The sequence below is a fragment of the Heterocephalus glaber genome, unplaced genomic scaffold, assembly GCF_053883595.1.
Source record: "Heterocephalus glaber isolate CG9 unplaced genomic scaffold, H.glaber_assembly_v1.0 deba00001498, whole genome shotgun sequence".
In the NCBI taxonomy this organism is placed as follows: domain Eukaryota; kingdom Metazoa; phylum Chordata; class Mammalia; order Rodentia; family Bathyergidae; genus Heterocephalus; species Heterocephalus glaber.
The window spans coordinates 7,247,517-7,518,987 of NW_028258321.1; the positions used below are offsets into that span (position 1 = coordinate 7,247,517).

General features: G+C 53.4%; 1 protein-coding gene, 3 long non-coding RNA genes and 1 pseudogene across 11 annotated transcripts; 3 read left to right on the plus strand and 2 right to left on the minus strand.

Moving 5' to 3' along the window:
* Positions 1-53,406: 53,406 nt before the first annotated feature.
* Pax2 (paired box 2) lies at positions 53,407-131,800 on the minus strand. Of its 6 annotated transcripts, none has more exons than XM_087185838.1 (11): positions 131,708-131,800; positions 122,724-122,834; positions 119,438-119,603; positions 118,575-118,772; positions 95,246-95,331; positions 93,856-93,975; positions 71,202-71,377; positions 69,144-69,270; positions 56,170-56,271; positions 54,105-54,191; positions 53,407-53,830 (listed from the first exon to the last, which is right to left on the minus strand). In XM_087185838.1, the coding sequence occupies exons 1-11, from the start codon at positions 131,730-131,732 to the stop codon at positions 53,709-53,711; spliced, it is 1,320 nt and encodes a 439-aa protein (XP_087041964.1). In that variant the 5' UTR covers positions 131,733-131,800; the 3' UTR covers positions 53,407-53,708. The 6 variants fall into 6 exon arrangements, with proteins under 6 accessions (XP_087041964.1, XP_087041963.1, XP_087041967.1 ...); XM_087185837.1 differs by having other exon boundaries at positions 119,438-119,606; XM_087185841.1 differs by lacking the exon at positions 131,708-131,800 and adding an exon at positions 124,472-124,591 and having other exon boundaries at positions 53,409-53,830; positions 119,438-119,606.
* Positions 124,586-125,662, plus strand: LOC110346017 (uncharacterized). The gene is made up of 2 exons (XR_002389779.2): positions 124,586-124,753; positions 125,389-125,662. It is a non-coding gene; the product is annotated as an uncharacterized LOC110346017 (long non-coding RNA).
* Positions 131,801-131,903: 103 nt separating the features above from the next.
* On the plus strand, positions 131,904-196,432 carry LOC110346015 (uncharacterized). 3 transcript variants are annotated; one of them, XR_015440690.1, is made up of 6 exons: positions 131,904-136,780; positions 139,122-139,227; positions 140,094-140,251; positions 161,737-161,894; positions 166,361-166,514; positions 196,161-196,432. It is a non-coding gene; the product is annotated as an uncharacterized LOC110346015 (long non-coding RNA). The 3 variants fall into 3 exon arrangements; XR_015440689.1 differs by lacking the exon at positions 196,161-196,432 and having other exon boundaries at positions 131,905-136,780; positions 166,361-166,907; XR_015440691.1 differs by lacking the exons at positions 161,737-161,894; positions 166,361-166,514; positions 196,161-196,432 and adding an exon at positions 144,036-147,280 and having other exon boundaries at positions 131,910-136,780.
* Positions 194,480-196,562, minus strand: LOC147825504 (uncharacterized). The gene is made up of 2 exons (XR_015440692.1): positions 196,431-196,562; positions 194,480-195,841 (listed from the first exon to the last, which is right to left on the minus strand). It is a non-coding gene; the product is annotated as an uncharacterized LOC147825504 (long non-coding RNA).
* Positions 196,563-248,572: 52,010 nt separating this feature from the next.
* LOC101716477 (spindle and kinetochore-associated protein 3 pseudogene) lies at positions 248,573-254,339 on the plus strand (annotated as a pseudogene).
* The last annotated feature ends 17,132 nt before the right edge of the window (positions 254,340-271,471 follow it).

Here is a 271,471-nt window from a genome sequence, read left to right on the forward strand (position 1 = left end):
CAAGCTGCTGGGCTATGTCATGATTCATCCTGTCCTGGCTGATAGGACACCAGCACATGTACCCATCAAGCTGTGCATGTACAAACCGTCCACTTGACTGCTTCTGAGGCAGACTTCAACCAAAACAGAAAAGAATAAAAAGGAAATTCATCCTCACAAAGCTGCCTGCTTCCCCGTCAGGGTGTCTAGGATGAGTGACCACCTGTGGGCCTTCACCTGCCTTCTGCATCTCTGAAAAATTGAGTTTACCAGTGCCTTCTGCGCTGGGCTACTGCGATCTTGAAGCTGGAGCAGCTGCTGATCATCTCATGATTTTCCAGCTCCCATCCCTTTAAAAAATTCATTTTAAGACATTTCTTGATAGACTGCAGTGTAGTCTTGTGAAGGGCAACAGACCCGGCCCAGCTAGCTCTGGCTCCCTCTTCCCACCTGGTCGATAAGAAGCCTGGGTCTCTGTGCCTTATCCCCAAAAGAGTTGTAAAGTTCAATAACTGTCTGGAAAGCAAGCAAGACTCTGCTGTGCAATCTGGATCACCCATACCAATTTGCTTTGCTCACCCACCGTAGTGGCTGGGCCTTATGCTTCCTAGGGGAAAATGAGCAGTTTGAATGCCTGCCCCCCCTTCTCCCTTTCCCATCTCATCCACTCTTCCTTTGTTCTCCATCAGTGTGTTCCCTGATGTGGGGGCGCCTGGAATGGTGGCTTTGGGGAGAAAACTTAGCGTCAAAAACTTGGGCCCTTCCATGTGACCCCAAGATTGCAAGCATGGGATGTAGCCTGCAGTGGTCACGACAGGCAGACCACCATGTGGTGCTGCTGAGTTGCAATTATTCCGTGGCATTTTGTGTTTCCGCTCTCTAGGGTGGCGACACACTGCTTTCCAGTTCAATGTGAGGACATGTCCCACGGTGCTGACTGCCTGATGCTCCTGGGGGACATTCCTAACCCACCACTCGCGAAGTTATTAGAAATCCAACTCCGAAATCACTAATCCCCAAATAGCCTCTGTTCTTCCCACGGCTGGTTTCCTTGCTTTGATTTTAGGCACAGTAGTTCTCAACTCAAGGCCAAAAGTTCCACCCCATGCCGAGCCACTTTCAAAGGAGAACCAATCTGCTAGGGCTGGAGGGGGACTTGAATAGCGGCTAATTGTCAGTTTGTCTAGTGAAAAAACTTGCTCTTCCCCCTGAGCAGGCTGGTTATTTGTTAAAGTTTGCTGGGGTTTTGGGGCTCCTCTTGGCGAGGAGCAGCTCAGACTCAGCAGTTTTAATTATTAATCAGGTCGAAGGCTGAAGACAGTTTTTCCTCTGTCACAGGAGGGTTTTGAGAGTTCAGGGGAGTCCAGGGATCTGTCCTGTCGGGGCTGGAAGGAGGTAAGGCAGCCAAGGGTTCAGGCCAGACCCGTCCTGGGTTCTTCATGGTCCCTTGCCCTAGACAGACTGCCCGAAAGCCGCTTACTCTGCCTGTGGGTTCATTTCAAGTGAATGTGGGTCTTTACCCTTCCAAGGGGTGGTGTCTTTCTGTGCTGAACAAATTCCAGACTTGACAGTGAAAGTGTGTCCTTCCAAACTGGAGTGCAGAACAGGAAGTAGTCCTTGCCCCTGTGTCTCCTCTCCAGCATCGGCTTACTTGGGGAGGGAACACTTACAAAAGGGCACGAGGCCTTTTCCAGGCGAGGTGGTAATGTCTCCAGATATGCCAACACTGTTTTCCTGCCTCCCCACTTCTTTCTTCGCCCCTGGGGGGTCTCTCTTCTCTTTTGGGCCTGAGACCCCAGTTTGACAAAATGCAGAAAGGTCTTTTTTCCCATCTGCTGATTCTCCAGCCATTCTAAACAATTCCGGCCAGCACTGCCTTCCACCCTTGTTGCTAGGCAGATTCCCTTGTTGCTAGGCCACTACTGCTTCTTCCAGGCTCAAAAAGAGGTACAGATTTCTGGTGACCCACTGAACCATCCACCTACCTATCCACACACCAAAAAGCAAACAAACAAACAAACAACACCCACATAGGTACATAGGTCCTAAACACCTACCCTCGATGCAACCCTGTGTCCTGTGGATAGCGATTCCAAATGGGAAAGAGCAGAAATCTAGAGTGTCAGTGGTCATGGGGTGACAAGCACGCTGTCTCCTGGGAGGTTTCTCTGGGGACAGGCAGGAACTTGGAGCATATTCTCTGGTCCAAGATCTGACCCTCAGCCTTATGGGTTCAGAAAACATATCTTACTCGCAACCAGAAACAGATCCTTTGACCTACTGGCAAAAAAAAAGTATTAATCAAGCTTGAAAGACTGAATTTATTAATTTGTATGAGAAGTCAGTCACATGGATCTAAAATCATCCTGCAGGCCAGCCTTGGTGGCACACGCCTGTAGTCCTAGCACTAAGGAGGCTGAGGCAGGAGGATTCCTGTGAGTTTGAGGCCAGCCTGAACTACACAGAGAAACCCTGTCTCAGAAAAACCCCCAAATCCTTCAGGTATAGCCTTCCCATAGATGAGGGAGTTATCTGGAAATGAAGTCAGTGAAGAATATTAAAGAGTTTGCATGGACACCAGTTTGCATAGGAGAGGGGGTGTATCTATATATTCACGTCTATTTTAATGTCATTACCATGTGACAGATGTAATTTTATTAAATCTTCACATCAACCATAAGAAGGAGCTAAGAAATGCTTAACCTCATTTCACAGGAAAAGCAGTTCAAGTTGGATTCCTTAGTGAAGACCACCCGAGGCAGGATTTGAACCCAAAGTCCATAGCTGGCCTAGTGGATCTCAGCCACCCTGCAATGGTGTGATGACTCATTAGAGCAGAGACAAATTGGATACTGAACACTGAGGTGCAGATCTATCAGCCAGATGGGAATTTCCATGTGGAAGTGGAACTTGGTGGAGAATGGTGATGTGCCGAGCAGGTGCTTCTCCTCCTCTGGAGGTATTCTGGAGAGGGGTTCTGGGACCTAGCTGACAGTGGCAAATGTTTGTGCCAGGAGTGGGGACATAATGCCCCACTGGAGGTCCCTGAGTGCTGAGGAGGTGTCTGAGTGGGGTTGGGCGGGCTGCCTGAGGGGCCTGCTAGCACTGAGACCTCCAGGAGGGGCTCCTGGGATAAGGCTTCCCCGAGCTGCCAGGCAGTCATCAGCCCTAGAGGCACAACATGCAAGCAGAGGAAGAAACCAGGATATCGGTGTAAGAAGAGACAGAAGTAGCCTTGGGCAGGGTGCCTGTTTGTGGATGGCCACAGTCACGGGACCCTCCAGAAAGGCGCCTGGAGCCTGCACAGGAAGCGTAGTGGAGGCGTGCCTTCCTTGTCCAGCCGTGGGCGCCGGTCCCCAACCAGGGGCCGAGCAGACAGCAGCGCAGTTCTGATCTGGGAGCTGGATCCAGACGGAAGCCTGGTAGCAGATTCTGAAAGCCACTAAGAGCTCATTCAGGCATGGCCGTGGGGTTCAGGTTCACTTCCACCGGGGGCTGAAGCGTGCACATGTGCATTCTGACCCAAGCCCGCGGGAGTTGAGGAAGTGAGGAGCAAGGAGGTTTTTGTGTTCAACGAGCTCTACCTTCCTCCCTTCCTTCTCTCCCTTCTTCTTCTCTTTATTCCTGCAACAAAATTTTGGGGGATTGGATGTGTTATTCTAGGGAAGGAATCTGTGCTCTGTAAATTGTCCATTTCTCTGCTTTTGTAATTTATTTTTTGGCTTTACCCCCAGTTTCCTAGTAAAATGCTTTGAACAATCACAGCCTTATTTGGACACCAGAGATTTGCCCACATCTGGGCCGAGATAGCCAAGGGGTTCCAGGGCCCCTGGAAATCCAGCCTTGGAGGAGCAGCGGCTGTCTCAGCCGGATTTGCAGGAAACAGCTGGTGGGGCCAGGACGGGGAGAGGGGAATCCCTGAGAAGAAGGGAGAGACGGGACAGCTGCCATTGCCGACTCTTCCCACCTGGGCTCTTCCATCTCAGAGGCCTGCTGCAGCTCTCAGGCTCTCCTCTCCCAAGTCTGGCTTGAAAGAAACAGACAAAGGAGGGACGCCCTGGGACTCTGAAGGGGCAGGGACAAAGTGAAAGTAGGGATCAGACCTGGGCAGTTAGTTTGGAGGCTGGGTACGGGTCACTGTGATGCTTCCTACACCTGTGTGGGGCTGAGATCTAATCAGGGTACGGGGCAGAATAGTGGAGGAATTCCGGCCTCTCCTGTGAGTTCGACAAAGTGGGAGTCTCAAAGACTCGCGGCCTGTACCTGATTCAAGCCCCCCCGCAACTTACTGGGGTGAGCAAGGATTTGGGGGGATTGCACAAAACTGGAATTGCACAACAGCAAGGGCAAGATGGTCATCACTTGACTTATTGCCAGCTGGCAATGAGCAGCTGAGGTCGAGGGGTGCAGAGTTGCTCAGTTTTGGGGTACCTTAGTTCCTGGCCAGTGACGGTTAAATTGAAGTCTTGATCCTCTTGGTAACTTGATGGCTTAGTTTAGGCCTCAGGTTGCTGTTCCATGAATTGCCTTGAAATTTAATCACCCAAATTTATTTCCTAGGGTGTTTTTCACCATCTCCTCCTCTACCCCATTATTCACCATCCCGTGACTTGACAGAGTGATTATTAAAGACCCCATGGTTCCCTCTCACTAGATTTAGGGTGTTGGGGACTCTGGAGGCCAGTTCTAACTTGGGTCACAGTTGGGTGGATTTTCTCTCAATTGGCTGTGAATCCTCCCGGAGGGAACCCTGGAGGCCTGGGAGAATAACACCATGAGCCTTTTGTTCTTTCTTAAAGGAGAGGTGCTCACCGGGCTCTTCTAGGGCTGCTGCTCTCAGCCTGGGATTAGATGTCCTTTGCCTGGGGCACGTCACCAACAGCTCTCAGCTTCAGGATCCCTTCTGGCAATGCAGGGACACTGCACATTTTAGTGAGGTGTGGAGTCCGGCACCACAGCCCACAACTGACTGTGCTCCCTTCTCCAGCTGGGCAGGGCCCAGGCCTTCTTTCTGGGGTCTTGGAAGAGAAATTTTATTAGTCTGATTTGGAAGCTTTCTAACAAAATTTTATTTCAAGAAGGGTTCCGTAACTCAGACATTTAGCTATCTCCCCCTTCCAACCGAGGCCTCTCGGGGAGGAGCTGCAGACCCATGCACTGGGCAGTGCCAGGCAGGTTCCTGGGATGGTGTTCTTACTTTTTTGTTTGTTTTTGATTTGCTTTTTTGTTTTTTTGAGGCCAGGTCTCACTGTGTAGCCCAGGCTGGCCATGAACTTTCAGCGATCTTTCTGCCTCAGCCTCCTGAGTGATGGGATTACAGGCATGGGCCACCACACCTGGACAGGTATTCTTATTTTTGCAGGCTCCCCTCCCTCCCCCAAGAATGGATATTCCTACTGTGTGTTTGGCTAGTGGAGGTAGCTGCATGTGCCTGCTGCTTCCTGAGGACATGTTGGAGCAGTTAAAAGTTATTCTGTAGAAAACACAACCAACAAGTCAAAAGATGAGTTTCCTGCTCTTAATAGATAATTTTTATTGGTTTTGCAATAAACGTATGAAATAGAAACAATAGCAATAAACCAGCTCAACAAGAAATCGAAAGGCACAGGCCCCCAAAGCCCTTCCTGCCTCATCTTAATGAGTCTCTAATTTATAGGCTGACTATCAGGCCCACTTTTCTTTTTCAGAGCTTTGCAAACTTTTCCACGTTGGAGGCTGGGGGCTCTAGGGCTTCTGGGCCCGTTTCCATGGAGTTGCTGATATGAAAGCAAAGACTCAGTAGTGCCAGGAAGGAGGAGGTGGCCCTGACTTGGGCATTGGAGGTCTGAATCCAGCCCCATTTCCTCTGACTTCCAGGGGGCTTCCTCCTTCAATTTAGTATTTATCAACAGAGAATGGAGAGGGAGAAGAACCCATGCTGAAATGGCCAAAGGCCATAGTTTTGGAAAGCAGAGGCAACACAAAAGGCATCTAGAGGCTTGGGCAAGGGTTTTCCCTTTAAAACCTCTATCTTTTAGATTATGCAGAATAATTTTGGTCCATGATGCCATGTCTCTTCTTAGGATCCAGGATGGCAAGCTGAACAGCACCGAGAGAAGGGAGGTGACTACAGTGTCTTCCACGTGGACAGACCTCCTTGTTGCCCTTTACAAAGACAAGCTGGAGGCCCTGGGTCTCTGCCAGCAGCTTAGTTGCTGGGTTGCTGCAGGGTCAGATGAGTGATGGGTCGCATCTGAAGGGCTCAGGGCTCTTCTGAACCACCTCCCCAGGCCTGCAGCCCAGAGAACAGGTTATCTGTGTTCCTGATCACTCCTCAAAGAAAATGCAGGCCTCCTCAGGGAGGCACAGGGAGGGAGAACACAAGACCAGATGGCGCCTCCATACTTAGCCCTTTGGGGACTGGGTGGCCCAGGGTCTGGATGGGTGGCAGGCATGGCTGGAGGGTGGCGGGCATTCCCTTGGGATGCCAATGCTTGCGTCCCTCGGCCACCTTGGCACTCAAACATGTCCTGCTTCTGGCCCCTTCTTGGCCACGTCCCGGGGAGGTCAGAGGGTGGGGAATGCATGGCTGTGCCTCGGCTCTCTTCTGTTCTCTTCCCTCTCACCCCGCTTCCTCTTCTCGGTGGGCTTGGGGGAAGACTACTGACTGCAACCCTCAGCCCCTGAAGGGCGCCCTGCACCGGCACGCACGGCACGCACGGCACGCACGGCACGCACGGCACGCACGGCACGCACGGCACGCACGGCACGCACGGCACGCACGGCACGCACGGCACGCACGGCACGCACGGCACGCACGGCACGCACGGCACGCACGGCACGCACGGCACGCACGGCACGCACGGCACGCACGGCACGCACGGCACGCACGGCACGCACGGCACGCACGGCACGCACGGCACGCACGGCACGCACGGCACGCACGGCACGCACGGCACGCACGGCACGCACGGCACGCACGGCACGCACGGCACGCACGGCACGCACGGCACGCACGGCACGCACGGCACGCACGGCACGGCCCTCGAGGACACAGGACTGTGAGCTTGAAATTACCTCGGTTCTGTCACCACTTGGCAGGTCTTTAGAGCTTGGAGAAACCGTAGAGCGGTACAAATCGCCGTGGCTGGTAAAAGCCCCCCTTACTCCTGATGGGCTGCCTGACTCATATCCGTTTCCCTGGCAAAAAATAAGTTTTTGTTATTGCTGGCTTGGCAGAAGCACGGAAGAGCGCACAAGGGTCTACTGCCCTATGCATCACTAGCCAAATTGCCTGAGAAATCCCAGCTCTAGAACTTTTCACGTTGGCTGTGATGTACGGAGCAGAACGGCAGCTCCATTTCCCTGGTGTGGGGATCAGCAGAGCAGCTCTCCTTGCAACTCCCAGTAAATGTGGCCTCACCGATCCCTTCCCTCCTCTTGGCCCTTGCTGCCCCTCTTTATCTTTCCCACCCCCTGTCTGCTCATCAACCCCCTCCCTGCCTCTACCCAGCAGAGCCATAGCTGGAGAATCCGGAGGAGGCCCGCAATGCCATTTCCCCATCACTCTGCAGACGACTCCACACTAATGTTCTTTTAATGCTGTGATGCTGCACTAATTAATAAGCATCCTGCACAGAGGCCTCTCCTTGGCTCTTCTCCCGTCTCCTCCTCCTCCCTTGCCACCCTCCCCACCAGCCCTCCCGAGAAGGCCTCGTGACATCCTGGCATCTGGCAGCAGAGAAGGGATTTCACTCCTCTACCTGGGCTGCCTGATATTGCTATGAGAGATAACTGTATACGAACCAATAATCTAGCCTGACAATCCAATTTACTGACCAATAGCGCACAATCCACCATGTCATCGGCTGTGGGGAGGCCCATAAATTAGTTCCTAGTAATTTATTCTGATCAATAGAATGGGCAAAGTCACTTGTCTCTTTAATCAAAGGCCCTCTCACAGATGTCAGCGCAGGCAGCCGAGAGGGGGAGCAGGCTCTGCGCGCGTGGAGGCGGTGAGTGCATAGCACTGCACCCCACAGCCCGGCCTCCCAGACCCACGCTCCGGGCCGCCTGTGCTTTCTCTTGTCACCCAAGCGAAAACCAGTGGCCTTCAGACAGCGCAGGGCAGGAAGGGAGCTCCACACCGGGCCCCACGGCTGGCTCCCCCTTCTGCCTGTTCAGGGTCCTCCTTCCTTGCAGGTCACAGGGGCCCCTTCGCCCCTGGCACCGATGCTTCTGTGGAGGGGAGGCTCCCACTGTGGGAGCCTGAAGGGAGTGCGCTTCTGTGACATAGGCTGTTTGGAGACGGTTCCTGAGAGGGCCGCAGCATGAAAGGAGAGCTCGCAGGGCTTGGCAGCTGTAGAGGAAACCTCTTAGTGGGGTCAGCAGGGCTCCCCTGCCCACCTTGTCTGTCCTAAGAAAGATCCCACAGACACCTGGCCCAGCATTTGGCCCAAGATAGGGCACGTTCTCCTCAGGGCGTCACCTGCGAGACTTCGCCTGACATGGTGACAGCTTTGGTTTCCTCTCCTCAGCCTCCCTAGCTTGTTCCGCCACCTCCCTCTGGGAGCCCCAGCAAGACAAGTTGTTTACCTCTCTGTGACTCAGTTTCCCCCTCTGTAAGGTGGAACTAATGGTAGAACCTACTTCATGGGTTACTAAGGAGATTCCATACATTCACTGTATGATCTGTGATAAAGTGACATGGCATCAAACAAGTGCTGCATAGCACACTTGGAACAGCACCTGTCACAGCATAGGGCTATGGCAGTGTTTAGGGTTAGGGTCACTGAACACTCGGAGCTCAAGAGAAACGCTGATGGGGTCCCTGAGGTGGCCTCCAGATGCTCTGCTTCCTGAGACTTTTGCTGTTTCCCAACCTTCTTCATCTCTCATTCTTCTTGTCCAAAATACACAGATGGAGGAAGAGCCAATTGATGCTGTCTGTTTAGATGACGAACCGCCAAAGGCCTTCTGAGCCAGGCTTTTTCCCTGCTCTGGGCCCTCGGGCAGAGCTAGTGTGTCCAGGTGACCTTGCCTTAGGGAAAGGGAGCCTGTTCTTAGCAGGGAGGAAGAGGGTGGTTAACTGCAAGGACAGGCAGGGGCAGGGCTCTGGGACGTGACCTGGAGCGAGGGAGGAGCGGCGGGCGGACACCTTGCTGCCCTAGCTCCGCCAGTCTGGGACTGTGACCAAGTCACCGGGTCTTGGCCCTGACTCTGCATTCGAGGCAGCAAGAGGTTGAGCAAGGTGAGCTCCAGAGCCCCTCACTCGGACACTCTGGACTTCTGTGTGAGTCAGCAAGGAAATGAACTAGCTTTTCCCTGGGCCCCTCAGCCCTTTGCTCCCTAATAATCATCGGAAAGGCTCCAGCGTCAGCAGGGTAGGGAAATCTGCAGCGTCTCAGGAGTGTCACAGTCCCTACGTGGAGCTGACGCCATCTGTGAAATGACACGGGGGCTGAGAACCAGTTCACTTGGGGTGGGGGTCTCTAGGCCCCTCCCCTAGTTGTGCCCAGATTCCCAGTGTCTAGCAAAGGGCTGGGGGCCTCTGTTCTCTGAAGGTTAAAGCCAGGACTTCGGATTCTGGGAAGCTCTGGGGGCCTTTTTCCTCATTCTGTCAATCTGCAGGGCGGCCCCGGGGCAGGGAAGCCCATGCTGAAGGCATGGAGTCCGTGAGGTGCAGAGGGGAGACCGTGCCCAAATCCCACTTGAGATCTAGGCTCCAGGGACTGTCCTTGGCTCCCACCCTGGCCTCCTGTGCCCCCGTAACCGAGCTCCGGTGTGCTTGTCAGAGTGAGCTGGGTACACTGTGTATCTGTGCAGTGGGGCCGGGTTGGAGGCTGCGGCCAGCCTGAGGGTGGCTGATTGGCAGGTGGACACCGCTCCTGGGGAGCAGCAGTCTGGCACCCTCTGCCGACCCCAGGGCAGGAGACAGGTGGTCAACCAGGCGGGGGCTGCAGCCACGCAGAGGGGAAGGGGTGAGGTCCACGACCACGTGGCAGCTTCCCAGTCAAAAGAACAGTTCCCCTCTCTGAATAGATCATTTTTATTGGTTTTGCAATAAGCTTATGAGACAGGAACAATCGCAATAAACAAACCGAACAAGAAATCGAAAAGATTGGCCCCGAAAGCTGTTACTGAGCCCTTCTCACCTTCTCTTAACGAGTCTCTAATTTATAACAAACTCAGCCCAGAACCTCCAAGATTCCCTGGCTCCAGCCTAGGAACCCATGGCCTCTGCCCCAGTGCCTGAGACCTGGCACCAGAGGGGCTAGGACTTCAGTCAAAGCTACCCCTGCACCTCACCTCCGCCCGTCAGGATGGGTGGGGCAGCTGGTGGGCGCATCTCCCCAGACTTCCTTCCTGCCCTCCTCAGAGAGGTGGGACGGCCGAAGTTTCCAAGCCCCTAAACTGCATGCTCCTCCGGGACAACGGCAGTCCCTGCTAGGCAGAGCCTGTCCCTTCAGACCAGAGGCGCCCGTTCCTCGAAGCCAGGGCTGTGTGGAGCCCAGATGCTCTCTGTCAGGCCAGGCTAGTGTGAGGCCAGCCTAGTCTGTGCCTCTGGGCCCAGCTGTCCCTCCTCCTGCAGCACGCAGCCTCCCAGGCAGGGTGCTCCTCGCGTCAGGTGGGGCCAAAGGGGAGCACAGCTGCGTCTCCGCCTCAGACCGGGGCTCCTGGAGATGTTCTCGCTCGCTCTCTTAGGACCTTTTGTCATCAAGTGACCCTGAAGCTTTTTCCCAAGGCAGCCTCCTGTCCTTCCACCAGTTCCCCTGGGAGGAACATGACAGCTCCTGTGTGTCTCCTGGCAGCTGAGGATGGGGCGGCCAGCCGGGGGTGGGACCCAGGGTCCACGAGGGCCTGGGACCGAGGGCCTCCTAGCGATGCCTGCAATCCTTAGAGGTGGCCACAAGATGTCAGTGTGAGGCTGTGGAATGGCTCTGGTCCTGCAGCCGCGGGCAAAAGGAAGGGGCTCAGTGGAGTTGATGAGGGGGCTGCACTTGGGAGATGCCAGGCCCTTCTCGTCTATCCCCTCACGCTGGAGACGTGCTCCAAGCCTGCCCTGCCTTGATTCTCTGCCCCCTGAAGAGTGGCTTCCTGGGCTTCCTGACACCCTGCTTCTGGGAAGGACAGGGAGCTGCTGCCCAGGCTGGAAGCACCTTGTTGGGAAGATAGCGGTGTGCATGTGTGCGTGTGTATGTGCATACGGGGCGTGTGTGTGCACGTGTGTGTGTGTGGATGCGGGGCGTGTGCGCGTGTGTGCGTGCGCACCTTCAGGCTCCTGCAGGGGCCACTCAGCTGGAGAGTGCTTGCTTGGGACTGTGTGTTTGTATGACCCTTCACAAGGATTTGTGTCTGCAGAGGGAAATTCAGAGCCTCACAGAGAGGAAGTGGCTTGTGAGTCTGGAGCCCAGGCTCAGGTGTGCAGCCCAGCATGTGTGTTCCTGCCGGCGCGTCTCCAGGCCTGAGTGTCTGGCGCTCCTCTGTCTTATGGTTTACTTCCAATGGATCTTAGAAAGTTCTCCAAGCGGCATGAGCCAGCGAGGTTCTGAAGAGAGTCAGAGGAGCAGGAAGAAGGGGAGGGAAGGCAGGAGTGGCATCCGGGTGGGTGCCCACTCCCCACTGTCGATAGCTCAGTGTGCCCATGGCAGGGCCTTGCTTCCGGTGTGTAGGTCGAGTGTGAGTGCACATGTGCATGCGCGTGTGTGTGAGTCTCCCTGGGGAGATGTTGGTGCTCTGGGATGGCCACGTGGCGGCAGGGGCCTGTGCTGCTGAGTGTGTTGGGGCCCTGGAGCGAGCCTCAGTGGGGCTTGGGGCTCGGGGTGAAGGTGTCAGCGACCCTGCTCCCTGCTCTGGCTGTCTTCCCACAGCTCCCACAGTCTCTGTGTCCCTGGCCAAGCAGCAGTGAAATCCTTTGTCGGTGAGGCACCAGCCCCGGGTCGGGATTCAGGGCTCCTGTCGGTTCCATCCATCTTCCAGGGCCTCCTGGCATTAGCATTGATCTACAGGGGAAATGGAGAGCAGGACTGGGTTATTGCCCACCACCCGCCTCCCCAGCGTGATTGAGCGCACACAGAGAATTTCTGAAACATGGCCACCCTAACTTACTCTGTCTTCCTGCCAATACGTGGCATGGGTCCAAATTACGGGTCGATCCCAGCTGATCTTTTTATGTTAAACTGTGATGAAGTTGCTTCTGTGTGGAGATGAGCTTAGGCCCTGGGCCCTCAGTGAATGGGGAACTTTGGGAAGTGAGAGGGGTCTGGGGAGTGGACAGGGGCAGTGGTCGCAGGGTACAGCACTGTGGGGGGAGCCGGGGCACAGTGAGCCGCAGGACCCTTGGGCTCCCTGCTCCTGCAGGCTTGCTCCCCTCAGGACCTCCCCACGCTAGTGACCCTCAGGGCCCGTCAGGCCTGTGCAGCCTCAGCCAGTCCTGCGCCCGCCCCTCCCCACTGCCCTCCAGGGATAGAATTCCACCTCCCTCCTGGCGCTTCCCCCCTTCCCCCCCCCACACACCTGCACCTTCAAACGGGTTTGTCTTTAACCTCCAAACAGGGGACTTTAATTAAAGAGACAGTGACCCCTTTTATGAGTTTGGTCGAGTTGGGTTTCAGGGCCCTTGTCACCAGTGGCTCACATAACACTGACAAAAGCTTGGGGGCCTCAAGAGGAGCCAGTCTCGCTCATGGACACTGGTGGGGGACAGGGTGGGGATGAGGGGAGGGGAGGGGAGGCATCCTTGGGTCAGGAGCCCCATGACCACACTGGGGAGGCTGGAGGTCAGGCAGCCAGGACCTGGGGAGGGTGCCGGCCTGCCGCACCTATGGACAGCATCGGAGCAGGCAGGTGGGCCCTGGTGGAAGTTCCCCGTGCGCAGCCACGCTTCCAAACAAGGCCTCTGCAAGTCTCCAGGGCTTGCAGTCCACTTCGCCTGTTGGCTGCGCTATAAAACTGGAAGCAATTTTCAAGAGGAATAGACTGGCTAGAACTCACTGCAAGAACAGCTGATGGGTTTTACTCACATATTTAAAGGAAAAGCAATTTTATGATAAAACATGATTGCTAATAACTGTAATAACACCACTCAGAATATGGCACAGAACACAAATCCTGTCCCATGCCTGGAGGCACAAACTGTATAGCCCTCACTGTGCTTGGAAGGGAGCTGACCCTCCCCATGGAGGAGCCAAATGCACCCCATCTACCGCACAGGCCCCAAGTGCAGCCAACTCTTGGGCTAGTATTTTAGGTCTGAAGAGCACTTATCTTTGTGTAATCCCCTCTTCACTGTTGATTTTTAACCACAGGCTTCTCTAGGTCCTGTGAGGGATGTTTGCTTGGCCTTTGATCTGGTTCTTTGATATCCTTTGTGAATTCTTTAAGCTGAAAAGGGCTGCCCAACCTGCCATGCTTATTCATTCAACAAACATCACAGACTATTGAAAGGAACCTAGTGTCATTGATTATTCCTGGAAGGGTGGATTTTCTGACAGTGGGGTATATTCCCATTAATTGGAGGTTGATAAGTTGTCAGTTAACTTCACGGAGAATTAATCACCTAAATGGTAATCCAGGGTTGCTCTGACCAGGATTTAGGATTGAGCCAAAACTAGCAAATTCGTGTGAAGGCAGAACTCAAGGCTGGCACTGAATAAAGAAGATTCTCAGGAGCTCCCCACTCCTCAGCCTCTGCTGCACTCACGGCTCCTGGTCCTGCCTGGTGATGCCTGGGCTTGGTGGGATGAGGACATGCTGAGGAGCCGGATCTCCACACAAGGGGAAAGCATGCAGACCAAGATCGCAGCACCCAGGGCCATACACGCCCATGGGTGGATCTTCTCTTTGTCCACAGGGTGTCATGGGCCACAGCCACCCATAGAGCGAGGTCACAGCTCCTTCTCTGCTCTCTGGGGGAGGGACCTGGAGGCCAGAGGGCCTGGGAGTAATTGGTTTTGGCGTTTCCTACCTCGGCTGCCCGGGAGCTTTCTCTGTCTCATCTTCAGCCTGATCAATCCCTCGTCATGTGCCTTTCCACATGGACGCCCCAGGCCGCAGCTCACTGTGCTCACTGGAACTTCGTTAGTGTCATTAATCTGCTGACCCAGGCAAATCACTGCCTCTTCCTGCCACTGGGCTTCTCGATCCTCCCCTAAGACCCCCAGGGGTGGGTGCTCACTCTCCCTTCTTCGTTTATTCTTCTGTTTGGTGCCCCCTTATCTCCTCGGCCCTGCATCCGTGTTGGTGTCTGCACACCGTGCGTCCCAGTCCTTCCCGAAAGTGTGTCCCAGAGCTCTGTGGGACTGGAGGCTAGCCCTTGTCTGCCCCGGAAGCCAGGCCGTCCTGCACACCTGCTCCTTAGCAGTGGAAAATTCGGGGCAGATGTTGGCCGCAGGAGCGCACCAGGAAGAAACACACAAGTCGCATGCTTCCTGAGTAGAACCCAAGAGGCAGGCATTACTTGCCCCATTTCAAAGACAGGAAAACGGAGGCTGCAGAGGTTAGTCACTCGTTAGTGAGCAGCAGCGCTAAGACTGGGACTCAGATCGGCCTGGCTTAGAAGCCGTTCTTCCTTCTGCAAAGGAGGAGCACCCCGATCCTCAAGCCAGGTTCTAGGGAGCCCCCAAGGACCTCCCTGTGTGAAGGGCCCCTGAGGCGGTCGCCTTCTTTTTTCTGCTGCTAGACTAGGTCTTGAGGCAGGCATGTGTCTGTACCCGTGTCCCCTCCCTTTTAGCCCAGACAGGGCCATGATGCCCAGGGCCTCCCGGCGCCCCTAGCTGCACCCAGGTGCCAGGATGCACCCGTCTCAGGGCCTCCCAGGAGAAGGCCCTGCCTCTTCTGTGTCCTCCGTGGCGATGCGTTGGGCCCATTGTCCAGGCTGGAACAAAGGCTTCGGATTTAAGCCTAGTGACCAGGCGGCTCTACCAAGCAGAAAAGACCGCCCCCCTGAAGCTGGGCCCAGCCGGGGGTAAGGCAGACCAGAGAAAGGGGACAGGGCACCTTTGAAAGTAACTAATTAAAGGGCTTTTGCCTGCCCCTCCTCCTGGGCGCCTAATCTCTTGGGGCAGCAGCCAGACAATGTGCCCCTCCACCCTGCCCCCTCCCCGACTTTTAAAACAAGAGACAACTTGAAGTTAATGAGCGCCACCTGACAGGGCCCCTAATGAGCAGGGGCTTTGGGGGGGCTCACACATTCTCTGGCCCCATGAATAGCTCCCCCCACCCCCTGAGCTTTATTCATCTCGGGCTAGGGCAGGGGCAGCAGGGAAGGGGCCCTCTCAGCCCGAAGCGAAGCACGGGACGACCCCCACCCCTCCCCCACGGCCATGCCCAGCTCCGAGCCGGGCTCCCGGGGCTCGGAGCCGGCTTTGGCTGGGGGCGGCCGTTTCTAGTCCTGGTCCCCGCTCTGGCTGCCGGCTGGACCCAACAGGCACTGAGGTGGCGGAAGAGGCTTCCGGGCTGCTGCAGGTGGCAGGGCGGGGCTCGCGGGGCCGCTGGCTTGGAAGGGACTTGGCAGGGCCCGCCCCATCCCTGCCCGGCCTGCCTGCCGCCTGCCTGGCTCCTCTGATGCAGCCAACCCGCCTCTCCGTTCCCCGGGCTCTGGCTTCTCCTTGTCAGCAGCAGCGGGTGCGCAGGCTCGGCGCCTTCCGCTCCCGGCCCGGTGGGCAGCTTGCCAGCCTCGGGCGAAGGCCCAGGCCCTGGGGTGAGGCGTGGGTGCCAGTGCGTGCCCGCACCTGGGCTCGTGACAGCTTGGGGAGCGGGCAGGTTTCGGAGCACCTTCAAGGGCCTGGAGGAAACGGCGAGGGGCCTCAGCTCTGCCCCAAATAGCTGAACCCACCGCCTGCCCCCAACCCCAGCCGGCCTGCCTGCTGGGGCTCGGAAGCGGAGCCCGAGGCGGCGCCCTCAGATGAGGGCGGGACAAGCAAGCGGGGGCCAGCGGGGCTCCTCCGAGACACCCGTCACCCAGAGTGGCCGGGGCGGGCGGTGGCGTCGGAAGGCAGGATGGACCGAGGTGCAGGGATGGAGGCAGGCGCCGGACAGCACGGGGCCCCGCCAGCGAAGAGCCACGGACAGAGGCGACTCATTTCCCGAGCACTCATGGTGAAAGTGCCACATTTCATGCTTTGTTGCCGATTCAGAGAAAAATCCTATTAGAACCTGCTGGATTATGTATACAGTTTAAACAAATGATGATCAAAGATTTTACATGTTTAGAAAAGAACTCAGAGTTCCGTGGCCTGGCGGGAGAGTGGCCCCCCGGAGCGTGCGCGTGCGCAGAGTGCGGAACGGGGCCGCCGTTCCGTCCAGCAGGGGGCGCCCTCCCCGCGTTGAGTCCCCGCCCTCCACCTACGGGCAATGCTTTCCTGACGCTTCCTGTCTAGTCGTCCTTCCTCACCGCTCCCGGACCTCATCCGAACTCTCCTAGAAGTGCCAGTGCGCGGTGCTGGCCTTCGTGGGCCGCGTTCGCGTGGGCGGGGGCTTTGTCACTCCCACGAGCCGCGCGCTCCCGTGGGCCCGTCCACGCGGCGGTCGGCACTGCGGCGCTGTCGCCCTCTGCCTGTCAGTTTCACCTGTCTGTTGCCTGCGTCTTTGTCCGTGCTCAGGGGCCCACAGCTGGCCTGTCTCTCCTCGTGCACTCGCTGTCGAGTGCACACACGTGCACACAGGTCACTCCGGTGCAGAAGGGCGCTTTTTGAGAGGCAGTTACAGCAGCCTACCTGGGGCGTGGTGACTGGACAGGGCTTGGCAGGTAGCAGAGGTCTCTCTGGCAGACTTTGGGGGACCTCAGCCTAGGAGGAATGGCTCCCCCACCCCAACGCTGAAGGACCCACGGGAGCTTCTGAATGTGCTGTGGCCTCCCACCCCGAGGAAAGGGTGCTAAGTGGGTGAGAGCCCAGCTGGAGGAAGTGGAGCCTGCTTAGCTGCAGCCGCAGGGCCAGCAGGACTGCCGGAGGGCTGGAGGGTGCCTGGGGCAGGAACACAGCGGCTCTGCCTCTGTTGGCCTTGTGGCCTGTCCTGGGCCACCAGGCCGTCCTGCCTCAGCAGTTTTATGACCCCTGGGGAGATAACACCCTGCAGGGAGGCAGTCTGTCCTGAGGAGAATGTTCCTCTTCACTCGAACCTCAGGGCTAGGCCAGCGCCAGCCTGGTTTCTGATCAGATGGATCCTGAAGGGGAGAGAGCATGGACATCCTGGAGGCATCTCGCAGCAGGGCTGGAGGGGAAGGGGCAGAGAAAGCAGCAGGGTCAGGGGCTTCTCCTGAAGGCACGAGGAGGAAGGGAGGTTTGGCGGGGTAGATTTGGAAACAGAGGGGTGTGGGCTTCTGGACACCCTAGCTGGGTGGGGGCGGCACAGGAGGAAGCCAAGCCCAAGCCAGTGCACGTGCTCAGTGCTTCTGGGGGCTAGAGAACCAGGGAGCCAGGCTGCACTGCATGGTTTGCTTACGTGTTTCTTTCTTTCCCTAAGTTGGGTCCCACAGCCATGGGGCATTCAGGGTCTGTGCTCCTGGCTGAGGAGCAAGACCTGGGCCATCATGGAGACCCTGGCCTGTTTGTTTTCTTCCCCAACTTGCTGGTCTCCCTCCTTCCCTCCTTCCCCCACTCCCTCTTGTCTTTTTTCTTTTCTTAGAAAGAAAGAGGCCGCCTTTGGAGGTGGAAGGGTGGCCAGCAGAACAACCGCAGTCACTGCAGCTCTCCTCCACGAGGCTCTCCGGCAGCCTGGCCTGGAGGAGTTGCTGCCCGCATTACCGGAGCCTGCACTTTATTAGAATTTATACGTTGCCCCGACTGAGGGGGAAAATAATTAACACCCCTACAAATATATCGTAAACAAAATATTTATTAGAAATAAATAACTCATTTATTTTACATATTTCATTTCAACAATAACATTACCCAATTTATCATTTAACATTTTTGCAAGACAACTTAACGACTACTTATTAGCATTTCCATTTTTCACCCGCGCACCATGACGCACAGGCGCTCCCCAAATGGCCTGGCACAGGCCGAGCCAGGAGCTAGGAAGGCCCTGGGGAGGGCTGCGGACTCCCGGGCCTCCCTTTCTTACACACTCCACACACGCGGGAGAGCAAGCACACCCAGTCACGCTCCTACACGCACCTTCTCCCATGTGAACATGGAGCAGCTCCCCCAGAAGAGACACGAACGTGCAGGTTGGTGCCCTGCCTGGTTGCAAACATTCCTCTCATATGGACTCCATGACCCTGCACCCACACAGTGCGCATGGACACACGTACATACATGCGCAGATTCCCCAAGCCCCACTGCACGCACAGTCCCTGGCCACAGCCTGCGCCTGCCGCAGGTCCCAGTGCTGGGGGCAGAGAGGAACAGTGGCCTCCCCCTCTTCCAGAGTCCGGTGGGGCAGGGGAGAGGCAAGGGCCAGGCCCAGGCTCCTCAGTACTCTCTGCAGCTTTGGGCCTTCCTCTGTGTGCTCCTCTTTTCCTGGCTCAGTAAGGATTTCCTGGGATCCAGGACCCACGTACTCCAAACTTCTGTTCTGCTTCGGATGGTTAACCTGAAGAGCCAGGCCTGGGTCTTTCCCTCCTCCACCCTCGAGCTTTCTCTCAGAAGGAGGTACAGTGGACCCTCAGGTTACGACTGGCCTGACATACAAACAGCTTGGGTTACGGCTGGAATTTTAGTTTTAACTTAGGAACAAAGTCTTGAGTTACAAACTGAATGGAAGCAGCTTGTGCTTCCAGATGGTCTCAGATACAGATTTAACCCTTGAAAAGCTCTGGAAGAAACATGACAACATCCGTTCTGGTGTGGGGCTCACCGAGAAATCCCGGGCCAGTGTCTCTCTAAGGACACACATCTGCCCGTGTACAGGAGAGAGGCTTTGAAGGCTGTGCAGAGGAGCCTGAGCCTCAGTTGACCGACTTGAGCTACAACCAGCCCTTGGGAACAAACTGAGGTCGTAAGTCAAGGGACCCCTCTGTGTGGAGACCAGGATTCAGCTGCTGGTATTCTGTGTCTGGAAGTCTTACCTATCCAACGGCCAGTCTCAGCCTGGCTCTCCCTGCCTCCTTCCTCCCAGGGAAACCCTCTCCCTGCCTGGGGGAGGAGAGGTGGGAGCCTGAACGTATGCCATACCTGGTGACAGTCCCCACGGGCCTGCGCTGCACTTGCCTGGTGCCTAGAAGGAGTGGACAGGGACCCTAAATGTGTATGGAGCCAGATTGTACCCCAACCTCTTCTCAGTCCCTGCACAGACACCTTGTAGTGTGTCTGAGTACAGGCGTGAGCTCAGGGAACAGATGGATGCACACCCTCCAGCCTCCAGCCATTGTGTGTGCTCCCCCTGGGCCCCCCACCCCCCTGCGCCAGTCCCAGCATCTGGAGATCCGGGTTCCAAGCCTGAGATGCTCCCTCTGAGCCAGAGCCTCTGCCCTCTCACCGGGAGGGGAGTGGAAGGCCTGGGTGCAGGGCCGGAGGCAGGGCAGGGGCCCTTTGGAGTCAGCTCCTGGCTGATGGGATGGCCGGGGCCAGGGCCCGGGGGGAGCACACACAATGGCTGGAGGTTGGAGGGTCTGAAACTGGAGACTTTAATAAAAGCCACTGACAGCAAATAAAGCTGCCAGGGGAGTCCCATTACCCACAACAAGGACCCTTTGTGAGCCAGAAGCTGAACTGGCCCTTCCCCACCAGCCTGGCCGCATCCCACCCATGGGGCCCCAGCTCCCCATCAGGCCAGTGGAGGGCAGCTCGGGTGCCAGTGCACAGGGAGCGCAGCGGACGTTCCCACAGCACGGGAGCCCTTCCCACGTCAAGCCCTGATCATCAGCTGCTGCCCTTGTCCTTCCCACAGCGTCCAGTAAGTTCACTCAGGGCTCCACTAACCCAGGCTAGTGGGGAAGGGAGAGGGAGGGGCTGGACCACCAACCCGGCCTGATCCTAATCGGACCCGGGATGGCTCTGCTCCCCTCTGGACCCCCAGCTGGCCCCATAACAGGTTATATTAGGAAGGCCGTGGCACCAGGTTGGGTCCTGGATCTGCTGCTTGTCAGTTGTTTGATAAAGAGTAAGTCGTTTCTCCTCTTGGAGCCTTAGTCCCCTTATATCTAGGGTGGGACTAATTTAGAATTGTCCCCTTGATGGTTAATGACCTGATAAGTCTAACCCTTACCAACCAGACACCGCACAAAGGTCGTTATAACCACTCACTTTCCCCAACCTGGAACCAAACTGTGACGTGAGCCCTGATCCCCTCTGCTCCTGCTTTCCATCCTGATAATGACGCGAAGTGCACAGGAGGCTTCAGGGGAAAACGGAAGAAAACTGCGGCTCGCGTTCTAACCCTTGACCTTGGCTAAGCAGCCCAGTCGTTGGGGGAGCCCTGTGGGGGAGAGGCAGAGTGGGGGTCATAGCACCACTTGGAGTTTGGAGCAGGGCAGGACGCAGGTTGAAGACGTCTGGAGGGTTCACATTTAGAGCTGAAGGTGCAGAGGGAAAGTTTTCTGAACCCAGGCAAGAGGTAGAAAATGCGCAACCCACACATTTTGGGGTTGCTGGTTCAGGGGCAAGGTGGGTCTCGAGGTGGGGCTTCACGCGGGTCAGAAGGTGGGGTCCGCCCTCCCAGCGCCCTCCCAGTCCAGCAGGAGGGGATTCTGGCACAGGGCGGGCGGGCGGGAGATTAGGAGGCCTCTCAATTGCCTTAATGGGCTCTGAGAGGCGGGATCCTATTACAGCTCGGGGTGCCCCGGGGTGCCTTGCTGGGAAGACAAGCTAATCTGCCATGCAAATTAAATCCTGCCTCAAGACGCAAGGCCTGCTTAATGTGATCCATTACACAGTTTACTTGTTTATATCTAATATTGGAACAGGCAGCCCGGGCGGGCGGCAGCGGCAGGCGGAGCGGCCCAAAAGCAGGAGAGTAAATTACCAGCAAAATGAGCTTTTCCAGCCTCAGCCACTGCCACCACCCGCCCGCCCAGCTCTCTGGCTCCCTGGCCCAGGCCCCCGCCGCCGGCAGCGTCCCCTCGAGCCTCTGGCTGCCCCGCTTTTCCCAGTCGGCCTCCCAGCCTCCTCTTAGTCGTTCGTTCTCTCTTCTCTGGGTCTCCTCGCTCCCCTCTCAGCAGTCTCTGGCTCTCTCTTGGGCGCCCTGCTGTCTCTTCTCCACATGGCTCAGTCTCCTCCTGAGCGGGGCATGCGGGTCTCCTGATGCGGGTGTGGCAGAGGGGTGAGGCCTGGCCTGGGTTGGGCTCAGAGAGCTTGGGCCTCGGCTTTGCTCGGACACCGGCCCGATTGTGAGGGTGTGAGGTGGCCGTGGGGCGTGGATCTGGGAAGCGCCAGTGGGACTGGGTGTGGCCGGGTGTGCCTGTGTGAGTGAGCACGGGCGCGCCAGGACCCGCCTCTGAGCCGGGGGCAGGCTTTAACCAGCCCTGGACAGCTCCCCCGGCCGCCCACAGGCCCTCAGGGGAGCCTCCGGGCGCCCGCTGCCGCCTCCTCACCCTTGCTGCTGCTGGAGCCGCTCTGGGCCGTCCGCGCCCGGCTCACCTGTCCGCCTGCCCTGCCCTCCCCTCCCCTCCCCCGGCCAGCCCCTCCCCGGCGTGGCCCTGCGCCCTCTGTGGAGAACCCTCCAAGTGGACAGCTCCGGGCCCAGGCTGAGGCCTCCGGAGAGTCGGAGGACAAAACAGGGCCAGCAGCAGCCAGGGCGGAGGCACAAGTGGAGGTGAGCCGGGCAGCCAGCAGGGCAGGCAGGGAGGGCGAGCGGGTGGAGACAGGCTCAGGCGAGCGAGTGGGAGCAGGGGGAGCAGCACAGCCGAGCGAGCGTTCCTGACTGGAGCTCGTGCTCCTGCTCACCAGGCCTGGGTGACCCCCGGGGGTCACTGCGGGCTCCAGCTTGGGGCTCAGGGACGTGTGGCCCCGCCTCTGGGCCGGAGGGGGAACTGCCCTGTGGCCTCAGCTGCGGGAGGTGAGTGAATCCATCCCAAGGCTCTGGACCTGTGCAGGTGGGCCCAGGGAGGGCGGCGGCACAACCCCAACCGGGCCGCGGTGTGCACAGCTGCTGCTCTTGAGCCTGCCCACAATGTGTGCAAGGTGCACGCCCACGCACGCCCACGCACGCACGCACGCACGCTCGCCCGCCCGGCTGGAGGCTTGGCAGGGAGGCCCGGGCCCTGGCCCACAGCCCCTGCGCGCCCCCCGCAGACCTCACGCTCAGGCCTGCTGGTGCCTTCACCTCCTGGCCCTGCGGTCCCAGTCCTCAGCCCCCGACTCTGGTCCCCCGGTTCCTTTGGTTCCCGTGGACCCCGGAAGCCTTGACCTTTGCCTCTGAGCACAGGTCTTCCCGGCCCGACCCCTGGCCCTGGCTGGGCAGGGGTCCTGTGGGTGGAGGGCAGGAGGGAAGGTGTGAGTCTGTGTGTCTGTGTGGAACGGGGGCTGTTTAGATAAACAGATGGCAACAAATGGTATAAAATTATATACCCATAATGTCAGTTCATAACATTTTGTTCGACATACTTGATTTAATCGCTTAGCTGACGATTTGGCTTTTGGGCCCATATGGTGGGGAATGAAGCTGCGTGGCACCCGCTCCAATCTGGCTCTTTTATCACCGAGGCTGAGGGGGCGGAGACGGGGGTCGGCTGGGGGAGGAGAGCGGTGCAGATGGAAAGAGAAGGAGCGGATGGGAGAAGGGCTGGGAGGGGCGGCTGCCGGGACTGGCCGAGGGGACTGTCCCTGGCAGGACCACTCTGGAGCCTTGGGGGGGCGTTTCCGCTGGGATGCAAGGACTGTCCCCAGAGGACCCGGCCCCAGCTCTGCTCTGCAGCCCAGGAGCCGGATGCTGTCTTTTTCTGTCTTCAAAACCCAGAACCACCCAGACCTCTGGAGCAACCGATCCTGTCGCTGCGGCAGAACCTAATAGTGTGCGTGTGCGTGTGCGTGTGCGTGTGCGAAGAGTCCGCAGGCTGTGAGGAGCTGGTGTGAAGGATTTTGCCTTGTCCTTTGCCCAGCTTCTACTCCAAGCAACGGTGGGAGGGTGCGAACAAGTGTTGGCCGCTTCTGAGTGTGACTGCGTCGCGCCGTGAGACTGTGAGCGATGTGCGCGCGTGAACCCGAGTGTGGGTGGTGGCGGACGATGGCCAGGTGTACTCCAGGGACCAGTGGGGCTGGGGCTTTTCGGGCCGGCAAGCGCGCAAGAGTTTGTCTTGGCTGAGCGGTGGCGCACGGAGGCGCTCCAGGAGTGTTGTGAGTGTGTGTGCACCGACTCACGGAGGCTTCTTCTGGGTGTGAACACCGGGCAGGGAAATGGCATGTGTGTGGCTGCCCACTCTGCAGCTTCGCAGACAGAAGTCAGCCCCTGGCAGGCACCCTCTTGACTCTGAGGCCGCAGCTCTGTGGCTGCCAGGTGCTACCCACAGGGCTACCCTCTCCCCTTCCAGTCCAGTCTGCCTTGCCCGGCGCGCCTCCTCCAGCCTCAGAGCCGTGCCAGCCCCGCAAGCAGCAAATCTGGGCCCGAATCAGTGCCCATCACTGGCTTTGCAGCCTCATCTGCCCCCTGCTGGGCGTTGCCCGCTGGCTCCAGAACGGGTGGCTGCGGGCCTGGGGTGGGAGCCTGCGCCCCTCATCCACCTCCCTGGGACCCATTCCCCAACGCCAGTGTGGGATTTGTGTGTGCTGAGGCTCCGGGCTGTGCTGGGGACTTGCTGCTGGACTGCCTGCTTGCATCTCTGCTCCTGACTCTGCCTCCCCCTTGGCATTCTTTCTGCCTCTGCCTCTCTTCTCCATTTCTGCTCCTCCTTCCGTCTCCTTGTCCTGTTCCTAGGCCACACCTCTGAGACTCTGAAAGGGCAGATAAGGATGGAGCTGTAGCTGGGGCATAGGCCTCTGGACGGCCCTCTCCATTGGCTAGTCTTACTACCACCTTCCCTCAAAACAGCAGGAAGGCCTTGGGGTGGGCAGGAGGTGGGAACACAACAGGGCCGTGCATGGGGAAGGGCATGTGCCCCAAGCCACACCTGGCTGCCACGCCATTCAGTCATTCATTCACTCAGTCATTCAATCAGTAATCATGGGGCCAAGCACTGTGCTAACGCAGGCGAGCCGTACTCAAGGGTCTCAGCTCTGTAAGGGAGACAGGTGTAGGAAGTGGGAAAGAGGTTCCAGTGAGGCCCAAGACAGGCTGATTCTATGGGGCAGAGTATGGGAGCCTGGGGAGAAGCACTAGGGAGAAAGCATTGTCAGGTCCATTAAAAACATTTTGCTTTTTGCAGAGTGCTTAGAAAGCACCACAAAGCTCAAAGGAAGAGTAAAAGATGAAACAGAATTCATAAAGAAAATTTCAGGGAGTCTTGAGCGATCACAGAGTTTGCCGGAATGAACAATGTGGGGATGGGCAAGCCAGGGTGCGGTGGGGTTCAGAGAAGAGCATTCTAGGAGGAGGCAAGGGCCCCGCCTGAGCTCAGGGTGCTCGCAGTTGGAAGAAGTCGCTGTGACTGAAGCCGGCTGGGCTCTGCTGTGAAGCCCTGAGGCGCCACCCCGAAGGGCAGTAAAGCGACGAACGGTGCGATTGCATTTTCTTCTTTAGAGCAACTGTTCTGGAAGGTGCATCGGAGGTGGCTGAGATGTGATGCAGAGAGAGCCGCTAGGAAATCACTACCAAGTGCTGAGCGTGTAGTACAGTGGGTGAGCGAAGAAGGGAACCCGATGTGAAGACGGAAGGAAGAGCGACGCAGCCGAGCCGGAAGTGGGGGCCACACCCAGCCCAGGCTTCTGGCTCGGTCAGAGGTGCGGCTGGCTGCGGTGGCCTTCACTGAAAAGGGGATTGGAAGAGAAGCAGAATTGGGGTGGGGTGCGGGAAGGCTGGACGTGATGCGTGTGCCGTGAGGACGTCCACGTGGGAATGCCGAGCTGGGGACGCAGCTTTGGGAGCCGCTGCTCCTTTCTCGCGTCAGTCGCGTGTCCACTGAGGGTCAGCCCTAGAGGGTGTGGGCGTGGCAGGGGGACCTGGGCCGCCCCCGCCCTCTCCGTTGGTGGGGGTCACAGCCAGTGGGGAGGTGGCCCTGAAGCCAGGAGAGCAGAGGGGTCCCGAGAGGAGAAGGCCTGGGACATCCGTTTGCAGGGCTGGCGGCGGGCAGCAGAAACAGGCCTCTTCCTCCGAAGGCAGAAGGCAGCCGGTGCCCCGGCACATTACCTTCCTAGGCCCGCCCGGCTGGGTCCTCCTGGGGTCCCCTGCCACAGCCTCTCCTGGAAGTCTCCAAGCAGTTGAGCTCCTTCCTGTGTTGGCCCTGCTCCCCCAGGCATAGGAGAAAAGGAGTCCAACAAATGGGGTTTCTGCCCAGGTTGCAGACCCCTGACGTGGGTGGAAAGAAATCGAGGCTTCTTGCTGCATCTTCAAAGCCCTCCAGGCCCGGGCCCGCCCAGTTCCCAGCCTCATCTGCTGCAGCCCTCCCTCTCGGACCTGCCTGCTGCTCGAGCGCTCTCTCAGTGCCATCTCCCTCTTCAGCCAGCCCGCCCAGCTACATTGCGATGGTCTGGGAGCTTCTCCTGGCCCTCTGGAGCCCCGGGGTCCTCCCAAGGGCTCTCCTCTAGTCTGACCTTTCACGTCCGCTCAAACCCACACTGAGATCCTGCCCCTCGGGGTGGTGGTACTGGGAGGTGGGGCTTGGGGAGGTGGTTAGGTCCTAAGGGTGGAGCCCTCATGAGAGAGGAGACCCCAGAGCTAGCGAGTCCCTTCCACCGTGAAGGTCACAGCCAGAAGAGGGTGCATCCGTGAGGAAGCAGGCCCCCACCGACTCTGGGCCTGCTGCCTCCTTGGCCTCGGACACCCAGCCTCCCTGACTCCTGACTGGGAAATTTCTTTCTGTCTGTCTGTCTGGCTGGCTGTCTCTTTCTTTCTTTCTTTCTTCCAGTGAAATTGATTTCTGTTGTTTATAAAAATCCAGTTTGTGATATTTTGTCATAAACAGCCTAAGACCCCCCCCCCCCCATACTGGGAATCGAACCCAAGAGGGAGCACTGAGCTATATCTCCAGTCCTTTCAATTTTGAGACAGAGCCTCTGTAAGTTGCCCAGGCTGGTTTCAAACTTGGAATTTTCCTGCCTCAGCCTCCCAAATAGCTGGGATTACCGGCATATGCCACTATACCCAGCTACAGTTTCCCTTTCAGAAGACCTTATTAACTCATATTGTCCTTTTGCACGACTGTATAAGGAAACCTTTAGGGCAGGGCTTGGTTTTTGCCTGCTGATAGCTCCAGTGCTCAGAATAGTTCTGGGAGTGTACTAGGTGCCCTAAGGTTGGGTGGTGTGTTAGCGTTAGCCCAGCTGTGAAGATAGGGTGGGCTTGGGGTAGCTGGGTGTGGGCAGGGCCGGTGGCAGAGGCAGGGCTGGCAAAGGGAGCTAGGTGTTTAGGGTAAGGAGCGTGTCAAGGCCGGGCTGGTGGTGGGTGGGAGGGGCCTAGGGCAGAGCTGGTGTGGGCACAGTGCCGGGTGCCGGTGGACGTCAGAAAGGCCATGGTGAGTGGTGCTCGGTGAGCAGGTGATGGGGGGTCAAAGAAAGGGGCTGGGGGTTTGGGGCACGGGAGCAGGGAGGGCCCCACAAGACCTCTCCAGGGCTCTGACTTCAGTGCTGCTGACCCAGCGCTTCCTCAGTGGCTGGTGTCTCCCCAGAAGGCGAGGAGGAGAGAGGAGAGCCTGGGAGAAGAGCCTAAAAGGGTGAAGAAGGGTTTTCATTATGAAGTTAATTAGCTTCAGAGCCGCTGCACCTTTCAGGACGAGGAATTAGAGGGATTTAATTGCTTTATCAGCCTTCCCTTTGATTTTCAGCAATCAGGCCGATTCCATTTAATTTAACTGCCACAGACGAGGAGAAAATTGATGCGCTCACCTGCCTCGGAGCAGAAAGAGAGCGCGGGGAAGAGGAGAGGGAAGCCAGAGAGACTGGCAAACACAGAGCCTGCAGACTCATGAAAACTGACAGCATTTGCTCTCAATCGGGGATGAAGTGTGCCCCGAGGTGGGGGAGCCGTGCATGTGGTGTGCGTGTGGTTCTGTGAGCTTGCGTGTTGGCAGTGTGGGACTTGTGACAGTGCATGTTTGCACGCGTGGTCGGCGTGAGGTGGCTGCCATTCAGCTGTAGCAAGTGACGCAGGAGACAGGCGACTGACTGTCAGAGACGCCGTGTGTGTTCAATGACAGCAGGAGTGCGGATGTCTTTGCCCTCGTAACCGCAAGCACAGAGACTGTGTGCGTGCTGTGGCAGGCACATCTCCAAGTTCCTCTGTTCAGGAAGTGATGAGGAACTCCTGCTGAGCCAGGCTCGGTGCCACGGGGACGAAGATGACGGAGATTCACATCTAACAGGGAGACAGCCTGGCAAACAGTGTTGGGCCTACAGCAAGTGCTGCATGGGTTGCTTTGGAAGGCCTCTCAGAGAGAGAAGAAAGTTTCCAAGTACATAAGGGCCAGCTGGGTTTGGGGTATAGGAAGGACACTGCAGCTAGATCAAACAGCGTGGGCAGAATAAGAGGAAGCTGGGGTTGCCCAGAGAAGAAAGGGCTCTGATCGTGTTAAGAAATGATCCCGTGGGGCATTTCAGGTGAATAATGGTCAGATATGCGCAGTAGACATACTGCTCTGGCAGAGAAGCAAGACCAGCAGCAAGGGAAACACTGGCAGCCATTCTTCAAGGCAGAGGAGAGCCTATGAGGGTCTGAGGGCGAGGGGCTGGACTAGGTAGAATGAGCTGCACAGAAGAGAGGGTTGACTGTTTCTGGACAGCAAGGTGGGCGACTCCTTGTGAACTGGAGGAAGAGCAAGTTGGGGTGAGGGGATGACTTGGTCCTGAACATGTGGAGTTTGGGCTGCTCAGGATATCCAGGCTGAGGGACTGCGCAGGCACTGGAGCGTGGGGTGAGCGCAGCAGAGTGCTGGCCTGGAGACAAAGTGGGGGGACTGTCAATGTGTGGAGGCGGTCCAGAGCGCTGCAGGAGCCGAGGAGACACCCAGGGAGCTCAGGGACCAAGAGAAAGGAGGTCAAGGGCAGAGCCTGGCGACCACGCATGTGTGTGATCCTGGAGGAAGGAAGAGAAGCGGGAGAGATGATGACAATTCAGACAAAACAGGAAAACTGAAAGTTGAGAAGGAAAAAAGCATCATAGAGAGGTTGAGTTTGGTCTGTAGAGCTCTTGAGTTTGGGGTTTGCTATGAGAAATCCACACAGGATGTCCCGTGGGCAGGGTCTAGAGCCTTGGCAATGCTGGTGCCCAGGGAAAGGAGATGGAGCAGGCCATGAGATGGGCAGAGTGAGCTGGGCTGTGCAGGGCTTGAACAGCAAGCGGTAAGTTGGTGCTCTAACCTTGACCATCTTCAGGAAGGGTGATGACTCAGTCATATCTGTCATTCTGTTTTGGTCTGATTTTTTCTGAAATCTGAGCTCGAGGCAAGGCCGGGTGAAGGCAGTGCTTTGGGAGGAGATTCCAGGCGGAGGCGGCGAGGGGTGGGAGGCACCACAAAGAGGGAAGCTGGCTGCCACAGTGGGCAACCGAGGCTCAAGCTTGGGTGCCTGCAGAGCCATGCACTTCCGGACTGAGCCTCTGGAGGACAGGAGGCCTCGGCTCCCTTCCCGTGAATGCTGCCGTCGGTCGGGGCCCTGCTATTGCTTCTCCTGGGCTGGCAGCACTGATACCAGAAGTGGGCCAAGAAGAAGTGCTAGGGGCAGGTAAAGAGAGATTCTGCAGGCACTTGGGAAACGGACCGGTGCAGGAGAGGCTGGAAGAGACTTGGCAGCGAGGAGATGATTGTAATGTCTGGAAAATCCAAGATGGAGAAGTAAAGTCTGACAGAAGGAAGCTCTGTCTTGGAGGTGTAGAACCAGCTGGGCCCGTAGATAAATTTGATGTCTATACCCTATTCCCAGGAACCCGTAACCATTAAGTTACGGAGCGAGGGGGAATTAGGGTTGCAGGTGGAACTGAGGTTGTTAATCAGCTCCAGGAGATCCACCCTGGATCTGAATGAGTCCAGGGTACACAAGTAAAGGTCAGAGGTGGCAGGGTCTGAGTTTAGGGAGAGGAGACTTGAGGGCCCTGAGCTGTGGGAGGCAGGCGGTCTCTAGAAGTCAAAAAGGGCAAGGGAATGGGCTCTCCCTGCGCCCCCCAAAGACAGCATTGCCGACTGGTTGACTGGAGTGAGAGGCCTGTCCAAGACTTCTGACGACCACAGCTGAAAGATACGAAGTCTGTGTTGTTGTTTAAGCCTCTAGGTTGGTGGTACTTGTTATAGCAGCAACAAGAAACAAAAAAATCTAAGAAGGAACTCTCGAACAACTGCCAAGATTTCTAGTTTGGGCCAGACAAGAAGGACTTTATTGAGAAAGAGAAGAGAAGTGAATTTGGGTGAGAGGGCCCTGGCTGATTCCACCGTATCCTTCTGTCACACCAGCCCCCTGTGTGGTACTGTCCACACAGGATTGAAGCCAGGGCACAGGAAGATTTGGGGAGGGAAGTGGACCCTTGTCAATGTGGCGGTGTTTGCCGCTGAGGAAGCACGGATGAGGCCAGGGCTGTGGGCTGCCAGTGAGCTGTAGCTGGGGAGACCTTGCTGCTGTGGGGGTGCTCTGCTGGTCTCTGTGTCCTTTCGTGAGTCCTCTGAGTGCCAGTGGTGGTTCTGTACCTCTGTTCTCTCTCCTCCAGTCTTCTTGCCACCCCAGGCACCTGGTTTCTTGGGAGGTGGCCTGCAGGGCGCCTCTGGTCTGTTGTGTGGGGTGCACATGGCATCACCCTGAGGGCGTCGCGCGCAGACTGCAGCATGGACTGTCCGTACCCAGCTGCCGAGACCATGTGAAAAGGAAGAAGAAACGATACATGTGGTGGGTGTGTTTAAGCCACGGGCAACTGCACTCTGTTTTGCCTCCTACTATTGCTCCAGGACCCGAGCCTGGGCCAGCATTCAGGATGCACAAGGGCTCCAGACCCAAGTCCCCGGCAGAGCGGGTGGCCCTGGATGAGGCCCACAGGCCTGGCCCAGAGGGCGGGGAGGGCAGCTCTTCCCCTGCCCTGCACCCCAGCCCTGTTGACTGCCTTTTGATTAGGGTGTGGACTCTAACTTGGAATTAACCTGATCAGTGTGACGAAGGCAGGGCCTGCTCGGTGCTGCCCGTGCTGAGGGGAGATGGATTGGGGGTGAAGGCGCTGGCATGCAGGCGCGGCCGTAACTGCTGCATTCGCTGCTCCCTCCCTGCCTTGCTGACCCCGCTGTTTATCCCATTAATGGTGGCACACAGGCCTCACTGTCCAGAGGTGATGACAGAGGACCTCGGGGGAGGGGAGGGGCGGGGCCCCGGGCTTGGGGTCTGAGCACAGAGGGGACGGAGTGCGTCAGTGCAGGACAGGGGCTCGCTCCGGGCCCCTGCTCCCTCGGGGTGACGCCCAGCCCTGGGCTTTGAGGAGGGGCTGCTACAGCGGGCAGCACTGCTGCCCCCCAGTTCAGGAGGGTTTCCTGTAGGAGGGATCTCAGAAAGGGGAGAGGAAGACCAGAGCGTGGGGAGGCGCTGAGCATCAGCCTGAGGCAGACTGGAGAGCACGTGGGATCAGGCAGAGTCTCTGGGGCAATGACAGGCACGCATTGGTAGCCCGAGCCCAGAGAGCCCCTGCGGAAGGCAATAGGACGCCTCGCCACAAGGGGATGACGCCTCACTCGCCTCAGAGAAGACACCCGAGCACCCTCATTCGGGAACGTTGGGGTTTGCTTGGGGAATGTTGGAGGCGCGTGGTCAGAGCGGACTTGGGTGGGCCCGGTGGGCCTGGCTGGGCAAGGTGGGTCCCGGGGGTGTGACCTGGAAGGCCTTCGCCCTCCTCCGCCTTTCACTTCTCTCTCTGCTTCCCGGCCACCATGACGTGAGCATCTTTCCTCCGCCAGACCGTCCACCAGGCCTTCCTGCCTTGCAGGCAGCCAACCATAAATCGAATCCTCTAAAAACCCTGAGCTAGGGCCAGGGATTTAGCTGCCTGGCAGGCGCAATGTCCTGAGTTCAATTCCTGGTACTGAAACAAAACAAAATAAAAAAACAAACCAAAAGACACCCTGAGCCGGAATAAACTTCTCTGTGAAATTGTGGGTGTTGGGCTCGCTCCCTGCCTCATTCATCATTTATTCAGGAGAGCAGAAAGCTGCCTGGTTCTGGTGCAGACTTGCTCATGCTGCTGCCCAGGCAGACACCGTCCTCCCTCTGGGCCTCAGCTGACTGCTGTGTGACAGGGCGGGCCAGGTGCTCAGCCCTGGCTGTGCCGGCGTGGAGATGCCCCAGATCTTTATTGACACCCGTGGCCTTCCGTGGTGGCTCTATGTGGATGGGGGTTGAGCCTGAGGACAGTGTCCAGCCCACACTGGGCCCCTCCAGAGCTCCCATGCCTACATCCTAGCTTTTTAATAACCACTAGGCTTCGCGGACAATGCTAAGCTCATGGGCAAGGAAAATTCCCTGCTTTTTCTCCTTGGACCCACTGGCAAACCACGACTCCTTCACAGGGCATTGGTGACAGTTGATTTGTAAAATAAACCCAGGACTTCACGTTTTCCCCTTGAATTCCAGTATGTCAATTTTGACCAAGCTATCTGTGAGGCTCTAGTTATGTTCTTGACAGTTAACAAGTTTCATATCTTCTGAAGATCTGATGAGCCTGCAGGTCATTAACAGCAACGGGAATTGGGAAGAGTTGAGGATAGAGTCATGGAAAAAAACTCCATAAATTTCCTTCTGAACTTACACTGATCTACTTTTCCAATACCTTTCTCCATCTGGACTGCTGGTACTTGGCGAAGCTGCATTGCAGAGCACTACACGTGAACGTTCTTTGTTCAGCGCCTGCACACTGGTAATAGTGCACGTCCAGGCAGAGTGTAAAGTCTGTGAGGCGAGGACCAAAGACCACGTTTACCCTCTTTACCTCCGAATCTCCCGTGCCTGGTGTGCCGTGTCTGAGACAGCAATGCTCAGGGCAGAGTCCCCGGGAGAATGGATGACTCCTCTATGGAAATGACGGTGGGAGCAGGAACAGCAGTGCACGTCGCTGTCTGATGCCTGCCTTCTGGCCTCTGATGCCAGGCTTTTGATGGAAGGAGTGGAGAAAAGAGGATGATTTGATGAGAAATTTTAAGTAAAAATGAGGGGAGAGATAGAGAGGGAGGCACTGGGGCCAGGGAGACTTGTGTTTGAATTTAGTTACTCACTAAGTGCATAGTTGAAAGCCATTGTCTATTTTTACAGCTTCCCTTTTTCATCTGCAGAATGGGAAGGGTAATGTCTACCCTCTCAGTTGTTTCGAGGATGAAATGCAGCAGCGCAGAAAGCCCTGGCACGTGAATTGGCCCCTCTCCCTTATCCAGTCCCCTCCTCTTCAGGGTGGACTCCAGGACTCTCAAGAGAAAGAGAGAAGGGTGAGGGAATGTTATTTGTGCTCTGAGATGGCTCTGTATAGTTGCTGGAGTCGAGGTCAACTCCAACTTTAAAGAAGTTGTCTTCCCTTATTACATGAGTTATGAATGCTTCTTGACCAAAAGTGGAAGATTCACATATGCAAATAAGGCGTCACCTGTAACCCACCACATGTATGACCACAGGTAACGTGTTGGTAATATAACCCTCTAGGCTTGAGTTTTATGTGTACAAAATCAACTTTATTTCTTTATAAAAATGGAATTATATGTATATTGTATTGAGAACTTTATTTTTCACTTAACATATCGTGGACAATTTTTCATGTCAGTGAATACAGTTCTGTAACCTCACACTGTTAATGGTCACGTTATAGTCCACTGTGATGATAACTACTGCCTAATCGCTTGCTGATGGACACTTGTCCTGCCATCTACTTTTATGAACAGTAATTCGAGGAATGTTCCTGAGCTCCTGTCTCTGAGTCCAAGAGAACAGGGAGGGCACCAGGATGACTCCCTGCAAGTTTCCCAATGAGGCCAGACTGACGGAGCCTTTCCCGTACCTCGGGAGGAAGCGAGGACACCCGTCTGGAACTGCCCGGCAGCACCTTCGAGGGCGAGCTGGAGCGCGGGGTCTGACTGCCCAGACTGGGGCTTCTGTGCGGAGGGATCCGCTGAGGTTGCAGACTGGGCCCCGAGGCCCTGACACAAAGGGCTGGCCGAGGGTGTTGTTGAAAGAGAAAAGCAGGCTTAGAACAAAACGCTTTTCATTTGCATATATACAAGCGTTTCCTCCCTTTTATTTCAAGGAAAATAAAAAGTTTAATAAGATGAAAAGAAGAATCTCCATGAACACCTCCCTATGTATATTTGGACTCTTTGTAGGATAAATGTAAATGTAAATAAATAAAATCTTGGTGCTAAGGAGTTTTAAAAAATATAATACTATACCTTTCCTTTGCATTGCAGTAAAATTTATACAATAAATTTACCATTTTAACCATACAATTCAGTGTCAGTTATTATATTCAAACACTGCACAACTGATTTTTTTTGGTACTGGGGATCGAACTCGGGTCCTTGCGCTTGAGCAGCAGGTGGCGAAACCACTGAGCTAAATTCCCGGCCTGCACAACCTATGTTGCAAAATTTTTTATCACGCCGAACAGAAATTTTATACCCATTGAGTAATATCTGCATTCCTCCCTCCCAGCAGCCTCTGATAACTTTTAATCTACTTTCTGCCTATGATTTGCCTGTTCTAAATATTTCTCTATGAATTTGCTTATTCTGAATAGTTCATATATTCTAAATACTTCATGGAATCATGGAATATTGTCCATCCCTAATTTTTTGCACTCAGCATAATGCTATCCAGATTCATCCTCACTATAGCATGATCCACACTTCTTTAGCTTCTGTGTTTAACGTCTCCACACGTGCCACGTTTTGTTTATTCATTCATTTGCATAGGTACACATTTTCCCGTTCCTGCAAATCAGGTGTCCTCTGTGAAAATGCTAACTGGGAGCCTGTTTTCCATTATTTCAAATGAGAAAAATGATAGTAGGTTATATGTTAACTCAAATCTCTCAGCTGATTTCCTAAAATGTAACTAAACCCAACAAAATGCCTATAAATAAATAGCAAATTATGATAGGATGTAAGGTGCTCAAAAAATGCTTCCTAGATACCAAACAATGAATATAGTTGCAACAAATAGTTCCTCTGGTAGCAGTAGGACGGCTTTGTTTTTCCTGTACTGTGAACAGAATCCTGGAGCTCTTTATCACTGGGTTATACCCTCAGCCCTCTTTACTTATTATTTTGTGACAGGGTCTTGCTAAATTGCCCAAACTGGACTCGAAATTGCAATCCTCCCACTCCAGCCTCCCAAGTAGCTGGGATTATAGGTGTGCACCGTGGTCTGCTAATGAGACTGACAGCCAACCAATTCTATTTGAAATGTAACTTGGGGTTCTTCCTGTGCATCGTGGTGTTTAGAGTACCATGTTGAGTCTGGGGAAAGCTTTTACTGTATCTATTTTCCCTATGTAAACAAGAGCTAAACTATGTTACTGGGGATACATGTGTTCTATAAAAGTTTAGGTATTAAAAACCCAGTAGTGTTCTTTTGGAAAAGTGTTAGTGGAGGAATAAAAGATTTGCAGTGTAGTTAAAAGGCAAAGCCAAAACATGTATTTTTCTGTACGTCTATGTGTGTAAATGCATCACAAAGACTTGAAAGAGGACAGAGGAGGTAGCTCTTGCCTAGCCTGCATGAAGCTCTGGGTTCAGTCTCTAGCACGAGAGAGAGAGAGAGAGAGAGAGAGAGAGAGAGAGAGAGAGAGAGAGAACATATATACAAAGTCAGCAACAAGAACAGTGGACTAGAATTAGAAAAGGTGGCCAATGGGAGCTTTAGTTTTATCTATAATATTTACATTTTGATGAGAATATATTTATGTACTACTAATGTGATTAAACATAAACAAATCACAAGTACATAAAATGTGCTTAATGCCCAGGAAAGTTATTGGGATAGAAGACCATCATGTAATATTAACCAAAATCAGAGAAAAGACCTGTTACCTTTCTTTTTCCTTCTTTCCAGAGTGCCAAGGTGAAATCAGAAATAGTAGGGAAAAATCATGGCAAAAATAGACAGATAGCTGTCGATATCTGATGAGGTCAGGAATTTCCTGAAAGGGACTTGGGGGAGCCATGCAGGATGGGAGAGGTACTATAAGGTGGAGCCACACAAACCTGTTAACACACCCAGCAAGGCGTACACGCACACCCAAGGAGGTGTGGTGGTAGGGTTAGGTCTTGCCCTGGGAGGCCTTTGAGCTTGTGAGTCAGCCCTGAGCACTGTGATGCTTCTCCAGCAATTCAATGAAGATGGAAGTGTCCGGCTCCTTACACCTCCAGATGACACCAAGAGGAACGCTTTCACTGATGGGCCGGGCAACAGAACTGAGATCTGAAATTATCTCAGCAGGCTGGAGCAATGATCGACATTTGGAGAGCGTGGAAATGGAGTCCTGCAGGTAGGTTGAGATCAGGGGTACCAATGAATTCAGGGCTGAGAACTCTGGCCCGGGAATGAATCACAGGAAAAGGACAGTTTATTTGACACCGAATTCATTGTGAGTCAATTGTGTGGCACTGCTAGGAACTGGTGACCCCCAGGCTGCCTCAGTACATGCAGAAGTCCCGGAATAAGAAAGGTTAAGGGTCCTATTGGGCCTCATATTTCCTAGGTTCAGTGTGGGAAATCTTTCAGGGCAACATTCAGAGGAGGCCAACCCCAAAAGATGAGGGACCTAAACATCAAGTCATACAAATAGGGTGACCCTAAAATTTATTACCCAAACTGGGACATATGTGACGGACAAAGAGTTATTCATAACAGTAATGTATAGTTCCACCTTTAAAAAGCTAAAGAGTTGTCATATGAAATGGGGAGCATGTTTTATGACCCATTGTTGTTTTAAAAAATTATTGTTTAAAAAGAAACACCTGCTCATTGAAAAAGAATTCAAATGACATACAACTAACTCTTCTCTCAGCAGGGATAAAGCTAGTACACACTTTTCTCAGTTGCTACCATAATTTTCTTATCTGCTCATTTGAGACAGGTTCTTGCTGTGGAGGTCAGGCTGGTCTTGAACTCACTACATAGCCCATACTGGATTCAAGCTCATGTGGCTCCTCTTGCCTTGGCCTCCTGAATGCTGGGAGTATGGGTGCATACCACTACATCTAGCTGATTTTTAAAAATCGTGATTTTTATCAGTACATGTTTCAATACATAATGATTACATTCATTGTGGGGAGTTGGTACATGCACATAACATGATTTCTTGTGGCCCCATTCCCCTCTGCTCCCTCCCTCTATAAGATCAAAGTGTTAAAATGACTTTAAAGTATTTATAAATATAATGATTATGTGAGCTTAAAGTGTTTATAATTTATGCCTGGAGAATGTTTATAAATTCAAAAAATAAAAATAAGACTAGTTAAAAGGAAAAAGTCTTCTTTTTCTTTTCTTTTTTTCTTTTGGTACCAGGGATCGAACTCAGGACTCCACACTTTGGGGGCAGGTGTGGCGCCACTGAGCTAAATCCCTGGCCCAGTCCTCTTTTTCTGTACCCCTTCCAATTTCTTATATCAGCCACATACTTCAGAAGTAATCAAATTATTAACTTATCATGTACAGTTCTAAATATTTTTTAAAAATTAAAATTTTAAGTAATGTTTACATGAAGCAAGTATAGCAAAATCTTGATAGTTGTTATGTCTGAGGGATTAGAATATGAAAGTTCACTATACTATTTTCTCCACTTTTTTGTGTTTGAAATCTTTACTAAAATGGTATATTTACATAGCTCAAAAAAGCAACCAAATACAAGAGTATTGATGTCTTCTAAACATTTAAAAATTGTGTAGATAAATCTTCTAGTCTTTGCTTCCTGATATCCGTAGAAATTTCATGCTTTTATTGCTATCTTTAACTTTTAATTGTTTAGAAGTATCTTTTGACTGTCATGGAAGATTAGGATAAGGTCTCAAATCACCATCTACATTCACTTTATGTTGGTCCATTCTCCTAATATACTCATATTACAATTTGGAGCAAAATAAATACAATTCTTTCTCTCTTTTTTGCAGTACTGGGGATCAAGCCTAGGGGACTCTACTACTGAAGCTATATTTCTAGCCCTTTTAATTTTATTAAAATTTTTTTTTTCAGTACTGGGGATTGAACTCAGGACTTTGCACTTGCCAGGCAGATGTGGCACCACTGAGCTACATCCCTGGCCCATTTTATTTTTAAATTTTGAGATAAGATTTCACTAAATCATCCAGGGAGAATTTGAAATTCTGATCCTCCTGGCGTTACCTCCCTAAATTCTGAAAATATAGTCATGAGCCACCATGTCTTTTTCTTTTTTAAAAAACTGATCTATGTTGTGGTTTTTATCACATTTAATTTCTCATATAACTTGTTTTTCCTAGTGTTAATAATCACCTCAGTGTTTTTTGCGGGGGGGGGTTGGTTTTACTAACTTTTTAATTTACTCATTATAATTCATGTTCAACAGAAGGATGGAACTTCTTTATTTTAGTCAAATATATTTTATATTCTATTGTTACCACATTTTTTTTTTTGGTAACAGGGATCAAACTCAGGACCTTGTGCTTTTGAGGCAGGCGGTGGAATCACTGAGCTAAATCCCCGGCCCACCACATTTTTTTATTGGTGGTATAGTTTTGGACCTAAAATGTTTCCACTCAGGGCCATCACTAACACAAATGACCCTGTCAAATGAGTTAGAAAAAGGTACTTCCTCTGGATAGATGAATTTTAACAAGGTGCTTCCTAGGGTGATAAATTATAAAGCAGAACTCCCTTTGGGAAGGCCAATTAGCAAGAAACTCCTTTTCCTTTAGATTTGATACAATCTTTCATTAGGATTGTTATGTGGCTAGCAGAATGCAATGAGTATTTCAGCTCTCATTCAAGACCCTAATCCAGATCCTGAAGTCAGGGAACAACTTACATAACTGTGATAGCCCCTTCTTGTTCCTATCTGGTACTGGTAAATCCATGGTTATGTTGCACAGCTATTATTGTGGAATTTTCCTTCTCTATTACTGTGGGAATTTCCCTTACCTGTCTCCTATGTTACATCTTTGGCTTATGGGATCTGAATTATTCCTCTTTCTTGATATACTCATTCATTTTTTTTTTTTTGGTATTAGGGATCGAACTCAGGACCTTGTGCTTGAGAGGCAGGCACAGTGCCATATATTCATTCATTCTTTTTTTTTTTTTCTGGTACCGGGGATCAAACTCAGGTCCTTGCAGTTATGCAGCAGGTGGCGAAACCACTGAGCTAAATCCCCAGCCCTATTCATTCATTTTTGATGGAGAACTGTCTCTAGTAACTTTATAAAAAAGAATACTTGAGAGGTAAGTTTTTAGGGACATTGGATGTATGAGACCTCATTTAATCTCACATTGGATATTTTGGCTGGGTATAGAATTTCAGACTTTATTTATTTATTTATTTATTTATTTTGGTACCAGGGACTGAACTTGAGACCTTGCACTTGCGAGGCAGATGGCAGAACCACTGAGCTAAAACCCCAGCCCTAGAATTTCAGACTTGAAATAATTTTTCTTAAAAACATTGAAGGTATTATTCCATTACCTTATAGTTTGCATTGTTGCTGTTGAAAGTCTGCTGACATTCTTATTCCCAAATTTTCATATTTGATTTTTCTTTTCTTGTTTTTCTCATCCTAGAACCTTCTATTTCTTCCTTGGTGTTCTCCAATTTCATTATTATGTGCTTTGGTGTGAGAATTTGTAAATCAATTATACTGGTTATTGAATAGGCCCTTTCAATCTAGAAATTCAATCTAGAATTCTAGAATTCTTTTCTAGAGAATTTCTAGAGTTACTTTTTAAAAGTAATTTTCTTATTTCCATTTTCTTTGTCTTCTTTTTCTGAGACTCCTCCTAGTCCGATATTTAAACTTTCTATTTATCATCTAGTTTAAAATTCTTATCTTTCCTAGTTTTTATCTCCGTGACCATTTGTTCTCCTTTTTCATGATTTTCTCAACTTTATCTTAAATATTTTTATTTCTAATATAGTAGATTATATATATGTTAATTTCTAGGAGCTTTAAAAATTATTCTCTGGATGCACCTTAAAATATGTCCTGTACTTGTTTTATGGATGTTTCTATTAACTATAAAGCTTTACAATGTTTTTTTGCTTCCCTGAAATGTCTTTGACTCTTTCAAGTTATTTTTCTTGTAGTATATAGTTCTAGTCTCTATCTTTCATGTTACAAACATGTTTTAAATCAGTAGTTCCCTGATCTTTCCTATCTGTTACAGTTGGTATCCAAAATTCCTTCCAAAAAGCCCATTGTATTGAACGCTTAGTTGCTGATGGGCTTTTGAGAAGTGATTTGATTACAAGGGTTCTAACTTCACAAGTATATCAATCCATTGATGAGATCATAATTTGATGGCATTATTGGGAAGTAATGGGAATGGGGGGGCTAGCTGGAAGAAGGAGATAATGAGGTGTAACACTGGGGCCTATATCCAGTCTCAAGCCCTTTCCTCTCTGGCTCTTTCCCTTTTGCTCTGCTTGGGGTGAGCAGCTTTTCATTGCCCCACCCCTCTGCCATGATGATTCTGTTTCATCACAAGCCTAGAAGCAGTGGAGCTGTCCAGCCATGGACTTAAACCTCTGAAGCCATGAATCAAAATAAATCTGTCTTCCTTTATGTTGCTTTCCTCAGGTATTTAGTCATTGCCTCAGAAAGCTAACACAACGTCTATCAGCACATGAAAGCAAGGCCCTAAATGGCTGCTTGGAAGCTCTGTTCATGTTTGGGACCAGTTACTAGATGCCTTGTGGGAGTCCATACTCTTCAGCATCCAGGGACCTTTTCTTTTGATCTGGACCAGTTGCTTCAGAGTCTACAGCTTGGAGGTTGAACAATTGAAGGCAGCTGCCAACCTTCTGAAAGTCTGAAAGTCTTTGGGGGAGATGGTACCCCCAAATTCAACCAGTTCATTTAAACATAACAGTGGTTTAAACATAATTTTTTACTGCAAACTTCAAATACTAGTGTAATGAGCCTAGCTTTAACACTTATCAATTTGAGGTTAGTTTTACTTCATATATTCACTCACCTAACTCCATTCCTTAGATTATTTTATGCCAAATACCAGATATATCATTTAATTTGTTAATGTTTTAGTTTATCTCTTAAGTAAAAGGACCCTAGTCATAATACTACTAACACATCTAAAAACTTCACAGTAAAAACAAAACAAAAAACTTCATAGTGTCCAGTTAATGCAGTGCTTACATATTCCTAATTTCCTTATAACTTCTCCTACTCCTTTTCCTCTTCTATCTTCCTTCTGCTCATCCTCTTCCTCTTTTTAACTACTTGCAAGATTCAAACATAATGCACTTAGCTGATAAATCTCTTAAGTTTGTTTTAGTCTATCCATTTTCCCTTTATTTATTAAGGAAGCCAGATGATTTGCCCTATAGTTTCCCACAGCCTGAGTTGATGAATTGTACCCTTGCTTTTTGTGTTTGTAGTAGTTTTATAAAATAGCAGTTACATCTAGAGGCTTACCTGGATTTAGGTTTGATTTTTTTTTGAAATACTGCTTTATAGAGATTTATTTTGTATTTTCATCATGAGATGTCTAAGTTTCTCCTCTCTCTCTCTCCCTCCCTCCCTCCCTCCCTCCCTCCCTCTCTCTCTCTCTGCCTCCTGTAAATTAACTTCCATAATCATTATCTGGCTTCATTATTTCATTAGGAGTTGTAAAGTGTTGCTATTCTAATTTATCCATTTCTTTTTCATTTACTAGCTAGAAATCTTTGATAAAGTTTTATCAGCTTTCATAAAGTCTTGGCTAAGGGTCTAGAGTGGTGGCGAGTGCTTGCCTAACATATGCAAGACCCTGGGAGAGAGGCAGGGAAGGAGGAAGGGAGGAAGAGAGGGAAGCTTTTCCTTACTCATTATTTGGTTACCCCAAGGTACAGTACATTGAAGAATGGCAGTAGACAACAGAATGGGAAAACAACTTGCCAGCTAGTTCTCAGCAGAGTACTAATATCTAGAATATATAAAGAGCTGAAAAAATCAGACTCCCCAAATGAAAGACTCCTAAAATGAGCAAGTGAAATGAACAGAAACTTCATAGAAGTACAAATGGCCAATAAATACTTGAAATGCAAATTAGAACAGCACAAATTCTTGCACCAGAAAAAATGACCATCATTAAGAAATCAAATAATAACAAATGCTGGCAAGGCTGTGAGAGAAAGAAACCCTTCTACATTGTTGGTGGGTGTGTAAACTAGCACAACCATATGGAAATAAGAATGGAGATTACTCAAAAAACTAAAACTAGAGGGCTGGGGATTTAGCTCAGTGGTTGCACCGCCTGCCTTGCAAGCGTGCAAGGACTCGAGTTCGATCCCCAGTACCAAAAAAAAACAACCCCAACTAAAACTAGGAATTCCATTTCTCCCAGATTTTCCTCTTGTAGGTATCTTCCTGATGAGAGTTAAAGAGACTATGTTACAGTAATACATGCATACCAGTTTATAGGAGCAGAATTTATAATAGCTAAATCTTGGAAACAGCCTGTATGTCCACCAACAGATGAATGAATAAAGAAAATGTGGTATTTACCCACAATGGAATACTAATCTGCCATAAAGAAAGACAAACTCAAGTCATTTGCAGGAAAATGGATGCACCCTGAGACCATAATGTTAAGTGAAATAAGTCAGACACTCAAGCTCAAATATTGCATGGTGTCTCTTATGTAAGAAACCCAAAATATAAATAGAGAGAAAAATAAGATATTAAGTAATGGAAGAAGGGAGATAGATCTTTCTCAAATGGGAAGATGCTCAAGAGATGAATGAGAGGACTGAGGGACATGAGATAAAAAAGGAACTAAGATGTGTTGTGTACGCATACCAATCCACACAAGGGATGCGAACATTATGTACTCCAAACATGTAGTAAAAAATGACAGTAGAAATGTTTGACTTTTTCTTTTTTCAGTTTTCCAAATGAGTTGTTTCTCTAGAATCCTTTACAGAAGATCAATGAAATTCTTCTTTTAAGTATAATTATGTACTGAGGGATTTAAATATTACATTTGATAAGTCTTAATCAATTGCAGTTAATATTCTTATTTCTGTTCAATTGTCTCATCTTTGACTAATGGGAGCCTCTAAGTGGTGCGTAAGTCCTTTCTTATGCAATTGTGATAGTTTTTGATAGCTTCCTTGCTTTCTGATATAGCAAGATTTCCAGAGTCATATTGTATGGTATCACACTTTAGACTTGGAATCTTCCAGTCCCCTCAAACAGCCTGGTTCATTTTAGTGCAAAGTGATATTTAAAGACCATAATCTAGGAACTGGGGGTGCTTATTGCTACTGAGTTGGTTAGTTTCCTGTCCTTTGCAGTGGAAAGAGCCACAAAATGCATATTTTAAAAGATAAAATGCATCTAGAGTTATTACCAATTCTTCTAAGACAAATTCAGGACCATGGAGATTTTACTAATCTTCATTGACCTACCATCTGTTTTTGTTTGTTTCTCCTACACCAAAAGACTCTAAGAACATCAATGTCATTACTTATTTGTTCTATTAGTAATATATCCCATTAGGGATGCATGTAGAGTCAATTATTGGATTTTAAATTACACGAAATAGTTTCTCTCTATGTGGGACGACACCAACTCAACCTACGTTCATTCATTTCATTTTGTTTTTGATCTTTTAGGAATCACTTATTTATTTACTTGATCTTATTGTGTCATTATGTACAGTATTTCCACAGTTTTAAGTCCAAGTCTACGAGGTAAGTTATACTTACTAATATATACCTCCCACCTTGTCCTCTCCACATTGTCTCCTCCCTTCTCTAGTAAACAATTATTAACAACATTTTTATTTATCTCTCTACTTTGTGAAATGTAAGCAAATAAATACATATATAGTATATATATTCATATTTCTCCTTTTGCTTTTAGGCAAATAGCTTCCAGTTATACACATTTTTACCCACTAAAATATTAACCCCTTAATAAAATGGATGGATAGGAATATATTACATATTTATCCTGTGGCTCAACTTGCTCCCTGATTTGTCTCCTACCATTTTTTTTTTCTGATACAGGGTCTCACTATATAGCTCAGGCTGGCCTTGAACTCACTATGTAGCCCACACTGGCCTCAAACTCCAGGCAACCCTCCTGCCTCAGCCTCCCAAGTGCTGGGATTACAGGTGTGCACCACCACACCCAGCTTCCTACCACTTCTTAAAGCAAATGTCCCATGGCAAAGGCATAGGTACCCTTTAAAGGTATGTAGATCTGAGTTTGGATTCTAGCTCCACCCTTTCTTGCTATGTCACTATGGACAGATATATTAATCTCTCTGGGTCTTCTTATCTTTATCTGTAAAATTGAAATAATAAAAATTGCTTCACAAAGTTATTCATTGTAGATGATTCAGGAAGAACACAGAGCAGAGTGTCCAGAACATGGTAAATGCTGGATAAATGGAGGTCATTTTCAGTTGTGTCATGATGAGCTGGGTTCCTTCATGTTCTTGTCAACCTGATGATTTCAAGGACCTTACGAGTACTGAGTGTGATTTCCCCATCTTTTAGCTTCTGAAGCAGCAGGCCCCTGTAGGACCAAGTGCGCAACTAGTGCACTGAATGTTGCCAAGGATGCTGAGGTGCATTTGGGAGTCACTGCCCTTCTGCCTCCGGCCCAGGTCCCTCTACCCTGGCCAGCCCCAGAGAGCTGGGTCCTGTCTTGCAAAGCTGCCTCCGTTTCCTGTCTTCCCACTGTTCCTGCTTGGCTCAGCTCTTTCCTGTGGCAGCCTGCAGCCTCCCTCTAGAAGCCACTCCTAGGCCTCTTGGACATCTTGAGAAAGCTTCTTTTCAGACTTTTGAAGGGCTCCCTCACTCCCTTCTCAAAGTCCTGCAACTTAAGTTACAGGCTCCACTTCCCTACTGTTGCTTTTGCGACATTACAGTGTGACATCTCGCCACACTGTCGTCATATCTGCTATCACATCAGGACACGATCGCGCTGGCAGGTCGCTGTCAGTGGCCGGGCTTTGTGCCTTGGCACAGCTGTTTCTGTGTTGCAGTGTCATGATCACGTGGTTACCTGGTCAGGGCCATGGGCTAGCAATGCAGGCCAGTCTTGTCCTGTACTCCCTGGAAGGCTCTCACCTCTCCAGCCTCCCCAGCCTGCCTCTGGGAGGCAGAGAGTTCTGCCTCTGGGGAGCTTGGGCTGTAGTCAGGCTAGAGGCAGAGCCAAGACAGGGCCAGGCATTTATGAGACCGTGTGCTCATTTGACAAAGATTTTCTTATATCCATTAAGTGCTAGGTTTTGAGAATTAAAGACATGGACTCCATTCTCACGGAACTTAACATTTTGAGGGAAAAATAGACAATGAATGAATACCAGGGCAGCACGGTGATAAACGGGAAAGTTGGGGCAGCTAACCCTAGCCCTAAAAAAGCACACTGCGGGATTAGGAAAGGCTTCCTGGAGGAAGTGACATCCAGTCTGAGATGCCAAGGAGTTAGGAAGTGAACGGTGGCCGGTACAGGCGGAAGGAGTATTTCGTGCTGAGAGAGGAGGGGGTGCAAGGGCCGGGAGGGAAGGTCCGCGGCTGGAGCAGGCAACACGGGGGAGACATGTGGGAGCGGCTGGGCTGCGACATGGGCAGGGGCGTCCACGGCAAACCTTTCAGAGCTTTCGGGGATACAAACAGCCGGGTGCGGTATGTGTGCCAGAGGTTCGCGGCCGCTGGGCCAGAGCATCGTGGCTTGTAATCACTTAGGACAGTGTTGTGGCTGGCCTATGGCATGCGCGTTATTTGTTTTTCTTGTAAGACAAAAAATGTTAATATATGAGTTGTTTTTTCTAAACTGAAACCTCAGTGTTCAGGTTTAACTGCTGTGTTGGCGCTTTGTGATAAATCAGTGGGCTTGGGGTCGTGGTTTGGGAGCTCGGTCTCTGAAAGGTCAGCCATCACTGATTTAGGGGCTTGGGCCCGATCTCTTGCAGGCCTGGGATGGTGTAAAAGAGAATTAAGCTGGAAGAGTGTGGGTGTGTGGGGGGTGGACACTGCGGGATGGGATTTGCATTTTCTTTTCTTTTCTTTTTTTGGTACCGGGGATTGAACTCGGGACCTTGCACTTGCGAGGCAGGCAGGCTGCGGAACCACTGAGCTAAATCCCCGGACAGACTTGCACTTTCAAGGATAATGCTTGCTACAAACAAAAGCGAAGGTCAAGAGAGCGGCAGTAGAGGCAGAAGCACGTGGGCCAGATCTGAGGTACTTCCGGAGGGTGAATCCAAGCCTTGGGTTCTGATTGGATGAGAGGACGGCGAGAGGGTGGAGTCGGGAGGCCGGTGAAACCCTGGCTCAGCGGCTGAGCGGAAGTTGGCTCCATTCCCGCAGATGAAGACGAGACCCTGTGCTTCACCTGCCGTGGCTGAGGGAACTATAAGGGAGTGCGGCCGCTACGGCCTGACCAAGGCAAGAGGCCGAGGGCGGCATCCTGCTTGGATCCGCTACGAGGCGAGACTAAACGTGGCTGCGCCTTGAGCTAGGATCTGCGGACTGGAGTGGAATCCTCAGGAGGCCCAGCGGCTTGGAGTCCAGGGTGGCCCAGGCCTGGGCGGCTCCGACCTTCATTGGTGACAGACCGCTGCGTGAGGCTGGGCTGCCCTCTCCTCTGCTGATAATTAATCCCGCGCGGGGGCCGCGGGCGATGACAGGGCTGTCTAGCGTGCACTTAAGCATTAAATGACCAATTTCTGTCAGACTAACTTCCCCAGCCTCCCTGGCCCCTCCCCTGCCGCCCACCCCCGCCTGCAACCTCTCCCTCTGCTCCCTGCACTCTGAGTTTTTCAGCAACTGATGGCTCCTGGTTCATTTCTGTGGAATTAATTGGTCCCTGAATGAATTCTGTTGACAGGGCAATTTATCATGTGTTTGGGCTGACAGTGAGGGGGGGCCGGGGCGGGGAGAAAATTGACCATACACAGGGGCCTGAGAAGCACAAGCCCAAGGGCTTGGGGTACCATAGAACACCCTAATAATGGCTCATCTTTTGCTATGCATCCTGATCCCACAAGTTGAGAGAAAACCCCACACTGGAGAGACTTCCTGAACTTTGTCTGGTCGCTCCTCAACTCTTCAGTCATCTCAGGTGGGAGCGTCTTCATTGGGGGAAGCTCAGAACCACCCTACATTAACCCTTCAATGTCTGGAGTGGCGCCGGGCTCTGGGAGAGAATAAGGGAGCTTGTGTGTGTGTGTGTGTGTGTGTGTGTGTGTGTGTGTGTGTGTGTGTGTGTGTGGCGCGCGCGGGGAGTACACTCATGTTCTCAGGGATCTAGGGACTGATTAGTCTGGGGAAGGGCACTCGTCCCCAGGGAGTTGGGCGCTCAGCCGGCCTGGCTAACAGGGCCTAGGGGACTGCCTAATTAGGGGATTGGAGCGGTTTGGGCAGGCGGAAGTGCAGCACCAGGCCAGAAGTGAAGTTGGCCCCAATGGCTGTTTCCTTTGTCTCCCTCCCCTCCTACCCTATCCTGAATCCTCAAGGGTCTCCTCAGGCCATCATCCTCCGCCTTGTTCCCTACCAAGTCCTCCAGGCTGACCTGGGAAGAGAGGGAGAAAAATCCAGCACTAACTTCCAGATGCGGAAGGGCAACAAATAAATAAATCCACATGCCCCTTCTCCAGTTTAAAAAGGCTCCCTAATCTCTCCCTCATCCAGGGTACCCAGTCCACCGACTCAGAACTTTTCTGAACGTCTCCCGGCCACAGAGATGAACTGAGGACTGGCCATATGCAACCGTGGAAGTTGGGGGCATCCAAGTGGGAGGGGCCCTAGAGGCCACCTGCTTTCACACATCCAGAAGCTGGCAGAGGGAGCGGCTTGTTGATGGTCACAGTGATCTTGTGAGCCAACTTCTGGGTCCTTCTGCTCTTGGCTTGGAGTGGCAACCACACCCCCACATTTTTTGTTCTGCTTCGAGCTTGCTGGAGGGGACTGGGAATTCCTTCATGCTGGTGTGTGGCTCTCCCACACAAGGCAGCTAAGACTGTGCTCGGGCTCTGGGCAATTGAAACAGGACAGCGATCAGCCTGTGCGAACAGAGCGGAAGGCAGCTAGGGTTTGATCAGCGAGAGGGTTCGTGTAGGAGGGAGGGTGGTGTACTCTCGGGGGACCCGGCTGCTGTACCCTGAAGGATGGAGGCAGGGCAAGGGACCCCAGCGTCTGCTCTCCCTGCAGCTGGCCAGCAACACGCGTCTGCTGTCACACACTTCCTTCTGATGTCCCAGAAGACAGTCCCCAAAACTCTCTCCCTTGACAGGACCCAGCTGTATCTCCTGGGGTATCCCAAGGGCAACCCTAGTGCTCCCCTGCCTGGTGGCCTTTCCCTCGTAGGGCTCTTTGTTCCTTCCCACCCCTCAGCCCTATGCCTCCACCTCATTCTTTCCTGCCTCTTTCATAAGACCCTCCTGTCCACCTCTATCAGCCTCTCTTCGTCCTCCTGTCTCCACCTCTACCTCAGCTGTAGGCTCGTCCACACAGCCCTCAGCTTGAAGAACCATCTCCTGGGCACACTGACTGCTCTCCTCTCTCCTCCCTTCCAGCCTTCAAGAGTCACTGAGTCTTCTCCTGCCTGCTGGTGTTAGCCACACCCCGTCTCAGCAGCCCTCCCTCCTCCCTCAGAACACACCGTTTGGGGATCACCGGGTGCCTGCCAAGCCCCAGACCCAGCGGCCTTTCCTTCAGCTGCAGAACCAAAAACCAAATTTGGTTTATTTGTGAAGCAAGTATGCTTCTGTGTGTCCACAACCTGGCTTTCTCTTTACTTTTTAGAGTTAAATTCATTTTTCAATAAACTCAAAGTTATATTCTGTTTCAAAATGCACTCACAGACATCTCCCTCTTGCTGTGACCCCACCCACCCTGCTCCCTGCTCAGAGATGACTTTTATTAGATTGCTGTTTATCTTTCTGTTCACATATACACATGCAAACGTGAAGAACTTCTTGATTTCTCTTTCTTGCACGATGTGTCCTTTGCTCTGCACTTTTTTTTTTTTTTGGTACTGGGAATCGAACTCGGGTCCTTGCGCTTGCGCAGTAGGCGGCGATCTGCACTTCTTTTTTTTCCTGGTCCCGGGGATGGAACTCATGACCTTCCGCTTTTGAGGCAGGCACAGCGCCACTGAGCTAAATCCAGGCCCTATCCTGCACTTTATTTATCTATTTTTATTTAAAAATAGAACCTTGTCATGCCTCCGTATCTGTCTCCTTCCAGAGCTGACCTGGACGGCGGACATGGTTATGGCCGCACCTGTCCCTGGCCTCTCCTTGTGCACCTTGCCTCACATTATGGGCAGAGCGCACCTCTAAACATGCAGACCAAGGGCCGGGGATTTAGCTCAATGGCGCCGCGCCTGCCCCAAACATGCAGACCATTAAGCTGTTCTCTTCTGCTCAAAAACTTTCCATAGTTCTCACTGCTTATAGACAAAATGAAATAAAACAAATCACCAAATCCCTTAAGAGGGCATTCAAGCTCTCAGAATTGTTTAGATCAGAATTTTTCTGGTTGCAAGTGTCAGACACCCAAAACATTTGCTTAAATCAAAAAAGAGAGAACATACTGGTATATTGGCTTCTGATCCTGGAAAATCCAAAAATAGGTCTTCAGGTCTGGTTGGCCCAAGAGGCTCCAAAGATACTGCCAAGCTCGCTTTCTCTCTGCTCTCAGCTCTACGGGTCTCTGCTTGATGCTGAGAGCGTGGTTTCCCCTGCAGGCAGACGCTTCCACATAGTGGGGGTCTCAGGAGTCCCGAGCCCTCATCACAGCTCACAGCCTGAAAGAAGAGACCCTCACTCTTCTAGCACCCAATAGGATCCCATTATTTCTAATTTGGGGTCCACGCACTGTAACCAGGGACATGGGGTCCTCATTGGCCAGCTGGGAGTCATGGGCCATGTATGTGGTCAGGATTGACAGTCCCACAAGTTTTACACCGGATGTCCACGTGGAAGGGGAAGGGACCATGGCTGATAGTTTGGCTGAGAAAGAACAGTCTTCAGGTGCTGGTGGGAGTTATTCCAGGAGCTTGGTGTTTGCAAATCTCAAACCACTGGGCTGCAGGGGGAGCAGAACAGCATCTCCCACCAGAACCTCCCCATAGCAACTCAGCTACTTCCTCTTCACAGGATTGAGGGCTCTCACAGTCTCTCACCTCTGTTCTGTGTGCCTCTCCCTGCCTCAACCCTCTGCTTACTCCTTCCTCATCACTGCATCAGCTTATGTGCCCATGGTATGTGTGCTGAGCACTGTCCTGGGCGTGGGGGCTACAGCAGTCAGAACAGCAAAAATCGGCCCTCATGGAGCTCCCACTGTAATGGGAGGACAGGATGAGAGGACAAATGATACATGTCACCTGTGAATAGCACGGAAGGGCTTAGAGAGCATGGGGTATGTGGGCTATTTTATTTACGGTGGCCCGGGAAGGCCTCTTTGATAGATAACATTGGCGTGGAGACCTTAAGGAAAGGAAGGAGCCAGGCCTGGGGATGCCCAGAGGAAGGCCGGCTAGGCGAAGGGCACTTCTGGTCCATGTTCTCAGAAGGGACACATTTGGCGTGGCTCCAGCACAGCCCCCAGGCCAGCAGGCTCAGAGAACAGGGTGCAGGGGTGCTGGGGAGCACAAGCTCTCATGGGGCTGGGCAAGCAGGGGGATAGCACAGCATGGAGAGCTTGGTAGCAGTCTCAGCATTTTGGCCTTGACTTTGAGGGCAACAAGGAACTACCTGAGACTGAGCACAGCAGAAAAGTGATCAGCTATACATTTTGGCTTCTGGAAGGAGACAAAAGTTGGAAACAGAAGACCAATCAGAATTTTTTTTGCAAGTCCAGGCAAAGGATCACAGTGGCCTGGAAAGGGATGGTACAGTGCAGTGAGTTGGAAGCGGCCATACTTTGGATCTGACTGAAAGGTGGAACCGTGTTTTGCTGATGGATCAGATGTGGGATGCACAAGATAAAGAAGAGTCTGGGAAGAGTTGGGTTTGGGGCTTGAGTGTTGGGTGGGTTGGAGCTATCCCTCACTGATCTGAGGGCAGCCGGGGAACAGCCTCATTGTCTCCAGGCTTCCTAGTTCTGTTTCTTGAGAGAGGAGGATGGATTGGTGCATCATGGATTTGTGCATAAGTCCAATTCTGAACAGGTAATACAATCGCTGGTACAAACTGGTCTACATGAACAGGAAGTGCCTATGGGTGGAATATTTTCCTTAGAGGAGCTGTGTGTCTGGGGCCATTCTGATAGTCTCACAACAGGGTCTTGACTACCAATGACTTGATCTTCTCCTGCTACCTCCCGCCTCCCGTCTCCATCCTTCCCCAGACACCTGCTTCTCCATCAATATTTTTATCTGGTCTATTTCTACACCTTTGCGCCTGTGGTCCCTCAGCCTGGGACATGTATTCTGATCTGTCATATTTCATGTACCTCAGCCAGCAACTCTGTGGGGTTGGAATGGGACTAGCAGAGTCCAGACAAATTCTGGGGAAAGTGAACAGAAGCTGCAGAATAGGTCCTCGTGTTGTTGGGGTGGGTGAAGAGGCTGTGGTCAGAGGAGGCAGTTGGTATGTATTGGGGCCCTCGGGCCGATTCCCGCTGAAATCAGTACCCCAGGAAGGTCACAGCACAAAAGGTTCTGTATGACGTGGCCACTATAAACAGTGCAGCCCATGCAGTCCACTTCAGTGGGAGGGAGACTAGAAATAGAATGGAAGAGAAGAGGTTCTGGGGGACCCTCGTAAGTGGTCTGGCTCCCAGTTTGATGGACTGGGCAGGGCAAGACTGTCTGGGGGGCTTGAGGCAAAGCCAGGCACTGGGGGCCAAGCACCTGCTACATATGACGAGGGCCATGCTCAGGGAACCGCCCTGGCCCAGCCCAGTCCCTGGCAACTTTTAGGAACTTCCTTGCTCGACAGCAGGCAGTAGTCAGTTCTGCCAGTCTGGGCTTTCTGGAGTTCTAAGCAGGATTCCAAAGTGGGGTGCACATGTTCCAGGGGTACAATATAATCCATTTGGGTGTGAGAAGAAAACATTAAACAGAAGTTCTAATTTCTGTGCCTTCCAATTTCATTCTATTTTATAAGATTCATAATGTCAGCCAAGTAGCACATGTGTGGAATGTAGAAGTAAATATATATATGAAATGTTTCAGTTCATAACCCTTTTGCAGATAAGTTTCATAACCCTTTTGACTGAGGAAGCTTGATGGTTACCCTTTGAGGAGACCAGTGGTCAAGAGAGGCAACGGCAGGCAAGGGGGAAGGGAGGATTGTCGTTTGCTGGCATGGAGAAAAGAAGAGGGAAGGAGTTGGGGACTTGCTGATTTATTGGGGTTCCTGCCTGTCCCTAAGTTGACACAAGGCAGGTAAGGCTGGGCAAACTGGCTTGGGGAAAGGTGTCTGGGGCTGGTGGGAAGGAGGTGTCAGGAGACACTGCCCCAGCCAAGGGGCAAGGTCATTCCTGAGCTGCCCCAGGCCCTTGGGGCTCATCGTTCTTGGAAGCAGAGCATCCAGAGCCTTTCAGGTGAGAGGAGGCTGGGCGGTGCCTGAGCTAGGAAGGCTTCCCGAGCTGGAAAAGGCAAGTCTCCCAGGGTGGGGTGCCGGAGGAAGCTGGGGCTTCTGCTGGCGAGAGCAGGGAGGGCTAGAACTGGAGGCTGTAGAAAGGAAGGCGAGGGGCAGGTCTAAGTCTCTCAGCAGCAGCAGCAGCAGCAGCAGCACCCGCACCCTGGGCACCCTGACATCCTTTCCCCAAGCAGGAACAGAGACACAAGGACGGACACAGAGCCTTCTCTGTCACCCGGGCACCACAGGGCTGTCTGAAAAGACAGATCTCCTCCGCCCGCTGCCCCAAGACTCAGGCAGGCACAGAGGAATCCAGCCACATCCCCGAAGCCACCAACCCACCGCCCAGTGCCTGGACTCTGCCAGACCCAGCGGGCTACCGGGCCCTGAGCCGATCCAGAGTCCCCGCCAGGCTGGCACTCTCCCGTCCAGAAGTGAACACAGCCAGGACATGCGGCTGGTGTCTGCGGCCTCCCTCCTCGGCCTCCTCGCAGAGGGGCGGAGTGGGGGCTGGAGCCAAAGTGACCTCGCGGGTTTCCGAGCAGGGGAGGAGGCAGGACGGAGACCAGCAGGCCGGTGGGGAGAGCCTGCACCCTGGACTGGGAGCACCGCAGACGCGGCCTGGGGTGGAGACACGGCGGAAGCCACTGCAGTGTCCGAAAGCAGAGCTCCTCTCGAGGAGCGAGGAGCGAGGAGCGAGGGCGGGCGGGCAGGAGATCCCCTGCGCGGGAGGGGTCTCGGTCAAGAATTTGGGGTCGAGGGAGAGTGGAGTTGAGAGGGTCAGTGAAAGGATTACTGGGGACCGACCGGTGCGACAGAGGCCGGTGCCACAGACAGGCAGAGACAAACCCGGAGCCACGGGGAGTGACATACAAAATTTTATTATTATTATTTCTTTTTCTCGTGTGCACAAAAAAAAATCAGAACGAACCGGCGCGCTGAAAGTGGCTACGGAAACCCAGGTCGACGGGAAATCTTCCCCGGGTCCCGCAGGACTGGGCCGGCGCCGCAGTTCCCTTAAACTTTCCCTTTCTTCAGTTTGTTTTTTCCTTCAAATACAAAGGCTCGAAAGGCAGAGATCTGGGAGAGGACTCCGAGCCTTTTCGGATTTGTTCAAGGACTTTTATTTGTTTATTTCACTTTCATTGACTTTGTTTCTGTATTTCGAGTCGTCACGATCCACGGGTGAGGAGACATGCAGGGCGCATCGCCGCTACCGAGGGCAACTACCGGGCGGGGGGCGCGGGGCGGAGGCGGAGACGGAGACGGAGAGGGAGAGGGAGACGGAGACGGAGACGCGGACGAGAGGGGCCAGCAGGAGGAGCGCGGAAACGCGGAAGTACAGAGAAAGAGCCAACAAAACAGGCGAGAGGGGTCCACGGGACCATGTTCGTCATTTTGCATAGAGATTTTTCGTAATTTTTGTAACGTACAAAAGCCCCTCCCCCATCGTGCTGCGCCTCGCCTCGCAGGGGCGCAGCTGTGCCCTCCCGGCGGCGGCGATTCTCGGGCACCTCGCGGGGCGCATCTACGGGCGGGGGCGGGCGGGGCTCTACGGGGCGGGGCTATGTACAGGGGCGCGGCCGTCCCTCGGCAGCGGCCGTGCGGTTCGGCAGCGCGGCCCCTCGCGGCTCTGTCCGCTCTAGGCCCCGCGGCGGCGAGGGCAGTCTGCGGGGAGGGCCGGCCAGGAGCGCCGCGGGGCGGGGCGGGGCGGGGCTGCGCCGTCTGGGGTCCCGGCCTGAAGCGCCCGGCCCGCCCCGAGGCCCGGGAGCCTTCGCCGGGGCGGCTCCGTCCCTGCCCGCAGCTGGTGGCTGTGTCCCCGATCCTCCGCCCGGCCCTGCGGCGAAGCCCCGCACGCACGGAGTTCGCGCTGATTGTGTGTCACAGGAATGCGCCCGCGGGGCATCTCGAGTCGGCGGGCGAACGGCCGGGCCGGGCCTAAGGGTCGCGCTCCCCGCCCCCCCAGTCCCGCAGGCCGGGCGCGGAGGCGCGGGCGGGGTGGGGCCGGGCGGGGCGGGGCGCGTCCAGGCTCCTCGGCGGCGGTCACACGGGGACGATGTGCAGGCCGAAGCCGTCGGCCTGGAGCCGGACGTGGTCCGCGCGGTGACTAGTGGCGGTCATAGGCAGCGGCAGCAGCGGCAGGGGCGGAGCCCCGGGGGGCGGCACTATAATAATAAGGGGAACCTGGAAGTTAACACAGGAGAAGAATGGGCTGGGTGAGAGGACAACAGGAGGACCACGAGGAGACAGCCAGCCGCGCCCTCCCAGCGCGTCCAGCGGGTCGGGGCCGGGCGGGGCCGATGGGGCGCCGGGCGGGGAGGGGGTTCGACCTCCGGGTCCCGGGCCTCTGCGCCCGAGAACCAGCCGGTCCCGGCGGGCTGCCCCGGGCGTCCCCGCGTCCCCAGGCCGCACGGCCAGGCCAGCCGGCGGCGGACTCACTTAGTAAGGCGGGGTTGCTGAATCTCCATGCCTCGTTGTAGGCCGTGTACTGGGGGTGGCTGTACGGGTTGCCGGAGAACTCGCTCCCTGCGGAGGGCGGAGCGGCGTCAGACGCGCGGTGCGGTGCGGGGCTCCCCACCCGTGCCCAGCCTGGCGTGGGTGTCGCAGGCCGGCCGTGGCTGCTGCGAGCCCGTGAGAGGCGGAGCAACGCCCAGGTCCGCTAGGCGGCGAGGAGGCCGGAGGCGCCACGCTCCCCTCTCACGACGACGCTCCGGACGACGCTCCGGGCAGCGCGCGTCTGGCTCCCCAGGTGGCGCCCTCTGTCTACCTGGGAAGGGGCGCCTACCCCGCCAACTCGGGCTCCAAGAGCTGCTGTAGTGGACGCTGGTCTTAGGAGCCATTGCCTCACGGGGTGGGAACGGGGGAGGTGGCCAAGAAAGGCCCTTGGGCCACTTTGTCCCAGAAAGTCTTAAGAGCGGCGTCTCGGCGTCGTGCCAGTGCGAGGTGGGGTGATCTGCTGGGGTCCCCCGAGTTGGGATATGCGGGCCGGAAGCAGGTGGACTGCCCACCGGTCCGGGCAGAGCCGTCGGAAGCTGCCTCCCCCTCCCTCCGGGCAGAAAGGCCAGGCCTCCGGGTTTCCCCTCGCCCTTTCTCCTGTGTGCTGACCCCAGACTGTTTACAGTGATCCCTAACCGCGGGTTAAGTAGAGGAGAAGGGCCCCTCTCTGAGAGGGAGCCGGGTGGGGGTGGGCGACGCAGCCACTGGAAAGCCTGTTTATTGACGAGGAGGGAAAGCATGCGTGCAGCAGGATAATGAGCTTCTGAGCTCAACTGTGACCAAGAGGAACTGAGCTATCTCCTTCCCCATCGCTAATGAAACAAGTGTAATTTCCTCATCAGCACTAGATTCTGTTTAACGACTCCCCCCCCCCCGTGCCACCAGGAGCTCGAGCTCTCTGCGGCTCCCCATCCCCACCTCCCTGCAGACTCCCCACACCCACCTCCCGCTCTTCCCCCTCTCCAAGACCTCCAGCCTCCACCTGCTCACTGCTGGGACCTTCCCCAAGCGTCTCTTTCCCCCAACAGTGCTTCCCCTTCCTTTCGCTGATACCTGCCACTTCCTTCAGCCCTGTTCCTAGCACCCTGCAGCGGCCCTCCCACCCTAAGCTCTGTTTACCAGGGTTGTCCCTGGATAGAGGCAGCCAATCACCCTTTTCTATCCTCTCCCTCTGCCCATACCAATGACAGTTGAACTTCAGGGTCAGGGCACACAAGACCGCCCCTAGAAGCAGGCTGGGGTGAGTCTTACCCTCTGTAAGACAGAGTTTGTGGGTTTGAAGCCCTGCTTCCCGTCCGGGTGAAGGCTAGGACAGCACTACCACAAGCCTCAGGCACCAGCCTCTGCTTCCAACTTGTACAACCCAAACCCCATACCTCACAGGCAAAGGGTGGCTCAGAGCCTCGGAAGAGCAGCAAGGGCCTAAGTCCTTGGGAGAGATGTGGGGGTGTTCTAGCTCATCTCTCTGCAGCCAACCTCTCTGGCTCCTGCCATAGCTGGTCTCTGCTCCTCTTAGGGCGTCACTCCCTCCCCTCTGGACTGGGTTGGTCCTCCACATTGGTCTTCCCTGAGGCGTGGCGTGGCCCAGTGTGGCTTTGTCTCACTGAGTGACGTGGCCCTGGAAATGGTTCTTGGCTCCAAGTTTCCATGGAGACCAGGGCAGGCTCTTCTAAGTGGAGTCAGCTGGCTGGGGTGGGCTGGCACTGAGGGTGGAGCTGAGGCTGAGGGTCCTGGGCTACTGGCTCTGGCCTCTGGCCAGTGGGCACTGGGGAGGGGCCGTGATGTGAAGTGAAGGGCACCTCCTCAAGCACTCTGTCTGAGGCGCCCATGAGGGAGGATGTGGGGCCACCTGCAGCCTCTCGGCAGAGAGAGGAGCCAAATGACAGCGTTTGGAGAGAGTGAGTGCTGGGTCCCCTCCACCCCCAGCCTCAGACTACAGACCACTCAGAAGCTCGGCCCCTGTCCTGTTACCCCATCTCAGTTAGGCAGCTGCAGCGTTGTCACCTACCAGGAACCATTCCTGCCAGGGTGGAGGTGGGGTAGCTTCCCTGGCCAGTGGGGGGCACGTGAGGGGGGTAACCAGGCAGAGTGGTGCTCGCCATGTCGCGACCTGGAAAACACAAAGGGGAAGGGGTGAGGGCTGGCAGAGGGCCTGGCTCTGCTCGCACCGGACCCTCCTGCACCGGGACAGGCAGGCCCACAAGTGCCTTTGCAGGGTGCCAGCTGTCGTCTGCATGTCTGCGTGTGTCTGCATTCGCTGTGCGTACGCTCCTGTGTCTGTGTCTGTGTCTGTGTCCTGCCTTCCCCGGCTCTGCATTCCAAACCCAGATGGAGGTGGGCGGGGATGACCTGGTTTTACTCCTCCTCTGCAAGATCTTCCTCTGTGTCTCTCCAGTAGCCAAGTGGACCTCTTATCATCTTGCTTACTTCTCCCCTCCCTAACACCCTGTCTTGCCTTCCGGCTCCAAGGACACCTTACCATCACCCCTACAGGGGCCGAGGGGCATGTCCTGTCTTCTCCAAGTGGAGCTGCAGGTGCTGGGCCTGGCAGGTGTGGAGGGCCGGGGACCAGCCAGTGAGCTATTTTGCTGTTAGTGTGTATGGCATTTAAATGGCAGAAAACCATCCCTGATGTGAATCAGGAGCTTTGAGCCAACAATGCAAGTGGATCAGATCAAATTCCAATAAGCAGAATCCATCCTCACTTCCAGCAGCTGCTGGAATTCTGGAAGGTGGGAGGAAGGGCTTCCTGGCCAGTATCCTGCAGTGGAGGCACAGGAGTCCGAATCCGGGAGATGCCCCTAAGCCACAGGCACTTCCCCTAGCTCTTGGCTGCACACAGCTGGCTTCCCTTCCTTTCCTATCCTCTGTTGCTGCGAAGGGGATACCACCTCCCTCTGCAATCATGAAGCAGGCTGCATCCTGCACTGACGACATTTGCTCTGTCCCCTCTCCCACACCCAGCACATGGCAGACTATTCCATCCTCTGCTGGGGCCCATAGGTCCTCTGCAGATTCTCCTTATCCTTGTCACCAGTGGTGCTGCCGCTCTACCCCTCTCGTGCCCTGGGAGGCAAGGTGTGGCAGGAGAAGCTCAAACAGCTATGCACACTGTGCCTGGCTTACTTCCTCTTCCTCAGCTGGTCCCCACCTGCTCGTCATCCCAGGACTGGTCCAGAGTGCTTTCTTGGCCACTGTCCCCGTGCAGGGGACCTCACCTCCTCCATTCCTGAGATGTGACACATCTGAGTGACTCATCCTTCTCCAAGTGTCCAACAGAGCTACAGCTGAGGCTTTGCATGTTTAGTTGCCTGCTGAGCATTGTCATTAGCTGTCCCACTGTCACCTCAGACCTGATAGAAATCAAAGCAGATTCATTTCCCTCCAATCATTTCTACCAAGTCTTTTGAAGACTGAAAGACCGATAACTTTGGAACCCTTGACAGTCTCCCTCCCCCCACGTGAAGCTGGCATCAGTGTTGTTGATTCTCTTTAGCCATGTCTCTTACATTTGGCTGGCTTCCATTTCCTCTAGCACTTCCATAGCTCTGGACTCAGGCACCTGCCGTTGGCTGGCCATGGGATTCTCCTTTGTGTGCACTTCCTGCCTCCACACCCTTTCCGTTCATCCCAGATGTGGCCCTTTGGGTGGCTCTTGGCTCTTATCACACCACTTCCCTTTAAAACCATCATTGATTCTCCAGAGGCAGTAGTCAGAATCAAACCTCTGCAGACTTGTAGCACTCTGCCCACCCAACTTTCTCAGCTCTGATTCTTACCCTGCCTGTTTTAGTTGACTCTACACTGTGTGTTGTAAAAGCTTTCACCATGACCTTTTCCCCTTCCTCTAGCTCAAGCCTCAAAATTCTTCCTGTCCTACTTATCGGGAAACTTTCTTTTAAACTTCTGTAGCATCTGAGCACAGATACCATGTCATTATATTGCACAACCAGCCCTGTTGCTTTGTATCATGACTTGATTCTTCATAGGCCAGCCAAGGGCAAGACTTGTCTCTTGCATAGAAGAGAACATGGTAGATAGATACTTGTTGATTAATTCTCTCTGTCTCCATTGCACTTAACAGCCAATTCCTAATGGGTCATAATTGTTTTTTAATTGTTTCATAAATGTTGATCTCCCACAAAGAGGTAAAACTGGGATGCCACGTAAATGAACCTGCTTTTTCTTTAAAAACAATTTAAACACAGTATTTTATGAGTTTTTATAGGAAGGCAAAAGATCTACAGTGAAAGACTGTTATGATTCAGCTTTATCATGTAATAGAATGATTTTCCTCTATAGCTGCTCAATGTAGCTAAAATCTTACATTCCCAAAACCTAATGCAACAAAGCATAACTGCCAAACAAAAGATCACTTCTGACTATGAGACAGAAGAACCTGTGTTTGATTTGTTGTCCATTTTTCTGTTGACTTCTGTTCTTAATAGAAAGTGCATATTTCCCAACCATCTCAGTGTAGTGGACCCAAAGTGGGCAATGACATTTTATTTTTTTGAGATGCAGTTCTCACTTGCCTCAAACTCCTAAGTTCAAGTGAGCCTCCTACCTCAGCCACCTGAGTAGCTGGGACTGCAGGGATGCACTATGGTAACAGCTCTATGAATTCCTAGGGAGATCAATAATATGGCACTTACTGGTCAGGAAAGGCCCAAGACAGAGGAGAGTTAGAGAGGATGTAGAGGTTTGGAGGCTAGACAGATACAGAGGCCAAGTTCTTCCTGGCCCTGTGGTCCTAACTACAAACCAGAAAGAGGAGTGTGCCTTTTTCTTAAAAACAAATTTAAATGCATTTGAATTCTGGTTTTTAGAAGCTTGGCTCCCTTAACCCTTTGCTCAGGAATCCCTCATAATCTAAGAGGTTCCCCCCCACAAATCGCGCCCCCTAGCTTCAGGAGAAAAAAAGGCTGGGCAACTAGAAAGCTACCTACAGCTAACCTGGCTCTGGTGGCCTTCCTCCTGCAGTCTGTTCCCACTGGAATAGCTTTCTCTCTTGCAAAATGGGATGGTCAACTTCCAGCAGGCAGAAACCTTTGCATGCTGAAAGTCATCCACTGAATGGTTGATTGGCAGACACATTTCCAAATTCTATTTTTAAAAACAAACTGAATCTGGGAGGCACCATGTGGCAGTTTTTTAAATGTGGGAGAAGAGCCCATGATGAGGAAGGAGCATTTGAACTTCTAGGGTCTAGTATACAGCTGTGCTCAGTTCTGTAACATCAGTGTCACCATAAAGATGGTCTGCTCAGGACCCCTGAGCAGACAGAGGTGCAAGCCACTGCGTACAAAACACCCTCAATGACTTCATTAGTATACAGGTGACACTTGAAGAGCAAGGAAACATTGACCAAGAATATACGCCAGAGCCACGTATTCTGGAACACCATTGTCAACAATGGAAAACACATATTGCAGGAAGTTTTCAAATTACTAAGATCATCATACCATTTGCCCAGCAGCATTCTTTGAGGAACCCTCCTTCAGTGAGGGAACATGAATGGGCAGTGGGACCTGTGCAGGGAGCACTCGACAGAGCACTGGCAGGTGAGGTACAGGATGGACAGACAGGTGTGGATGCTCAGACTGTAAGATGGCACAGCCACCTCCTTTACACAAACGAGCCAAAGCACAGTGGCAGAATGCTACATGGCAGAATGTGTCAGTTGTAAAATATGTGCCATCCAACAGAAGAGAGCAAGCTGTAAAGTATTGGTTTTGCTCACTGACAATGCAAGGAACATGAAAACAGCACCAGGAATCACAAAATGGATAGAAACTCACAATGAGAGGATGGGCATTTTCGTGGCTGCTTGGTTTCTAAGGTTACAAAGCTTTCCAAGAGAGCAGAGCCTTCCAATCTAAAGACGTCAGATTTCTTCAATTAATGTCCTGTTTTAGAGGTGAGGAAGTGAAGGCTCAGAGAGGCACAGTGACTTCCTGTGGCGACAGGGCTAGCACATGACAGAGCCAGAGTCTGACGCACTGTGTACACTGCACTGCTCTGAGTGACAGCGTGGAGCCAGATACTCCACGGAAGAGCCCAAGAAAAAGAAAAGGAGTCAGCTGACTGGCAGAATTGTACACCATCACACTGCTGCTGAGTTGAGACCAAAGAAAGAAAAAAGAAAAGGACACAAAGAATAAACTGACATGGAAGGTCAGTAATAAAACTCCATGGTGTGGAATATTAATCTCCTTTGAGAGTTCTCTAAAAAACAAAAAGCACTTCAAGAAAAAGTAGTAGTTGAGAAGCGTAAAGTGCTCAGAAGTGTTGGAAGCACTGTACTTGATGAGAATGTCTTCTCAGTCCAACTGCAGAAGTCCCTGAAGAGTCTAAAGCCAGTTTCTACAGCAATCACTACCTCTGAATCAGACAGTGCACTTTTGTCAGACATTCCTTAGCAAATGGGCCAGAGCAAATCAGCTGTTTTGGAGAATCTAAGCACAGCCTCTGAAGTACAGAGAAAAGCAAATGCTTTATTAAGAAATTGGAAAATTTTAGTCATTAGATAATTTGCTACTTGAATCATCAGGCATATGATCCCAGGGCAGAGCTGTGTTTCTCCATTCACCTTGCTGAGCACCTACTATGTGCTACGCAATATCCTTAATATGTTATATGTATTATTTCATGCTTACAAAAACTCTGTGATGTTGACCTATTTTTAATCCCTGTTGTAGACATAAAAAATGGAAACTCCAAGGAGCTAAGCGTTATGTCCAAGATTTCACAGGGATTAGATGGCAGCAGCTGACTACAGTACAAACAAAGAGTACAACTGGGAATTATTTTGGAATGATGTTCTCAAATACTGCAGAGCTAGAAAACAGATAGGTATTTGGTCCAGGCAAGTAGCCTGCGGTCATGTTAAGCTACTTCTTCCTGTAGCGGAGAATCTTGTGGCTACTTGTTTCTTGTGTTTCAGCTTCCTTTTCCACATGGGGGTTTTAATTTGGGGTTCAATGGTCCCATAGGATCATTCCAGGGGTCCATAGAAAGCCGGACATAAAAGGTTATAGATAATATATAGGAATATCTTTCTGGGTGGATAGTATGTGGCTTCTGTTATTTTAAAAAGTATTCATGTCTCAAAAATTAATAACCAATGCTTATAAAAACCAAGAGGATGTCTATTCTTTGGGAAAAGACACCGATTTGTTTGTAACTACTTGAATAATATCAATAAACCAGGCCATACAGGAAACAGCAAACTATGGACTGGGCATGCAGCTCAGGGGGAGAGGCCCGGAGTTCAAACCCCAGTACCTTGAAAAACAAAACCAACAAACCAGCAAAATGTGAAGTACAGCAGGGAAGCTATACTTCCCCAGTTCAGGAAGATGTCAGCATTCAGAAGACCAAGGAAATAATAAAAAGGAAGCTTCGCAAGAAGCAGAAACTGCTGCCTGTGATGGCCTCAGAAACAAGGCTTTTTAGACACAGATTTATACAGCAGAATTTATGCCCAGTGAGCTTAGGGAAACATTTCCTCAGCATCTTTCTCTGAAAATGAGCACTTTTGCTATCCACTTGACACTATGGAGGACCCTAAGGCCAGAAAACATAACTCTTGTTTTACTATCCTATCCTCAAGTTTTGTCTGCTTCTCATAAGGTGGTGAAAATGAAGACATTAGATTCTTTCAAGGTTGGCAGTCTGCTTGCATTTGACACAAGCATTTATAACATTACAGAAATATAGTTATTAAATTTAGTAATCACTGCCTAAATATACTCTATATTTGCATTTATATACCAATTATGATCCCTTTACGGCCAAGCCCAGTTACACAATACAGTGACAATCTTTGAATCTTTGGATCAAAGGATCAGGAAGGAGATTTTGCACATTTCATTTTCTTTGTTGCTTCCCAGGTTTCTAAGTCCCCCCGGAGTCCGTCCTCTGGGGCACTGTGTGAGTGTCTGTGGGAGGAAAGCCCAGCCCTGCTGCTGTCTTGGGTGGATGCAGCCTGGGGCTTGCCTGCTCCAGGTTCCAGCAGAGGGGGCTGTGCCCACAGCTCAGGGTGGCTGCTCCAGCTGATTGTGCCGCCCACTGACAGCTGGACCTGTAGTCCCTCGGGGGTCCAAGGTAGGGATGTTGCCCACATCTGCATGGCCTCAGTAAACTCTGCTCCTCAGCAGCCAAACAGCTGGTCGTGCAGCTGTGACCCTCACAAGGCTGAGAGCCTGCTGGCCCAGGGCCCCATGGAGGTGGACCACAGACAAGAGTGGCAGCCTCAGGTCCTGGCGCAAGACTAGGGGAGAACTACGTTTTCAGATGGCTGAAAAGGAGCATCGCTCCCTCATTTATGGAGGAGGAGACTGACTTGGGGAGAGCAGAAGAACTCTCCAGTGCGCTCCTCAGCTCACCTCCTGATGGTGCCTTCTCTGGCTTCATCAGCAAGCTGCAGAGGAAGAGCAGAGCTGGCCAGTTGCTGGTGCTGGGAGACTGGGGCCAGGCTCAGCAGGGGCTCAGTGCATGAGAGACCCCCATGCTGGTTGGGCAGAGGTTAAGCCTGTTTGCACAGTCTCCTGATACTCCAGGTCTCCCAGTTCCTCTCTAGCTTTATTTTGTTTTCTGAGAGGAATGAATTGTCAACTCTAATCCTTCTGAAAGCGCAGCGTTTTTCAGGCACTCTGTGTAAGTGAAACCCTAATCCCAAGGAAAACGGCCACTTAAGCTGCTGGAGCATTAGGCTGCTCTCAGACCTGCTGCAGGATTTCCTCCCTCCCCACCTGCCAGCCCAGAGGGGAGGATTCCAGGCTGAAGGCAAGCAAAGCCCTCTCAGAAGTGACAATAGTGGCAGAGCTACCTCCCAAAGCTCAGGGCTACAAAAGCACTGGCTCCTTTGCCCTGAGGCTACTCGAAGGGTGCTGGTGGGGATTATGATCTCCCAGGGGAAGCAGGAGGGGGTTTTCTGTCACCTTGGGGGTGGCTCTGGGGCAAACAGGTTTTCAGGTCTTGCCTAGGTGGCTTTGAAGCCCCTGAGACATTTCCAAACCCTTGGTCCCACACAGCATGTACCTATAAGAGTAACATGGACACCATTATTAAGAACTTCTGGTTATTCCGAAAAGGTGAGGTTGACAGATGTGGCTTCCTTAGACAGCCTTTGCTCTGTAGGAAGTACTGGATAATGCAGTAAAACAAGCACAGGGATGAGGGGTTCCCATTTTGGAGAGTTCCTCTTGCGGACACCCTAAGCCTCTCCACAGGTCTACAGCAGCTAACCGGTTTCTCCCCAGCTAGCTGGTCATGAAAGCAGTGTCCAGTGTGCCCGACTAGGCAAGCCTTTGTTAGCCTCAGTTGGCCACTATAGTGATTGCAGTAAAACAATATAGTGATTGTTGATGATTTGAAAATATTTTTACTCAAATCTGGACTGGCCTCTGTCCCTGATCCCGTACTGTGGAGGAACAAGTGCAGCCCGTTTGGCATGCTCAGCCTCTTGGTGTCTCCAGCAGAGGCCGAGGCGAAGGGAGGAAATGGGGGAAAGCCCATGGTATGGGCCAGTCGGGATCTGCGAAGAACAGCACAGAACCCCAACTCTACTGAGACGCCCCAGACCCTCCCCTGCACCGTCAGCCCGCATGCCTCTGCCAGTGCAGCCTCCTGGGGAGGGCAGCCTGCACTGCTGGGATGGCCAGCACAGACCTGAACCTGCTCAAAGGCGGCCGGCCTCTCCAAGCCCTGGAGTGGGCGTGTACCCTTCACTTCCCTCAGGTGGACAGGACACAGGAAGAGGGAGAGCTGGCTGTGAGGCTCCCTGGTCTTCAGGCCTGGGCACCCGTGTATCTGTCAATGTCTCATTGCTATGGAAATGCCCCGTAATTAAATCAAAGGGTTCAGGGACTAAAAGTCCTTGGGGGATGTATCTGCAGGAGCCTCTTTTGGGGGCCTTTTCAGCATGAACGGAGGGTCCAGGGCTTGTGGATGTGGAGCAGAAGCCATCTGGCTCTAGCCGGCCTCTGCTGTAAAGCACTCCCTGACTGTCATGGGCCCTCAGCCTCTCCTTTCAAGGTTGGAGAAGAATTCTGATGTCTGTGCCCTAAATTCCTCCAGCTCATCAGGGGCTTTGAGCCAACAGACAAGACGAAGAGACTCCCGGCCTCCTTCAGCAACACTTTTTGGCCTTTATGGCCCTCTCCTCCCCCAGGGGCAAGCCGAAGGCTAAGTGTTTTATGGAGGGAAGTGCAGTTGCATGGGAAGGGGTTGCTAACTACAGGAAAGGGGCGGTCCCTGAGGCCCTCAGGACTCCCTCCCTGAGCAGGAGGAGGTTTCCCAGGGTCTACACTAGTCCATCAAAAGGCCACTTTGCTGTCCACCACGAAGATGGGCAGAGTCCGAGGTGCTGAGAGGTGGCACCCTCTTTCCCACACAGAGCCCACCCTGCTCTCCTTCACCCCCAGAGGCCTGCTCAGCTGTGCGCTTGGGCTCATTGGCCTCCCAACCTTTGTTCAGACTTGTTCCAGGACGGGCCAGCACCTCCTGCCTTGGACCTTTCCCCCTGAGCAGCACCCACAGCTCCTCTGGGCCTTATTAGAGCTTCCACCAAAGCTGCGCTCTCTAAGCATTAAGGCGAGTTTCTCCCAGGGATTTGAAAGAAACTACTTGCTAGTGTAGGGAACTACCCACACGCTCCCCTTGTCCACAGCTCCCCAGCATTCACACGTTTTCCCCCCAAGAAAGGGAGGATTCTCTACCAGGACTCAGCAGTCTGCTCTACTTTCTGAGCTGCCTGAGGCTCAACACTCCCAGGGGCTCTAGACCCCCCAGACAATAAGCTAAGGGTATGGTCTTCATTCTTTGCCTCTTTTATCTCCATTACCCCACAATTGGCTGTGCTGAGGAAGGCTCCCTGGGAATCTGCATCTGTGATAAATATGAAACTCTTACTTCTCTTTGATCTGTTTAGAATACCAAACATGCTTACTTCATAGTTGCTTTTGGATTATTCTGTAACCTCCAATTCTTGGGGTTGTTAATTGTCCTACAAATCGCTTCTGCTAACTCTTCTTCCTGACAGTTCCTGTTCACAGGAGGCGTGTCACCCTAAGGTAAATTCATCGTCAGTGGTGGCCCTGTGGAGTCCCTGTGCTGTGGATCACAGACCGTCTCTACAGAAAAGGTTTGACATTATGGGGGTCCTGAGTGGGTCACTGTCTTGGCCAGTTGCTATGTAAATTCTCGACTTAGGCTTCCTGCAACACACTTGTGGCATGAATTTGGACTGTGATTCAGTCTTAGGTCAGCGGTCTTCATTTCCCTTGCTCTCTGGGCCAGCAGAACAAGCTTGTGTGCTTCCTGTCCCTCGGCGGTGTGGAGCCTGGCTTTCTGCAGGGTAGTGCTCAAGCTGCCTTACTGCCTCTCTCGTGCTCAGGCCGTCTTGTCTGGTGTCTCTCACATACTGCTCTGGCTCTTACTTTGCCTTCCTTTCTAGTATGAGAGAGGGAGCTTTGGCTGTGTATGAACAACTATTGCGGCTGTATTTTATCCAGCTCTATGTGCCAGTTAGCCTGCCTTGTTCCTGGACACCAGTCTCCGCCCCTCGTTACCTCTGCACCCTGAAGGGAGGGTGGCCCTGCAGCACTTGCCAGTGCCCACTAGAGGCCAGTGACGCTCGCCCGGTGCCCGGCTCTGAGACAGGTGAGTGTCCTGGCTTCTAAAGAGAGTATAGGCTGTGCGATCCCTGAGTTCTGCAGTCCTAGCTTGACCCGTCTGGCCTCTGGGGTAGGGAGCTTGCCCTCTCCTCAGGCTGGCCTTTCCTCAAGCCAAAGAACTCTCCAAAGCATCCCCAGTGACTTTGGGGATCCGGAAGCCATCCTCACTTTCCCCACCCAGATCAGCGTCACTGGTCACCGTCGGGGCTCTGCAGGCTCCCCTGTTGCTGTAGCCTGGCTAGGCCCGTGGAGGCAGGGCAGGGTGAGGAAGCCAGGGGAGGAGGGGCTGTTGTTTCTCCCATGGGTGGGCATTTCAGGAATGCAAACTCCAGCGTACAATTGCAGCCAGAGCCCACACTGACCAGAGAGCCCCGAGCTGCTGAGGGGCTGGTGGTGGTCCTCTGTGGGGTCTGATGGAGGGGTACAAAGGTGCCGAGCGGCAGCTGCTGAAGCCAACCCGAGGAAGCCTGGGGCAGAGTGTCCTGGCCCCTTCCCCCACCTGGCAGGCCTCCTTCTCCTTATCACTTAAGGAGGGACTCGGCTCCGTTCCAGACCAGCAGCCCAGAGCAGTGGGCCAGAGAGAAGAGATGCCACCTAGCTGGAGAGCCCAGCGGCAGAAGGGAGCGTGGGTGATAAATTTAAATAAGCAGCTTGACTTGGCAGCTTGCTGAGTTGTGATGCAGTGAAATTAAAAATCTCGGCAAACTTGCAAACATCTCTGAGAAAAATCGGTGTCTAGCTGTGGTTCCGTGATAGAAGGGTGCTGGAGGCTCGGGCTGGGCTTAGCCTCTGGCAGCTGCCCTTGCTTGCAGTAGGATCAGCTGTGTCCTGGCCCACTGGGCCCGCTCCCTCCCCGCACAGTAGCCCAGGTGCCTCTCTCCTCTCAGTCCTGACCTTGTGGAACAGCTGCCTCAAGGGGCTGGTGAAGTTTGAGATCAGCCCCCAGTGCCAGGAGGTGGCAGGAATGTTAACAAGGTCTGGCCTTGCAGGGAGGGCCAGGGCCTTCCTGGCCAGCCTCTTCAGGACCCACCCTGCAGGTGCGAAGCCCCTGTGGGCTGTCCCCAGGGAGGGAGCTGGGCTGGGTGCCTGTCCTGTGGGGACCAAAAGAGCTGAGCACAAGGCAGCCTGAGCCACACTGCTGGCAAAGGGTGACCTCGCTCCCCCGTCATTCTTGCTCCCACCTGCCCAACCACCCACCTCCCGGGAAGCAACTCCTCTTCGTTCTCCACCAAAGCTCTTGGGATTCTCCAATGAAACGAGTTGCTAATGCATCTTGGGGAGTTTCTACAGACACACCAAAAGCCTCTCCAGACCTCAGCCCAGCTTGGAACCCAGCTCTCACAGATGCCAACGCTGTTCCAGAACTCTCCTGAGGCCCATCTCTCCTGGCTGTCCCTGTGTCCTGCGAGTTGATGCCCACAGTGCTGGGTAGCCTATGAAGACTCTGGGCAGGGCCCCGTTTCTCACCTTGACAGTACCCCCAGCAAATTCGGTTTGTCCCCATGATTATGTCATGAATCATTCATCTTTAATAGATTATGCAAATTAGGAGGACATAAAATCAACAAAGATCAATAGCTGCAGCCGTTTAATTGCCAGCAAAAACATTTTAAGAGTGAGCATAATCTGCAGCCCTTTCTCGGGTAATGGCACTATTAATCCAAACATTAGACCCTGGCCTAACTGAGGAAAAATTGTTCCTCACCCCCCCCACTCCTCTCTTTTTGGTAATTTCCAGTTTCTGAGCGAGTTTCCCCGTCATTACCACTGGTGAACAGCTCCGAATGTTAATGGTTCTGCTTTTGTTACTCCTCGCTTGATTGAAATGTCGCATACAGATTGAGGTGTTAGTGCTAACTTGCCACCTGGGAATGTCAAGCTGGGTCTGAAATGAACTTTTCTCACACTTGGATCCAGATGGATCAGCCGGAGATGTTCCCAGGCTGAGCTGGGACCGTTCCAGGGCCATAGGGGGAGGTGGCGGAGACTGCTCAAGGTGGAGGCGCTTTTCTGCAGAGCCCCAGTGTGCCCCTCAGCAGGGGCCCTAAGCCAAAGACCCACATCGCCACCTCCAGGGAGTCCTTGCCTTGTGGGCCTGGGCCAGAGCACCAGGCAGCACCTCGGAACTGCAGAAAAGTCTCGTGCTCTTTCTCCAGGTGCCAGGGGAGACACCTCCAGAGGTGACCACTGGGCCTCTGCACAGAGAAGGAGACGGCTGGCCTGGTCTGGTGCGAGCACTCCAAGGATGGCCACAGAGGGCTCCTGTCCGGGCCCACTTGATCTAGGCTGTGTCCCACGCAAAGGCATCGCTCCCTCACCCAGTCAGCTCTCCAGCGCGTCCAGAACTCAGCTCAGGGTCCCTGCCAAGGACTGTTCCCCTCTGTCTGCCAACACCCTCCTCAGCAGGATGGGGGCTCCCTTACCCTAGGGGGCCGGTGCTTATTCCACGCCCATCCCAGCTGGAGCTGTGCTCAGACCAGCCCTGGCCTTCGAGGCCCGCCGCTCCCTGGGTTGCCGACTGGCTGCGGTTCCACTGCCAGGTCCCCGGGCTGCCTCAGTGTCTCCCAGTCCCCACGGAGACCCTTCTCAATCACCCTGCCTCTCAGGGGACAAACAGCACGTTGGCTTTAGTGTCTCCAGGATAGTTAGGTGAACTTTAGTAACACCTCGATGTGTCTCACCCACTTTGGGCACTCTCCTGGCCTGCAAACCCTTCTGCAGCCCGCAGCCCTTCCCGCATAGCTCCGCCAGCTGCCCCAGTGGCTCTTGACTCATGGGAGCTCCTGGGCAACAGGAGCTGCTGCGTTTGACCCTAGCTGGCCTTGAAATCCAGCCTTGGTCTCCATGACTTCTGGCAGCCAGGGAAGGCTGCAGTGACTGTGGTCCAGCAGAGACCTGGGTGCCCCCAAACCCAAAGCCAGTCGCTTGTGCTGCCAAGAGTGAGAGCAAGGGTTCCCAGGAGCCTTGGGATGTGGGCGCGTGGGGAGTGGACACCTGCCTACCGGCCCTCTGCATTCGTTGGCTCGGAAGTCTGGGCACCTTGGGGGAGGTGAGCCAGAAGGCAGAGGATGAGCAGGAGGACCGAAGCGGCTCCCTAGCTTCCGCCTTCCCAGGCTGAAGCTCAGACCCTCTGACCGCGGTGTTTTCTTCCCACCCCTGTCCTTTTGGAGGCACGCTCTCCCTCTCCGCCTCTCTGCAGCTATCACGGCAGGCAGGCGGCTTGCCACACCGGGCCCCAGACGGCACAGCCGAGGGGCCCTGACTGGAAGCGGCGACCCCACCCTCCTGGCAGCCCCCTTACCGGTCACGACAGGGTACGTCTGTGTGCCTGACACGTTGCTGCCCAGCTCGGGGTTGGCGGCCGCAGACAGACCCGATTTGACTTCATCAAGCCCAGGGGTCAGTGCTGGGAGGGAGTACTCATTCCCCTGTGAGGACAGAGAAAAGAGAGCTCTGTATTAATGCGCACACAGAGAACGGGCTTGGTGTGCAGATGGAGAGGAGGAACGGGGGCCCCAGACGGGCGGAAGGGGGAGTTCGGGAGGCACAGGCTGCACAGTGGTGGGGTTTCGTGCAGGCAAGGGTAGACCTGACCCGGTGAGTCGGACGCGAGTCTACACATCGCGCCGTTTTCCCACCACTGTACCCGTCAGCAGCACCTCCGGCCTCAGCAGCTCCAGGGCGAGCCTTGCGCTGGAGCTCCTCTTGCTGAGAGGTGCTGGGTATTCAGGTGTCCTGGGGATGGGGAGCCTTGGCGGGGGGACCTCGCCAGGGTGGCAGAGGCAGTAGCTGGGGGAAGGGCCTAGTGGGGCCTCCAGCCTGGCACGGCTGGGCTGGCTGATTGGGCATGGGCGCCCCTTTTTAAAAAACAAACAAAGACAGCCCCACGGGCCCCTCGCTCTCTGCCTGTGCACTGGGGTATGAAATTGGGAGGGGAGAGTCCACATGGCTAACAGAAGGTGGGAGGGGGCCAGCCATTGACTCTGAAAGGGTGTCCTGCCCGAAACACTCGGGTAATTGCCTTTTTATTGCAGCCACCGCCAAGCCAGACCCCAGAGCCGGGCAGGCCAGGAGCCTGCATAAAGCAGGAAAAGTTGCTCTGATTAATATTACCTTAAATTAAAACTGATTTTCTGCTCTTTCAGGTCTGTTTTTTTCCCTTCCGCTTCCTGGCGCCCCCCACCCCGGACCCCTCCCCTCCCTGGCTGGACGGGATTGCCTCGTCATTTCCAATTCCTTCTTGTATTGATCTTCCTGTAGAAATCAGTTTTGTAATTAGCTGCAAATTAGGCCTTCTACTGGGGGTGAAGCTGCCCCCTGATTTATCACCAGAGTAATTCGCTGTGATCGGAGAGAAATTAAAATGAACTCAATTAGGCTTCGGATTTGCTTTATGGGCCCTGCTCCGAGTTTCAGGGGGAAAAATGACTGTGCTGGTGTTTAATAGTCTAATGAAAGTAAATAAAGGTTATTCATTGTAATACAGCAGGGACTCGGGAGGTGCACTCAGCCGCCCGCCTCGGCCAGCTCCTCCTTTGTTGGTTTATGGCTCAGGGCACCTTAAAAAGACTTTTGATTTTTGTTTTATGAAGACAAACAGCTTATGGGATAAGAGGACGGGCGGGGAGAAAGACGAGTGGCAGAGCAGCGCTGTGCCGAGTGCAGCCCGAGGGGCCTTGCTGGTGTGCATGTGTGCACGCGTGTGTGCATGTGCCGAGGCACGTGCATGGGGCTGGCGGTGTGCCCGGGCTGGTGTGTGGGGGGCCACCCTGGGTGAGTGGAAGCGGGCCTGGGGCAGCGCATGTTTCTGGCTCCACAGAGAGGCTGGGGCGGTGACGCTGTGTGCTTTGTGAGGGAGCTGGTGTCGGGTGGGCACCAGCCTGCCAGGGCCACGCTGATGGCTGGGTGCAGGCGCAGGAGGCAGGCGGGGCGGCCCGTCCTGAGGCTGTGTGAGAGGAGCCCCCGTGGGCACAGACTCTCTGCAGGGCCAGCGGACAGATGCGGGGCGGGGCGAGGGACACTCCTAGGTGATCACGCCAGGACTCCCAGAAGGACACCGCTAGAAGGGTCCCGGTGACCTGTGTCGAAAGCCTTCGCTCTGCAGGTGAGAAACTGAGGCTCCAGAAGGCTAAGACTTAGCCCAGGCCGGCCTCTTGCCCCAGAGCGCTCTCCTAATTGTCGTTAGCATGGCGCTTTTCCTTCACTGCAGCCTCAGGGCCTGGCATGAGCACATGTCCCACGGCACCCCACGACACCCCACTGGCCCTCGCCCTGCCAGGTCCACTGTGCCTGCAGCCTGGAGCCACAGGAGGCCTCATCCCACATCCCTCCTCTTCTGAGCAGGAGGCTGCGCCCTCACCTGTTCTGATTTGATGTGCTCTGATGCCTGGAAGACATCAGGGTAGGACGGGCGCTCAAAGACTCGATCCAGAGCCTCCAGCTGCTGCTGGGTGAAGGTGTCAGCTCGCAAGTGCTTCCGCAAACTGTCCACACCGCTCTGGGAGTCTCCATTGGGGACCGAGCCCTCCGACACATCTGGGGAACACATAGACACCTGGGCATTAGCAGAGCACGCAAGGGTGAACAGAGGGGTGGGGTCTGGCTCTGGCCTCCACCGGGACCTCTTTCTTCCCGCTGTAGGCTACCTCAGAGGGCTGGCCGAGAAGCCAGAGCCCTGAAGGAGCAAGGGGAGGGAGGAAGGGGCACAGCCCAGGACAGGAAACCTGAGAAGAGGAGGAGGCAGACAGACTCCCTGGGGGCTGCCTCCCAGGCCCACCTCGCTGCCCGCCCGGCTGGACGAGCCTGGACGGGAGCTGGGCTCCCAGACTGGCATTACTGAGCCTGTAGAGAACGGAACGTGGCTCAAAGATGAGTTCCAGTTCCACCGATTCCAGGGGCTGAAAATCATCAAGTCTCTGGGGCTGAGTGAAGCAGTTACCTGTCCCCTGGTGGGGAGGAGGGCTCTGTCAGAGGAGTCACGTGGACCCGAGAGCACCCGCCGGGCACAGGACAGGAAGGCCTGCTCGCAGAGATCTCTGGCTCAGGCCTCCGTGCTGAGCCCACTGCTCTGCCCCTGACCCTGCTGTGGGTTTCCACGAGGAGCTGAGGCTCCACTGGGAAGTGTGGGCCTGGCGGTGCCCTGCTAGTGCCGCTCCCTTGGGCTGCCGCCAATCCTGCCTCCAGGGCGGGCTCCATCCGGCATCCTCTGGACTCCGGGGTCCCTGCTCCTGGCTTGCTGTCTCCCAGCTTCAGGGCCCTTGGGGCCTTCAGAGCACAGCAGGCAAAGAGCCCGGGCTGCCTCTCCCTGAACCCCCACCCTGCAACGCTTCGGGCCCAGCCCCAGTAGTCAGTCCTTGGGTCCCTCAGCCCACGACCAGCTGGGGAGCCCTGGGCCTGGGGCAGCCCAGGCTCAGGCCTGGTGCTCCTCTGGGACTGTTATATATATCAGTTTATAGGTGATTATACGATATGATATAATCAATACTGCATTATATACAGTAACACCATACAGTATCGTTTGGGAGACCATAGAAAATATTACATATTGATTAACCTCATCCTGCAGCCATCTACCCTCAGGGCTTCCGGCGTGGGGCACAGGGCTCTGCTTTTCTGAAGGGACCCTGTTTCTCCTCCATACTCTGCTCTGGAGGGGAGGGTGAAGCCAGTGTGTAGTGGGCTGGGTCAAGTCTGAGAGCGGGAGCGGTGGGCTCTGCGTTCCCATGGACACAGAACCTGGTGGCTGTGCTTTTCAGTGTAAAGTTCTGGAATACTTTTCAGTCTAGCGGGGGTGGGCATCCCCACAGTGAGATCCTGGGATGTGGCACAGTTTTTCCTTTTGTGCGTGTGCTCTCTGGACAAAAAGGGACTGAGTGTACTTGCAGGACAGAGCGGGAACCTTTCTGAAAGGGCACGTGTCCCCAGGCTTCCTGTGAGTGCTTCTCTCTCCAGGATGCATCACCCTGATTTCACTCCTGGTAGCTCTCTGCGTGTTCCGCTACCGAGCCTCTCCTCCTGCGGCCCTGCCTCTTAGGGAAGCCCTGTTATTAGGGCTGACGGTGGCATCCAAGGTCTTTGTGTGTGGTCGCTGAATGTCACCAAATGGGTCCTGGGAGAGAATGCACGTTTGTTTGTAGAAGGGTGTTCACACATGATGGTCCTGGTATGTGCATGTGTGTGCATGGCAGGCTCCCATCATACCTCTGTGTGTGGTGTGTGTGGGGGGCTGAACTGAAGCTTTGTCCTCAGGTCACTGGCTGGAGGAGTCTCTTTGCCTTCATTTATTCAGGGGCCCTTCAGATCCTGACAAATCTGTCACTCTAAATTTGCGAGAGATTATGGTGCTCTCTCCCCAGCCCGCAGAGAGGTGATATATGATATCTGCTGCCCCTATTGATTGCCTGATCTGGTGGCAGAGGCCGGCGAAATGAACTTGAAATGAACATCATGCCTCAACTCATTGTGCGTATAATACACTACTTAATCCCACATTTTTCAGCCGCTATGGAATTCAATTGATCAATCATGTTCCACTGATAGTACTGTTTTAGGGGTTATTGCTGCTCCCTCCACTCGCTGACCTTTTTATTTATTTATTTTTTTGCACACTCAGGCCCTGGTGGGGAGACAGGTTACAGAGGCGGCATGCACAAAAGTGGAGGGCAGAGGAAGCCTGCTACTGGACGAGCTGGCTGCGGGAGGCGGAGACTGGGAGGACAGGACGAGGAAGAGGAGGTGGGCAGCAAGGAGGGGCGGAGGAGCCGGGGACACAGTGGCTGGTGACAGCAGGCAGAGTCCTCCGCCAGTGGGAGGGGCCTGAGGGGCTGGGGGGAAAGGAAGGCTGCGGGCCACGGGCTCAGTCACCATGGATGTCGAAGGACCACAGAGCAGGGTACAGGGGCAGGGAGAGGGCAGGGTGCTCCTGGTGGGGACCGGAAAGCACCCCTCCCCAGCTCCTGCAGCCACAGGTTGACCCCTCTCTCCAGAGGAGGGGCAGTGAGGGAGAGGGCAGGGAAGAAAGGAGGAGCGGAGGTTGGCAGAGGCCCTGGGTGGGAAGGGGCGAGGAGCAGCTTCTGGAAGGAGGAAGCCAGGGAGCAGAGGAAGGGCAAACGAGGAGAAGAAGGTGAAGCCGCCCTCACCGGAAGCCTGGGAGGTGTGGCCAGGGTGAGGACGCTGGGCGCAGGGGTGGAATCGGCTGGCTACCCTGTCACGAGTGCCTGGACATCCAGCTACGAAGGGCAGCCCAGGCCTGCATCGAGCAGGCCAAGAAGGCACAGGAAGAGGAGGAAAAGAACAGAGTAGCAGAGAAAGAGAAAGAAGCAAGGAAAGAGAGAACATAAAAGGAAAACAAAGTGGCTGACAGAGTGCCAACCCCTAGGCAGCCCTCCCAGAACGCCAGAGAGTTGCTCAGCATGGCGCTTCCCGAAGGCAGAGCCCCTGAGGCCACACTGAGGGACGGGAAGAGGCCCTGCTGGGCCCGATGCCAGAGGGCTCGCTGGCAGGACAGCCTGGAATAGAGCCACGGGTGGGGCATGTCCTCCAAGAGGGAGGGCTGCATGGAATAAATTGGGTACTGCAGCACCCACCAAGGAAGATCTCCCAGCAGCCCTGTGCCGAAGAGCCAGGCAGGCAATGAGCTCCTGTGGACGGGGTCACAGTTGATGCATTTCTGCAACCCAGTGCTGGGTCTGGCACACAGTGGTTGTCCAATGAGAGACTGATGAGTGAATGAGACTCCTGGGTGGGCTCATGATCAGACCCCTGCAGAGATTCTGGACTTTTGTTCCTGGTCAGTCTAGACCTGGAGCCCTCATCAGGTATGCCTCCCTCGTGGCCAGCTCGTCTAACAGCATCCCTTCGTCCCTGGAGGCATTTCTCCTCTCCAGCAACCCCATCCTGCCCACCTTCGGGCCTCAAGTCAACAAACACGGGCCGCTGTATTCCTGGTGAGGAACAGGCCCAGACTGGGAGCCGAAGCTGCCGTCCCAAGCAGATGGCTGAGGCTTCTCAGGGGAGGGGCCCTCCAGCCTTGCGGTTCTGGTCTTTCTGGAACAATTCTCATTCCCAGTGTTCATTCCCAAGCTCAGGCCATGTTGCCAGGTAGAGTTCAGAAGTCACGATTGCTGTAGGTTTAGTAAGGGTGACTGCCACCCGGAGCTAGGGAGAGCCACAGGCTAGTCTAACAGTCTTTATCTCTGGAGGGCCCCGCTCTGTCTCCTCTGCCCCCTGCCCAGCTACCTGGGTGGCATACAAGTATTAAGAGCTCCTTACATGCCATTGCTATACTTCTGAGTTCGTTTAAGCCTTCCAACAACTCCATGAGGTTAGTACTGATACCCATTTTAAGGATCAGAAAACTGAGGGAGGGAGAGTTTGAGTAGCTTATCAAAGGTTGTGCAGCTAGTGAGAGCCAGATGTGGAACCCAGGTCTGCCTAACTCCAGAGACTCCCGAATTGCTTCACTCTGCTGCCTGGGGGTGTCCCCAGGTCTCTGCCTTACACCCTCCCTGGCTGCAGCTGAACCCCGCAGCACAGGTGCTGCTGTGTGAAGCCTGCCCAATCACTGTAGAACATCTGGTCCAAATTCTTCATGTGACAGAGAGAAACTAGCTGGCTGGGTGAAGAGGAGAGCAGGCTCCTCAGCCCGGCTCACCAGGTGGCAGGACTCAGGACCAGAGGCCACTGCACAGGCTCCATCCACTGCAGTCTGCACACTCAAGGAGGACAAGCTCCACAAGCCCTTTTCTGGAACAGGAGATGATATAAGCTAATTAATCAAACAAACTTGGACATATATTCTTTCAAGGGGCATAAAGCTCATGTCTCCCTTGCCTGCTTCATATCTGCCTAGAACCTAACACGAAGTCTTCATAGATCTGAGGTCATCTGGGCTTCCCAGCCGCTATCCAAGGGAAGCTGGAGTTACAATGCCCTGCACTGGAGAGGACTCAGGCTTAGAGCCACTGAGGCTCGGGGGAGCGGCTGGCTCAAGGGCACAGCCAGTAGGGAGCCAGGAACAGGGAGGGGACTCAGTAAACAGCTGTGGACTGAGCCAAAGGACAGCAGCACTGCCCACTCAGCCAATGTCCAGGGGCTGGGGCTCTGGCACTGGGGCCCTGGCTGCTATGCAAACAGAGTTATAAAAGCAAAGGCCATCTTGACTGGAAAGACAGCCACCAACATGGTGACAGTGGTTACTTCTCAATCATAAGTGACTTTTATTTTCTTCTTCTCTAAGTCTTTTCATACTGTCCAGGCTTTGTGCAGTGAATATGTACTACTTGTAGAGTCACCATTAAAAATGCCTAGGGGTTGGGTGTAGCACAGTGAAACAAGTCGGGGTTGATTCCTAGCATCCTTAACAAAAAGAAAAGGAAAACAAAAGCCTTCTTCCCCCGAGCGAGCAGACAGATCTGATCTCTTCCCTCAGTTGTGCCCTCTCCATCGGCCCCTGGGGCAGAGCCTCACCGCACATCTCTCACCCCGGGCAGAGCCCTGCACCTCTGTCCTGAGGGTCTGAGCTCACAGGAGCATGCGGAGGGGTGGTCAGTGGAGACCACGTCTTAATTCGAGCTAGGGGCAGGGGACAGCAGGGCTTCCTTCCTCGTGTGTCTGCATGCTAGCTCAACTCCCAAAGTGGTCATTCCAAAGGTTAGGAGGTAGATGGGGACCCTGGAATGGCCAAAAGGTAGGTGCGGATGGAGCTACGGAAGGAACCATGCTGTTTCCTTGGTCAGAAAATATCGGGCTCTTCAGAGTCTACAAAATCAGGCTCCACAAGAGAGGGGCTGCTCACCAAACCCTAGTAAGCAGGGTCAGGCCGTTGTGAAGAATGTTTTTAATGCAGCAAGAATCTACATGAATTTCTGTGCTGTAAGCCCCAGTACAGATATCCACAAATTGCTTCAGTGTCCTAAGCCCAAATACAGATATTCACAGATATCCCCAGTGTCTGTGGAGAAACTGACCCAGCCAGGGTCTCCGCTGCACTTATTAAATCTGGTAACTTTATGAGGCCTCCCTCCTCGTTACCATCATCATTATTATTGTTAGGGCTACTGGGGATTAAGCCCCAGTCTTCACACTGACTCACCCCCTGCCCCTTTTATTTTGGAAACAGGGTCTTGCTCAATCACTAAGTTGCCCAGGCTGGGGTTGAACTTCCATCTTCCTGCCTCAGCCTCCTAAAGTGCTAGTATTACAGCACATGCAGTGAGGTACTTAGAATTACTCTTCTTATTTCTGAGATGAGGAAATGGTCTTGGAGAGGCAAAATTATTTGCTCAACAGCACACAGCTAGCAAGGAGGAAGCTCGGATCTACACCCGGAGAGGTCTGACACCAAAGCCCTCTGTCGATCCGGGCTGCCTTTGTCCCATTGGCAACGCCATCACAGCCGCCTTTAGCTGCCCGGTCCCAGGCAGGCTGGGCACCTCACACGCTGCCCGTCCCAGGCCTCCCTTGTGGGAGGGCTACCATCAGCTCATTTTACAAAGGAGACCAGCGCAGGGGGTGCAGAATACGTGCAAGGTCCCACTGCTGGCAAGAAGCGGCCTCAGCCTTGGGGAAAGCAAATCTTCACTCGCAGGCAGAGAACGGCCTGGAACAGTGGTGTGGGACGGGAAGAGAGGGCCACAGTGGTATTGGGGCCAGGCCTGGGCCGGGTGCCCTCGCTCTGCGGGCTTCGCCCCTGCAGCCCCCAGCCTCCCCAGCTGCCAGTTGTTGCAGTTCAAACTCAATTGTTCTCCTGGTGCTGAGGCAAATGGAGTCATTAATTACCTTCCATCGGCTGGGCTGAGTTCAGAACGCGATCAATATCCCCGCTTGTCATGCAGGGCAGCTGGCCTGTGGCGCCCCAGCCCCACCCCCACGCAGCAGCAAGGCCAGGCTGCAGGTCTGGGCTGCCGCTCCGGCCTCGGGTCGGATGGGGACCGGGTGAGGCTCTGGGTGCTGAGGGCTGAGTGGGGCTGCTGCCTTGAGCTGGGGCGCCTTGCAGGGGAGGGGAAGAGGAAGGGGCAGAGGGTGGTGTGGAGCAGAAAGGAAGACGGAGCCTGAGCCTGAGGAGAGAGGGACTGGGGAAAGGCACGGCGGGAGGAGGAGGAGAGGGCCAGTGCGGGCTGGCGCGGGCGAGGCAGACAGAGGCAGCGAAGGAGCCTGGGTGGGATGTCCGACGGGCAGACCTCAGCTGGACGGCCTCTGGGCCTGGCCTGCCTGTGTGCCCTTGGCCAACCTTGGCGGGACTCAAAGCTTTGGCTCTGGGGAGGACCAAGTCTGCCCAGCCTGCCAGTCCTGGCAAAACAGCCGCTCTCCCTGACGGAGCCCATGTTCTCAGCACTCACTGAGTTCCTCACAGAGCAAGGGGCCGGGCCTCCCGCCACCTGGCAGTGCGGTCTCCTGGCTTAAACCCTAGTTCAGATGCTCGCTTCTGCATGGCCTTGGACCAGTCCTGTGAGCTTCTCCAGAGTGAACTGCCTCCGACATACACAAGGCGGCTACCAGCAATATTAATTTCTCCTTTCTCTGTTCCAACAGCCATCTTTCCAAACCTCGACGGTAGGAACAAGAGCAACTAACACGGATCCGGTTCCTGCTATGGTGCCAGACACCATGCTTAACATACACACACTGATTTAATCCTTAGAAAAATAGCGACTGGCATTCAGTAGGCACTTACTATGTGCCAGACATTCGTGTAAGAATGTTACATATGTGAACTCGTTCACTTTTCACAAGAAACACGAGCAGGAAGCTTCTCCTGTCATCCCTGTGCCGTGGATGAGGACAGGGAGGAGCAGGGGCTAAGGACCAGGCCCGATGGCACACAGATGCACTCAGTGAGTGACAGGACACACAGCCAAGCCCGGGCAATCTGGTTCTCATATAACCTGGGGAAACTGAGGGCTGGCGCAGACAGGTGACGGGCCCAGAGCTGCTCACTGCAACGGGTCAGCGACCAGCCAGATACAGACTCTGTACGAGTCATAGTTATTTCTCAATGCTCATTTTCTTTACTAAACTGTGAATTTTGTGGGCAGGGACTCAATCTTTTTCATCTGTAAACCTAGCATGGGGCCCCACACATGGCAGACGATCCCAAATGTTGGCTGGTTTGTTGAACAGAATTCTAAAAGCAAAGACTGATAAATTCTTAGCCTTCCTTGCTCAACTTTTTACATTTAAGAAGGAAAAAGAAGCGGATTCAGTGTCATGCACATTTTATAGCTGGAAAGTATCGTGGAGCTAATTTAATCTGATTCTCTTAGAGATTTAAAATTAAAGCAAAAACAGAACCAAGTCAAACCGAAAACAGGCTCAAGGTGGTTAGTTAATGCTGCCATAGAGCTGGCGTTGCTGGAATGAGGACTGAGGAGACCTTTCCACTACTGCAAGTTGCTTACTTCTGACCAGGAAAGAAAACAGAGAAAGGTAGAGGTGGGGATGCGTGGAGAGTGACCACAGCTGGGGTTGGTGGGTGAAGGCGAGGGCACGGGTGGAAAGTGACCAAGGAAAGCAAACGACAGCCATGGGGCAAACAGGGGCCAGAAGCCCGCAGCAGAGCCTAACAGCAGGAGAGAGGGCCAGGGCTCTAACAGGGATGGCTGCCTCAGAAGCTCACAGAATCAACCTGGCTATGTAAAGTGCGTGGGAGCAGAGGAGGGGTGGGAAGAGAAGACATTTAAGGAAAATCACCTTGTTTCACACGGCTAAGCTTTAAAATATGATGAGCCTAGATTTTAAAAGGACATGTACACCGAAGAGCGGAAGATTATGCAGCCATTAAAAAATCATGCGTTCAAAGAATATGTAATGATATGTGAAAATGGTCCTGTATACTGTTAAGAGAAAATAGTGGACACAGAGCTGCATATACAACATCATTCCAATTTTGATTTAAAATCACATATAGAAAGTTATGCATGCACAGGAAAAAAGACTAGAAAAAACATCAAATTTCAATTGTAGTTATCTCTTAGTGATGAGATTATGGATTTTTTAAGAAATTTATTGTCTCTTCCAAATATATATATATATTTTTGGTACCAGGGATTGAACTTGGGACCTTGTGCTTTCGAGGCAGGTGGTGGAACCACTGAGCTACATCCCCGGCCCCATCTCTTCCAAATATTTTACAGACATCATATAATGTACTTATGATCAGACAGAAGTTCTGCCTGCCTGTCTGTCTGTCTGTCTATCATGTATCATCATCTCTATTTCAAAAAGGACACAGGGCAGACGGAAGGAGGGACCATGAGCAAGGGCACAGCTATGAACGCAACGTGAGTCTGTCAAGAAGGCAAAGGCTCGTCAGAGCAAGCGGAGACAGTAAAAAGGGCCTTGGTCACTACAGCTGGAGAAAGAACAAAAAGGAAGACAGGTTTACATTTTGTCCTAGGAAAGAAGAGGTAAGAGTGAGAGAGGAAAGATCAGAGAGGGAGGGGGGGAGAGAGGGAGAGAGAGGGAGAGAGGGAGAGAGGGAGAGAGGACTGCTCAGTCCCCAGCTTGCCTTTGTTCTCTTCACCAAGGAAGAGATCCTTCAAATGCACCAGCAGGAGGCCACTGGCACCCTGGCCGACAGGCAGCTCTGAGCCCTTCAGCTGGGCTGACTTCCAGACCATTCGCATACTGAGCATACCCGAGACTGAGGTGGACAATCTTTGAGCCAAGAAGTCATAGGGAAGAGGGAGGCAGCAACAAATCCAATGCCATCCTGCCTCTAAGGAAAGGCTGATTGTGTAAACGAAGCTATAATAAATTCAACATCAGCTCTGGATATTTTTTAGATGTGATTATTACACAGCTAATTTGTGGGCACTAGAAAAGAAAATGGGATGGCCCAGAGTCTGCAGTATTTGCCAAGAATAAATTGTGGCGCCCTGACCCAGTATCGGTGTTTGGGTCAAGCGCTCTCCCGGAAGACTTCCCCACCTGCCCTGGGTAGAACCGACTTCCCTTTTCTTCCTAGTCTCCAGCCTTGGTCGCAGCATCGATCACCTTCTGTCTGTGATGACGCGCACATCTGCTTCCATGCTAGATTGTAAGTTTCTTGAGACCAAGACTTTCCACACCAGGCACTCAATTCACTCAGCAAGTTAAACTGGATTTGTTTTCCTCCCCAGTACTGAGGATCGAACTCAGGACCTTGCGCTTGCCAGGCAGGTGGGGTGCCACTGAGCTACTTCTCAGCCCCTAAACTGGACTTTTTGTCATTGATTGGGAAATTATTCGGCTGTAGCGAATATTAGCACATGGCAAAGAATCTGCTGCCCAACCTTGTAGACTCGGTGCAGCCAAGTGAGATGGGCTGGTGCCGGGCTCATCTCTCATTCGCTGCGACCAGCGGAGAGTCTGCACGGTCGGACCCCTGGCCTTCCTTTCTTTTAAAGGGAAAGAACTTCAAGAAAGAAGAAGAAATGACCTGGGTGACACAGGAGACATCCTTGTGACCTTAATCAGAATTAAGAATCCAAACCAGCAAGATGAAATTCAACGAGGATGAATGGAATGCCCTATGTTTAGGTTAAAGAAAATCAATGACACAAGGGCAGAATGGGGTGGGCCTGGCCCGATAGCACTTGATGTGAAAAGGATCTCGAGGGTTTTGTTGACCACCAACTCCGCGAGCTTGAGTCTGGCACAGCTGCTAAAACATCAAACGTGATCTTGGGCTACATTGCGGGTGCAGTCTCCAGGCGGGAAGTGGCAGAGACACTGCTGTGCCTGGCGCTGGCCGGACAGTCTCTAGGTCTGGAGTTCATTCAAGAGGGGCTTCAGCCTGCAAGAGTGAGTTCAGAGCTAGGTGACCAGGAAGGGGAGAGCATTTCCACGGAGGCCGGAACCACATTCCGAGAGAAGCGAAATCCACCTGGCACTCAGCCCAGCTACGGTGGAGTGAGTGAGAGGACGCCAGGAGGGAAGGGCTATCAGATGGAGATATTCACCACTGCCCAGCACTCGGCAGTAAATGTCCTGATCTCTGTGTGTTTTAAAGATGACAGAGCTGAGGCTCTGGGAGATTATGGAACTAGCTGAAGCCCCACGGCAAGTGAGAGGTGGAGGTGGACCCCACATCCGGACATCTGGATTCCACGTCCCACGCTTTGCCCTCTGTCCACACTGACTCAGCGTAAAGGCAGAGATGCACACAGTGGTCACTGTCCCGCCCCGTCCTCATCCAGGCTGGGCAGTGGCTTATTAGCAGGGGAAGCTCAGACGACCTCAAGAACCTGAGGTGCTTGTCACCACTGTCCAGCAGCCCCTGGCTCCCCCACAGCTGAGGTGCCCCCGAGGACAGCTCCTCCCAACCTTGGCTGCTCCCAGGCTCAACTTTAGCTCCCACCTGCTCTTCTCACCCTTCCTGGACGCTTGCTGGCCACATGGCCCGTGGTCCAGCACTCAGTGACAGGCAGCTGTGTGATGTGAAGGCCTCATACTGACCCACAGATCCTCAGGGAGGAAAGCTAAGTGCGCTCAGTATCCTGCGGACTCAGACAGCAAAGGCACAGACTCTCAGCTCCGGAATCTGCCCCCGAGGACAGAGGATGCTTTCAGTGACCACGAGGGCCCTCCTATTTCCTTAACCAACCAGTGGGGAAGACAGAGAATGGGGAAACCTAGGACCCCGAGGAATTATACAGCACAGCTGCTCTTCTCATTTTGTTTTGTTTGCTTTCGCGTGGGCCTTGTGCAGGCTGGGCAAGTTCCCCACTGCTGAGCCGCAGCCCCGCCATTTCTGAATGTTTATTTAGAGACAAGGTCTCGTTAAGTCACCCTTGAACTTGCGATCCTCCTGCCTCGGCCCTGGAGTGCTGGGATTGCGAGTGTGCACCAGCACCTCCCACGAACGCTCCCAGGCTGAATAAGGTAACTTCCTCTGTCCACATCCTCCAGACTCCTCGCTGCCCAGGCACAGCCAGCCAGACGTGTGGCCCTCTCGTGGGGGGGTAAAGGGCGCTGGCTGGGCACAGGCCAGGGAGAAGGGAAGCGGGGCCTTGGCAGTGGGAAGGGAAGGCAGTGGGAGGCCCACATGAGGGTGGGGATGGGGGCCTGACCGTGCTGGGCAGTGTCCTGGGTGCCCAGACTCCCTGCTGGCCTGCCCAGAGCTAATGGGCAAGGCAGGCTCGCCACAGGTCTCCTCCGGCCTCCCTGGGCTTTCAGGGAGGCGAGGGCCCTTCTGCCTGGTGCTGCCCACGGGTCTCCAGCCAGGGCCAGAACTGGCCGGCGAGCTCTCGGAGCTGGGAGGGAAGGGGCTTTGTTAGCTCAAAGGACACAAGCAAGGCGAGAAATTACATAGCAGGCCGCCCTAAGTATGCTTGTTTAGAGAAACTGCTTGCATTTATGAAGTCTTTGGTGCGGAAAGCAGGGTTGCAAACGACTGCATCAGAGCGACAGTAAAGGCCATTAATTTCCTGTTATGTTTTCCTGTGTTGGGGGCTTTATTAATTTAATTTTACACTGTCGAACAACAGCGAGAGCTGACACTGCCACACCGCCTCGGCCGGGGCTTGCTTTCTGTGTGTAGCAAGGTTTTGCCGCTGTGCAAATCCCCTCTCACCAGAGCCGGCGCGGATGCATGCAGGCCAGGGCTGGGGCAGGCTGCAGAGGCCAGGGGACGCTCCGGCAAGGCCATCCCCAGCCACGTCCCGATCTGCCTTGCTCCTGGCCTGCATCTCGGACTGCTCGGGACCGAGCCCTGCCCAATCACCCTTCATTCCCTCTCCCTCCACGCCCGCCTCTGCCTGACTCCAGCTCTGCTGTCCTCCGCCAGCTCCTATGGAATCTGAGGAGAGACGGAAGTTCTCAGAAAGAGGTGAGAAGTTTCCTTGCTTTCTGTCCCCAGCTGAGGCTTGTCACAGCAGCCAGGGGGCAAGTGACCTGAGGTCACCTCACCCTCAGGCCAGCGCCTTCGGGTCACTTTTCTCCTCCAGGTCCCCACTGGTCAGAAGTCAAGGACCCTGGCTCGCTTACACATCACTGGGGCACACACGTGCAATCCCATCTGCAAGGCCACTCACGCCAACCTGCTTGCAAGCGCCTTTGATGGCTCCTGTGCCCTGGCCTTGTCAGTCACGTGTGCCCTTTGCCTTCTCAGGAAGAAAAGGAAAAGGGACCCTCGAGAGACTCCACTGGCTCCCTTCAGTGGCTACAAGGCACCTGGCCGAAGAAAAGCAGGCTCAGGGGCCCCTAAGGGGACAACACTCTGGTCCCTTTACTGTCCTGATCTCACACCCACTGCCCCAAGACCACCCAGCCCGGCTCCCGGACACTCACCCCCAGGGGACAGAGGGCCGAGGCAGCAAGGAGGGGAGGAGCAAAGAGTAGCTGCTGCAGCCTCTCCTCACAAGCACACGGTCTGTACGGTCCGTGCTGGGCTGCTGAGGGCCAGGCTGATGCGTGCGCGTGAGGCGTCTGCGCATCCCTCCCTGTCGCTGGCTCCTCTGCTCCTCAGTCCCTTGGCAGGCTCTGGGGGCTGGTGGGCGGAATCCAGCTCTCCCAAGGAACAGAGCATAAACTTCACACACTGCATTTACGTTAATGCAGGCTCCTGGGGCCGCTCTCCTCTGGCTAGTCTCCCCTGCTTGTCCAGCCTCTGTCACATCCTGTCGCTGCTCCTGTGTGCGCCGGACTTCACACACACGCACGCACACACACACACACACACACACACACATCAGACCGCAGATGACGAAGCCTGGGGCCGAGGAGAAGGGGAGGGGTAGGTGCCACAGCTGGGGCAGGCCCAGGAGGTGCCTCGGTGTCTGCAGTGGCGTGGGCGCAGAGTTGCTTTGAGGCAGGCAGGTGGCCTCAGGGAGGGGGTGCTGGCATTTCGGGTGGATGCCAGCGGAGGAGCCACCCGGAGGCCGGCGCAGGCCTCTAGGAGGGAGGGAGAGGTGCCGCCTGCAGGTTGAGGTCTGTGTGGCCTCTCCTGTCGGGGCTGTCAAGGTCAGCAGGCCGAGTTCACCGGAGGGTCAGGGTGGTTTGAATTACTGGCTCTGCTGTGGCTCAGGCTCTGGGGCTCACCCGTCTCCCACCCCTTTGCCAGGCCCCACCTCCTTCCACCCTGCCTGGTTTTCCCAACCCCAAGGGCAGAGTGGAGGGTCCCAGAGGGTCCTGATGCCCCTGGCCCTGAGGGAGGAGGGGTGGGGACAGCCCCTCACCTGGCTCCTCCCCTGCCTCACAGCCCATGCTGGGGGATGTCTCGCCTGGTGCCCTTGCTGGGACGGGAAGGGGAAAGTGCCTACCTGCAGAGCAGGAAGGAAGGCCAGAGCCAGGGTTCACTCTGACAGACGAGTGCTCCCGCTAGGTGCACACATGAGAGGGCGGAGAAGCTGGGTCTCGGAGAGAGAATGCACAATCCTGCAGGAAAGCTGCCCGTGCCCGAGGGCGGAGACCCTGCAGCCCCTCTACAACAAACCTGCACTCGCTCTCCTGCGGTGCTTGGCTATCTAGTCTGACTTTCTGGAACTGCAAGGAAAAAACATACATCTTTTGTGGGAAACCTCAAAATACTTCCTCAAACAACCTATTCTGTCCACCACAACATGAGAGAGCTGGGAAACAAAGATGGCTGACGGTTTGAGTGCTGCCTCGTGTAAGAACACAGGGCTGACAGACACATTCACGACCCTGTGGCAGGCACGCAGAGCTGTGCCTGAACTCTAGCACTTCCCCCACAGAAAACACAAGCCACCTGAACAGAGCCACGCTGAAGGTCTCCATGAAGCAGCAACACAGCCCACATCCACCGCCTTGAGTGACCCGGTCAGCGGCCAGCGGGCTTGGAGCCAGCACCCCCGAGAGTGGGATTGCCTGAGATAGAAAACCCCCTCAGGCCCGGCTGGTCTAATTTCTCCAGATATTAGGAAGATACAACCATGACCTTGAATGTGCATTCTTCGGTTGCTTGGTTTGTCTGACATCTTAGCAAATGCTGACCTTTGAACCTTAACTTTTTTTTTTGGTACCGGGGATGGAACTCGGGACCTTCCCCTTGCAAGGCAGGCGGCGGCACCACTGAGCTGAATTTGCAGCCCTGAACCTTAACTTTTTCTTAAACTAGAGGGACATTAGCCAGGCTTTGAATATGAGTTGGGAAAGGGACCCAGGCTGAGTTTGGTCAATGCAGTCAGACTCAGGCACTCGCCTCTGTGTTGCTTTCTTCCTGGAAACTCGCAGGACCCGTCCTGCGTGGCAGTGTGTGATGTGCTACAGTCACACAGCGCACCATGTGTGGGACCGGGACCGTAGCACGTGCAATTTCAGCAACAATCCACAGAGCACCCTGGCCCCCATCTGAGGTTTTGCTCCTGTGGTTTCAGTTGGCTGTGGTCAACCATAGCCTGAAATCTCAAGTGGGGCACTGCAGAAACAAGCAGTTCGTAAATGCTGCATTGTGCACCTTTCTGAGTAGCGTGATGCAATCCTGAGCCACGCTGCTCTTCCCGCCCCCTATGTGAATCATCCTCTTGTCCTGTGCTGTACTGTTAGTCACTTACGGTGTCTCGCTTACCACACTAGTGTCACAGCACCAATATATTGCTGTACTTATACTATTTTATTATTAGTCATTGCTGCTCATCTTATTGTGGCTAATGTACGAATTAAATTTTATCATATATGTGCACGTAAAGGAGAAAAGTATGCATCAGGCTGAGCACCACCATGATTTCAAGCATCTCCTGGGGTCCTGGATCGCACCCCCGTGGACAGGGAGGGTGGAGGGCGTTGATGGATGTGTGAGGGTTCTGTGGCAAGACACACAGCTGTGCCACGTGCTGGGCTTGCAGAGAGAATCCGTCCAACGCTGTCAGCTTGTCCAGAGCAGCACAGCCCCACCGTCAGGCCTCTGCCCCACCCCTCAGTGCACCCCGTTCCACTGCCGTAGTGAGAGCTCAGCAAAACCCCCCAGCTCTCCCCAGGCAGAGCCAACTCAATCCCTCTCTGCTTCCTCCAGGCCCCTGCATGGGGCCAAAGCCACTGGAAGGTCAGTCTTGGGCTCTGGCCTGTACCTCTGAACGCCGGCCCAGGCCCTGCCTGCTGGTTCAGGGCAGGCCTGTCTACCACACAGCCTTTTCCCAAACACCCAGGGTCCCCTCACCTGCCCTTTCCGACACTGGATCATCTGCTGCCCCGCCAAGAAAAGCCAGGAGGAGAGCCTGGTGACCAAGGCAGGCCTGCTTTCCATTAATGAGACGAGCGAGTGAAATCCGGCCACGGAGGCAGCCTGCAAAAGGAGGGGATCGTGGGGCCAGGAGCAGAGCCGCTCAGGTAATTGGTTTATCTGTCTGGAAGCAGGGGGAGCAATCTGAGCACAGACAGACTGGCAGTAAAGTCTCTTCCTTAAGGCTATTCCCTTTGTCTTTTCAATTGCTTGCACATCCATGTGAGAGAGGGAGAGAGTGTTAAGGAGAGAGGGAGAGGGAGAAATGTTAATTTGTGAATTAATGGCTTTTCTCAGCGGAATTGTAAATTCAAATGTCACCTCACACGGTGACACCATGGCTGGTCTGCTGAAGAAGCAATGATAAGATCCCCCACCTCCCTTGGTGGCCCTCCCTCCCCAAAGATAGCTGTGGAGTGGAACATGCTACTTTTAATTTGCAATAACAACACAACAGAGGTATGCAGTAATGACTGCCACGCTTCTATCCTTTTCCCGGCTTCCTACCCCCCAGGCCAGGTGGCTTCCCCACTGCCCCTGCCCTAGGCTTCAGAAAGCCACCCACCCTGGCTGCCCCCATCCACCCCAGGCCTGATCGCGGGGGGTTGCCTTTGGAATTGTCATGCTACAACCCTCTTCTCCTTCAATAATCAGGGAATTAATGGCCCTGAAGTTAAAGTGAGGCTGATACCCAGGCCCTGCCCAGCATTGGGAAAAAGCCTTCATTGTTTTCAAGCAGGAGGCGGGCAGCAGTGAGGGAGATTCATGGATGGAGATTGAATATGCAATTTTCTTTCACCTTGCCAAGAGCTGCCCCTGGGCTGTGCCTGGCCTAAATTTTTCCTTTTACCATCTCTGCCTTATCCGGCCCTCCCACCTCCCTTCCATTCTTTCCAGAAAATTACCTTCAAAATTGATTTCCACTTTTACAAACAAATATAATGGGAACACAGGAAAAAACTTGGGCCGTGATGAATTAGGGCTGTCAGGTGCTTCCAGGTCTCCTTTGCTTTTGTTTTACTACCCGATCTACTCTTTGTTTTTCCAAGGGTGGAAAATCTGCCCCATCCCCTGCGTCCCTGGCCCACTGGGCCATGGGGCCTCGGTCCCAAACCTCCTGAGTGGGCCCTGGCAGAGTGACCTGGGCCCTGAGGCTCCGCTGGCCTCTTGTGTTCCCCACTGAAGCCTGGCCCACTGCCTCCTTCCTGCTCTGTCTGTAGGAAGCCACTCTCTAAACGGCCTCTAACCGCTGCCCCCCCCTCAAGCTGGTCATTCCCTAACTCCCACGCTGTGTTCCCTCTGCCCCTCACACCTCTTAGAGTCCAGACTAGACGCACACCTCCACCTCCTCCACTATGGGCAGCACCAGCGTGTGCCTTGACTAGGGCAAATGAGAGAGACGAACACAGAGACCCCGAAAGACAGGCGGGCAGAACACAGGGGCCAAGCTCCTCCTCAAAGTCCCACCTAGCCTGAGCATAGGGTTCCCAGCCCCAGACTCGCTGGCCTGGGGCCCAGCCAGCCCGGGGGGCAGGCTCAGAGCAGTGCTCATTTGCCAACAGACGTAGGGTGATACTGGTGGGCCAAACTATATGCATGCCCAAGCCAGGACCACGGATCCTGGCCATGCTCAGGCCCGGCTCAGTTCTGGTCACTGGAGCCTGTGGATGCACACATAGTCACCCTGGTTCTCCCCGAGTTTGTACACTACCTAGAAACTGCACACTTTTCCAACACGACATTCTGCATCCCCTTGCACCCAAAGATCTCAGAGGTGCAGAATATACATAGACTCACATGTGCATAAACCATGGGGAAAATTTCATACAGGTCCGTAAAACAAGCATTCATTTTCCAAAGCAAAGAGATGAGTTGAGTAAGAGCAGAAATGGACAGATGGACAGAGGGAGAAATGCTCCTGTCCTGGAGAAAGAAGGAGGTCTTCTATTTATTTGCATACCTAGGCAGTACCTGTGGAGGTGGAAGGGTGACATGTGGCCCAACGGGTAGCCAAAGAGCAACGAACAGGTAGAGATGGGCAAAGTCCGTCCCAGTCACTGGGGTGGGGCCGGCGGCTCCAGGCTAGCTTACCCGGCATCCGGTGAGGGTCAGTGCGGTCACAAGGAGAGCACCAAGGGGAGGGAGCCTGTGCCCACACAAATTTATTTCTTGACACACAATTTCATTCCCCAAAAAACCTAACCTAGCATTAGGCTTCCTCTCCCAGATGCACACTGTACCACACTCCAGTATGGAGCTGGCTCGACACTAGGCCCACAACCTCATGGATTCTTCACCGTCCTCACGGAGAAAGTTGTTACCACATCCACTGTGCATAGCAGAAAACCAACCGATACAAGTTAAGTGATCCCTCAAGGTCACACAGCCAGTGAGCAGGGCCCGTTCTTCCCCCTGAGCCACTCTGCCCATCCCAGCTGGCTCCTGAGATTGCACCCCAGCCTCCACCCTGCACTGCCCGCCTGCTCTCTGCCTATAGCCAGCAACCTTCCCTTTGCAGCCTGCCCTCCCCTCAACCCAGGGCTCCCAGGCAAGGATGGGTGTTGCTCATTTCCACAGCTTATTCCTTTCATTTGCTCCAAGTCTAACCTGAGCGACCCTCTTGAGGACTTCTAGGGGAGAAGCTAACCAAGGAAATAAACTGCTCCTTCTAGTTACAGAAGCAGAAGGGAACTATTAAAGGCAGTGACGGGACTCGGCCACTTGCAGCCATACAACCTACCCTGCCTGCAAATGCACAACTGCACCAGCATGGCACCACTCAACTGCAGAAGTCACTGTGTACCTCATTAATGAAATGCAAGATCACGGCCCTGCAATCCCACACATCAAGGGCTTACCAGCACGTGCCTTACACAGATCCGCAGACTCCCACCACAGGACTTATTTGGGTTTGGACAAGTTATGTAACTGCTCTGTGCTCCAACACCCTGTGGAGGACAGCAGTGCTCTGGGCTGTAGCCCAAATCAATAAGGAGAAGGCAAAGGACTTTAGGGGTTTTGCTCATTTCTTTGTGGTGCTGGGAATGGAACCCAGGGCCTCATGCATGCTAGGCAAGTGCTCTGTCACTGAGCCATACCTCCAGCCCAGACTTTGGCTCTTCAGCTGGTTACGGATAAGGAACACAAGCCTCCTTCTCCAGCCACAGAAGCCAGGGCACCAACATTCAGGGAAGCAGAGTCCTATCTGTGTTCTGGGAAACCAGCCCTAATTTGCCCAGCCAGAGTTGTAGCTGAGAGAAGGTTTTGCAGGGGAAGGATGCGGACTGGTGCACAGCCTGTCCTCTGGATGCTTTGGGACACCACGTCCTCATCCTCCCCTGGCCTGTCTCCTTCTGGGCAGTCCTGCACTCCTGGGAGGAAGGGCGAAGCTTCCTGAGTGCACACTTCTCCAAGGAAAGTCGGTTTCCCTCACTCCCACAGGCCAGGGCATGAGGAGGAATCTCAAGCAGCCGAAGGTCACTGTCAGCCCAGGTCACAGCAAATCCCCACAGACACGATCGCTGCAGATACTCACAATGCTGACCATGTTTGAGTGCCAATGCCAGTAATGCTCTGGGTATTATGGCTGCGAACACCAATAACCACTGCCGAGATGTCTCTACTAATGCAGCACACCCTACAGTGACTGTCCTCAGTAATGCCCACCACCATGACACTGCTAGAGCTGAGGAATGGGCCATGCTGTCCCCAGAGGCAGGAGCTGGAGCAGTTTCCTGGAGGGCAGAGAAGTGCCTTGTTGCCCTCAGGGCAGGACACGGCTATAAAGATGCCAGAGCCTGAGGTGGAAGGAAGGCCAGTCCATGGAGCCCTCAAGGTCCTCCTCAAGGGAGACAGTCTGCCTCTGCTGTCTCTGGGTTCTAGTCCCTGGACATGCATCTCCTGTTCCAGCCCTACACCTGCAGCCCCGGCGTCAGTTTCTCTTTCCCCTGCAGTTCTGGCCCAAGAGCTGAAGGACACACCTGGGTGTCTGTGCAGCCTGTGCCCGAGGCTGCCTCCTGCAACTGGCCTGCCAGCTGCTTTGCTACCTTGGCCTGATCACAGAGTTGGGCTACATCATCTTGACACATAATTATCTCCCTATTCTTAATCATCCGAGCTGCTCCCTAATGCAAACCGGGCCTGGCTGCTTAGAGGCATCCAAGAGGGGGAGGGCGGAGGTGCCGAAGGTCTGCCTGCTCTCCCTCTCTGCTCTGTCCCTTACCACCCGGTCCCTGGATCCAGGATGGGGCAGTGCTCAGAGAGAGCTGGCTCCCTTACGAGCTTGGCCTCCAGGGCAAGGACAGCTCGATCTGGCCTGGGATTGGTCAAGACGCAGGGTGGCCAGGGCAAGAGAAGGCCCACAGACAGCCGGGCCTGTTCCTTCTTACCACCTGGCTGGGCCCAGAGGTGGGAGGAGACTCTGAGGCCTGCATGAGCCCTCCAGACTCAAGGGTCCCTGCATGGTCTCCCTGTGGCCATGCTGTCACACTGCTGGGGGACGCAGTCCGGACCCAACCCTGCGCTTGTCCCTTCCTGTCCTCATCCCTTCAGGGCTCCTCTCGCTTCCAGGGAGAACCAAAACCCAAACCAAAGCAGGGCCGGAGATGCAGCTCTGTGGTGCCGGCACCTGCTGGCAAGCGCAAGGTCCTGAGTTTGCTCCCCAGTACCGAAAAAACAAAACAAACTTCTGCCATCCTTCCCTGGCCCAGCCCTGGCCTGCTCTCCTGCAACTCCGACCCCTCTACTTAGTCTCCCTTCTGCTACTGTCCTGCTGCCCAGACTGCCTGCCAAAGCTACCCTGCCCTGATGGCCACAGGGCCTTCTGGTCACAAGGTCGCTCTGTCAGATAGGGTTTCGGGCCGCCATTGTCTAGGCAATTCTCCTCAGCCACACAAGGCCCCTCCTCGGAGAGGCTGTCCTGTGGTGAACCCCCCAGCTCCCCGCCTAGCACCGGGCCTGTGGCCAGACCTCCGTCAAGAATGGTATCCAATGGGCCTCTCTGCTCTGTGGGCTCGGCACTTCGCATGCCCCGTTGGGCTGTAAGCTCCTTGAGGCCCAGAATCGTGACTTGCCCTGCTTGGGAATCCACTTCACTGAGCCCTGCAGCCACTGCTCAGGAAGGTTCCCTGAGCTGACCGGACTCAGAGCAATGAATGCGAGCAACTACTCTCCGCCGGCCAGGCCCTGCCCTGTGTGACCATGGCCTCAGGCCAGTGCCCCACCACACCCAGCCTCCCTTCACCGTGGACCCATCAGACCTCTGGCAGTGGGAGGCAGGCGTGGCCCCATGTGGGCCACCAGGACAGAGGACAGAGGCTTCTGTGGCCTCCTTGGAGCCCTGGCTCTGTCACACTCTAATCAATGCCCGTGGCTGACGACAAACCTTAGGGTGTGAGGCAGCCTCTGCCAAAGCTCCCAGGGAGCCAGGGAACTTGGCCGAGGCGGAGCACGGGAAGCCCCAGGGAGAGGCTGGACTTCGGGCCTTTTACGAAGGCCCCGCTCATCACGGGCTGCAAAACAGCCCAATGAGATTCAGTGAGTGGCAAAGGCCGTGGCTGCCAAATGAGTTGCGTGTTTTGGGGGAAGGAGAAATAGAGCCAGACAAGCTGTCTCCCTTGAAACGAGGCCATTAGGGCTTCTGGAAGGAGGCCAGCGGCAGGTCACCGCTGTCTCACCGGGCCGAGGCCTCTCCCACACTCTGCCCCTTGCACTGGAGGCGGACGCTGAGCGCTCTGCCCTCTGCCCAGGCCCAGGGAGTCCAGGTGGTGGCCCAGGAACTGTCAGCTCCGTCTCTGTCTCCATCTTTACTGCCTCACAGTCCCCTCCACAGGGCTCATCCACCCTTGGATTCTTGAAAGAAAAAGGAGCTGCTGCCCGGCCAAGATGCAGAGACAGCAGGTGTGGCTGAGACTGTGCTGGGCCAGTGGGATCCAGAGCTGCCCCTTCCCACTCATCCTTAGAGGATTCTGGTTTGGGGGACACCGTTAAAATAACCCTGCATCCCGCTAAGGACAGGAGGCTGCTACTTCCCCGGTGGGGACTGACAGCCTGGGCGGGAAGCGGGTCTCGGATGCTGGTGTCTGTCTGAATCTGCCAGCCCCATGTCCTGGCTTCGTGCACTGGAAGGGAAGCAGTCACCAGGGGACCCTTGATGTCCCAGCACTTGAGAAGCAGCTTGCCCACGCTCGCCTGCCATGCTCCCCTTTCTGTCTTTCCTCCTCCTCCTCCTCCTCCTCCTCCTCCTCCTCCTCCTCCTCCTCCTCCTCCTCCTCCTCCTCGATTCGTGCCTTATTCCCTCAACTCGAAGCTAACAGCCTGGCCACACCTTGAGGCCTCTGGGGAGGAGGAAGCGGGAGTGGTGTCTGCTCTGACACAGCAGCAGCCAAAAGCAGCCCCACGCCCAGCTCCCCGGTCATTTCAGTGGGAGCTGCGTCCGTGTGTTGCAGAGAGAGGACACCGGGTCAGCTGCATGTGACGTCACCCCTTACCTTCGGGTGGTCTGGGGCCAGCAAGGACAGTGGGCTGACCTGTCATCCTTGAGTGACAGACCAGCTGTCCCCCAGCCTCCCAGACCCTCCCAAGGTAAAGGTTCGTGCCTCTTCTGGCATCCTGCAGGGTAGCTGGGTGAGTCCCATTGGAAGGCCAGGCCGTGAAGGCTGAGCAGATGGTGAAGCTGGTATCCTGACCAGCGCCTCCCTCCTCTCTCCAGGAGCCAGCAGGGCAATGGGGGGATCTGGGCTTTGCCGCTAAAACTGATCTCCCAGCAGAGCAGCTGCAAGGCCAGCGGAAACCGGAGCTCTGAGCCCAAGGACAAAGAACGCAAAGGGGAAGCCAAGGCTCTCCTTCCTCCTACCTTCATCACGTTTCCTCTTCTCACCATTGGAGCGAGGGATCCCCAGGATCCCATTGATGGAGTAGGATCCCACTGGGTCATTGGAGGCGCTGGAAACAGGAGGGGAGGCCGTGCTGGGAACTGGATGAGAGGAAGGAGGAGACACCATGAGGACAGTGGTTTGGATCACACGCCAAAGCCCCAAGGCTGGAGCAGAGCCAGGGTGAGAAGCCCACTTCCTCCCGCCTGCCTCTGCGGCCTGAGGGGGCACACACTGCCACACACTGAGGCTCTTTCCACTCTGTCCAGCCGGCAGGAGGTGGGGACCTGTTAGCCCAGGCCTCCTCTGCACCAACGCTGACTCCATCCAACCCTGCCCGGGAGCCATCTGGAGGGCACGGCTCTTGGGGGTCTCCTGGAGAGGGCCCTCCAGCCCTGGGGCTGGCAAAGCAGCTCCACTTTCCTGTCTCCAAGGCAGAGTCTTTAACAATTGTGATTTAGACTCTGGCCCTTTTAAGATCTCTCTCTCTCTCTCTCTCTCTCTCTGATTCTCTGGGAGATGAAGGCTGGTCCTGAAGGTCCTAAGTTGCCCCTCAAGACATGGACTACTGAGCCCATTAACTGTGCAGTGACCAGCTCAAGCACAGCCTGGCCCAACCCTCTGTCCCAGGACACACTGTAACCCGGGCCTGGTACACAAGGCTTCCTGCCAACCCCAGGAGGGCTGGGACTGGCCATTTCTACTTCCTGCTGGCCAAGAGAGAAGGGGCCAGTTGCTAAGAGGTCCTAGTCCCTCAACCCCCCCACGGCAGCCCCGAGTACCCCAAAGAGAAGTTAGTCGGTGTGAGCCTGGGGCTCACAGGGGTTGGCAGGTTTCTTCCAGACCTGGGCATGTCTAGGAGAGACCTGAGCACAGCTGGAGGAGGCAGAGAGCTACAGAGCACATGAGGTAGTTAAAGAGATCACGACACACCAAGAGAAGAAAGGCCGTACAGGAGGGACTCGAGAGGAGAGGAACAGATGCAGAGCCACATATAGGAGAGGAGAGAGGAGAGGGAGGAGAGAGAGGAGAGGCAGAGAGAAGAAAGAAGAGAGAGGAGGGAGTGAGAATAGATATCAAAGAACGAGGGACAGGTAGGGAGACAGAATCAGATAAAATGCAGACGATAGGGAAGGAGAAGAAGCGCTACAAGCGCAATGTGGAGAAAGAAAGGGAGGACATTAAGGCAGGGCAGAGGCCAAGGGAGCGGCAGAGACGGGGCCCGAGCTGATCTCGCTCAGGAAGACACATGCCTCTAGGAGCTCGGGGAACATGGGGCCTGGACCTCGCTGGAGTGGCCGTGCCCAGGGCTGGTCTGCACTCCCTGCTTCCCGGACAGGGCCAGCCTCCCGACGGCCCGAGCCCTCTTACCGATGGTGTGGCCGGGGGCGCTCACTCCCGTCCCCGCCCCATCCGGCGTTGGGTGGAAAGGCTGCTGAACTTTGGTCCGGATGATCCTGCAATGGCACCACACAGCGTCACACATCACACGCACACCCTGCAGAGCCTCGGCTCTGTCCTCACCCGTCTGTCCCCTGTGCCTGTGTTCACTGCTGCCAGCTATGAGCTTTCCCTGTGAGCTCTGGGCAGAGCTGACTCCTGCCCTGTGCGCTGATTGAATTGTAGCTAGGGTTTTGGTAGCAAGCACTGGGGCAGCGGGCCTAGCGGGGCACAGCGTCTTCTCCCTGCCTGGGATGTGGAGCCCGGTTCTCCATTTTTCCCTCCTCAGCTGCATACATGCAGCCCTGGGTGCCAGGACTTCTTGGGTCTGGAGATGATTTTGGAGCTGGCTCCTCCAGAGCTGGGGAGAGGTGTGCTTTCCCCATTCCTGAGCCAGGGAGTGTGGGGAAGGCTGGGCCCAGGGGACACTGGTCGGGGTCCCTTTGCCATGGCCACGCCTTACACAGCCTCCTCCTGAGCCCAGGACTGCCCTGAAGTCAGAGCCCCGCGCGTGCATCTGCCGCCTCCTTCTCAGGAGCCCTTCTCGGTCCCAACCTCTTTACCTGCCTGGCAGAAGGGCTCGGTGCCTGAGGGGCAGGGAGTCAAGTCACACGCGGCCCCACTGGGATGAGCCTGCCTTCCAGTGACGCTGAAGACCCAGGGCTCAGGGGCCCTCGAGGTCTGCGCCGGGGCCCGGCTGAGGGAGCACCCTCTGTGCTTGGCCCACGGCCTCTCCGACAGCACCGCTCCTCCCACAGAGAGGCTCAAGCCAGGCTCACCCCTGCTGGGCAGGTGAGCAGCACACTGTGGCCCCTGGAGCTTCAACCAGCGCTGCCTGAGAGCCTGCTGGCCACAGGGGTGAGGAACAGCTCTCCCTGGGAAATGGAAGGGCGGGGCGGGTCACCAGGGAGGGCGTTGACAGAGCGCCAGAGCACCCAGAGGCGCCGTGGGGAGGGAGGGCGCCCCGTTCTGCCTCTGCCACTGGGAGGCCACATCGCCTTAGGCTCATCACTCAGCCTCTCTGTGCCTCAGTCTCTTCACGTGTGAAGCCAAGGGCTGGAATACAGGGTCTCTGAGGCCTCTCTCTCCAGCAGGAGCAACACGGCTCCGGCTCTGAGGGGAGCAGACCAGGGAGAGGAGGGCTGTGTCGAAGGTGCTGGGGAGGTGGAGGGCAGTCTGGGGCCAAGCGAGAGGAGGGCTGCAGGGCTCCGGCCTTGGCAGCGGGGGCCCGGTGTGGGGGGAGGGGCGGCAAGGCTGAAAGTGAAGGCAGCCGCTTCCCGTGTGTCAGTCAGCGACCTGGCCCAGTGCTGTGTGTGTTTCCTCATTGACCCGCACCTTCCTTAGCCCTCATGGTAACCTGCACAGCAGGGTGCTCATCCTCATTCCGCAGGTGGCAAAGCAAAGCCGGTGAGGCCACAGTTGTCTTAGGCTCGCACTGCCGCTAGTGGCAGAATCTGGATTCAGACTCCTTCCAAAACATAAGAGCCGGGTGTAGGGCGTCTTAAACCACGAGCACTTTCTCAAACCAGAGGACAGCTGAGCACACGGATCCCAGGAAACTGTGTCTGGGCAGTGTGGAATAAGGAGCTGCATGCAGGGAAGGAAAGGAAGAATTTGCAAGATACCACGGAGGCAGAAGGGTCAGGACTTGACAACTAACAGGAGCTAAACCAGGCTGTACAACCTCAGCTGCATGTCACTGGAAAAGGCTCTGGAGCGGTGACTGGGTTTGTAGGAAGTGGTGGTGTGGGTCTTAGACATGCGCATGTGAGGCGCACACAGCCAGCATGACACACAGCAGAGAGGGGCCTTGGAGGAGTCTCCCACAGGTGTGTCGAGAGGGCTGACAGGCCACAGGGCGGACGCAGCAGAGCCTGTATGGTACAAAGTGCTCTCACCTAAGTCACAAAGAACATGTTAAGAAGAACGCGAGAGATGAATAGAAAAAGAGAGCGCGGTATTTACACACAACGGAGTACTACTCAGCCATAAAGAAAGACGAATGAGTCATTTGTAGGAAAATGGATGCATCTTGAGACCATAATGTGAAATAAATCAGACACACAGGCTTTAAAATCACATGCTTTCTCTCATATGAGAAACCCAAAATATAAGTAAAGAGCAGAATAGGAAGTAGAGAGATTCAGTAAATCTTTCTCAAATGGGAAGAGACCAACAGAGGGAAAAGGGGGGAGGGGAAGGGGATGAAGGAGGGATGAAGAAGCCGGGCGTGGTTGCGCACACCTGGAATCCCAGCACTGGGGAGGCAGAGGCAGGAGGATGGCTGTGAGTTCGAGGCCAGCCTGCTCTGCAAAGGGAGACCCCCGTCTCAAAAGCCCCCAAAAAGAAAAAAGGAATTAACATGTGTTATGTACATACAGCGACTCCACACAAGGAGCGTGATGCTGTGTAGTACAGACACGTGCTGACCAAGAGAGGAGCACAGGGTCCAGGCAGGACGAGTCAGCGAGCAGGAGCGGTCAGCATGTCAGTCAGAGGACAGTCCTGGCTGAGGACTGGAGGGAGGGTGTTCCAGGGCAGCAAGGACCCGGGAGAGTTTGGCGGCTGAGGAGGAAAAACCAGTGCAAAGCAGAACGAGTGGGGGACAGAAGGTCTGCAAAGGAGGGGTGTGGTGGGCACGCTTGCAAGGCCGGCATTCTGTGAGGCCGAGGCGGGAGGACCAGAAGCTTGAGCCCAGCCTTGACAACGTAGGCACGTACCGAGATTTAGGGAAGATCCCGGGGTTCAACCCCCAGCACTCCTCATTCCAACCACACACACACGCAAACAGCTTCCGAGCTTGTAGCTCTCAGCCAGCGGAAGGTGAGGTCACCTCAGAAGAGGGGGGGAGAAGGTTCGGAGCCTGATCAGCCCAGGAAATATCGAACAGTAGCTGAGGGCAGCAGAGACACATCTACAGAAATCTAGAGGCACTGAGGCCCCAGAGCAGCTGTTCTGACTGGTGGCAGCACAAGCTTCTAGGGCCTCAGGGCCTGCGGCAGCTCTGCTTGAGGGCATGGGCTCTGGATTAGGAGAGCCCTGGCTGGGGCAGGCTGGGGCAGATAACTGGGCGGGCTGCTGGGGTTTCTGTCTTCGTTACCCAGAGCCTCTGACCCCTGGAGCACTGCTGTAGATTTAGCTGAGGCAGCAAGTGATGGAAAATCACTACTCCCTGACAGCGGCGTGGTGGTGCACGGGAGCAGGGCTGGGCGAAGCGCCTGCTGCAAGTTACTAATGCACTTGTGTCCATCCAGGATCCCAGCGGCAGGCACTTGCCACGTCCCGCAGGGGCCACAGGGAATTTAAGAGCTGAGGTCTTGGAAGCCCGATGGTCACCCCTGCACTCCTGCATCCCGCATACAACTATTCGGCCCATGGGGATTTGGGAATTCCCTCTCGGGGCTGAAGGAGGAAGTGAAACAGATGCGGAAGATGATGCTACTGCCTGACAAGATGACACTACTGCCCACGTCCCTCCCCTCCCAGCCCTCCTCGTCCTCTTCCTTCTCCTCCTGCTTCTCCAGCTCTTTGCTGTGCGTGGCTCCACAAGTCGGCCGAACACATTTCGGTCCTCCATGGCCCCAGCTGGAGGTCCAGTCCCCACACAGGGGCCCTGGCGGCCACCTCTGCACCTGGGTGCTGGCTGTCATTCCCCATTCTCACGGAAGGACTGGGTACTGCTCCCCACCCCCTCCCCAGGAAGCTTTCCTCCACAGGGTGCTCTTTTCTTCCCCATTTCAGATGGGAGCGTGCCTTCCCAGCGGACGGCCTGTGCCCACCATGGGGACTCCCGGGCTCTTAAAGACCGCCCCATCCACAAGGGTGTGAGAATGGCAGAGGGAATTGGCTCCGGGCTCAGTCTTCCTAAGTTGCAACCCCAGCTCTCTTACTTACTGCCCAGGAAACCCTTGGTGATTTCTTATTCCCTCACCTATAAAACATGATAATACTGTTCTGCACTCCCTAGGACTACAGTGAGGATTCAGTAGGATAACACATGTAAACGATTAGTATGATAGTTGGCTCACTAATGCCCACTAGCATTATTATTCCTATGAGTGACCCCTAGGCCGGGCTGCTTTCAGCTTAGGGGCTGAGCCTGGTAGGCAGGATGGCTCCCTCCCAATATGCCCTGGCTTGGCATTGCAGGGGCTACCGAGACGCTGGAAAGAGCACTGGATATACAGGAAGCAGCAAGAGCCACCCTAAAGAGAAGTTATCTCAGAAAGACTTGACAAGACAGACTGGGGACTGGATCAAACCCCACCTGAGCTCTGCAAGAAGGACCCACAGAGCACACAGCAATGGCAGGGTGGAGGCAGGCTCTAGAGCAAAGGATGTTGAAGCAGAGGTGGACAGACAGGTCACAGGCTCTTTGGTTAAATTCCCAGGAAGCCCCCTCTCACTAGCTTGGGACTGCAACAGTCTCAAGGCTCTGTGGGTTGGAAGGCTTCTGTGAGGGAGTCTCCCAGCAAGCTGTTCGCTCATGAAGACAGAGGAGCGCTCCACCTCCCAAGAAGGCACTAGAGACCCCAACACCTCTTCTGCTTCCACCTCCTCCTGCTCCTCCTCCTTCCCTGGCATTGCTTCCTCTGTGCTTCCTTCTCTGTCTCTCTCCCTCTTTCTCTGTCCCCTTTGTCTGTCTGTCCATCTCCCTGCACCCTGAAGTCCCACTGTGGCTGTGTGAGTTTATTGATTCCTGGGAGCTGGGGGAAGCAGGAGGCAGGGCTGGGGTGCAGGCTCAGGGATGGAAATAGAAGGCTATAAATTATTTGTGACAGGAAAGCAATAGTGGCAGAGTGCTGAGCACAAGTCCTGTGTCACTATTAGATTCCTTTTAGCCTGATGACACTGTAAAAAAGGTTAAGTGTCTGCTGGAATCGTACACCTGGGGGCCGGGGCAGCCTGGGAGCAGAACAAGGCACTGAGAGCAGGTATATCAATTCTCCAGGCCAATAATATTCCTCTCATTGATCGCCACGCAAAGTTCAAAAATCTCATTACAGCCAGGCAGACCGGGAACTTTTTACAAATCAATAGAATGATATAATGTATGTATACTTAGTACAAATGTATCTATTCATCTATCCATCCATCCACGGTCTGCCTCAGGGTTTCCACGTGAACCTACCCATCATATTATGTTATGTTGCGTGTGATATCATGGTGCATTATATTATATGATAATGAACGGTGTGCAGAAACTCCCCGAGGTGGTGGCAGAAGAGGTCCAGTTGGCACTGGTGCCCTCAGACAGCTCACCGTGGAAGGGATAAGCATGTCCAGAACTGGGCTGGCCAGGGTTTCTGGGGCCCGTGCTTCCTCAGCAGAGTCTCCAGTAACCACTGCTGTCTACTGGGTGTTTGCTATGTGCTAAGCAGCGTTCTCAGTGCTTGAAACAAGTAGTTCACTTCATTCTCTCAGGAGCCCGTTCTGCAGATGCGGAGCGCTGTACCTTGCCCAAGGTCGTCCATTGCAAAAATGCCAAATCTGGAATTTGAATCAAGCAGACTACCCTAGGGCCCACACCTTTCATCACTACGCTGTACTGCTTGCAGGGAAAGACATCAAAAGCCCAGAATCTAAGCTCCTGGGTTCTACTTCCAGTTCCATGTTGCGTGAAAAGAAGGATAAGGGGCCTTGTATCAAAATGAGAAACAAAAAAGGACTGAAGATGCAGATGGATGTGAAAGCCCTGGGTTCAATTTCCAGTACTGCCAAAAGAGAATAAAAGAAGAAAGAAGAGAAATTATTTTTGGGGGGGCTGGTAGTGGGGATTGAACTTGGGACCTTGAGCTTTCGAGGCAGGCAGCAGAACCACTGAGCTAAATCCCGGCCCCAAGAAAAGAAAAGAAAGATCAATCAATCATCAATCTGTGTAGCTGCTTACACCAGACTTCCTTCCCAACTTTGGAATCACTCCTAGAGGAATGGCACGCTGGCCCCAGACTGGTCACATCTGCTCAAAAGGCCTCAGAAGAAAGATGTAAAGTGCCTACTACATAAGCACAAATCACCTTAAATTGTCCTGGACGGCCTACTTTACAGTCAGCAGAATGTACTAGAGCCTGGTATGGGAAAGGTCTGTCCTGATTTGGTAAATCAGAGGAACTCAAAGGTGGAAAGGTTTCAGGTAGCTGCCCCTCTGCCCACTGAGCCAGGCAGGTGGGGTGAGACTCTGCCAGTGACTTTGAGTTGCCTGGGCATCATAAGCTGAATCATTCTAGAAAGCAGATATATTTGCTTAAGCAAAGGACATTTTCCCAATTAATGCAGGTAATTGCTCAAGCTGGAGTTTTTGAGAGCTGTCTGTGTCAGGCACTTTTATCCTCGGCTTGGCCCTGAGACAGGCCAGCTACACAAAAGCTGGGGACCTTCCACAGCAGAACTTCTAGTGATACATTATAGATTACCCAAGAAGCTGTTTTTTTGGTACTGGGGATCGAACTCGGGACCTTGCGCTTGTGCGGCAGGTGCTGGAACCACTGAGCTACATCCCCGGCCCCATACCCAAGAAGTTTTTAACTCTCCTGAAAATGGTCTCTTCTCCAAGAAACTCTAAGGAACTGCAATCTCCACTTCATACATCCCAGGAACTGAAAACCTGAAATGTACTTCCTCCTGCCACAGGGACCCACAGGACAGAGCACCCTCCTGCACCGGCCTCCTGCCTACAGCCCTGGGGGCCTTGGTGCACACCCTGCTTCTGTGGGTGCTGAGGTTAGCAGTGTCTTCCCGGGCTTGCTCACAGGTCCTGCAGCTTCAGATTGGACAACTGGCATGTGTCAGGGTCCTGTGCATGGGAAGAGCCACTGACCAGGGCCAGGCTATTCCTCAGAGCTGGGGGCAGGACCTTCCTTGCGGGCTGCAGCAGGACACAGCTGGAACACACAGGTTCCAGGTAAGCAGGTTCCTCCCAAGCATGCCCAAGGCTTCTGCCTCAGTTGTTGCCTCTCAGAAGTCACAATTAAACTCCAAGAAATGAGGGCTGGGCCTAGCATGTGCAAGGCCCCGGGTTCAATCCCAGTACTAAGGGGGAAAAACCTCCAAGAAATGAGAACCTTACCAAAAATCTTGCAGAAGGGTGTCTTCAAACTGTTGTCCTTGAACTACCTACATGGGTATTTGCTAAGACGCAAACCCCCGGGTCCCTCCTGTGACCTCCTGAATTAGATGTTCTGTTCTGAACACTCCAATGAGAAGACTCACTTAAGCTGGGAGGTGAGAATAACCCTGCTGGCTATCAGCGTACAGGAGCCCCTCGGAGAGAAGCTGAGGAGGCCTCAGTGAGCTCAGGAAGACCCTTACTTCTCTTGGTCTGCTAATCCTGACTCCAACCCACTATCACCCAAATTCAAGAAACTATCAGTCTCTTTGTGAAACTAAGCCAGAGGTTAAAAATAAAATCATTTTAGTTTTTGTACATCCCAGGATGGCAAATTCCCAGTGGTTTCTAGGATACCAGGCATATTTGCTGCATTGACTTAGTCTTCTAAGACTGGCGCTGAGGTGAAAATCCATCCCTGGGAGCCCAGGCAGGGACAATTTACTAGGCTAGATGGGCCATGGGGCTGGCCCAAGGGGGCAATAGTGAGGGTTTATATGATGAATGGTAAGCATATGGATTGATTTAACTTCAAGATATGCATAGGTTTAAAAATTAAGGGGCAATGTGTTTAACTAACCATTTGGAAACCAGTCTGTGGTGGATGCCAAGCCCAGAGCGTGACCAGACTGGCTTTTCGTGCCACAGCCCTGCCCTCATCTGTCAGGGCTCCCACAAGAGTCGAGGTGACCAGCTGTCCACCCCATGGTCCTGCCTGGGGGCAGAGGCTGAAGGGCTTCCCCATACAATGGTGAATGGGTGCAGCCGGAGACTCAGGCTGGGCCATCCCTCTCCGCCCCGCAGACCGGATCGTCCACCGCTGCAGCAGCAGTCGTAGGACCCTCGAGAGCACTGGGCTCCCCCCGCCCAGTTAGTCACTCCCACGCTCAGAACAGCCCATCAGCCCTCTCTGTCTCCTGAAAGAATGTGATGTGGCTAAACCCCAGGACTGGCTCCTCCTGCCTACAGGATACATTCAGAAGTCCTCAGCCTGCCCTTCCCACAGCTTTCCAACTGGCTCCTCCATCCCCTCCTCCCTGAACAGTCTGCACGGAGCTGAAATAGTGTTTCTTTGCTTCCTCAGTTCACACTGAGTCTCCCTGGACTCTGAGCTCTGCAAGGGTAGGCGTCACGTCCACTTTTCCTGTCACCTAGCACCCGGGCCTGGCATAATGTAAGTGCATAGTAGCTATTTGTTGAATGACAAATAAATATTATTATCAGTAACATATGCTCACTGTGTACCAGGAACTATGCTAAGCACTTTACATAGACCACTTAATTCTCATAAGTACCGATGAAGACTGTTATCTCTGCTCTACAGACATGGAAGCAGAGGCCCAGAGAGGTTAGGGAGCGTGCCTCTGGTCACACAGCTGCTAAGTAATAGAGCTAGAAGTTTTTTCCCCAATGCTAGAGATATGATGCTAGGTAAGTACTCCTCTGCTGAGCTACATCCCAGAGGCAGTACTTAAACCTTTACTTGAACCACTCCAGAAACTATGCTGCTAACCACTATGTAGAATTAGCCAGTCATATCAAGAACAGATGGTAGAATCCATGAGATGCTAAGCCTCAGCTGAAGAGCAGCATAAAATAATAGTTAAAGTAATAACTATCATTTACTTCATATCCACTATATGACGGGCATTGCAATAAAATGTATTTTGTCATTCAAATCCTAACTACAACTCTGTCAACACTGCTTTGCCTCTGTTTTATCCGAGAGACATGGAAAGGTGAAGTGACTTGCCCATGGTCACAGGTACTGGCCAGACCTGGGTCCTGCCTGGGACTCCAGTGTCCAGAGCTGAAAGACCTCTCTGACACCTTCATATTCATATTCATATTCATATTCATGGTGTTTATTACCTACTTGAGCTTGAACAATTTTTTTCCAGTCTTTTCACCTCCCCCATCTGGACAACCGAGCAAATGTATAGGTAGACAATTAGCTGATATGACACAAGGCTTTGATTCTTTTTTTTTTTTTTGGTACTGGGGATCGAACTTGGGACCTTGTGCTTGCAAGGCAGGCGCTGGAACCACTGAGCTAAATCCCCGACAATGGCTTTGATTCTTAACATGAGTACCTTCTCCAGTGTGTGTGCCACAGTTTATTCGATAAACATCATGTTTGCATAACAAATAAACCATAACTTTCAAATCGTGTGCACAATGACATGACAATATTGCATGTAGATACGTCTGTTGCTTTGCTTTGAGAAACTATTTCTATGATCCGCGCATCTTTATATTCACGCTTGCGCTAATGCATTGATCCAAGATTTATAGTGGAGATATCTATCAAAATCTATTTCATGAATATCAGCCACCAGATTATGCCCATTTCGGGCTAATACGTAAGTCTCAGTGAGGCTGGCACCCACCCCTGTGCCCTTCTCAGGGTGTCTGAGAGTCGCACATCACAGCCGTATTTTCGGATTGGCCCCTGCACCAGTTCTTATGTGTGTAACTCTGCACTTGTGTACCTGTGTGTCTCTGTGGCCAGGATGGGGTGGGGTGGGGATGTGGAAATGAGAGAATTATTAAATGCCAAGTAGATGTGCAATAAATTCCATTGATTTTATAAACTCCAACTTGTCTTCAGTCTCCTTCCATTCTTTATCCTGGGGGCATTGCAACAAAAACCTATTTTAAATACCTTGGCTTCCTCATTCCCCCTCCCCAAAAGAGTGTCAATATTTTATTTGGATTTTTAACTTCGCTCCATAACAGTTGTTTGACCTCCTGACTCGTGCAAGTCACATAAATTCTGGGACTTTATTCAGGAGCCATGTTTCTGCTATTGAATAAGCAATTTGGGAGGGTGAATTAATGACTTGTGCTGTTGCTGGAAAGTCCCTGAAGAAATATTAAAATTGCTTGCAGACTGAATCGATACTCAGTGAATGCCCAGCAAGAGGGCTTCGGCTCTGGAATGGCCACAGAAGGCAGGAGTCGGAGGGGAACTCCTGCACCCAGCTTGGCAGGCTCCTCCACCCATCTTTCCCCTCGTCCCTGGAGCTCTGTCATTTTGCGTAACAGCCAGGTCTTATTAAACCCTAGCCAGGACAGAGCTGATTTGTCCCATCTCAGGGAGCAGGCTCAGGGGACAGTTTACTCTCTTACCAGCAACCACAGCCCCGAGGCCTCATCGGAAGCCTGGCTATGGTCAGACAGCAGGCTGGTGCTGTCTGCGGGCTCGCTGCTCTGGGGGAGCTGCTGCCGGTCACTTCCTGGGGTGTGCGGCAGGCTGGGTGCCTCAGTGCTGGCTGCGCCTTTGTGCCTTTGCATGTGGGGGTCTAGGGGATGGCAGCTTGGACTGTGCTGTGTGTCGCTGTGCAGCTCGGTGTGCTGACATTCTGGCATCGGATGGCAGGTCTGTGACTTGGTGTTTCGTGGGATTGTGTCCTCCAGGTGCTTGCTTTGTGTAACACTGAGCGGGAGGACTTGGCGTATTGTTTGGTGGCAATGCCCGTGTTTCCGCCTTGAATCACTGTGTCCATCGATCGTGTCTGCGTCTTTCCATTCAGGACGCATGTCCCAGAGCTTAGGTCAGCGGTGTCTCCGAGCCGACGTGCGCTGAGTAATGACGTTGGGCCTGGGTGGTGGCTCAAGTCTTGCGACTTGCCGTCATCTCCTTGCAGGGTGCTCGTGGGTGAGTGGGCCCACGCTTCGACTTTTTAGCGCTCTCTGGCCAGTCACTGGGAGGTGGTCCAGAGTGGGGTGTTCCAGAAATGCACAGCGATCTCTTCTGATGACGAAAGGAACACTTAGGCCTCCTGCTGGCAAACTGCCACCGCTCCACAAACAGTTCTGACTCCACCATACTAGGGCTGGGCTGCCTGCCCTACATGCACTTGAGGGGCGGAGCCCTGGGCAAAGCTCAGGTCCCAGTGAGAGTGGGGGGATGGGTGGGAGCAGAGCCCCAGTCCCAGTGGGGATGACAGCAGGAACTCTAGTTCCAAGAACTCCTACCCCTCTCCGCCCCGTGGCACTGGCCAGATGCATCTTCCTCCCAGTGTCCCTGATGATGTGGCTCAGGAGCAGCCTGCACGGAGGCCACATACCACGGGGGATGCAGGGACAGGTACTAGCTGTGACCATCCACTGGGGTGCTAGGGCCTTGTTCTGTGCTTCTAAGTAACAATGTGAATTCATAGTGAGGCATGAGACTGTGAAACACATGAATTCTCCAAGAGAGTGCCCACACTCTCTTGTGAAGTGTGAAGTGGAACTGTGGCTCATGGGTTTCAGAGCCAGTATTCATGGGTTCAAAGCTTGGGACCTTGAGCAAGTTATTTAACTTTTCAACACTCCAGCTGCCTTATCTATGAGCAATCCTATAAAGCCCTGTGGGGTTGTTCATGAGGCTTAGATCAATTAGTGCACATAACACGCTTCTAATAGCTCCTACTGGAGCCAGCACTGGTCAGCTCTGCTTGTAATGATGGTGGTGATGAATAGAAGGGCTTATTACACACTGCAGCCTTGATGGGCGAATATATGTACAGAAGTGTGTAAAGTCCCTAAAACCCTAAAATAAATCAAGGTGTGTGTGCATGTGTGTGATGCTGCCTGGTAGCATTGGCCGGGGGCAGCTCCCTCCCTAGCTTCCATCCATTTGTGTAGGGCGGGGGTTGGTGGAGGCCCCACTGCCCAGCTCCACCCCAAGGCAGCAGCCAGCTCTGTGGTGGTGCAGGGCCGGAAAGAAAGACGGCAGCCCTCTGCAAGTTCTACGCTTATTGGAAAACAAACAAACAAACTTCGAGGATGACTGAGCTCTCAGGATCCTGATCTGGCTTATTAAAAACTGTCCTTTCTAATTTAAAAAATCTCGACCTTTAGCAGCTAATGGGTACAAACAAGGAATAACGGGGTGCAGGTACTAAGTCTGAGAACTAAAGAAGGGTAAGGCAGGGACTGTTCAGTTGCCAGGTAAGCGACTGTAAGACAGCTGGGTGTGGATCTTCACAAGTTCACCGAGCTGAGCTTGGTTCCTGAGCTAAGGCAAAGGGGCAGGGAGGACACAGGCAAGAGTGGAACGAGACCTCCTCAGCCTGGTCCCGGGGGTTCCACAGTGCGGTGGCAGGCAGGTCTCTGTCCAGTGGGCAACTTGGGTTTTCATCTCTGCTCTTAATAAGCACAGGGTGAATAGAATCTGTGGTTGTCCAGTTGCTTTCAGACATTGCACCGGATAAATTAATCTCAAAATAAATTTTGCTTCTTACATTTTTTTCTTAAGGTCACTTTCCCCTCAGCGACAGGAGTACCAACAAGGATTATCAAATGCCCATGTTTCCCAGGAATGCCCAGACACGCAGGACAACCACCAGCAGGTTGGTTGAATCCATCAAACATCTGCTCCCGGCTCTCTCTTCATCTTCATCCCATCTCCATTCTCTCTCTTCCTTGCCTCTTTCTGCTCCCTCTCTTTCCTCTCCCTCTCGATGGCATTTAAGAATCAAAGGAACCTTCAAACCTATCACATAAGGATTTTTCCCCACTACCATTTCATTTTATCTTTTTAAAAAAAAGCTCCAAAATGCAAAGCACTACAACCATGAAAATGCCATGAAGCCTGGAAAATGCCAACCTTCAACTCCTCAGGAAACAGCAGGCTCATCCCAGAGGAGGGTGTGTACTTGTACAACACACACACACACACACCAGCCTGGGCTTACAAAGTGGACAAACCAATTCTGCTCAATGATCAGAGAACTGAGTTACAGAGATGTTTTTCCCTGGAGAACACACAGAGCAGACTCCCTTCCTAAGTCCAGCTGGGCCCCCAAGACACCATAGTCCTCCCTGGTGTGCACCACATACAACTCTGTTCAGAGAATATCCTTTTGGCTCTTCAAGCTGTCTTATTTAAAAGATTTCAATATTTGTATACGCACAAATTACACACATTGACACAGACACATAACAACAAATACACATTTGATTGTTACTATTGCAGTAAGAATAACTAGCATTTATTGAGCCCTTAGAATCTGCCAGGTGCAATTCCAACTAGGTTTACATGGAAATGGTTCATTTAACCTCCAGAGAACACAGGCAAGCCCTGCATGAGTATCCCCTGTTACAGGAGTAGGGAAACTGGGTCCAGAGGGGACCTGAGATTGGTCCATAACCATGCAGCCAGGGTCTGGGAAGCCAGATGCGAAGTCTAACACTTTATCTCCAGAGCCTTCCTCTATTCTTGCACTATGCCGCACAGATTTATGTGAATTTCCTAGCACATAGCAGGTGTTTAGTAAAGATTTTCTGAACAGATAAATGAAAAAAAATGAATGGCTATGTCTATCAAGAACCTGATAAGTTTCCCTTAAGATGGCAAAGTGGGCTTCCTGATGGAAGCCAGGCCCAATGGACAGCTTACATGTACTTGGACAAAGGCATCTCCCTCCTGACCAGTGTTCAGGGAGGGACTGGGCCCTGGGCTTCGCTTGTGTAGATGCTGCTTGCCCTCACCACTGGCCAGCCCAGCCTCCCTGCAGAGCAGAAATCATACCCAAATGCATCATCAAACATGCATTCTAGAGCCAGGGCTTTAGCTCAGTGGTTCTGCTACCTGCCTCAAAAGCACAAGGACCTGAGTTCGATCCCCGGTACCAAAAAACAAAACAAAACATGCATTCTAACTGAAAAGCTGTTTCCAAGAATATTTTTTCTCTGGAAACAAATGTTTCTCAATGTGTTGATTCTGTGCCTGGATGAAAATGGAGAAATCCAATTAGGTGGATGTTTCTAAATCACCAGATTTTTGGCATCACATAGACAACCTTTATAGATGCTTGACTGAAGCTTTTGGTTTCCATCCAGATGTTTGGGAGTTGCCATGGTCATTAGCCTGTTTGTCAGCAAGTGCCCATGCATTTCGAAGACACATAAATGAACACTAAAGAGGAAAAGAGTAACCCAGAATAAAACAGACTAAAGAGGACAAGGGTAGCAGTTATACGCAAAATCAGTCAGGCACGCGGTGCTCTGGGAGGGAGCTACCACCTTGGAGATGCCTTAAAATGTGGATCCAGCTCACAAGAGACTCATGTGCTTAAAGACCTCTAAAAACCTCATACGGCTGTATCCTGGGCCGTCTACAGCACCAAACTGACCTGATCCCTGTGCGGCAGAACTGGTGATCAATCCCAGGTCCAGCACAGTGAGCTGTCTGCCTGCAGTGGGTGCGACCAACACCAGCTCTCTCCTTAGATGCTCTCTGGTGCCTGCGTGCCGGGCACGGGCGGTCTCTACCCACTGCCGGTCCAGGGTGAAGGTCCTGCAAAGCTGGGTGTAAATCTGACTTGCGACTTTGTCCACATACCTCTGTTTGAGATTTAGCACTCTGCCTTCTCTCATTGCTCCTACCTCCACATCTTCTCTCTCCCTGTTTTAATACTATTTACAACTCCCTCACTCGTACAGCAGCACAGCTATCTTTCAGTGTCTCTAACTAATACACCCAAATGATTTTTCTTACCCAGGCTTTCTCTCCCCTCAACTTAATTTATGTTTTAGTAAATAGGCACGTTAGATCGTTCCATTTAATAGCATTTAGGGTTATCACTTTTATCAAAGGGATTGTGGCATTAAAGGACTCCTTGCAAGGTACATTTGTTTCTTCTTATGAGCAACCAGCTCTCCCTACGTGTGAGAAGGCTGCGTGCGTGCATGCACAACGTCCTCCCCAGTTTGTGCTTTTACGCTCCACTGCCCTGTGTCAATGCCACTTGGCACCGGCAGGACAAGGCCAGCAAAGCCCTGGTGTGGACAGCAGCTGACCCTCAAACTGCTGGAAGTAAATCCAGGCCACAGGCCTTCCCTGTGGGGACCTCTCAGTTCTTCTAGGAGCAGGCCCATGTACGCCTGGCAGGGTGCCTCCTCCAAATTCTCCCTTCCATGTACCCCTTCATCTCAGAGCTGCAGAGAAGGCTTGCGATACTTTCTACATGCAAGGCTTTGAGAGTCCAGCCCCTAAAGGCTGAGTGGGGGGGTGGAGACTCTGCCCCCTGCATTTCTGGGCCAGTTATTGCCTTTTCTCCTTCTCTCCTTCTTTCCACACCTTCTCCACAGCCCTAACTCGACATGACCTTAAACTCTGGCCTGTCTCTTCACACAGGACTCTGTCACCAGGGGACAGCCCCTGCAGAGAGGCAGTTACCTGACCTGACAGGCCTGGAGACTAGTAGCCAGAGGGGCCAGCCCATCCTACCACTCCTAGAAATAAATCCCGTTGTATTTGCATTTTAATTTTCCACATAAACAAAGGCCCAGAGTACTCGCTTGGGCAGCATCACTGGGTGAATTTAATTAGAAATGAAAAGTTTATAGGGCCCTCTTTAATGCGATTAATGCTCAGTTAACATTTATCACATTGGTATGCTGGAATCACCTTTTCTAAGCAGCCACTGGCCATGAAATGAGTTTCGCTCAACTTTGTTTGTACCCATCCTGGGAGGCCATCTCCTGAGGATTCTGCACGACCTTCCACTGTCTCCCTGGGCCAGCAGCCACTGGTCCCTAGAGCCAAGCCACAGGGAAGTGAGGGCAGGGGAAGAGCCCGAGGTTGTGCGGTGGGTGACAGGGCAGGGGCCAGAGTTAGGTGAGCACTGTTTGGAAGAGGCGCTGGGCCCAGGCGGGGACTGGGCGCTCAGCCCTGCTGCCTGGCTGGAAGGCTGCGGTGTCCCAACTCCAGGGCTCCCTCCCAGGGGCCGGCCGGTCAGTCGGGAGGCCGTCTGCCCTTCGTCTGCCCTTCGAGAGGCAGGGAACCCGAAGCCTGCATGAGCGCCTAGAGGAAGTGTGGTGTTCCCTATCTTATCAAATTCTCTTCACTCTTTAATTCACGTCTGCTGAGATTGGACTCCTGTCCTCAGCCAGCTAATCTGAGTAAGGAGGAGGAGGAGGAGGACGGAGGAGAAGGGGCAGGGATGGGATGCCCACTCAGCAGGTGATGGCAGGAGACCCCTGTGCTGGCCTCTGGCCCTGCCAAGCATGTGCTCACTTTGCAGACCCAGGTAAACACAGCAGAGAGACGGCTACCGGTTCTCGGGCGAGTGCTGTTTGCACACTCCCACCTCTGGCCACCACGCACAGCCTGACACACTCACCTCCTGCGGAGCAGATGCAAGCTGCTGTGTTTGCACCCCAGACACGCAAGTGCCCACAGGAGGCAGCGCTGGGACCCTGGTGGCCACGAGGTGGGCCTCACCCGCCGGCCCAGCACAGCACGTGTGGTTCTTTGCACTCTGTGCCCTCTGGATAAGTCACTCCCTGCTCCCAGCGAACAGGCCCTCTAGTGGGTAACAGGGGCTCTGGTCAAGAACCACACAGTCCCTTAAGCCAGAACCCAAACAGCAAGCTGACTCCTGAGCGCTCCCTGGGATGCCAGGGCCATCAGACAGCTTCCCAGGGCACGAAAGCCAGGCTGAGCTGACACCCCAGGCCACTACTCTAAGGCGGTCCTGCAGAGCCCTCCGAAACACACACACTACATTCCCCAGCTTCTGCCAGACAACACCGACAGGACCAGAGACTAGATGGAAGCTAGCAGGAGAGGAGGCAAGATGAGCATCCCTCCCTGACCATCTCTACGAGCCCTATGCCTGGTACTGCCCACAAGGCTCTTGGACTCCTCCAGCTTCCTTCTCCTCCCTGCCAGATACTGGCCGGGCAGCCAGGGCAGCAAACACTGGGGGCCCAGAGGGAGCACCATGATCGGGGAGTGTATCCCCAGTGCTGACTCCCTTGGCTTGCATTCTGGGGTCTCTCTGCACCCACCTTCTCTCCCAGTCCTCTCCCACCCTTTCCCTCTGATTTCTTGGCTCCACTGTGCCTTCCAGGTGAGTGTGCCCCTCTCTAGCCTGCTGCGGAGCTGCCTGTCCTGTCCTCTGGCTTCCCTGTTCCTGGGTCAGGGTGTAGAGAGACCACTGTGGTGGGCTGGACAGGGCCCAGGGCAGCCAGAGCCAGGGCTCCAGGTAGAGGGCTTGTAATTGGGGCCGCCCCCTTCTTCCGGCCTCTCTGCTGCTCCCTTCTCAGGCGTGCTGAGCTGACACAGCCCACCTCCCTGACCGACACTGCAGCTCAGAGGCCAGTGGCAGGGTTGTGCTCACGGGGCCCCGGCTGTCAGCATGTGGCCCTGAGGTTTTACCCCAGCGCCACTTCTCTGCCTTCACTGCCGTCTCAGAAATGCCCGTCTTCCTTCTCCCTGGCTGGTCTCCCACTTTCTCCTGTAGCCAACCAGGCTTCTCCTTGGGTGCCCAGCAGCCTAGACTCCAGCTGCCTGCGGCTCTGGCTCCCTCCGACCCCTTTCAAGACCTTGCAGGGTCCTAAAAGCCTTGGTCAGATAAGCAGGCTCCAACCTGCCATTGCAAGCTCTGTGGCTGCACACTCTGTACCCTGGCACATGCTCCAGTCCCTTCTCAGCTCCTCGCCCTCCTCACTCCTGCAGTCTGCATCCTCACCTCCCATCCGCTGCCCACGTGCATCTCACATGCCCCTCTCCTGGCCAAAGCGAGTTATACTCTCCTCTCTTCCCTGCTCCAGCAGCCTCTGGACTAAGGGGCTCAGACACTTACACGAAGGTTGCTCTGGCCTAATGCAGAGATCAGTGTGTCGAGTTACATAGATCAGGGGCTGTCGACCACTGGCCAAGACAGAATCAGGTCCAAAGCTGTGGTTTTTGCTGTTGGCAGGACTGGGGATTTAACCGAGGGCCTTCACACTGAGCTACATCCCCAGTCCTTTTTTATTTTGAGACAAGATCTTTCTGTCTTACTTGCCCAGGCTGGGCTCAGACTTGTGATCCTTCTGTCACAGTTGCTAAATATCATCTTCCTGTGTCAGTACCTGGAGGCTGGTCCTGCCCTCCAGCTCCTAGAGTCGTGCACCCCCTGCCAAGCCTCAGAGGCTTTCTCCTCATAGTCCTGTAGCCACAGTGTAGCCATCACTGCCCTTGGCAAACACCGGGCTGAGCTTTGGGCACCACTTTTCTTCCCTATCATAAACCCGAACCTGTCCAGAGTAGAATGCCGCCTGAGTCTCAGCCCCACCCTCTCTCTGAACACCAAATACCTTTTCATCCTACAGTCTTTCAGGACATGCAGGAGAGCGTCCTGCAGCTTCTGCAGGTAGAGGATGAGCTGTACATACTTTTTCCTTTTAGTGTAAGAACTGCAACCCCAGGTAGCCATAAGGGGGCACTGGGGATAGACCCGAGCACTTACAGGCAAAGCTGCAGCTAGAGCTGGGAGCAGGCCATGGGCCCCTCAACTAAGGAGTTCCTTTGTCAGTCCTGCTGAGAAGACTAGGAGGCATGAGCCTCAGTACATGTGGGCTCAGAGGGAGCCCCCTCTTCAGCTTTTGGGGGGGTTGATCTTCTGCATTAGTTACTACTATTACTGCTCTGTCTTCACACTGTAGTAGTCCAGCCCCCCAGCACATCCCATCACATCATCCCACAAGCACCACACCATTCCCCTAATGCTCCCCCAAACACTTGTTCCTACCGCTCAAACGTCCAGTGTTGCCTCTTACTCCCTGGGTCTGCTTTGCACAACCGCCCTGCACCTGTGCTGATCAGCGTTGGAAGCCACTGGACTCTGCCCTGGCCACAGGCACCCCAGTCTCCCTCAGCCCCCTGTTTCCCTTCTCCAGGGGCCACTCCTGCCTGGCCCCATCCCCACTTGGCCAATTCCCCTTGTGGCCCTCTATTGAACTGTTGTGTTGTCCATTTCCCAGTGACAAGGGCTCTGGTTACAGAGTTATTGATTGGTTTTCATGCAGACAGATGGGCCCTTCCCGGCTCCCATCAAAATCCCTGGCTGTATGGGCTGATTGTTGCTTCTTGGGGTATAGGATTGCACTGGAGACCACCCTCCATGCAGCCTCCTTTGCCCCGGCCATGGACGGAAATAAATGGAGGCAGCTTCAGCAATAATAAAAGCAATTGAGTAGGTTACCTGTGCAGACACAAGATTTATACCTCTTCATATTTAATGTGATTGTTTTATTGAGTTCTCTGAACAGTTGGGACACTATTTATTTTAGGGTTTCCCCCTCTCTTTTCTTCTTTGCAGGACCCTCAAAAATCCACCTGGAGTTCTGGTTAGGAACAGCCCCTCCTGTCTGCCTCTTCTTAAGAGCCACCAGCTTAGACAAGAACTCAGGGCCTCCAGCCAACTGCCCTCACCTGCAGGCCTTTGTGTGGTCTGGACACTTGTGAGCCAGCCACCAGGGAGACAGACCAGTGCAACCAACTGAGGAAACAGAAATAGACTTTTCAGGACGGCTATCCAGCTCATGGGAAAAAGGAAGACCAACAGTGTGCCTCCTGCCACGACGGGTGGCCCCAGGAGAGGGAGGCTCTGCCTGGGGAAGGACGTGCAAGGGACTGGGCAGAAACAGCTGAGAAGAAACTGCTGTTCGTGGGCCATGTCTGCTCAGCCCAGCGTCTGCAGGAACACACTCTGTCCTTCGGCCTCTCCCGTGGGCAGAGTCACTTGCTTCACCATCAGCCTGCCCTGGCTGCCCTGAGACCAAGCAGCTTCCGGGGTGCAGAGACGCGGCAGGCAAACCATTCCAGCCTCATGCCAAGCAGGTCCAAGAGTCAACCCAGGCAACATTCTAAACTGGAGATTCAGAGGAAAGAAAGAGACCCCAGTGCAGAACACACCTCAGCATCCCCACGGCTGGGCTGCAGGCTCTCCGCCCACCGGAAAGGCAATTACCTGACCGGCAGAGCACCACGACCCCGCTGCCAGACCTCTGACAAAGGCCAGAGGAAGACACGGGTGCACCGGGTGACACAGGCAGGAATTCTTTAACCCAGTGCCGCGGCTGCCACCTTCTTAAAGTCAGTGTCTCCCCAGTTAGGAGAAGGAATGTGGCCACCTGGAACTTTGCAGGCTAAGGGAGAGGATCGGTGGATGGTGATCAGTGAGCAGCAGGCCCTGGAAGGGTCCCTTCCAGAGATCCGAGGACAGGCAGCATAGGGTGGGCTCAAAAGTCCGAAGGTGATGCTTATACCATCAGCTCATCCCCGGGCATCCTTGGGGGGTCTTCGGTAACCCTAGACTTTTCAGGAGTTTGTGCTCCCTTCTCAAAGGACTCCGAAAGATCCTGCACATACTCAGGAAAAGCCTTCCTGCATAGTCAGTTTCTCAGCCACTTCACTAGGAGACTTGTCCCCCTTTTGGCAGCACGAATCCCCCCTCCCCTGGCCATTCCCACACCAAGTTCAATCTGGAGACACCTGTTTATAAACACCTGCCCGCCACCTGCACCAGTGCACAAGCTGAAGAACCAGCAACTCTAAACTCCAAGATCAGCAACCCAATATTTAGAAGGATTCAGATAAATTCCACGTGCTAAGCAACACAGTCAGTTCTTGGGATTCCGGACATAGACTCTGGGTGTGGAGAGGCTTCCTGACCTGCTCCTTTGGCCAAGAGAGGCAGTTCTACCGGTAGGAGGATTTGCTAATGAGAATGCAGTTTGGTTGGCCAAGCCTTTATCTCGACAGGATCAGAGAGTGCCAAAACCATTTTAAAGCATGAAAAGCAATTTAGTTTATAGCCATAACAGCATATTTCAAGTGCGCGACAGCATCTGTTTTGAGGAGGGGAGGATGAAAAACCTTTGGCTCAGGTGGGTGACGCGTGTGGACTTCCTCTCTTGCCAGTGCAGGCTCCTGCCACCAAGACTCCTCACTGTCAGGAGGGACCCAACACCTCAAGAACCAGAACCGTAAAGCTCAGCACTTAGGACTCCCTGTTTCCCGATGCAGCACACTTTCTGCATAGGGGAAAATCTCTAGGAGAATTTTCAAAACTGAGGGAGAGCCAAATTCTTGACATAACAGGCTATGCCCCTTAGATGGGCGTGAAGGTGAAGCAATGCATCCCAGATAAACCATTCCTTTCAGAACAGAGCACCCACAGCAAGGACACTAAGGATGGGGTGCCAGAGGCATCCCAGTAGCCCTCTGAGAAGCTCCCCAAAGTTTTTCCAAAAATGACCCAAAGTGAAATTGAGAACAGCACAACTGTGCCTTGCTGACCAAGCCCTGAAGCCTAACCACAGGCCCAGGGTCCTCTCCAAAGGCAGCAGCGCCTGCCCACAGACGGCGACTTCTCCACGTCCCAGGGAGGCCTCTGTGCGCGCAGGGAGATTCTGCAGCTACCGGTGTCACCAGGCTGCTCTTCCCCCTGCTCATCTTCTGGGCAGCCCACTTGGCTGCTTCCCCCCAGCTCGGTGTGTGTGGGGGGGTGTGTGCAACTCAAGACCTCTGGAGCTTGATCCCAGGGCTACCGAGTCCTGCTCTCCTGGCCTTTCTGGATAGCATATCCCCAAACTTGTGCCTAGGCCAGCTTCCCCAAACCTCTCCGTCCTTGAGGGGGTCTTGGGGAAAGAGAATGGAGGTTGCTAGGCAGGGCCCTGCACTGGCTTTGCGCTCCCCTCTGCACTCCACTCAGAACAAGTCGTCTGGACTTACGAATGGCTTGGTGCCTTCCAGGGCTGCCAAGTCCCATCTCGAGTGCTCTGCCAAACAGCACCACCCAGTTCGGCACACTGCTCCTCAGCCAAGCCCCTCTTGGCCCCAGACGCTCCCCTCACATGACCTCAATCTAGCTCCCGGCCAGGACCAGCAGCCAGGCGAGAGGCACGGTCCTCAACGGTTCAGGAAGCAAGGCTCTCCTTCCCTTTCCCTTCCTAACTGCCGTGCCTGCCCCAGCCTCCTCTCTTTTAAATACAAAGCACTTACTCCTCTCCCAAACCAGAATGTTTCTCCAGCTCCTTGGGAAGGTGTCTGAATGTCAAACTGACATGTTTTCAATAGGTGGCTGAGCCAGACCCAGGGAGCTGGAGGGGTTTGGAGGGTGTATAATTAGCTGATCAGTATTATGTTACCCTCTTCATAACTGAATAACCATTTTAATACAGATGGCACACACTGGGATAATTTCTGGGGTCGCCTCACAGTACGTTACAGCACAAGTGTGGCAGAGGGAATCTTCTTTAGCCAAGGTCCATTCTACCAGCTAATCTCACCTGCTGTTTTCAGGATGATTTGGGATAATTCCATATCATTTGCAAAATACTTTTTTAAAAAAACCCGTGATAGGTGATGCCGATTTCAGAAAAAAGTACCGTCTGAATTATTGGTTGTCCTGATTATAAGAAGCCGTGAAGAGTGCAAAACATAATGGTATAAACGTAGTCCTTTTCTTGCTTAGGGTACTTTAAAGTGGGGGCCTGGCTCTGACAGGCGTCTGTGCGCAACTCTCAGGTTACACAGTTCTGCAATTATGAAGCCAGCCTGAATTCTGAGTTTGCCTTTTGCTTGTGTGCTCTGTAGCCACCCCAGAGAAGCGTGTTGGCACACTGTCAGGGTGCACGTGCACGGAGGTGACCATGGGTTCCAGAGGGCATGATGGAGTCCTCTGGGGACCTGTCTATATGTCCAGCTGACTCTGGCCGGTGTCACCCCACATGCTTGAACGTGTCACCCTCAAAAAGCCTGCATTCTCCACCGGCACCTGAGGTGTGTGGGAGCAGCCCGCACCACTCATGCCCAGGCTCAGTTCTCCCTCCCTGCCTGGCACCCCTCTCCTTGCCCACTCCTCTGCTCCCTGCCAATTGCTGGCTGGTGTTTGGCATTTGCTCCAGAGGCCTGGATGCCAGTGCTTCCAGACCGGAAATTTGTTTGGAGCTGGCTAGCGAGACCTGGGCTCCTGGGAGGCAAGCTTCGTGGGAGTGGCAAGGGAGCCAGGACCAGAGGCTGGCCCCGGGGACAGGCACACACCTTTAGAAAGGGAAGTCTGTTTGGAGGTGATGGATAGACACTGGTCATTTTAAAGGCTTCACTACGGGCTGTGGTTCGTACTCTTGGAGTCTTAATTACCACAAACATTTGGATTCATTTCCAGGACGCCAGCGGGGCGAAGCCTGGCAGGGAATACCCAGCTCTGAACTGCAGACAGTCCTGTCTGTCCGTCTCTCTCTCTGCCTTATAGGTGCCCTCTCCCTGCCAAAGCACGTCAGACTGGGAGCTGGAAGAAGGCCAGAGCCTACGCCTGGGGAGACCTCCAGGACGCAGGAGCCAGGAGCTGAGTCCTGCTGACCAGGCCCAGGGAGCTTGCTCACCTGTTGATGGAAGAGACGCTGGGCACTGTGTCATTGTCGCAGATGCCCTCAGCCAGGAGCCGGTCACGGATCTCCCAGGCGAACATGGTTGGGTTCTGCCGCTTGTATTCAGCAATCTTGTCCACCACTTTGGGCGTTGCCACTTTGGGCTTCGAGCCACCGATCACTCCAGGCTTGATGCTGCCAGTCTCATAGTACCTGTGCCGGGGAGCCGCGGGGTCAGCAGGAAGCAGGTGGCAGGCGTTGGGTGGGGGGGCTGCAGGCTGCAAAGCCGCTGAGCCACTCTCCCGCCCTCTGCCTGAAGCAGCAACATGGAGGGGAAAGGCCCAGTGTGGCCCAGCAGACTTCCAGAGAGAGCTTGGTGAAAATGAGGGATGTCAAGGAGGATGCCGTGAGAGACAGTCACACCAGGGGCTGGGCGCACACCTGTCTTCAGAGCATGAGCCCCTGGAGTGAAAACCTGGGACTGAAACATCACCTCTGGCCCTTTCTTACTGCATGCAGGGGTCCCCTGCGGGAACCAGGCCCCTCCTTCTGCCTGCCCAGCCGGCTTCTTCTTCTGGTGGGGTCTGCTTTCACACCCCACCCACCCACTCCTCTGACCACTACCACATTAACTTGCTGACAGAGAGTCCTTTCCCTTCTGACGCCAGGAATGGGGCTGCCTCCCCTCAAGGGCCCTGGAGCAGGGCAGGCACTGGGGGACCCTGCTCCTCAAGTGAGTGCCCTTCCCAAATGCAGGAGCTGTCTGGATCCCTGGTGCTGGGAAACCTCTCTCTCTCTCCCACCCAGAACCTCAACTTCTAGCCAAGTCCTCAGCTGGGGAAGGAGACGGGGTGTCTCCCCATGGCTCCAGCCCTCACCTGCCCAGGATTTTGCTGACACAGCCGTGGCTGACCCGCAGCTGCCTGGAGATGTCGCAGGGCCGCACACCCTGGTGGGCCAGCTCCACGATGCGCTGCCTCACCACGTCAGGCAGGGGCCGGCCATTCACAAACACCCCCCCGAGCTGGTTCACACCCCCGTGCCCTGCTGGGGAGAGACAAGAAAAAGACAGCGCCCCACACACAGCAGGGACCGGCCATTAGTCAGGGTCGGAAGCCCGTGCAAGGGAGCAGGCAGGGACTGGCGGAAATGGTGGCAGGCAGATAGATCAGTGCTGGAAGGTCAGGGTTTGGAACCCGCCAGGTAGAGACTCAGGCACAGGTGAGGGCGGAGGGATGGGAAAGAACGACAGCGAGACCCTTCGAACATGTGGGAGAAAGTGAGGGACTGGTGGAGAGGTCTGGGGAGAAAAGAAGGGAGCGGGAGAAAACAGCCAGGGGGACTCAGTGCTAGTGGACTGAACGCAGGGGAGAGGAGAGAGAGCTGGGGTGGGGACGGTGCGGGCTGACTGCCGCCAGGGCGGGCTGGGGTGCCAGGCTGGGAGCCTCACGGCTTTGGGGTCCTGGCCACCTGACTGCTCAGCCCAGCCCCAGCGCTGCGGGGCTGTCACACACACTCTAGCTCCACACCTCATCCTTTGTGTTTATTTCCAGGCATTATCGCACTGCCTCTGTCCCCGTGTTTTGTTTCTTCGATTTGGTTTGATCAGGAGTTTTTCTTTCCTTGACCTTTCCTATCGTTAGATATTCGGGACCCACGTTTCCCTCTCGCCTCCCCAGGGTCTAAAGTGGGGGAAAGGCCCGGTGGGGAGGGAAAAGCTGAAAAGCGAGCCAGGATCTGCTCCGCGCCCCCGCTCCCAGAGACCCAGGCGGAGACCCAGGCGGCTCCCGCTGCAGCCGAAAAGAGCGCGGGCTGCTCCGTTCGCCGCCGCGACGGCCCGGTTCGCGGCCCGCCCAGGTCCCGGCCCAGCCTCCCGGCCCGGCCCGGGAAGCGACCTGTGCAGCCGGCCCGCGGCAGTTCGAGTCTCTCCAGGCGCCCGGAAAACCGAGCACCAGGGCGCTGCTGCCCGCACGGGGAGCGCCGGTTCCTCTCCGTGCCCGCCGGGCTCCCGACCTCGGAGCGGAGGCGGCGCCGGGTGCCAGGCCCGAGCCGCGGCCCGGGGCCCTGTTCTCCCCGGCCTGCAGCAGCCTGGGAAGCCTGCTTCCCGAGGCCGGGCCGCCTCCGCAGCCTCAAAGCGGTGCAAGCGCAGGCCAGGCGCCGAGTCAGGCGCGACCTGCAGCCCCAGGGTTCGGAGAAAGCGGGACACCGCGCTCCCTCGGCGTCTCCGGCCCCTTCTGAGGGACCGGAGCGAGCGGGGACCAGGGCAGCGGCTCCGAGCTGCCGCGGGAGCCGGGACCTGCTTTACCCCACCGGCTCCCCGCGGTGGCCCCTCCGCCCGCTCCCCTGCGTCCTAACCTCGACCATCAATAATTCAGGCCCGGGAGAACTCGCTTTACCGGGACGAAAAGGCGGCAGCTGCGGGCAGATTGAAGATGAATAATTCAGCCTCCCCGGGCTCGGGCCCAGCCCTTCGGCCCCAACCTAGGGGGTGGGGATGCGCGGGGGCCGGGGTCCAGGGCCTCGCTGCCGCCGGCCTCGCTCCCCTCGGCTTTCGCAGCGGCTCCCGCGGGCGCCTGCCTTCGGCGGCCCAGGCACAGTCGCGGGAACGCGGGAGCCGGTACCGGGCCGCGAGGCAGGCGACTGAGCGAGGACGGCGCGCGCACCGGTTCCGCTCCCTCCGAAGGGAGCGAGGCTTCCCGCGAGGTTCGCGGCGGCCCGAGGCCCCGGCCGGCTTGGGCTTCCTGCGCTTGGACCTTATCTACGGAAACACGCTCGTGGTAGTTTTTAAAGGCCCCCGAAAAGCTAGATGTGGACAAATACACAGCTTCTCCCTCCCTGCGCTCTGGTTTTAAGCACAGATCCAAGCCAGGTCTAAAAAGTTTCCTTGAGAAAAGTTACAAAATAATCCTTAATTATTTGTTTCTCTTTTTTCTTTTCCTTTCTTTTTTTTTTTGGTTTGGTGCTGGGGATCGAACTCGGGTCCTTGTGCTTGCGAGGCAGGCGGCGGAACCACTGAGCTGAATCCCCGGCCCCCTTATTAATTTACAGAGAGAAAGGGATTTCTGCTTAGAATCCCATTTGTCTTCTTTTAAAGCACCTGCTGAAAATCTCACAAATAGTTTTTCAAGCTTAAGAATTAACTAACATGAATGAGACAAATTCAAATTGAATTAAAATAATTCCTTTTCCTGTTTCCTCTCTGCCCTTCTCTTTTTTCTGTAAAACCCTTTCCATTCCCTTTCTTTGATTTCTTTCCCCTTGCTTTGATCTTCCCTTGCTCCCTAGTGTTGGCGTTTGCGTTTCTTTTGTTCTTCCCCCTCATTTTTCTGCTCCTTGCTGACCTGGCCAGGGGCTGGCTCCCCAGTCCTCTGCGGGCACGGGAGGTGGCGGGGAGCCTGCCGGATGGGGCTGGGGCGAGCGCACAGCTGCCTCTGCCCGGGCGGCCTGGGGCTGCTCTGCTCGCCGCCTGCCCGACTTCATTTCTCCTCAGAACCCCTCTGTTTGTAGAGCACCTCTCAGGGCAGAGGCAGGGAAAGAGGACCGCTACATCCTGCCAACCCCGGAGCCTCAACTCAAGGGAAGGGAAGGGGAGGCAGGGGAGGGGGAAACGTTTCAAAGCAGCCCTCGAGAAGCCCTGACCGGGATGGAAGGCGGAGACGCCGAGAGCTCAGGCTCCGAGGGGCAGCCCGCCCGCCAGCTGTCCTCAGCCTGAGGGTGCCCAGCCTGGGAGTCTCCTCTTGGACACCCACAACTCTAAGTTTGAGAAAGCTGAGATGTGGGGAGGGAGGAGAGGAGAGGAGAGGAGCGCCACAGAACACCCGGAGCACTGTGTGCCAAACACGCATCCTCCAGCCGGGCAAAGGCCGGCTAGGGCTGGGCGGCGGGCCCGGCGAGCTGCGGACCCGAGACCGAGAAGCAGCAGTGCTCGGAGCGAGGTAGGCGACCGGCACAGGCAGATAGCAAGGCAGACAGCGATGGGCCAGGGTGACCGAAGGCGGGAGGGACAGAGGCTGAAGGCTTCGGATCGCCAGGCGGGGGAAGAGGCAGAGGAGAGGGGCGGGGGAAGCCGGCGTGGCCTCCGGGACGGACCCCGCGCGGGGCGGGGGCGGACCGCACCGGGCCTGAGCCGGGCGGAGAGGGCCGGGGGCCGGGCGCGGTACTCACGGTGCATCGCGGAGAAGGGGTCGGCCTTGCAGTGCATGTCCATGGGGAGGCAGAGGAGCGGGAGCAGCGCGGCCGCCGCCGCCGTGTCGCCTCGCAAACTCAACTTCAGGACTTGAGGAGAAAAGGGAGGGACGGTGGGAGGCGGGTGAGCGGGCGCCCGGCTGCTGCTGCCACCTCCCACCTTCGGGGCGCGGGCGGGCGGTCAGCAGGGCCGGCACCGGGGGCGCATGGCCAAGGCGGCGTCCCGCTCGGCGCCCCCAGACCCCGTCCTCCGAGGCGTCGGTCGGAGCGGGCGCCGGGGGGAGCGCGGCGAGTTGGCGAAGTTGGGCAGCGGCGGCCCGGCCGACCCCGCCGGGAAGGGCAGCGCGGCGGGCCCCAGGTGGGCTGCGGCTGCGAGGAGCCTCGGCCGGAGACTGCAGCCGCGGCTCCCGGCGCGAGCCTCTCTAAAAGCTGCAGAGCCTCCAGACCCCCTCCCCGCGCCGGAGATGGATGACTTGTCAGACAAAGGCAATAGATTCCACCACTCTGTGATTCGCCAGCGCCCGGCCGCGGCGAGGAGGCCCGCGCCTGTCACTCGGGGCGCGGGGGCGCGGGGCGGGGGGGCGCGGCGGGCGGAGGCCGGGCCGGGGTGGAAACTGCGCCGAGCGGCGAAACTCGCCGAGGAGATGAGCGTTGGATGAGGATGAAGGGCGGCCGGGCTGATGACTATCCGGCGGCGCGGAGGACCGGCCCGGTCTGCGCCCCGCGTCCTGCCTGCCCGGCGCCGAGCCCCACTGCTCCAGGCTCGCCCTTTCCCGCTCTCCGCTGCTCCCTTTTCGGCTTCCTCCTCCTGCCTTCCGTCCACGCGCTCCCGGCCACCGGGGCAAAACGCCCGGCAGGTCTTCCCCTCCGCTCCCGTCCTGCGCGCCCTGGCCCGCGCCCACCCGGTCCGGGCGTCCGGAGCGCCTGCCCCAGACCCGGGCCGAGACCCCAGCGCGGACCCACCTGCTTCGGCGGGGCCCGACCGACGGCGGAGCGCGCGCCCGCCCACCCGGGGACTCGGCTCCGGGACCCTCTGGAGCGGGAGGGAGCGGGGCGGCGCGAGCAGAGGATGCGGGACACCGAGGCCGCTTCCCGGCTGGGAAGAAGAGCCGCCGAGCGCCGCACGCCACGCCGGCCTGGCCCCACTGCTGGCTGCTGGCGGAGCCGCCAGCCCGGCCTCCGCAGCCCTCGCGCGGCAGGAGAAGCCCTTTGTCTCCTAACTGGTTAAGTACAGAATATCCGGGAGATCTTTATGAAATATTTTCCCTCGTCTCATAAATCATCTTGGCACTTCAGCTGATGTTTTAACTCTCTCTCTCCCTCCTTCACTCCCTCCCCCTTCCCTGGGTCTGCGAAAGGGCGGCTGGGCGAAGCCCGCGCTGGGCTTCCTCGGCCCGGTCAGCAGTCCTGGCAACGCGGGGTGAAGGCCTCGGACTTATGCTCCGGACCCGGCCGAAGCCTAGCAGCACCCAGGGTGGGACACACCTGCCTGGCTCTGCCAGGTGCGGCCTGACGCTCGCCGGGCGTCCCGAGCCGTTCTCGGGCACCCTTCCTCCTGGATAGGTCCCGGCCGGGCTCAGCCCCCAGGTTTCTGAGCGTCTCACTGCTTAGGAGGCCGGGTCCACTGAGTTCAGAGCATTCGCTCTCCCTCCGGGATCGTCCTGAGCCCGACCCGCCTGAGCCGCCCGTAAAGTAACTTCTAGGAAGAACACAAAACAACTCCCCACCTGCGCCCCTCGCGCGCTCGCCTCCGCTTCCCCTGGGTGTCGAGCAGATTCCCCTGGGCGGGAGGTTGGAGGTGCTGGGTGCTGCGGAAGGTCAGTCGCTTCCTCTCAAGGCCTGCAGGTGGCGCTCCCGGGTTTGCTTTGCCCTCGCAGCCCCCACGAACACGCACTAACTTCATGCGGGGAGCCAAAGAGGAAGAGTTCTGCAGCCTAACGGGAACAGCTAAAGACGGTGGGACTTTCAGGTGGTTTCAGCTGGCGCAGCCTTGGGCTTTCTTCGGGAAGGTAATTAACGCAGAATCTCAAGTAGGGGCATGGAAGAAGGGTCCTTATCTGAAGGGAGCTCACAACTAAAGGAGGAGGAAGCCCTGTCCCAAGTCTCCACATGTTGGTGATCCTGCAAATTAAGTCTGAGCTATTGGAAGAACAGCCTGAGTAGAATCTCCCTCTTCACACATACATTCAGGTTTTCCTAGAACTCGACAGATACATCCCTACATTACACCTACTACGGCATGTGTGCTTGGACAACAGGCATGTTCACATATCGAGCCAGAGAGCTTTTTCACATTTTGTAAAAGAGGGGACTGACTAGTGCACACGTGTGCTGCAAGTTGTGCTTACACACCTAGTGTCGTACATACTACTCAGCAGTGAGACTCTTCTGTGATAGTCCAGTTCCAGAGTGAGTCACCCCCAGGGCGCGGGGAGGGACACTCACTCAACCCTCCTGCAGGGCCAGCCCTTCCTGGTCTGTGGAGTGGAGGAGCAGTACTCCCTGGTAATTTGGAAGCCCTGTTAGCCAAGCTCTGCCTTTTCCCAGGACTCCAGGAGGAAGGGCTGGCCTGCAGGTTTCTCTGCACTCACTGGCATGTCCCTCTGACTCCCCCTTTCCTGTTCTTCCTTTTCTTCTTCTATAGAGTTTAGCAAAAAGGGGGGGGGAGGCAAGAAAAAAAGGAAGAAAGAAGAGGAAAAGAAAGAGAAAAAAGAAAACAACCCAACCCCAAACACAACCCCGGCTCCGACCTGTCAGGGTTGGTTGCTTTTCCGTCTGCCTCTAAATGAACCTTTTCTCTCTGGCGTTTTCAAAGCGGCCCTTCCACCCTCCAACCTAGGGGCATTTACACTTCAAACAAGGTTCCCGCCTCCCTGCGGAAATTTAAAGGCAAATAAACTTTTGGGGAGTTGCTCTGATACCCATCTCGGGATTTGCTTCATTAGCCGCCTCTGTGCATCTGATCTGCCCAATAAATCTTCCTGTGGATCTCGGCTCCTTCGCCTTCCCTGCCAGCTCGCCTGGCGCCTGAAGGCCCCCCCCCTCCGCCGGCTGTGCGTGCCTGTTATGCCTGGGTGTAGGTGTAAGTGGGGGTTCTCTCAAGTGTAATGGCAGGTGTGACTCCCAGTTCCAGGTCTCCACGCATTTCTGGGCGGACTGCAGCGAAGGGCTGTGTGCACCATCTTCAGCCTGGCTTCTGCCTACTCCTCCCGCCACTCTTGCTCATTTTCCCTTTTGCCACTCACTGGCCCAGCACTTTCTGCTCCAGCTGGGAAAGGCAGAGATGTGGCCGCCTCCCCTCGGGCCCGCAGGGCTCTGATCCCGGCCCAGGCGTGCTGGCTCTAGTGGTTTGGAAAGGTGGCTGGGCTGCCCGGGCTTGTGGAGCACCCCAGCCGGGCTCCCCTTCCTGTGGCCTGGGCCCGCCTTCCACCTGCCACCTCCCAGGAGTATCGAGGAGAGCAGGGCTGGCTCTGAGAAAGGGGATTAGAAATTCTGAAAGTAAATGTATCTCCCCAGGAAATGCTCCCCACAGTGCAGACCAAATTAAACCCATTAAAGTGGGGGAGCTGTTTAGAATCAAGGGGGGAAAAGCTAGTCCCGAGGAAAAGAAGCAGGGACAGAGGGAAGAGACTAGGGTAGAGCTGAGCAGCTGCTTCAGAGCCCGTCTCCGTAGCTGCATTATTCCCAGTCTCTGAAGTGCCCAAAGTTCCTCAGACAGCTCCAGCTCCAGGGCGGACCCCGCAGCCCACTCTCCCTGCGGTCCAGGTGTATCCCGGAGCGAACCCCCTCGTGCCCAGTCCCTGGGCCATCGACCCGCCCCTCCTCCCCCGGCTCTGCACCACCCCTCCCCCTGCCTAGCCTCTGGTCATGTTGGAGGATGGCTTTTTTTCCTTTCTTTTTTTTTGGAAGAGCTTCTGGTACAATATGGAGCTCCACGGGCTGCAATTTCACACTCCACAGCACATTCCCCCTAAAGCTACTTTCTGTTTTTTTATCTAAGACCCCCTAATTTCTGCTTCCTCACCCATCTCCCTTGCTCCCTCCCTCCCTCCCTCCCTCCCTCCTGCTCTCTTCTTTTCTGGCTTTTGTTCCCAATATTTGGGCACCCCGCGTGAAGCCCAGGGGACCTGACTCCCGCCGCCCCAGTCACTGGGTCTGCTGCTCCAGCTCTGCCAGCGCCAGCGTAGTGCTGGGCCTTTATCCTCTTTGGCCCCTCCTCCCTAAAGCACAAGAGGTCCTTGCAACCTGCCCAGCTCTTCCTGGCCCCTCTGAGGGGCTAAGACAATGCACGACACTTGGCCACCAAAGGGGCTGCTTTGTGGCACAGGTCAGCCAGGTGGCTGCTGACTGTGGGCTGCTGGACTAGGGATTGAAGAAACAAGCAAGCCAAGAGAAATAGGTCTGGCAGGCTCTCAGGGTAGACCAGAGGGGGAGGCCGGCATGAGAGAGGCCCTGGTGCTCCTCCATCAGACCTGGACACAGCCTGCCCCCCTTCACCAGACTCCCACGGACTTCTGCACAGCTCAAGGGGCCATTCATCCCCCAGGCCACAGGAAGGAGGAGTGGCCACTGCCTTCATAGCTCCTTTGCTTCTTTAGGCCTCAATTTTCTCACCTGTACAATGGGGATCATTATATCTGTCTTGTCTACGGCTGGCATTTGAGTCCTTGGCCTTCCAGAAGGGAAGGGAGGGAACTGAGTGCTTGGGGAGGCCAGGGCAGGTGTGTTGTTCTTCATCCAAGGCCATACTGGAGGCCCAGCACCTTCCCGAGTTCCTCCCTTTAAGACGTTTCCCGTTCAGTCCAACCATACCTCACCCTATGTGGGTTCCTCTCCGCTCCATCTCTCAGGCTGCTCCGCAGGCCCATTTCCTGCCCTCCTCCCGACCGGCTCAGCGGGCTGCAGGATCAGTTACCCCCACCCCCAGCCAGGTTAACTGCGGCCTCAGGCGCGGCCCTCCAGCCAGTCTGCAAAACCCTGGGAGGAGCTGGTCCAGTGGCAGAGACTTGGGGAAGGAAATCCTGTCCCGTCCAGTCCCAAATAATGAGTTGGTCCAGGACGTACGGTCAACTTCCCAAGCCAGCTCGAGGATGAGGCGGTGGGGAGAGCCGCTCCAGAGGGGCGGCAGAGAGCAGTGAGGAGGGGAGGAAGCGGGACGTGAACCGCGCAGAGGGGACTGGGAGCTCGTCACTGCGAGGCCCCAAGAAGCTGGTTTGGGCTGCGCCGAAGTCTGCGCCCGCCTCTCCAGGCCCAGAGAGAGCAGGGTGGGGCTGAGGGTCGGAGGGGAAGAAATGATTAACCCTCTGCTCAGCCAGGCCGAGGCCTGACGGCCGTGGCCCAGGAATACAGTGCGGCCCGCCAGGGCTTCCGGGCACTGCCCGCCACGGCCACTGCGGAGGGAGGGGCGGCCGAGGGGAACGCAGTGTGGGGCCGGGAACCAGCTCCAGACGCCTGAGAAGCAGGGAGAGCCACGCAGCCACAGCCTGCACGCGGGGCCGGCCGGGGGGCTGGGGCGGCGCCGCTCGCTCGTCAGCGCCCGCCGAGGAGGAGGTGGAGAGGGGCGAGGCCGGGTGTCCCCCCAGTTCCGACAGACGCCAAATCCGCGGCCTCGGACCCGTCCGCGCCCGCCCTTCCCCCTCCCCAGCAGCTGTGCATGCGAGGAGCGGCGGACAGCGCACCAGAGCTCGGAGCGGGTAAGGCAGGGGAGACCCGTCAGAAGGCCACGACGCACAGGCGGGGACAGGTCACCAGGGGGCCAGAGACGAAGGACCAAAGCTGGGGACAGGGGACCCAGGGCAGCAGGGGCTGGGCGAGACCGGGAGAGCCCACGCACAGGGCCCTTGGGCACCAGCCGAGGCTTGTCTGTGCTGCCTCCTCCTCTCGCCCAGCCTGGAGCGGGGAAGCGCCCTGGGGGACCCTGCTATGCGGTCCAGGGGGCTCGGGCGGGACAGGGGGCGTTTCCAGGAGCTGCTACAGCCAGGCCGCGTAAGTACGCGCGCGTGCGCGCGTGCGCGTGTGCGTGTGTGCGTGTGCCTGTGCGCGCGCGCGCGTGCCTGAGCGCTCAGGAGACTGTTCAGGCGGGCGAAGTGACGGGCAGGGTCTGCGCTGCAGTGTCGGACGCCCACTCCTGGCGTCTGTAAGCCCCCGCCGGCCACACTCTGTGGACTAGGGATGTCCACTTCGCGCACTTGACACAAAAGGCCTGAACTGAGTTCCTCGGGAGCCAGGGCAAGGTCTCTTTCTAGAAAAAAGTGTTTGATTTGAGACTTTAAGGGTCACCTGCATCAAAATGATCTCTTAAGTGTCTGTAACTGTTCCTGCAAAACAAAAGGTGCCAAGTAAATCCGGATAAAAGGAGGTCCAGGCCCAGAAGTTCGCCCTGCCAAGTCTAGATCGGTGGAGGGTCGAGACCTACGGCTAACAATGCACTAAACACATTGACTAACGCGGGAGGAAGACCCTTCCATCTCTGAATCCATCAGGGAGCATGCCCGATGTGTCTCCTTGGAGGCAGTGTCTCTCGGTGAGGGTGTGGTGCGAGTGCTATGCGGGTGTGTAAGATGTGTGTGTGACCTAGGGTGTGCAGGCAAACAGCTGTGCTCCAGGCGGACTGAGACCGGAGCTCAGGGCCAGATCCAGCACCTCCCCCTCCTCCCTCTGCCCTCTGCGAGGCTGCTCTGAGGCCAAGGCCTCTGCAGTCTCTTCCAGCAGGGCCGCCAATCAATCCTGCAGGTCAACACAGCAATTAATAACGGGGTGAGGAGGCCTGGCAAGAGAGGGCGAGGAGGCGGCAGGCTGTGTCTCCCCCAGACTCTGAGGACCTGGTGGAGGAAGAGCAGAAGGAGGTGTTTCCGAAGAGAGAGAGAAACCGGGGAAGTCGGTGTGAGCCCGGGAGTGGTTACAGGGCCCTGAGAGGGAGGCCCGCGGGGAGAGAAGGAAGACGTAAATAAATAAACGCCTTCTTTTTACGTTTCTGGGGTACAGACTGCTATAGCTGAAGACCACAGCTGACCTAGTCGCTCTCCCCTTCCTTCTCCCTTTGCTGGTAAGTTTTCATTGCTCAGCAACGGGCTCACACAGACTGAACAAAACCCGCATGGTCTGTAAACCCCGCTGCAGCAGCTGCATCTGGGCGTCCGGCAGGCACACTTGCTCACCCGCCTGTCGTTTGAGGTGGCAGGATGAGGCCAGTGAGGGCAGGGTGCAGGGGCCAGGCGGGGGACACAGGCTCCCAGGGAGCTGTGCTCTGGCCAGCTGTGGCACTGGGAAACGGCAGGGCAAAGGAGCAGGAGAGACGGGTAACAGAGAAAGGGAAAGGGAGGCTATGGGAGGGAGGGCAGATGACTTCGGTCTGCCTGGCCTGGGCTCGCCCAGAGAGAGGGTCACTTCCTGTGCTCACACTGCCCAAAGCTCCCACCATCCTTGCCCCAGCAGCCTGCTAGGAGCTCGAGCCCGGCTCTGGGGAAGGAGGGAGGGGAAAGGGAGTGTGGTACATAGCTTGTCCCCCAGCTGCTGTGCTGGCACCTCTAGGTATGCGGAAGGGTCCTGGTCTCTTCCGAAGCAGCAAGCATCTTGGGATGAAGACCTGGAAGGCACCCCGTCGCTCTGCCTCCCCCTTCCTGAGGCGCCAGGGTGGGGGCTGGGTGGGCTGCTGGGACTCGGTCCACACATGCAGCACCTCAGGCGTACAAGCCAAAGGGAGCTGCCTGCCAGGAGGGAAAAAGGAACCTGGGAGTATGAGCAGCCACAGCAAAGGGGGTCAGAGAAAGGGGTGGAGGCAGGAGGCCAAATAGACTTCTGAGGAAAGGAAAGAGGGGCGAGCAAGGCTCCCAGGAAGACTCAGCCATTAGCTCTGTCCTTGGGCTGCATATTTATACAGTTGGGGGGGTGCACAGATGGGCTCTCAATTGAATTCCATCTTCAACACCATCAGAGATTGATTTTGTACTCGCTTTTAATTTTGCCATAATTAATTAGATCATTACAACTGTTTGCTATTGATCTCCCCACTTAAACCTCTGGTGCGAGGGTCTGCCCAGAGCCCTAAAAGCCATGGAGGCCAGAGTTAAGCCTCCTGGGGCCCAGGTCCTCTGTGGACCCAAGACCTGGGAGGGAAATGGGGACAGCCCCGGCCGGGACTGAGCCAAGAAATTAAAGAGAAGGCAATGCTGGCGGGGACCTGAGCTAGCAGCTGAAAGAACTGGAACTTGAGCTGCAGGAGTAGAGAGGAGAGAAATGAGATTTAGGGAAGGTGAGGAGTGAGGCCAACAGAGCCCAGAGTTAGGCCTTGACCTCTATGCAATTACTTGGAAAATTCTGGAAACCTGATCCAGTGCCTGCCCCCCAGTCCCAAGCTAAACTTGGGTCCTTGGCTTCCCACCTCTGCACTGCGGGCCGGCCGGCCGGGACCTTAATGGGGCAGTCAGAGCTCAGTGCGTGGGGCGGGGGGCGCCAATAAAAGAGCAGAGCCCATTGGCAGAGATTCAGATTCTCCTTCCCACCGCGTGGCCGGGGCCCTGCCTCCTTGCCTGAGCCTGTCTTGATGTTGGGGTCAGAGCCTTCTCCCCACACAGGTCAGACACACGTACCCTAGGGCTCACAGTCGGCACACAAGGCACACACGTGGACGCGCAAGCGCGTGCACACTCCCAATGTGGAGGAAGTTGTACGAAATATTTATGCCCCCAGAGGAAGTGGAAAGTTCAAGCCCTAAACGCCCAACAGAAAAGAAAAGGCAAGTTCTGTAAAAAGAGCAGGAGAAGTAAAACTCAGGTTTTCCAGGTGGAAAGTTTTCATTAGATTTAGCGGGCCTCGCGAGGGAAGGCAGAGGCCCGGCGGCGGCGGCAGGGAGAGCGCAGAGCCTGTGCCCAGCCCTTCGGTCGCCGCGGGCACCGCGCACAGCAAAGAAACGGAGGAATTCGGCCTCCCGCCCGCCGGTACCTGCCCGCGCCGCACGCCCCTACCTGCCCGGCCGGCTCTCCGGTCCATGCTCCGCTACCGCCGCCGCCCGGAGAGCTGCGCGCGGCCACCCCCGACCAGGCGGCTCCGACACCCGGCCGCCCGCCGCCTCGGTGGTGCGCTCAGCTCGCGCCCGAGCTGCACACCCGGCCGCGTAGAAGCAGCGCCGCCCGCCCCGCGGAGGAGCCCCGGCCCCCGCCCGCGCGCGCCGAGGTCGGGCCAGCCCAGCCTCAGGCTCGCTGACACCCTCGCTGGCTGTGGGCGCCCAGAAGCCGCGTCCGGTCTGGGCGCGCGCACCCTGTCACCCCACACCTCCTCCACTGTCCACGCTCCCGCCAGGGTCTGCGCAGGGGCGTCCTTGCTCTCACGACCTCCCCAATTTGTGCGGTGACTTCCTTTCCCCGAGGAGAACCCTCTCTTTCCACCGTCCGGCTCCACAGCCTGCCGATGCCTTCGGGTCTCAGGTTCAGTCTGCAAGATCTCCACAGATGCCTCTCGACCTTGGCAGGACACACAGAGGTTCCTGTCACCAACAGTCCCTGGGGAGCTGCTCCTGGTAGCCCTCACAAACTCTCCTGCTCTGGATTCTCTTTAAAAACTCGGTGAAAGGAGACAGTCCCACGAAGAGATGGCGAGGGACGGGGCAGAGGGAGAAGGGGCCTGACCCTCCTGCTCCGCTCCCTCGGTGCCGGCCTGGAACACTGCCTCCTGCGGCGTCCTGCCCCCACGCGGGTCTCCGGGAGCCTGAGACTCACCCCTCCCGGAGCACCCTGGTGTCTGTCCCACATCGTGCCCCCCCATCTGGAGTCACCCTATTGCCCCCTGCTCCTAAATTCTCTCATCGCTCCTACCTCACTTTTCTCACATGTGCGTGCTTGTACCCCTACTTCTTACACTCGTGTGTGCACGCACAGCCTTCACAAGGGCTAATGTCCCACACCTACCTCCCTGGCTCACTTTGTTCTGACGCCTGCTTCGCTGGCCTCCCACCCTTACAGCCTTGCTCCCCTCAGGGGCTGTTGAGGCAGGACAGGCTGGGGAGGCCCTAGGCTGCAAGCCACGGGCAGAGGCCTGCGTGGCTTTCCTGAGGAGGTACACAGCACCTCTGCCCCAGGAAGATAGGCTGCAAGGCAAGGGGTGGGCCCAGGTTCCTGAGGGGCTGGAGGTCATCTCCTGGGACACTTCCCTGAGCGTCCTCCAGAAGGGTTTTGCAGCTGCAGTTAATGACAAGGCTGCGGGGGGGGGGGGGGGCCCAAGGGCCAGAGACAAGTCCGGTATTAGGGTTCCTCAGCAAGCTTTCACTCCTCTTTTAGAGGAGTCAGGGTCAACTGATGATCTGACCACCTATTTTTCCCTCTCTGTGCTGCTGGGAATTGAACCTAGGACCTCAAGAATATTAGGCAAACCCTCTACCACTGAGCTACACCCAGCCCCATCTTACCAACATTTTAAATTTGAAAAATCAGACCTTGTTGGCTTTTCTTTTCTGTCATCAGTGATTTTCCAACCTGAGTGCATAGAAACTTAAAGCAAGAATTTTTTCTTTTTGTTATGCACAGAGCAGCATTTTCTTCCGAGGATAATATGCATAAGTGAAGCTCTAGCACACACCGCTGTCCTGTGGCCACTGCAGCACTGTGCACAATTGTGCTTTCACTGTCAGTGTTGAGGACCCACACCAGGCGCACACAGGGCTCTGACCTGCTGAGCCACCTCCACACCAGGGCACTTTGTGCTTTGGTTTCCTCTTCTCTGAAATAGTGGTGATGATTCTTGCCCTTCTCACAAGTTTCTTGGAAAATAATGTGTGTACAGTGGTTGATGAAATGTGAAGTACAACCACACTTATCTCAGATCTCCCCCCACGCATTAGGGGCATTAGGGCTTGAACTCAGGGCTTCACACTGAGCTATGTCCCGAGCTCCTCCTCCTTGAACTCACTATGTAACCCAAGCTGGCCTTGAACTCATGGCAATCCTCCTGCCTCAGCCTCCTGACTGCTGGGATTACAGGTTTGTGCCACCACGCCTGGCTAAATTAAAAAAAAAATTTGAGACAGGTTCTCACTAAATTACTAAATTGCCTGGGCTCAAACTTTCAATCCTCCTGCCTCAGCCGCCCAGTGCTGGGGTTATGGACCAGTGCCACTGTGCAACCTGATGCAGCAGGTTCTTTTGCTTCCGCATCAGCAGAGATGGGAACTGAGATGCAGTGTTCCAGACACACAGCTAGGGGGTACCCACTGAGGAACTGCGTTTGAAGACTCCACTAGCACACTCAGCTTAGGGGCCCCTGGGCACTTGTGAGCCAGCTGGTCACAGCTCCCTGAGCACAGGGCCAAGGCCTAGGCCCAGGGGAAGGGCTGCTGAAGCCATTGTGCTAAGCAGCCAGCTGCATACCTGAGGAGGAAAGAGAATCTTAGCCGTGGATCTGCCACTCTCTGCTCTTCGCTCTTCGCTCTTCCTCTGGAAGCAGCAGGGCCCCCATCCAAAGGTCCAGACCCGCATCTCAGTCTCCCTCCAGCCTGGCCCTCGGGCTCTGCCTCTTTGTCTCCTGGCCCTCAGCCCCGTCCCACACTGTCTCTTGGGCCCTCTTGCTTATTGCCTGCCCCATTGATTGAAAGTCTCTCTCAGCTTCTCCAAGGAGTCCCAGGAAAAATGATCCGCCAGCCTATTGATTCTTCATTAGACTTACATTTTCACGTGTGCTAAATTGGTTTTAAGAGCTTTTTCTGTTGTTATTGTCTTGTCAGACCCCGCGGTCCAGGGCAAACCAAGTTTAAATGTTGTGGCTTCTTAGGGGGGAAAAATCACCAGGCCTGGCCTGTGATTACACGTTTTTTTCTGCACTGTTGTCATGATGACAATAGTGATTTGGTTTAAGTATCTTTAGGGAAAGAGGACTGTGGAAGCTGCTCAGGTCAAGATGGGGCTGGCAAGGGATCCAAAGCCCTGAAGGAAAGACACAGAACAGTCTTTCTTTTCCTGAAATTGAATTTAGCACTTGAACTTGTATTCATCGCTTTTGGGACAAGAGTAAAGATGAAAGTTTAAAAAAATCACTTCTATGTCTTTACTCCTCTTCTGGGTCGAATAGAGGAGAAATAGAAAACACAGCTCCACTTATTCTAGCTCTCTTTCTCCCCCTTAAGTAGCTAGGGTGTGCGTGCGTGTGTGTGTGTGTGTGTGTGTGTGTGTGTGTCCGTCCCTCTGGACTTTATGTAGTGTTGAGGGAGAGGCCACAGCCTCCTGCTTTCTAGCAGGGCAGAACTCCACCACAAGGAAACTGGTAATAAATACTACTCCACACAGGCCAGGGTGGAGAGATCCAAATGAGGAAGGGGAGGGAAGAGGGGTAGAGACTCAGAGGAAGGGAGAAGAGGTGCCTTAGAGGCCTACCTGGCAGAGAGAGGGAAGGTGGGTGAGAAAAAGGGAGACCGGGAGGGAGAGGACTCTGGGCTCCTTTGGAGAGAGGAAGAGAAGCAAAGAACAGGAAGACGGGGAAGGAAAGGCAGTAGAAATGAAGAACAAATGGGAAAGGAGAGGAGAAAGGAGAGGACAAAGGAAGGGAAAGAGTAAAGAGAGGAAGGGAGAAAGAGCAGAACAGGCAGCCAGCCCCAGGGTGCTCTGAGGCCGTGCAGCCCACCCTGTCCCCAGCCCAGCCTCCTCCTGGCCCGGCAGCAGGCAGGCCAGCTGGGGAGTGGACACGGCTGCCGAGGAGAGGAGCCCAGGCAGGAGAGCTGAATGTCTCCATGATGTGTTTATCCCCTAATCAGTTCATTAGTTATAAACAACATGACATTAGAAGTTAGGAGGCAGTTGATATTAATTTTTATTTAACTAGTTGATGTTTAATCCGTCACGCCAGGCTGGGTAGCAGCGAGAAAGATCTTCCTGACACAAAACCAGTTAGAACTTCATAAGGCGCAATCAGTGTCCTTGTGCTGAAACAAACAAGAAAGACAGAGACCAGAGAGAGAGAGAGGAGGCGGGGGCTGAAGCAGAGGGAGCCCTGCCAGAAATGAAAACAGTGTGGTGGGCGGGAGAGACCTGACCCCCTAAAAGGCCTGGGGTGGGGGACAGAGAGAGACTGAGGTGGAGGAGCAGAGCTCCATGGGCTGCAGGGCAGGGCGTGGCTAGGGAGCCTCACTGCCCAGGGCCAGCACCCTGGGGCAAGGACTGTGTCCAGTGTCCACCGCCTGGCAGGCGGCCAAGGGCCAACATCTCCGCAAGGTGAGGCCCTGGCTTTTGGAAACTCTGGAGGCACGAATCTTCTCTTTGCTCCAGAAAGAGCAGGCTGAGCAAGGAAGGAGGCCAAGTCTGGGAGTTTGAGCCCAGCAAGTCAAGTTTGACAAAGTCTGCAGGGTCCCGGGCCAGAGCTGGGTGTGTGCGCTTGTAGGCACTGGCAGAGTGAAGAGGCCAGGGATGGTATTGGGGCTCTGCAGGCCCCTGAAGGGCTTTCCCGGACTTCGACGGTGCCTGCACAGCGTCCCTGCTCCAAGGCTTCCAGCAGGGAGCAACTGCTTGCCTGGTTCTCGCCAGCTGCTTCGAGGTCCCCGGCTGCCCCGGGTTAAGCTCCCCCACCCCGCGCCGACCGGGAGCGCTGGGCTTTTTCCACCCTCACCCGGGCACCGGCCAGGCACTGCTTGGTCACGCCTGCCTGCACAACCAGCGGTGGGGCCCGGGCGGTAGTTTTCCGCTGTGCTCACGACAGTTTGGAGGGACAGAGGAGTCCTCGCCTCTGGAAGACTCCCGCCGGCCTGGGCATCGCCCGTTTGCATGTTAATCTGCCTCCACCGCGAAAAGGAAATCGCTGAAATTCCGAAGAAAATTGCCTCTCGTCAGCGGTTAATAGTTAACTCAGGCAGGAAAGTTCCCAGGGAAGGGCGAGAGCCAGGCGAGGGCGCGGGGAGGCCCCGACCCGGCCCCAGCCAGCAGCGCTGGGCCCGCGCACCTCCCTCCGCGGGCGGCCGGCGAGGCCCCCGCCTCGTAATTAGCGGCGCTTAGTTCACAAAACCCTTCCTGGGAGAAAATCTGTTCCCTCGTTCCGGGGCTCGGTTCAGCACCTGATTCAGCCGGGTGAGGCGAATAAATCACCGCGGCGGCGGGGGAGCCGGACCGAGCCCGCCAGACGGGGCCGAGGGAGGGCGAAGCGAGGAGGATGGGCGGGGAGTCGGCGCGCCCTCGCGGGGAAGGCCCGGAAGGAAGCCCGGGGAGAGCGAGAGAGGACCGGAGGCCGAGGGGCCGGGACGGGCGGGGAGCAGAGGGGATCAAGGACCCGAAAGACACAACGGGCGGAGAGCAGAGGGGAAGTGCAGAGAACGAAAAGAGAGGGCACGGAGACGGGAAAGGAAGTCAGGGGAGAAGAAAGAGCAGCGGGAGGACGAGTACCGGGGAGGGGCCAGGGACCACCGAAAATGAAAGAAACCGCGGAGCGCACGCTGCGGGCCGTCTGCACTAACTCCCGCCGGGCGCGGAGGCCGGGTTCGCGCGGCGCCCGCAGACCGAGGAGGCCGGCGGGGAGCTCGGCCGGCGCGGGCCTGGACTGCGAGTGGAGATCCGGGGCGCGGGGCGCGCAGAAGCTTCGCCCCGGGGGCTGTTAGAGGGGCTCGATGCTCTGGGCCGGGGCGGGGAGGCGGGTGAGTGATCAAAGGCGCGCGGCTCTTCCTTGGGCGCGCACTGGCCGCCTGGACTTTCCGCCCTGCTGAAGGGGCCGAGGTCCTCCAGCGCGGACCCCCACATCCCCGGCGGCTCCGACCCCTCCTTTCAGCTGGCTCTCGAGCAGGCTCGGAGCCGCAGCCGTGGGAAGGAAACTAAAGCGGCGGACTTCGCGACCCGGCGCCAGCGGGGGGCGCACTTCCGGGGCCGCCGCCCGCGAACACCCCCGCGCTCCTCCGGCTCGCGGCCCCGCACCGGAGGAAAGGAAGGAGGCGGAGAAAGAAGCCGTCGGGGTGCGGGAAAGAGGAGGACTGAAAAGAGGAAATGCGGAACGGAGGGGGAAAGGGAGTAAGGGTTAGGGAGCGTTGCCCCGCCAGGCTGGCAAGGTCTCTGCGGGGACGGCGTGGCGGTGTCCCCTGCCCCGGCCTCGGGTCTCATTGCAGGCCTCTATAGTTTGGCGCCCCCAGGAGGCCGGGCTGAAACCCTGAGACCCCAGGGCGCCGAGAGCAAGGAGAGGAAAGCTTCCCCAGCCCTGGAGTAACAAACGCCTGCCAGAGGAGATTTTCCAGGCTTTGAGATTGCTGGTCCCTCGGCCCTCCTGCTCCCCGTCCTGCTCCCCCCCCCCCCCCGCTTCCTCCTCCTCCCTCTTCCTCCTCCTCCCTCCTGCTCCTGCTCCCCCCTCCCTCTTCCTCCTCCTCCCTCCTGCTCCTGCTCCCCTGCTCCTGCTCCCCCGCTCCTGCTCCCCCTCCTGCTCCTCCCTGGACCGGGTCAACCTCAGAGCGAGGGGAGTGGAAGAAAGTCCTCAAGGAAGGAGGGGCGGCTTAGTCAGTTCCCAGTTCTGTGCAGAGACAGCCTGCTACTGACGCTAAACCAGAGTTCTTCACACTGGGACAGCAGGGAGCCAGCGGGGGAGCTGGGCCGACTCACAGGTGGTGCTGGCTGGTAAGCCTCGGCCTGCACTGTGCTGGGCGCTGTGGTGTTACAGGTGAATCCCACACCAGCTGTCATTTCAAGGGGATCATTAACTGGTGGCAAAGAGAAACTGCTGAAAGGCTCAAGATGTGGGCTGTAGGGATGACTGGAATGCAGGGAAATACACCGGGGGTGCCAGGGAACATTTATCAAAGGAGATGGGGTCTTGCAAGAAGATTGGACATAACCCAAGTGCAGGGATAAGTGGGGGACACGCTTCCCAGAAGAAGGAAAGACATGGGGCAGGGGCAACAGCCCGCTGAGTTGGGGAACAGAAAAGGATTCTGGGTAGCCAATCTGGGGCCTTTAGGGCAGGACAAGGGTAATGAATAGGCTGGGAGGTGGGCAGAGCCCAGGTGGAGGGGAAGTTCCAGTGAAGAGTCTGATGCTCTGATTTGGGCTGTGGGGTGGTGGGATGGAGGGATTTGGGGGAAAGGCCATTCTGGAGATATGGACAGTAGGCTGCGGGAGAGAGAGCAGCAGACACTGGGTAAACGGCCTCCGCAAGAGGTGAAGTCTCAGAGCAAAACAATCTGAGGAGAGGAGAGGAGAGAGGCTAGGTGTGAGGGAGGCAGGATGTGGGCACACACTGTGTGGGGTGAGGTGTGAGTCAGGGTTAGTACGGGTATCTGAGTAACTATTTGTTTATTTTTATTTTTGGATCCAGAGATCAACTCAGGACCTTGGGCTTTATAGGCAGGTGCTGTGCCACTGAGCTAAATCCCCAGCCCTTATCTATCTATCATCTATCTATCTATTTATTTATTGTTTGTTTGTTTGTTTGAAACAGGGTCTTGGTATGTAGCCCAGGCTGGCCTAGAACTTGTGGCGATCCTCCTGCCTCAGCCTCTCAAGTGCTCAGATTACAGGCCTGTGCCACCAAGCCTGGTTCCTTGGTAACTTTAATCTCAACTCTGATCCCTCTCTTGTATGCTCCACTCCTCTCCCTTGGCCAGCCCTCTTCTACAGAGGTTACTAAAGTGGAAAATCATGTATCATATTTCAGCAACAGTTTTCTCCCCACCTCCCAAGACATCAGAGAAAGCAGCATCAGAACTTGGGTGGATCCCTCGAATACACTGTGCCTAATGTTCACATCTATAAAACGAGGACAAGAATATTTGCCTTACAGGATTGTTGGGTGGGTTAATAAGTTGACATGCCCTGGCACATGGATGTCTGGCCATGTGAGCTTGTATCCCCACCCAGCCCTAGACCTCTCCATGCATTGGTTGGGCACTGTCTCCTGCACAGATGCAGGGTGTCAGAGGCACCAAGACAGTAACACAAAGATGTTCTGGAGAAGTTGTCATTTCAGGAGCAAAGCCTTGTGCCCCACTGGGGGAAACCTAGTTGATAATAACAACCGACACGTCAAGAGCACTCACTGCATGTCCATGTCATCTGAGTGCTTCATATCCGGTAATTTCTTGGACCATCACCCACTACTCTTAATTACATTTTACAGATGAGGAAACTGAGACACAAAGAGTTTTAGTAACTGTTCCTCAATCACCCGTAAATAGGTGGTAAAGTCAGGCTCTGATTCAGATATGAACTCTACGACCTACCATCGTAAGCATATGCTATGCTAGAAATTTCCAGTCCCAAATGTCAGAGAGGGAAAAATCATTCTGGTTGTAGCCCAGAGAACTCTCTAAGGGTTTCTGCTTGGTAAAAACCAGTTCTCCTCGCCTCTCCCTTCCAGATTCTCATACCAGTACCCTCACCACCTCATCGCTCTCTTCTCTTCTCTACTCAGGACCCCTAAGTCTGAGCACTCAGAGCTGGCTGCTGTGACCAGGCCAGAAGACTGAGGCTACAGGCTACCCAGCCCTGCCTCACCCACCCCCAGAGCTGTTCTTTGTGTGGAGAGAGTGATTTTTGCACCAGGCCTGTCCCTCTCTGAGGTGCCCTCAGGTTTGTACAGCATCAGTGTGTGTGTGCGTGTGTGTGTGTGAGTGAGGCTGGCTCCCCTCCATGCCCTCTCTAGGATCCTCCTCCTCCATACCAGCCATGAACATGGTCTCGGGTGCTGATCCTGATGCCCTGAGGCAGCAGAGGAGCACAGAGGCCCACACATGGGCTCTGAGGCTGGTCTCTGAAAGAACCTCACAGAGGCCAGGGGCTGCCCCTGTGTCCTAGAGCTGCCGCAGGCCCTCCTTGCTTTAGTCCTGAAGATGTCTTTCTCTTCTGGCCTTGGCCAGGAGATGCCTTTGCCAGAGGACAGGAGCTGAAGACGGCCTGCAGTGACCATGTGGAGACCATCCCTGACTTCCTTAACCCAGCCAGTTTAGAATGAGGAGGGCACGAGTGCGTGTGGGGAGGTCTGGGGTTGTCTTGAGCATAACCGTTTCCCAGGGAAACACTCTACCTCTTCTAAGTGCTCTCCCAGTTCCTTGAAACAGTTGCTGTATCTGAGCAGATACTAGCACCAAAGTGCTGAAAACACTTAAGGGCTCCTCTTAGCGACTTCCTTTGCAGGTTGCAGCCCAATCTTTGAAAACCTTCCCCTCAGACAGGGTGATGGAGGGGCTGCATGGATATAAATTAGAGGTAGGGGATTCTCTCTTCCTGCCTCCTGCAGCTCTTCCTGCTAAGGGTACACTGGGGTGTGTACAGCCTGTAACTACATCTCCTCTCAGGCAAATTGCTTCTCAGTGTCCCTGTCTGAGGAGCGGGACGCCTCTTCCCTTCTGCAGGGGAGACAGGGACCTTGAGGTGCCCGGCACACAGCGGACCGCAGCTCCCCTCAGGGCCAGGCTCCCGTGTGAGCTAGGAGCTGGGACCGGCAGGGCGGCGCAGGCCAGGGCCGGAGGCTGCTGGCCCTGGCCAGACGAGGCGGGGCGAGGCCCCAGGAGCTGCAGCCGCCACTGCCCGGCCCTGCGCTCCGCGCTCTGCCCAGCCCGCCCGGCCCGCCGAGCCCAGTGCTCGATTAATAATCATAAACCCCCGCTCACCCTCCTCTTAAAATTAATAACTCTGTAATTAGAGTCATTCCAGGAGCCTCCTGAGCTGCCCAGGCCGGCCGGGCCGCACCATGGGCAGGAGGCGGCGGAGGGGGGCATGTGCAGGTGCGGAATGAGAATTAAAATCGCCCTCAACGATCCAGTACACTTTTTATCAGCCATCTATCTGAGAGCCGGGCCCATTCATCATCCGAGGCAGTCTCCCTGAAAACAAGACCCATTCAGATTTTGTACAAATTATCATATTTATCATCGTCTCCAACTCCGGAGTAACATCTCGGCCAAGTGTCTGCCGCCTCTGTCTCCGGGGAGCCGCGCCGAGCGCCTTTGCCCACCCGCGACTCCCCGCCCGCCGCCTCCTCCCGCGCCCTCCTGGACTTCCAGCGACCCCACCGTGCAGCCCCAGCCCCGGGACAGCTTCTGCCCCGGATGAGGAGTTTCCCGCAACCAGCGGGGTCCCAGCTCGGTCCACCTCCTCCTGGAAGCGCGCTGCTCGCTGTGCACGGCCCCAGGATCAGGGAGGCTTCCCCAGGTCAGCCGACAAACTCTGCACCCGGCCGCTGCAGGGAGAGGCCCACAGGGTCGCAGGAGGGGGGCGTGGCCCCGGCTCCCGGCAAGCAGCGGGTCTCCACCTTTCACTGAGGTCCTCCAGCCTAGTCAGGCAAAAGGCTGCAGCCACAGCTTCTGCGGAGGATTCTGTCGCTGTGTTGCTGTGGGCCTTTGATCGGCTTAATTCCTTCATTCATCCCTCGGTTGTTAATTCAAAAACACTGCCGAGCACCTCTCTGGGTCAGCTCTGGGCTTGGCATGGGAATTCCCGTGGGGCCAGCACAGCAGCCTTTTGCCCCTGGAGGGTGCAGTCCATACAGCAGAACTTCCTGGGGTGGTGCAGGTGCCCTATCCCTGCATTGCTCCTCGTGCTGATACGAGCCATAGGTGGCCCCTGAGCACTTGAAAAGAGTCAAGTGTGGGTGGCGAACTGATGTTTCATTTTAATTAAGTTGGTTTATTTAGCATAGTTGTGGCCAGTGGCTACTGTGCTGGTCAGCACAGCTCTGGCGGGTGGGTTCGTGTTCATTTTGCTGAGCAAGGCAGGATACACGTGAAGGAACCCCATCCTTCCCGGGCTGTGGAAGGCCTGTGGTGGGGGCTCCCTTCTCCCTGTTCCAGTCACCAGTCTCTGAGCAGTATGAGAATGCAACTCGGGCTGGGGATTTAGCTCAGTGGTTCTGCCGCCTGCCTCACCTGCCTTGCCAGCACAAGTTCAAGTCCCTAGTTCAATCCCCACTACCCCCCCGCAAAAGAAAGCAACTCAACCGGGACAAATAACATGAGACCCCAAGTCCCTAAAGCAGGCTGTTGTGCAATAGAAGCATTCACTGAATACATATTTTGGTACCAGACACGATTTGCAAGTGCGCTATTATAAGTCTTACCAGGGGCCCAGATACCTGTGGGGTGAGAACAGTGGGGACGGAAACAAGGAAAGGGTTCTGGAACAACTGAACGCCTTTCCTTTCTTTACCTGTGCTGGGGACTGAGCCCAGGGCCTCGAGCTTGCTAAGTGCATGCTCTACCACTGAGCTACACACCCAGCTTGGAAATACTTCATTTTTTTTTTTTTTTGGTACTGGGGATCAAACTAGGGTCCTTGCGCGTGCGCAGCAGGCTGCGAAACCACGGAGCCAAGTCCCCAGACCAGAGTTTTTTTGGTTTTGTTTTGGTGGTACTGGGTTTTTTTTTTTTTTTTTTTTTTTTGGTACCGGGGATTGAACTCTGGTCCTTGTGCTTGTGAGCCAGGCAGCGGAGCCACTGAGCTAAATCCCCGGCCCTTGGAAAGACTTGAAAGGATATGATTCTTCAGCTCTGGAGACAGCTGCCATGCAGAGGCGGGAGCCAGTTATATTAGTGAGATCCTCCTGCTTCAGCCTCCCAGCCTGCTGGGGGTGTGTGTGCTATTGTGCTAAGCAGTTGTCTGATTTTTTTTTTGAGACAGGGTCTCTCTATGTAGTTCAGGTTGGCCTTGCACTCACCTTGTAGCCTGGCCTGGCCTCAAACTTGTGGCAATTCTCCTGCCTCAGCCTCCCTAGTGCTGGGATTACATGTAAGTTATCTGATTTTTTTTTTTTTGGTACCAGGGATCGAACTCAGGACCCTGAGCTTGCGAGGCAGGTGGCGGAACCACTGAGCCAAACCCCCGGCCCTAGTTATCTGATTTTTTAAAAAAGGGAAGCCAGAAATTTATTTAAAATTCACTGGAAATTCATTAAAAATTTCAAAATAAACCACCTAACTGTGCAGATGAAAAACAACAGATTGGCAAAGATAGTTGTTGCAGTTCTATCTGAAAGTCAGAAGTATCTTTAAAGAGACTGGAATGACTGGATTGTGTGCAACTCATCCACAGAAGGAGAAAAGTAACCCTTCCCTGCCTTCCTTACTGGGAGTTAAGAGAAGCAAAATGGAATTCGCTTCACATTGACTTATTGTGAATGCCTCGGCTCCTGGAGTCCAGGATTGACATTTAGTGGGAGGAAAGGCAGTTGTCCCTGCTGTTGGGCCTGAGACAGCCTAAGAGCAGTACCTCTGCCAGGGCCCTGGTTAAATGGCATATGTATATGACTTGGATACAACTATTCAATGGAATGCTATGTATCCTTGACTCCAAGGGAAGTAATATTATCTCTAACAATGTACATTATCTTTATTTATTTTTTATTTATTTTTGGTACCAGGGATGGAACTCGGGTCCTTGTGCTTTCGAGGCAGGCGGTGGAACTACTGAGCTAAATCCCCGGCCCTACATTATCTTTAAAATATACAGATGTGAAAAGATCTCCAAAGTAAATTAAATGAAAAAAAGCACAAAATAACATGTCATTCACATGAGAGAAAAAGGGAATACTCATGGGAACACCTGCAGAGGCTAGTTCTGTAGTGATGCACAAGAAACAGGAGTCAGTAACTGCCTCAAGGGCCAACGGTGATCCAAGAGATGCACACCTGACTGCCAGCAGCAGTTTTCCAGATTCCTTGTGGCCCTCCCTTCCTGCTTATACCTTTGTACTGTCTCATGCTCAACAGCAGGGACAACTGCCTCTTCTCCCACTAAATGTCAATCCTGGACTCCAGGAGCCGAGGGATTCACAATAAGTCAATGTGGAGCAAATTCCCTTTTGCTTCTCTTAACACCCAGTAAGGAAGGCAGGGAAGGCTTAGTGTTCTTCCTTTTGTAGATGAGGCAACTGAAGCATATGTTGTGGTACAAATCAACCCAGTCATTCCAGTATTTCTCAGCAATGCCTCCAAGGCCCTGGTCCCATAGAACCAAAGGGAAGACACCAAGCTGGAGATGGAGGAAGAAGTAACAGGAGAGCCATGGCCTTTGAGCAAAGTCTCATCCACTGGTGGCTGGGGTTCTGTGACTACAACTGTGGCTGAATGTAATTTAAAGCCTGATGTGCGCTGTCGGTTTCTGTGCACATGAACATGTATGTACTCCACCAGCTCTCAAGGCACTGAGTCCCCACTGGTCTCCCTTCTCTGATAACAACTGTGTCCTCCTGTTTAAGCCTGGACAAAGAGCAAATGAACCAAAGGATTCTCTACCTGGCCCCAGATCCTCTCAGCCTCAGGCCTGGATCCCAGCCTTAGTGCACGACTAAGGAAGGACAGCAGGTAGATACTGAGGGAGCACTGTACCTGCACCCCAGTGCATGTGTCCACGCTCATGTGGGCACATCTCAGCCTTGGGCAGGACCCAGGGCCCAGCTGGCACAGGGAGCCAGGGGCAGCCTTAGATGGCGATGGCAGATCTGGCAACTGGCTGATCAAACAGGCCTCCCTTAGGCTCCCAAGTGTCTCCTTCAAGGGATCTATCACACCAATAGATACAAAGTACTGCTAGGCACTTTGCAAGTGTTAATTTCCGACTGCTGCTGTAACAAATTACCAAAATTTTAGTGGCTTAAAACAACATTTGTTATACACTCTTGGGTTCAGAAATTTAAAATGGGACAGGGGAGCTTTATTTCTTTTGTTTGTTTGTTTTTTGAGACAGGTTCTATGTAGTTCAGGCTAGCTTTGAACTCACTATGTAGCCCAGGCTGGCCTCGAATCCACCGTGACCCTCCTGTGTCAGCCTCCATAGGGCCAAGATTACAGGCGTGCACCGCCACACCCACCACTTTATTCTTTCTTACTTTATTCTTTCTGGAGGCTCTGGGGGAGAATTTGTGTCCTTCCATTTCCTAGCTTCTAGAAGCTACCCATTCCTTGGCTCAGGGCCACATCACTGCCATCTAGGCCTCTGTTCTCACATTTCCGGTGACTCTAACACCTTTACCTCTCTCTAGAGGATCTTTGTGATGATCTTAGACCCATCCACATAACCCAGGATCATCTTCGAAAGATCCTTAATTATATCTACAAAATCCGCTTTGTCAGAAAAGAAATTTACTTACAGGCTTTGGGGATTAAGATTTTGGATGACAGTGACTGACTATTATTCTGCCTACTATAGCAAGCATTAGCCCACCTAGCCCGAATAACAACTCTAAAATAGACATTGTCATCATTTTGCAAACTGAGATGCTCAAGGTTATACACTTAGTACACAGCAAAACTACAGGCACACCTCCCGAGTCTCCTGATGATCACCACACATCTGGGGCCCTGAGGTGCTCTGTGCTGGCAAGTGCCCACTCTGGCTTCACTCACACACACACACACACGCACAGGGGCATTTCATGTGTGTGTTCTCCTAAAACATGCAGACACTACTGATACGTGAACACACACACAATACCTGAGCACACGCATCCACAAACACTCCTATGCTTATATACTGTCACACTGCACACGGGAACACATGCCCTGCACACACACATTTGTGCATACTATGTCATGTGCAGTCTGTGCTTAAACAAATACTGTACACACATAGCAAATGTACTTTGATACTATTTGCACACACAAATATCCTGTGCTAACAACTACATGATGCCCTCTGATACTACTCTTTGCACACCATGCAAATATATATTCTCTTTTAAACACACCTTGAACAAAATATGACACGCCTGCTATGACACATATATCCTACACACACAATTCATTAATACCTATGCAGTCGACACATAGCTACCTACTCGTGCATCCTGTGCGCACACACACACTACATATTCACTCTTCACACGTGGACACCCTCTTTTGTCTCAAAACACTGCGCGCTGCCGTCTTTCAGGCATATTCAGATGGCGTGCATATGTTCTCAAGTACTGCGCGCACATCCTGCTCACACGTGTGGCAGTTTGAATACACACACAGAATCTTCTAATACATTTTATTTTTTGGTACCGGGGATCGAAGTCAGGACCTTGAGTTTGCGAGGCAGGTGCCGGAACCACTGAGCTAAATCCCCGGCCCTCTTAATACATTTTATACACAGCTCCTGCCGTTACAGAAATGTACTATTCAGCAGGCCCAAATCTACGCTGAGTTCTCTGCTTTGATTGCTACTTCACAAGCAAGTATGCTGCCCACCAGAGGCTGGGGCGCGGGTTGGAGCCGTTCTCCCGGGAGGAGCCGGCGGCAGGGAGGCCCGCCCTCTGCCGCCGAGGTGTGGTCAGCCCCAGGCCCGACCTCAGCCGCGGCAGAAAGTAGTTCCAATACCATGTTTGTTAACCAGGTTATCTGGGCTGTGGAAGATTTTAATGTTGAATTTTATAGCTTTACCACGCTCTGCCGTCCTTGTGAATATTGTAATATTGCATTTTTTACAAGTTACTCTTCTGTTAATGTTCCAGCTAGTAACTTTTATAATCCTCCTCAATGAAATTTTTTTGTATTCTTCCGCACCGTTAACCCCAATGGCGGCGCCTCGGCCCCTGGCAGGAGGCAGATATGAGATGAATTCCTCTTTAATCAGAAATAATAATAATAAAAACACGCTCGGCTCCTTGCCTCTCGCCCCGGCTTCCCTCGCGCGGCCTCCGCCTCCCGCTGCCGGGGGCCCCGCGGCCTGGGCTTCGAAGGCCGAGGCCTGGGTCTCCGGGTCCGCCGGCCGCGGTCTGGGCCAATGGCGGCTTCTCCCTCGTCGGCTTCTCGCGCTCGTCCCGGCGGCCTTCCTGGGTCCCTCTGCTCCGTCCCTGCTGTGGACTTCTCGCCTTTCACCCGTGTCTCTTTCCACCTCTTTGTCCTCCATCTTTTGTCTCCACATTCTTCCCTCCCTCCCTTCTTCCTCTCTCTCTCTTCTCTCTCTCTCCTCTCTCTCTTCTCTTCCTCTCTCTTTCTGTCTCTCTCTCTCCCTCTTCTCTCCTCTCCTCCTCTCTCCTCTCTCTCTCCCTCTCTCTCTCCCTCTCCCTCTCTCTCCTCTCTCTCGCTCTCGCTCTTGCTCTTTCCTCAGAAGATCCGAAATCATCTGGGAGAGGGCGTGGGAGTCCCAGGAAAAGCGTGGTCCGTTAGTGGCCCTTGGAGCTGCTTTGGCTCTGGCTGCCACTAGGTTAGGAAGCCAGGAGAAGAGGTGGTGTCCGCGGCCATACTGAGGGAAGAGCTTCTCTAGAGTGGGAAGGCTCAGTCAGGGCCTGGGGCAGACGCACAGTGCGTCCCATAACTCTTGCCCTGGGTTCCCTTCCATCCAATGGGAAAGACACGTACAGAGGTTCGGGAAGGTGTGCAGTGGAGGCTGCACTTTGGGCAGGAGCCTCCCCAGAGGGAGACCGGGTGTGCGTGCTTTTGCGCTGGGGCGAATGCCTGTCTCTTTTGGCAGCGGCACAAGAGAATACGATCCAAGAGTACAGCAGAGTTTATTTACTCAGTGAGTTTTATTGCCCATCTACCTTGTGCCAGGCCCTGTGCTAGACGCAGAGAGCACAATGATTCATGAAAATGCAATTCTTCATCTGAAGAGTTTATGAACTAGCGGAAATGCAGATATTAACCAAATAACCATCCCAATATGTCTTTGAAAACTGGGATCGCTGCTAAGGATTTTGAACTGGAGAATATATCCCGGCTTCTGGGGCCCTAGGGGCTGAGGGAGCAAACTGGGCCCAGGGCCTAATAAGGCTCCCCGGGCTTCTCACCCTCCTTCCTGTGCGTAACACCCTCTTAATAGGGGGTGGAACTCTCCAGCTGAAGTGAGATTTATCAGCTGCGCTTTAACACTCCCCCTAGCAGAAAGGAAAAAATATGAGAAAAGGAAAAAAATGGAAACAAAGTCTTTGTAAATAGGGAGGGATGGAGGGATTGAAGGGAGAGCAGGGAATGGGGGAAAAATAAGAACCAAGATGCATCATGTACAGGTACAAGATCCCAATGATGAATGTAACTGTTGTATACCCAAAATGTACCATAAACCTAATGGGAAAAAAAAGAGACTAGCCCTAGCAGACCCCAGATCTGGCCGTTATGCCCTCCTTCCTGCAGAGGGGATGGCGGTCCGCGCCTGAGAACAAAGCAGCCCAAGTCTGGAAAACGGAGCCGCAGCCCAGCCGAGCATCTGGCTCGCTGAGCGACGCGGCGTCCCGGAAGGGCAGGGTGGGGCAGGGAGGCGGAAGGCCCAGCCCTTAGGACCCGGACGTCCCTGCCCTCGGGCCTCAGCTCGAACGCGGCCGGCGTCCACCTTGGCTGGGCGCTGAGTGCCGCCCGCGCCGCCACCAGGGCCCCGAGCGCGCAGCCCCGGTGCAGGCCGGTGCAGGCCCGAAGGCCCACTCCGCCGCCACCAGGCGAGCAGCGTGCAGGTGCGGAGCCTGTGGGCGGGGCTGTGGGCGGGGCTGTGGGCGGGGCTGCGGCGGGCCGCGCCTGTGCGGAGCGGAGGCTGCGAGCGCCGAGACAGTAAAACATCTGTAATGTGCCATTCGCCGCTGCTCGCTGATTGCTCATGGATTAAAGATTAAAATCTCGGCTTTGGCAGATGGGGAGAGAGAGGAAACTCTTACGAGCACGTTTTGCATCTGCAGTTCATTCTGCTCCGCTCCTGCGCCCCTCTCGGTGGCGCCCGCCCCGCCCCCCCAGCTCCCGGCTCCCCCTGCGGGCGGCTCGACGCCCCGGCCCCGTCCTCTGGCGCCGCCCGACTCGGCTCCTGGCCGCCCCGACTCGTGTCCGCCGGGGTTTCCAGAAAGGTTCTGCTCACACCACCCGCTGAGGGCCACCCAGGTGCCCACCGCGCTGAAGAGGCGGCAGGGCGGAGGCACGGGGGTCCGCCCGCCACCCCGGGTCTGGAGAACAGGGACTAGGGCACAGGCAGGTGTGCTGGCCTGGGTACCGTGTCGCCTCTGTGGCTTTCACACCGAGCTGCTTCGGGGGCTGAGTGGGGCAGGAAGAGGGACTGCTGGGAAGGACCCCCGGGAGCTCCTAGGCCAGGGAGGAGAGGGTCCCTGAAGGGTCCCTGTCAGTGGCCTGGTTCCGGCCCTGGAGGAGTGTGTCCAGCCACCTGGGGCAGAGTCTCCCTGTCCTGAGTGTGTCCCTGGGGAGGGAGATCCAGGCCAGGAGAACGAGAGGCAAAAAAAAAAAAAAAGAAAGAAAGACTGCCAGGAAGACAGACGGGCATTCGAGAGACAGGAAATGGAACAGAGAGCTGCGGAGCTGCACGGCAGATGTGAGCACCTGCAGCTGATAGTGGGGGCGAAGTCTGGGAAGATGGGCCGAGGGGCCCTGCCTGGTGTTCAGGCCCCGTGGTGGAGCAGCGGGTTGGTCTAGGGTGAGTGGAAGAAGAGCTGAAGAAGGATGAAGGAGAGGAGGGTCGGGGTGGCAGATGTAATTAATTACTGCATATTAAAATGTTTGTTTACAGAGATGAACAGCGGCCGGAGGTCTGATGGTAATTAATTCACAGCATTTCCCAGCCCTCTTTGAGCCCAAGTCCTCCTGGGAGGTCTGGGGCAGACTGGGCTGGGTGAGATGCTGCTACAATCCCACCTCCTCTCACTAGGCCTAGAGTCCAGGGGGCTGAGGCGGTGGTGGTGCTAATCAAACACCATCTACTCAAGTGCCCCCACCTCACCCCCAACACATTTTGGGGCATCAGGACACAGAGGGCTTGTGATGACTGATTTGCCTGGGGCCACCAGCTAGTCCGTGGTGGGACCAAGACCCTGGCTTCCTGGAAGTGTTCAAGGCCATAGTAATACTGAGAAGGAAAGAGACAGTGATGTTGGGCAGAGCTGATCCAGCACAGACCGCAGGAAGGGTTGAAGGGCTTGGGAAGGGGAGATGGACCTCAGGCCCTTCCTAGAGAGGCTCCCAGAGATAGCTCCCCCACGGAAGTATTCTGATCTATGGAGAGGGAGACAGAAGCAGTCAGCATCCTCAGCCGCAGGGTCCATCAGTCGGGCAAGCTTTGTGACCCGGAGAACTAGCATAGCTTCTCTGAGCCTTCATTTCTGCCCCCCTGAGCCCCCGCTGACCCAAGGCTTTTGTGCTGAGCTACATGAGCTACACTCCCAACCCCTTTTCACTACTGATTTTGAGACTAGGTCTCACTAAGACATTAGGTCGCCCAGGCTGGGCTCAAATCCATGATCCTCCCACCTCTGCCTCCCAGAGTACTGGGGCTACAGGTGTGGGCCACCATGCTGCCTCGAGCTGAGCCGTCATCTTCCATCAAAAGGACTCCATCCTGGGCAGCTGGGAGGGGAGTACACCTTGCTCACTCGAACCAAGGAGTGGCAAGTGGCGGTAGTGGCACTTAGCCCAGCTCCTCTTCACCTGCACATAGTCGCCCTCAACAGCAAAGGCAGCCACCTCCACAGCATCCCTCAGCTCATCCCTTCCTTCCTTCATCCATCAGTCTGCTGGGGTGTGCAGGGTGGGGAGGAACGAGATGAAGGGACGCCCTGCTTTGCAGGGGCCCTCAGGATTCATGAAAGCCAGTGGTGAGGCACACGAGGAAGGCCGTGAAGTCGGGGGACACGGGCAGAGGAGTGGCTGTACCCCGGGCCAGGTACAGAGGACAGGGTCCTTCCGTGAGGAGCAAGGAGTCAGCAGCGCTGGGGTGGGGCTGCCCCTCTCTCAAGACACCAAGGACCCCGGGGATCCCACCGGGCTTCTGGGGTGGCGAGTGGGGGAGGGGTCCCTTCTCTCTCACCCAGGCCCTGCTCTTTCAACAGCAGATTCGCTCCTCTGAAGCCGCAGGGCGGACCAGGATGGGTCCAAGTGTGCAGAAGAAAAGAGCCCGGGAAAGGTGGGGGAGGGTGAGAGGCAAGGAGGCGGTGGCCTCGAAGCCTCGCGCGGCTGCAGTGGCCTGCAGACGGCCCCTGGCGCTCCTTGCTCGGAGGTGGTGGCCGGCCGAGGCACCTGGCTGCTTGTGGGGCTCTGGGGTGTGCCGGTCCGAGCGCCCACCCGCGCGAGTCCGCAGGGAAGCCAGGGGACAGAGCAGGCCCTCGCCGGCCCGGGTGCACTCCAGGGCCCTCCGCAGCGCCCTGGCCGCGGCCTTTAGACGGCCTGGGCCCTGGTTCGGGGGTCACGTCAGGGTGTTTACTGCAGACACATCCCCAAGCCCTGAGGAACCCCCCGGGACCCTGCCGGGACAGCCCGGCCATGGCCGCTGGCTCCTGCCGGGTCTTCCCGCGCGCGGAGAAGCAGGAGCCGAGTCGCGCCTGTGCCCGTGGGGTCCGCTCCCTCCCTGCCACGCGGGGCGCGCTGGGCCGCTGAGGGTGGAGGCGGGCGGAGCTGTCGCTTCCCATCAGGCGGAGGATTGCTGGCGACACGCGCAGGCCCGCGGCGTTTCTGTGTCAGGGAGTTTTGCCGGCGCTGTGACCCGTGCGAGGGGGTCGGGCTGCTCGCGGGGAGCGGCCAAGAGTGACCGGCGCGGCCGCCCGCGTCATCGCCACCTGGCCGGGTCATTGCGCCTTCTCCTGCCGGCCGGCTCGGCGCCGCATGGGGGCTGGTGGGGGCGGGAGGACCGGGCTTCTGCAGCACCCGGGCACCCCGCGGGGAAGACCAGGTGGAGAAACCTCTCCCATGTAGAGGGAGGAGACGCCGAGAAGCAGCAGAGTCCAGCGCCCCGGGCCTCAGTTTCCCCACTCGAGCTGGGGCGGGGAGGCCTTTGGTGGCCCGGACTTAGAAATGCTCTGTTCCCTGGACAGAGAATCCAGGCCTAGAGTCAAGTCCCCCCGAGAGGCGGGGGGCTACAAGGTGGCGGCGGCAGAGGGCCCTGGGCCTGGGCGTGGGTGGCCGAGCTTCCGGAGCAGGGGTGCAGTGGAGGAGGGGCGGGGGAGCGCTGCTGACCTCTTCCCCGGGCCCACTGGTCCCATCTGAAGCCTGCCGGCTCCCGTCTCCAGCACTTAATGATTTCGACGCCCCCCCCCCCCCCCCCGCGCGCTCCATCGGGGCCTTTGTCTGCCAGACCGAAGGCCCCTCTCCTGGGTCCACCCATCAGTCACCCGGAGCTCCAGCTGTTCCCAGCCTTTGGAGCAACCTCCGCCGCTGTCACCACTACAAATTGGCTCTCAACAGCCGCTTGGAGACCCTTTCTCTGCCATTGTCTGGGGACAAATGGCCTTGCCCCTGCACACGCCCTGCAGGCTGCCTGCTGCTTCTGGGAAGGGGGCACTGAGCCCTTCCAGGAAGCCCAACCCCTTCTCTGGCCCCTATAGCCTAGCCTGGCGGGGCGAAGCGGAGCCCACTGCCTGGACTCCCTCCCTCGGGGCCAGGGACTGGACCTCCTGGCTCCCGAGTGGCCCCAAGAGCAGAGGAGTCTCGCCGTGCACTTGTTGAGAGCTGCAGTGAGCAGGAGGAGGCCGCATGGACTGGAGGGTGTGGGCTCCCAGGAGCAGCCTGGGCCCAGCACAGAGCCAAGACAATTACACGCCTAGTTTTGCTGATTGCATTAAAATCATTAGAATGAGGGATCTGAAAAATCCTACATTAAGGGGAGAATTAGAAGGGGCTTTAGAGACTGACACAGGCACCCATAGTGCATCTGGCACTGTTAGCTCAGATCATGTTCTGAAAGCTGGCGCTTCACGCAGTGTCTTGGTGACCTTCACACCCCCGCCCCGCGTCCCCCTGCCTGCTTGCAGAATTTTTGTGTAAAGTGTTCCTTGCTTCATCTGCCTTTTTTTCCTCTTTGCCTCTCTCACATTTCAAACTTTGCCCTCCAGAACTGGTTCCTGGGTCATGTTAAGGGGTGGTAGATCTGCAGGTGTATGCCTGTAATTCCAGCTACTCAGGAGGCTGAGGCAGAAGGATCTCAAGTTTGAGGCCAGCCTGGGCAATTTAGCATGACGCTGTAGCTCAGTGGGAGAGTGCTCACCCCAGTGTGCCTGAGGCCCGGGGCTCTATCTGCAGCACCTGGGGGTTGAGAGGATTCGGGGTAAGGCCTTTGGCTTTGTGAGTGGGAGACAGGCAGACCAAGCCCCCAGAAGACTTGTTCCTGGTCAAAGTGCTCATCCCAACCTCTGTCCCAGGGTCAGCGCCAGGGCAGCAGAAAGCCCAGAGACCGAAGTTGGGGTAAGGATGGAAAGGGGCCAGTCTGCAATAGAAGGGCAGAAGGCCACTGTCGGATGAGGCCAAGCCTGAGGTGAGGCTGCCTGTGAGGAGGTTCCAGGGTGTGTCCTGGTGTGCCTTCCTCCTGTGTGCTGCTGGGCTTCCTCCACTGGGCCTCGCTCAGTCTGGAGAAGAGATCATCGGTGCTGTCTGGGGACCTCGGGGCTCAGGCGTGGGCTGGGCAGCTCAGCGGGCGGGCTGGGTGGGGCATGCTGCAGCCCTGGCAGAGGGGCCTATCTGGCTAGGACCAGTGGAGAAAGGATTGGGCAAGTGGGCGTGGAAGCGGAATTGCCAGCCAGGAATGAATGGATGGTGGAGTTTCTCCTTTGTAACCGGGAATAATTAAGATAGATGTGCGGATGGATTAGCTGTCCTGCAAGGTCAGGAGCGCATTGCCGGATCACTCTATTATTTCGCTGCGCCACAGCTACCCGGCTAACGCCTTTTTCATGATATTTTGAACATCCACACAGAAAAAAAAACCCAAGTGAGTGTGCGAGAGATACAAATGGATCGTTTGGTGGAGAAATCCGTCTTCGTCACTGCCGCCAGGCTGGGATTAATTCGATTGAAGGCTCCTCCAGGCTCCGCCAGGGAGACGGCTCAGGAAAGCAAGAGAGATTGGTTTGCACCCCCGGGAGCAGGATTGATGGGCTAGCCTGCCAGGCTGGGCGGGCGGCGGGTGTAGGGCTGGGGCCTGGCCTTGGCCGGGTGGGGTCCTGGCCTGAGGGAGACACCTGGAGCAGCCGAGACCTGCAGGAGCTTGCTGTGAGACTGCAGCTGTGGCGGGGGAGCGCTCAAGCTCTAGTGTCCCAGGTGGCTGAGGGACCGGAGAAGAATAGGAAGGCAGGGCTGGTCTCCAGTGACATCTGTCTTTCACGGATGACCCAGGGGAGGCCTCTAGTGCTCATGCAGACTTAGGGTCTGGGTGAGGGAGATGTGGCCATCCAGTCAGAAGAAAGCAATGACCGAGCCCGAACCATGTCCCCGGTACTGTGCCTGTGGGAACAGGGCGGAACATAAGTGGGAAGGTGCACAGTGACTGGATCATCCCAGCTGAGGGGAACCTAGAGAATGGGGATAGAACGTAGCCTGAGGCAGCAGAGCGCCTTCTTCTGGGGTGACAGTAAAGCTAGTTTACAGGTAACCGCAACCATGACACAGAAGGGAGAACAGCCAGAGAGGAAGGATGTGAAGATCTGGAAGCTAGCAAGCTAGGGGAGAACTCTTCACCTGCCCAAGAAAGGTCACACAGGTAGTGATGGCAGAGGTAGGGCTGAGAGAAAAGTCCTTGGCCTCGCAGAATCCTACCTGTTTGCCAGAGGAGACAAGGTCTTCAGACTCTGAAAATGGTAGACGCATGAGCCCCACTGAGGAAGCAGGGCACTCTGTGCCAGTGAAGATGTATGCAGTCTCGCACATGCACATGCATGGAGTAAAGACCATTCAAGGGTGTGAGCTACGTGCCTCAACTGTTTGTTTTTGACTTATTGAATATATGGTGGTAAAAATTTAAACATGACACAAGGGTGAAAATCAAGACCCCTCGCATCTAAACTTTCTGTCCCTAAATGTTTCTTTCTAGAAGCAATTACTAGTATACTTGTGCATCTTTGTAAGAATAATCTTTACATTCACAAGTGATAGTAAATTACACATATTCTTCTCGGTCTTGTTTTTTTTTAATTGGCAGCTGGGCATGGGGGCACACACCTATAATCCCAGCACTCTGGAGACTGAGGCAGAAGGATCATGAGTTTGAGGCCAGTCTGAGCTACAGAGCAAGTTCAAGCACAGCTTGGATTATATAATTAGACCCTGTCTCAAACAGCAACAACCAACCCAACTATCTGGTGTGTGCTTGTAATCCCTGCTACTTTGGAGGCTGAGGCAGGAGAATCATAAGTTCAAGGCCAGCCTAAGCAATTCAGCAAGACCTTGGCTAAAATTAATTAATTAATTAATTAATTAATTAAAAACAGTTTGGGGATGTAGCTCAGTGATAAAGCACCCTTGGGTTCAATCATCAGTACCATGCAAAACAAAACCAAACAAACCAACTACAACTATTTAGAGATTATCACAGAGTAATCCACAACAGTATAGTATTCTTGTTCTCTTCACACGATGTGTGTTCTGCTTGGAGAATGTACTGGTTACTCATTGAGCTGGTATTGGTGTGCACAAGGTTGCCACACTGACTATCCTTGAAGTGGAATTTCTGGGCCTAAAGCAGCTGTGTAAGAGGAAGTTTGGATTTGGGTTGGGGGAGAGAGAGCAGCGCTGTCAGGTAGTAAGGGGAGCTGGAGAGGAAGAGGCACTAACCTGGGGGTGTGGCGAGCCCCAGAGAGAGCCCAGGAGGCTGCGCTTGGGAGCAGCGGCTTGGGTCTCAACTGTGGGCCTGCTCTAGTCTGTTTTTTTTTTTGGTACCGGGGATCGAACTTGGGACCTTGTGCTTGCGAGGCAGGCAGCGGCACCACTGAGCTAAATCTCTGGCCTGGCCTGCTCTATTCTGGTTCTGTGACTATACACAAGTTCTTAAATTCATCTAAACTTTTTTCATGTAAATGGGGAGATCAATATGGTCCTCATTGATTTGTTGTGAAGTTTAATATTTTTTCATAATTATATATGGGAAAATGAGTAGATGTACTCTATATTAAAAGCAGCAATTATCTCTGGGTAGTTGCATTTGAAATGTTTTATTTTTTCTTTTCTATCTTCCACATTATCCATGTTATCTAAGAGTTGTCCAATGTACGTGTGTTAATTTCACAATCAGAAATAGAGTATAGGTAATTTCAGTGGGACAAAGAGAGAGGTGTTGGGAGGAGCCGCTGCACGGCTGATACTTGGTTGACAGTCCCTGGCAGAGGCTGGTACTGATGCAGAGGTTGGATGGGTTCACGGAAGAACAGCGTTGGCGAGAGGGACCAGTGGGAAGAGGCCGTGAACGAGCCGCAGTGCGGATCCCAACAGTGTATATGGGACAGTCCAGATGGCCAAAGAGGCAGGGTTCTTGTGCTCGTTTCATTCACCTGTTCCTTCTCCAGACAGGAAGGGAGCAGATCCCGGCCAGACCCCGGCTCCCCCTGGGCACACGATGCTGTGTGGAACTTAGGCTGGTGAAGAAGTTCATGGGGTGTGTAACTTGTTCCGATGAGTTGTCTGTGCAGGAGCAGTGTGAGCCTTCTGGGAGCTGGTAAGAGGGGGTTCTCCACTGAGTTAGACCAGGGAGTGGAAGGGTGAGTGGGCGTTTCGTGCGAGGAGGAGAGGGCAGCCTATGTCTAGGGAGAGGAGGTGGGAGTGTCCTCAGGCAGCAGGAAGCCTGGGTAGCCCCAGGCCTGGCCTGAGTGTGGGGAGCGCAGGACAGGGCCACAGGGCTCTGGGCTTTTGTCTCGGGAGCAGTAGGAACCGGAGGAAGCCCGCACACCACCTGAGTTAGCTTGTGTTTTTAGCACCCCTAATGGCTGCAGAGACTGGAAATATGTGAATCAGTTAGAGCACTGGGAATTGAGGGGGACAATTTGAGTGAGGGAGTTGCTGATGAAGAGGGAAAGAAAAAGGATGGGCTTAGCAGAGGAGGAGTAGGAGAAAAAGCTGGAGAGGTACTGGTGCGGGTGAGGCTGTGGAGCAGAGCAGTGGGAGGGGCCTGCCGGCCAGGTCCAAGTTTATACCCAGCCTGGAGGAGCCGCTGATCGTGCTCTGCCGCCAAACAACTGCCCGCACACGGCACAGTCCTTACGTATGCTCGGCCATTCTTGTCTGTGTTTTGCACGCTCACCTCATTTAATCCGGGAAACTACCATATGCAGATGCCACTGTCAGTCGCAACTAATGGATGGGTTAAGCGCCTGCTCTGGGTCTCCTACCTTGGAGCTGGGTTTTACACCCTGAATTCTGGTGCAGAGTATAACCACTGAGCCTTCCTGCCACGGAAGCTTTCTGAGCAGGAGAAGGGTGCAATCAGTGCTGTGACTAGAAAATTAATCTGGTGGCAGGGAGCAGGCTGGGTGAGATTTGGGCAAGAGGCTTGGAGGTGAATGTTTCAAATGGCTGGAGTGAGGCTGGGTCTGAGCTGCCGGCCGAGGGAGAGCAGGAGGGAAGGGGAGGGTGATACGCAGGGCCTCTGGCACAGATGGAATTTAGGACGTGTGTTAGTTTTCTATTGCTGCTGTCACAATTTACCGTATTCATAGTGGATTAAAGAAAACACCCGTTCTGAAATCTTACAGTTCTGTAGATCAGGAGGCAGGGAAGACTGGCTTCTCTGTTAGTCTCGCAAAGCTGAAGTCAAGACGTTAGCCAGGTTGGACTTGAAGCTCTCAAGGAGGACGCTTCACACTCATTCCTCGGTTCTTCTCTTTTTTCGTTTGCTGTTGGAGATTGAACCCAGGGCCTTCGCACTGAGCTACATCCGCAGACCTTTTTCTTTTTTGAGACAGGGTCTCACTAAGTCCCTGAGTTGCCCAGGTTGGGTTTGAAGCTGCCATCCTTCTGCCTCAGCCTCCTGTGGTGCTGGCGTCACTGGCGTGGACCACCAACCAGGGCCCTGTCTTTCCTGCCAGAATTCAGTCCCTTGCTGTTGTAAGGCTTAAGTCCTCATTCCCTTGTCTCGGCTCCTAGAAACCACTCTCTGGTCCCTCTGCCTTCAAGGTCAGAACAGTGTGCCACTCCCCTGCCTTTAGCACCTCCCGCTTCCTCTCCTGCCAGCAGCCGAGAAAGTTCTCTGCCTTCATGTGGATGTATTTATTTATGTGTTTACAGTTATGTATTTAGGTATTTATTTTTGAGACAAGGTCTCACTATGTAGTTCAGGTTGGCCATGAACTCACCGTATTGTCCAGGCTGGCCTCGAACTTGCAATTCTCTGCCTTTCGCCCTGAATCATCTTGCTTTTGCTATGTGACATAATCACAGGGATGATACATAGCTGGGATAAGTGTCACAGGGCCATCTTAACACTCTGTGCAGCCACAGTTTGTGTTCCTGAGACATAGGAAGAGGTGGTATGGGCAGAGGGCCTGAGATTTGGGAACTGAATAATTGGGAACAGAGTGGCTGCAGGACCTGAACTCAGGACAGTGGGTAATGAATGAGGGTGGCCGTGCAGTGGACACATAAAGCGGTTAGGAAGGGGCCCTTCTGCTCAGCAGAGTGATGGGGTGACAACTACTTCCTGCCTTTGTCAGGAGACACACTGCACGCGGAGAGAACCCTAATCCTGTGAGCCTTGCTGCGTGCGACCCCTGTGCCGCTGCCACACAGATGGGGTTTCCAGCCTTCCTACTCCAGACTCCCTGGGCTCTGTCCATGTCATTGTTTCCCCATCCATGACCACTATTCTTTTTTTTTTTTGGTACTGGGGATTGAACTTGGGACCTTGTGCTTTCAAGGCAGGTGGCGGAACCACTGAGCTCAATCCCCGGCCCCGATGACCACTATTCTGACCTCAGTTGCCACAGACCAACTTTGCTGGTGCTTGAACTTCGTCTAAATAGTCATATAGTATGTAAGGAGAGTTTCATCCGATCACTGGTGGTGGGTGGGGGTACAGTTCAGTGGTAAAGCAGGTACTTAGCATGTATAAGGCCCTGGGTTCAGTCTGCAGCACCCAAGAAAGAAAATGACTGGGTGTTTGCTGCATGCCAGATACTGTGCCCGACTCTGGGGATGCAGCAGCGACGAGACAGACAGCTTCTCCCAGCCTTGTTAACTTAAGCTCACCCCAGAAGAAAGAGAGCCCTACTGTTGGAGGCCACCAGATAACCTAGGGGGGAGTGTGGGCAAAGAAGGTGTTAAGGTTTGGGTCTGGATGTCCCCCCCAAAGCCTCATGTCCTAGGCTTGATCTGGAGAGTGTGAAGCTGGGATTGATTCAAGATGCAGTGCTAGGCTCAAGGGCACTAGGATTAAGCGTGTGAGTGCTGCCTGCCCTACGTAGTCTGAATAAGACAAAAGGGGCAGGGAGATGCTGTTAACTCCCTTGTTCCCTTGCTGCCTTGTGTGCACCATGTTGTTTCTGCTCTTCCATCCCTGTTTTGCATCCCTGCCTTGGTGTCGGCTGTTATGGACTGAAACCTCTGTGAACTGCAAGCCAGATAAACCCCTTCCCTTCTAACTTTGAGTGTCGGGATTTTGTCTCAGCAATGAGAGGAAAGTAACTAACACAGAAGGCAAAAGCTAGGCGTGGTGCTGCACACTTGTAATCCCAGGTACATACAGGCTGAGGCAGGAGGACCAAATCTGAGCCCCTTCTGGGCAACCTAACGAGGCCCTGTTTTAAAATAAACATTTACAAAGGGGATAGGGATGTAGCTCAGTGATGGCAAACTTGCCTAGCATGTGCAAGATCTTGGGCTTGATGCCCACTACTGCAAACAAACAACAAAAGGAGGATGAAGATGAAACAGAGGGAAATGAGAAGGGTGGAGCAGTCAGACCGCAAAGGGACTGAAGGGTGAAGCAGCGCAGAAGCCAGAGAAAGGGTGCTTCGGGGGGGGCGCGGGCAGTGGTGTCCTGTGCCGCTGGGAGGTTAATGAGCAGGTGTTTGTGCAGCACCTGCTCTGCACAAGGCAGCGAGGGGGAGGAGGAGGACGGGGCCGCGCACAACTGCTCTAGTGATGACCTCCACCGCGCCCAGAGGGAAAGGGAGGGCCCAGGCAGGGGCCAGAGCGGTCCAATGCGTCCTGGCCGCAGGCCATCACCGCCTGGCTGGCATCCTCTGGGCTTCTGGGCCACAGGCTAAGGTTAGAGCCCCACCACGGCCGCCTGGCCCGGGCTCAGTTCCGGGGACTTCCAGGCCTTCCACTTTCACCTGTTGCCCTGTCTCTGACTGCAGGCACTCTGACCTTTTCCCGGCCTCGTCCCGTTCCTTCCTACTTCAGGGCCTCTGCACACATAATCTCCTCTGGGGTAAGCCTAACAGACTTTCATCCTCCTCCTTAGAAAGACCGAGTTAACTCTACTTGCTGTTATTCACTGCTCATGGCAGGTCATCTCTTCGAGAAGCCTTTCCTGACTCCCCTGGCTTGCTCTATAGAACTTCCGTTCCTGGGAGAGGGGGCAGGGAGGGGAGAAAGGGGGAAATAAAAGGAATGAATGTGTTATGTTCATGTTCCAACTCCTCATGGTGAACGGAATCACTGTATACTGCAAACATGTACGAATAAAAATAAAATTTAAGAAAGAACTTTCCTAGGGCCGGGGATGTAGCTCAGTGGTGTGGCCGCCTGCCTTGCAAGTGCAAGGTCTAGAGTTTGATCCCCAGTACCAAAAAAAATAAATAAATAAAATAAATCTGATTCTAAAAAAGAACTTTCCTAACACATCTCATGGTGAGTAGTTGTATATTTCTATGATTATTGATATGTGTCTATCACTCTCACATATTAGCGACCCCAGTGAGAGAGGGACCCTATGACTGTCAGGGATCCCCCAGCACGCCTTAGTGAGGCTTGTATGATCCAGGAGGTCTGCCTTTGAGCTATGTGACCTTGGGTATGTGGCTTTCTTCTCTTTCCTGGGACTCAGTTTCCTCATCCATACAATGAAGGGATAGATTCTCAAAGGGCCTCTCCAGCCTGGTGTCCTTGGAATCCATGAGTCATGCTCATAAGACAGGCCCTGGGCTGCCGGCCAGGACATTAGCATGGGTACTAGCGAGTGCTGAGTAAGGAGGTGGGAATGCTAGTCCTGCCGGGATGGGACAGAGTGGCATAATCTAGGACAGTGGTGGCGAACCTGTGGCACGCATGTTTTTTGTTCTTCTTTTAAGACAAAAGATGTTAATGTATGAGCTGTTTTTTTCTCAACTAAAGCCTCAGTATTCAGGTTTAATTGCAGCATTGGCACTTTGTGATAAATAAGTGGGTTGCACGTTGGGGCACCTAGTATTTTGGTTGCAGTTTGGGCTCTCATCTCTAAAAGGTTCGCCATCCCTGATCTAGGCTGTTCGGGAAGACTTCCTGGAAGAGGAGGGGGAAGAGAATCGAGTACATGCAGAGGAGAAAGCTCTAAGGACGGGAGAGGCACAGAAGCCCTGGATGTGACAGCAGACAAGTCAATAGCCTGGCTGTGCCCACGGGAAGGGTCCAGCTCCCTCCAGGTAGGAGAGGCCCTGAGCTTTAGTTTCCTATTGCTCCTGTGACAACGTGCCACAAAGCTGAGGGCTTATTATCTGAGTGTTCTGGAGGTCAGCATCCAAAGCCAGCTCACTGAGCTCGAGGCTAGGCATGGACAGGCTGGCTGTGTCTGGAGCTGCAGGGCAGAAGTGGTTCCCTTGCTTGGTCCAGCTTTTAAAGGCTCCCCCATTCCCTGGCTCATGGCCCGGATCTCTGGCTCAGGCTTGTTGCCTGCCTTCCATAAGGGCCATGTGGTTACACTGCACACTCGGGCGATCCAGGAGTCTCCTGATCTCATGCCTCTGATGTGGCCCATCTGTGAAGCTCCTCAGGCCGTGTGAGGCCGTGTGCTCACTGTCCAAAGGACTAGAGTAGGGACATCTCGAGGGGCTGCATTCAGCTGCTCACACATTAGGGTCACTGGTGTGGAGTCTGGAGCCAGAGCACCGAAGTTCAGGGCCTGGCTGTCACTCCCTAGTGGCCTAGTCCTGCTTGACTTATGTGACCCCTCTTAGGCCTGAGTTTTCTCACTTGTAGATAAGGAAATAGACAGTGTACCTTGCTTGTTTCAGGAATCTATTGCTGTATGACAATCACCCCAGAGTTTGGTGGCTAAAGACAAAGACTTTTTTATTTTTCATGATTCCGGTGATGGGCTGGGTCCAGCTGGGTGTTTCTTCTGCACTTTGAGATGCTGGCTGAGCTCAGGAGTGCAGCTGTGCTCTTCTGGAAATGCAGCTAAGGGTGGGATAGCCACACGTGGCCGCACTGACCGGTCTAGCCGTTGATGCCTCTGCTGGCTGGAGAGCTCTGGTCCCCGCACCCCTGTCTGTACTTCTCTGGCAGGGGAATCCAGGCCCCTTTACATGGGAGCAGCTTCCCAGCTGGGTGAGGTCACAAGGCCGCTTAGGGGTGGAGCCCCCTGAGTGTCACTTGTGCTGTGTCGTGCTGGTCAGACAGACCTCTACCTGTCAGGCAAAGCCACATAGGATAGTCATGTGTGTGTGTGTATGTGTATATGTGCACGTATATATGTGTATATGTATGTGTGTATATATATGTACACATGTGTTTACATGTGTGTATATGTACAGGTGTGTACATATGTGTATGTTGTATATGTAGATATGTGTATGTGTGTATATGTGTGTATATGTGTGTGTATATGAGTGTGTGTGTATATATATATATATTTTAATGAGACAAAGTATGATCACTATGTAGATCAGGCTGGCCTCAAACTTGCAGCGGATCCTCCTGCCTCAGTCTCCTGAGTGTTGGGATTACAGGTGTGCACCACCATGCCAGGCTGCACAGTCAAACAAAACAGAAACCCAAGGCCCTAAGAAACTTGAGTAAGGAAGTAACAGGCTTCAGACTGGGGCCAGTGCTGTATGATTCTTCCCAATTTGGTGATGATTTCAAGTTTGTTGAAACAAACTTTTGTTTGCTTGTTTTAGTAGGGAAACACCACCCTATCTTTTCTAAACAAACCTGATACATAAAACTGAGAAAGACATTTTCTTTTTCTTTTTTTTTTTTTGGTACTAGGGATCGAACTCGGGTCCTTGCATTTGCGCAGCAGGCGGTGGAACCACTGAGCTAAATCCCCAGCTCATTAGCATTTTATTTTGCATTTTATTAGCACATATTATGAAGGCTTTATTTGGTACCTTTTTTACTTCTTAGGTAAAGACATATCAATTAGCACACATGATAGCAACTTGATATCATGAGACCAACTTGTGATTTGTTAAAATTAAATTTGTAGTATTTCCATGAGCACATGGTCTTTTACTAAGGTTTCAAAGAGTATATCTTTATAAACTCAAATCAAAACTCTGGCCCTTTAGATACTGTGGGGAACTGGAATGCTGTGTTAGACCCAGACTGGAAACCCTTCTCTCAGATCATCTTTCCACTTCGGGAAGAAGTTGAAAGAGCCCCAAGAACCTGCCCAGGAGATCTGAGTCCTTTTATAAGCAGTGGGGCATTGTTTAATGTCTTCAAATCCACTATCTATTGGACTTTTGAGGGTTTGAGATCAAGATGAATAAAGTAGTGAGAAAATGAGTAGATGAGAATAAAGTAGATGAGAAAAATAGTAAGAGCCGGAGCATCGATGCTTCCTGTGTATTGTGCTCTTATTTTACGTCCTTGAGTTACAGGTAGCTACTGTCATTGTTCCCACTTGATGGCTGATGAAACTTGGGCTCAGAAGTAATTTATCGAGCCAGCAGCTGGGCATAGTGGCACACGCCTGCAATCTCTCTCTCTCTCTCTTTTTTTTTTTGGTACCAGGGATTGAAGTCAGGACCTTCCGATTGTAAGGCAGGCAGCAGAACCACTGAGCTAAATCCCCGGCCCCACGCCTGTAATCTCAACACTTGGGAGGCTGAGGCTGGAGAATTGCTGTGAGTTCGAGGTCAGCCAGGGCCACAAAGAGAGTTCAAAGCCAGCCTGAACTACTGTAGATGGTGAGACTTTTTCTCAAAAAACAAAACAAGGGATTTAGCTCAGTGGTGCTGTTCCTGGCTCTCAAGTGCAAGGTCCTGAGTTTGATCCCTGGTACCAAAAACAAAACAAACAAACCCCAAATCAAAATAATAAACAAAGGAGCTAGGTTGCAAGCCTGTGGAGCGTCACTAGAGTTGTTTTCTTGAGCAGGTCATTAGGAGCAGAGAGCAAGCAGGCAGGAGGTGGAGGCAACGTGTGTGCTTATCAGGTGGAGGACACTGACTGTGAGGGGAGAGCTGAGAGGGATTCCAGGGGCCAGAGGGAAGACTCTCAAGGCTCAGGAGAGATCAAGAAAGATTGGGACTGGCATTGGGAGAGGTCCGTGAATGAGCACGTGGTTGGAGCATTGCTCCTAAAGCCTAAGGGCATGGAGTCGGGGACACAGGTAGAGCTTCTCCGTGCAGCAGGCCTCCGGCAGGGATGGAGTTTGTCCCCAGACGGTGTGGGTGGGCCTGCGGGCGGGGAGCAAGTGGGACCAGCTCTACCTTCCTCCACACTCTCTGCTCCTGTTTCCCAGACACGCTCCACACCAGGGAAGAGCCTACATTTGAGGGGCAGTCCATTCGGGGTTCAAGGCCCGGATCTGCAGCTTACTGGTTGCGCGGTCCTGGCAGGTCGTTTAACCGCTTGAATCCCATTTCCTATGTGCATACGTGAAGGTGGCAGCACCTTCCAAGGTTGTTGCAGAGGGCCACCAAGGTGATCTGGATGAAAGCAGGCCATGCATCTTTTTTCTCTTTTGGAGACAGGGTCTTGCTGTGTAGTCCAGGCTGGCTTTGAACTCACTATGGAGCCTAGGCTGGCCCTGAATTAGGGGCAATCCTCCTGCCTCAGCCTCCTGAGTGCTGGGATTATAGGTGTGCACCAGCACACCTAGTTGGCTGTGCATCTTGGTGCAGAATAGATGCTCTCTGAAATCTGGTTTCCTCCCTCTCTTCTCCTCTACTTACGCAGCTCTGTCCTCTGGCCCAGCCAGGTGCCCAGCACGCCTGCTGATGCTTGGGAGGCACCTGCCCAGCACCTGTGGTACTTACTTCTCCATCACCCTTTCTGGGCCTTGCACCTTGTGAAGCTGTGTCCCTCTGTGGCACACCAGAGCACTCTGGATCATTCACGTGGAGACCAGGGTACACTTACTAGTTTTGTACTGTAGGTGTTAGTGTTTGGCTCTAGAAGTCATGTAGTAAATATTTGCCAGAAGAAGAAAGGGGTGTATTCGTGCATTTCGCCTTGGGAGAAAGTGTAACAGCAGTTTTGTACCCAACTCTTCGGCGGAGTCTGGAAGAACTCTGGCAGAAGCCAGGGAACTTGGTAATGACATTTAGATTTGGTGGCAGGAAGGCAGGTGAATGGCACCTTTGACCAGTCCATCTGGGGGGTGCTGGTACCTGTGAAACTTTTGTTTGGAAAAATCAGTGACAACTTGGGCTGCATTGGAGGTACAGGAAAGCTTCATTGGTTGGAATGTGGTTACCATGAAGAAGCTGTGTTTCTGGAAATTAGCCTGAGTTTGATGCTGAATTGAGTTAGAGCTGGGAGCAGACTGGGGGCTGGAGAACACAGGAGCTGCCTCTCAGGAGCCCTCTGCACTGCAGCTAGAGTGGAAGCCCTGCCCACTCAGCCCTGCATGAGGTGGGCCAAGCTGTGACAGACGGCACCCGAGGTTCTGGAAGGAGGGTGGGGGGATAAAGTGCCTGGGCCAATGGAGGAAGAAGGTCACAGGGTGTCTGGGTCTTGGAGACGTGGCCTCTGATTTCCCCAGGCCTCCTCCATGTTCTCTGGGCTACCCAGTCGGCCACCTGCTGCAGCCCAAGGCCTCTGTCCTCCCAGGAAGTCATCTCTATTTGCTGTCTTTCACCCCAGCTCCCCAACATTTCAAGACTGATGATGGAGACCTAACCAGTCCACTCCTATTTCTCGATCCCTTTTCCAGGAGAAAGTTCGTTTACCTCTGCTGCTGCCTTCCTTAGTAGAAATAAACGGCAGAAGATGTGGTCCTCTGCTCCATTAAAAAGAGGACTTTAAACACTCAGCCACAAAACGAAGACGTCGTCGTTTCTCACTGCCCTTTGAATGAGCTGGTCCAGGTAGGGCTTGGAACTCATTCTAACAATGGGGTGAGCAATGCCCCGGTGCAGCTGGGGAGTTGGGAGCAAGCAGTATAACATTCCCCAGGTTTCTCCACATTGTAGACTGTCTCTAAACTCATCTCAGCTGACCCTCAGAATAACCCTGAAAGAGCTGGGCATGGTGCCATACACCTGTGACCCAGCACTTGGGAGACTGGGGAAGGAGGATCTCTGTGAGTTCAAGGCCAGGCTGGGTACATGGCAAGACCCTGTCTCAAAAAAATTAATAAAAGTTTAAAAAATAATCCTATGGGGGCCAGGGGTTTAGCTTCGTGGTTTCGCTGCCTGCTGCGCAAGCGCAAGGACCCGAGTTCAATCCCCAGTACCACACACACAAAAAATCCTGTGAGCTGTCCTGATTATTGACATTTGGCAGGTGGAAACAGGCTCAGAGAAGTGACAGTCACTTGCCGCGATCAGATAGCCAGCAAGTGGCAAAACTAGGGTTCAAATCCAGACGCCAAGCCTGAAGCCTAAGCACTTGCCAGAAGAACTGCAGGGCTCTGGAGGGCGGACATGTGGGATGTGGAGCTCAGGGAAGGCTTGGCAGAGGGTGGGCTCCTGGCTGGGTGGGCACACGGGGGACAGTGGATGGCGCACTAGGACTGAGTGGGGACTCGCGTAGGAGCCTTCCTCGTGCGGGGCTCTCCCCTAGGAACGGCTCCAGGAGACCCCTCCTGCTCTTGCTCAGGGCGGCTCTCCGGGGCCCAGACTCTCCCTCCCAGTGGCACCCTCAGGTTTCCCCAGCAATGGGAGCCAAAGCCCTGCCAGCTCCCCGGGTCCCTTCCTGGCCTGAGGGGCCAGTCAGCACCCCTTGCACATATACTGAGACCCTGAGCAAAAGCTCAGCCATCAGGACAAGTCCCCTTCTGGCAGGTCAGTGTCCCCCGTGCCAGGGACAGCCACCCGTGATGATGGATTGCTGGCCTAATGCACATATTGTTATGAAATGGGTTTATTACACTCTAAGTCTCTTACTAATGTGCCACTATTTAATCCCTTTATCCAATTCCCAGTCTCTCAGGCTTGGCCACGGCTCTTTCCACCTGGCCCTAGGTTTGGATGGTTTATCAGATGGTTTTTGACCTGGTGGGGAGACCAGGGTGAGAGCTCCTTAGAGGAGCAGAGAGGAGAGGGAGCCTTGAGCCCCTGAGAGGCTGTCAAGGGCTTGCCTGAGAACCCACACCTGGAGCCACCTGGGGCCCGAGGCGCTCGCTAGTCCCACCCCCGTCCCCATCTGGACTCCCACTGCCAGGTGCCCGCTCCGTTTCTGCCTTCTGGCTCTCACTGCCCTTGCAGCCCCTCTCTGGCTGTGGCCAGGACGCTGAGGTTGGGTTCCCCCTGGATGGAGAGAGCTGTGCTTCCCAACCTTTCCCACCCACTTCCGGCCCCACTGTTCTGCAAATTCCTTTACTTCTGCTGGGTCTCTGTCCTCCCTGGTCACTTCTCCAGCCCAGCCCCGCTAGCCAGCCACCTTCCTCTCTCAGCAGCTGGGACCGCTGTCCTCTCTGGCTTCCTCTTCTACCTCAGCTCCCCCCCCAGGCAGGCTCTCAGGGCGCAGCCTCCTCCTCCTTCTCTTCCTCCTCTTCCTCCTCCTCTTCCTCTTCCTCCTCCTCTTCCTCTTCCTCCTCAGCTTCCTCTTCCTCCTCTTCCTCTTCCTCCTCCTCTTTCTCTTCCTCCTCCTCTTCCTCCTCCTCCTCTTCCTCTTCCTCCTCCTCTTCCTCCTTTTTCTCCTCTTCCTCCTCTTCCTCCTCCTCTTCCTCCTCTTTCTCCTCCTCAGCCTCCTCTTCCTCCACCTCCTCCTCTTCCTCCTCAGCCTCCTCTTCCTCCTCTTCCTCTTCCTCCTCCTCTTCCTCCTCTTCCTCCTCCTCTTCCTCCTCAGCTTCCTCTTCCTCCTCCTCCTCTTCCTCCTCCTCCACCTCCTCCTCCTCCTCCACCTCCTCCTCCTCCTCTTCCTCCTCTTCCTCCTCCTTCACCTCTTCCTCCTCCTTCACCTCCTCCTCCTCTTCCTCCTCCTCCACCTCCTCCTCCTCTTCCTCCTCTTCCTCCTCCTTCACCTCCTCCTCCTCCTCTTCCTCCTCCTCCACCTCCTCCTCCTCCTCTTCCTCCTCTTCCTCCTCCTTCACCTCTTCCTCCTCCTTCACCTCTTCCTCCTCCTTCACCTCCTCCTCCTCCTCTTCCTCCTCCTCCTCTTCCTCCTCTTCCTCCTCAGCTTCCTCTTCCTCCTCCTCCTCTTCCTCCTCCTCTTCCTCCTCCTCCACCTCCTCCTCCTCCTCTTCCTCCTCCTTCACCTCTTCCTCCTCCTTCACCTCCTCCTCCTCTTCCTCCTCCTCCTCTTCCTCCTCCTCCACCTCCTCCTCCTCCTCTTCCTCCTCTTCCTCCTCTTCCTCCTCCTTCACCTCTTCCTCCTCCTTCACCTCCTCCTCCTCCTCTTCCTCCTCCTCCACCTCCTCCTCCTCTTCCTCCTCTTCCTCCTCCTCCTCCTTCACCTCCTCCTCCTCCTCCTCTTCCTCCTCCTCCTCCACCTCCTCCTCTTCCTCCTCCTCCACCTCCTCCTCCTCCTCTTCCTCCTCCTCCACCTCCTCCTCCTCCTCCTCTTCCTCCTCTTCCTCCTCCTCCTCTTCCTCCTCCTCCTCCTCCGCCTCCCTCTGAGCTCGAAGCTCCCCAGGCCTCACCCTTTCCCTCGTCACTCCTGTCTGGCCGCCACCCGCCCAGTGCCTCCCTCCCTGGCCTCTCTCTCCGTCTCTCCCAGTGTCTCTTCCCAATGCCCCTCCCCGCTGTCCTCCTACCAGCCGGTGAGGCAGCCAAGGCTTCCTGCTGTCAGCTGGGGAATAGATAAAGATAAATGATATTATGTTAAATTCCACTTAATGACAAATTTTTAATTTTCTGAACATGGTCATTTTCTGGCTAGTGAATCAAGTGGAGGGAGCTAATTACATGAAGATCTGAACAAAAATAACTCCTAATTTTCAAGGATAATGGAAGAGAAATGTTGGAGATTAATGGCACTATTTATCTTTTTTAAATTTCTATCTTTCTCTGTGATAGCCGTGCTCCCCAAGGAAAATATTCATAAAATGAAATTGAAGTCGTAACTTAATAGGTTATTAAAATTTTTGAGTGCATATCACTTTCCTTCCGCAGCACTGTAAATTTAAATTGAAGTTTGCGGCTCCCCGAGTCACCAGCGGAGTTTTTTTTATGATGGCACAATAGAGAGAAACATGCATCTTTGTCAGGAGGTATTTGCTAGTCTAATTTTATGGCAGGCCGGATTATCAGACGGGAATGGCAGCGCCGGGGAAGCTGACAAGCCCGCAGCCGGCAGCCATGTGTTTCCATTAGCGCCCCGAGCCGTCCGGGGCTTCTCCGGACTCTCATTTTCCACTTCAGTCTTTTATCTTGATTTAAAGTGAGGGCGCCCAATATTCAGGGCCTGTCATTTTTCTCTCTCACACCCTCAGCTCTTCCTCACCTCTCCCCTCCCACTTCCTCCGCTCCAGGGCCCGGCCTCCTCCTGCGCCCTTCTTCCCAGCCTCCCAGCCCAGGACCCCACCTGGGAGGGAGGAAGAGGGAGCCGGCTGGCCGGGAAGCTGTGAGGCTCGGTTATAAATCTGAGGGAAGCCTTCTCCCGGTGGGCTCATCAGGCCCGGCCCACCCTTGATGGGGCAGGGCCGGCCTGTGAGTGAGGCTGGCTCTCCAGGCCCGAGCCCATCAGGCCCCTAATTGAGTGTTAATGGAGCTGCAAGGGGGGGCACAGCTGTTGGCTCAGGGGAGGAGCCCGGAGGGCAGCAGGGAGCCTGAGCGCCGCCCCTCCCGTGTGGCTGCCTGCTCCCATCCGGGGCTCCGCTCCTGACTCAGAATTACACACCGGGAGGGACCCTCACCCTCAGACAGCCCCGGCCCAGGGCCCACCTTTGGTGGATGAACAGCTCAAGCCTGGAGACGGGAGTCTGGACCTCAGGACGCTGGGCTTCCCTCGGCCCCTGGATGCCGGGATCAAAGCTGACATCTTCGTGTCTGCCCCACCTCCTGCCCCTTGCTGTGGGCTTCAGCACTCCCGGGGGCCCAGCCGGATACCGAGGTCATCTCCCTTGTGCCCCAGCCTCTGCCATGCCTTGCCCAGGGCCTGTCCTCTCTCCTCCCCACAGAGGCCCCCTGCTCACGTTTTTCCGCCTTCTCCTTTCCCTCCTATCTCTCCCAAATGCTCCCCTGCCTGTGCTCAGAAACCCATTCTGTGCCAACAGGATCGGTGCCCTCTGCCTGTGCCCACAGCTCACCGTCTCCCCACTGCTGCCCCACAGGCGTCAGCTTCGCCCTCGTGGTGCCTCCATGCCTGTGCTCCTGGTGTGCCCACTAGCAATGTCTTCCCCCTCGTGACCCACCGAAAGCTCCACCCTGGCTGGACTCTTCTTTCTCTGGCCTCTCCAGGTGGCCAGTGAGGTGCTGCTACCTACCTGCTTGCCCGCTGCCTGAGAGGGTCTCTGCCCTTGCTCTGACTTGCACCACGAGGGGCCAGGGGCCTTCTGTTTAGCTCATATGCCCTCTCCAAGTGGCCACAGATGCTCACCTGGGTCACATCCCGTCCCAAGTGTCCCATGCATGGCAGCAGAGACCCCTGGATAAGGCAGCCAGCCTGGAGAGAATCGTAGCAGGTTGGTGCTGACAGGCATCTGAGACGTCCATGCCCTCACTTTATAGATGGGGAAACCGAGGTGTGGCCAGAGGGGCAGTGCCTGGGGTTCTGCCTCTGCCACGAGTGAGGGAGGCACCTGAGACTCACGTCCAGGTGCCCGGAGCCGCGTCTCAGTGCTCTCGGCCTCTGCAGGCTGGCAGCAGGGCTCTTCATCTCAGGGCCTTAGTTTCTCTCCGCACAGGGAAGGGCATCCCGGACCACGGTGCTGTCCTCAGAGCGAGGTTGGGAGTGATGGGGGAAGCCATGGCAAGGAGCATCTACTTGCCCTTGTGCCCTGCCACGCTGCAGCCTGTTTGGTGTCTGCCCTTGGGACCCCCTGGCCTGGTCATTGCCAAAGTCCTTGACCCCTCCCCCCTTGCTGGCCCCCTCAGTCTGGAAGGCGGGCTGCAGGCGTGGCCATTTCCACTTGGCTGGCTGAGCCACACAGGTCAGGTGGCGAGTGGCCTGGGCCAGCCCCACGCCGTGTTCAGCAGTGGAGCCGAGTGGAGGCGGGGCCTGGTTCCCCAGCCACAGTCTCTCGTTAGAAAGAAATTAAAAGCCACTCAATTTTGGCTAATATCCCTCCGAAGGCCTTTAACTCCACCTGTGACTAACCCATTCATAATCACTCTGTTTTAGTGGCTCAGGCTGATGTAGCCTCAGTCAATTTAGGAGGAGAGATAAACGGTCATTCCTCTTTGTCTCCCGTCCGCTCCTCCCTTCCTGCCCTCTGCCTCGCCGTGGCTTCTCAGCCTCTCTCTGCCTCTGCCTCAGTTTTCTTCCTCCTCTCTCTGTCTCAACTCTCTTTCTTACCCTGTTTCTCTCTTTTGAAGTTCCTGTTTTTCCAACTCTCTTTGTGTCTCTTTTAAAGTCTTCGTTTTTATGTTCCCTGCCTCTCGTCCGCCTCTTCACTGGCTGTCTGTCTGTCTGTCTCTCTCACTCCATTCTTTCTTTCCCTTCATGCATTTCTCTACTTCTGTCTTCGTCTCTCCCTGCTGTTTCTTTTGGTCCCTCTTTGGCTCTTTGGGTTGCTCTTGTGTCTCTGGGGCCTTCCCTCACCCCAAGTGTGTTGCCCTCTAGCGTCCCAGGACGCTCGTCCGTCCCCCTTTTTCTGATGCTCTTTCCATCTGTCTGTGCCCCACCCCGCTTTGCGGTCTCCCCCTTTGTCTCAGCTACTGCGCCTCCTGTCTTCAGTTTCTGCCTGTTTCCCGGCCCCTCCCGTGCTAGCTCTTCCTCTGCAGCCCCAGCCCTGTGCCTGCTCGCCTTCCCTTTCTTTTATTCTGCCCGCGCCCCCACGCCCCCGCGCCCCGGCCTCAGCTCCGCGCTCCTCCCTGAGTTTGCCCCCCCCATCAGCGGTGACTTCTTTCCCACCCCTCGCCCACCCCACGGCTCCAGCCACCGTCTCCCTCCTCATGTCTCCGACCCCCACCAGCCCACAAGTTCTTTTGTCTTCCCTTCCCCTCTCAATTATTATTAATGATAAAAGCTCAAACATCACATCAGTAATTTCTGAGTGAGTTTTTGCAATGAAACTGGGGCCTTCTCAGCCCCTCCCGAGTCCCACAAATTTTACTTTTGTAATTTCACGCCTCTGGTTATCACCACGCTGCTCTGTCCCTCTCTGCCTCTCAGGCCCCCCCCGGAGAGAGCAGTTAAACTTGTTTTCATTCCCTTATTCTTTATTTTTTTAATGTCCACTCTCTCCGGAGTCAGTAATGTTCCTCCTCTCTTTCCTCTCCCATTTTCTGTTAATTCTGCGCCATCTGCCTTAGCATCTGTTAAAAATAAAATTTCCCTCACACAATGAGAAGGCTCCCTGCCCCTCCCCTTCCCCCTGCAGCCCCCAGGTTGGTGCTGGACGTCAGATGCCACTTCCTCTCCTGGGACCCCCTCCCCCAGTCCCTGGTCTGGCTTTCAGAGAAGAGAGGCAGAGGTGGGCACGCAGCAGGAGGGAGGGAGGGCTGCCCAGGGCTGAGCTGGCAGTGCAGGGGAGCCAGGCTCCACCCACTTGGCTTCCGGACCTGCCCAGGTAGAGCTCCAGAGCCTGAGACAGAACCTGCTCAGGTAGGCAACAACAGGTGGGGCGGGCTTTGAGGAGCCGAGCCTTGCTGCCCAGGAAGGAGGTTGCTGGTGCCTCCACCTGGCCTGTTCTGAGGTGCTGGGCTGGCGGGGGAGTGGCCGTGGGACATGGGAGGACAGCCCCAGGCCCAGTGCTAGCCCCAGTGGGGACTGGATGTGGCGATGGACAAGGTCCTCAGCGCCGGCTGTCCTGGGTCCTGCCCTGCACCTGCAAGTGCTGCTCTGCATCCTGGGCTCAGCTGGAGGAAGGCAGGGTCAGGGGGCTCTCATGGCAGCACATTGCGGGCACTCGGGTGGACGCCAGCTGCCCAGAGGGTCTGAAACCGTGCTTGTGTGCACGTGGCGTGTGCTTGAGGCTGGCTTTCCATCTCCACTGATCTATGTGGGTGTGTCTGGGAGGGGAGAGAGGCGCTCTGGGTTCTGACTGATTTCCTTTTGGTGTCTTGCTATGTCCCACTACACCTCCCAAGTGTGAGTGTATGGCTGCACCTTTCTGTGAGATGGTGTGTAGCAGTGTGCTGTGTGTGGTGCCTACCTACTCTGGCTTTTCTGTGTAAGTGGTGTTCCGCAAAACAAACAAAAGAAAAAACCCGGTTTTCCCATGTGTGTGGCCCTGTGTAACTGTTCACACCTCACTGCCTGGGTGCGTTTGTGTGTGAAGGTGCCCAGGTTTGGGTGCCTGTGTTCCCATGACCGGCTGTCCTGTGACATTGTGTATGACTTGCTGCTGTGAAGGCCCCTTCCATGGGGTGGGTGCTCTGCTGTGACCAGTCAGGCTGGCGCTCGTGTGCAGGCTGTTTTACTTCTGAGTAAGCGGGTAAGTTTGGGAGCCTCTCTGTAGGAGGTTGGTGCAGGACTTCCTCAGGACGCGTGTGCGTGCGTATGTGCGTGTGTCTGTTGTAGCCTTCCTTTAGCTCTGGGCCACACACGCGTGTGGGTACTCCAGGCTTGGCTGGGCCAGACATAGGGTACCAGCCTGCAGAGTTACGTTGGCCCGTCCATAAGGTCATCTGAGAGAAGATCAGCAGAGGACAACCGAGGCAGTTCAGCAGTGGCGTGGTGGGAAGACACAAGCTGTAATGCCAGGCAGTCTTGAGCCCAGCACCTAGATCTGGCCTGACCAGGTCGGTGACAGCGTTTTGAACTCTGAGCCTCAGTTTCCACATCTATGGCCTCGGGCTGCTCTGAGGATTCCAGGCAAAAGATGTCATCTCCCTGGGGCCCAATATGAATAACAAGAAAGCATTAATCACTTACTACTGCCCGTCTGCTTCCTTTACTCCTTACATCTAGAAGGGCCCTTGCTCTTTTACGGATGCAGAAACTGAGGCAGGCACAGAGTATGCGGAACCGAGACCAGGCCGCCGGCGCTGGCGAGGGCCTCGGGGTAGCTGCTCTGCGCCTCTCTCAGGACCTGGTGTGCACGCGGCGGGCTGTGTTCCCCTCCACTCCCGGGCTCTGTCCCGGCCGGCCATCCCATCGCAGCCCCTCCAACCCCACTTGAGCCACCCCAGGAGAGAGAGCCGAGGCCGCCTCTGAGAGGCGCTGAGGAGGGGGCGCCCGCAGACGCTCTCCCCCCTCTCGGGCCTGAGCCCAGTGGCTGCGGGTGAAGCCGAGTTTTACGAAGCCTTTTGCCCGGACCTCCCCTCCCCGCACCCTGCCTGGCCCGCGTGGCCTAATTAAAGCCACCTTGGGGTCGCTCCCCCTGCCTCGGGCGCCAGGGCGGGGGGCTCCAGGGCGGCAACGCCAGGGAGACTGGGGCCGCTGTCCAGGGTGCTGGGCCTCCCGCTCTGCTCCGCGAGGCCGGGCGCCCGTGTTGGAGCCACGCTGGGAGGAGGGCTTTCCCGCCTTACGGGTGAGGAGGCCGAGGCCGCAGGGCCAGGGCAGACCTCCGCACTCCTCCCTCTCCCTCTCTCCTTGCAGCCAAGAGTGCGCTGTACTCACCCGTCGCGGACGCGCGAAAGGCACACTTTGAAAGGGAAGGCTATGCTTTTCCTTAGTGACAGAAAGATTCTTCAGGCCAAATGACCCAGGGTTTTCAAAGGGAAAAGAGACTCACACTTTTTAAAAGAGAGAGGGCCGGGGATTTAGCTCAGTGGTTCCACCGCCTGCTGCGCAAGTGCAAGGACCCGAGTTCGATCCCCGGTCCGGGAAAAAAAATAAAAATAAAAAAAATGAGAAAGAGAAAGAAAAGGGAACAAGTGAATACACTGCCCAATGGCTCTTGCTTGTCTCTTTTCTTGAACAAACCAAATGTGGAAAATTTGAGCATAGATTTGGTATTTGAAGATATTAAGGAGTAACTGACCATTTTCTTAGGTGTGATTGATGATATTGTGCTTAAAATTTTAAGTCTTTGGTACTGTGTTGTTTTTTTCTGTTACTGAACCCAAGGAGCACTGAGCTACATCCCTGACCCTTTTTGTTCTGTTTTTGTTTTTTGGCACCGGGGGTCGGACTCGGGTCCTTGCACTTGCGCAGCAGGCGGTGAAACCACTGAGCTAAATCCCCGGCCCAGGAATTTTTTTTTTTTTTGAGGGTACTGGGGATCGAACTTGGGACCTTGCACTTGTGAGGCAGGTGGCAGCACCATTGAGCTAAATCCCCGGCGGCCCTAACCCTAACCCTAACCCCTGACCCTTTTTTAAACTTCATTTTGTGACAGTCTCACTAAGTTTCCCAGCCTGGCCTCACACTTGTGACCCTCCTGCTTCAGCCTCCCGAGCACTGGGATTATGGGAATGCACTTCTGGACCCAGCTTAACTGTTAGGGGTTTGTCTTGAAAAGAACTGTTAAGTGACTTTCCCAGAATTCCTTAAGAGCCCTTTTTGCACCTACATTGATGTCCACTGCCAGTGGGTCTGGCTTGCCTGTAGCTAGGTGCGACTGTGGGCCTGGCTACAGGTTCATCAGCTGTGTCTGCCTCGGTTGGTCTGAGTGGTGCTACTCTATCTCTGAGAGCTCATGAGTGGCAAATTTTGAATGCCTATTAAATGATTGTAACTTTTTTTTTGGTACCAAGGATCGAATTTGGAACCTTGCACTTGTGAGGCAGGCGCCAGAACCACTGAGCTAAATCCTTGGCCCATAATGATATCTTACAACATTTTAAACTCAGAGCAACCATGAAAGGGAGGAATTGCTTTTCCACTATTGCATATGCTGAGGCAGAGAACGTAATTAGCCTGTGGTCTTACAGTTAGTGCGGGATGAAGTGAACCCAGGTATGTTGACTCCATTCCCTATGTTCTTGCTAATTGACTCAACCATGGTGGCCTTATTAGTGTGCACCAGGCTTGTGCCTGAGAGTGGCTTTGTCTGGTAGGCAGGAGAAGGGGAACTGTGTGTGTGGTCTGGGGTGTCTCACCGAGGTGAGAGAGGAGGGTCCTGCATCAGGGAGGGAGGAAGGTTGGCTTGAGCCAATCAATAGGACCTGTGACTTTTACCAAAGATTTAGTGATCTGAAGAATTTACTTATGTGGCTAAATTTGATTTTGCAGTTAAAATTTTCCTCTCCTTAGTGTACAAGATACCATGCATTAAGCACCCCGAAAGCCTGTCTCCTTTGCTGTGACAATGCATACAAACTGCACATCTATAGCACAGTGTCTAACGGAATAAGAATTCAGTTAAAAGGGACCTTTACTGCTGAGGGAAGAGCACAACATAAGGCATAGAAGGCTGACTTGGGCAGACCAGGCTATAACCCTGGCCTCAACATTCACTAGCTCAGTGAACATAGGGCAGTCACTTTGCTTCTCTGGGTCTCACTTTTCAGTTCCCTCTAAGAGGCAATCACACTTGGAAGGATTATTAAAACCCTAAATGAGATCATGTGAAAAAGTGTTTGGCAGAGTGCCTGGTGTCTATACGTGCCTGATAAATGTTAGCAGAGACTCCTTGGTGCCAGGTGCTTTGCATATGTTCTCTCTGAGCCCTGGCTCCACCCTGCAGGAGATCTGGGTTCTCAGGCTTCTTGCATCCTCAGTTCACACGTGCTACACTCACCTGGCCACCTGCCTCTCCGTGAGTGGGCTGCTTTATCTGAGCAGAAGGCCTTGGCACAGGAGGCCTAAGGGAGCGAGGGAAGGGACTGAGCAGGAGTGTGGGAGCTGTGAGACTGGGTAAATGCGGAGCACGGCCTTGCGGGAGCCACATTCCTTCTGTAAAATAGGGGGGCGGCTGGCTGAGCTCTGGTACTGTAGGGCTCCCTGGGTAACTCTGTGTCCAAGGATTTTAAAGGGATGTGAAAGTATAACTGAATTCTGTGGCCGCGTGAGGGGGTCTCCCGCGGGTTGTAGGACATGGAGCACGATGGGGCAGGACTTGTGACTCCACTTCCGGGCACACAGGCTATGTGTGAGACTGCACAGGGGTGAATGGCAGGTGACTGGGTGTGTTCACGCAGGTGTTTGCTTGTGAGGGGCTGAGCTGCAGCCTTACCTCGCCACCTCCTTTTCATTTTATGTTTAAGAGAAGGGCTCATTAAGTCTTCGAGTTGCCCCAGCTGGGCTCAGCCTTGGCGTCCTCCTGCCTCAGCCTCCCAGAGTGCTGAGGTGGAAGGCAGACGCCACCCTGCCTGGATGCTATGAAGTGGTCGCCATGTGCAGGAAGAACCTGAGCCCCAGCGTGCTCTCCTCCCCCACAGTCGCAGGCTTCCTTCAGGGGACCCGTGGGCAAGCTGGCTTGGTGACTTGGGAGCGTCTAGGCTGCCCGGGGCGCTCTGTCCACCCCACCTCCCCGCAGCCTTGTCAGGGGACCTCAGAGACACAGTGAGGCTGACAGTGGGTCAGCAGCAGCGGGGCCAGAGAGGCTGGACCAACAGCCAGAATAGCCTGGGCAGGCCCAGAAAAGGCCAGGCCCTGGCTCACTCCCCAGCACTGGGAAACAAATCCAATCCAATTCTTTGGATTCATCGCTTAGTTGTCTGTAGTCTCTATATGAAAACAAAGGGGCATGGTGGTGCCACACGCCTATAATCCCAGCACTCAGGAGGCCGAGGCAGGAGGGCCATCATTAGTTTTTGGCCAGCCTGAGCTATACAGTGAGTTCAAGCCCAGCTGGAACCACACAGACCAATACGCAGTGGACATGCATGTGGGGCTTGCCAGGGCTACCACCATCACACGTGCATGCCCCTAGATTCAGGCTTGAAGAATCAGGTTAAACTTCTCTCCCCAATGATGGGGGCTGAACCCAGGGCCTTGCAATTGCTGCAACTACCACTGAGCTAATTCCCCGGCCCAAGAACTAGTTTATGTTGTTGTATATCCCCTCCCCTCCAGCAATAGGGCTGAACCCCAGGCCTCCTTACTGAGCTACAGTCCCAGGCTTTTATGTCTATTTTCAGACAAGCTCTCACTAAGTTGCTAAGTTGCTCAGACTGGGCTCAAACTTGCTGCATTCCTGCCTCAGCCTCCCAGAGTGCTGGGACTCCAGGTGTGCACACTAGGCCAGGCTAAGAGCCCATTCATTTGACAGCAAAGGGTAAAGGACTAAAAATATCTCTTTTTTTTGTACCAGGGATCAAACTCAGAACCTTGTGCTTGCAAGGCAGGTGGCAGCACTACTGAGCTAAATCCCCAGTGCTAACAATATCTTCTTTGGATAGGAATATACAGTGTACAGCTTTTTGAGAAGGCAGTTTGATGACATGTGCCCAAATATAAAATGTGTATCTTTTTTTTTCTTTTGGTACCAGGGATCAAACTCGGGTCCTTGCTCTTGGGCAGCAGGTGGCAAAACCTCTGAGCTAAATCCCTGGCCCAATTGTGTATCTTTTTGATCCAATAATTCCATTTTGAAGAAATTACCCTAAGGAGATAATTGTATAAATGCAAAAACATCTGTCCACAAACACACTCATCTTTGAGTATTTAAAACAGTGTGAAACTGGAAACAACCTAAACATCTTATTAACAGAAGATCGACTCAGTCCCTAAAATAGGGGCCTGTGACGCAGCTGTGAAGGCAATCACGTAGCTCTGTGTTGATTCAAGTGGAGCGGCATCCGTGCGATATTCATGTTAAAATGGTATGCAGTATGGGACGGAACACAGAATATGATCCAGTTTGGAGCCCACGCCTTTATCTATGTTTACTTGAAAGCAGAAAGAGGTATCTAAATAGCAACGGTGATTATGTGACTCTTACGGGCTTTGTTTTGGCTTCTTTGCATTTCTGTACAGTTAACCATTTTCCCGGTGATTATGTATCTTGAAGGCAGCAGGAAGGGAGAGGCGGTCTTCTCTGTCGCCGTGCTTGGCGCAGAGGGTGCAGGGACAAGGCCTGCCCCCGAGGTGGTGGGGTTGCCTCCTCGTCAAAGACGCGGGGCGATCGCTGTGCCCAGCGCTGACCCTGTAGGCTTCCTCCCTCTGCCTGCCCCTGGCCTGACCTGGGCTGGGGAGGAGGCGCAGGAGCTGTGGGTCCCGGTGGCAGCCCCAGAGCCCTGGGGGAAGAGCCCGTCGCCACCTCTGTCCTTGGTGCTGCTCCTATGCTAAGTGTCCCAGGCCTATGTTCCGACTGAAGCCTTTTTGGCTTTCTCGCCAAAAATAATCCTCCAGAAAGTGCCTGGACTCATTCTCCTCTGGGGACAAACTTCAGAAAGCCTTGGAGCGTCCAGTGATTCTGGCAGCCAAGGGTTTCACTGCTTCCCATAGCAGTTCCATGTGGGGAGGTGGCAGGCTGTTTCCGTGCTTCCAGGCCATGAAGAGACTGAGTCTCTTTTGGCAGGGACCTTCTGTTTTGGGCAGAGGGAAGGACTAGACAGGTCTTTAAAAAATAAAGGGCCCTTAGCTGGGCGAGGTGGTGCACGCCTGTGATCCCAGCACTAGGGAGGCTGAGGCAGGAGGATTGCCTTGAGTTTGGGGTTAGTCTGGGCTACATGGTGAGTCCCTGTCTCAAAAAGCTATAAATAAATAAATGGCCCAAATCTGCCCGGTGGAAGGTGCCTGTTCTCCATCCCCGCAAAGGACACGTTCTTCAAAGACGGTGGTGGTTCTGATCCGAATGCTGTCTGCCCAAAATTCATATGCTGAAACCCTAGCTCCCCAAAAGCAGTGGTAGCCTGTCCACCCTCCCCGTCACGGGGCTTCCACTTGAAGGTGCCCATCTCCGAGGAAGCCGCCCTCCCCAGGCCGGGCACGGCAGGACTTTGATCTTGGACTCCCCAGGCTCCAGAACTGAGTCTGCACAGCATCCAGTCTGTGGCACTGTGCTGCGGCGCCCAGAGGGGAGGTACAGGGTGTGCACCACGACTCCCGGAGCCAAGAGGAGAGGTGAGCCACGACAGGACCAAGAAACAATCGAGAGCAATCCAGCTCCCACCGCTGTGCCCTCGCTGCCACCACGCTGATGTGCGAACTGGCAAGTGGGCCCAAGATGCCCCGGGGGAGAGTGACGAGAGCCAACACAGTGCAGCAAGGGCCGCATCTGAGGGCAGGCCCAGGGCAGCCGTGTGGATTAGGGGAGGCTGGCCGGGCCACTGCGGTGGCAGGCTTACTACAGGCCCCATCTCTGCTTTCGAAAGGTCCTGGCAGATGCTTTTAAACTTGAGATGTTGTGTGAAGGAGTCCCTCGTTTGGCCTGATTTCACTCAGTGCCAGCAGCATGACAAGCCTTCCTCCTCAGCAAGTCCAGCGGACATGATGTGGCCTGGCCCCTCGGAGCCCCCTCAGCCCTCCTCTGCCACCCAGCTCTGCAGAGGCCTCACGCCCACAGCTATGCTGTCCCTCATCTCTGCTCTCCTGAGCTTGCTGTCCCTCTGCCCAAAATCCAAGGTCCCAGTTCCTGGGCCGGAACACTGCTCCTTTTGCCTGGCTCAGTTCTTGCCAGTCCTTGCCCCAGCTCCTGTGGCCCCCACGTCTGAGTCAGGCCTTCCTGCTATCCCAGGGCACTGAGGGCTTCTCCGGGCTGCGTCCTGCCCTTGCTTTGTGGCTGCCTCACTCAAAGGTCTTCCTCACCAGATGTGAGCTGCCCAAGGGCAGATTCTGTGTCTCAGACTCCCATACCTGACGCCTAGCAGACAGGAGAAAGCAGCACAGTACATGAGGGTACCCTCTTGTCAAAGTTGGTCTTCGGAGAGGGGGGAGGAGAGGGAGACCCCCACTTCACTCTGTCTCAACACTAGGAGGGGCCATGGCCTTGGCCAGCTTGCTGGTCCTCTCGGAGACTTAATTTCCTTGTCTCTGTGGTGAGGTACATAATGGCGTTTGTACACACAGAGTTGTTACCACAAGTCAAATGTAGCAGCTAGTGTGGAATGCCTGGAGTGAGTGCCATTATCACCACTGCCTTTGTCTTTTGAGGGATGTTCTGGTCCATATGTAGATGCCCCAGCCTCACGCGCTCATAGGTGAGGCTCTGGGAGGTGATGGATCACAGGGCACAAACAGCTGCCTTGCAGTTGGGCAGTGGGGCCTGGTCAGAGGGCTGCATCTCCCTCCCTGGCTCCTCCTTCGCGCTCTGCTGTCTGTCAACATGGTGTGAGCAGCTTCCTTCCACCAGACCCTCCACCACACCTTCCTCCTGCCTGGGAGCCAGCCACCTGTGGACTAAAGAAGTGAGCCTAAACAAACCTGCCCTCCTTCAAGTCCTGGGTGTCGGGTATGTGTCCCTACGACTGAGACAAGGCGAAAGGAAGATGGGTTTTTATTCTTATTACTATAGTAGCCTATTTCTCTGGCCTGGTAAAAACTCTGCTCCAGATTAAATGCTGCCTCCCATAAGAGGCCAGCTAGATATTTTCTGGACATGGGTCCCCTGCCCCCAAATAGCCAGTTCTTTGCATGTGCCAGCACACCCTAGGCATTGCCATTGCCATCTTTGGAGGCATCAGGTCACCCACAGTAACCCCAGAAGGCAAAGGTTGTCTTGGCTTCCTTTGCCTCCAGTGAGCTCGGATGCGTGGAAGGGGTTCAAATGCTGGGGAACGCGGGGGACCTTGGATCTCTGGAAATGGGTGGGTTTGTGGTCTAGAGCCCTGACTTGCCAGTGGACCCTGGATTGGTTCCAAGGCTTGGAATATGATGTAGACAGTGCCACACCACAATCTTAATACATTCAAGGATTTTAAGGGCCTCTCTCTCCCTCTGTCTCTCTCTGTCTCTCTCTGTCTCTCTCTGTCTCTCTCTGTCTCTCTCTCTCTCTCTCTCTCTCTCTCTCTCGCTCGCTCTCTCCAGGCATGGCAGTGCACGCCTGAAATCCCAGCACTAGGGAGGCTGAGGCAGGAAGATCACTGTGAGTTCGAGACCAGCCTGGGCCACATAGTGAGTTCAAGACCATAGAGAGACCTTGTCTCAAAAAGAAAAAAAAAAGGAAGGAAGGAAACTGAGATTGCCCACAACGGGGCAAGGAGGCCTCTGTTCTCTCCCTTCCTGTGTGCCGTGGTCCCTCTGCCTCCGCTGCCCACTAGGACTCGTGCTTGGGTCCCCGCACACTAAACCAAGTCTGCTGTTCCCAGCTAGCCTGGAGCACTGTTTTCTCCGCCCGGCTGCCCTAGGTGCGCATTCACCTCCTCCGGGCTTAACACGAGCAGACTGGGCTCGATCAGCAGCTCGCACCGCTCGGTCGTCGTCCGCGTCCCGTCCCGTCCCGTGCCGTTTCTCAGGCCGGCGCCCCGCCTCCTGGCCGCAGTAACCCTGAGGCAGGCAGGCGCCGGTGGCCGTCCTACCTTCCCTTCTAACAGACCAACCGGGCTGAGGCTCGGCAGGCCCGCCCGTCCCTCCCGCGCTGGCGGCAGTACAGGGAGCGGACACAGCCATTCGCTCAGACCCTGTCCGCATTTTCCGCTCTCCCTCCAGAGGATACCCCCGAAACAATTATTTGAAATGTCACGCTCTCCTGCCCCCGGGCTACCAACAAATGAACATTAAATCTATTAACAGCCAAAAAATTAAACGTTTACTCTTCCGCGAAGGTAGAGGGGCCGAGTCAGGGAGAGGCCAGGTGGCCCGGGCCGGACAAGGGAGCGAGGAACAGCAGGGCGAGCCGCAAAGCAGCCCCAGGCCGGGAAGACAGGCCGGAGGGACAGGGACCAGGCCGCAGGAGTCCTGCACCGCTATGGCCACCTCCCCCTGCAGCAGCGACATTCCCCATTGGGAATGCAATGCGTCGATTTATGCGGTGCTCGAACACAAACATTCAAAAAGATACGCCTGAGGCCTCCCCAGAAGGTGTGCTGGGCGGGCAGGGACCGCAGGGACCGCGCAGGAGACTCAGTTCCTCGGTTCCTCCGTCCGGACAAAAGCGAGCCTCGTCCTAGAACCGCGTGCCCGTGACGGCCTGACGCAGTTGTCCTCGCTGGAGCATGACGTGCCAAGGACCCAAGCGTGTGGCACAGCGGATGAGAGCCTCACCCTGGGTGACGCTGGGGGCCTCTGGTGGGGGCCGAGGCTGGAGCAGCAGCCAGCAGGCCGGGCCGTTCTGGTGGGCCACGGAACAGTCCGGAGCCTTTTCAGTCCCCGTGAGGTGGGTCTGGTGTCCGGGTCCTGGGCCACCTCAGTGAGACTGTGGCTTTGGTTTCACCTCACTGCTAAGAACCATGTGCCAGCTGGGGCTGCAGGCCAGGGGCTTCCATCAGCGTGCAGCTGGGTGTGAACCCCCCAGACACACTTGGCCACACCAGTGACTCATATCTGAGCACAGCAGAAGGCTATGAACTTGCTTTCACATTGCTGCTTTCAGTCCACTTAGGAACTGTGCATTCAGAGCACACTCATGCACACCCAGATCCTGCCAGAACCTGGCACACTCGACTCCTCTCCAAGGTGACTCCTTCTCCTGTCTGCCCAACGTGCCCACTCCCAGGCCTCCTGCCTACTCCAGGGGATGCCAGAAGGGTTGCCCTGTCTCGGCGCTGAGGCTGTGCCTAGGTCTGAACTAAGCTCGTAGCTTGCACGTGTGTGTTTTTCATATGACTGACAAAGAAAATGTGCGTGCATTTTTGTCTTTCAACGCGGCGCACACACAGTGTTGGAGAGTTGTGTGCCACTGTGGTTGTGTGACTAAGTCTGTGGTGCAGGGGTGTGTGTGTGGGGGGGTGAGTGCTATTTAAATAAAAAAGAAAGGAAGTGAATCAGGGTCGTTTCCATTTTAATTGTAAAACAGATAAGCACTAAACACTTTGAAAAAGTAAATGACTTGAGAATAATTACTCTCTATTACCCAGCGTCCCAGGGGGGCAGTTGGAGGAGCCCAGATGGCTACAAAAATGGGATTTAGCAGAAAATTGAAGACATTATTCACCGTAACACATTATCAATTACCTTCATATCAATTACAATAACCTTACATTAGTGAGGGGCCCGGGACCCTCTAGCCGAGACTGTGGAATCGCTGCAGCCCTGGGGGGAGGGCTGAGGGCTCACACCCAAGCAGAGCCTGGCTCTCCCCCGGCTCCAGGTCCCTGCATCCTGGGCTGGGGGTCAAATGGAAGAGGATGTGTGAGGCTAGGAAGTCAGCAGAGGAGGTGACGGGCCAGGGCCGAGGGCAGAGAGACAGAGACTGCCAGGGCCCGGATGTGGGGACAAAGAGAGGCCGAGTCTGAGGGAAGTGAAGGCATGGGGTGAACAGGGGGGTAGTCTGAAGAGGCCCCATAAATCCAAGAGGATGCGGAGGCTGAAATTTGAAAGGATCAGGGGGCCGTTGTGCTGAAGATCCACCTTCTGGAAATGCAAGGATATTCTGTGGCCACTTCCTATTCACCGTCCTTCCCACCCCTCCTCAGGAGGGCTTTTCAAGGCTTTATCCCACCAGCCCTTCCTGACTCCCACTCCCTGCCATTCTCTGCTCCCACACAAAGTCTCCTAGATGAAGAAGGGAGGGGCACGCATGAGAATGGAAGGCACAGAGTGTCACTTGCAGTCTGAACCACAGAAGCAAGGGAGACCAAGAGAAGCCCTTCCCAGAGCAAGGCTCTGTCTGAACCGAACCTGTGTGTCCAGGCTGCCACACTGGGACAGGGGCCGGTGCTGCTGGTGGGCAGGGAGGCCTGAAGACTGCAGCGGCAGCATCCAAGGCACAGTGAGCACAGATCCCAGTCCAGCCTGGCTTCTCCCTGCCCTCCACTGGCTCCTGCAACGCATAGCAGCTTGTGGGCAACAACCAAGCCAGCCCCGCTGCAGATCTGTGCCGCCCAACATGGTGGGCCCAGCCACCCATGTCTCCTGCATACCTGAGATGTAGCTGAACTACGCGGAATGTGCTGTAAATGAAACATATAGATTTTTTTTTTTTTTTGGCACCGGAGATCGAACTCAGGACTCAGGCAGCAGAACCACTGAGCTAAACCCCCGGCCCTTGGCTAGAATACTCTTAAAAATTGATTACGTAGTAAGGTGGTATTCATATCCAGAATTGCCTTTTCTATTCTACATCTCTTCTGGCTCCAAAAGAATTTTAGGATTTTTTTTCTAATTTGGTGAGATATATTGTTGGAATTTTGATCAGGATTGCATTGAATCTGTATAATAATTTTTGGAAGTATGGCCATTTTCACTATCTTGGTTCTTCCTACCCAGGAACAAGGGATGTCTTTCCATTTTCTGATAGCCTCTTCGATCTCTTTTTTTAGAATCTCCTTTTTTAGAATACTGTAGTTTTCAACATAGAGGTCTTTTACTTCCTTTGTTAGATTGATTCCTAGTTATTTTATTTTTTGGATGCTATTTTTTTTCTGGTACTGAGGATGGAACTCAGGACCTTGGGCTTGCGAGGCAGGCTAGGTGCCACTGAGCTAAATCCCTGGGCCTTTTTAGATGCTATTGTGAAAGGTGTTGTTTCCCTAATTTCTCTCTCAGTGAGTTTGTTGTTTGAGTACAAGAAGGCTGTTTATTTTTGAGTGTTGACTTTGTATATAGCTACTCTACTGAATTTGGTTATTACATCTAGAAGTCTCTTGGAGATCTTCTATAGGGAGTATCATGTCATCTGCAAATGATAATTTAACTTTTTCCTTTCCTATCCTTATTCCTTTTCTTTCTTTCTCTTGTCTCATTGCTCTGGCTAATGTTTCCAGAACTATATTGAATAAGAGTGGTGACAGTGGACATCCTTGTCTTGTTCCTGATTTTAGAGTGAAAGTTTTCAGTTTTTTGTCCATTTAGTATGACGATGGTTGCTGGTTTGTCATAGATGGAATAAAGATCTTCTATTCCAATTTTTTGTAGGGTTTTATCATGAATGGGTGTTGCACCTTGTCAAATGCTTTTTCTGCATCTGTTGAGATGATCATATGGTTTTTGTCCTTGGCTCTGTTAATATAGTGAATCACATTTATTGATTTGTGTATGTTGAACCATCCCTGCATTCCTGGGATGAATCCTACTTGGTCATGGTGTATAACCTCCTTGATGATTTGCTGCATTCTGTTTGCCAGTATCTTATTGAGGATTTTTGCATCTATGTTCACTAGGGAGATTGCCCTGTAGTTCTCTTTTTTGGTTGGATCCTTCTCTGGTTTTGGTATTAGGGTAATGCTTGCTTCCAGGGATAAATTTGGGAGTATTGCTTCCCTTTCAATTTCATTAAAGAGTTTGAGAAGTTGCAGCATTAGATCTTCTCTGAATTTCTTGTAGAATTCATCAGTGAATCCATCAGGGCATCACAATCCCTGACTTGAAATTGTACTGCAGATCTACTCTGATAAAAAAAACACACAAAACCCAGGGTCAGGGATTTAGCTCAGTGGTTTTGCTGCCTGCTGTGCAAGCCCAAGGACCTGAGTTTGATCCCCGGAACCAAAAAAAAAAAAACCAAAACAAAACACAAAACCCAGGGCCAGGGATTTAGCTCAGTGGTTCTGCCACCTGCCTCGCAAGTGCAAGGACCAGAGTTCGATCCCCAGTACCAAAAAACAAAACAAAACAAAACCCAGCATGGTGTTGGCAAAAAAAACAGACCTGAGGATCAATGGAATAGATTAGAAGATGCAGAAACAACTGCAGACATACTCAGGCACCTTATCTTTTGTTTTGTTTTGTTACCGAGGATCTAACTCGGGACATTGCACTTTTGAGGCAGGTGGTGGAACCACTGAGCTAAATCCCAGGCCCCTCAGGCACCTTATCTTTGACAAAGGAGCCAAATAGTTTCACTGGAAGAAAGATAGTCTCTTTAATAAATGGTGCTGGCAAAACTGGCTTTCCACTTGCTGAAGATTAAAACTAGACCTATATCTTTTACCATCCACTAAACTAAAATTGAAATGGATCAAAGATCTAAATATTAAAACAGAAACACTTAGGGGGGATGGGGATTTAGCTCAGTGGTTCTGCTGCCTGCCTCAAAAGCGCAAGGTCCTGAGCTTGATCCCCAGTACAAACCCCCCCCCCCCCAAAACCCAAAGAACCAAAAAAACCAAAACAGAAACACTTAATCTGCTGGAAGATAGAATAGGTAGAATTCTTGAAGACAATGGTGTAGGCAAAGACTTTGTGAACAAAATCCTGATTGCACAGGAAATATCACAAAGAATCAACAACTGGGATCTCATCTTATTAAAAAGCTTTTGGACAGCAAGAGAAACCACTGAAAGAGTAAAGAGACAACCCATAGTGTGGGGAAAAAAAAATTTGCCAGCTGTTTCTTGGACAAAGGACTACTATCTAGAATATATAAAGAACTCAAAAAAAAAAAAAATCAGAGCTCCCAAATTTAAAGACCCAATCCAAAATTGGGCATCTGAAACGAATGCAGACTTCTCAGATGAAGAAGTAGAAACAGCAAATAAATATATAAAAAAGTATTCAACATCACTGGTCCTTCAAGAGATGCAAATTAAAACAACTCTGAGATTCCCCCTCACCCCAGAGAGAATGGCTGCTATCAAGAAATCAACCAATAACAAATGCTGGCAGGGCTGTGGGGAAAACAAAGAAGCCTTTTCCATTGTTGCTGGGAGTGCAGATTGGTGCAACCACTGTGGAAATCAGTGGACAGATTCCTCATAAAACTAGAACTAGAGGTTCCATTTGACTCAGCTGTTCCCCTTCTCAGTATCTTCCTGAAAGAAGTAAAAGCAGCATACTACAGGGATATATGCACACCCATGTTTATAGTGGCACAAGGTGTAATAGCTAAATCTTGGAAACAGTTCAAATGCCTATTAGCTGATGAATGGATAAAGAAGATGTGGGTTTTTTATACAGTAGAGTACTACACTCCACCATAAAGAAGGTTGAGCTTGAGACATTTATACCTAAATGGATCCACCTTGAGACCACACACTCAAGTGAAATAAATCAGCCACGTATGTTTAAATACCAGATTGTTTGTCTGCTGTGAGAAACTGAAAGTGGAAATAAGGACTAAAATGTATAACAGATATTAGGAAATGGGAAAAAAATGTTCAAATGAGAAGGAGAACACAGGAGGGGCAAAGGAAGGAAGGGACAAGGAAAAAAAGAAAAAATAAAAGGAAAAAATGGAAAGAAAACTTTTGTACACAAGGAGGGGAGAGGGGTCAACAGAGGGGAATGGGGAAGGCAGCAGCAAGGCATACCACGCACAGGTACAGGCTCCCTATGGTGAGCGTTCTCATCATGTGTATCTAAAGTGTACCAACAAATGTTTTGCTCCAAAATTTTTTAATTCAAAAAAAGAGATGGTCTTATTATGGCTATATTGGGTTAAATAAAATATTTTATTAAAATTAATTTTACCAGCACACCTATCATCCCAAACATCTGGGAGGCTGATTCAAGAGGATCACACGTTGGAGCCCAGCATGGGCAACTTACCGACTTAGCAAGATGCTGTTTTGAAACAAAATATAAAGAAGAAAAAAAGAGCAGGGAATGTAGCTCAGCGCATAGGCCCTGCGTTTAATTCTCAATGCTGAAAAAGAAAACTGCCTATTGTCTTTTATCTTTTTGTAAAAACAATGGCCACTAGAGAATTTTAAATTGCATTGGTGGCTCCCTTATATTTTTCTTTTTTAAAATTAATCTTATTGGTACACTTAAGGTGTACAATAGAATGACATCCATCATTGGAGATTTGCACCTTTGCATAATCTCTCCTGGTTCTTATTTTTCCCTTCCCCTGCCCTCCCTTCAACCCTCCACCCCTCCCTATCTACAGAGGCTTTGTTTCCATTTCCTCCTATTAATTCCATTCCCTTCTTTCCTTTCCCCTACCCCTCCCGTTCCCCTTCCCCTTGGCCCCTTTTCTTCCCTCACTTTGTATTTCTACTGGGTAGTGTTGGGCTACATTGACTAGGAATGAAAGGGCTGGGGACAAGGAACAAACTAAGGGTGTCCCCCGGTCCTGGGACCCACCCCAGTGGAGCCCTGGTCCTCGCTTCCGAGGAAGGGGAACAGCCCTTCTTTCTTCGATGGGGCTGAGGCGGGGACTCCAGGAGCTGCCTGCTCTCTGTTCCCTCCGGAAGCCCAGCCCCGATTCAGCCACGCAGGGCAGGGGCCAGGTGCCTGGGGTGGGGCGGAGTCCTGGGCCACGCCTGAGCTTCCACTCTCACAGACTCCTCCACGGGGCCTGCAGACACACGCACGACCTGTCGGTGCACACACATTCCCTGTTCCCTCGCCCAGTCCCCAAGCACGTGTGCATCTCGCTCTGCACCCGTGATGTCTTCCTGCACACGTCCATGTAACATGCGCTCCCACGCCACATAGCAGAGCGAGGCGGGCGGGATGGGAACAGCCGTCAGCTTGATTCATGGCGTGTGGTGTGTGTCCAGGGGAGCACGAGCTAACAGTGCCCCTCCCCAGGCTGGGCCCAGAGGACTAATTGCCAGTAATGAGCTAAAAGGAGCTCAGAGTTGGCCTCAGGCGCCAGATGAAGACGTTTCCAGAGACCAGCCGGAATCTGTCCTGCTGTTTTGTTGATAGAAAATCCTTCTCCCTCGGTGTCCCCTCTCTGTCTCTGTCTTCCCTCCTGTGGCTCCTCGTTCTGCAGCCTCTAGAGTCCAGCCGTACTCCTCGCCTGCCTCTCCTGTCAGCCTCTCTGCCTCTCTGCCCAGGCACCCACCCCACTGGGGCATCCCCTCTCCATCCTGCCTCCCCTCTACTTCCGGATGGAGGCCTAGCAGGTGTCTGCTGCTGAGCAGGAGCAGATGCCCAGGGGCTCCGAGGAAGCTCCAGGGCTGACGGGGGAGGCTCCCAGGAGGCTGGCAGCAGCAGAGGGCAACCTCTCTCCTGAACAGCTCTGTCCAGTGCTGGAGGGGACAGGGCACTGCGCTGCCCACAAATGTTTTCAAGTAGACCACTGAAAAGTCTGCAGAGAGACAGGCCTGCTGCTGGGGAAGTTGCACAGAATGACGCATGAGGCCTTTTCTGGGATTATTATAGTTGCTCATAAATTACTAATGCAAGCATTCACAGATATCAACTATTACAGCTACCACAGGCCAAGCACCTATCAAATGCCAGGTACTTTACATTTTTAATTATCTCCCTTCATCTTCACAGAATCCTTGCAAGGTAGACATTATCCACACCTTTTTTTTTGACAGGGTCTCACTATGTAGCCCAGGCCGGCCTTGAACTCACCGGGATCCTCCTGCCTCAGCCTCCTGAGTGCTGGGGTTACAGGTGTGCACCACCATGCCAGCCTTGTTATTTACATCTTAGAGATGGTAAACTGAGGCTCAGAGAAGCTAAACTAGGTACCATGTCACTTGGTAGTCAGTCATAGCTGGGATTTAAACCCCATAATGACTCTACCATCCATGCTCTTTTCACTAAAACTCATTCAATCTTTCCACAAACATTCATTCATCAAACTGAGATCCTATGATATTGAAAGTAAAGACTGAAAAGGTTAGGAGTCCTTAAATATAAGGGAATTTGGGGGAAGTATGGTAGTGGGAACCAGGGTCTCAGTTTTGAATTGGGGAAAAACAATCCTCACAAGAGACCCTCTGCCACCCCCTAAGTGGTTGTGCATGTCTGGTTTACATGTGTGCATGTGTGTCTATGTGGGCATACACAGTCATATGTATATGACTCTGCCTGGGACACTGAAAGAACTAGCAGCCAGAGAGCCCTGGGGTGGGAGAGGACGCACTAGCTCAGTACCCCCACATTCACACATTAGACTCACTCAGCCAGGGCCAGGCCTGGGCCAGGGAGACTTTGGGAGCAGCAGGGTCTGGGGGTCCTGTTGGTACACCCAGGTCCTCTCTCCATCCTCACCCTGACATTTGGGGCAGGGAGTAAGCACTCCTGAGGGAGGGAAGGGAGGGAGGGAGGGAGGGAAAATGGCTAGAGGGGGCGGCACCCAGAGATTTGGAAGCTGTCTATGATGCAAATATGTGTAAAAGCTCTGCATTGCCTCCCTTGAGAAAGGAGCCTAAAATTGAAGTCTAATTATAACGAATGATTGTTAATGAGTTGTCTAAACATAATAGATGGAAAGAATTAAACGCCCAGAAGAAACAGGGTTTCATTAACACACAATAAAGAAACCACAAGTGGGGAGAACAGAGCCCTCCCCATCACAGAAGGCACCCCTTTTCCCCAAGGAGGGCCTGGCACGTGGGAGCAAGGCCAGGTCCCCATAATGCGAAGCTTGGGATTTTTAGGTGACCCTGAATGTTGGGGTGCCCTTTGCAAGGTGGGCACTGCTGGCCCCATCTTGGCCCCATGTGCCATGTGTGGGTGCCTCCCTCGCACACACACATGGGCAGACCTTGGAAGCCGGCCACCCTGAGCTACAGTGGCTGAGTGGGTGGTGGCACGTGGGGTCTCAGAAAGGCTTCTAAGTCAGGAGAGCTGTGGTGGGCTCTGGGGGCACTGCTGTGCTGCCTCTGCCTCTGGGAGGGAAACCAGCAGGAGAGAACCCACACACTCCTGCACACATGTGTGCTCACTGGAACTCAGCAGATCAGAAGAGAAGGACGTCAGGGATCCCTTAGTCCAACCCATGCGACCCAACACAGAGGAGGACATTCAGGCCCAGAGAGGGAAGGTGACAAGGCCAGGGTCACACAGCTGAGGGCCAGGCACTCTTGTACTAGTCCAGGGTGCCTTAGGACAGGCACTCTTGACACACATATGGCCGGATGCAAGGCCACGCATGTGAAAAGATGGTGTTCTGTGAATGCACGGCCACACACAGGCAACACAGGGCCCAGGGCCTTCTGGGAGGCAGCAGCAGCCATGCTAGGTGGGGGTGCGGGAGAAGGCACAGCAGGGGCTCTGCAGGGAGGGCAGAGCGGGAGAAATGGGCTTTGATGGACAGGTTAATGAAGCGCTTTATACCGGCGGTGTAACAGCAGAGGCAGGCTAGAAGGGCCTCCCGCGCGCACACCCACACAAGCACGCACACCCGAGGGGGGCACTCAGCGGGGCTCGCACCCCAGGCGCCTGCTCCACACCAGCGCCCTCGCTCCAGGGCATCTGTGCTTTCAGGGCTCTGTGCTCCGGGTGGGGTGACCTTCCCTCTCAGAGCAGCGGGGACAAAGGTCCGACGCACTCCGAGGGGCAGCCCGAACACCGGCCGGCTCCTCGGTGGGAGTCCCGCGGGAGGCCTTGTGGGTGCTGGGTGCTGGGCCTGCAGCACCCCGCCAGGCTGGCTACCCTCCCCCACCTTTTGACCCGCCCCCCTTGGAGCCAACCCTGATTGGCTGCTGTGCAGGCAGTGCCGGCCAACCAGCCCCCGCAGCGCCAAGAAAAGTTAATTTGGAGTGCTGGTCTTCTCCCAGGATGCATTTGGGCGGCCGCCCGCAATGAGATGCGTAATTGCAGAGGCCTGCCAACAAAAGCAGGCTGGATTTAATTGAGTGGACGCCGGCCATTAATAACGTGACGGGAGCCCCGCCCCCGCCGCCATCATCTGACCCTCGCAACCCCCAGTTCACCATGCTCCCACCCCGGCCCGGCCCGTCGGGGGAGGCAGGTCTGGCAGTCCTCGCTAGAATGCCTCCGCAAGCCTGCCCACCCCTTTCCCCCGTGTAACACACTTCGGCCTTCGCCTGTACCCAGCTGGCTCTGCCCGCTCAGTCTCTGGGCGAACACATCTGGAGCTCCAGCCCTGGGTGGCTTTGGGACTACAGCAGCGGGCGCAGACACCGGCGTGCCAGCCTTCATGCTGCTTCCCCACGGGCCTGCTCAGAGCTGGGATTCGCAAGGCTTCCCATAAGGCTGGCCTTTCACATCCCAGCCAGACACTTGTGCACAGCCTCTCCGCGTCTGTGCCCCATACATGTTCTCAGATGCCTGTCCTGAGTCCACAGCCCCGCACCTGCCTGCTCCGCTGGGCCCTTCTCCTGCCATCCATCTTTCCTCCTCGTCCTCCTCCTCCTCAGCCCGCCCCCCCCCCCCCCCGGCCAGGCTCCAAAGCTCGCCTGCACGCCCATGGTGCGCCCGAGTCCTGGAGCTGACCCTGCAACTTTAAAATGGGGACGGCAAGACCGAACGCCTCGTGGGGTGGTTAAGCACGATATTATGAGATAACCCAGAATCAGCTCAGCACAGAGCCTGGCTGCTCGTGGTCGAGGTCGGCCGAGTGCAGGTAAACTGACACCCCCCTCCCCCGCACATGCGCACTGACCCTGGGCCGCCAGGCTGCCGGGTGAGCTGTGAGGAGCTGAGTGCGAAGGGCGATTCAGGGCCAGCGGGGAAACCAGCTTCTCCCTCCCGGAAGGCGCCCTGCTCACATCCTGACCGTCTGCAGATGTCTGTCTGCCCACGATTCCCGGGGAAGTGGGGACACCTAGTGCCGCTCAAAGTGGGCGTGGGGCTAGGAAGGAATGTGGGGGCTCCTCTCCCAGCCCTGCTCTCCCTCCGGATCTGCTCCGCAGCGCGGCAGAGGCCCGCCGGGCTAAGCCTCGGAGCGCTGGGAGGGAAGTTCCTTAAAAAAGCCAGGACAGGGCCAGGATGTAGCTCAGTGGTCCCGCCGCCCCCCGGCGGGGGAGGGACGCCGAGTGCGGCGCTGAGCCGGGGCCTGAGCCCCCTCCGGGCCCAACCAGGCCCGGGCAGGCGGGCTTCCGGGAGGAGGCGTGGGCTGCGCTCTGCGGGCGCTGGCGCCAAGTCCTCCGAGAATCCTCGTCACCGCCGAAATCGCCGGAATTGGCTGCAACTAGTAAAGATGCCAGGAATTTGCACCTTGCTCTGTGACCTAAAGCAAAAATGACATGAACATTGACAAATTTGACAAGGAAATTTGTGCAAAAAACAACTTCTATTTGGCTAGCCAAGCAGCAAATATGCCGGATGATACGCTTTATTAAGCAATCCATTTCTCAGCAATAGCGGCGCCATCTGCAAAGGTTACCGCGCATCAGGCTCGGCACAGAATTTCATCTGCGTCTGCAGTCGGGGCCGCACGCGGACACATTTTTCATGTACATGCGATTCCGGATGCAAATGGAATCCGTGATGAAGGAGGTCACCTTCCGGGCCGAGCCGCGCGCTAAAGTCACGCGCGGCCCGCGGGGCGGGGCGAGCGCGCGAGGCCCTGCGTGGGGCTGGCTGAGGGCCGTGGGCTGAGGGGTGAGTGGGCCGCGGTGGCGCGGGGAGGACCCGCACGCCTCGTCTTTGCCTTTGCGTCTGGAAGGGATCTGGGGGAGCATCGGCCCAATCTTCTCGCTTTACAGAGGCGCAGACTGAGGCGCAGGCCCGGGAGGCGCGGGTCAAGGTCACAGGTGGTCCACAGGTCTGGAGAGAAGCCGCAGGCTCAGGGCATCCACCCGCCGCTGCTTACTGTGACCTGTAGCAGAGCAAGACAGCGCTCTGGGCCTCAGTTTCCGGGTTCGTAAAATGAAGGTGTACTGTTGCCCACCTCGTGCCTGTTATGAGCACTGAGCTAATGCGTGCGTAAAGTGCTCAGAACGGCGGCTCGCATCTAAAAGATGTCTTCCCATCAGCAGATGTGTCCCTCTGCCCTTCCTGGCTGACTGGGGTAGGGGGTGGGGGGTGTTTGCTGAGTACAAAGCTCTAGTGGAGGAAGAATGGGTTGGAGCCAGCACCGTGCACGACAGGGGCAGATGCTTCATCCCTCTTTCTATTGGCTTAGTCCACGGCCCCTCCCCTCAGGGCAAAGGAATAAACGACCTCTTCTTTTCCTACCTCTTGTCTCGTTCACACCTACTCCTACTGTGGCTTTCGGGGACCCAAAGGCCTGTCTTTCCGATTGTCTGCCTCCTCCCGCGTGCTTTCAGTTGTCACTGCCCACCCTTCGGCTTTCTGCGGAGGAGGGGCCCTTGGCGAGGAGGGATGAAGTCCCCTCGCCCTCCAAAAATGATCTAACTCCAGGCGTGGCAACACTTCCTGCTCTGAGGTCTGTCGGCAGTCCTCACTCCCCATGATTTCCCCTTTCCTGCCCCTCACTCTCGGGCCCTCTTTGTGGTTTTCAGGGCCAGAGGGAGGGGTCCGGTACCAGCGCCCCTCGCCCCGGGGTCTGCAGCAGACGAGGCTGGCTGTGCTCCTCACACGCGTCTCCCTGTCATCCCGTGGTCCTCTCCTAAACGGGAGAGGCGTGCGCTGTGGCAGGCCGGGCCTGGAAGCCTGGCTCCCAACTTCCCACAAGATGGCCTCGTCACGTGACCTCTGGACTTTGGCTTCTCACCTGTGAATGTAGGATATTAAAGGTGGCCAATTCAGGTTGTTGGACATATCCATGAGATTTAATGTACTAAATCAATGCGGAGGGGGGTTGAAATAGGGTCTCGCTACGTGGTTCAGGCTGGCCTTGAACTCACTGTGGAGACCAGGCTATTCTCGAGCTCTGGCTATCCTCCTGCCTCAGCCTCCCGTGCTGGGTTTATTTATTATATTAAATAAATCAATGAATTTCTTTCCTCCATTTTCCTTTGGGTTTCCCCTCTGGGGGCTGCTTAATCTCTTCACCCCTTCACCACCTCTCCATGCCTGTGTTTCTTCCAAAGGGTCAGGTTCTCCAACAAAAGAATCCAGTCCAGCGCCAAGTCTTCGCCCTGGGGGCTAAGCACCGCTGGATTATGGAGCAAAAGTGGAAGCTGTTTGTCGGTTTAAACTTTGCCGAACACCTTCTCAGTGCTGGTGGAGCTGAACTCCCCGCGGGCTGTCGGAAGCTAAGGTCTCCCACCCTTGAAGCAGCCGCAGTATGGCCAGCCACACCGGGAGGCGGTACTGGACCGCCTGGGCCTGCAAACACCCGCAGGCTCGAAGGTTCCCACCTGGCAGGACCCTCCAGCGTTCTCCAGTCGGGAGAGGCGCTGGTCTCCTGGGGCGCGTCCAGCACTGGGATTCCTGGTGGCCACGAGGCCACACCGAGGATCCGATCACGAGGCCCACCTAGTCGGCCGGGGCTGGCCAGGGGTCCAGAGGCCCCTGGTCCAGCTGGCCCCGCCCCCGGCCGGTGGGTGGCGAGCCGAGGCCGGGGGCGGGGCCGGGGGCGGGGCCAGCACTCCGTCCGCCCGCGCCCGGCCCGGCACGCTACAGTAATCCAGAATGTGTATTTCTGCAGATGATTAAATCAATACAATCCTGACAGGACTTGTTGGAACATGCTTCTTTATTTTGCACAATTCCTTCCCCGCGTCGCCGGCATTTATCACCCGCTCGGCTGTCAGCGCCGAGATTGTGCGGGGCGGGGCGGGGCGGGGGGAGGGGTCTCCGGGCGCGGGGAGCGAACCTCGACCCCAGCGGCCACAGTCCGTGCGGTCGGCCACGCCCCACCCCGCACGGCCCCCGGGTCGGGGTCAGGGGCCCAGGGCGATGCCCACCTTCCCGGCCCCCACCCAGGGCCCACTCGAGGTCACGGCCCCAGAGAGCGAGACCCCCGCGAAGCCTGTGTCCCTCCCCTGACCTTGGTCCCGGCAGCTGGGGCCCGAGGCGGGCGGGAAGGGAGGGGAAGCGGGCTCCCTTCCTCTGAGGTGGCCTTCCCCGGGCAGACAGGTGAGCCCGGGCTGCAGGCCCCAGGGAGGAGGGGGGGAGGGCGCCGGGGGGAGGGCGGCGGGGGGCGGCCGGTGACAGGTGCCTCGGCGGGCGCCCTCGCAGACGTGAGAGCCGCCGTGGCTGTGCGCCGGAGCGTGACTTTACAACTAATCCTGTTGTAAGTTATTATTTATCTTCGGGAAAGTTTGTCAAACTTGGGCTTTGATTTTTCGCCCTGATTTCCCTCTTGTGGCGCGCTCTCGCACGCGCTCCCATATAATTTATGACTGCCTCTGGTCCTGATGACAGATTATTAAAAGTAGAATTAGTTTTTCGCGCAGAATTTTTCCACTGGGAATTGGGAAGGCAGCGCTCTCCGCGGAAGGTCTCCGGCGAGGTCTCCATTACTAATAGAAGTTTTTTGATGGGGTGAGGAGACTAATGATTTGAATTTACTGTGGCAGCAGTCACGTGGGCGGGAAGGCATCAGCCGAAGAGACAAGAGGTTAACTTTCTCCCTGTGGAGAGGTTTATTGGATTGTTTAGCAGCAGAAGGATAATGTTTTTGTCATAGACTGCTGGTGCCACGCTGCAGTGCGGTGGCCGCCAGCGCCGGGAGAGGGAGAGGGAGGAGAGGGAGAGGGACAGGGAGGAGAGGGAGACGCACGCACGGACGCACGGACGGACGCACGGACGCGGCCCGGGAGCGGGGCCCGAGGGGACGCCGAGTCCCCGGGTCGGGCGTGGGGGCCCGGAAGAGGCCAAGAGGCGGCCCCGACACGACCAGGGAGGGCGAGGGTCCCCGCTGGGGCGACCGGGCCGCGGCCAGGCTGCCCCCGCCCGCCGGCGCCCGCCTGGGCCCGGGCGGGCTGGGCGCTGGGCGGGGGCCGGCGCGTTCACCTGGCCGTGCGCTCGCTCGGAACTGGTCCTCCCAGCATGCCTCGACCACGGGGAACCGGAGGGGAGTCGCTGCGCAGCTGAGAGCCTCGGCTTAATCTTATGCACCATTAAGCACTCAGCAGCAAGCCCGTCCTGTTCATATACATCATCCACGCTTAATAAACATAATGATGACATAAGATGTAATTCTAGATGAATTTTCATTTTATAGGGAAATGGAGAATTCCTGTAGAAGGGAAAAAAAGTAAATTATCTGGGAAGTGCAAAATAAATGATGTTGCTCCCAGAGATGAATAGAGGTGTTAGAGGGAGCGAAGGAGGAAGGGAGCGGAGGGAGGGAGGGACAGAGGGAGAGACAGAGGGAGGGACAGCGAGGCGGGGACGGGGGGGGGGGGAGGCGACGGCGACCAGGCCTTGGAGCAGGGGCCGAGGCGAGGGCGGCGGGTGACGGACGGCCCGGGCTGGGCGGCTCATTCCTCACGGGAAGGATCAGGGGCCCGCGGAGTCACTTACGGGCGGAAATTGAATTCTGATGGAAGCGGAGAGGGCGGGCGGGGGCCGAGTTCCCAGACTTGCTGCGGAGGGGCCTTGTGGGGACTCCAGGCTGCAGCCCACGCCTCCTTCCTGCCCGGAACCCACGCTGCCCAGCCCCTGCTCCGGCACCCAGCGGGCTATGTGGGCTTGGGGCAGTGGCGGGCCAAGCCCGCTGCGGTGGATTTGTGATGCCAGGTGCTTGTTCTGCCAGGGCCTGGCGGTGTGGGCCGGGATGGGTCAGAGGGCAGGGGGGTTCAGGTGGAGAATTAGTGGGCAGGGGATCAAGAAGGTTAATGGAGATTTGGAGGTGGGACATCCAGGAGTCGGGGACTGAAAGGGTGGGCTAAATGGGGGGAACAGAGGGTCAGTAGTAACTGATTGGGGAAGACTGGAGGACCTGGTGGGGGGGCTGGGGATCCTTGCTGGGAGGCCCGGGTGTACTAATACCAAAGGCAGGCCCAGGAGAGAAGTGGTGCTGTCAGCGCGTTAACTGCAGTCTCCCCTACTGAGAAGGCCTTCCTTAATGAGACTAGCAGCCTGCAGCACGGAGGTGTGTCAGTTCCATCTAGAAGCTCCTTCACGGCTATGGGGGCCTCCTCAGTAGCAGGAAGGCCCAATCCTCTCCTGCAAAGGGCATGAGGTGGACATTTCCTGAGGTCCCAGAGAGAACTGGCCCAAAGAAGAGAGCCGTGGAGGACTGGGCTGGGACCCCTGACACAGCTCCCAAGCCTGTGGAGCACTCCACGTGCTCTGCTATCAGATATCACAAAGCCCCGTTGTCAGCTGCCCTCTCCCTCGCTCAGGGCTGCTCAAAGCCTTGTGCTGAAGAGGATGGCACCCAACAAGTCTGGTCCTCAGCAGGCGAGGAGAAGGACAAGAACTCCCTACTGCAGAGGTGGAGAAATCAAACTCCAGGAATCATTGCTCGTACTGGTAGTAGTCACCGTGGGGCCGGCTTGAAGGTCCGGGAGCAGTGGCACCAAACCTGGCCTTGATGAACCTTAGGATTCCAACAGGCAGGAAGTAGGATGGGGAAAAAAGAGAAGAAAGTTGGGGAAATATCTAGTTTCCTTATGTGGCTGCATGCAGCATGGGAGGTCTGTTGAGGGTGCCAGGAGCATCACTGAGAACCATGCCTGGAAGAGCAGGTTGGTAGAAAGGGAGGGCCAATTGTGCAGGGCTTGGGTTTGTCCACAGGCAGAAGGACTATGGACTTTGTTTTCTGGGCAGTGGGAAGCCATGGGTGGCTTCTGGACTGTGGAGGCAGACCTCAGAGTTGTGGTTTGGGATGTTTCCGTGGATGGCAGAATGCACGACGGAAAAGGTAGGTGGGGAGGGTGCATGCCCGGGAGGCCACTTTGCCCCAGGCCTGCTCCCTGAGGTCTCCTCTCTCACCTCTCCCAGGAAGTCTCCACTCTTAATGACCAGGTCTTCGGCATTTCTTTTCCTTTGGATTTCACCTAAGAATGATCCTCTTCCCCAGACCTTCAGCCAACAGCTGGAGCTTCTGCCAGGGGCCCCGACAGCCTCCTGCAGTGGCGAGCCTGCAGAGGCTTACTGTCTGCAGGTCATGGTGTCACTGTGGCTGTGTTCTGCCCAGGCTGAGCGGTCAGCTGGAGCAGGGGCAGCAGAGGGTGGCCATACTGGTGAAGGCAGCGGCACCCACGAATACAAAGACGCACAGACATGCAGGGAAGCCATAGCACTCACTGTTTTGCCGCGAGAGCTGGAACTCTCCGAATCCTAAGGCCCAGCCAGCCTCTGGTGAGGATTCCAAGGTCATTGGGAAGGCCTGGTGGTGGGCCCGTTTTCCTGCCCTCTCAATGCCCACTACTCTTTCAGGGAATCCCATTAAAGGCAATGTGCAATTGGGTTCTGGGCTCAGTACCAAAGTGACCCTCATGGCCTGGCCATTTGGAACTAGGGGAGGTGGCCCTGGAGGGGTTCTTCTGCCAGGCCACTCAGGAGCACCTTTGTTCACACTCCATTCTGTGAGCTGGAGTTGTAGGGAGTCAGTCACCCTGCAGGCCCACACTGGGTCAGTGGGTGATATCGGGGATAGAGTGTCAGGACGTGATTCCACCCTGTGGTCACAGTGCAACCAGCTGCTGGAGGGCGGAGGGGCCATGCACCCCCTGGGAAGGAGTAGGCCTCGGTGAGACAGCACTGCATAGACACCTTCCTCTCCTCGCAATCCGTGTGCTCCGTGTGACCACCCATCCGGACACGTGCAGCATGCCCCACACATAGAGCAGATCCACACATACACTGGCAGGGATTCTTGAGTAAACTTATGTATATAGCCACTTGTATTTGTTATTGCAATGTGTGTCTGTGGGAATCATTGTGTTTCAGTAGTCACAGGTGATTGTCTATCAGTTTCACAAGTACTCATGAGAACACACATGAACATATAGAAATATATGTGCGTGCATGGAGAGATATGTGTGCATGTAGATGTAAATTCATATAGTGGCCACTTAAATATACATGAACAAACACAGCATAGCCTGTTCTTGTACCCCAGGGTGTTCTCTTTAAGAAGAAGAAGCCAAAGAGGGCAAGAATTTGATGGGGACAAGTGGAATGGGGAACATGGTGGGGGACACCTGAAACTGTAAAAACTGCAGGGCAGTAATGAGCTGAGAAACCGGCGCCAGCCCCCTGCTGCCCCACCCTTCGCCGGCCTCCCAGCAGGGCAGCACTGCCCTCCCTCGGCTCCCTGGAGCCCGAGTTTTAATTCGGGCGGTGTAATTTTGGCGCTAATGGTTGGGCGCTTTTCGTTGGGAAATTGGGAGGAATGCAAACAAGATTTCACTTCATTAAACAGGGGCAAACAGTAGAGAAATTGCACTTACTTATGGAAATGACTTTTAAACATGCACAGCATTTACTGGCACTGCCCAAGCTGAAATTCCACGAGGATTAGACATGTGAATAATTCACCTCGGGCCAATTAGAGCCTTGCTGTCCCCCCAGCCCCTAGCAGACTGCATCCTGCCCCTTGGTAATGGGGCATCCTGCTCCCCCCCACCCCCCACCCCCGCCCGCCACATCTCCAGGCTTTTACTTTGGAACCCAGCGGAGAAGGAGGCTATCACACTCTTTAGGAGACACTTCAAACATGATGGTACTAAGTATTATAACACCTCAAGCCTGCATACACACGCACATGCGTGCGCGCAAACACACACACACACTGTGCCAACTCACAGAGTGAAACGCTAATGCTTCAATACGGCAACACACACATACACTCTGACAAGCCAAATATGTTACATACATTTTGATGATCTAACAATTGTGACAAACAGACTTTGTAACATTTCAAACATAGCAGTGCACATTGTGACAACTTAAACATGATATTCACAGACACACATTTTAAGACTGTAGCAGTAAATAGGGACATGGGCTTATACACGATAATAGACACTCATACGGTGTGATATTAAAACACAATGATTCACACAGACACATATTGTAACAACACAAATGTTTGACACCTCAAACACAATGGCGTATACAGTGTGCCAACTCAGAGAGAGGCACACCATGTTATAATACAGATATATTGTCACACAAAGGTAACCCATAATCACTCAAAGTTGGAATTATACACAGAGACACATTTGGGATGATTCAGACCTGCTACTATAATACCTTCATAATTTGGCAACAATTTCTAAAAAGGTGACATAATTACATACATTGTGTAAACTCAAACTGATTGCATATGTGATAGTGCTAAGAGCTCAAGCCAACAACATCTACAGTCTTACACCATGACAACGCAAACAGTGATACACTCATGGTGACAATTTAGACAGAGCACCAGCTCACATTCTGCCCACTGGCATGCGGCTCACTACATCTGAACACATGTGGCCATTTGGACCCAGTGAAATAGATTGAGGCACACATTATCCCAACCAAGATATCACGATAATCTCAGTGCGACAACACACATCTTGGCATTTCCACTGTAATGCAGACCACTCTGTGGAGTGTCTGACAGGATGGTATTCACATTGTGACATATTAAGTATTCACAGGGCTGGGGGTTTAGCCCAGTGGTTCTGCCACCTGCCTCGCAAGCGCAAGGACCTGAGTTGGATCCCCGGTGCCAAAACAAAAGTGTCTGAAGTATTCACTTATTTGCATGTTATATGAAGCCAAACAAAGTGACACAAGTTCTGAGACAACTCAGACACACTGACACACAGGAGAGGGTGAGACATGTTCACAGAATATGATACACACAAAGACAATGTCAAAACAAAATACTCTGCCTTGATACAGAATTATAATTAAAATAGCATACACGAACATACTCTAATTCATAGACATGCAAATGACCCAGGGACACCACAATGACAAGAAACCGAGATGCAGTGCTTCTCATGGCAGATAAATGATGACAGTTGCACACCATGCACTGTGGCGGCCATACCATCACTAGCAGGTATGCCCTGACCCCTGATCCCCCAAACCACCAACTTCCCAGGGACAGTCTACTTGAGAGGACAAAGGCTGTCTTGGTGGCAGCAGGCTGCCCCATCAAGAAAGAGAGGAGGGCTCTGAAAAAGGAGGAGACCATTGGGTATGATGGTGGAAGTCTGTAACCCTGGCATTTGAGAGGCTGAGGCAGGAGGATTGCTATGAGCTCAAGGCCAGCCTGGGCTGCATAGCGAGACACTGCCTCAAAAACCCAAAAATAAATAATAATAAAAGGAAAGAAAAAACAGGTGGACACAGTGTGAAGATATCCCCTTGAGTCCCAGACAGAACTTACACCAGGGAGAATAATATGAATCGCAGTGGCTAATACTCCCAGAGTGCTTGGCCCTTAAGCTGTAGGGAAGGGACAGACCTCGTCTGTGGACTCACAGCTCCGGGAAGAGGAGCCCACCAGGGCTCGGGAGCATTCACAGACAGGCCCTGGGCCAGCTCGTGACAGCTTTATTGGTGGATGGACCATGGAGGAGATGAGGGTTGAGCGGAGCTGGTCCACACCTGGAACCCTGATGTAACTTCCTGAAATGCCGCTTAGTGACTGTAACCAGCACCTGGAATTGAGAACAGTGCTGTGGCCTGGCTAGTCTCTTCTTTTCTCTTGGCCTAACCTCTTCACTCTGCAGAACTCCCTGGTCAGGCTGTCATCTCTGCCCTGCTCCAGACTGGACTGAAAGTAGGGCCCAGTCTAGCAGATGAGCAGACAGTCTTCCCAGTAAGGAGGGCGCTTACTCCAGCTAGGAGGTGCCAGGAACACTGGATGGGCTTCCAGCATCAGGAGGGCAGGACAGCGCCTGCAGTCACGATTAGAATGGGCTGGGATTTGTATATTACTAGAAATCAATGCTATCTTGGGCCCAGTTGTGTCCAGGTGACTTTTGTTCAGTGCTGGGGTTCAAACCCAGGGCTTTGTACATGCAAACAGATAACATTCTGAATATTGGAGTTTTGGAGTGTGGATGAGGCATTTACGTGGGCTCCTGGGGAGTAACTAGGTCTCAGTTTGATTGTCATTCTGTGCATATTTACACTGCTTTAACAGTATTCCTGTGGCTGTGTCATCTCAGAGAGAGATGCATGTGTCAACCTGTGTGTATCACACGCCATGTGCAGGCGATGGCTCAGCAGAGTTTTGCTGTCACATGCTGCAGTCCCTTCTGGTGGGACCTTGCGACCAGTGAGAACAGAAAGACCATCATGTTTCCCGTGCTACAACCGGTCACCCTGCCGGGGCCCAGAGACAGAGACCACAAGGCTGACCTCTCGGTATGCCTAGCTCTAGCTGGAATCCTGCTCCCAGGAGCAGTCGGCTCCTTCCGGCCATTCCCATTTCACAGAAAGAGACAATGAGGTCACATAGCCAGCAAGGTCAGGCTGAGTCTGGGAGGGAAGCAGGGCAGAGGGGTGAGATGCAGGGCCTCACTGGCCCTTCCCGCAGCTGCCCTGCTGCCCCTCCCTGGCACCAAGTCCCAGTGCCAAGCTGCTCCCCTCCCCAGTCCCAGGCCTGCCCCTCCTCTGTGCCCGCTCCCTTTCTGCCTTGCTCTCTCCCCCTCCGACTGGCACAAGTCAGAGAACATTATGTGCACCGCAGATTTGCATAATTCGAGAAGCATCAAATTAAATTTGCATAATTCCTTTGATTACACTTGTTATTAAATGTAAGTGACATTGATTTACAAAATGGCCCAATATAAGGTTAATAGCAAATGTCACCTTCTGACAGGGCGAGTGTGAGCGTGTGTGAGGGGCAAGCATTCGGGAGGACAGACCTGTCTCCTAGCTTTTCTTTTCTGCCAGGCTCAGCCCCTCCCGGGAGTCCTTCCTGCCCTTCCTTTCAGCTGCCCCAGCTTTTACCTCCCTTCCCCAGGCTCCAGATCCTGCCGCAAAGTCCAGGCCTCCTTTTCCATCCCTTTCTTCCGGGGTGAACCCTTTGGGGTTAGGGTGTGGGTAGATGATGCCAGTCAACAGGGAGAGCTTCAGAGTTGTAGGTTAGGATCAGATTGTTGGGGATCTGAAGCTGTGAAAGGGGGGAGGTGCTTTGGACTTTCCCCAAAAAGCATTAATAGTGTAGGGCAAATCAAGAAATGGATGTGGGGAGCTTCTGACTGGAGGGAGACCCAGACGCTCAGTGGGGTGGCCAATCATGAATGGACTGAGGGCCAAGGCTCAGATGCAAAGGGTAGGCTGGGCTGGCCTGAGCAACAAGGAGACCCAGGTTCAAGAAACTGAGGAGACAGGAGGCCAGCCGGGAGGGGCCTAGCGAGCCAAGACTGGAGGTGGGGTCGGTCCATGTGCTGCCTGAGGCCCCCAGGCCCACCTTTGAGCACAGGGAGGAGAGGGCCAGGCAGCTTCTTCAGAGCCCCTTGGGGAGACACAACGGGCTCCTCCTTCCCACGACTCCGAGGAGGGCGAGCACACAGGACCTTGACCTCTGTGAAGGCCAAGGACGAGGATGCACGCAGAGGACATAGACACGCACCTGCACACCTGCACCTGCACCTGCTCCTGCACCTCAGACACGCGTGTGCCCCAGCAAGGGTACAGCCACACAGGAGCAAGGGAAGCATAGAGGCCCCAGTGCACCTGGATGTCACACATGCAGCTGCATGGGTGGTGGTCACCCAAGCACGTGGAATGGACACTCACACGGACACGCCCTTCAGGCACATGACGATGAGAACGTGGCCAGGCGTACTCTCCCGCTTCAAGCAGGCCTCCAGGGGCTGCTGCAGCCCAGAAGCTGGCGGTGCCCAGAGGAGCGGTCTGGGGGCAGCTGGAGGGGCTCAGTCGGAGAATGGGCCCCTTCTGATGTCCCTGTGCAGCCGCCTCCAGCATTGCCCTCCTCCAGATGCGCAGTGGAGGGTCCCTTGCCTCTTCCTCACTTTGCTGCAGTGTGTGTGTTGGGGCGAGAGCAGCCCTCACCATCCATCCTCTTCCTGGGTGAGAATATTGACAAGGCGGTGACTGATCATTAAACCCACTGGCCCCTTTAAACAGGAAGGAGAATTATGGGCAGGACGGGGGGCAGAGACCCTGTCACGGGCCCTCTGAGTGGGAGGTGGGCTCAGGGTCGAGCCCCGAGCACACCTGAGAGCCAAACTCAACCATCATTGCCTGAAGCAGAGACAACCCGGAGAGCCCAGGCCTGGGCACGGGTGCGGAAGAGCACGCACACCCACAAACACACAGGACAGACCTGGAGGCACGCTGTTCACACGGGCGTGGGCACGCACACACAAGGACAACACAGACACACTCCTGAACACACAGATACACGCACATGACAGCAGGACGGACACATTATGCTCCTTTGCTCACTCACCCCCAGATTCACACGTTCTTGAAGAATAACAGCAAGAGGAGGAGAGAGGGGAGAGAGAGAATGCGATTGTTCTAGAATTACAGGGAGCTGGGTTCAAATTTCTATGCTGCTAATTTTCCAGCTGTGTGGGCTTTAGAAACTTACTAAAGCGTTTGGATTTCCTATTTCTTTCTCTTTTTTTTGGTACCAGGGATCGAACTCGGGTCCTTGCGGTTGTGCAGCAGGCAGCGAAACCACTGAGCTCAATCCCCGGCCCCAGGATTTCCTATTTCTTTATCTGAGAAGGAATAATAATGGTGCCTGTGCATGGAACATGGAGCTGCTGTGTGACATGTCCTAAATGGAGAGCGCCGGGCACGTAGCAGGTGCCAGACACCTTGCACTGATTGCCTCACGGGGAGCCCGGTTGTTGGTGATGCCGTTACTTCCAATCCCACGTGCTGATCAAACGCCTCCTGAGTGCCAGCCCCTGCTTCTGGCCTGGAGGGCACAGTGGGGACTCACCTGGACCTCGGGGATGAAGACAAGGCCTCGCCCCTCACCGAGCCGCCCAGGGCCAGGGGCAGTGGGGCCCTTGACAAGTGGCCTCTGGGGTCTGAAGGCTGGGCACGCCTGCCCCCTGCCCAGTGCTCACTGTCCTCCATCCTCCATCCTCCAAGGCGACCCCCAGGGTTGTGTGAATCACTCTCCCCTTCTCGAGCTGCTCTTTTGCCCCTGTGCCTCATCCTTTCCCTACTTGCAAACCCTGAGTCCTGACTGGTTCACCCCTCCCACCATGCTTTTATTTCATTTTTTCTTCATTTCTCACAGATCAGCCAGGTCTGTGCAGGTCAAAGAGTACAAGAGCCTTGTGCACACGGGTAGGGACACACACTCCTTGTCTTACTTAGTTCTTTGCCTGCAGTTGGCCCCCCTGGCATCCTCCTGCCCTAAGCAGGTGGGGACACTGCTGCCGGCCTCCTAATTAGCAAATCCACAGGCTCCTTCCAGTATTTCTTCTCTCCACCTCCTAGCATTTGGCAGCAGCCCCATGCCTCCTCCTTGAAACTCTCTCCTCTCTTGGTTTCCGTGACATTGCACCTTCCCACTCTCCTCCTCCAACTCTGAAGTGCCTTTTGGCCTCCTACCAATTCCTCTCCTTTCTCCCGGCCTTGCCTGTAACTGCATCCCATGGTTCTGCCCTCAAACCTCTTCTCTCTTCTTTGCCTTTACACAAGCTGTCTTCCTTGAATGACTTGTGATCTCTCTGGAAATAAATACACAACTGAGATGTCTAACCCCAAACTCTATCCCCCCACTGACAGGCTTGAATTTCCCCCTGCCTGTTTCAACTGCTATGTCAAATTCTCTGCCTGCAAAACTGAGCACATCTGCTTCTTTGGCAAGTACTCTGTGACACTTATGATTGCCAGACACTGCCACGCACTGAGGCTACCGAGGGAGGAACTCGAGTTCTGCCCTCCAAGAGCCTAGGGTCCGATGGGCCCCTCTTCCTGATCCCCCTCCTCACTCCCTCTGCTAAAGCCTTGGCATCATCTGAACGCTCGTTCCAAAGCCCACTTCCTCCCCATCCTGCTAAGTGTGGGCTCCTACGAGGGAGGTGGCAGAACCACTGAGCTACATCCCAGCCCATGTGTGAGCACCTATGAAATCTTCATCTCAGGCTGGGAATGTAGCTCAGTAGGAGAGCATTTACCTAGCAAGTGCAGAGCTCTGGAGCAACCCCCAGCACTGTAGGGAAAATGCCATCACCTCCCATTGTCAGTAGCCCACGCTGAGCCTCATTGCCTGCTCCTGAGCATCTTTTGTGACGCCTGTGTTTCTAGGGTGAGGTTTGTCCCCTCATCTCTGCTAACTGATCACCACCCAAAGCACCGCTCTGAACTTTGCTGTGCTCTCCTTACAGCCCTTCTTCAAGTGTGGTGAAGCCCCCATCCTCAGCACTTGTGAGTGGCAGGGTTTTTGAAACAGGGTCTAATAGATAGAATCAGATAGAAGTTAAGGTGAGGCCGTACTGGAGTAGGAGGGCCCTCAATCCCGCGGGACCGGTGTCCTCATCTGAAGAAGAGGTCATCAGGGGAAGATGGGGACACAAGCTGAGTGAGTGGCACCACCTGGTGACCCCCACTCGGAAGGCTGACACAGGAGTCTGAGGCCAGCCCGGGCTACACAGCAGGACACTGTCTCAAGCCCCACTGCCCCGAAAGAGAGAAGGAAAGAAAGAGGAAAGAAGGAAAGACAGACAGACAGACGGACACAGTGGGCAGGTGGCCATGGGAAGGTGGAGGCGAAGGTGGAGGCGGAGGTGGAGGCCGAGCGGGGCCGCTGCCAGCCTGGTTAGTGCTTGGATGGGAGGAGGGGCCTCTACCGCAGCAAGGGGGCTCGGCCTGCCGGGGCTTGGATGTGAAGCAAGTGCAAGAGCACCAATGGCTGTGCCAAGCTGGGCTTGCAGTCGGCGGCGGCAGCCCTGGGCCCAGGGCAGGGCTCGCCCTCCTCGGCAGTCTGCCTTGAGCGACACTGGCACTCGCTTCAGTATAGCGCTTATGCTTTGAAGTACTTTTCATTTATTATTTAACTCAGTTTTCACCACAGCTGTAAGCAGTAGCCACTTTCACTTTGTCTCACTTTACAGACAAGGGAGCTGAGGCCTGAAAACCCCAGCAGGGTGTCAGCACTGCAGCCCTTGGGCCAGGGTCCTGCCGTCCGCACCCATAGGCTCTAGGCAACTTTGTCTCCGGTTCAGACTGGCCGCACATTTAAGAAAATTGTTATGATACTAGGGACTGAACTCTAGGAGCACTGAGTTATACCCCTAGCCTTTTACAATCCGATCTTGAGACAAAGTCCTGCTTAGGTGCCCAAGCTGGCTTCCAACTTGCAATCCTCCTGCCTCAGCCTCCAGAGTATCTGGGGTTAAAGATGTGTACCGCCATGGCTGGGTTCAGACTGGCCGCAAGTGTATTGCTCTGGTGGAATCTCCAGTTCCTCTTGTGCTCGCATCCTAAGGTTTGGCCAAACAGGGCTGATTGCTGATCCTTCAAGGAGCAAGGCGAATGCCACTCCCCTCACTGTCGTCTCTGGGAGGTCGATTCTTCAAGATCCTTGTTCACCACACAGCACTGTGACCTGACATCTCCGACTGCTACACGTAGCAGGGCAGCACCTGGCATAAAAGAAAGGTTCACCTTTCTCTGAGGAAATGGGCATCACACAGGCCATAGGCATGGGCTTAGCCTGGGGCTAACCAACCCGAATCTCAGTTGACTCATCTGTAAACTGGGAAAGTAGCAGTTGCAGTTAGACTGTGGAAATTGAAGATTAGAAAGTGGATGTGCCACTGAAGTCATTTGTGTCGTTGGCCAGGCACCATGGAGAGAGGTGGTCTCTTCTGGGAACCGGAGTGTGCAGAGGGGCTGACACACAGTAGAAGCCCCAAAATCGCCAGCTCCCTGCCCCGGCGAAGACGCTAGTGTGACCCTTGAGTCCCAGAGAGGGTGGCTTTGGGGTTGTCGCCCACAGGAACAGAACTGCTGCATGCTTATCAAGTCAGGAAGATGGGAAATAGCCTGGCTGGGCCTGCTGCTCAAAAGGATCCAACCTGCCTGTCACCATAAGGCTGCAGAAAAATCTTTCCTATCTTGTGATTACTTGCAAAAGTAAGTTATAAGCAAAAGCAAACTGAGCTAAAATTTAGAGACAGAGAGAAACTTATAAAACCAAGAATATGGCTTGGTATTGATAGACAAAGACAAGATTTTGAAAATCGTTGGCAGTGATAAACTTGAGAAGGAAGGGAATCTAGATGATCTAGAAGCTGGGATCAAGGGCGGAGTTCCCACTTGGGTCACAGTGTGGAGAGCTGCTCAGAAGTCTCTGTCACCCTGCGGCCGCTCCACAGAGCTGTGCTCAGGGTCCACAGTGGCCTTGCCGTGCTGGGCAGGGATCAAACTCAACCGCCTCGTGTGCTCACTTAGCCAGCACATATACTAAAACCCAACTGCCTCTGAGAAAGGAAGTCGGTGAGGTTGCTGTTCTGGGGAGTTCTCACACTCTACTTTGCGTATTGTATTTCTGTGTTGTTGCCCTCTTTCACTTTGAGCTTGTATTGTAACATAATTGAAGCCGCCCAGGGAAGGCAGGCACCTGCTGTGTGCTCCTGTGGCCCGTTCTCCTGCCTTTGTGAGGACCTTGGGAGCCCTGCTCTTCCTGTTCTTCCTGCTCTTCGTCCTGGGCTCATCCCAGCCCCATCATCCTGGGTACAAGCTCCCGGCTGGGCTCTGGTCCTCAGCTGACAGTGCTGCCTGCTGCAGTAGGGCCCCAGGACTGAGGGAAGCGGGACAGCTCCGTCTGCTTCCCATATGGGGACTGGTCTGTCCCTGCCCGCGGGCCACCTGCCTCCTGCCTCACATTGTCCCCTGCTGTCTCCTGCTGGCCCAAGCCCGCCTGCATCTCCCTTTCATTAGCCTCCTAGTGGTAGCCCTGGGCAAGACGCAGGGGCTGGGGCTCTGCTCACATCCCCAGCCGGGGGCCCTGGCCAGCTCACCCTGGACTCTTCCCAGCCCGGCGTCTCAGCCCAAGCACCACACTGTGTCCGAGGACAGGGCCCCTTGCTGGGCAGGGCCTCGGGTCGCTCGACCCTCCAAGCCCCATGCCAAGCCTTCACACTTTAGAAATCTGAGGCTGCCTCTCTGGGGGCAAATTCAGGGAGCATGGGGGTAGGCGGGCATCCCCAGCTCTGGTAATTTTGGGCCTTTCAAGGGATGGTCACTGGGGTTTATCTCTTTTTTCTGTACTGGGCATCGAACTCAGGACCTTGCACCTGTGAGGCAGGCAGCGGCACCACTGAGCTGCATCCCGGGAGCTGGGCTTTATCTCTCGAGAGAAATTCCCCAGAACCTCCGTGTACATTTTCAGCGACAGACTGGTTCACAGCCTATGGCCTCTAGGAGATATCAAAAGACACTCCCACACCACTGGCTCCCTTCAACTCCCACCCTAGCCCGACCCCCCATTCCAACAGCCAGATACCTAGCTTGTCGAGCGGGCCTCTGTCTCCCCTTCCAGAAGCTTCCCCCAGTGCCCGGGCCCCCTTCCTGGACCCCTGCCCACTGCCTCTGACTCAGGCTGAGTGATGGGAGAGCTTGCCAGGTCCACGTGAGCGCATGCAGTGGTCTGGGACCACAGCATGACAACCACCGGCTTGGCGATTCCTCAGAGGGCAGCAGGAGGAGCGAAGGAGGGCTCAGCCCCGTGGGCACCAGGCAAAGCCTCCTTGGCTAACAGGGCCACACACACTCGGGGTGCCTGCTGGTCAGCGGGGAGGACATGGAACGGAAAGTTGGGGCTGGGCTCTCTGCTCTCACGTGCTCGCTGGCTGCCAGGCTTGACTCAGACTGTAGCTCTCTTTCAGCTTCAGCTGCCTCGTCTGGAAGTGGGGCGGTAATAATCCCAACCCACAGCTGTGAGACGATCTAGTAAGATGACGCGTGTGTATTAACACAAGCCTTGTGCAGACTCTAGGAGCTAGCAGGCATCGGTTTACCAGGTTGTGGGGTTTGCTGCTTGAACAACATTCCTCTGTGTTACACAGTGGTTTGGAGGCTTTGTGTATTTAAGTGATTTAACCACAGTAATCCTACGAAACAGTCGCTTGTATCAGTCTTACCCCACTGTAAGACAGGAAAACTGAGATTACACGCTCTTCTCAAAATCACACAGCCAGCAGTCTGCTCCGCCTCGCCACACAGTGCCCTCCTTGCCTCTCAGTGCCCGCTCTGCAGGCGGCGACCTTTTTCTGTCGGAAGGTGCATGTTTGTGTCTGTGCCTGCACTGCCAAGTGCATGAGAGGTTGACTGTGTAAGAGCTTGTGAATGTGTGCAAAGCGTGCAGTGATAACAGTGTAGGAATCAGTTACTGAGCGTTCCTCTTGCCGCAGGGCTGCGCTAGCCGTGACTGCTGACTTGCCGTGACCCAGCATGAGGAGCCATTGTTGGACTCCTCTCCTGTCAGGAGTGCAGAGCCAGGTCCACTTGGGCCTGTAGGCTGCGCCTCAGAGGTGAGTAGAGAGGAGCAGCGCAGGGCAATTGCAGCCACCCGAGCCTTGCTGCTCAGCCCTCAGCTGCACCAGGTGTCTTTATGTTCCATGTGGGACATGCGTGCAGGGGTGTGTTTGCACAGGTCTGTCTGTTTCTGTCCAGCCATCCACCCGTCATTTTGTCCGTCCATCCAGCCACCCCTATTTCTTTTCTTTTTAATTCTTTTATTGGTCCATTTTAGGTATACAGTACATTTACATTTATCTTTGGGTGATTGTACCTGCACATGATGCATCTTGGTTCTTATTTTTTTCCCCATTACCTGTGTGTCCTTCACCCCTTCACACTTCCTTACTTACATAGACTTCGTTTCCATTTTTTTTCTTTCACATAATTTTTCCTTTCCCTTCTTCCCTTTCCCCTTCCCTTCCCACCACCCCTCCACCTTTGGACCTTTTCTTCCTATTTCAAATTATCAATTATTCATTTTAATCATTTCTTCCTTATTTACGCTCTCAGTTTCTCACACCAGAAGAACTATTCGGTATTCACACATGTGTGTCTTATTTATTTCACTTAAGAGTATCTCCTCAATGTGCATCCATTTAGCCATAAATGTCTCTAGTTTCTTGTTCTTTATGGCTGAGTAGTACTCCATTTTATACAAAAACCACATCTTCTTTATCCAGTCTCCAGTTGATGGGCACTTGGGCTGCTTCCAAGCGTTGGCTGTTACAGGCTGTGCCGCTATAAACATGGGTGCGCATATATCGCTGTGGTAGGATGCTTTCAGTCTCCACCCCCATTTCTCACTGGCAGCTGAGGTCATTGCCCTGGCTCAAGCTTTTGGAGACTCAAGCTGTGTGGACTGGTGGCAAGGTAAGAAGGGAGCCATTGCTCTTCAGTTTCCTTAAAGCTCTGGGGATGAGTTCCCTCGAGTCTAGAGTGATGCAAGGATGAAGCCCTGCCCGGGTGTGCAGGGAGAGGGGCCTCTCCCTGAAGGGTGGATGCTTCCTCCCAGCCCAGTGGCACTGAGGGGCTCATCCTCCTGCTCAGAAGGCAAATGAAGCCCTCTCCTCTGTGTGCTCGTGCTCACTCACCAGAATCCAGATGAGCGTTATCTTCGAGGGATTTCCTTTGTGTTTCTCCCTAACATTTATTCACTTTTTCTGGAGGGATTGCTAAGTCTGATTTTAAATGGATAGAAAGCTGAACAGCTGAGCCAAGTTGCTGCTTCAAGGAAGGTGAGACCAGTGAGTCAAAGAATTAAAAAAAATTGGGAGACAAAAAGGAACAAATTGGTGTGACTAAGTTTCTTTTTTTGGGGGGTGGAATTACCTGGCTGTAAGAGGTAAGAATTACTTTCTATCTTGAAGAAAAATGTGCAATGTTTATACTGTCTCAGAACAAATAGGCCTGTGACTGATGGATAGTTTGCCATTTATGTAGCTGGTTTCATGTACTTTTGACAGCTCAATCAGGATTCCAACAGTTATAAAAAATGATTTTCTTCCAGGAAGTTGCGGAGGGGAGCAGGTGCCTGTGCCCCTGCCCTGTGCCCATTAGGCACCATAACTGTGGATAATGAAGGCGTGGGTGGCATCGAGGGGCAGGGATTGGGGAGACCCCAGGTCCTCCAGGTTGGCATGGGGTGCCTCACTTCCCAAGGACTGCCTTGGGACCATTTGGCTGGCTGAGGCCTGCAAGGGGATCTAGGAAGCTCCACAAGCCCCTACCCTTAGAACTGGGGTGGGAAGGGACTGGACCCAGGGAAGAGAACACAGGCCCACCAGAGACGCAGAAGAGAACTGGGCAGATGACCAGCCGAGAGCTGCACGGAAGTCTCCCCCTCGCTGCCTGTGACCAGCCTCTCTGTGGACCAGCTACCACGGAGATAGGAAAAGTGTGGCCCTGCTGGCCCCCAAGCGGTGGCCTAGGGAATGACAGTAGGCCCAACAAGAAGCTGGGAAGTGGGGGCCAGTATTTTGCCACTGTGAGTGTGCTCAGGGGCATTTTGGGTTCGGGATTTCACCACAGAAAAGTCCAGATGTGTGCCTCAGATTCATCAGAGGCTGATGAGGTGGTAAAGCTGAGAGACAGAAAGCCCCTAGCTTGAAGATTTTGCCCGCCCTGAGGCAGGTGATAGGCTGGGCCCTCAGAGCTGGCACTGCCTTTGCCCGACGCAGACCTGCCACCAGAGACGTCCTCCAGCCTCTACAGTCTTGCCAGGACTAGGGAGGTGGCCCCACGGGCCCAGGAGTCTCCCTGAAGGGCAGGCGGTTCATGTATTTTTCTCAGTGTTTCTGGAAACCTAAGTGGACTCTGGAGTCAGATTTCCTGGGTTCGAATCCTTTCTCCCACTTTCTAGCTGTGTGCTCTTGGGATAGCCACTCAACTTCCCTGTTCCTCAATTTCTGCACTGAAGAACGGGCACATATTACAACAATCTCACCAGACTGTTGAGAGGACTCAGTGAAATAGCACTGTATCTACGCAGCACATGCTCGGCACATTTCGAACACTCACCGATAATTATTTATCATTCTTCTTTTTCATAATTACCACTCTATTATTACTGGCTATACACTGGCATAGCTTAACATCTGCTTATTCTAAAATGTATAAACATGAAGCACTAGAGTAGGTGCTGAGGATGCATCAGTGGATGACAGTTACAATATTACCTAACATTTATTAAGCACCTGCTCTAGCCAAAGTTCTATTAAATTCTCTGCGTACAGCATCATTCACAAAGGCCCTTGCCTTCTGCAGCTTTGCCTGTAGTAGCTATGTCGTCCTTGCTAGAACCCCCGGGGGAGGTATGTTGCCCCCATGCTACGGGTGAAGAAATTAAGACTGAGAAGGGTCAGGCTGGAGGTAAAGGGGCCTGCGTCCACCCCCAGCTCTGTGGCTCAAAGCCTGCTCTTTCTACGGTGCCATGCTGCCGTCGGCCCCCACGTGGCAAAGTAGTCACCAGTTAATCGCCAGGTCCGTGGCAGTGTGGGTCAGGGCGGCTGCTCCCGTGTTCGGACACCCAGGCCTCAAAGCACTACTGTGACTGAATGCTCCATGAACAGGTGCAGGGGATGTGTGTGATTGTATTCCTAAATCCTGTGCCTAAGGGAGACTGCTAGCGACCTTGTGTGGCAAGTACAGCTGTGGTTGGATTCTGGGCAGCATGACGGGTGTGGCTGTGTTCCGATGCCGGTGGCCTGTGTGCCTCTGAATGGCCCAGGCCCGTGTGGGTTTTTTGGGATGTGGGGCCAGGTGAGGTGGCCCGCTGGGGAAATGCTTCCGGGTGGGATGTCCCCAGGTGTGGGCCCTGCCTGCTGGCTCCGTGACTCGGGGCCGGGTTTCAGGTCGAGACATGGAGCAGCTTGGTTTCCTTAACCGCTTCGGACTGAGGGCCTGCAGTGGGGACGAGCGGAGGACATCCTGTCGCTCATGTTACAAATCAATTCATTACTGGCTTTTGCGGTCGCCTCCGATCTTCAAGGATCGGGGATTTGATGAAGAGGATTCATTTCAAGAAATAAACCTTTTAAATTAACCATGAGATGAGAGAAATTCCTTTATTTAAAAAATGCTCAGGCCTTGCTGGCCCTGTTTTCTCTCTTATTAGCATTGTTATTAGCACCCACCTTGTCTGCAGAAGAGTCTCTGCACTGCGGAGGGCAGAGCCCAGCCCAGGCTGGGTCTGTCTGCCCCACCAGCTTCCTGGTTCCTGGTTCCACGGTGGGGCCCCTCCAGGCTCCTAGGTCCCAGACAGACTCTCAGAGGGGCCATGAGCCTGTCCAGCGCAGTCACCTGAGCCCTCTTTCCCCTCAGCAGGGTGAGCACAGAAGCCCCACTCTCCAGCTGGATGTTGAGGTGAGCAGCTCAGCCCTGCACATCAGCAGGGTGCAAACAGCCCGGAAGGCCACTTGGGATCTTGGCAGAGGTGCTCCAGCCTCCACCTGGAAGCAAGCCTTCAGACTTGGGGTCTGCAAGTTATACATTATCTCACTGGGCGTGTGCCAATAGTGTGTCAGCTGTGTGTTATTCGCCTTGTCTTACAGGTAGGGAAATTGAGGGACTCTAGGAATGCACCTCTCGGACTCTTGGCAGGAAAGCCACAATGTGCCCTGGCAGGCAGTGCAGAGAGCTGAATAGAGTGAGTATTCAGGAAGGTATGGGAAGGGTTAAGAAAAGCACCAGTAGCCGGGTGTGGTGGTACCCACCTGTAGTTCCAGCACTTGGGAAGCTGAGGCAGGAGGATTGCCATGAGGCCAGCCTGGGCTACCTCGTGAGTCGTCCTGTGGCCAGGGACAGGAGGAAGCCATGACCAAGCTTGGTCTGAAAGGGACAAAGACGAATGGAAAGAAGCTACCGGGACCAGGAGACAGCACTGTGTGGAGAGGAAGCGTGTCGCAGTTGGCCTGCAGAAGCCTGGCGGGGAAGGAAGCCAGGAAGTGCCCTTTGGGTCAGTCCCAAGGGAGCAAGTCGGTGCGGATTGTTCCTCCCAGGGGCCAAGTGAGAGGCTGGACAGTGCTGTGAGGAGACAGATGCAGCTCAGGGGCGACCTGTGCGTGAATGACAAAGAAGTGTGTGCCCTCGGGACTCCTGGGACTACAAATTGCCTGAGTCCAGGCCATTGCGCTCTGATACCTGGCTCCTGCCTAGCATGAGCTCTTCGGGCTCAGGAAGGCAGGTTGGAGGTGTGACCTAGCACGAGGGACACCACCCTCCTCTGTGGCCACCACAGAGCAACCAGATGTAGGCATCCAGCAGGGACAGGTGTCGTGGCCTCCCGGCGCTGCACGTGTCTGGCAGGTGACTGGGTCCTGGGCTGTGAGGTGGACTTGCTGTGAGGGTGGAGTCTGTCAGAAGAGGCGGTCACTGTGGGCCTCACCTGGAAGGGTGTGTCTCCTCCCTGCACATCCCTTGGCTCTCTGCTTCCTGGCTGCCAGGACATGAGCAGCTTTCCTCTGCTCAGGCCCTTCCACTCTTCCTTCCTGCCTTGGAACCAGCAAAACATATCTCTCCTCCTTCAAGTGATTTTGTCCCAGCGACAAGGAAAGTGACTAAGATGACAGCACCTCGCCCCCCGAGGGGCGTGGATACACCAGAGCAGGGGTCTTCTGGGGACCCACGGCTTTGCCCAGCAGAGGAACCCAGAGCGAGACTTGGGACGAAGAAGGCCTGCCCTGTGAGTCTGCAGACTGCAGAGCCAGCGCAGGCACAGACAGGGCCGATGCCCACCACAAGCAGGAAGGTGTCCACCCAGGCCATGGTAACCCAGCACCTTAGGCTGGCTTCTTTACTCATTCGTCATTTCTTTATTTAGACACAGGGTCTCTACGCAGTTCAGGCTTGTCTTGAACTCACTGTGTAGCCCAGGCTGGCCTCAAACTCTCACAGATCCTCCTGCCTCAGCCTCCCAAGTGCTGGGATTACAAGCGGGCACCACCACACCCAGCTAGACTGGGTGATTTGCAAGGAACAGAAATGTATTGCTCAGTTTGTCTGGAGTTGGGAAGTCCAAGATCGAGGTGTCGGGAGATGGGGTGTCTGGTAAGGGTTTGTTCTCTGCTTCTAGGGTGACACTTCCTCACCGACCTCACACAGTGAAAGGGACATGGTGAAGTTCCTTCCAACCTCTTATCAGTGTGTAAGCCCTTCCCACATGGCTCCACTTCTTAATATTATCACGTGAGGTGTTAGGCTCCAGCATGAATTTGTGGGAGTGCCAGAATTTAGACCACAGAGGAGGGAGAGGCAGGGCCCAGCGACGATATCAGCCACCTTTCCACTGCTGGCTTGACGTGGGATGCACTGGCGGATCCTGGGGAAACGTAGATTAGGATCTCCTTTTTCCTTGTCTTTCCCCCAACACACAGAGGCCACACCAACAAGTGAAGATGCACAGGTGCCTGCAGACTTGCAACCAGGAAGACTTGGGCCTCCTGGTAGAGAGAGTGACCCAGAAAAGAAGAGCACCCAGAGCCTGGAGGGCACCAGGGAGTTTGGGGTTCTGCACCCTGGGAGAAGGGGGATGGGAGCGGACAGGGTGTCTGGGGGAGAGGTGGAGCATCACCAGCCACTTAAGCCCTACTTCCAGGTCCCACGCTAGCCGGCATTTGGCCCGGAGCTGTTTTCCAATGCCAGGACCACATTGATCAACCTTAGAGTGGGGTCTCGGTGGGGCCGTAACATGTCCTCCATGTGTGGCCTCCCAAACTCAGCCTAGTGGGTGTTTCAGCTCAGACGTGGCCTCCCCACCAAGGAAGGCACAAACCGAGAAGACTCCCCATCCGCCAGGCCCCTGGCAGCCCCGTTCCTCCGCAGGCGCAGGCGAGGCAGGAGCCAGGGCAGCAGGAGGAGGACATCGTCCCGCTGAGGCGCAGACCTGCCCGGGCGTGGGGAACCAGCTCCCCGCTCATCCACGTGCAGTTGTTTCCAGGGTAATAATCTTGCGTTAATTTCCCCTTAAAATATTGTCTTTGACCGTTAAATGCTCACACTGTTATAAAAAGAACGTAATAAATGATCTTGAAGCAAATTCTCCTGCCAAATGTCATAATTTATTTGCATAATTAGCTCTTAATTTTAATTCAATATGCAAATCCATGCTTCCTTTCCATTGCAGCCGCCTGTTTCCCAGCCAGGCAGCCATGAATTTCCTCTGCTACTCTCTCTCCAGGGCTGTCAGAGGCGGGGGCCGGGAGTAGGCACCTGCTGGGGGTGGTGCCTGGGTAGGGCTCCGACCCACAGACTCAGGTGGACAGGCTCCGACCCTGCTCCAGAGAGGCGGGCTCCCACAGATGGACCTGCGTGGAGCCAGAATACCGACACCTGGGCGGGGCACGTGCAGAGTCTAGCGGATGGAGGTCACAGGTAGAGACCCCGAGCTGAAGGCCGCACACGGGCACTGCTGAGACACATGGATGCACCTCCATGAAGTCACAGGGCCTCGCGGACACGGACATGCGGACTGGTGCTTAGAGATCTGGCATTCCCAGAGATGGAGAGCTCCAGCGCTGACAGGCTGACACACTGAGGCCTGGCCAACACACAGAGGTGCGTGGGCAGCCACAGACCTGCAGCCAGACCCCCATAGACACGCACGGGCCTAGACACGGCTGTGTGGTGCCACACTTGCTGAGACATACGGCCAGCCACAGAGATGTGCATTCATACAACAAGTCACACTATCCCAGACAGGAGCCAGGGCACTATGTGGATGCACACCCACACACAGGCGTATAGACACACACAGACACACACACAAGTTCTCAGAGCAGGGTTCGAGGGCACTGTGGGCTCACAGACAGCATGAAACTCGAGCCAGGAGCCCAGGCTCTGGGACCAGCTCTGCTTCTCACTCGTTACAGGGCTGTGAGAGCCACCTCATGGTTTGAGAAAAGTTACCGTTATATTGGAGTATAACTCACATGTCCACTGTTCACCTATTTGAAGTGGGTGCGCCAGTGGATTTTAGTATATTCGTAGAGTTGTACTACTATCAGCATGAGAAAGTTTTGCGCATTTTGTGCCCCAAACCCCCACACCCATCAACAGTCGCCCCTGATTCCACCACTTGTGCCCTGACCTCAGCCCTAAGCAACCACTAATTTATTTTCTGTCTCCATTTATTTGTTTATTGTGGACGTTACACATGTAAGGCATCATACCGTGTGTTTTTTTGTGATTGGCTTTTCTCACAACATATTGTTTTCTTTTTTTGTGGTGCCAGGGATTGAACCCAGGGCCTTGGACCTGCTAAGCGAGCACTACCACTGAGCTGTTCCCCAACATCGTGTTTTCAACACTCGTCTTAGGGTGTACATGAATCAGTGCTTTACTCCTCTGTATGGTTGAACAGTGTTCCATTGTACAGGCAAAGCACACTTTATTTATGCACGTGTCAGGTGGTGGACATTTGAGCTTTTGTTGTTTGGTTTTTGTTGTTTTTGTGTTTGCAATGCTGGAGATGGAATCCAGGGCCTCATGCATGCTAAGTACGTGCTCTCCCAGTAATCTACGCCCCTTGCCCTTTTTCTACTTTCTGACTATCCAGTGATAGTATTAGAAACATTTTTTTCCCCAGACAGATTCTTCATTTGTAACCCTTGAACTTGGGCTCCTTCAGCCTCAGGCTCCCGGATGCTGGGATTATAGGCATGCACCACCACACCTGGTGAGCATTTTCGTACAGTTTTTACGTTGGACTTGTTTTCACTGCTCTTGAGTTCATCCCTAGAACCGGAACCCCACCCATCTCTAGAGTTTGGTTTTCCTAGATGTAGAACACTAAGTTCATTCCAATGGGACCCTCACAGGCCTTTCCAGCTGCATTTGTTTGTAATGAACATGGCCTTTGCCAGTGGAGGTTGTGACTATTTTCACACAGCCGAACACACATGCACATGTGCACGCGTGGGGCCACAGTTACACCACATGGCCACAGGCTCAGCTGCTAACAGAGCCCCGGACACATACACAGCCTGTAGGCACAGACACGCCCCGACCTGGGGACAGGACAAAAGAAGATGGAGCTGACTGTGATGGCCACAGGAAAGAGTGTCCTGCCTCAGGGATGGTGCTGTCATGGCAAAGCGGGTGGGCGCCAGCCAGCGGGATGGCAGGCAGTGGGTGAGCTTTTAGAGATGGGGCCGTCTGGGAAGGGCCCTGGGGTCGGGGTCAGGTCTGGTCTGTGCACTGGGCACTGGGGTCCCACTGCCCTGTCCGGGTCTGCCTCGGCTTCACCCTCACCTAACCGGGGTGACTTTGCCCCCTGCCGCCACCCCCAGGAAACATGGCCCCACGCCACTCTTCACCGAGAACCCACAGGCTCAGGAGACAGCAGGGATCCTTTTTTGGGATAGGTAAGCCTCAAAGACAGCTGCCCCTCCCAGTAACTGACCGGGTCTGCCCTGGCAGAGCCTGGAGAAAGGCGGAGAGGAGCAAGACAGCAGAAGCCAGACACTGCCTGTCACACGAGTTTGATCTCTGTTTCCCCTTCTTAGGAGAAAGGTTTATGAAGTTGGGGGCCTGATTGGCAAGGGTTCTAATGTACTGTCTTCTCGGGCTCACCGCAGTCCCCGGCGTGGATGAGTGGAACTCAGGTGAGCGTGTGCAGCAGAGTAATTTGAGGTGTGGTATGCGAGCTGTGCATGTGCCTGTTCCCCCGCTCCCCCCAGCCCTGAAAGACTTCCTGCGCCCTCAGCCGAGTTTCTAACCTGGAGTGATCGCTTTCCTGATTTGCCAGTTTAGTACTCTTGTTAATGAATTTTTAATCTTCTTAATGACATTAAACACGGAAAGTAATTAAGGAAAACAAGTTTGAAACTGCTGACTTCAACCCTTTATTCACAACTATTTAATGTAGAATTAATTTGATTTTGCCCGTTATTCAAATGAACAGGCTACCTTCTCCTCGGCCCGGGTTTGTCCCCTGCACCCTCCCCAAGTGCTCAGGGACCCCTGTTGTGATCGCCCAGCTGTCCCTGACCTGAAAGGGGATGATGATGGGTTCGTGTGACGAGTCTGTGTCAGGGCCCTGCCTGTGAGAACTGAGCCAAGCCTCCGGACCGGGGCGGGTGGGGGGGCAGAGTGGCGGCTGAAGGTTTTCGGAAGTGGAGGGAAGCAGGAAGGAGTTGGGAGGACGGGGCCCTGAAGAGCCTCGCCGCCGCTGGAGGCTGCCCACCCTCCGCCATCCTTTCAGCCCTGTCCCAGTGCAGACTCCGCCTGCGGCCGCCAGGTGTTCTGTGCCCTGGACACCCAATGCGGGGTCTTGCCAGCCGTGGCTATTCAGATGTGTGGATATCTGTCCAGATTCATGGCTGTTTGGCATTAGAACACATGACTTTGCAGAACACAAAAGAATCTGTTTTCTGGAGGGTCCGATGGTGGGTGGCATCGGAATGGGGTCTGTGAAGAAGCTCCTCCTCAGACCTTGGGCCTCGGGCCGTTACTTAGCTAAGGCTGTGATGAGCAAGACTTAGCTGTGAGAAACTGGTCCAGCCAAAGCCAGATCCCAGGACAGACTGGCTTCTCTCTGAGCCTGGCAGGCTTGGCTGAGGCTTTCCAGAAGGGGCCCTGTGTCTGCCAAGGGGAGAGGGCAGGGGGTGCAGGGCAGAGCCCGGGCTGAAGGTGGGGAGCAGGCACCCCTTTCCCAGGCCAGTGTCCTTCAGACTGGGTGGGGATGCAGGAAGACAGCTGCAGCACTCCCCAGTGCTTGACCTTCTCTCCCGGAGACCTTCCCACCATGGCTGCAGACTCTGTCAGTGTGCGTGTGTTTGTCAGGCCACCAGGCCAGGGGGTGCGGGTGGCCATGGCCCCAGGAGGCAGCAGAGGCAAGGGGACAGCTCAGTCTTCCACCCCAGGTGGGTCTGGCTCAAGTCCTGACTCGGAGCCAGTCCTGACCTCTTGTTTGCTCCTTGATGAAGTGGGGAGATGGGCTCTTACCCCAGGTGCGGTAATGATCAGAAGCGCATTGCGGATGCAGCCCTAGCACAGCAGGTGGTGCGCCGCTGGCCTTCCTGTAAACCCCTGCCCCATTCCCCTCAAGGCCCCACTGAGGGAAGGGAGACTCTCAGAACGCTCCCGAAACGAAATCAAGGGCTTCTGGGGCCAGGGGCCAAAAGAAGATCCTCCGCTACCCTGAAGGTGAGGAAGGGACCGCTGTGGGAGGGGCTGGCCCCGGGGAGCCCCCTCTCCTACCCAGGGACAGACCCCGCGTCTCCTTCCTGGGCCCATCCCCGGGAGGGGCTTCTCTCCCTCCTGCCCAGCTCCGGACAGGCCTCCCCGAGCCCTTCCCTCACGCAGCCCTGAGCCTGAGCCGTGACTCGGGCCCTTCCTCCCACCGCAGCGACTTTATGGTCTGAGACGCTGCCGCGGGCTTGCTCACTGCTCCCTCACTCCTGCTCCTCTCCATCATCCCCACGTCCCTTCCTCCCTGCTCCTTCCTCCTCCTGCCAAGTCCTGCCAGCTCTTCCCCCGCTGTCTTTCTCCATCTCTGAGTCTGTCTCTGCCTCTCTCTGTCTTTGAACTTTCTTGAAATTCCATGGATTGATTCTACATGTACCTCCAGCTACAGCTGTCCAGGGCACCTTGTGAGAAAGGAAAACCAGCTGAGCCCAGCAGGGGACGCGGAAGGAACCCACCCTCAAGGGAGTCCGGGAAGGGAAGCCAGAGCTCTGCCCACTTCCCGTCCTTGCTGACGTCCTGGGATGGCCCGGGGGTTTCTACAGAAGGACTTGGCCAGCTCAGCATCCCCACGTCACGCTCCACCCTGCAGACCACCCAGCTCACACTCAAACCCTCCCACAAAGACCCGCGCTGTCACATGCAGCACACACCCACCCAGCAAACTTCTGCCTTCCCTCGCACAGCTGCACACAGGCACAGACACATATGGGTGCAGACGCGCGCACACAGACACACAGACCTGCAGATGCACGCACACACGCACGCACACACACACAGATCCCACAGGCACCCAAAAGCACAGGGCAATGATTAATGTCCCCTCAGAAAAAGAAATTATATCGAATAAATTAAACTACTGTGGCAGCAAATTGAAAAATAAGGATGTAAATGAGGTTTGAATACTTAATATTGAAGACAAGGGGGGACGGGGAGGGATGGCTGGGCCCCGAGAGGGGAGAGGATGGCGCCTCCTGCCCCGCCTCCCTGGCTCCGCTCAGGCCTGGGGGCGGCCAGGCACTCAGCAGCACGGGAGCCTCCGGAGGGCCACTGCAGAGAGGCCTCCGGCCTCGGTCGCCTCCCCTGCGCGTGGCCCCACCGTCTCACACGGGTGCCTGCCCTCAGGACCCCACGGTCGCTGCCCACCCAGAGCCTCGCGATCCTGCTCAGTCCCAGGCCCTCAGGCTCTCAGAACCCGTCTTCCCCGCCGGGCCCAGTGTACCCTAAAGCAGGACCCAAAGCCTGTCCCGCACCCCGCGCAGCCTGCGCAGCCTGCTCTGCCCTGTCCAGACACTGGCAGGTGCACACACGCAAACGCACCGTGCTCCTGGGGCCCACCCTGGGGTGGGGCTGTCACGCACAGTGGGGAGGCAAGGCTGGGCCCAGCCGCTCCGACAGGGCAGGAGCGAGACTTCCGGAGCTTTAGGCAGCACGAGTGTGCAGGCGCGCGCTGCCACGCGGGGACAGGCTCTCTCCGCCTTTGTCTGGACGCCGCTGCCCGTCCCCTCCCCGCAGCTGCGGCCCGGAGCAGCCCGCACCCGCCCTCCTCCGCGACGCCCGCTGTCGTCTCTGTTCATATATATTTAGTATTTATTTACAAGGCTGGGTTTTTTCCCTGGGCGGGAAGCCAGCCGTGCACAGAAATCCTTAAGATGCTATAAAGCTGGTGAGGTATAAAATGGAAAGTGGTTAGTGCGCTGTTTGCAGATATCTCACCGACGGCCCGGCCCGCGCCAGCCGCCCGCTGTAAATCTCTCGGAGTTTAGCGCGCTCGCTTGTTGTGGTGGGAGACGGAGGGGCGCCGAGGCGGGAGGGGCCGGCACCCTGACCCTGCGGCTCGGGCTCGGGCCCAGGAGCGCCACCGCCCCCCAGAGGGCCAGGGCGGGCGGGTGGGGAAGACTCCTTGCTGGGAAACAGGCTCTCCCCTGAGCCTCTCCCGAACTTCCCCACCTCCACGGTGGCCTGGAAATCCCGAAGGCCTCGCGGCTCTGTGCAGCGCCCACGCAGGACCTTCCAGCGCCCCCACCAAGAAGCTACCCTACTGCCCCAAAGTCGGTCCGCTGCAGGTGGCCGAGGCACGTTGGGGGCTCTCACGGTGTCATTTGCCTCCTGAGCCTCAGCCCCCCTTCCTGGCAGGGACCCTAACATTCCTGCTGCAGGTCTGACGGGAAGAGCAGCCTGCCGATGCGAGTCAAGGGCCTGGCCGTGCCTGGCCCTGCCGGTGCTCCGTAAAGCTTGCTTCTGCCACCCACCCCAGTCTGCCCCTCAGCCTGCTTGTCCACACACCCGCTCAGTGGCTCCGTGGCTCATTTAGGCAGCCAGGTGCTCTTGGCCCTGGCTCCTCCGTTCTGCAGCTCTGAGCTGTGCGATGCTGGGCTCTGCTGTGGGGAATCTTCACCAGGGAATGGAGGAGCTCGACCGAGTGGGGTACAGAGTCTTCCCCAGAAAGATAAGAGAGCTGCTCGTGGGCTGAGCAGCCTGTGCCGGTCGGCCCATCAGTGACTGCCATGGCCCTGCAGGCCCCACGGTCTGAAGGCCACAGGAGGACAAGTGGGCCCTGTCTACCAGGGGCATCCAGACTGTGAGCCTCAAGGGCAGCTCTCTCCCACTCGCTCCATCCCGTGTGCCAGGGTTGGCTCTCGGGGGTGTCAGCAAGTGCCTTTGATTGATGACATAGGGAGGCTGAACTCTGCCACGCTCCCCTCTTGCTCTGCAGGGATGACACACCTGTCACACAGCCAGCACGCGTGCATCCCAGCTCACCTGGACACATGTCCGGAGGCCAGGAGTGGGCAGGGAGCTCTCGGGTGTCACTGTCCGGGCTGGGAGGCTTAGAAGAGCCAAGTGTGTGTCACAGAGCTAAGTCCCAGCCGGGTATGCCGCGTGGGTTCATTCACTCGTTCACTTGTTACTGAGCCTCCCGAACAAGGGGCCACAGATGGACACTGCTTAGTCCTGGCTCCAGGAAGACACAGTCCAGGGCCGCTGTGTGAAGAGCATACAATCAACAACTGCAGGGCCAAAGGTTTAGCTCAGTGGTGCCGCTGCCTGCCTCAAAAGCGCAAGGTCCCGAGTTCGATCCTTGGTACCAAAAAAAACCTGTGCAAACAACTGCCTCAGGAAAGCCATGACCAGAGGCAGGAAGGCTGCAGAGCAGGGTAATAAGGTTCCTAGAGAGAGGAACTGCTTGTGGAGGTGGGAGTGGGGTGGTGGCAGCAGGCAGCGGCTGCGGGGGATGCTAGGAGACAGCTTGGCTCGCGTCGGGTCTGGCTGAGGAGAATGTGGACAGGCAAAGGCCAGAGGGTGCTGGACACCGATGCCATTCCAGGAGCGAGTTCAGGCCGGGGGCGGGCACCAGAGGGCACGCAGCGTGCTGGAGGAAGAGGCTGTGGGAACCCCTGCAAGTCCAAATCTGCTGACAAGTGTGAGCAAGAGGGAGAGCGACGGGAAGGCTTGGAGAGAGCTCCAGGCAGGGCCCAGATCGCAGAGGCCATGGGTGTCAGAGTAAGGAATTTGTGCATTCTTTAGTCGGCAAGGGGGAGCCATTGAGGGCTTCTGAGCAGAGGAGTAACATGATCAGAGCTGTACTTTGGGAGCACTTAATCTGGCAGCAGCATGTGGAGCGAGTGGAACCAGTAGGACTGAGAGACAGGAAGGTGGCGCTCAGTGAGTGTGCTGGCTGGACTGGAGCGGCCGGCCCAGCAGAGCGGGTAAGGGGCTGCACAGGAGCATCACAGACACTGGGAAGCATCTCTGACTTTGTTCCTCAGTTGAAGGCGGGAAGAGGAGGGAAGAGAGACATAGAGGCCCAAGGTTTCTGCGACAGAATGGTGCAGGATGAGGCCACTTCCACCGGAGTGGAGCGAAGGCTGTGTCTGGTCTGAGGACTCGGCTGTGCCCTGACTCCGTGGTGGGCTGGGACTCGGGAAGCTTGGGCAGGGGTGAGGCTGGGAGTGTGTGGGGCTCCGGAGAGGCTCAGGGTGGAAGCAGAGAGCTGAAGACTAAGCTGTCACTGTCCCCTCCTCTGGGGAGTGAGAAGCGGAGGAGACAGGGAAGGAGCATTAGGGTGAGGGAGGAGCTGGGAGTCTGAAGGAATGAGTTTCCCCAAGGTCCCTTGGGCTGGAGCTGAGGGCCCCGTGTGCTCAGATGGTCAGGAGGCTGGGCACAGGTCGGGAGCTGGAGGAGGGAGGAGGCAGCAGAGCAGGACGGGGCCGCTGCAGACGCCAGGTTAGGGGCGCTCCTGGGTGCAGGGGACATCAGCAAGCATGGCCTCCGCTGCTCAGCCCGACCCGCAGACTGGCCATTTCTCTCCTGCCCTTCTTCTGGATGGAGTGGCTGCCAATTTGGCTGGAGAGGAAGGTGGGGGTCAGTGAGATGGATTTGGGGACCCAGCACCCTCAGACCTCGGCACACCTTGGGACTTGTGGGGGTCGCACTCTGCAGGACTGCAAACCCATGACCATGCCTGCTTCTGATGCAGGCCACCGAGCTCCGGTTGTCCCAGAACTCACTGGTCTGTCCTCATCCCCTGCACTGGGGGTCACTCTGCTCCATAGCCCGCGCCCTCTGTCCTCCAGTTACCCCAGGCCCCCAGAGCCCTAGAGGACAAGAAGTGGCTGGGGATCGGGGAGCGGAGGGGCCGGGACCAGAACCTCCTTCATGTGGGAGGAGAAGGCACAGGAGGTGGTGTGTGCCCCCACCCTCCCGGAGGGGACCTGCAGTCCTAAATGCCCCTGTGCCTTCTCCATATTGTGGGAAAAGCTGCCACATCCATCACTGTCAGGCGCCGAGTTTGAATAAATTTGAATGCACTGAGCCGTGGGCTGCAGTTTCTATAATATCACTTTCCAGTTTGAATATTTCACTTACTTTTTTTTTCACATTTCTTTTTATCCCACAGTTTCCCCTCCTTCTCATGTACCCCGCTGCAGCCAAGATCAGGATGTGCAGAGAAAGCAGTACCTCGAGGGTGCTGGCACAGGAAGAGGCCTCCTTCCCCAGCCTGGGCACCTCTGTCCCCCAGCCACGGGCCCCCTGGCATGCAGACTCCTGCTCGTGAAGAAGGGAGAAGGCAGCCGGGGCACCGGGCCCGCCTCTCCCCACAGGGCCGGGCCTCCTCGGCTGGCCCCCTTCACACGAGCCCCCACATGGTCCGGTGCATTAGCTTTTGCCCAGGTGCTGATGGGTGATCGCAACTTCCCGCTGGCGAGCTTTGCCCAAGGCTTCCAGCCACTGTGCCCCTTTCCTTCTGAGTCAGGCCCCGGCCCATCTGTGCTGTCTCCATCCACCAGGGCAGTGAGGGCCCCACCGCCATGCTCCTGGGTGAGGGCTGCCGGGAGTGAGCAGGAGGACGCACTCCAGAGCTGCGAGCCCGTGTGCGAGAGAATTCGGGGCTGGGAGAGTGGACGGGTGCGCGGGAGAAGAGTGCCCTGGGAACAGCTGAGCTGGGGCTGTGTGTGTGGTGGAGCCCGAAGGAGACGCACGGGCAGGGTGAGAAGGGCCTTCCGGGCCTCTGCGGCTGCCTGCCACGGGCAGGTCCAGCCACCTTGGCCCTTGGCACGCCCGCCCCACCGACAGCACATCCCTAAGGCTCGCAACGGTGCTGCCGGTCGGGGAGGGCCCTCTGGGCCAGGTGCGCACCAGCAGCCCCGCCACCCAGATGTCACCCTGTGAGGACCCAGGGAGGCAGGAGCCGTCCAGCCCGCCTCCTGGGGACAACTCGCTCCGGCAGGAGCTGCCATGGCCGCTCCCGGCTTCCCACAGTGCCCCTCTCTGCACGTGGAAGGTGGCATGGCGAGGGAAGCGGAGGCAGACTGTCTCCGGGATTCATGGCTTTTTGGAGGTGACAGTGCAGCCGTGCTCCGTCCCAGCAGTGGGTGGTAGGCAGGGGAGGGGCTGCAGTCGAGCCACATCCCTCCCTCCGTCCGCCCACTTCCTCCTCCTCCTCCTTTCTCTTCTTCCTCTTCTCCTTCTCCCCTTTCCTCCCTCTGTCTCTCTCTCTCCCTCTCTCTCTTCCTAGACCCACGGGCACTCTACCACTGAGCTGCTACCGTTGAACCCAGCCTGGGTTCAAACTTGTGATCTGGCATCACAGGTGTGTGCCATCACACTAATGTTTACTTATACTATAACTGCATTTTATCATATTCAAAGGGGCTTGAGCCAGGGATTTAGCTCAGTGGTTCCAGCACCTGCCTCGCAAGTGTAAGGTCCCGAGTTCAATCCCTGGTACCAAAAACCAGAAAACAAACCAAAGGGGCTTGAGGGGATTTAGGGAGCACACACCCACACACGTGCGTGCACGCACACACACACGCACCCACCCACACAAGCACGTACACATGCACACGCACGCACCCACCCCCACACACGCACACACACATGCACACACCCACCCACAGGTACACAAGCACGCACCAGAGTAGCTGAAGAAAGAGAGAGAGGATATTTGCAGAGCACTCGCAGGGGGAGGGAGATAAAAGGCCAGATGACCTGCAGGGAAGTGTGCAGTTCGGGGTATGCAGCAAGGCCCATCCTGGGACTGGCGCAGCTCTCAGGGCTCCTGTGCTGTGCCTCTTGGGAGTCAGGGGGGGCTTTCTGGAGGAGGGGAAGCAGCCCGGGTGCGAGACCCAAGCAGGAGCAGCACCCCCGGCAGCAGGACCAAAGCGAGCAAAAGCGGGGAGACGGAGTGGGAAGCTCGGCCAGTGCTGGGCCAGCACGGGGTGGGCATGGGAGAGAGGGGTCCCATGAGTGACAGGTGAGGAGATGCCATGTGTTGGACACACAGTGGACCGGGACACCATGGAGGTGTGCGGTGGTCAGTGTGCAGGGAGTGCTTGGGCAGGGCCTAGAACCTGGCCCTGCCCCTACATCTCCTCTCTCGGATTCAAGCCCCAGTGCGCCGTCTTCCTGCAGCCCACCCTGAGCTGGGAGAGCCTACCACAGGGGAGAGTGAGCCGCACCTAACGGGCCGGGCGCTCAGCCCTCTGGGTGCCCTCGGGCCCCCAGCAGCAGGGACTGCAGTGTGAAGGGAGGCTCGCCTGCGAACCACGGCACATGATTGACTCGAAACAATATCTAAGGCGATCAGGATAAAGTGCTGGCCATTTCAAGGCTCAGCAGAATTCAGATTCTAATTAGACTTCTCACCACATTCCAAATAAAAATGGTTCCCCTGGCATCCTCTCTGCGTATCAGGTGTCTCTCCCAGATCGCTGGAACAAGACGCATAAAGAAAGTGATTAAAGCCATAACAAAGGCATAAAATTGGAATTATGGCTGCCACCACATCTGGGAGCACGGAGTGTCGCTGCTCTCCCCTCCCGCCCAAGCCCGCACACGCAGCAGTGCTGCCCCACCCGGCTCTGGGCTGGGCACCCTGTGATGCATGTGCGGTGGCAGCCAGGAGGCGGACGCGGGTGGGCTGCTGTGCGGTGGATCCAGGTAGCAGCCGCCACGCCCCATCCAGGCCTGTCCTCCTCGAGGGGGCCTGGGCACTTGCCCTGGCCTCAGGCCCTCAGGTGTGCACAGTGCACACACGCTCAGGGATCACAACATGGAACGAATATCAGATGGTGTCTGTCTCCCAGCGAGGCCCCTGTCCTGTGAGGAGAGCAGAAGCGATGCCCGGCCAGGGACCCAGTGTTGGTCCCTTTTCCAGCCTACTTCCAACAGAGGGCGCCATGTCTAGGGACTCCAGAGGGCCCTGGGCTCACAGTGCTGTCACCACCAGGGCACCCTCCAGAGACCTTAGTCCCCCTCAACACACGTGTGTGAGCGCGCGCGCACACACACACACACACACCCCATACACGGCCTGCAACAATGCCCGCATGCGGCATGCTCTAGGAACACGGGGAGGCTGCCCCTCTCAGGTGCCCTGGTTGGAAGGGTCTCCCAGGCCTCTGAAGCTCTCCAGCTTCTGCTGAAGCCCCTGTGTGGCCCACAGCAGCTTGGTCCAGTCCTGGGCAGCCACTCTCCCTGAGCGGGGCGGGTAGGTGGGCGGGAGGTCCGAGGAGAGGGAAGGAGTGGGAGCAGGGCCCTGAGCGGGGACGATATAAAATTAAAAGGTAAAAAGCAGGAACGCAAATGGAGGGTGCTTTCAGCTTTCACATTATTAATGACTCTTCAAAAAATCGGCGAGTTTTCCAATCTTCTCTGAGAAGCGCTTGAAGGAGCTCACAGATGAAACTGACCTTCAAAATGTTCTTTGGTCTTTAGTTAAGAAATTCGCTCGCCATTATGGCATCATTAGGGAAACAAGGATAAAATTACTCCATGGTTAATGACCTATAGTATCTCCCCACCAAAATTTGTTTCAGATCTAATAAAACTGTGCTTAACACACTCGGATGAGTTATGAGGACTGTTCTGCAGGGTATTAAAATGTGGAAAATAGATTTTCCGAAGCTGGGGGGACTGGACTTTTTGAATCAGATAGCAGAATGGAATTTTCTGGGCAATAAATTCTTCCATGTCTCAATTTCATCTCTCGTGCGCTCTCTCTCCTGCCTGCCCTGCCTCTCCCTCTCTCTCTCCCTCTCTCTCTCTCCCTCTCTCTCTCTCCTCCCTCCCTCACTGTCTTCCTCTCTCTGGCTCTCTTTTCCTAAAATCTTGAAGCAACGCAGAAACCCTTAGAATTTGAACCCTACATAAACTTTGAAAAAGCAAAGCGGCAAAGGCTGTGTGTCACAGGGAGGCTGACGTGCCACGTGTGCCTGGCCCGCCTGCCTCTCCAGAGCGGAGGCTGGGAGGCAGCTCCCGCCTCGGCTTCCCCAGGTGGCTGTGCCACCCCTGTCACCCCTGGCTGGCCAAGCTGGTGATCTCACCGTCCACCCCAGCCACAGACACGGTGACCCTTCCTGGCATGCCCGCTCCGGGGGCCTTGACGCACCTCCATGCCAGGCAGCAGCCTGCAGGGGAGTCCACCCGCCCCGTGCACCCCTGGTCTCGTCAGCTGACACCTTGAGACAGTCTGAGGACCCTGTTGTGCACAGATGCGTGTGCAGGGCCACGTGCTTACCCTAGAGGTAGGGCACGCCCAGGACCCCCGCTGGCCGGGCTGCAGACTGAGCCCTGAGCCCCGGACCCAAGCAGTGGCCGGAGGTTTTCAGGGACTGGATCCTGACGCGGAGAGAGGTGGCTGGCGAGGTAATGGCATTTTGCTCTCTTTAAACTTTAATCTTTCCTATTAATTCCCTGCAACTGGAGAATGTGTGAGAGTTAATGTTCCGTGAACGTGTTTCGCACTCGGCAGTCTCTTCGAGCTAATTACCTTCAGGTGCTAAATGGAGGGAAATTGCAATCCATTTGGATGTGAAAAAATTTCGCCTTCCCGTCCCCTGTGAGACATCCTTTTTCCTGAGTGCTGCAGAAAGAATGCTCTCTGGGTGGGAGTTTTTTTCCTAATGTTTTTTTTCTTCAGCCTTTCTCCCGCCCCTTTCCCGAAGAGCTTGGGCTTTGCAGGATGTGGTGGCTGCAGACCGGAGAGGCTAGGCCCAGCACGAGGTCTGGCTCTGGGTGGAGGGCGGTGGGCAGGCCTTGCACCCCGGAGAGGGGCCAGCCGAGAAGCCGCCCTCCCCTCGAGGCCCTGCGCGGAAGTGTATTTACACGCTTAATAACACGCTCATTGCCAGCGTGCCTCGGCTGCTGGGTTTTGAATACAGATATAACAGAATTGTGTAAGCCACATAAAAGCTGTCCCCCTTTTGGACCCGGAACTGGGGTGGCTAGGGGTGCAGAGCACAGACTGAGGGTGGAGGTAAGGAGATGAGGGGCTTGGGAAGGGAAGAAGGGAAGAAGGGAGAAGGCGGCCGAGGCGTGGGCCTTGTGGAAGTGGACGAAGGCCCAGGCCTTGGCCTTCCTGCCACGGGACTCCGGGAGCACCAAGGATGAGGGCCCGGGGCAGGGTCTGCTCTTCCAAGCCCTTGAGATGCAGAGAGAGAGGAAGGAGAGAGGCCTTGGCCGCTAACGCCCTCCCTCAACTTGAGCAAAGCCTCAGGAAGACAAAAGACACCTAAACCCCTGACCTGGCTGGCCACCTTCCCCGGTGCGGGCCGCGCCACTTCTAACCTGCGTGGGGCCACAGGCTGCCAATGCGGAAGGTGGTGCGCATTTAAGAGAGGACTGGGGCCTGCTCGGACCCCTGTTGGCCCTCGCTTTGCTGCACGCAGGCCCTGCTTGGGAAAGGCAGACGTTCTCCCAGCTGTAGAGAGCCTGCTTCCGGAGAGCACACTGGGAAAATACGGCCGCGGTTTGGGTTTATTTTTAAAACATTTTTACAACCTCCATAGATGGATCACTTTCAATAATGATCAACACGTGGCTGACCTCCTTTGTCTACTGTCCCCTACTCCCTCTCCCAGGATTGTTTGGAAACAAATCACAGGCATCAGTTGGTTCATCCACAAGATCCACAAGTATTTCAATATATTGTTAAAAGTGAAGGACTCTCGGTGGGCATGATGGCACCTGCTTGTGATCCTACCACTCAGGAGGCCGAGGCAGGAGGATCGCCATGAGTTTCAGGCCAGCCTGGGCTACACACTAAGTGCAAGGCCAGCCTGAACTACACAGTGAGACTATCTCAGAAAAAAAATGTTGAGATTTCTTAACCTAACCAAAATACTATCATGTTATCTAATAAAATTTATCAATCAATTGGGCATGGTGGCACACATCTGTAACCCTGCACTCAGGAGGCTGAGGCAGGAGGACTGCTATGAGTTCAAGGCTCGCTTGGGGTGCATAAGGAGCTCAGGGACAGCCTGAACTGCATAACAAGACCAACTCATCTGTCTTTCGAAAAGGCCAGGATTTTGAATGTTTTCACCACAAAGAAATAATGTTTGATGATAGGTTTGCCCTAATTTAAATATAATGGAATGTGTAAATATATGAAAACATCACGTTGCCCCAGAAATATGTACAATTTTTATGTGAGAATTTAAAAAATTTTTAAAGAAAAATGGAAAGAATTGACTGGAAGTCATTACTCTCATCAAATCACCATTCAGTGTTCAGTGTCCCTAAAGTGGGTTCTAATCAAGGCCTACGCATTGTATGCGACTGATGTGGATCTTAGGTTCTTTTATTCCACAGGCTACACTTTCTCCCTCCCTTCTGCTTTCTTTGAGATGGGGTGTCACTACATTGGCCGGGCGGGTCTCAAACTCCTGGGCTCAAGCGATCCTCCTGTCTCAGCCTCCCGAATTGCTGAGTCGATGGGAGAGTGCCACTGTACACAGCTTCTTTCTGTTTTCTTGCAGTTTATTGATGAAAATGTGGGCCTTTTGCCCAATGGGATTTCCTTCGGTTTGAATTTTGCCAGGGGCACCCCTGTGGTATTATTTAATACATTTCCCTGTCCCTTTAAATTGGTCGATTTTAGAGTTGCTGGACATCAGGCTTGATGTCCAATTTCTTTGGCAAGAATGTTTTACAAGTGCTGTGAACTTTCTCCTGCCTCACGTCAGGACTGCGCAATTTCTCACGCTTTCTCTTCGCAGCATTAGGGCTAGTCAGTGGGTTTAGTTGCTGCCAGCCTGATCTGTCCATGATGAAGTTCTTCTCAGCCTTTTTCCTCCATCAGCTTTCTACCTAATGATTGGAACAGCCGTTTACTATCACTGACTAAATCCATTATTTTACTATGGGGAGCTGAATTTGTTTTAAAATTGTTTATTTTCCCCAACTTTTTATTTTGAAAACAATGAAGCCTACATGATAGTTTATTGTCGTAATGAGCATCCATACACCCTGTCACAGTTCACTGACTTATAACTATTTCTCACATTTACTTACGTTTTCCTTTCTCCTTCTGAAAAATTGCTGTGTTAATTGCTGACAAAATGACATTCCACCCCTATGTATTTTAGCCTTTATATTTTAAGAACAATGACATTTCCTGCACCTCCAGGAAATTTAACATTTATCTGATACAGACTCCGTATGAAAACTCCTCAACTACTCCACCAGCAGCTTTTCTAACTACCTCAACCCTAACCCAGGGTGTTGCACTGCGCTTAGTAATTGTGTCTCATTAATCTCCTTTATTCTGGAATGGTTCCTCGGTTTTTTTCCTTTTTCTTTGCTCTTTTCCCTCCCTCCCTCCCTGCCTCCCTTTCTCCTCTCTGTCTTTCACGAATTTAGAAAGCCCAGGCAGAATGTCCCCTAGTTTGGACTTGTCTGGTGTTTCCTCATGATTAAATTCAAGCTAAGCATTTTGGGCAGGAATATCATCACTTCAGTAATGCGTACCTCTTAGCTCATCACATTGGGAGGACAGGACTTCAGTTTCTGCCACTATTGGTGAAGATAAGTTTGATCACTTTTAAGGTAGTATCAACTAGATTTCACACTGTAACAGCACTTTTCCTTTTTTTAGGGTTAGCGTGTTATCTGTGGGGGACTTTTGATGCTGTGTGCATATGCTGCTCCTGGGGCACCTTTCCCCCAGTAGTTTTAGCATCCACTGATGATCTTGCCTGGATTAGTGATTACAAAGTGGTGAATTTTCTAATTCTGCAAATGGGTGTACCTTCACTCATTGGCACTGTTCTGCAGTAGTGTTCACTTGTGAGTGGGAGCTGTTCTCCACAGGAAGTCTTGCTAAGAATGAAGCAGAGGTGCCGGGTAGGCAGGATGACCATGCCCACAGCAGCAGCGACACCAAGCAGCAGCCTGCATGCCTGTGGCCCCAGGAACACTTCCCCACAAGGCCAAGTAGCCCCATGGCTATACAGAACCCCACCCCACGTAATTGGATAAGTTCTGGTTTCCTGGATCAGACACTCGCAGGACCAGCTACCTCCAAGGTCACTGAGAATCCTACCCAAAGGGACAGGTGAATTCAGGTGCATGGGGAGTACAGGTAGAGGCAAGATCAGGCACACCAGAGTCCACAAGGGACACACTCCACAGGACCAAGTGTAGCCAGTGTCCCCGAGAGCCCTGCCCCTGGATGCACCTCCAGAATGCACAAAAACTCACAGCTTTCGTCCCGATCCCTCAGTTTGTTCTTTCAACACATTTAAAGTCCTGGAGTAGTTTACCAGTTGTTTGGTCTGGTGCTATTAATGGTGTACCTCCTGCCTCTGGTCTAAAAGGACTCCACGCTGCCTGTTAGACATGGAGAGCCCAGGTCAGAGCCGTCCAGCTACGAAACCCGGGATGAGTGAAACAGTGGATGACAGGCAGACTCGGCCCCTGCTCTGCACTGGGCTGACCTGCCACCATGGTGAAGCCCTTAGGGCACAGTGAACCAGAGCTCCCACACTGGCAGTGGAGTCACCAGGAGAAGACACTTGGTACTGAGGAGGAGATTCCTTCCGTAACTGATCTATTTTAACAAGGCTGCAGATGGCAGAAAGTAACTGAGCTAGCTTAAGCACAAAGGTATTTTTACTGAGAATATCCATGACTTTCTTGCACAGCCAGGCTTGGGAAGGGCAGGAGCCAAGCAGCACTGGGCTTTCCCTCCTGATGCCACTGGCATGACTCTTTTGTAAGTGTCCAGGTCTCAGGCCCCATTGGTTCAAATTCCCAAATCCCAAAAGCAGGAATCTGATTGGTTCACTTTTCATGAGGTATCTGACCGTGCTTCATCAACTGTGACAAAGCATGGCTCAGGGACTCTACCTCCAAGGGTGGGGAGAGCAGCTCCCAAAGAGGCTGGGTGTGCCCAGTCAGGCAGATACTTCGAGATGCATGTCACAGAAATAAACCCACAAACGCTCCCAAGGATGAGCAGACAGAGGTGCCTACGAAGGTACACAAGAGAAGCAGCACGCGAGTCTCCAGGCGCTCCTGACACTGCCTAGGACCTAAGGCCCTCTCCAAAGCCTCAGCAGAGGCCCGGCCCCGGCTGGACTCGAACTGCTGGAAGGGGCTCCCGGGTCTGCTGACCACCACATCTCCTTACGGAATTCTTCCTTTCACAGTAAGGCACGCCTGCTTCGACCCTGTGAATGCTTCTGCTCTTGAAGTCTCCTCAGAAGGGGAAGCAGACCGACAGATGGAGGCAAGGGAGGAAGGGAATGTAAAATACAGAAGGTGTGTTATGTGCAGGTACCACCTCCCCGTGGGAGCTGGTGATCACTACCTACTGCAAATGGGTGCTCATAAAAGTAAAAATTAAAAAAATTTCATCTGATATTGATATTGCTAGTCCAATTTCCCTTTGGCTAATATTTGCCTAGCATATCTTGTTCTATATCTGCATTTTCCTCCTTTCTGTGACTTCCTGTTTTGTTTTTTTTCCCCTTTGGTACCGGGGATCAAACTCGGGTCCCTGCGCTTCTGAAGCAGGCGATGAAACCACTGAGCTAAATCCCTGGCCCCACCTCATGTTTTGTGCAAGTCTTTTGTGGACAGCCTAGACCCGGATTTTTAAAAAATCCAATTTGAAAGTCTCCTTGACTGAGCCACTCCTGATATCCACAAGTTTTAGGACGGATACACTTCTGTTTTCTATTTACCATGCTTTATTTTGCTTTCTCTCTTACCCCTCTTTGCTTTTTCCTTGTTCATGTTTTCTATAGCACCAATAATCTTTTATTTTTTTAAAAACACCCTTCTATCCGCCACCTGCCTTGCAAGCGCAAGGACCTGAGTTCAATCCCCGGCACCAAAAACCCCAAAAGAACCTTCTAGTTGACTGATGTGGAAAACACAGTTTCCTTAGTGAGGACTAAAGCCAGCTCACGTTCTGTTCTTTGACGGTGAAAGGGCCCTAGGGTGTGTGGACCCGTTCTGTCTTCCGTGTTACTTGATACTATTTTAATTGTAACCATACTTTTATGCTCTTTCAAAAGAATCAGCATCACCATTGCCATTAAAACTTATGTATGTGTTTACCAGTTTCTTTGCTTAATATTATTTCTATTACCTCAATTTTCCCTTTTGGGCTCAATTTCTTTCTTGCTGAAATACATGTGTTAGAAATTCTTTTAATGAAGATCTATACATAGCAAACTCCTTTGACTTTATTTCACTTTTTCTATTTCATTTGTCCAGTGCTGGGGATGGAACCCCCTGGTGCATGCTAGACAAGCACTCTAACACTGAACTATATCCTCAGGCCCTTTTAATTTACTTTGAGACAAAATTTGGCTAAGTTGCCCAGCCTGGCCTCGAACTCGTAGTCATTCTGCCTTAGCAGACCAAGTAGTTGGGGTTATGCGTGTATGCCTACCACCATGCTTGGCATTCACCTTTTCTATTGATCGATAATTGTCTTGGTTTAAGACTTTAAATTCTTTTTTGTTTTTATTTTTTTATTAGCACATGTTTGTAGTACATAATGATCACTTTTCTTTTTCGGACTACTGGGGATCGAACTCAGGACCTTGCGCTTGCGAGGCAGGCGGCGGCACCACTGAGCTAAATCCCCAGCTGGTCTTTTCTTTTTGTTGCTCTGCAGTCTCACCACAATGTGTCTAGGTGTAGGCCCATTTTTATTTATTCCTCTCAGATAGCCAGCCACGTTCCTTACTGAGAATTCATTTCTGCATTCAATACTGAAAAACTCTCTCCCAGCCCATCTTCACATATTTCTTCTCTGTTCTCTTCTTCCACAAGTTCTAATAGCTCTACTGGGCTTCTTATTTTACTCTTAATGTCTCTTGACTTTCCTTCATATTTGCCATGACTAACTCTGTGAGTTGTATTTGTGGTATTTTCTAAATTTTCTCTTCAGTAGTGTTGTCAACTATGTAACACTTCCACTGAATTATTTTTATTTAAACATTTTTTCTAGAAATTCTATTTGATTCTTTCTAAGCTCTGTGTTTTCTCTCCCATTTTATCTTATTCTTTCCTTTCTTTTTTTGTTTTGTTTTTTGTTTTTTGAGGCAAGGTCTCACTGTGTAGCCCAGGCTGGCCTTAAACGTAGTATGTAGCCCAGGCTGACCTCGAACTCAAAGGAATCCTCCTGTCTCAGCCTCCCGAGTGCTGGGATTACAGGCATGCACCACCAGGCCCAGTTCTTTCCTTTACTTTTTGGAGAACACTTTAAATGCATTTATTTTTATTCCATAATCCCACTGCTGGGTATATATTCAAAGGAAATAAAATTAGTATAACAAAGATATATTTGGACTCCCAAGTTTATTGCAGCAGTATTCACAATAGCTAAGATGTAGAGTAAACCTAAGATATAGAGTAATCCAGCAACTGAGGATTAGATAAAGAAAATGTATATTTACACAACTAAATACTATTTGGCCACAGAAGAGAAGGAAATCTTGTCATGGCAATAATATGGAAGAACCTGCAGGTGAAATAAGCTGACACAGAGACAAACCCCTCACGCTGTTGCTCAGATGTGGAACCTAAAACAGTGGACTGCATAGCAGTGGAGAGCAGAACAGTGGTGCTTTGGGGCTGAGGACGGTGGCGGGGAGGAGGAACAGAGAGAAGTTAGTCAGCAGGTGCAAAGCTACAGTTATACAGGAAGAGTGCACGCTGGGGCTGCCTGCACGGGAGGGTGGCTGTGGCCACTACTGTCAAAATAGCTAGAAGAGAAGCTTCTAAGTGTTCTCATCACAAATAAATGAAAAATGCTTGAGTTGATGGATACTCTAAATACTCTGATTTGATTGCCACATATTGTGCACGTGTGTCAACACATCACACTATGCTTCATTAGTATCTACAAATATTATGTGTCAATACGAAAAACAAAACTAAAAAATCCCACACATACATTTTTGGGGTCTTTGCCTATATAGTTATTTGAATTAAGGATGACTTCCCTTCCACCCTCAGGCCCAAAAGCTGGCAGCCTCTCCACCAAATCCCTGTCGGTGAGTGGAGATTTCCAGCTCCTATGTGGATAGGTGACTCTTCGTGGTTCCTAACTTCATGAAGCAAGGTCAGTTCTAGTTCCACTCGTGGCAGAGGCCCGGGGCTCACGCTTCCATCCTCTTCTCTGTGAGACCCCAGCTCTGACAGATGCCTGACTTCCAGGCCCCTGAGCTCCCATTAAGTGCTTGGGCTGCAAGTTTTCTTCCATTCCTGGCATTAGGGACTTACCGATATTGTTTTAGAATGTGGCTCTGTACTTTTTGGTTGTTTTGTTTTATGTATTTGAAAATATATCACATATAATTATCATAAAGTTCGTATTTCTGGAGGGGATGTCACCCTACAGTAGCTCAGTGTGCCACATCACTGGAGTCCCTCCTGCTTTCCTGTCTGTGATCTGCTCTCTCCCCTACTAGATTATGAACCCCTGTAAGGACATTTTTACCCCAATTAAGTGCCTAGTCCAGTTCTATACCAACTGGGTCCTTAGTAAATGCTGTCACTATTCTTTGTATTGTTTCTCTTTTGACTATCTCCAACTTCAATGTTCAGAGATGACAGAAAATCAGATTCTGGATCTGCTACAAGCATTTAAGGTATACAATCAGGCTGTTCAGCCTTTGGCATCACTCATCTGAATTTCATTATTCATGAACAACATCTTCTTCAATCATCTTCAAGGGCAAGTCATCGTCTATTAGACCAATGTTTCTAAAAGCGTAAGTTGAAATCCATTAGCAGGTCATGAAATCACTTTAATGAAATAGAACAAAATAGAAAATAAAATACCAGAGTGCAGTCCATACGTAAGTATAGGTACTGCTTAATGAAACTTTAATTTCAGGTGTGCGTGTGTGTTTGCTGGGTCACCGTACAATGTATATTTCTGGCTCTGGGTCAGGGTAAAACTGTTTGAAAATCATTGATTAAACAGCAGTTCACGTGTCCCTGAGACCCCATTCAGTCTACCACCCATTTCTAGTAGGCCTATCTTTAGGATCCAAAATCACATGTCAAGCCAGGAAAACTCAAGGTTCATCTTTTCCTCACGAAGTTCTTAGAGCACTTTCGAGCCCAGAGCAGATGGAGAGTCCCACACACTGCTCTGGATTGGAAGCCTTGCAGTCAGCCAAGGACCTCAGTGAGCCCTTTGAGTGTCACGATTTTCAGAAAGTCCCTGTGTTCTGGGCTCCTGCACTTCACCCAGTTACACATTCCTCATCGCCCTGGACAAGTCTTTTGGCTGATTTGTAGCAGGCCTCTGGGTCCCTTCAATGTTGCTTCCCAGGGCCTTGACCCCTAGGCAGCTCCTCAAGTGTGGCTCTCAAGGCCTCCATGCAATGTCCAGGAGGGTATCTAGAGCCATTCCCTTGCACTCAGTTCCCAGGGAAATGGCCATCTGCAGAACTCTGTGCTGTCGTCTAGAAGGAAGAGTGTCAGCTGTAAAGACTTCATTCTAAGCGTGAGCATTGTCATTGAGAAGAACCAAGCACTTTTCCTCCTCTGTGGCATCGTGAATGTCTGCAACTGCAATGAACCCTAGCATGAAGGGATTTGAGCCTCATTCAACTTCCATACTCAGTGCATCCCAAGCTCCAGAGTAAAAGAAAGCCTGTGCTGGGGGCTGTGGCACATGCCTATAATCCCCGCTATGTGGAAGGCTGAGGAGGAGGATCATAAGTTTGAGGCCAGCCTGGACAACTTAGTAAGATCCTGTCTCACAATGAAAAATTAAAGGAGTTTGGGGGTGTAGCTTCCTAGCACTGAAGGAAAAAAGCAACCTATTATCTCTCTTTAAAAATTGAAATATAGGGCTGGGGATTTAGCTCAGTGGTTCTGCTGTCTACCTGGCAAGTGTAAAGTCCTGAGTTTGATCTGTAGTACAAAAAAAAAAATTGAAATTTGCAGTGTCTGTTGAGCTCCAGCTATGTGTCAGACACTTTCACATGCATTATTTCACTCGAACATCACAGGTGAGTATGATTGTCCCACTTTACAAATGAGGATTGAGACGGTCACAGAAGTTAAACAATGTGCTGGACTCGTGGTGCTGCAGAGTGATTGCCAAGCTGGGATTTGAACTCTGGTTTGGCAGATTGTTGGCCTGGGCACTTAGCCACTACCCTGCACAGCCCTTCAGGAAAGAGGCTTCTTTGCAGCAAGGACACAGACCCTAGGCCCAGCTCCTGTGCTGCTGGTGCCTTCTGTGCACGACTGGCCTGAGACGCACCAGGCTCACTGTGTGCTTGTGCTGACTTCTCTGAGCCTCAGAGAGCCATCTGTACAAAAACTGGCCAAGGAGACACAGCTAATGACGAGGAAGGGTTTTGGAAACCGCAAAGCGCTATGCCAATGAAATGGCTTATTATACAAAGCCATGGAGCTAATTAGCCAACTGTTCCTGCATTTTCCCCTGGGAGTCCCTTCCCTGGCTCCCGCTGCTCTTAGGGTAAAACTCAAAATATCAGCTTGACCCGTGAGGCCAGCACGATATGGCTGTTCCTCCCTGTCCCTTCCTCATTGTGTTCCGACTTTCCTGGGCCTTCTGTTCCTGCTTCCAGGCCTTTGCACATGCTTTTTTTCTGCCTGGACCACTTCCCATGTGCATCCACAGCCCCCATGCTTTACCCACACCCTGTTAACTGATTGCTCCGTCAGTGAGCATAGATCAAACCCCCTGGCATGGCCTTGTACAACGCTCCTGTGGCCTACTCTGTGCTTTTCTTCCACAGCACCGCAGAGTGTTTGCTTTCTGCGCAGTGGCTGTGGCTGTCACGATGTGTCTTTTCCATGTCAGACATCGGTTGGACACATTCAAAAAGTCCGTATATGTGCGGAGAAACTGCCTGACTCATATTTGAGCACCTATTAGACTTGTAACAAAAGCTTGCTGTACTGTAACCGCCTTTAGATTGGCACTCCGGAGCATGAGGCTTGCTACAGTCTGATTGCATCCCCCAAGGCTCGTGTGTTGAACACTTGGTCCCCAAAGTGGCAGTGTTGAGCAGGAAAGTACTGCTCTCAGGAGTGGACTAACGCCCTGTAGCAGGCATGGGTTCATTTTGACCCCTTTCTCTCTTTCCCACTTCTTTGCCCTTCTACCATGGAATGACAGAGCAAGAAGACAGCCCTTGGTCTTGCACTTAGCACTCTCCAGCATCGTGAGCCAACGAGACTCTGTTCATTATAAGTTACCCAGTCTGTGGTTATAGGAACAAGACAAGGCCCAGAGAATGTGCTATGGTCTGAATGTGTGCCCCCCACTCATATGTTGAATCCTAAATCCCTGATGCAATTGTAGGTGGGCCCTTTGGGGAGTGGCCAGGTTGTGAGGCCTGTGCCCTTGTGGATGGGATTAGTGCCCTTACACAGAGTTGGAAAGGAACTGCCTTGTTCCTTTGCTATGTGAGCAGAGAGAGCAGGCCCTCGTGACACTGAATGTACTGACGCATTCCTCTAGGATGCCAGCCCTCACTCTCAGCGGTATATTTCTATTGTTTAGGAAGTGCCCAGTCTAAGGTATTTTGTTATAACAGCCTGGGATTAAAATAGGTATTACACTCCAGGCATGGCTGCCACCCCTGGAATCCCAGCTACTTGGGAGGTTGAGGCCAGAGGATTGAAAATTCAAGGACAGTCTGAGTGACTTAGTAAAACTCTGCTTTAAATTTAAAAGGCTGTGGATGTAGCTCAGTGCTGGGTTCAAACCCCAGCAGTAGGAGAAAAAAAGCATTGCACAAGAAAATGTTTCTGTAGTCAGTCAAATAATGTGGGGAACAGAAGGTTAAACAAATGTAACAGATTTTAACTGTCAAAATTGAAGCAAAAAACCCCAAAGGACTTCTTAAAGTAATGCCTAGGTCCCCGAGAGATGACAATGCAAAGTAGCCCGGCCTTGACATGCATATTGTGAGAAATAAACCTTCCTCGCCGTCATGGCTCCCTAACCTAGGCTGTCCTCGAGTGTGCCCATCTACATGGAAGCCAGAAGCCACAAAGACAGTGCCCACGGGGAGAGCCGAGGGTGGGGCGGGGGCAGCTCACTCCAGAGGGTCAGGGGCCAGAACTGTCCCATACAGCGGGTGGGGCATGAGGAACGGCTCAGGCTTTCGAGTGTCTAATCACTGATTCATCTATGACATAGACAGCATTTATTGAGAGCCTGCGGCATAGCAAGCACATCGATGCACAAGGCCCTGGCTCTTGGGCTCAGAGTCCAGAGCAGGAGATCTACAGGTAAGGAGTTAGTGTCAGTAGAGCCTGGAGAACTAAAAAGACACCGGGCACAGATATGGAGTTGGAGAGTTCCAGAAGGGACCCTGAGCTGTGACCCAGAGGGTAACTGAAAGCAGCCGGAGGAGAAAGGTAAGGAAAGGAATGCTGGGCAGAGAAGAGCTTGCAGGAAGTGGGGAATCTTCTCGGCCCTGGGAGTCTAGCAGGAGACTGGGGCTTTCGGGGAGCAGAGCATCACCTCCATGGTGCGGGGCAGAGGAGAGAGCTTGTCCCAGGCACAGTCTGGACTGAGGAAGTCAAGCCCCCCAGAAACCTGGCTCCAGCGTTGCTGGCAGCAGCAGAGGCGCTTCAGAGAGCAGGCTTCATGGAGTTTCACAGGGCAGCCCCAAATGAGCTGGGGGGTGGGAGGGGAGTGCAGCCTGAGGCCGGGAGTCACCTGGGGCGAGAAGCAGGTGAAGACAGACAGGGAGGGAGGGGTGCAGCAGCACATCCGGCAGGGAAGAGCCAGGCCCGTCCTGAGGGGCAGGAAAGGGCCGTGCAGAAGGAGGTCTGGGACCAAGGCTCCTCTGGCCCAGCCACGGTGCCAGTCTGAACCCACCATGCTGGGTCCCCTGAGGGCTGAGGTGGAAATGGGAAGTGCTTGCTGGCCACAGCAGCCTTGCTGGGGTGTGGCTGCGCTGTTACTCCGTTATTGTCTAGGCATTGAAAGTGCAGCTTTGGTATCTACCCTGTATTTTGTAATTTTGTCTCTATTTTCTTTGGGGTGATAATTGCAGTTGTTTGGAAGCAGTTAGCACGTTGCCTGGCACCAAGGAAGCACTCGGGAAGTTTTAGTTGTTATCGCTGATATTAGGACAGAACTTTGAAAACAGCCTGCATTCACCTGGCTCACTGGCTGAGGTGACACCATTAGCCCTTCGTAAAACACACTGGTTTATACTCGTGGCTCATCAAGTGTTCACGGCTATGATGCCATGAGGTTCTGCTCCCTGTTTGGTTGAACTGCGCTTACCAACAGTCATTTGCTTTTAGCTCAGCCTGTTTATGCCAGCTGCACATATTATTCTTATATAATTTAACTAAATGTTACATAAACCAGTAAAATATGAGGGAAAAACTAATATTGCTAATTGGAAAGATTCAATAACAGTACATTGCTTAAAATTTTTGTTATCAAATTACATATTGGTGGGCCAGGGATTTAACTCAGTGGTTCCACCGCCTGCTTCGAAAGCACAAGGTCCCAAGTTCGATTCCCGGTACAAAAAAAGAAAATCACATATTGGTGAGAAAACAGGAATAAGGGGAAACCATACAGAATTGAGGGAGTACAGTCAGATTTTTTTTCTTACATATGTTTCATTTCTCAATGCATGTTAAAGAAAGCAGAGCTGAAACGGCAGTTGAGGTATTCTGTGTAAGCTAATGAAGGCCAGAGGATGGTGAAGTGCCAATCCACAGACACATCGGAAATGCTCTCTCATTTTGTAATTGTGATCTAAAAAATCCAACCAGATTCAGCTGAAATGAAAGCAGACAGGACGGAGCTAAGGGGGCTCCCGTGCTTGTGACCAGACACTGGGATAGGCGATGGTGGACACGCTCCAGCACCAGGTGGGGCTGGAGACCTGAAGGAAGAGAGCTCCCATCCTCCATCGAAAAAGTGAAGCGTAGCTGGGGATTTAGCTCAGTGGTTACGCTGCTTGTCTTGAAAGCTCAAGGACCCGAGTTCGATCCCCGGTGCCAAAAAAATTAAAAAGTGAAGTGTAAATATTCCTTTACTTGTCTTCAGCTAAAATAAAAAACCTTCCTGGTATGGGAAGGCAAACTGAGAGGTGATTCTAGTCCCTAAGAAACATGGGGTTGGGCCAGGGATTTAGCTCAGTGGCACGGCACCTGGTCCTGAGTTCAATCCCTGTACCAAAAAACCCCCCAAAAACATAGGGTTTAAAGGGGGAGACAGACAAGTAAGTCACTGGTCAGTGGACTGTAATGTCAATGGGGCACATGGGTTGGGTGTTCCCCTCGGGTTACTGTGCGGAGGAGCCCTGGAGCCTGTGCTCCCGAGCTGCCTCTGTCCTCCCTCAGGAGCGCCTCTCAGGAAACTGTCCTCTCCTACAAAGACCTGAGGCTTAGCTTGAGGCTCCGCTTCTTTTTTTTTGTTTTGCTCCTGGGTACCCACTCGCTCCAGCACCACTTACTGAAGATGCTACTTTTCTTCTGTTGAACTAGTTTGGCATTTTTGTCAAAAATCTGTTGGTGGGCCAGGGATGTGGCTCAGTGGCACCGAGCCTGGCTGGCAAGTGCAAGATCCTGAGTTTCAGCCCCAGTACCGGAAAAAGAAAACCAGTTGGTATACTTGTGTGGATCTTTTATGGGTTCTGTGTTCTGTTCCACTAATCTATGTGTCTATATCTCTACCAGTATCACAGTCTTGGTTATTATAGCCATATAAACCTGGAAATTGTGTAGATCGACTCCTCTCACCTTATTATTCTTTGTAAAGTTATTTTTTTAACTTATTCTCACCCTCTCACCTTTAAATTTTAGAATAATCTCACTTATATTCACAAAAAATTAGGCTGAGATTTTCACAGGAATTTTGTTAAGCCTGTATATTAACTTCAGAAGAATTGACCTCTTTCCTCTACTGAGTCCCAGTTTGTGAACATGATATGCCATCTTTTTATTTATTAGATTTTCACTTATTTATTTCCTTATTTTTCAGATGGGGTATGACCTTGAACTTGCAATCCTCCTGTTTAGCCTCCTGAGTAGCTAGGATTCAGGCATATGCCACCATGCCTGGCTTCTTTGATTTCTTTCTTCAGCATTTTGTGGTTTTCAGCCTACAAGCCCTGCACATGTCTATTAGATTTACATCTGAACATTTTGAGTAATTGTAAATTATATTTTATTCAACCTTGCTGATCTTATGTATTAGTTCTAGGTTTTTAAAGATAATTTGGAATTTTTTAACATAGAAAATAATGTATTTTTTTTTTCTTATCTGTGTGCCTTTTATTCCCTTTTCTTGCCTTATGGCTGTGGCTAAAACTTCTAGTTGAATTTTGTCAAACAGTTTTTCTGCATCAACTGATATGATCAAATGGTTCTTCCTTAGTCTGTTAATTGCTGATTTTTGAATATTTTACCAGCCTGTCATCCCAAGAGTAAGCTCCAGTTGATCATAGTGTCTAATTCTTTTTGTATATTGCTGTATTTGCTGGTATTTTGTTGAGGATTTTTGCATCTATATTCATAAGGGATATTTGTCTTAGATTTTGTTTTACTTTGTGGTACTGTCTTTGATGGTACCTGGGTAATATTAGTTCATATAATTAATGGAGAAGCTTTCTTGTCTCTTTTGTTTTCTTGAAGAGATAATGTAGCAGTGCTGTTCATTTTTCTTTTAACATTTGGTAGGGTTTTCTAGTAAAGCCATGTGATCCTGGAGAGTTCCTTTCTGGAATTTGTTAAATTGTGACTTCAATTTTCTTAACTTCATTTTCTTCATTTCATTTAAATTGTCAAATTCATATGTGAAGTTTTAAAAATAATATACTCTTTTTTTTTTTTGGTACAGGGGATCGAACTCAGGTCCTTGCGCTTGCGAGGCAGGCAGCGGAACAACTGAGCTAAATCCCCAGCCCGCTAAAAATAATATACTCTTAACCATTTGATGCCTGCAGGGTCTGTAATGATTCCAGTTCCATTCCTGATATTAGTAATGTGTCTTCTCTTTTTTGTCAGTCTTGTTAAGGATCATCAATTTTACTGACCTCTCAAAGAACCAGGTCTTTATTTCACCAATTTTCTCTATTGTTTTATATCCAGTTTCATTGATTTCTACTCATGTCTTTATTTCTTTCTTCTCTTGCTTTGGATTTATTTTGCTATTGTTTTCCAAAACTCTTAAGGTAAGAGCTTAGACTATTGATTTGAGATTTTCTTCTTTTTGAATGTATGAATTTAGTGCTATAAGCTTTCCTGCCACCACTGTTCTAGCTGTGATCCATGAATTTTGACATGTTGTATCATCATTTTTGTTTAGTTCAAGGTATTTGAAATTTTTCTTTGTGATTTCCTCTTTGACCTGTGGATTATTTACAAATGTGTTCTTTTGTTTCCAAGTGTTTACAGATTTTTTTACCTTTCTGTTATCAAGTCCATTTAAAAAAATTCCATTTGTGGTTGGAAAGCACACTCCATATGATTTAAAAATTTTTTGAGACAAGGTCTCACTATGTAGTTCAGGCTGGCCTTGAACTCACAGAGATCCTCCTGCCTCAGCCTCCTGGGTGCTGGGATTATAGGCATGCATCACCATGCCTGGCTTCATATGGCTTTAATTCTTTTAAAATTTGTTGAGCTTCAAGTGCTGACGCTGGTTTGGTCACCTTCATCCATGGACCTAATCCAGGCCTCCTGTGGGAAGCTGCGGTTCCTGGCCAGCACGCTAGACTGTGAGACGGCCCAGGTGCAGCAAGTGCTGAACGGAGAGGACAGTGAATTTGAAGATGATGAAATGAGGATTTTACATGACCTTCATTCAGAAGTCAGGGCTCTGAAGGATGATGTTAATATTCTTGATAAAGCAAGATTGGAAAGTCAAGTAAGCATTGGTTTTATTAAGGCAACAAAACTACTGATGAAAAAAAATGCAACGATATCATAAAAATAAGAGTTTTTCCAGAAGTATGGATGTAATCCACGTGTCAAGGAAAATTCAGTCTCTGAACAGGAGATCACTGATGCTACCCCAGAATGGCCAGCTGTGATCATGTTCAAAAGCCTCGTGGGAAGGACAAGCTGTCTGATCAGTCTGTGCCAGGTGGTTCAGTTTCTGAGGAGCCTCTCCGTAGTCCAAAGCGTGCAGATTTTGGACTGGAGTGGTATAGGATACCTCAGCTTCTACCAAACCCTCCACGAGCTGTAAGCAACCACAAGGAAGAGCCCACAACTGAAACTCCACCTACCAGTCAGTCAGTAGTTAAAATACTAAAAACTCCAAAATGTGCTCTAAAGATGGATGATTTTGAGTGTGTAACTCCTAAATTAGAGCATTTTCCGTATCTCTGAATATACTATGTGTCTACATGAAGATTATACAATAAGAGTGAAAAATGTGAAGACTATCTAAAGTGAGGTGGCTGTAGAAACAGAACCCATAATGCGGCAGTTGGAAGAAAGAGATGCCAAGTATACAGATTCCCCTTTGACACCTACATTCTGCACTCCTGGTTTGAAAGTTCCTTCTACAAAGAACAACACAGCTTTGGTACCCACAAACTATGCATTATCAGAAACATACAGTTCATCAAATGATTTTGAAGTTAAAGATTGTACTTCATTAGTTTTAAATTCAGATCAGTGCTTGGAGAATTTTGCAGACCCCTCCTCTCCTACAATTTCATCTTATGAAAAAAAATTTTGTTCAGCTTGTGTAATGGCCCAGGATATGATTTATCTTGATATATATACTGTAGGAAATTCAAAAGTGTGTATATTTGACTACTGTTGGATGGAATGTTCTACACATGTTGATTAGGTCTTGTTGTTGAAGGTATTGTTGAATTCTGATTTTCTGTCCAATTCTTCTATGAGTTGTTGGGAGAGGAATGTTGAAGTCTTCGACTATAGTCATGTATTTGTTTCTCCTTTCAGTTCTATCTGGTTTTGCTTCACATATTTTGACAGAGAAATTTAGGATTGTTATGTCTTCGTGGTGGATTGACACTTTTCCTGTTATGTCACACCGCTTCCCCCAGTAATTTTCTTTGCTATGAAGTCTATTTTATCTGATATCAATGTAGCCACTCTTGCCTTTTGGGCCTTTTTTGATTAATAGGGTTTCATGATATCTCTTTCCCATTCTTGTGTTTTAACCTACTTATAAGTTATGTTTGAGGTGAGTTTTTAAAGACAGTTTATTGTTGGATCATGCCTTTTTTTTTTTTTTTCCAGCACTGGGGATGGAACCCAGAGTAGGATTGCTAGGCAGGCATTCTACCTGTGCCCCTAGCCCAACTCTTTGATTCTGCCAAACTCTGTCTTTCAATTTGTGTGTATATATTACTTACATTTAATGTAATTGTTAATATGAGAGGGGCCGGGGATGTGGCTCAGTGGTGCCGCCACCTGCCTCACAAGCGCAAGGACTCGAGTTCGATACCTGGTACCAAAAAAAGGAATATGAGAGGGTCTAAGTCCGCTATTTTTGTTTACTTGCTCTGGTTTTCATTTGCTTTCTTTTTCCTGATGTGGGTAACTTGGACTTATTTTTTATTTTTTAGACTTCTACTCTTATTTTTGTATAGTCTTTTGAATGTATCTCTTTGTATAGCTTTTTTTTTTGGTACCGGGGATCAAACTCGGGACCTTGTGCTTGTGCGGCAGGTGCCAGAACCACTGAGCTAGATCCCCGGCCCTTGCATAGCTTTTTGACAGGTGCTTTTAAGTATCTCAGGTATATACTCAGATGTCTCTCTCTCTCTCTCTCTATCTTTCTACCTACCTACCTATATCTTATCACTATCTACTGGTCATCATAATTTTACCAATTCAAATGAAATGCAGAAATTTTATCTCCTTTTAAATCCTTTTATTCTTGCCCATTTATAATTGTCTTAAGCATTTCTTTTACATACATGAGACAGTATTATAACTTTTGCTTGCAATAATTAAAAATACTTTGGAATATTTAAGAGAAGAAAAGTTTATTGTATTTATCCTTATTTTCCCTCACTTTGTTCTTTTTTCTTTCCTGATGTTCCAAGTTTCTTTCTCTTTATCATTTTCTTTGTTTAGAAAACTGCCTTTAGCCATTTTTAGGATAGACCTACTAGATGGGGATGCTTTCTCTTGGTTTTCTTTCATCTTGATATCCCTCCACTGATGAACTTACATCAGTGCACCATTATCACCCGAAGTTCATCATTTGCATTAGGGTTTGCTCCTGGTGGTGTACATTCTGCGAGTCTGGGGCAATGTATAATGACATGTATCCACCATACAGCATCATATAGAGAACTTCCACTGCCCTAATTATCCTCTGTGCTCCACCCATTCACCCTTCCCTCCCACCTACCCTTAAAAGCAGTCATCTTTTTACCATAACGATCTTTTTCATCTTTTTACTAGTGATCTTTTTAGCTATAGTTTTGCCTCTTCTAGAATGACATGTAGTTGGAATTTGATAGTATGTAGTCTTTTCAGATTGACTTTTTTCACTTTGCAATATGCACTTCAGTTTCCTCCATATCTTTCCATGGCTTATTAGCTCATTTCTTCGTAATGCTGAAAAATATCCCATCATCTAGATTCTGCAGCTTATCCATTTACCCACAGAAGAACATCTTGGTTACTTTTAAGTTTGGGCTGTTATAAGTAAAGTTGTCACAAATGTTTGGTGTAGGATTTTTTGCGTGGTTAAGTTTTCAGCTCTTGTGGGTAAATAGGAAGGAGTGTGATTGTTGGAATGTTGGGTACAGTATGTTTAGTTTTGTAAGAAATTGTCAAACTATCTTCCCAAGTGGCTCTACTTTCTTCACTTCTGAAAGATGTTTTTGCTGGATATTTTGGGTTGTGTCACTTCCTTCTGGCCTCTGGTTTCTGATGAGAAACCCATGCCATTAAAATTTCCTCCCATGAGTGAGGTGTCATTTCTCTCCTATTGCTCAGTTTTTCTTTATCTTCATTGCTCAGGAATTTGATTGTGATGCTTTTGGTGTGGATTTCTTTGAGTTTACCCTGTGTGGAGTTTACTCAACTTCTTGAATCTATAGGTTTATATCTTTGGTCAGATTTGGGAAGTTTGGGCCATTCTTTATTTTTTTCAGCCCCACTCACTTTTTCTTTTCCTTCTAAAACCGCAATGACATAAATCATAAGCGTTAGATCTTTTATTAGGGTCCTACAGTCTCTTTTCAGTGTATTTTCCCTCTATTGTCCAGATTGGATAATTTCTACTATTTTACCTTCTCATGTACTAATTTTTTCCTTTTTCCACTCTGCTTATAAGCCCATTTGTTGAAGTTTTTACTTCTATTATTGCATTTCTTCTCTATACCTCCTATTTCTTTACTAAGACTCTACTTTTCTTCATTTGTTTCCATTGTGTTCTTAATTTCTGAAGCATCTTTGTGATGGCTGCTTTAAAATCCTTACCAGAAAACTCTAATATCTTTGTCATTTCAGTGTTGGTATCAGTTGCTTTCTTTCTTCATTCAATTTGATATCTTCCTGGTTCTTCTTTTTTTCCTTCCTGGTTTTCAATTGAAACTTGGTCGTTTGGGGTATCACATTATGAGATTTGTGATCTTATTTAAGCTTTCTTTTTTAGCTGAGTTCCTCTAACAGTGGATGGAGGTATAGAGCACTGTCATGTTATTGCAGTGAGGCAGAAGTTCAGGTTTCCCAGCTGGACTCTCTGCAGTCACTGTTAGATGGGATGGGAGTTCTAGCTCCTCAACAAGCCTCCAATGCCACCTCACTAGTTAGAAGGGGTACCAGTACCTGTGACCTCCGCTAGCACTGTAAGGGGTGGTTAAAATTCCTGAGGCTCTGCTAGGGTTCCACTGACACTCCCCAGTGTGTAAGGGCAGGAGTGCCTCATTTCTGCTGGCTGGGAGTGCAGTCCAGGCTTGCCATGTAATCTCCACTGACTGTTTGTTACCTTTAGCAGAGATGAACAACATAGCCTTCTCGACTGCCCTGTAGGGAGCTGGGATTTGTCAGTACAGCCATGAAGGCAGAAGTTCAGGCTCACTCCTAGCCTTTGTTGGGACTGGACTATAGCTTTTCCTGTGGTGTTTGGCTGAAGTAGTGATTGATATCTAAAAGTTGTCTTTTTAGGCTACTCATTGCCTAAACTTTTGACTAGAGACAATGGGCTTGCAGAGTTTTGTTTTGTTTTTTTGGTCTGCACTTAGCACTTCCAGTTTGCTGGCTTCTTTAGCTCTAAGACTGGGATACTGAGGTGAGTCAAAAAGAAAACCCAGGAAACTCACTGTCATGTCATTTCTTGGGTTCTGAGGTCTCCAGCTGGTCTGTCTTCTTCTGTCCATATTTCAGAGATTATGTTTGCTTTATATATAATGTCCAGGGGCTTTAGTTGTAATTTGTGGGAGAGTTAAAGTATGTCTACTCCATCTCTGAATGGAAACCCTCTTTTTGATCATTCTGATGCTAACATTCTGCTGAGCCTTCAGGACAAGCAGGTTCTGTGCAGCCTCTGCAGGGTGAGCAGCAGCAAGCGGATCATTGTTCCTTTATGCCAGGACCTCGTCAATCTGTGGGACACACAGCGATGCTCAAATTGTCTGGCATATGATTAAAACATGGCTTGGAATCAGATGGAACTGATTTCTAATTCCAGCTCTGCCTCTTCCAAGTTCTGTGACCCTGGGTAAGTTAACTAAACCCTCTGAAACTAATTTTTCCAATTTGTAAAATAGGGGAAAGATTACTGCCAATCTCAGGCTGCTGGTGGATTAAATGAAATAGTGTGTGTAAATCACTTTGCACGGTGTCAGCACATAGCAAGTGCTTAGTAAATATTAGTTGTTGCTGTTGTTCCTACAAGGCAGGCTGTGCCAAGTTTAATAATTCTCCTTTAGCCTTGTCTGCTCCAGACGGAGGCTGCCTCTTGACTTACTTTGTGCCTACTGCCTCTCTCTTTCCGTGATCCACTGTGGAAACCATTTTACCTATGTCTTTGTGCAGGGGTCTAGATGGATGCACAGTATGAAGGATGCAAGAATGCTCACTGTGAGTTCCGGCAGAGAGTGCCACAGCGGTGGGGGACCTGGGGGCCGAGGACGGGCCACGCCTCTGCCGTGCAGGCTCCCGGATCTCGTGCTGTAACTGCCTATGGCTGGGCCCAGGCTTCTAAGAACAGCGAACTGCTCCCCGACCCCACTTGGATGACCTGACCGCGGCAGCGGCCTCGGAGCCAGAACCCCTCAGGGTTCTCCCTCAGGGTCTCCGGGTCCAGCCTTGCCACCCAGGCAAAGCCCCTCCAGCAGGGGGAGCCCCTGGCGCTTTGCAGCGGCTGCAGCGAGCTGCAGGCCTGGTGCGAAGAATGGCGGCCTCAAAGGCGGGTCGGAAAGTTCGGCCACTGGGGCCTCAGACCTGCGCAGATCCGTCCCGAGGTGACTGCCGTGTCCCAGTGAGGAGGCCGCGCCTCCTCGCGACAAGGAGGAATAAAGGCCTCGCCCACCCTGGAAGGTGAGGGAGCTCAGGCCGAGGACGGGAGGAAAGGCTGGTGGGCCACGGGCAGCGGCCAAAGACAGAGCCCTAAAGATAACGCTGCACGTTTGGCTGATTGGCAAGGCCCGGCCCCTGGCCTGTTCAGAAGGCCTGTGTCTAGAACACGAAAAAGCGCCCCGCCCCGCCTTTTGAAAGAAAACGTGCTGCACGTGGACAATGCAGATGTGAAGTTGCCGGCTATGATGAAGTAGTTAGAAAGACCGTACGTCTTGGAAACGCCCATTTGTTTAAAAAAATGACAGAAAAGAAACGTTTTCTGAAAGTGACTTTGAAATGGAGCTGGGTAGACCACCCGGGGAAGCGATGCTAGCGATACTTGTCTGTTCTGTGGGTTAGAGGACTCCGAGCGGAAGACAGAAGAGAAGAACGTCCAGTACCCGACTGGTTGCATGTAGAAGACGTTGTTCGTATCGTAACCTTTGTTTTCTGTGTGCATTTTAGTCCTCATTACTATAGCTATATCATCTATATCTGTATCTATATAAATTGACGATGCTAAGTACTTTATTGAACCACCTGGTCTTTGCAGATAATTCTTTTGAGATACATGTTAAAAAGTAGAAGTAGTAAAATAACACCTTTTATAATTTCTTTTTGTTAGAACTCACATGAAGTGTTATTTTGTGGGGGGAATAGGCAAACCCCCTCTTGAGTAGTACACATTGTTTATGCACTGGTTCTCGGAAGAGAAGGAAATGCAGAGCGCTGTGCTAGTGCACTTATAGCAAGGCAAGTTACTATTGTCCCCTACGTCTGTGCATTTTTACTTTGCTGTGTATGTAGGGTATGTAAAGGATAAATGAGACCGTATACAACATCTAGTCTTCCTAGATGTTACAGAGGTTGCCATTTTTGATAAAGGTAGAGTTAATAAACTAACACATTTTGTACATTGTGTATTAAAATTCCAGGAACGATTGGGCTAAATGACCACTGGGCTAGTGGAGAAAGGAAGGGTTCTAGACTAAACTGCTCATGTTTTCAAGACACTTTCAACTATTGTTACATGTGCAGTTTAATCAAGACTGCTGTGTATATATAATGGACAAATTGAGTCCTTACTTGAAACATCTAGTCTTATCTAGATTTTAGAAGTGCCCAATGTATGTTAAATATAGAGGTAGTTAAATATCACTTTGTAAATATCTTTTTGCTAAAGTTCATATGAAATGTTGAGGGAATGGAATGGTTAAACCACCTCTTGAGCAGTATGGTCCTGTCTGTGCTTGTTCAGTGGAATGGAGGAGGTAGGAGGGAAGCAATTGCAAAGGTATTATGTTAGTGCATTTGTACTGGGACATTTTGAGACATCATTTTTGTATGTTTTGTGGGTTTTGTTTTGCTGTGTATATAGTGTATATAACAGACAAATAAGTCCAAATTTTGCAACATCTAGTCCCTAAATGTTAAAGAGTGTATGACAAAGTAGAAAAGTTAGCACATTTTTTTTTTTTTTTTGGTACCAGGGATTGAACTTGGGTCCTTGTGCTTGCGCAGCAGGCAGCAAAACCACTGGGCTAAATCCCCGGCCCTAGTTAGCACATTTTGTACACCTGTGTTGAAATACACAGAAAAGCTTGTCCTCTGTAAATGAATTTTGGATTCAACCACCCCTAACATGACATATTCCTGTGCTTGTCCACTGGGTTGAAGGCAGGAAGTGTGGCCCAATTGTCATGCGTAGAAGAGACCTCAGGTTACAGCCATTACTGTATGTGCACTTGTATTTATCAGTGCTGTATGAGAGCAGACCTGTTCTTATATGAAAAGTCTAGTCCTAGGATGTAGAAGTGCCTGATATATTTCAAAGTAGAAGTAGTAGAACAGCACTTTGTAAAAGGCTTTTGTAAACTGATAGGAAATACTATGTTTGCAAATAGAACGGTTAAACCACCTCTGCACAGTATACTGCCTGTACTTGGTCACTGGGTTGAGGGAGGTGGGGTGGAAGAAACTGTGAAAGGTGTTTTGTTAAATGTATGGTAGAAAATTTCAACTGACATTGCTGTTATGTTACATGCATTTCACTTTGCTATACTGTATATATAGTGTATATACTGGACACATGAGTCCTAATTTTATAACATCTAGTCTCTAGATAGTAAAGAGGTTGCCAATGTATGACAAAAGTAGAGTTAGTAAACTAACACATTTGGTATACTTTGTGTTAAAATTCACAGAAAGGCTGTCTTCTGAAAAGATTTCTGGAAGTGTAATTGTAAAATCACATTTGAGTGACACCTGTACCTCTATCACATGTGACAAGGAAAGCAGAAATGGGAAGAAATGAAAGATTCTAGGCCAGAATGCCCCTACTTAGAGGACACTTTCAGATATAACCACTGTTACATGTATGTATATAGTGGACAAACTTGAGTCCATATTTGAAACATCTAATCTTTCTAGATGTTTAGAAGTGCACAAAGTATGTTAAAAATAGAGGTAGTAAACAACACATTTTGTAGATATTCTTTTGTTAAAATTAATGAAATACTGTCTTTAGGAGATGGAATGATCAAACCATCGATCTGAGAAGTAGACATATTTGTGCTAGTTCAGAGAGGGAGGAGGAAAAGAGGGCACAAAGGGCTGTAGATCAGTGTGGCTTAGGTGAAGCGATATTGCCCATTGTCCCTTATGCCTGTGCATTTTGTTTTACTTTCCTGTGTGTATAGTTGTATATAAAGGACGAAGGAGTCCTAATTTACATCTAGTCTTCCTAGATGTTAAAGAGGTTGCCAGTGTATGACAGAAGTAGAATTAGTAAACTAACATGTTGAGTCCACTTTGTGTTTGTTTTGGTACCAGGGATCAAACTCAGGTCCTTGCGCTTGTACGGCAGGCGGTGGAAGCACTGAGCTAAATCCCCGGCCCAAAGACAGTTTGAGTGTGTACTTTTTTTTTTTTTTTTTTGATACGGGGGATCGAACTTGGGTCCTTGCACTTGCAAGGCAGGAGGCGGAACCACTGAGCTAAATCCCCGGCCAGAAAGAATGTTCTTAAAACCACCTAGGAAGTGAAATTATTAAAACCCCCTCTAAGTGTTACATATCCATATATCTGTCCCCTGGGTTAAAAAGACGGAAAGGGGAAAGGGCTATAGAGGAGAGTGTTCCTGTTTAGATGACACTTTAAAAATTTAGCCTTTGTTCAGTATATGTGTGCAATTTACTCAATGCCACTATACATATGGGACATTTTAACTTCTTCCTGGAAACATCTAGTCTCTCTAGATGTTTAAAGTTCACACATTTAGAAGTCAAGGGCTAATATAATGAGCTTTAAGTATTTTTTGTTGCTTCACAGGAATGGTTGTATTTTGAGAATGGAATTGTTAAACTCACTGTCTTAGAGAGTATGCTGGCTATTCATGGGGTGCAGGAGGGGAAGTAGCGAAAGGGAGGTTACGTGAGTTCAGATTGTCTTGCTGTTGTTCTGCATGTACATGAGTTAATATTGCTGGGTATTAAGGGATAAGTCTTACTGTTCAAATCATGTTAGAAATAGAAAAGTAGTTTTTAGGAAGAACTGTCTTCTGGAAGTGACCTCTGTTCCAGCCACCGCTTGGAGCTAGATGTGGTCCTGATTAAGTCGCTGAAGTGAAGAGGGAAAAGGGTGGGTGAGGGTGGTAAGGGCTCTTTGCTGGATCTCCGTATCTGGAAGATGATTTCAGATTACAACCACAGGCCTGTGGGTGCATTTTGGTAAAGCACTTGGGCGTATTGTGCACAAAGTTCACACTCTGTTGCACAGCATCTAAGCTTTATAGATGTCATGAGGTGACAGTGTACCATAAAAACTAGAGGTAGTGAATTAGAAACATTTAAGTATCTTTTTGTTATAATTGATAGAAAAGATGCATACTGGACTCAGAATTGTTATAATGCCTCTAGGCAGTGTGTATCAGGACTTGTCATTAGGCTGGCAGCGGAGGAGCAGAAATAAGCACACAGGGAGAGATGTGAGCAAAGTGTTCAGATTTATATTTTGGTGAGAGGAATCAATGTGTGTCTTCTAGCTATACTGAAAAATACATTAATAATTCAGTGGGAATATGCCTTCTTGCTAATATCTAATAGTAGAGATCTGATAACTCTCAGACACATGCTTGGTGTACTCTGTTGCTTTATGTCTCATTTTAAATTGAGCATTAAGGAAATCCAGTATTGTAATTGTAAGTTTGCCAATACTTCTATCTAGAGGCTTGTTGCCATTTTTATCTTCAGTGAAATTTTTGTTCCCAAGAAAGGCGGGATTACAATTTTTTTTCTAACAGATTGAGTTGGGGTACTGTGTTCTTAATTATCAAAAATACTCTTGTAGCTTTGGGATTTTGAGTTGGTGAGTATTCATGATGTATAGAAAAGCATGACACACAGTGTACAAATTCAGTCACACAAATGGCATGTTGTATACGTACACACAGGACCCAGAAGAACACATCCAGCTAAGCTGCTTATGATTGCGAATGACTTTGTTTTTTGCTTCTTGTGTTTTTGTTTCCTGTAATGCATATATTAGCTTTAAAAAAATAAAATTTTTTTTAAAACTCAAAAAAAAATGCTCACTGTTTTCATTTCTTCCTTCCTTTATTGAGTCATGCATCACTTCAGCAAATACTTGTCCAAACTAACCCTGTGCTTGGCACCATGAAGAGAACTTGCAATCTAGTGGGCTGGGCATCAATGTAATGATAATTCGGGGAAGACTCTAAGTGTCAAGAAAGATACAATCCAAATACTCTAAAAGAGGGAGAAATCAAATTTGGAGAGAAGCGTCAGGAAAGAATTCACGGAGGAGAGGGCATGTGAGTTTGACTTCAATAGGTAGGCATGGGAAAGGGCAGGAGATGAACATAGAATATACAGGAAGGTGCAGCTTGTCCCTGGAAGGCAGAAAACAGTGCAGTGTCTTTGTAGGCAACTAGAATGAGAAGAACTGAGAACTGTGCAGGGCGATCGAAACATGAAGTGAATGTTTAAATTCTTATTACAGTAAAAGATACATTGCCATTACTCACTCTCAGTAAACCTTCCCCTCACTGTGAACACACTCATCCCATTGTTCTTGCCACTTTCTGAACCAGTGCTGGAAGTCTACTTTGTTTTTGGTATTGGAGATGGAACTCAGGACTTTGTGCTTGCCAGGTGGGTGTGGTACCACTGAGCTACATCCCCAGCCCCTGGAGGTCTACTTTTGTGAATGTCTTTAAGAGGTGTGATAAAAAATACAGTGAATGCTGCTGCCGAGCGCCATCCAATGGAAAAGCAGGCTCATAAAGACATTATGGTGTGTCTTCATCCACTTTATTCACCAGAATAGCCACCATGTAACTTCTGGCTCTTCCCCAAAGACAAACGACCGTGAAAGGTAAACATGTTGAACCGATTCAGGACACTGAGGCAGCCGTGAGGGTGCAACTCAAAACACTCGTGAACGAGGGCTCCAGGACTGCCTCAGCAGTGGCAAGAACGGTGGGATGAGTGTGCTCAAAGTGAGAGAGAAGATTTTGTGGGGAATTAATAGCCATGTGTTTTTTACTGTAATAAATTTAAGAACTTAAATATTCACTGTATATTTTGATCACACGTTCTATGCTATGGCTAATATTAAGAGCTTTAAATGTCAGGTATGTCAGCCTAGATTAGAGTTGCCTATCAGCAGTCAAATTATAGTAGCTTAAACACATAAGCTTTATTTTTTTCTAAGTAAGACAATTTCAGAGCTGGACGATCTACGGTTTGTCTGGCAGCTCTTCTGAGACCTAGGCTCCTTATAGTCTCAGCAAGTGCTTCTATCTTGAACTTTGCTCCATAGCCTGGGATGCCCACTGGAGCTCCTGCATACCACACATGGAGAAGGAAGGAAGGAAGACCAGCAATCCACCCAGTTACCTCTCTGTGGGACCTCTATGGAATCCTCCAGGGACTGGCACCCAGCAACCTCTATTTTCATCTTATTGTCCAGAACTTAGTCACACGGTCACTTGTCTGCAAGGCATACTGAGAAAAATAGTTTAAAAATCTAGGCATACTGCTCCCTGGATAAGATAGGAGGTTTTTACCAAAGACAAAAGGTAGAATGAATGTAAGCAGAAAACTGGACATCTCTGTGATATCCGAGAAAGGAGTTCAGACTTAATGCAGTAGCAATGGGAGCTCTGTAGTGATTCTCTGGCAGAGGGAGACACAATTTGAGTTGTTGAATTGTCTGGGAGTGTGAAGCACAGATTGTAGTAGGAAGAGATTAGAGGCTGAGAGATAAGTCAGGAGGTGATTTTCATCAGTCAAGAAAGGAAGAGATGAAGATATGAAAAGAGAAAGTGAAGAGAAAAATTCACAGGGGAGACATATTTCAGGAGTACAGGGTGGCAGCTGATTGGATGTTAAGGTGTTAAAGTACACCATAGATTGATTTTTCAATGGGAAATTTCTGGTAGTTGACCAAAAGATGTGGAATTGGATGGTAGGGGCATTTTTAGAAAAAGGGGAATCAGACGCAGACTTTATTTTGGGGCCAGGTGATAAGGATAGTTTAGAACAAGAGGTACAGACAGAACATTTAGGTTCATAAAGTGTAGTTCCCAAAGAGCATCAACCTCACCTGAGAACTTGTTAAAAATGCAGATTATTATTATTTTTTTTTGGTACCGAGGATCGAACTCGTGTCCTTGCACTTGCAAGGCAGGCGACGGAACCACTGAGCTAAATCCTGGCCCAAAAATGCAGATTCTTAGACCACATGCCAACCCAACTGAACCAGAAATGGTGGGGTAGGGACCTAGCAATCTGTTTTTATAAACAAAGACTCTATATCCTTAGGTTAGCCTTAAACAATAGGATATAAAGATTTTAAAAATTTACCATTTATAAGAGCATTAAAATATTAATATTAAATATTGGAGATTAATTTGCTGCATTTTTTTTTTTGGTACCAGGGATCGAACTCGGGTCCTTGTGCTTGCGCAGCAGGCGGCGAAACCACTTATTGGAGATTAATTTGAACAAAGATGTGTAAGACTTATACCCTGAAAACCATAAAATATTGCTGAAAGAAATGAAAAAAAGACCCAAATAGAGAAATATTAAGTTCATGCACTGGAAGACTCAATATTGTCAAGACGTCAATAGTCCTCAAATTAATGTATAGATTCAATGGATCCAATGCAATTTCAAAATCTCAGCAGGCTTTTTATTCATAGAAATTAACAGGAGTTCTAAAATGCATATGAAAATGCTAAAGTCCTAGAATAGCCAAACAACAAAAGAACAAAGTTGAATGAGAGGCTTACATTACCTAATTTCAAGACTTATAGGGGATTTAGCTCAGTGGTTCTGCCACCTGCCTCGAAAGCACAAGGACCTGAGTTCAATCCTCGGTACAAAAAAACAAAAAACAAAGCAAAACAAAAAAAGACTTATAAAGATCCAGTACTAAAATAGGATATTGGTGTACAGACAGAAAAATCAATGGAACAGAACTGAGAGTCCAGGAACAGATCCTGCATAAATGGTCAATTGACTTTTGACAAAAGGCAATTTCAATGGGGAAAGGATAATCTTTTCAACAAACAATGTAGGAACAATTTGATAGTCATATGCCCCCCCAAAGAACACTAGCCCTTCCCTTCCCTGATACCTTAAATATGAAAGTTAACTTGAAAAGGATCAGAGGCCTAACAGAAAAGCTAAAACCACAAAACTTCCATAAGAAAACATAGGAGAAAATCTTAGTGATTTGGGTTTGACAGGATTCCTTAAGTGAGACCAAAAGAAACACAAACTATTTTAAAAGTAAATAAATTAGACTTAATCAAATTAAAACTTTTGCTCTTAATATTGTTTTTTTATATTTTAATTTTTTTTTGGTACCGGGGATCAAATTCGGGACCCTTGTGCTTTGCGAGGCAGGCAGTGGAACCAATGACCTAAATCCTTGGCCCTCTTAATACTGTTCTAAAAAATGAAATGTAAACCATATGCAGGAAGAAATTATTTACAAAATATATGTATTTATCCAATGAAGCACTCGTACTCTAGAATATCTAAAGAACACAGTGGAATAGGAAGAAAGCAACAATACAAAGGGTAAAACAAGAAAAGATTTGAACAGAACATAACCCAAGAAGATAAATGGATATTAAGTAACACCCAAAAAAGTGCTCAACGTAATTAGTCATTAAGATAATACAAAGTAAAACCATAATGATACAGCACTATACTCCCACAGCAATGTCTAGAATTAAGACTGACCCAACTAGATAGATGTTGGCGAGAACATGGAACAGTTGGAATTTCATATAATGCTGGTGGGTGTGTAAAATGGAGCAACCAATTTGGAAAACAGTCTAGAAGTTTCCTATAGAGTGAAACATATACTTAACATAGGATCCAGCCATTCTACTCCCAAGAGAAAGAATAGCACACAGATTTTAATAGCTGTATTTGTAAGAGCCCTAAACTGGAAACAGCTCAAATGTCCATCAACAGGTGAATGGAGAAACTAATTGTTATGTATTTATATCATTGTCTATTACTCAGTAATAAAAAGAGATAAGCTATTGATACATACAGTGTGGGTAGATCTCAAAATAATTTTGCTGAGTGAGATAAGCCAGAACAACAAAGGAGTACAGATCATATAATCCTGTCTACATAAAATTCTAGAAAATGCACAGTAAGCCATAGTGATAGAAACAGGTTCATAGTGACCTGGGGCCAGATTTGGATGTTGAAAGGAGAAATGGGTGCTAAGTGGGACAAACAGATTTGGGGGTACAGATGCCAGTGCTCACTGTGTTGATCATGGTATTGCACGGGAGCATTCTCATCTCAGAACTTATCAAATGGATAATTTAAATATACACAGCCTGATATGTCAATATCTTATAATGTTTTGAACAACTTCTTCAGCCCTACCCCAGGCCTACTGGCCTGAATCAGAAACTCTGGAAGTAGAGCCCAGAAATCCGTGTTTGACAAACGTTCCAGGTGATTCTGATGTGCAGTATTCCCAGCATGTAGCTGAAATATGGTTCTGGGTTGGATCATACATTTGAGAGTCACTTGCTTGGAGGTCATAACTTAAAGTTGTAGGAAGTTGAAATTGTAGAATGAGGGGATTTAAACAGCAAAGAAAAGAAAGAAAGAGGTGGGAAACTTAGCGAAAAATCTACTCTCAGGAGGTGGGAGGAAAAAAGGAACAGGTGCCAGAAATAAGGTGGCGTCAGCCTGAGGTCAGGGAAAGGGATTTAACAGATATCAAAGAAGGGGATTCAACATTCAGCATGGTCAGTAACTGATGATAACAATGTGGCACCTTCTATTTGCCTAAGTGCTTCCCAGTGTCCAACACGTTCTCATGTCTGTCAGTGCAGGAACCAAGCCCCGATGGGCAGACAGACGGCATGAAACCTGGTAGGCAACACAGGCTAAAGGAGACCAGACGCATAGTCATGCTTCTTCCCCTACTCCTATATACATGTGATCAAATCTCTTAAACTGAGACCTCATTCCTCTATTTTCAAAATGAGGATAAATGCTGCCCACTAACAAGGTAGACTATGAGACAAAAATACGTACTCCAAATAACTCACACAGTTGTTAGTTTCTTTTTCTTTGCATCTCCACTTTGGATTTCTCATCCTGCAGATGATGAAGGAATTGGGGCCCGGGGTGGGTAAGCGATTTTCCCAAGGTCATAGGACTGGTAAATACTCCATATTTGAAGGCCCGTTTTTTATTTGGAATGGACAACTGATTTTGTGGACTCCTGAAAGCATATTCAGATGGGGAAGTGTGACTTTTCTCCAGAGCAAGTGTCCACATGGTGTACGCTGGCATCCCTGAGAAGTCCAAGCACTTCAGCCACCTCTCCTGCCATCACACGTCTTCCAGAACACAGTTTCACGCTCTCTCTGGTGACTGACCAGTCTGCACACAGGAGACCTGACACTCTCACCTAAGACCATTCACTCCCTCTGACAAGCCAGTGCCGGTCACGTGCAGTTTGGCCAGCACCATACTGGGCACAGGGATGGAGCCAAGGAGGATGCAGCTCCTACCTCGAAAGAGCTTTCAGTCCGGGAAGCGAGGTGGGGCAGGGACCGAGGCCCCAGACACAGGCTGTCTCGCGTGGGGAGGAGGTGCCCGAGCGGTGGCTGTTCAGAAAGTCTGCGTGTGGACTGGGCCCGAGTCCTGGAGCCCTGCAGCCGCCCTACCCATGTCTGTCCACTCAGAGACGGCGATTTCCAGAGGCCTCTTCCCTCTTCAAACCGTCACAAGTGGCCTCCCATCAACCGCCTTGGTGAGTGCTGTCTGCAAGGTCGCCCCCCAGGAACCTCTTGCCCGCTTCAGCACCTCTGTCGTTCTCCTGTCTGTGGCGCCAAGCTGTGCTCACTGCTTTCTCCCACGGGTTTCGTATGGATCCACAGCACCTCCTTGTTTCCTCTTCTCTGGGCCTCCTCAGTCTCCCTGTGGGCTCGCTGTGGTGATGGTGTTTGCCACAGTTCCTCTTGCAGCCCACGACTCTTCCTTTTGCAAACCCTCACCCAGGCCATCATATCCAGGCCATGGCCCCTTTGCACAATAAATTCCTGTTCTTGGTTGGGTTTTTTGTTTTTGGTATGGGGATCGAACACAGGACCATGTGCTTGCAAGCTGGGCAGTGGCGCCACTGAGCTGAACCCTCTGCTTTGTGCTTTGTTTTTCATTCAGATCACTCTCAGTGCTCAGCAGTGAACAACTGACCAACACCTCCTCCTGCAAGTTCCTCAACAATCTCAGTTTCCACTCATCCACTATGAACACGTCCTCTCTCTGCACTGATCTGTTTGTGTCCCAGAAGCAGTTGTCCAGTAGTTGCCAGAGATTGGCAGTTACTGTGAATGCCATCTTCTTCATGACCTCCTCCATCCAGGCAACACTATGGCCTGTGCACTTTACTTCTTCAAGGCTTTTAAACGGACCTCTTCTGCTGCCTCTGGCTTGCCAGAACTCCTGGGGCAGCTGACCCTGGTCTTCCCCAAGGGCTCCCACACCTGGCCCCACCTCTGCGGTCTCACTCCATGCTTTACCATGGCAGCCACTACATTGTTCACACTTCACAGGGAAGTTGAGCAATGCATTGCACCACAGCTAGAAAATAAGTGGCAGCACCAGGATCACCCTAAAATGCAACTTTCAGCTATGCCATATATTGTCCTACAATCCTTTATGGAATCCCTATCCCCTTAATTAAAACCCAAACTCTGCTAACACAGCAGCGCAGAGCCTCAGGTCTGGCCCTGCACCCTCCAGCGTCCTGTCTGTCTTCGGATTCAGCAGCGTTGCTCCCCCATTCCCTCCTGCCCGACCCTGACTGTGCTTGCCTCTGTCACCCCTGCTCTTTTTCCAAACTCAGCCCAGGCATTGTCTCAGACCTGAGGGCCTTCCCTGGCCTGGCCTCCCCAGCTTAGGTGTCTGTGGTGGATACTAGAATGCTCCACTGGGTCCCCTTCAATGTGGGACTACCCCCAGTTCCTGAGCGTGCTGGCCTATAGCCTTGAGCTGTCAGTGTCACAGATCCCTGCAGTGGACCCGTGTGTGGGGTATTAAAGCTGAACCCTCTGGCCTCAACTTGGGCAGCACTGAGTGGCTGGCCATTTGGCTCCAGGGTTCCCCAGAGGTGGGCTTGGCCCCACTCTGATTCCTCCCTTCTGCTGGTTTTCATCCCGAGAGCTCCCTGCACTTGAGTCTCCAGCTCAGCAGCCACTCCCTGGGGAAGCCCCAGTGCTGATTCTCCCCAGTGAGGCAGAGCTGGGGTGCTACTGAAAAAAGGAGCTGTCCTTATGAGCCCCAGCTTCAGGGCTCTCTGGGCAATAAGGCACAAAACCCTCAGTGTTCACTGGTCCACCCGGTCACGCCTTCTTAACCAGATAACTCATGTCCAGGTAGCTCTGGACCTCCTGGCCCCAGGTGAGTCATTAATTTTGTGACTGCTGTTGAGCCCAGTTCACAGAGGACCTCCTAGAACCCCCAAACCAGAGCACTGATTTCAGAAGGTGGGGGATACGCTGTATTGCAGTGAGATCTCCACACCCTGACACGCAACGATCACTTGGAGAGCAAGTTACTCACACTGCTTACGCCAAGATGATGTGGCTCACTCTCAGCCTCACATCCTTGAATTACAGATTCCAAATCCTGAGCCTTCAACCATCCAGTCAGAGAAACAGTGCTGTCTGGGAAAGGACACAGCCTTGGCATCACTCCTGACCCTCCACGTGCTGGCCACGTGGCCTTGGGGGACCCTAACGCCTTCATCTGTGGGAGGGAGCTGGAGAAAGCACCTTTCCTGAGGGTTGGGTCTGGCTGGTTCCGATGAAGACACCATGGGTGAGGCCCTTGGCACAGAGGTCACAGTCCTGACGGCTCTGCTCCTCTAAAGTTGAGAATCCCGAGTTCCCAGAGATAGGCGAACAACAGCATAGTAACTCTTGCCTTCATATTGTAGACAATGCCAGGAATGGTTCTATACCCTATTCATACTAACTCATCCTTCCAACAGTCCTGCAGATGAGGAAATGGGACCCAGGGAAGCATCTGCCTTTGGCCTACAGCTCTGAAGTAGAGCCAGAATCTGAGCTCAGGCAGCCTGGCTACCAGTGTGTGCTCTTGGTGTTCGAGGGGCAGGCCCTGCCCACAGCAAGCTCTCAAGAAAGCTGGTGGATGGTGAGATGAAGGAGGAGAAAGGACACGGGAGGAAGGGAGATTTCAAGGTAAAGGCAGGTAATGGGGAAGGCTAAAGAAACAGGGCAGGGCCATGGGCGTATGGCCCCAGCAGGCGGGCTTGGAGAGTCTAGGGGGAAGTGTTCCATAAGCCTGGAGGAGCCTGAATCCAACCGTGGAGGCGACCAGAAGGCCTTGTGGGTACGAGAGTGGGGAGTCAGTCCTACTGGGCAGGGCTCTGAGTGCCACACCAAATCATCTTTGTCAGTTTATTCAGAGTAATTCTCTAGGAAGAGCCACCAGCCAGCAGGAGATGAGAGGTGCAGGTGGGCTGGGAGGCTCACTCGCCTGCAGGAACGCCATGGGGTCGCCCCCTGGCTGCGTCCTTGTGAATACTTCTCCACGCCCCTAGTGCTGACAAATTGGTGCCCTGGGGAGAAAGGGAAGGGGACCCCCCCAGGGTCTTCGTTCCTCCCGGAGGGTGCTTGGAAAGCACCCGCTACATGAAATGAGACTGCTCACCACGCCGCAGCCTAGGTGGGAAGTGAGAAATCTGGCACAGGAAGGAGGGCACAGAGAGGGCGGAGCTAGAGGGGGCAGAGCCAGCACCCAGGGCACGCGATGGCTGCTGTGTGAGCATCCCTTCAAGGCTAAGAGAAAGGAGACCCCGGGAAGGGTCCAGGAAAAGGGGCGACGCCATAGAGAAGAAAGCCCCAGAAGAAAGGTGGTCCTATTTGCAGTTTGTCCTCTGCAGCGCCGGCAGTGCCTGGGCACCCAGTGGGGCGCTCAGCAGTGGTTTCTGAACTGAGAAACTTTGAGGAGAACTGCCAAGCGGCGGAGTCTGACATGGACACCAGAACGGGACGAAGCCGGTCTTGGGTGGGGCGTGTGGTGGCCTCCAGCCTGTGGCTTCCTTGGAGGCCGTCAGAAAGCTCCTGTAACAGAAAAGCTGGCCCTGAGTCTGCTCCCGCCAAAGGATCTCAGTTCACTGATCTAACCCCAGCTCCCTGGAAGCTTGGCAGGACGAAAATGGAGATGAGTGGTCAGGGAAAGATCCCCACCGCAGGGCTTGGTTGCTGGATTTGGGGGAAAACTGCTCGGGATGCTGGGCGAGGTGTAGGAGACGGCGAGGGTGCTCTGCCTGCCCACGGCTCCAGGCTCCCTACCATCTAGCCCTCCGAGGCAGTCTTTTTCGTGTGACAAGGGCAGTCTCTGAACAGGGCCTGAATGCGAGATGGATCGATCAGGATCTGTCTCTGGTGTACAGGGAGAGCTCAACTTTCCCCCGAAGGACTTGGGCTCCAAACAGCAGGGCTGGGGGAAGAGGGAGGAGAGGTAAAAAGAGTCGAGATGTGCTATGTACACGTACCAACTCCCCACGATGAATGCAATCATTCTGTATTGCAATCATGTACTAATAACAAGAAAATTAAAAAATGAACACCAAACAAAAGTGGGTTCCACTGGCAAGGAAGAGAGGGGAATAGAGTGGCTGCTCCGTTCTGTGTACTGGGCACATCATCTGAGTCTACTCCCTCTGAGCAGTCAGCGGCCCTCTACCCACCCATTGGTCTGCCTATCTCAGCCTATCCGCCAGTCTCTGCTCAGGACTGTCTCCCTGCCTGCCCATCCACGTCAGTCTGTGTGTCTGCTGCCCATCCATTTATCACCGTCTCTATTTGTCTTTCGGTCTAGAAATAAGATTACTTACGAGCTGGAGCATCTGGTCAGTACGTCCATCTACCCACCTTGAGTCCTGTCCGCCATCGCCCTTTTCTCACTTATTCATCCCACGTTTAACAAACGGATGGTTCTTTTGTTTCCTTTCCCCCTCCACAGAAGAGTCTGAAGTAACCCATGAAACTCACTGCCCTAAGCATGGACCACAAGGTCCCAGCAAGAAGGACAGCAGCAGGGCCAGGTCACCAGCGTTGCCAGCCAGCCCCAAGTACAGCAGCTGCTGTCTTCCCAGGTCTTGCCCAGGAGGAGCTGGGCCGCCCAGGGTCTCTGGCAGCGGTGGTCGGGCCCTCTCATGAGCGCCCGCAGCTGAGCTCCCACAGTGATTCTCTTCATTCATTTGCTCCTGAATAGATATTTGCAGAGCACCTTTGTGCACCACGCCCTTGCTGAGACAACAAGAAGGTGGATGAACAGGACAGACACAGTTCTTCCCTCCACGGGCCCAAGAGCCCCACGTACACAGCTTCGTGCTGTGTGACAGATCTCCTGTGTGCGCACACGCAGGTTCTCACATTCATCCTTGCAGACACACTCAGGCTGCCAGCCTCTGCAAACCTTTGCTGGGTCTAATATATGGATGGTGCTTAGGTCAGCGCTGTTCATCTTCACACACACACACACACACCCCTACAGTGTACTTCCCTGGGTCCCCAACAGCAGGCCACAGGAAGCGGCACAGGAGCCTTTCTGCTCCCATGTCTAATCTGGACTCTTTGAGTGACCCTGAGTGGCTGCTTCTTGGCCCAGCAGTGTTCCCTGCACACAACGGGGTAATGTCTGGCCCAGTGCAACCAGAGACCTTTCCATTCTCTCCGGCACCTCTCCTCACATTCCTTCAAGGCGTCAGAGTCACTTCCAGTCTGCCTCTCACTGTGACCACGTCTCTCTTTCCACCCATCTCTGGCCAGTGACCCCGTCGTGTCCCTGGAAGGTCTCCCCCACTTCCTTGAGTGTGACTGCACACCTGGGAATGGGTCTCTGTTGCTGTTTGCGTGGAGTGCTCCACTCACATCTGAGTATGTGCTTGAGCTACTGTGTTTGTATGTGTGTCTGCTGTGGGTCTGTGTGTTTTCTCTCTCTCTCTCTCTCTCTCTCTCACACACACACACACACACACACACACACACACGCTCTCTCTCGCGCGCTTGGCTCCCCTAATATGCTGAACGGGCCATTACGTCTCTTGCATGCAGGGCTGGGGTGGGGGGACAGAGGGAGGCAGCAGGATCCTGGAAGAACATTAAATCCCAAATAAAGTAGAAGATATTTTTTAAAATTACCGACTTCCCGTTTTCTCCGAAATGGAGTGAAATGGCTGGTCCCGAGGCAGGGCTCCGCAGGGCCAGCCACTGGAAAGGGGCAGCGCTTGGTTTTTTATTTTTGTAATAAGAGGAACTGAATTAGAAAAAACGGGGAAGGAAGAGCAGAGTCAGATTGTTAAAGGATTCAATGAGCTGTGGCCAATGTATTCGAAAGGTGCTTAAGGCAGCAGAGCTGCTCACCAAACACACACTTGTGAGTGCGCGCTCACACAGAGCCACACATCACGCTCACACAACCAAGACAAAGGCACATTCAGCCTGACAGCGTCGGGACACACAGACACACCACCCGTCCACACACGCCGCACTGCACAGCAGCACTCCAGGACGCATGCACCCGTCCAGGGATCTGGGGCAAACAGATGCACACGACGAGAAGGACACACACCTTCGCTGTCACTCAGACACACATGCCCCTCTGCTGGGTCAGCACAGACGTGTGCATGCTCTTCAGTGCAGCTGTCTCTCACACGTGCACACTCACCTCGGACTTCCAGGACAGAGAGCGCGCACACTCACGAACACCCACCGTGCCTGAATGATCCCCAGAGAACTTCAGGCCCCAGAGCTCCTCAGCTCACACACAGTGACCCAACACACACCCCATCAGCAACTATTGCCAGTGAAACTGCACACTTATGGAGTGACGTCCAGCTGGCCACTTCTGTCTGTTTAAACCTCACAACCATCCTGTGTGGCGGATACACCTGTCTTTACCTTAGATGAGGCAACAAGGCTAAGAGTTAAGTACTCTACCCTGTCATCTGGGAGCAGCAGGCCAGGTCAGGACCCAAGTCCCTGTTGCAGAATTTAAATTTGCACGAACAGAGCTGACACAAGCACACACACAGGCTAGCTCACATTCTCATGAACTTGACCTCAGGCCCAAGTGCACACCCAGAGAGCAACCTGCCTGTGTGTGCGCATGTGCACCTCCACTGCCCTTCCGGGTTTGCTGTTTTTCCAGTTGTCCCCCACCGGGGCCTCCTGCAGTGACCCTGAGCTCCGGCCGGTGTCTCAGTGAGGAGGGGCACGCGCTTCTTTTCAGTTTCAGTTTCGGCACCCAGAAACCCCCGCGCCGGGGCCTGGGAAAGGTGAGCTCCAGCTTTCCTGACGACTCCTCCCACTCCCTCTACCCAAGGGGACATTAAAAAGTGCTGACAGGGTGGGCAGAGGCCCCCGCCTGCTGGCCAGCCCGGCCCTTTCATCCTGCTGCCTCCCGCCGTACTTGCCCGCCTTGGCCCTCCCTCCCCCAGCCCTTCTCCA

Excerpts from the sequence above, each read along its gene's own strand:
- Pax2 (XM_087185837.1), bottom strand. The coding sequence starts at position 131,732 with ATGGACCGGAGAGCCGGCCGGGCAG. Across the intron at positions 122,835-131,707 it reads CCGGAGAGCCGGCCGGGCAG|TCCTGAAGTTGAGTTTGCGA; the intron begins GTAGGGGCGTGC and ends TTTCTCCTCAAG. Across the intron at positions 118,773-119,437 it reads GTCAGCAAAATCCTGGGCAG|GTACTATGAGACTGGCAGCA; the intron begins GTGAGGGCTGGA and ends TCCCCGGCACAG.